Source organism: Loxodonta africana, chromosome 24, assembly GCF_030014295.1.
Source record: "Loxodonta africana isolate mLoxAfr1 chromosome 24, mLoxAfr1.hap2, whole genome shotgun sequence".
In the NCBI taxonomy this organism is placed as follows: domain Eukaryota; kingdom Metazoa; phylum Chordata; class Mammalia; order Proboscidea; family Elephantidae; genus Loxodonta; species Loxodonta africana.
In genome coordinates, this window is record NC_087365.1 from 37,118,973 (window position 1) to 37,407,330 (window position 288,358).

General features: G+C 46.0%; 4 protein-coding genes and 1 pseudogene across 10 annotated transcripts; 3 read left to right on the forward strand and 2 right to left on the reverse strand.

Annotated features, from left to right (window-relative positions):
• Window positions 1–6,749: 6,749 nt before the first annotated feature.
• VSTM2L (V-set and transmembrane domain containing 2 like) lies at window positions 6,750–42,825 on the forward strand. The gene is made up of 4 exons (XM_003411709.1): window positions 6,750–6,870; window positions 29,212–29,381; window positions 31,744–31,794; window positions 42,553–42,825. Exons 1-4 carry the CDS (start codon window positions 6,750–6,752, stop codon window positions 42,823–42,825), a joined length of 615 nt encoding a protein of 204 aa, XP_003411757.1.
• A 33,020-nt stretch (window positions 42,826–75,845) lies between these two features.
• On the reverse strand, window positions 75,846–124,939 carry TTI1 (TELO2 interacting protein 1). 3 transcript variants are annotated; one of them, XM_064276073.1, is made up of 9 exons: window positions 124,676–124,939; window positions 105,296–107,629; window positions 100,720–100,917; window positions 97,258–97,403; window positions 91,623–91,763; window positions 89,411–89,615; window positions 89,034–89,121; window positions 87,689–87,862; window positions 75,846–76,642 (listed from the first exon to the last, which is right to left on the reverse strand). In XM_064276073.1, exons 2-9 carry the CDS (start codon window positions 107,595–107,597, stop codon window positions 76,459–76,461), a joined length of 3,438 nt encoding a protein of 1,145 aa, XP_064132143.1. In that variant the 5' UTR covers window positions 107,598–107,629; window positions 124,676–124,939; the 3' UTR covers window positions 75,846–76,458. The 3 variants fall into 3 exon arrangements, with proteins under 3 accessions (XP_064132143.1, XP_064132142.1, XP_010589974.1); XM_064276072.1 differs by having other exon boundaries at window positions 124,580–124,939; XM_010591672.3 differs by lacking the exon at window positions 87,689–87,862 and having other exon boundaries at window positions 124,580–124,939.
• LOC135228622 (large ribosomal subunit protein eL39-like) lies at window positions 113,099–119,719 on the forward strand (annotated as a pseudogene).
• On the forward strand, window positions 124,774–193,506 carry RPRD1B (regulation of nuclear pre-mRNA domain containing 1B). Of its 5 annotated transcripts, none has more exons than XM_064276074.1 (7): window positions 124,774–125,370; window positions 130,664–130,793; window positions 139,082–139,215; window positions 152,629–152,741; window positions 154,719–154,845; window positions 162,826–163,001; window positions 169,755–175,631. In XM_064276074.1, the coding sequence occupies exons 1-7, from the start codon at window positions 125,220–125,222 to the stop codon at window positions 169,863–169,865; spliced, it is 942 nt and encodes a 313-aa protein (XP_064132144.1). In that variant the 5' UTR covers window positions 124,774–125,219; the 3' UTR covers window positions 169,866–175,631. The 5 variants fall into 5 exon arrangements, with proteins under 5 accessions (XP_064132144.1, XP_010589975.1, XP_003411759.1 ...); XM_010591673.3 differs by lacking the exon at window positions 169,755–175,631 and adding an exon at window positions 186,378–193,453 and having other exon boundaries at window positions 124,775–125,370; window positions 152,632–152,741; XM_003411711.4 differs by lacking the exon at window positions 169,755–175,631 and adding an exon at window positions 186,378–193,118 and having other exon boundaries at window positions 124,776–125,370.
• Window positions 193,507–233,123: 39,617 nt separating this feature from the next.
• Window positions 233,124–272,124, reverse strand: TGM2 (transglutaminase 2). The gene is made up of 13 exons (XM_064276075.1): window positions 272,015–272,124; window positions 267,663–267,842; window positions 259,436–259,678; window positions 254,284–254,402; window positions 252,619–252,747; window positions 251,326–251,503; window positions 247,452–247,587; window positions 246,622–246,725; window positions 244,319–244,561; window positions 242,400–242,672; window positions 236,834–236,994; window positions 235,789–235,925; window positions 233,124–235,029 (listed from the first exon to the last, which is right to left on the reverse strand). Exons 1-13 carry the CDS (start codon window positions 272,022–272,024, stop codon window positions 234,879–234,881), a joined length of 2,064 nt encoding a protein of 687 aa, XP_064132145.1. The 5' UTR covers window positions 272,025–272,124; the 3' UTR covers window positions 233,124–234,878.
• Window positions 272,125–288,358: the final 16,234 nt, after the last annotated feature.

Genomic DNA, 288,358 nt, shown 5'->3' on the forward strand with positions numbered 1-288,358 from the left:
ATACACACACACTGGATTTTGAAGATTTGGTACATAAAAAGGAATGTAAAATATCTCATTGGTTATGTTGTATATTGATTACATGTTGAAATGATAATATTTTTGATACATCACGTTACATAAAATGTATTATTAAAGTTAATTTCACCTGCTGCTTTTTACTTTTTCAATGTGGTCACTGGAAAATTTTAAATTACACAGGTGCCTTGCATTTTATTTCTATTGGACGGTGTTGGTCTAGCTAATTACTCACAGCCATGGAATATTTAGACTGGCATTAACCACGCCACTAAAGTCATTTCAGGGTTTTAAAAACACTCCTGCAAGCAGAGACTTGTAATTGGCAGAGACCCTGCTGTTCCACCATGTTTAGTAAGTACCCGGTTGGCAGGGCAAAGGGCCCTCAGAACCCTGCCTCTTACATGCAATTAATTGCCTTCGATGGAGATTACCACTAAGCTCCATGCCAGGACAACACAGATACAAGTCACATGTCTTGCTGGCCTTGGTAGGGCTCAATTTATGGGCTTAGGTTCAAATTCAAGGGCTGAGGCCTAGAGGGGTTCTTTGGACCCCGATGCAGTGCCCCTGCTGGGAAGCAGCCAAGTTGTGTGTCTTTGCAAGGAGCCGCCTGGCTGCAGAGTTGAAGATGGACCCTGGCTGCCCTCCGCAGGCAGTGCCGTGTGGAGGAAAGACCTCAGCCTGGAGTCAGGAAAACTGTGTCCTTGGCCCAACTCTCCCATCCCCTCCATTTTAGGTCCTAAACTTGACACCAACCCTCTCCAGGCCTCAGTTCCCCTGTCTATGCAGTGGGGGCAATGGTGGTTGATGACCCTTCCCATTTAAAAACTGGAGCTATTTTAGATGATGTCTTCACTCTCTGTGGCTGCTCCATTTTAATTTAAGGCTGGAATTAAAATGAAAAACCTCAAGGAGGCACCCTGGGTCTTTATGGGGTTACTCAGCCTGGCAGGGGCTTCCCAGGCCTACCTCCCACCCCCAAACCCTGGGAGGCAGAGTGCAGATGGAGCTCAGAGTCCGTCCAGGTAGAAAAACCTAGCTCTGCATGAGTGGTGGACTATGTGGGGAGAAGAGTCAGAATCTGGAGGCTCATGTGACAGGTGTATGAACTGACTGTAATGGACACTCAGGGCTCCTGCCCAGCTTGGCGGAGGTCCAGATAAGGATATCAGTTATCAGAGGAGAGGAAGGTCCCAGACCCAGGTGGAAGGTCACAGCTTGGCTCCCTGGGCTTCCCTCCAGATGAGCGCTTGGGTGGGGTGGCTCCCTCATCCCAGGAAGCTGGCTGGGCCCAATTCAAGGGTCAGAAGATGTGAGTCTGTTGCCCCCTAGTCCTGTTAGAATCCTCACTGTGGCCTACTGAACCTTGCATTAGATGCACCCAGGATGCTTGGTGAGTGGGCAGATTCCCAGATGCCCCCAGCCAAACTGGAAGAGAACCCCCAGACATGGGGTCTGGGCATTTGTGGGCACAACCAGCCTCCCCAGAGATGCGAAAGCACAATGATATCGAAGAACTCTGTGTCTAGGCAGAGTTAGTGGTGCTCAACCTTGGCTGTACACTGGGACCACCTGGAGAGTTCTAAAAGCCAGGTAGACTCCCAGGCCTCAGCCCAGACCAACTACTTAAGAATCCCTGGGGTGTGGCCCGGATGTTAATATTTTTTTAAGTTTCCCCCAAGTGATCCCAGTGTACAACCAAGGGCTGCCCCTGTCCCAGATCAATTCTAAGAGCCTCAAGATGGATGTCTGGGGGAAAGGGGAGAGTTGTAAGGCAAGTAACTTGCCCAAGGACATACGCCAAGATGCTGGCAAAGCCAGTCCAGGAACCCAGGCCTCTTCCCTGATCCTGGGCCCAATTTCTCTCCTGAGGCTGCATCTCCTCCTACAAAGCAGAGCCTGGGCAGGCAAGACCCACAGTATTTCACTTTAATAATGCTGGTCTCCGGTACAGTCAGGGCCACTACCATGATGGGGCAGGAGCCATGATGGCGATTAGCAGAGCCATAAGTCTTTCACTTTATCCAAATCTTAGGCAGTAATTTAGGAAATTTAATTAAAGGGGGGAGAAATGGGGACATCTCAAGTTCCTTGCCTCCTGTTATAATGAGTGAAATACACCAGGCTGTAAAAGGAAACGCTGTCTGAGACGCAGCCTTGATGTTTTATTGCCAAGTTTTATTCGCTGATGTAAACGTAATCGCTGGAAACCGGAGCTCTATTAACACACATATTTTCACACATCCAGAGCCCCGCCTGGGCCGCCCTCCCTGTGGGCTGGCTCACCCACCTCCTCAGGTCAGCCCTGGTGCTTTTTGGGCATGTCTGTGCCAAGTCTGGGTTTCCCCACTGGTTTCATACCCTCTCGTGGCAGATAAGACGTTAATAGAACTCTGTTGCTCCTCGGAGCTCAGTAATGCATATTCTGGAAATTAGGCAGCTACATACCGAAGCCATTGTTCCCCCTTATAAATGGGCTCCCTCAAAGCCAGTGACCGTGGGGTCTCCGATAAACTCTCATGAAGCGTCACTCCACGTGTTATTGGTGTGTTAAAAGGTGCAATTCCGGGCTTACATTGCTCATTGTTAGGGGCTGATACGTTTAAGTAGTTTCTCCATGAATCAGGCAGCTTAGGTATTTTCCCCCTCTTGGCATTGATAGATGAGCAAAAGGAAGCCATTTAGACGGCGCTGTATAGGGCCCTGGCCCACATGGTGAATGATTTCCAATGCCTGGTTTAATTTATTTTTAAATGAAATTTGTTATTGATTCTGGATTAAAAGGACAAATCTTACGGCTGTTACCACTGACAGAGCCACGGTGCTCAAGTGACACTTCTCAAGGAAAAGAAGGAGGGTGGACTCCTTGAGTCAAGGGGAGGGTGGAGACTCCCCGGGGAGACTGGGTCAGAGGTGAAGGCAGTGCAAGAGCCCCTGCCTGTGAGGAACCTTAAAAAGGTTGCCTTACCCACTGAAATACTTGACATGATGTTCACCTTCTAAGCCTCATTTGTATAATGTGGCATGATATTTGCCTAATAGCAATGATATTTGCTTTATGGCATCCCCTTCAAGGGACTAGAAGGTGCTTGTTTAATTGCCTCCAGAGATGGGAGGCTCACTATCTCCCAGGGTATAGCCAGAGTGAAATACGTGACAAGAGCCACCCACCCTAGTGAATCTCTAGATTATTTCCTGGGGTAGTCATTGATTGCTTTTGATCTCTGTTAGGCTCTCAGCACCCACAGGGCCTGTAGTTTGCCCTTGAATCAGTGAAGCAGACAAGAGGCAGAATTACACAGGGATGGAGCAGGGGCTGGGGCTGTGTCCATTCCACCCAGGCTTTACCCTGCCTCACTGTGTCATCTTGTACAGGTTCTGTCTATACTCTAAGCTTCAGTTTCCTCATCTGTAAAAGGAGGATGGCAATACTAGTGGCCTCAGGGGTTGTTGTGTGAATTATATGAGATCATGGGTGGGAGTGTAACTTTTAAACTGTAAAGTGCAATTTAGGTGCTGCAGGAGAAACAAATGGGACAGTATGGTCTAGTGGGAGAGCCTTGAGCTGGGAGACAGTTCTGTTGTGCTTGGTTGTGTGACTCTGATGAAGTCACTCACCCTCTCTGGGCCTTAGTTTCCTAAACTGCAAAGATGGGGGTTAAACTAGATGAACTCAGGCATTATGCTGAGAGCGTGGGCTCTGGAATCAAACATATCACAGCTCTATTACTCCCTTGCTATGTGAGTTTGGGCAAGATAATTCACCTCTCTGCGCCTCTGTTTCTTTATATAACAATAACAGCCAACGCGTATCTGCATTTCCCACGGCCAGGCACTGTTCTAAGTGCTTTCCATGTAGCAACTCACTTAATCCTCATAACAGTCTTGTGAGGGCTGTATTATTATTATTATTATCCTTATTTTACAGATGAGTAAATTAAGGTACAGAAAGGCTAAGTAACTTTTCCAAGGTCACAAAGACAGCAAGGATTCAAAACTCAGAAAGTATGGCTGTAAAGCCCACACTAATGAGATGATGTAAAGTTGTTAGCACAGCGCTGGTGTGCAGCGATGGGCCAACCAAGGGGAAAGGAGAAGGTGGCAGGCATTTCTTCCTGTAGGAGAAATAGATTGGACCTTGACCAATGGGAGACTCAGCTAGACGCAGGAGAGAAAGAAGCACTGGGAAGGTAAAGACAAGATGAAGTTAAGGCATGCTCAGGCAGGGAATGGGGGTTGGGGAAGAGGGTATTGCAGGAAGTGAGGTTGGGACCTGGAATGCAAAACTAGAGAGATCAGGATTTCTCTAATAAACACAGCCGTTGGAGAGTTTTGGGCAAAACTGTTACATTATGAGACTCTTCAAAGCCATGAAATCCCTGGAGGTTTGTCCTTGAAGGAACCTTAGAGGTTACTGGGTTTAACCCTGTTCTAGACTGGAGTCCCTGGGGAAAAAGGATTCATGAAGACCAGATGGTGGGCCAGTGGCACAACAGGGCCTGGAGCCCAGCTGTCCCATCCTGGCCTCCTTTCTCAGCAGCCCAAGCAGTGTCTCTTGTTTTCTTCGCTCTCTCCAAATCTACTGTCTCTTCCTGTCCCCTTGTCTGAGCCCCTCTCCCTCCAGTCTGTGGTCTAAAAGGAGAAAGCCCTGGGTTTCAGCCCCAGTTCTGCCACCACGTTCTCCTGGAGAGGCCTCAGGCTGGGGTTAAAAGAGTCCTGGGTTTCAGTCTTGGCGCTGCTATGTGATCCTGAAGACTCTGTGTTCTTTATAATGGGAGCAATAACACCCCTCATGTTGGCAGTGAAGCTCAAGTGAGTTAATGAAAGAGGCTTTTGTCGAGTCCAAGGCGCCTGGCAATCCCTGGATAGCCCAAATTCCACCTCTGTGTGGGAAAGTGACAAGTGAGTCAGTTGGGCAAAACAGCCCTTAAGGGCCCAGAGAGTAGTGGTCCAGGACGGGCTGGGAGAAAGCAGGGACCTGTCCGCGGTGCTGAAGGCCACGCGGCACCGCCCTTCCAGCGGGGGCTGTCTGTGGTGCTGAAATAATAGTGTGCGAGGCATTTGGGGGCTGTCCTTAGAGCACCCCATATGGTGTGCTCCCCGCCATAATATTGGAAGTGGGGGGAGGATGCGAGGACCGATTAAAGACAGCAGAGAAAGGCTGTCCCTAGGGCTCTAATCACGATCTCAAACTTGCGCTCTTAGTAATGCTGGATCCACCTGGGGCCTGGAGTCGGGAATGGGCCGTCTGCGACGCTCATCCTCTTTTGGGGGCAGCAGGGTTTTTTAGGGGAGGAAGCCGGAGGACCTGTCCATGGTGCTTAACCCCCGCGTCCCTAAGAGGTAGCGGAGGCGCCGTCAGCTGCGCAGAAATTGTCGGGATCGGCGCTGTCCTCCTCCGTGGGGCTGAAACAGCGGAGACACGGACATGTCGGGAAGGAGATCAGGGGGAAGGGCAAGGGATGAGAGCAAGAAGGACTCTGCCGGGGAGTCAGGGGCCTTCCCCCTACACTCGCCATGGAACGTCAGGGAAGGTACTTCTTTAATTCGATGTGCTTGCTCCTCCTTTAAATGGGGCCACAGGCCTGCCCTCGTGTCTGTTCTGAGAGTCTGACCCCACAGCCCAGGAGAACGGTCAGGTGAAGGAACCTGAGAATCCCGTTGGATTCCTGCTCTTGGGAAGGGGAGGGACTTCATGCTCCTCTCCCTCCCCCTAACACACACACACATTCCGTCCAGGCCCATCGGTCCGGGGAAAGGAACCTGACAGTCCAGAAGGGGGCGATTCGATCTACTGCGTAGGACCCCGCATTTCTAAAATGGAAGGAACTCCAGCGATGGGCCTGCTTCACTCCCATTATACAGATTCCAAAACTGAGACCCAGAGAGAGGACAGCAAAAACAATAAGTATTGAGCTCCTACCATGTGGGCAACATTATGCTAAGTGCACAAATATACAATTTCACTAAATCCTCACCACGACCCCTGAGGTTATTAGCCCCTTTTCTCAGATGAAGACCTTGAGGTTCAGAGGTAGATACCCAGACAGAATCACACAGCACTCTAACCAGATCTCCTGTGTCTCAGCCCAGGTTCCTTCACTACCCCACCCTCAGCTCCACCCTTGCTGCCTCCCCGGCCTGGCACCTCCGTGCTAGCAAAGTTGAAGAGTCCCTGTAAGGGCGTTGGGTCTGGCGGCAGGTATATTGGCTTTTCCCTTTAACTCGCTGATTATTTCTGTTTCTGAAGCCAGTCGTATTGTGCTTTGGAAGAACCAGGTCCCTGGGGTGGCTTCCTCCCCCCAGCCCGCCCCCACCCCGGCTCTCGGGCTGGGGAAAGTTGCGGGTACCGCTTTAAAAATCCCAGGCTGGGCAAAACTTTGATGATAAATCAAGCAGTAGATCCCTCCGCCGCCGCCTCTGCGGGGCGGGCGGGAGCGAGTGGGAGGGAGGGGTGCGTCGGCTCGGCACCGAGCTGAGTGGCCTTCCGCGGAAGGGAAGAGTCCCGCAGTCGGAGGCGGCCGGCTGGGCGTGCGCTCGCTACCCGCAGCCGGGGCTGGGCTGGAGCCGGCGGGGGCTGGAGCCGGGGCCGTGCCGGGGCCAGCGGGCGAAGGTCAGCGGCGAGAGCCAGGCAGCCAGGCCTCACGGGGCAGGGGGCGGCGGGCGCAGGGTCTACGGTCTCCCGAGCCCGATGTGAGGCGGTGGCGCCCCCGGCCCGAGCGCGCAGCATGGGGGCCCCGCTCGCGGTGGCGCTAGGCGCCCTCCACTACCTGGCACTTTTCCTGCAACTCGGCGGCGCCACGCGGCCCGCGGGCCACGCGCCCTGGGACAACCACGTCTCCGGCCATGGTGAGTTCGGTCTCCGCCCCCGTGGACTTCCCCATCAAACCCCACCCGGGTCTGCGCCGCACCAACTTGGCCACCTCCGGGCTCGAACCCGCGCAGACAGTGGTGGGAGTCCCAGGGCGCCCCCTGCGGGGACCGTGGACCCCCCCCCGGGTCCCTGGCCACCCTTGCGGGGAAGAGGGGCACCCAGTGCACGCTCCCGTTCGCCTCTCGTGGAGCCCCACCACACACACACACAGTCGTGCGAATACACACACCTCCATGGACACACAGCTATTCACCGACACAGACATTCAGATCCGCACTCAACTGCTTTCTCACACTCCTAACTCCTGCGCTCACACATCTCCAGACACCTCAGACACACTCGTCACTCACAAACACACTTATGCCAGCTATACAGGCTCTACCGCTGGTGGGCTCCCACCCTGCCAGCTGGCACACAGACACACACTCTCTGCCACAACTCTTTTGCCCGTCTGCTTGCAGATATGAGCGTGCGTGCACACACACACACACACACACACACACCCCGCACACACTTGTGAAAACGCTTTGCTTGCCCACTCATCGCTGCCCATCTGCCTTTCCCTTTGTGAGTTAACCCGCAGCTGCCCTTGTCACTCACGCTCCACACCTGCCCTTTAGGGCACCAGGAAAGGTCTTGGGGGGCAGAGGCCTGCCACTTGGGAACTGGTAGCCTCAGGCTGAAACCTTCCCTGTTAGGAGGTGGCATCTCAGGGACCAAGGCTGTGGGAATCCCTGGAAGACACTGGAATAGTTGGGATTGCTCTTCTAGCCCCAGACATGGGAGAGACAGGTATGTCAGGTGCTTTTGTCTGCCTCTGGGGGTGGGCAGCAAGCCCCTGCCATCCTTCCACAGGGTACCTTCCCTACCATCCTCATCCTTGGCCCTGGAAGACCAAAATGTGGGAAATCTCAACTCTATCCACCTTGGGAGCCAGGAAGCCAGCAAGCATCCCCAGCACTGGCTGCCTGAGTGTCAGAAGCTCCTTCTAGCCTCCGAGGAGCCCAAGTTGGCAGCAGAGTTGGATTGTCTGAGGTTGGCAGGTGTGGGGGCTCCTCCGTCCCCTATGAACTAGGCTCCAGTATGGGGGCTGGGCATAGATGAAAACGAAGAGGACCCTTCCTCCATCCATCCCCTCCCTGCGGGGGCTCCCAGTCTGGTGGGGGAGGCTGCAGCACCAGTGGTGGGCACTGTGTGCCCACGGCTGGGGGGAGGCTTGCACAAAGGGCAGAGAACTGGGTGATGTATTCTGATGGGAATGAGTGAGGGGTGTGTGGGTGGGTGGGATGGGGGTAGACGATCAGGGAAGGTTCTGCTGGGGCATGACACACAAGTGGGATGGCTCCAGGGGCCAGGGGGGCTTCCAAAGCCATTCTTGGAGGGTCTCAGATATTGGGGAACCACGACTCCCTGTACCCTTTTGCCTTAGCCACGTTTGACAGTTACCACTCTGTGTGTCATTTATGCACCCTTCGTATCCCTCATCCGATTTCTACCAACCAGGCTGGAGTGGTGGGAAAAAAGGGAAGGGTTCTAATGATGCTCAGATCAGGAAACCAAGGCTCAGAGAGGTGATTGGACTTGCCCAAGGTCACACAGGGAGTAGGTAGCTGAGCCGGGACTGGCCCCAGTTTCTGTCAGGCAAAGACAGTGCTTTTTCCAGGACATTCATCTCCCTGTCAGATTCCCTCCCATTCAAGGGAAACTGGGAATTCCTCCCTCCCCTCCCCTCCTCGCTTTGCTCAGTTCCTTGGCACTGCTGGGATTTACACTAGGAGTTTTCCAAGGAAGTGCTGCCCTGAGTTTGTGGTCCACAGAGGAATGATGACTGGGGCTCTGAGGTCCACAGCCACCCCATCCCTGGAGCACCAGACCCCAGGGAGTTGGATGCCACTCTATCATTCCTGAGGCCCCAAGTGGGCCCCCATAGGGAAGCAGGATTTGCTCTTTCAGTCCAAGTCTCTGCCTGCCCCCTGCTGCCAGCATGCTGAGGGCTGTCATTTCCCCTCCACACCCTGGAGAGGTCCAGCTAAGCCGCAGAGGAGGGGCTGGGCAGAGGCAAGACAGTGTTGGCTGCTGGGGAAGCTGGCCTCTCTCACCAACCCTTGGTGTGGCTCTGGCCAAGTGAGTCCACCTCTCTGGGGCTCCCTCTTCCCTCAAGAAGTGAAGAGGCCAGGCTGGCCTGCAGGGGCCAGGCTGCCTTCCCCTAATCCTGCCAGCTTCAAAGTCATCAAGTAGTGGCCACTGAGGAGCCCCCACGGGGTGCCCCTCTGCTGGGCCAAGCACCCGCCACCACAGGAAGGGTTTGGAGCCACTCACTTAATCACAAAAAGAAACTGTTATTAATGATAGTGAGACGTGGCGAATAAGTGGGTCATGTCTAATAAGCCATTTGTGTTGAGGAGGAGAATACCAATTTGATAAAAGCTGTGTGTGCTGAAAAAGCCCAGAAATTGCTGTTTAGCAGATTGGAGCCTGATCGTTTCATTATTCCTGGATTCCGTGTGTCCTCAGCTGATTCAGGAAATGTGGCTGGGTCGGGGAGGTGTCTATGTCTGGGTAGGGGGCTGGGGTGGGGGTTCCTGGGGAGGGCCCCACTGGCCTCAACTGCTTGGTGGCTGCTAACCTCTCCAGCTTGAGCTGAGCCCAGCCCAGCTGCCAGGCTCATGCCTTCCGCCTGCCTGCCCTGGGGCTTGTCACAGGGAGAGTCCGCGGTCAGATGGGTCGGCAAGGACATCTGCCTTGTTTCCGTTCTCCCTCCTACCTCCTCTCAACCCACTTTGCAGAGGGCTTTCTAAAGGCACGAGGAATGAATGAGGAGTGAATGGGGCGTTCCTCTCAAGGAAGCTGGGTTGGCTGTGGCCAGTGTCTGTACCTAGAAGTGCTCAATGAATGGCAACTATTTTGATTTTTCCATCTTAAAAAGTGTTAGCTCATTGCTACGAGGGCAGCAGGGATGGGTGGAAAGGGAGCTGATATTTATGAACCCCCTCCTTTGTGCTAGGTGCTACCAAGCCCTTTGCCAGTGTTAACACACAGAGGCTGGCATCATCCATGTAAGACGAGTGTTGGGCAGAGGAGAAACTGAGGTTCAGAGAGCACCAATGACTTGCCCAAGGCCACTGAAGCAGAGGGCTGGAGAGCCGTGTCTAGAATGGAGCTGTGTCTGCCAATTCTGGGCCTGCCTCCTCCAGGGCAGCCTTGAAGAAGGCTTGGCCCAGTCCGGTGACAAGGCCTCTTCCTCTGCACAGCCCTATCCCAAGTGTGCTTCCTTCCAGTGGCTTAGAAAGGTGACGGTATCTTCCTGAGGCCACATACAAGTTAGAAACAGCCACCTGGACTGGACTCCTTATCCAGTGCTCTTTCCAGATCTTGTCCAGGGCAGAATCTAGAGGGTATTTTGGGGGGGGGGGCTTTGTGAGGGCTGCAGACTCCCTGCCTTGGAATTACCCAGGAAGTTAGTTAAAATACAGATGCCAGGTCCCCCCATCCCAGACTACTGAATCACGATGATTGTTGATGGGGCCCTGGGATCTGCATTCTAATAAGCTCTCCAGATGATCCTTGTGTAGCCTGGAGTCTAGAAGCCACTGCCTTAAGTATTCACCCGTTCGGATGGAAGATGCCGGAATGGGAAATTATTTGGTGCTTGTGGCTGACCTGGTTTGGTTTTGCAGGGGACTGGGAGGTCCAGGAGGAGAATTGGTAGTACAGGCTGCTAACTGAAAGGTTGGTGGTTTGAACCCAGCAGCCGCTCCAAGGGAAAAAATGTGGCAGTCTGCTTCCATAAAGATTAAAAAAAAAATTACAGCCCTGGAAACCCTATAGGGTAGTTAGTCCTACTGTGTCTTATACGGTTGTTATGGGTCGGAATTGACTTGACGGCAGTGGGTTTGATTTTTGGTTTGGGAGGTCCAGGCTGGGGTAGGCATGTGGACCCGTCAAGGAGCCCAGGGAAGCCTCGCACTGCAGAGAACATCCATCCTCCCACCCACCCAGCCCCGTCATAAACACATACACACACTCCTAGGCCAGTGCCTTCAATTATTAATACACCCCAATGCAGACAAAGATCAGGCTTGGCCTGGTGCTTCGTCCACTGAGTGATTTGCCGTCCTGAGGTTCTTGTTACCAGGAGGGAGCAATGCAGGCTGGAGAGGGGGCAGAGGCCGCCAGGCCATTTGGCAAACAGTCTGTGCACTGAAAAATGACTCTGGCTTTCTCACGTCCCTTACCGAACCATAGGTATCTCACCATCAATAAGCCGGCTAGTTTGGTGGCTGGGAGATGGAGAAAATTGAGTCCTGTCTTCCGAAGGTTATAATGTTAAAAATGTGTTTGCCTTTGTCTCGGGCCTTGGTGATTATTCTATCAATTACGCCCTAAACACTCCGCCTTGGGCTGAGGGTTTCCCAGCCTCCTGTGGGGAATTGGCCCTCACAAGCAGTTTTCCCCAAGACCTTCACACCAATTGCTTTTGACACCTTGCCCATCAGCAGCTCCCACAGCCTTTTCTCCAAACAAGGTGAGCTCCTGGAGGCCGGCAGGACTAGCGGAATTCGGCTCATTGCCACAGTGACAGCAGGGGTGGTGGCGAAGTCACCTGTGGCAAACACGCAGGCAAGGTCAGGAGGAGCCGGTGGTTGGTCCCTTCTGACCCACCTGCCGCCCAGGTGAGAGGTAGGGTGCTTGGAATGAATTATGAGGCTCAGGCTGAGCTAGGGAGGCCCCTTAGGTCAGCTTCCTCAAGCCTCCTTCTTGCAGATGGGAACACTGAGGCCCATGGATGAGGGGACTTTTACTCAAAATTGCCCAGGAGGGTAGTGCTTGACTTTTTGGTATTTTGGACATGTTATCAGGAGGGACCTGTCCCTGGAGAAAGACATCATGCTTGGTAAAGTAGAGGGTTAGTGAAGAGGAGGAAGACCCTCAATGAGATGGACTGACACAATGGCTACACAATGGGCTCAAATATAGCAGTGATTGTGAGGATGGCACAGGACTGGGCAGTGTTTTGTTCTGTTGTACATAGGGTCACTATGAGCTGGAACTGACTTGACAGCACCTAACAACAACCTCCAACTCTGTACAAATAAAGAGAAAAATATATGGAAGCAAGTTGAGTGTTGTGCCAGATCCTTAAATGCTGTCTCATTTTATCCTCACAAGAACCCTGAGAGGAGGGCACTGCTCCTGACCCAAGGTACAGATGAGGAAACTGAGGTTCAGTGAAGTTAGCTGACTCCCCCAAAGTCACACACCTAACAAGTGGTGGAGCTGGGATTTGATCTCCAGGGCCCGTGCCCATAATGCTCTTGAATCCCAGAGAGAGGAAGGAGAGGCTGAGGTCACACAGGGAGGAAGGGCAGAGCTGGGCCTCAAGCCCACAGCTGGAGACTTGGCCCTGTGGTGAAAGGAGAGTGGTGACTGCCACGTTTCCTACCCGGGTGGTGTACAGCAGTGGAAGTGGGAACTTCCGTGGCCAGAATCCTGCTTTTCTGTCCTTTCACCCTCCCTAGAGGAAGGTGAGTGGTAAGAGGAGGTGCCTGGTATGAATGGTGCCCACGTGAGGCACAGGTGTCACGATGAGGAGGGGCAAGGGGGCATGCAGCAAGTCCACCTCCAGTTACTTGGCCATTGTGTTGGACTTGGGGGACCAAACCAGCTGCTGATTAGTCGTGGGAAGAGTCTTTCAACCCTGAAGGGAGTTTGGGGGCCAGCTGGGCACACAGGAGCCCCCATCCTGGCCCTGTTACCACCCCCACTGTAATGACCAGGGGCTCCAGGGCAGAGGTGTCCCTTGTGTCCTGGCACCCTCCACAATGCCCATCCTGGGGAGGTGGCAGGGAACGAAGGAATGGACGGCAAGGAGGACAAGGCAGAGGTCTGAGGGTCCAGATTCTTCAACTTTGGCTAATTCCAAGTCGAATGGATTTTTTTGTGTGTGGGGGGGGGGGGTAGCAAAATATATAGAACAAAACATTTGCCATTTTAACCACTGGATGGATTTTTAAACATTCAAATAATTTTTCTTTCATAAGAAACCCTTGTTTGTCATAGGAAAATTGCAGAATTGGAGCTCCTTCTCACCATTACTGTCCACGGCCAAGGACATCCTGGGGTGGCTAAGGCTGATGACACCTTGCAGCAAGTGGACCCAGGCCCAGCCCCTGGGGTGCATATGACATGCTGCGCCATGAGGGCAGTGGGGTCCAAGGAGTTGTGTTCCCCTCCCTTCCTCTGCCCCGAGATACCTGTTAGCTTCCAAAGAGACTTTTCCATCCAGAAAAAGGGCAGTGGGCTAACGGGGGAGGAAGCCCACCCTGCCCCTACCTGGTGACCCTGGGATCCATTGCCGGTCCAGCTCTTTCCTCTGGTCCCCACTGCTGTGAAGAAGGTGGGGATGGGGAGGCCAAGGGGGCCGCTGGTCCTCCAGGCCCCCTTGCCCACAGTCCTGCCTCCTCCCCTTCTTTGAAGCCATCAGAGGGACTCAGCTCCCCCCTCCCCAGTTTAAACTCTTCTTCAGGACCCCAGGCCCTCAGCAAGATTGGGCCCTACCCGAGAGATGATTATAGGCAAAACCCAGACAAACCTCTTACATTTTAATAGTTATGCATTTATTTTAATGTGGATTGGAAAAATACACCCAGCACATCAAAACTGTGAATGCACAGATATGATTGCTTAGGATGAGGCTAATGGGGGTCTTAAAAAAAAGTGAGTTAGTTTATAGACAAACATTAAGGTTGTAATAGTACGGGCAGTACTCAGGCACATATGTAGGTATCTGCCACTTGGGAACGATTGGGCTTGGGGGCACACTGTCCACAGGGTTAAGTCCCGACTCTTACAGCTGCCCCCTCCCAGTCACCTGCAAACTCCTGGCATAAGAGTGATGCTGCCAACAAACATCAAGAGAGCACCTACTGTATGCTAGGCTGGTTTAGCCACTAGGGACATATCAGGGAAGAAAACAGATAAGATTCCTGTTCTTTTCAAGTTCTCAGTCTAGGGAAAGACAGACAGCCAAATTCATAATGAGTCTAAAAGTAGACATTGTGTTAGGAATTAAGCCATGATGATGTTCAGCTCAGAGAAGGGCATTCACCCTTGGGGCAGTGACGGTATCTGGTAGTGAGCTCCCTGTCACAGAAGGTGTGCAAGCTGGACCTGGCAGGTATTAGCTGGGGATGTTACAGAGGAATTCCTGCCTTATTTCCCAAAGGAATAAAGCCTGGAGGACTGGGTGAAGCAGGCAGAGAAGCCAGAAGACAGTGGACAGTTAATAAAGAACTGTCACACAACACTTAAAAGATGGTGCTGCTCAGGTGGGCTGAGCAGAGGATGCCTGCCTCACACAGGAGATGTGATGGGGTGGGGCCTTTAGTGGCTCCCTCTGCCTCTGCCTTGCTGGGTGACTTGACCGGTCCCTACCCCTCTCTGGGCCTCAGTTTTCCCATCTGAACCATGACGGGTTAGCCTTGAGAATTTTTCTGTCTCTCTTTTCCCAAATCCTCTCCTTTGTCCTGCAATCGGCAGTAAGCTGGTGGAACTGTGAAATCCATGCAGCACTTGGTGCGTAACTCCCGGTGGCCTGCAGGAGTCTGTGGCCCAAAGCCCCAGCCAGCGTTCCTTGACCCCTGTTCTCTGTTCCCATCACTTCCCTGCTTCCTCACGTTCCATCTTCACAGGCCCGCTGCAGAGGGCGCTACTGCCACTCCCACTTTACAAAAGGGGACACTGAGGCTTAGGGAGGCGATGTTGGATGGCAAAGCCAGGCTTGAGTCCAGCTGCGGGGCTACAGAGCTGCAGTTCTTAGCCCGCTGGTCTGTCTAGCTTCTGGCTGCCAAACTGGGTGGTATGTGGGAAGGTACGTTGTTCCGGGAAGCGGCGTCCTGGCTTCATCAGCGTTCTCATGGGGGTTAGTGATGCCATAATGCGTGAGAATGCCCGGGTCTGGCTGAAGAAGCATTGGTCTAAGAGCCTAGGCTCCTGGATCTAAGGGTGCAGTCAGAGGGAACGTGGGAGCTGGGGGGTGTGCGTGACCCCGTGTGTACCTACCTGGGTTTTCTAGCAGGGGGAGTGGTGTTTCGCTCTGAGAGTGTATCTGGAGTGACTGTGTTCAGATGGGCAATTGTGGTTTGAGGGGCTGCAGCCAGATGGGAGGGAGCCTGGGGGGTCCTTTAGCTTCTCGCCTAAGGAGCCATGGTGATGCACTCTGCCCTGTAACCTTCCCTTCTGTAGGAGCCCCCTCAGCCCCCTCCAAGCTGGTGCCTTAGGGGTGAGACAGAGAGGCAGCGGGAACAGCTGTGAGGTTAGAGCTGGAGCGGAGCTGGGAGGGGCCTTTCTCTGAGCTATCAATTAGGGGCCCGCAATGCCCATCTGTGTACAGTGCTTTGCCTGCCCACCTCCCCGGCCCCCCGCCCCCCCGCCCCTGGATCTTTCTCTCCTTGGATTTGTGTGTCTCTTGTCTGTAGCCCTGCCTGAGTCTCTGGGTCTCTCTCTCAAAATATTTTTCTTTTCTTTTTTCTCTTTTTCTTTTGCTGTCTCTGCCTTTCAGTCTCTCTCTGTGTCTCTCTCTTTGCCCCTTTCTCTGTGTCTGCTGTACCCATCTCCTTTTCTCTCCCCCACCTTGCTCCTCCCTTTCTTTCTAGAGCGTACACACACACACACACACACACACCTCTCAGATGACAGCTCTTAAGATCACACACATATATATCCTGTATATCATAGTGACACTCACATAGAGCAGGCACTCAATAAATGTCAGTTGAATGAATAAAGTGAGTGAATGAATGAATGGCCCGGTGGTAAAGCTGGAAGGGCCACTGAAGCTTGTCTAGACAAAAAAAAAAAAAAAAAAAATCCAACGAGTTGCTGCTGAGTTGACCCTGACTCGTGACGACCTCATGTGTGTCAGAGTAGAACTGTGCACCACTGGGTTTTCACGGGCTGATTTTTTAGAAATAGATGGCCAGGCTTTTCTTCCAGCGTGCCTCTGAGTGGAATCAAACTGCCAAGCTTTTGGTTAGCAGCTGAACGTGTTAACCATTGCACAATCCAGGGATTCCTTGTCTAAACTACTGGTTTCTAGTTTTTAAGGAGGTCATAACCCTCTTCAAGAATCTGATGAATACCGTGGATTATTTCCTCAGAAAAATGCCACATGGTTTTGCCCACAGCTTCAGAGGTTCCTTGAGGCCCCCAAGCCTGTCTCTGGTCCCCAGGGGGCCCAGCCTTCACTTCATCAGCCCCTGCCCCCCAACAAACCTTTTCTCACTTTTCCTGTCAAGTCCTTGTGAACATCTCCAGGGGGCGGGGGGGAAGTTGCAAGGCGGGAGGTGAAGGAGAACAGTAAAACCAAGACAGGAGCCCCAGAGACAGGCAAACGTCCAGAGGGAGGTCTATGGAGGGTCCCAGTGAGGTGGCCGCTGTGTCTGGTGAAGTCAGGGAAGACTTCCAGGGAGAAGCAGGATTCGCCAGAGCTGAGAGGGGGTCTCCAGAGGCTAGTAGCGGAGCCTCGCCTGGCTGCCTGGGCTTGGCAGGGGGCTTCATTTGGGAGTCAAGCGTGCATATCTGGAAAAGCAGGTTGCAGCTGGAGCCTCCAGAGATGGGCTGCAGAGTTTGGTTTCAATCCCCGGGCAGTGAGAAGCCTGGAAGGTTTCTGAGAGAGGAAGGCAGGTGGTCAGGCTGGCGTTTGGGTGGTATGGCCGTGGGAAGGAGAAGGGGGGAGGCGGGAGGGGCTGCTAACGGAATAGGAGAAGCTGGGTTGCAAGGAAGGTGCTGAGTTTGATTTCAGCCTCGCTGGATTTGTGACTTATGGGATGCTGGGGCTTGCCACGGTGTCCAGGGGATGGTGGAAAGGTGGGCTCAAAAAGAGATGGGACTTGGGCATGCGTGTATGTGCGCATGCATCTGTGTGCTTGTGTGGGCATATCTAGTAGTATCCCAGGGCCTAGCCCCAGACGACAAAGCCCTGCCTGCTCCGCCCCCCGCCAACCTGTCTGGCCTCATCTCTTTCCTCTCTCTCCCTTTCTTGCTCCCCTGACCTCCCTTCCAGTCCTGACCACACCAAGCTCCTTCCTTCCTCCGGACCTTTTCCAAGCTATTCCTTCCGCCTGGACCACCTGGCGCATTCTTCCTACCTCCTGGATGCTCCTTCTCGCTCACATCCCTCCCTGGAGAGGCCCATGATCTCCTGGCAGAGCCTTGTGACAGTCATCCCAGAGGCACCCTGGGCCCCCATCAATATGCCCATCTTGCAGAGGAGGTAACAGGTTTACTTGGAGTGGCATAGCGAGCCTAGGGCCTCACACCTGCCTCAGAGCAAGGGAGCAGAACCCAAACTGTCTTCCTCCAGCCCTGGCATTTTCAGGGTGACCCTTGGGGTTTGGAGTCCTGGTTGCATTCCCCCTTCCCAGAACCCTCAGGCCTGGTTCCCGGCTGAGGCGGGAGAAGGCGGGAGAGCAGACGGCAGGGTGTCTGTTTTGCTTTGTGAGGTTTTAAAAAAAATCATTTCCGGCCATGGAGGCAGCAGCAATTACAGCTGGCTCGCTGGGGAGCTGTTTGCTGCCTGTCATCGGCCGGGAAAGGGTCCCTAATGGAGGCCGGGCGGCCAGAGCGCATGGTAGTGGAAATAGCACTCAAAACAAAGCTGCACTAATGGTGTCCTGGCGGCGGGGAGGGGCTGGCTGCCAGGAAGCTCTGGGGCAGGGTCCAGGAAGGGAACTGAGATTCACTGGCTGGCCTCCTTATGCCCCACAGAAAACCCAGCAGGTCTCTGAACTCCAGTGGGCCCTGGGAGCCCTGAGTCCCAGTCTTGTCTCTGCTGCTCTGGCCCCGTGGCTTTAGGCAGGTGAAATCCTGCCCCAGGCAGTGGGAACAGCATGCACAAAGACCCTGGGGTGGGGCAGAACCTCTTCAGTTTAGGGATTCTCTGGTTCTGGAATGGTCCTCTTATTTTAAAGGTCCAGGGCAGGCCAGTCTTCTCAGCAGGGAAAAGGGATGGGTAGCAGCCTTTGAGAGGGGCTAGAGCAAGACCACCTTGTGAAAGGAGCCATGAATCACAGCTTCATCGTCATTATCTTAATAATGCTCCATGGAGACCACTGTGTGCCAGACATATGATCCCACCGAGTCCTCCCAATACCCATTTTACAGATGAGGAAACCGAGGCTCAGAGATTTGCCCAAGGGCCCACCATGAGTAAGTGCAGTTGGAGGTTCAAATCCAGATCAGGATGACTCCAGAAGCTATATATTTACTGCTGCAAACTTGGATTTTCCCAACACGATTTGGTAGGGTGGCAGGGGCTGGAGTCAGGCGAGGTCGCTAGGTCCCATGAAGGTGGCCAGGCTTGGCTCAGGCCAGGGCCTGGGAGGGGTGGGGCCACTGGGCACCTTCAGAAGCTCTGCCCCTGAGCATCGCCCATGTCTCCCTCTGTGTCTCCCTTCCTGTTTGTCTCTGCTCACGTCTTTCAGGTCCCCTCATCTCTGCCTCTCCTCTGTGGTCTGTTCTCCTCCAAGTCCCTGGCCCTCCCTGGCTCCACCCCTGCCTCTTCCCTCCACCCCCCTGCATATCTCCTTTCTTCTTCTTTACTATTCTGGGACTGCTCCTTTTTGGGGTTCCAGGGCAACCACTCATCTCTGGCTGGCGCAGCTTCCCTTTGCTTCTTCCATGCACTACCTTGTGAATGGAAGCAGGGAGGGGCATGTGCTTGGGCTTTGGGGTTAGACAAGTCTAGGTTCAAATCCTGGCCCCCACTCAACCTCTTTGTAGCCATTGGTGCAGTGGGCTCGGCACAGGCTGAGGCTGAGGATGAAAAGAAATCACGTTGCACACACACCAGCATGCCTGCTCTGCCTTCTCCCCATCGGTGTCTCCCTGGCCCTGGTCCCTGCCTGCTCCTGGCCCCGCCCATGGCCCCGCCCCTGCCCCCACCCCTGGCTCCTGCACATTCCCACACTTGGCTCTCCCTCCCTGTAGCCCAGACGTGTGGGAAGACGAGGCGGGAATTTCACTGGGGAAACCTGTTCAACTCTCACAATCCTGCAAGTGCCAGAATATTTTCACTCTCCTTAAATCTCACCAGATTTGTAATTTCACTGCTGTCTCCTTCAATATGTGCCGCAGGCCTTGGGACGCACTCTGCCCCAGCCGCAGGCACCGGCACTGCCCACCCGGCTGTATCTGTATCAGAGCTGCCTGGCAGGGCGCCTGGGCAAGTTGCCCACCCTCTCTGGGCCCTTTCCTCATCTGTAAGAAGAGGAAAATGGTAGTGGCCACTTCCCAGGCTGTTTTGGGGATGAGGTGAGATATTTCTGTTCTAGCAAAGAAACACCTCTACAGCACATGCTTTGGGCCAAGCAGTCCGTTATACGTGCTAGCACATTTAATCCTTACAATAGCCCTACAGGGGGAGTTACTATTATTATCCCCATTTTACAGATGAGGAAACCCAGGCACAGAGTCACCAGGCACTTAGCACATAGCAAGTGCTCAAAAAGGTCAGCTATTTAACTTTTACTGGGCATGGGAGTGCCCGCCTAGTCAGAGCTGGCAGGGGGCCCCCTCCTGGGCGAATGTGCTTGTGTGTGTCTAAAACTTGGGAGCGAGTGGGTACCACCAGGTAACAGCAGGTGTGGAGGCCCTGCTGTGTCTTGCACACTGAAACAGGCTCTTCACATGCATTCGTTCATTTAACGCTCAAATAAGCCTTACGCAATGACACATGTGGGAACTGAAGCTCAGAGAAGTGAAGTAACTTAGACAAAGCCACACGGGAAGTCAGGGTGAGCCTCGACTTCCATCCATCGCCCATTGCCATTGAGGTGATCCCGACTATAGTGACCCTGTAGGACAGAGCAGAACTGCCCCACTGGGCTTCCAAGGCTGTAATCTTTACAGAAGCAGACCACCACATCTTTCTCCTACAGAGCAGCTGGTGGGTTTGATTAGCAACCGGGAGCTTAACCACCACACCACCAGGACTTCCCTGTGAACCTGTAAATCCTGGACCTGTGGTCTTAGGTGCCTCGCCTCATCCCTCTGCTCCCCAGCCCCTCTCCTCTCTCCTGGCCGCCTCCTCCTTAAGCCAAGGGATCAGCACTGGCTACATGCAGAACCCAGGTTAGAAGAACCTTGAGGCTGCAGAGATGAGTGAGGCCTGGGATGGGATCAGATGGGGGGCCCTCGACCGGGGTGTTCCCTCCACCAAGGGAAGAAAACAGCTCCCAACCAGGGGCACCATTTCTTTGATGTTTCCCATTTACTCAAAATTCATGAATTTTGTATTCTACTCTGTAATATATTCATGTTTTGTTTTAATACAAAAATAATATTCTCTCCCCATTTTTGCGGGGGGGAGTGAAACTGATGCCTCAGGAAGCTATTTCCCTGGTTCGAGCAGCATAGACCAGAAGGGAGTCCTCTGTTCATGTCTTTGTTCATTCCACAGGTGGGCAAATTGAGCCTCCTGGGTCCTTAAGTGGAGTCTCCCATGGAGTCCCTAGGTGGCGCAAATGCTTAATGCGCTTGGCTGCTAGCCAAAAGTTTGGGGGTTCAAGTCAACCAAGAGGTGCCTCGGAAGAAAGGCCTGGCGATCTGTTTCCAGAAAATCACCCACTGAAAACCCTCTGGAGCACAGTTCTGCTCCAACACTCTCGGGCTCGCCATGAGTTGGAATTGACTCAATACCTCCCCCATGAGCAAAGCATGGGGAACCTTAAGGAGAATCAGACAGGATGCTGCCCTGTGAGCTGAACTGGAGAATTAAGAGGCTTCTGATAGGTGAGTGCCAGGGAAGGCTTCCAAGTAGAAGGCCCAGCAGGAGCAAATTCTTGGAGGTGGGGACTAGAAGATGAATTGTGGGATTGTGGTAATGGTCATGGGAAGCCAGCTGATGTGCTCTGGTGACGGTGGTGGAGATGGCTGCCCACTGGTGCCCATACTTCAGGAAGACTCGAACCCCAGCCCCTTCTGGTCAAGAAGAAAGTCTCAGCTTGGTGCTGCTCTGAATTTAACCCCCAACTCTCTCCAGGCTCCTTGGTTGACAAGAGAAAAATGGAGATTGAGGCTCAGAGTCCTCAGCAGGCAACCTTCCCTGGTTAGAATTTACAAACACTGTTTGGTTTTCATAGTGTTTATTTTTACAGTTACCCTCTATTTATGACAAGTGATGCTGATTTTCCGTTTATGACTGTAATAAAAGTCTCCTTTTTAAGCTGAATTTATTTAAGTAAAAAGGGAAAGATGCTTTAAAAATAAATATTAAGTAAATAATAGTGCAGGTGGTATGGGGATTCTGCAGAAATGGCAAAGGTGGTCCCCAAAAGGTTGGACTTGGGAAATCCTCTCTCTGGGATGCCCCATCCTGCACTGAGTCCCCCTGACTGTGCAAACTCCTGCTCAGCCTTCAAGTCCAAGCTTGTCCCCTCCTCCTAGAAGCCCTCCCTGACTCTCTAGGCAGACGTGGGCCTGCTTTTCCTCAGAGGCTTCTAGCACTCATTCCTCTGTCCACAGCCTCTGCATACAGCTGTGTGGTTCACACCTCTGCCCAGAGCCTCTGCATACGGCTGTGCGGTTCACACCTCTGCCCAGAGCCTCTGCATACGGCTGTGCGGTTCACACCTCTGCCCAGAGCCTCTGCATACGGCTGTGCGGTTCACACCTCTGTCCAGAGCCTCTGCATACGGCTGTGCGGTTCACACCTCTGCCCAGAGCCTCTGCATACGACTGTGACGTTCACACCTCTGTCCAGAGCCTCACATACAGCTGTGCCCTGCACAAGTCTGGGGGGCACTACGACCATGTGAATATTGCACGCCCCGAACAACTGTACATGGCGATCCAGGCTCGGTCCTAGATGTCTGTACAACAGTCACTGATCTGTGTGTCTATCCCTCCTCTGGACTTAAGGGCCAGGAGCTGGTCCGAGGCATCTTGGGAATACCAGCACAGGGCCTGGCTCAGGGTGGGGGTTCCTTCAAGGTTGATCTCTTTCATTCCTTCTGGTGGTGAGGACGTGAGTGAGCTCCTACTGCAGACCCAGGCGCCCATCTTCCCAGCAAGCCACCCTGCAATTCCTCAAGCTTTTTACAAAATGTCTTCCTTCCTGAGAGTGGGAAAGCTTTTCACTTTTGCTGGCTCATTCCAAGAAGTAACAGTCCTCATGGACTCACACCTCAATCCCTCTTGCTGTAGGTGGCCTGCCAGGGCCAGAGGCTGCCCAGGGGGAAACAAAGAGAACCCTTGGGTGCCTCCCCTGGGTAGCACCTCCCCCAGGAGGACAAGGCTCCCCAGCCGTCAACTGCCCAGCTCTCTCCACGCAGCCAGTCCTCTCGGCCCCGTGGGCCTTTTCCATTCCCTTTATCTGAATTTTCCCCTTATGGAGGCTTTATATCCCCTGATTTCAGAACCAGATGAGATTTACAGGTAGACGAGCTGGGGCCTCATTAAACACTCCTCTGTAGCCCCTTCCCTGGAGGTGAGGGGCCAGCCAGTAGGCCTCCGCCTGTACCACACACCCCTGGGCCCAGCATCCAGCTGAGCTGGGCAGAGCGGGCTTTCTGGAAACAGCCCTCATAGAATCTAGAGCTGAAAGGGGAGGGACCCTTAGAGAGGCCTTGGGCTTTGGTTGGGAAATTTTGCAGTCAGTCCTGGGGTTGAATTCTGACTTCGCCCATCCCACTGTGTGACCTCAGGCATGCACCTCTCTGAGCCTGGTACCCCCTCTGTGAGATGGGGGTGAGAACAGCACCCCCCCATCAAGTCCTTGGGAGGATGTGGTGAGGTCCTGTGTACAGCACCTTCCTTTGACCCTGAGGCAGGGGACTGGCCCTGATGGCCCCCAGGTTCTCTGAGCTTTGGTTTTTCAATGTGGATGGGTGTGGTGGGGGGGCTGCAGGGCCATGGACACCCCTTACATTCTGTCTTCATCACTGCGGCAATGGTGGCAGCAAAGAATAGGGGAAAAGCTTGGACCATGGAATCCCAAAGCCTAGGTTTGAATTCCTGCTCCTGCCCCAGCTTGCTGAGTGGCCTTGTAGCACACATCTCTGAGCCTCGATTTCCCCGTCCATAACAGAGTGACAATGACCCAAGCCCCACAGGGTCACTCTGAGGGTTTTGGGAGAATAGGCACATCAAGTTCCTGGCAAGTCGTGCGCCTCTGATCAGAAAGGTGACCCTGCAGGCTGCTGGGGCTGGTCCATGGTCACCAGGGGAGGGGGCTGCTGGTGAAGGAGCCCCCACACCTTCGGTCTTTATTTATCACCTGTTTCATTCTTGGTTGCATTTCGCAAGGTGACTTTATGGGCCATCTCAGGGGAGCCTCCAGCCTGCCCATCAGTCTGGCTGGCTGTCATCCTAGCGGGTTCATGTGTGCAGGCTGGGCTCAGGTGGTCGGTGGGTGTGAGGGCCAGAAGGAGGCGGTGGGGAGGGAGCTGACCTGCTGACACCTAACTCAGCACCTCCCTGGTTGCCTCTGTCCATATTGTCCGTATGTGTGTCCCCATCCCTGCTCAATAAATGTGGAGTGGATGAATGAGTGGATGAATGAATGAATGATCACTCTGCCTCTTGTTTTTTTCCTTACAGTTTCTAAGTTAAGTCCTCTGGATTTGTCCAACCTTCTTTTCTCACTTCATTCATTCAGCACCTGCCTAAGAGCCTCCTGTATGCTGCTGCATGTGGGGTGATGCAGAGACCCTGCCCCGGGGGAGCTCCCAAGCTGGGGGGAGACATAGATGCCCCAGTGTCTGTCATCTAACACAGTCCTGTGGGGCAGTGAGAGAAAGACTCAGAGACCATTGAGGGTACCAAGGAGGGCTTCCAACCTAGGGAGGGTGCCTCTAGGCAGAGGGCCCTCTGTAAGCTGGGATTCTAGGAACCAGTAGGCTGTGCCCCGGGGGGGGGACACATGTAAATGGCGAGGAGGGGCAGGGCCAGAGCCTGCAGGCTTTGGATGCCCAGCCTGGGAGCCTGAACTTAACTCCGAGGCCTGGCAGTTTCCCAGCTGGCACTCCTAAGCATGGGAGTGTCCTGGAGCCCCTAGGTGCTCTGCTCTACAACCCGCCTCCCTCCTGGCCTCTCTGTAGCTCTGGCTCTGCCTTGGTGCTCCGGACTAGGAGCTGCCCCTTCCAGCATTTCCCAAAGGAGCCTTGATCTCCACCTGGAAGCTGGGGACCAACTGGGGATCAGTCCCTGCTGGCTTCCTGGAGGAGGAAGCCTCAAATCAGAGAGCCGAAGATTGGAAGGAAGGGAGCGCTGTGCCAAGGGAGAAAAGAAGATTTGAGACTGGAGGATCCAGGATGGAGAATCTGAGCTTGGAGCTGGAGGGAGCTGGGCGTTGGCCTGGGGCTGCCTTTGATGGACTAGCCTCTAGGCCCGCTGGGCTTCAGTGGCTGTGGGGCTGGCTGGGCCGGGCAGGGCTGACCCATTGAGGAGTACAGGACTGATGGATGAGAGGTCACAGGGCCCAGGGGTGAGTGAAATAAAAATGCTGTGCATACCTGGCAATCTACTAAGAAGAATCTCTAAAAATCTTTCTGAGATGACAAATTTTTTTTACCTAGACAGTGAGAAAAGAGGGTAGCATTTATTGAGCATCGACTGTGTGCCAGGCATGAGGCATGTGTTGCCTTGTTTAATCCTCTTCTTGGTCCACTCATTCTCCCCCTTTCTCAGATAAAGAAACTGAGCCTTAGAGAGGTGAGAGACTTGCCCAGGTCATACAGCTAGAGAGTAGGGGAAACAGGATTTGAACTCAGACCTGAAGGCAAAAACTGTTTGTGCTGAACCAGGCTCAGGAAGGTTAGGAAGTCAGGCCTCTGGTTTTGAAGGGTGGGCAAGGTCTTCCAGGTCAACCCTTGTCTTTCCTAAAAGCCAAACCCAGGGACTCAGGCCAGGGCAAAAGGGCTGTTTCCTGCGAGGATGCACTGAGCACCAGCCCTGGGGTTAATTAATACATTGCTCCCTCAATTAAAAGCGGAAAGGAAGAAGATGCAGCATTCAGTCAAGCCCTTTTCTCCTTCTCCTGCAGAATCCTAATTTGTGGACGCCGGTTTTAATTGTCTTCCCAGCGAGCCCACCCCTGCTCTGGCCCTGGGGCTGGAGAACACAATTGCATCTTTCTCAAAATCTATAATTGTACCAGCCTCTCCAGGGACTGGCTGTGAGGAGTTACCTGAGTGGGAGGGACGGCTCAGGGGCGGGAGAAAGTCAAAGAGGAGAGATGAATTTTATGTCCCAAGCTCAGCAGTGATGCTAACGTGGAGATTGGGGGTCTGATTGGCTGAAGGGAGAGAGGTGGGAGTGGGGAACCAGGAAGAAGGGCTGCAGGAGGACAGTTTAGAAGTTATGGACTCTCACTCTAGAGTCCTCTAGAACTGGCTTCAATTTTAACTACTTGCTGTGTGGCTTGGGCAAGTCATTAACCTCTCTGAGCCTCAACTTTCCTATCTGAAAAATGAGATACAAATGATCACACCTAACCCATAGCATTGTGGTGAGTGCATAAGAAAATGTATGTCAAGTGCTTGGCACAGTGCCTGGCACATTGCAAGCACTCTGTTTTTCTTAGAGATTATTGTTATATTTTTATCATCATCATTAGAATATGTGTGGATCACCTTCCAGTTTCTGATGCTGATGCAGCATTCTCAGTCACAGTTAGTAGAGGGAGGAAGAACCTCTTGCCAATTAGAGCTGCCCATCTTTAGTGGGGTGGGAAGAACTGAGCTCCCCGTCTCTGGAGGTGTGCAAGTGGGATGCAGAAGTGTGGAGCCTGCAGACTGATAGACCAGATTCTAAGGAGGCCTGATAGACCCCTGGGTCTTGGTCACAACTGCTGTCAGACCTGGACTCAAGATCTGGTCTGTGTAAATCTTAGGCAAATCACGTTGCCTTTCTGAGTCTCATTTCCCTCGTTTGTCAAACGGGTTAGAGAGCATTAGAGACAACGTCTGCAGAGCGCTAGGCACGCACAGATGCTCAATAAATGGAGTGATTTTTTTTTTAATGAGGCTCTACAGATTTCGTTCCTCCTGCCTTTGCCCACAGTCTTCCCTGCCACCTGACATGCCTTCTCTCCTTGCCTCTGCCTGTCAGTGTCCAACCATTCTTCAAGGCCTGGCTTACATGACACGTCCTCTCTGAAGCCTTCCCAGATTCCCCTCCTCTGCCAGTGGAAGGGACCCCTCCCCTTCCCAATCCTCAGGGCACTGCCCTTGTGACATTAATCACTTTCTCCTTCAGATTGTCTGATGGGGCCCTCAAGGACCTTCAGGATTAACCCCCATTATACAGAAGAGCAAACTGAGGCTCAGAGAAGGGGAGAGATTCTCTCAAGATCACATAGCAAGTCATTTGGCAGAAAGAGGCTCAGTCCTCCATTCCTGGCTCCCAGTCCAGTGCCTCTGGTGCTTGCTGGCATACTCCAGCTTTTCCCTCTGGGGGCTCCTTGGGGCAGGGCCTGGGGCAGGTCTTCAGATCTCTGAATGTGAACTACAAGGAGACTAAGATTCACCATCAAATGCCCAGAGCCTCAGATACCCCTCTTGTCCTCTGGACAGGCTGTCCGATTCACCACCAAGGTTGGAGCCAATGGGCTTCTGAGAGGGCCTCCCTCAATCCACTCCTGACAGGGCCTGAGGGGATCAGAGAGACCCTGGAGCTGGGGCCTGGCTGTGGGGAAGGGGAGCTGGTAGTCACACTGGCGACTAACTCCTCTGGCTCCCAAGTGACCTTGGAAGCCAGATTCTCTCTTCATCCCTCCAGGGAAGATGGATAAGGAGGTTACACTTCAGGACTGCCTGCCCCAAGCTGGGCTGAGGCAGGTGGAACACCTCCTCTGGGAAGCCTTCCCTGACTGCCGGTGAAATTCCTCCTCTGTGCCTGCCCAGGAAACCTCGGTGGCGTAGTGGTTAAGAGTCTGGCTGCTAACCGAAAGGTTAGCCGTTCGAAACCACCAGGCGCTCCTTGAAAACCCTTTGGGGCAATTCTACCGTGTCGCTATGATTCGGAGCCCACTATAAGGCAACAGGCCCCCCCCCCCGCCCATGGGTGCCTGCCCAGCCCTTGCACTCAGAATAAACCCAGTCTCCCCACCCTGCCCTGGAAGGGTGGGCCATTTTAGACAGCCCTACCTCTCAGGTGGGCTGTGTGTAAATGCACCTCACACCACACCCTGCAAGTATTGGATAATGAAATCGCCATTCATTCTGATTAAACAGGCTTGGTTTACCCACAGCGCCCAGTCCCTTCCAACCCTCTGAGACCCGGGGAAGCCTCCAGGAAACGTTTTTATAAACCTTTGACCTCAAGGATCAGGGATGTTTCAGACTTCCTCTTAGCCCAGAAAGCCGTTGCTCAAGTAAAACTCCACATGGAAACCTGGTGTGTAAAGCAGAAAACGCAGAAGCTTCTGGACAGAGGGGCTTGCCAATCCCAGATCCTCCCCAAACCCTCATTGTCTTGCGGGGGGGGGTCCAGAGCAGGGGCTCAATCCAGGACCCCTGCTCCCAGCCCAGTGCTCCCTCTTCCTTTTGCCCAGATCCTAGTGGGGACAGGAGGGACCGCTGGGGCTCGGAGTGGAGCATCTCTGTCCCCCTGGGCGGGGAGAGGGTGCCAGGACTGGCTGCGCAGGAAAGTGGGGCACTGGTCAGGGGCAGGGCTGAGAGCCGGGAAACAGCCCCTGTGCAACCTGCACGTTGCCAGCGTCTGTCCGGGGGCGAGATAATCTCTCCTGAGAAGAGGAAAGAATTCTAATTACATCTCAGGACAATATTTGTTTGGAGAGACGAGAGACAGAACATATGGTGGGGAGGGGCATTGGGGCCGTATTAGATGAGGATTTATTTTTTCATTTACCTGGGGGTGCGGTGGGAGGCGGCTGGGGGGAAGGGGCTCCCTGCTGGGGAAGGGGAACCCCTCATGGGGCCCCTGTTCTCGGCCTGCCCTGCCCTGGGATTTGGGGGGGGGCGGGGGGCTGGGCCCTGCGGGGTACAGGAAGCAAGTGTGGCTCCCACCACACCCTGCCCACCTCCAAGAGATGGCAAATGCTCCATGAATTCAACACACAGGGAATACCTACTGTGTGCCAGGAGCTCTGGGATTCGCCCCCGCTCCTTGGAGCAGAGACAGTGAATACAGTGAACAAATGGTGGCGGAATGATTTGGGGGTGGGGTGCGGGCGTGGGGGGAGGGAGACCTACTCAGGGTAGTCAAGGAGGGCCTCTCCGCTGGGAGATGTTGGAGCTGAGCTTTGAGGTCCCTGAGTGGCGGAAACAGTTTAGGCTGGACTCCTAACCTAAAGATTGGTGGTTTGAACCCCCCAGTGGCACCATGGAAGAAAGGCCTGGCAATCTACTCCCATAAAGATTACAATCAAGAAAACCCTGTGGGATGTAAACTTATATGTGACAGACTGATTGGATTTGTAAACGTTCACTTGAAGCTTAATAAAAGTTATTAAAAAAAAAAAAAAAGAAAAGAAAACCCTGTGGGGCAGTTCTCTGTAACAGACGGAGCCACCACGGGTTGGGATCAACTTGATGGCAATGAGTTCTGAGTGACTCGAGGGAGCCAGTCAGGCAGAGAGGGGCCAAGGGGAAGACGTTCCGGGCAGAGGGAACAGCCAGGGCAAAAGTGAGGTGGGAAAGGGAGTTCCCAGAACCTCAGGGAAGTCAGGGGAGAGGGATGGGGCCTGGCCACACAACCTGGGGGGTGAGAGGGGAGTCTGGATTTTATCCGAGGTGCAGTGCAGAGGAGGGGTGTTTGAGCAGGGGAGTGTAGAGGTCTGATTGGCTTTTACAAAGATCTCATAGGCCACAATGCACTGCGGTTGGGATAGTCTAGGAGGGAGACTGGGTAGGGGCACTGGGGAAAAACTGATGAAAAGGCCAGCCTCCTCCCTGGTATCTGGCCTCCTCGCTCAGGGCTTCTAATCTAGCCCTCCCCTGGCCTGTCACTCCTCTACTGGAGTCTCCCACGGCTTCCATGGGCTCCAGGTTAGAGGCCCAGCTGGTTGGTGTAGCATCCAGGGCCGTATCCCCCTGTTGTCAGCTGCTGCTGCACACACCCTTTGTCCTTGCCTCACCGACCTTGGCCAGGTGCCCTCCCAAAGCCTGGCCATCACCCCTGCAGGCCTTTTCTCTCCCTTCCTCCTCTGCCCCAACACCTCTCCCCCTCCTCCACTGTGCAGGAGGCCTGCCAGCTCCTATTCCTTCCAACTCTCGTCACCCACCAGCCCCTTTCCCGCCAGTGTTCCCTGCTGTTTCCTGAGCCCTGGGTACCCTCCCCGTTTCTCCACACAGCCCTGTTCACAGAGATGCCCCACGACATGACAGCGCGGACGGGTGAGGACGTGGAGATGGCCTGCTCCTTCCGGGGCAGCGGCTCCCCCTCCTACTCATTGGAGATCCAGTGGTGGTACGTGCGCAGCCACAGGGACTGGACTGACAAGCAGGCATGGGCTTCGAACCAGGTAACGCCCCATGGAGATGTGACCCCAGGTGGGGTGTCTGCTCCTCCAAGGGATCCAGGCTGCAGCTCTGTTTGTCTCCGTGGCATCCAGCTGTCTCCTGCCCTGCTTCCTCCTGGGCTGGGGGATTTAAAGGATGGGGTAGCTGAGGCCATTACCCCCTAAATGGAGGCTTATTTGAGGGGACAGGAGACAGAGCTAGGCTGAGCACTCAGTGTTGCCAGAACAAGAACCCCACCCCAAAGACTACAAGTTCCTCCCTTCAGTGTACAGGTGGGGAAACTGAGGCCAGAGGGACAGATGCTGGCTCCCAGTTATGGGCCAAGGTGGGTCTCCTGATTGGCCTTCTACCACTTCTCCAAGTGGCATGAGCAGGTGTTCTGTAAATGATTCTACAAACACAGGGCAATATTGTTACATACCTGTGTACACTCCCACATTTGTGCAAGCACGCTCCCAACACACTTGTCATTGCACACACTCTCACCTCTGTACACATGCATGTTCATACGTACACACCAGCTCTAGCAGATGCTGTTGGTGCCCTGTCCACCATCCCTTGGGCCACTAGGCCAAATGCCAACGGCCAACCCCTGTAACTCTGCCTGAGGGATTTCTCTGGACAACAGAGCTGCTGGCCAGCAGGGCGGGCTGGACGGGCTGAAGACTCAGTGTCCAGAGGAGCAGCCCTCAGCCAATAGCTGCCAGGAGATGGAGGATAAGTACCCCAGCTCCCTCATCCCTCAGTTGGGATAACTAAACGCAGTCTCCCAGAGTGCCCAGAGGCATTAAGCCCAACTGCTCACAGTGGTAACCGGTTTAATAATAACCCCACTATTGCCTGCTTTCCTTTTTTGTCTCACCCTCCCCTCCTCTACTGGTATTTCCTAGGGTCACCTCCCAAATAAACTACTTGCACTTGAATCTTTGTCCCAAGGTCTGCTTCTATGTAAAACTAAACCAAGACACCTGTGTTCTTATACAGATAAATGTGCAAACGTACATATCTGTACACCCATTCATGTGTGAACACATCCATTTACACACCTCCACAGACACACATTGACATGCTCACACATTCCTGCATGTTCATTAGATAGCCTCTAACATATACACAAGGAGGGCTGGTGGCACAACAGTTAAGTGCTCAGTTGCTAACTGAAAGGTTGGTGGTTCAAACCCTCCCAGCTGCTCTACGGGACAAAGACCTGGCAATCTGCCTTCGTAAAGATGACAGCCTAGAAAACCCTATGGGGCAGTCCTACTCTGTCCCATGGGGTCAGTACGAGTTGGAATCTACTCAACGGCACGTAACAACAACAAGGAGCCCTGGTAGCTCGTAGCGTAGTAGTTAAGCACTCAGCTGCTAACTGAAACCTCGGCGGTTCAAACCCGCCAGCCACTCCTCAGGAGAAAGATGTGGTTGTCTGCTTCCATAAAGATTTCAGCCTTGGAAGCCCTATGGGGCTGTTCTGCTCTATCCTAGAGGGTCGGAATCAACTCACCGGCAATGGGTTTAACATATACAGAAATACATACCGAAATCTGTCGTGTTCCCAACACCTCCAGCCTACTACTTGGGGGCTTAGAGAACTCCATCTGTCAGAGAAAGCCCTTAGGCAGGGCTGCAGGTATTTGCAGTTGAAAGCCTCCCAGTGGGCTCTCGGGAATGGTATCTGGGCAGGACTTCCCAGTGGGCTCTCAGGGGAATGGTATGTGGGCAGGGCTTCCCAACAACATCTGCAGCAAACACATACTCATGTATTTCCACACACCTGAAAGCACACGCATTCACAGAGAAACACGAGTGTACAGACAGGCACACTCCTACATGTACACCAAGCCGACTCTCATGTTTTTGCCCCGTATGTATCAAAATACCCTTGCTTACGTAGGTCGCCAGGTCACCATGAGTCAGAATCAACTCGGCTGTAGCTCATCTTTTATCTAAATACACATAGGAGCCCTGGTGGTGCAGTGGTTAAAGTGCTCAACTGCTAACCAAAAGGTCAGTGGTTTGAACTCACCAGCTGCTCCACGGTAGAAAGACATGGCAGTCTGCTCCGGTAAAGATTAAAAAAAAAAATACAGCCTTGGAAAACCTATGGGGCAGTTCTACTCTGTCCTATGGGGTTGCTATGGGAATGGACTCTACGGCAGCTGGTTTGGTTTTTTTTGCACAGCACACGCACAGGTGCTTTGTTATACATGGACACAGAGAGCAGAGAGCCCCCAGCTCCAGACCCCACGGCCCCCAGAGTGTCACCTGCTGTAGCTGGCATCTTAACCGTTGTCCATCTCCCCACCCCCAGCCCGCGCTAACGCCTTGTCTCTGCTCTCTCTCTGCACCCCTCCCGCTTCACAGCTAAAAGCATCTCAGCAGGAAGACGCAGGGAAGGACGCGACCAAAATAAGTGTGAGTTTTAATAATGACTTCTCAAAAGGGCTCTAATGGAGGACATAGCCGTAACTTTTTTTTTTTTTTTTTTGGTCCAGTTCACCAGGGAGTTTGGGAAAGAAGATGAAGGAGAAGAAAGAGAGAAGGGGGAAAAATATGGCCCCACTCTGTTTTGTAAAAGCCAGAGATTTTTCAAGTTCACTGAATGACAGGCACAAAAAATGACAGGAGGAGGGAAGATGCATTCTCTCCTGTCGGGGCCAAGGTTGCGTATGCCCCCGGTGCTTTGTGCCTGTCTCAGCAGCATTTTTTTATTTGGGGAACCAACAGGGTCTAATGAGACTGAGCCGACTTTTCCCAGCCCATCATGACTGTCTGCCGCAGCATCTCATGGTCATTCGGGTGATCTGGCTGCCAGGGGTGGGGTGAGTGGACCACAGCCAAGGATTTCAGGACTGGACAGGTCTTCTTATGCATTGACTCATTCTATCCCTGTTCCAGCTCTGTAGAGAACAGGCAAGTGTTTGCTCCATTTTACAGTTGTGGCAACTGAGTCAGGAGGGTCGAGCACTTGCTGCAGGTCACGCCAAGAGTGATTGGTGGGGCTGAGCTGCTTGACTTTAGAGACGGAGCTCCTTGCCTCTGGGCTGTGGTGGAGCCCAGTGAGGCAGGAGACCCAGGAGGCTCCCAGGGAACGAGGGGCACCCAAAGTTGGGCCTGGAAGAGGAAGGCAGGATGGAGAAAGGAGGCAAAAGAGCATACCAAGTAGAGGGAACTGGCTTGTGGGCATGGGGACAGGCTGGGTTTGTGCATGGGGCATGACGTCAGCCTAGCAGGGGACCAGCCACACCATCAGGCAGTATTGGTGCTGTGGGGTGCGAATGTGTACGTGTGGGTGCAGTCTCCTCAAATGCACTCTTTTCTCCTTGGCTCCTCCACAATACTTATCAAGGACTTGTCGGGGAGCTTAGGACCCCAAGGCCAATTAGACACAGACCCACAAAGGAGCCGCACCCTCAAACCAGAGGCTGCAGTACAGAGTGTGGGCCCCAGGAGCTATGGGGGGGTGCCTTGTTGGGGTGTGATGGCTGAAGTGTGGAGGCAGGGAGGCCAGGGAGGAGGCTCCCGAGCCATTCAGGCAAGAGGTTGACAGATGAGAACGCAAGGGCCTTCAAAGCATCATTTGTGCCGTGTGTCCTGGGCCTTTCCAAGCTGAGGTCTGGATATTGAGCCATTTCCAGCTCTGTTGGCTGCTGGCCCATCGCCCTTCTCACTTTCCCCCTCATCCTCTGCCAGGCCACATCCATATCTAATGCCCCATTTCTTGCCCAGACACCTATCAAGTTAAGCAGGTGGAGATCTGTGTGTATATTAATACACCCCGTTCATTGCAACTCTCTCTTATATGATTTCGTTTGGGGTTTAAGGAGAGTCTCAGGCAAAGGAGAGAATAATCTAATTGACTTAGAGGATTAGAATTTGAGGCTGCCAGGCCCCACGTGAGGAGAATGTGAAGATGGTAATTAGTTCAATAAAATAAATGTGCCCAGCGTGGTTGTGCAATCACCCCAACCCGTCCCCTGCAATTCCTGCACCAGCTGGACTCTGGGGGTCTGGCTGGGAAACACACAAACAGACACAGAGCCAGCAATTCATGCAGACAGCATCACGCCAACAACGGCTCGAAGATATACAGACGCATAGTTAGCCACCACCTGTAAACAGATCCCTGCCCTCGTTTCCTGCAGTTCTAGAAGGTGCAGACTTTTCTCTGTGGCCGCCAAGGCTGTGTATACTTGCTCTGCCCACCCCCTGGGCTCGTCTCATCTTGCTTGACTGCACCCTCTTCCCCTCCCAACCCTGGCTGCCTTTTGCCTCTTCATTCCTTCTCACCTCCAGGCTTTTGCACAGGCCAGTCCCTCCGCCTGGAAAGCTGTCCCCCTCTCTCTTCTTTTGGAGCTCAGCTCAGGGAAGCCTCCCTGGACCATTACTTTCCCCTGCTGGCTGTGTTACAGTCTGTAATTATCCATTCATGTGAGTGTTTGCTGTATGCCTGTCTCCCCCAGAGGCTAGGGGCTGGGACTGTGTCTGATTGATTCACTGTTATATTACCAGAGCCTAGCACAGAGCCTGGCACATAGCAGATGTCCAATAAATACTTACTGAGTGAGTATCACACACATAAACATATGCCCTGGCCGCTGCATCGTGGGTAAACCCATATGCAGATTTTTATACACGGACACGCCAACATGACGTGGGCCCCAAGCCTGTATATCAACGTTCAGGGATGGATTACCCAATAAGCAACGCACCTGTGCTTACTTGTACTTATTTTCTAACCTATAGTGCACAATTTTACATGGGTTTCACCACATCTTTTACTACAGATTAGTGAGTAAACACAGTTAAGCCAGTACGCACCTCGCTTGCTGGTTTGTCCGCCCTGCGTATGTGTACAGGTGATGTGAATGAGTGAGTGAAGGAGCTAGCGTGGGGACCACGGGGACCTGGGAAACTTGGGCCCTGTATCTAGAGAGACAGAAATTCAGAGGCAGAAATTCAGCCTCAATATTCCCATGTCTTCTAAAATCCTAATTTCAGTGGAATAACTCCTGGTTTTTAACTGTTGGGAACTAATTTGATTTTTAGAGAAATACCATGTGAGTCAAACAGTGCATGTCACCAGGCTGGGCAGCATCAGAGCCTATGGGGTCTCAGGTACTAGGGGAGGAAGTGCTGGCTGGCGGCTTTGAGGAGCTTGTTGGGAGTGGGGATGGGGACCCAGGTCTGTTGGAGTCGCCGTGTTAACCTTGGAAAGGTTCGGACTCTGAGTCAGCTGTGCTAAGAGCTGGGTTGGGAGGGGCCGCCAAGGATTCAGAGGTGTAGCTAGGATATGGCAGGTATTGCACTGGCCCTGGGCACAAGATGCCCCTGAAGTTTCTCTCAACCCAGCATGGCCAGTGGCGTATCTCTGGAAAATGGCCTACAGCAAGCACTGACATCCCTCTGACATCCCTCTTTTAGATAACTTTACCATAATACCCTTTGCTTTCAGTTGATTCTGACTCATAGCAGCCCAATAGGACAGGGTAGAACCGCCCATAGGGTTCCCAAGGAGTGGCTGGGGGACTAAGACTGCCGACCTTTTAGTTAGCAGACAAGCCATTAACCACTATGCCACCAGGGCTCTTTTATCACAATATCAGGTCAAAAATACAAGTCAAACTCATTAATCTCTTAATTAACACATTACCATGCTTGAGGAATGACGTTGGGCTGTACTGGGTTAATAGAAACTGCTCAGTGGTGCCACATGCCAGGACAGGTGCAATACCCTAGATAGCCCACTGAAAGGATTGTGGGGACACAGTGGGGCAAGCACCTAGCATCCCTAGGAGCCTGAGTCCTGGTTCCAGGTCTGCCACCTCCCTGAGCCCCCTCTTTCCACAGTTAGCTGTTGTCTAAAGCATAAATGAAAACACTTTGGAAACTGTAAAGTACCATGGATTCAGCCCTGTGAATGACAGTGGTCACTAGGGCGGAAACTTGGTAATGCAAACTTGTGAATCCTAAGACATCTTATTCCCAGTATGCGGGGGCTGGAGCAGTGAAAGGGGTCTGACTTCTCTGCAGGAAATAGCTGAGGGGGCGAGAAGAGCTCAGAATCCCACAGGGATATTGGAATATGGGAGAACAGGCATCTGTGGTAAAATAGTGATAATAATGATGATGACGATAGTAATAATAATAGCTGGTAACATTTATTGAGTGTCGACCATATGTCAGGAACCACGTGAGTACTTTATGTGAATTATCTCACTTAATTTAAGGACCCCTGGCCTAAAAACACCTCCCCTGGTAGCTACATATGCCAGAGTCCACCATTGGGGCCCCATTCCTCTGACTCTGGCAGATACTTCTGCTTATTGGCCATTTTCCCAAAGTCCTTTGGAAGCCCTGCTGGTGCAGTGGTTAAGAGCTCAGCTGCTCACCAAAAGGTCGGCAGTTCGAATCCACCAGCCGCTCCTTGGAAACCCTGTGGGACAGTGCTACCTTGTCCTTTAGGGTCACTATGAGTTACAGTCGACTCAACGGCAATGGGTTTTTAATTCCTTTGTGCTAGGATCTAGGTAAACTTACCGTTAACCAGTTTAGTAAGTAGAAATAGTTCCCAACTTACTAATTTTAAGACCAGGTGAAATTCTGTACATCTCTCTCCCCAGGGGACTCAGTGCTCCACAGTCTTCACCACCGTTGGTCTAACAGAAGTTCTTTGTACTGTAGGTTCAGTCCATGTAACTGGCTTCAGTCTGAAGTAGCCACAAGCAGCCTTGGTCCCAATAAACATGTGGCCCAGTGCACTGGCCTGCTCACTCTAGCCCCTTGCCCCCTCTTCAGCTAAGTCCTAAAAGCCAGCTGCAGCAGAAGAAGCCTCCAGGAAGCACTGTGCAGCTCCCAACCCTGAATCTCAATGAATTGTTCAAAGGCTGGTGGTTCTACACGTCAAGTCAAGCTCCTGTCCACGCTACCTGGCTGCGGTACACGTGTGGCACACCTGTGTGGAAACCAAATGTTTCTGGTTAGGGGCGGAGGACTTGCGGGGGGTAGAAGAGTAAGGGCTGGGCCCCCTGGGGCAGCACATGGGGTCTGTGTCCTTCACAGAGGATTAACAAGCGGAGTGGTGGTTCACACTTCACTGTGGTTTTATCTTCTGCTGTAGGCATTTCTGTCTTTTCTTAAAATTTCTGCAGCAGTGATCCGCAATATATGTAGGCCATTAAGTTCTGAAGCCCACAAGGGAGGAGAGACTCACATGGAGTCAAAATCACCCTTGGAAGTCCCTTAAAACATCCATAGCATGGTGGCTTGCAGTTGGGAGCTGTGTTAAAGGCCATGATCACACACACTCAGGCCCTGCCCAGTCCAGTATGGAAGATGGATATTAATCCAATAATCATACATGATAAAGTAAAATTACAGCAGTGACAATCAAGAGAAGGAGGCTGTCCAGGGCTCTGAGAGCTGTAAGTCAGGAGGGCTTTCCTGGAGAAGGTGTTATACTGAAATGAATACTGCAGGTGGCTAGGAGTTGGTGGGGGGACTTCACTGAGTATGTGTTTAGGGGAACTGCTAGAGGTTGGTGTAGCGGAGGAACAGGTGGGAACTCATAGAGGTGGGAGGGGGTGCTCAGCCAATGTGAGGAGCCATTGAAGGGCATTAAGTGGGGGGCATTTTGAAAAGATCTCTCTGGCTGTCATGGGAGAAGAGATTGGGAGGAGCCAGAGTGGACTTGGGGAAACTCTGGAGGAGGCTGGGTGATGATCCAGATGAGAGAAGCTGGGACCCTTCCTCACCCAGTGCTGGGGGTCTGGACTCAGGAGAGAAGGGGGAGGGTCCAGTGATGTTTCGAGGAAAAACCAGTGGGATTTGAGAATGGCTTGTGCCAGGGGTGAGGAAGAGGCGGTGAGGACGATGACTTGGATCAGTCTTGCTGGAACGGGTGAGGTCTTCTGGGGCCCAGATTCGGAGAGACCCTGAGTTGGGTTTTGAACATGCTGAGGGACTGGGGAAGCAGCTGAGTGGAGACAATAGAGGCAGGCAGGGCAGGATTACCCAATAAGCTTGGGCCCAATTGTGCCTTCCCACCAATCTGCAGTGCACAGTTATACCTGTCCCCCACCATGGCAGTCGTGGTGAAACCCATGTGAGATTGATCACCATAGATTAGGAAGTAGGCAGTTAAGCCTTGTGCACCTTGCTCAGTGCAAGCAGGTGCATACCGTGTTTGGCTAATTTGCCCCTGGACACATGGATGTGGTGGAGCTCAGAGTGACCCTTATTTTACCCCACTCCAGCACCTTCCCGGGAGCTACCCACCTCATTCTTAGGCCTCAGCCATGAGGCCATATGTGGGAAAGGGCTGGCATCATGGGCTGAAGTCAGAACCACTCATTCTTCCTGGCACAGCTGGGAGGAAAGGCCCCAGCCTGCCCATGAGCTGGCCGGGCTGCCCCTACCATGCCAGTTAGGCCTGGGCCATGGGCTGAGCAGGGAGGAGCTGAGCCTGGTCCTGGCATGGACTTGGCCTTGTCTCTTTCAGCATAATTAGGTGCTTAATCGCACTGCTAAGCCCTGTCGATGCCTGCGCGAGGTGATTATGATTTACAGCCATGGCTGCTGCCTGGGGTCTCTTCTCGTGGCCTCTGCAGTCGTGCTGGGGGGCTGGGCCACAGGGTTTTCTGCACAGTTTGTGAATGATGAAATCCAACAGACTGCTCCCACTACCCCCAAGAAGCTGGGGCTGGGAAGTTGGGGCACCTCAAGATATCAGGGTTTGGAGGTCTAGGGAAGGAGGTGGGAGGGGGTGAGAAGACCAGCTTGTAGTTTACTGGTCATGGGAGGCTCTACAGGGATGAGGTTAAGGCCTCGACTCTGTCACCAGCTGGGTAGCCTTAGGCAAATCACTTCACCTCTCTAAGCCTCAGTTTCCTCACCCCTATGACGGATACCCTAACAGTGGGATAGTGTGAAGTTTTAAATAAGACTTAGGAGGTTTTAGCACAGTGCCTCACAGTGACTGCAGGCTCCATAAACACTCGCCGCCGCCATTACTGTCACTGTGGCTGCTGCTTTTGTATCTGCCTTCTCCAGATTGCTGGTAGAAGCAGAGACTACTGGGGCTGAGGTTTGTCATTGCCCTTTTTCCCATTGGAAAGCAGCTTACTGAGTTACTTGATTGCTGGTTTGGGGTCTGGGTTCTCCCTAGACCGTGAGCCCTTGCAGGCAGTGCTAGGGTCCCCTGTTTGCAGCTGTATCCCCAGCCCCCAGCTCAGGGTCGGTGCTCACTAAATGTAGCACAAATGGATGAATCCAGCCCAAAACAATCAAGGCCAGGGGGCTGATGACTTTTCAGGGTCAGACCCAGCCTCCCAGTGCCCCTTGGGTGCTCCCTGTCCCCTCTCCCTCTGAGACATCTGGTTTGCTGGCAGAGGGGGTGACAGGGCTGGAGGAGAGCTGACTGTCCCTGGGGAGAGCAGCTCAGGCCTGCGTTCCCACTTGGAGAATGGGAGGGTGGCTTCCCCTATCCCCCAGGCTGGGCGGAGCATGGGCAGGGGGGTAGGCTGCGCCTGGTGCTCCCTCCCTGGGATCTGCTCTGCTCCCAATGCTTCCCATTATTACTCCATTAGCGCCTTGTAGGGTTGACAAATGAAGGATAATTAATATCCGTGAGGGAAACAGATGTTGAGGTAATTCACTCCCTGCTGTGCATTTGCAACAGCACGGCCTAACTCTGCCCCGAGAGCCTGGCAGGACAGCAGGACCTCTCTGTGCCCTTGGTCTGAGGTGATGGAGTTAGCAGGACAGGAGGGCCTCCCGCTGGGCTGAGCCCTGGCGCCTGGTTGGGGGGATGCCCAGTTCTCACCCCCACACCAAGAGGGGCACCTGGGAGAGCTTCCCACTGCTTGCTATTGGGAAGTTCTGCCTGTGTCCCACCTTGGTCCCTCCTGCTGTACCAGAAGCCTGTGTCTACCTGCTCCGTGGGGGATGGTGACCAGCCCAGGAAGGCTCAGGGTAAAGCAGGGTGGGCCAGGCTCCCAGCTGCTGCCCACCTGCCCTCTTCCTTTCTGAAGCCTGGGGAGTCAGTTTGTGGTCTTGCAGGGGCAAGGGGTCTGCCAGCTCTGGGTGACCCTCTGTGGGCCTGTCGCACCATCCAGAGGGTTAGAGTGAATGGAGTCAGGCCTGGGTTTGATCCCCAGCTCTGCCACCCACTGCCTCAGTGCCTGGGTCACTTCTTTTGGAGCCTAGGTTTTGCCACCTATAAATGGGCATACACATGGGTATGCGACCTAAAATTTGGAAGCATGACATCCGGGCACCCTTCAGCTGAAGAAAGAAGGAAGTGGAGTGAGTCCATTCATTCACAAATGTTTTATTATTAGTGTTATTATTTAGTGAGTGCCAGGCCCCATAGTGGTCACTAAGCTGAACAAAACAGATACTCTTCCTGCTCTCATGGAAGTTATGGTTTAACCAGGAAGAGAAACAAAAAATCAAGTCAACAGGCAAATAAATGATTCAAATTGAAACAACTGCTATGAAGGAAATACCCAGGGAGTCATAGGGGGATTAAAGGCTTCTTGGAGGAGGTAACTTACGTTTGAGAATGACAGGGAGTTGACCTGGTGAAGAGAGATGGGGAACAAACAGCACCCAGAGAGACCAGCCTTGCAAAGGCCGTGAGGTCAGAAAGAGCTTGGCATTTGGGAGGCCAGAGCTAATTAGTAAGATGGTTAGAAATCACATGCGCCCAGCGCAGGCCCTGAAACACATCTGCAGAATGAATGCTTCCCTTGGGAACTGTCCTCTTTCTCCTCCTGGACCTCTCACCCAGTGAAAGCTGGCTTCCCCCTCCAGGACCTGGGACTTGGTAGGAACAGGCCAGCTGTTCTCCCAGGAAGAGGGGCCAGTGGGGACCATGGAACAAACCTGTTTGGGAAGGTGTTACCACCTGGCAGTTGGGGACTTAGCTACACTCTTTTGTCTAGTTTGGGTGAGGGCTTTGGGAGGCAGGGCTTATTTTATCTCTAAGCAAGAAGGGGCTGGGGAAGAATGGAACCCACACCCTACCCCACCATCAAAGTACTCTCCAAAGGTCCAACTTCCTTTAAAAAAAAAAACTTTCAATTTTGAAATTATTATAGACTCACAGGAAGTTGTAAAATAGATCAGACTCCTGTATACTCTTCACCCAGCTTCCCCCAATGATGTTATCTTCTATAACTGTCCATCTGCCTTTTTTTGTTTGTTTCTTTTGGCCATAGACCTTTTTCTTTTTCAACTGAAAAAAATCCACAGCTTTATGTCCATAGCATATTTATTTATAAGAGCTCTAATCTGGAAACTACTCAAATGTCCATCAACAGGTGGCTGGGTAAACAAATTACTGTATATTCATCTGACAGACTATTACACAGCAATGAAAAAGAACAAACGGACACAATGTGGAGGAATCTCACTGATACTATGTGGGGTGAAAGGAATCAGGCACGAAAGAGGTCAAGAACAGGCAAAATTAATCTATGGTGCCATCACTGCTAGGTGCCATTGAGTCGATTCCTAGTGACCTCACGTGGCGGAGTAGAAGTGCCCCATAGGCTATAGTCTTTACAGGAGCAGATTGGCAGGTCTTTTCTCCTGCAGAGCAGCTGGTGGGTTTGAACTGCTGATCTTTCAGTTAGCAGCTGAGTGCTTAACCATTGCACCAACATGGCTCCTAATCTATGGTGCTAGAAGTCATGAAAGTAATTAATGCGGGTTGGGGTGGGTATTGGCTAGTAGGGAGCACAAGGGTACACCCCAGAGGATGATAAACATTCAGGCCTTGCTCTGGATGGTGGTTACGTAGGTATACACACATGCAAATTTTCATCAAGCTGTACACTCAACATGTGTGCACGTTACTGTAAGCTAAACCTGAATTTAAAAATAAAGTGTAAAGAATCCAATAAAAAAGAACAAACAGAAAGCCATTGTTGAGTACAAAGACAAATACACTATTGGTAAGGGTGTTGTTTATCCTTACAAATAAACAAGCACCCTGCTCCTTCGACTGGGGTGAACAGTTAACATCATGATATATGGTGGAAACTGTGAAAGCTGGAACTCCACGGAACTGCCTTGTTTTTCCAGGTCTCACAAGTTTTCCACCGGTGACAGGGTGGAAAACTTTTCTATTATTCGTTTTAGGGGAAAATATTTGAGTTTTCCTTCCCTGATAGGTTTTTGCCTTACACAGCTTCTGGTTTTCTCAGGTTTTACTGTATTTCTAAGCAGCTTAATTTTTTTAAAGAACATTTCAGGCCAAGCGAAGATTTTCCTTTCCGGACTAGCCCAGGTGCACTCCCCTCCCCTGTGCCCTGCCCCAGGGACAACTGCTGTGAGGCCACTGTGTCTCCTCTCTTCTGTTTTTAAACTTCTACACACAGAAAACTCCAAAACCAGTAAAATGTGTGTGTGTGTGTGTGTGTGTGCTTATTTACATAAATGGCATCATACTACAGGATTGTTTTGCAATGAGATTTTTTCACTTCCTGTAGGTTATTGGACAAGCTCTGGTGACGCAGCGGTCAGGTACTCCGCTTCGAACCAGAGGGTCACCTGTTCAAACCCACCAGCTGCCCTGTAGGAGAAAGATGTGGTGGTCTGCTTCTGTAAAGATTACAGCCTTGGAAATCCTGTGGGGCAGTTCTACTCTGTCCTGTGTGAGCTGGAATTGACTCAATGGCCGTGGGTTTTGATAGGTTATTGAGCTCCAGCCTGGCTGTTATTGTTGTTGTTAGGTGCCCTTGAGTCATTTCGACTCATACTGACCCCATGTGACAGAGTAGAATTGTCCGATAGGGTAACTTGTATGGAAGCTGTAACCTGTATGGAAGTAGATCACTGGGTCTTTCTACTGCAGAGTGGCTGGGTGGGTTCGAACCGCCAACCTTTTGGTTAGCAGCCAAGCACATAATCCTCTAGCATGCCTAGATCTAGTTTATTCTTCTTAACCACTGTGTAGTACTCCAGTGAATGACTAACCACTGACTATCCATTCTGTTGATGGACATTAAAGTTGCTCTTACCTTTTTGCTATTTAACTCACCCTTGGGCAGAACCTCCTTGTGTCCTTGTGTGGGTGTCTTTGGGGCCCCAGCTCTAGGACCCCAGGACTCCCTGTTTTCCTGCTGCTGCCCAATGGACAGGTCACGGTCTCTCTGTCGCCCCCAGGTGGTCAAGGTGGTGGGCAGCAACATCTCCCACAAGCTACGCCTGTCCCGGGTTAAGCCCACAGACGAGGGTACCTATGAGTGCCGTGTCATCGACTTCAGTGACGGCAAGGCCCGACACCACAAGGTCAAGGCCTACCTGCGGGTGCAGCCAGGCGAGAACTCCGTCCTGCACCTGCCTGAAGCCCCACCTGCTGCACCAGCCCCACCGCCCCCCAAGCCAGGCAAGGAGCTGCGGAAGCGCTCGGTGGATGAGGAGGCCTGCAGCCTCTAGACTGATGCCCCACCCTGCCCACCTGCCCGGCTGTGCCCCTCCCGCTGTACAGAGTGCATGAGGAGCTGCTGGACTGCCGGGGATGCGACTGCCAGGTCTCGCCACGTCCCTGTCCCCAAGACTGCCTGTGGCCACCACGTCGGCCCTCTGCCCACCATCCCTTTGCTCAGCATGTAAGCCCCCCAATCCTTCGTTTTCAGACCCCTGTGGTGACCTGGCTTGGAGAAGGTAACCCTGGGCACCAAGGGGGCGACTTCCCTGAAAGCTGCGGTGGGGGGCCGTGCCGGGCCTGGGCTGCCCCCATTCTGTCACCAGCTTCAATGAAGTCCAGTGTTTCTCGCTTTGCTTGCTTGTCTCCCATCCTGTCCTGAGCCGGGGCTTCCCAGCCTTACTCTCCCTCCTTCCTACCACCCCCCACTTGGCCCTGGGGGCGGACAAAGTGACCCCCTCCTCGAATCTGGACTTGACTCCTCTGAGCAGAACTAGGAGCTCTCGCCCGCAAAGAACTGGGCCACAGAGCCCCCGGGAGGGGCTTGTTCTGGGGCTATGGCCTAAATTAGCAGGACCGCCTACAGGGGCCTTGGGAGGGGCTGGAGGAGTCCCACTGCCTCCTGGTGGCTCCTTCCTGTTCAGCCTCCCCTTACCTAAGAAACAGCTCCAGGTTCCCAGGAAGCGGGGAACCAAGAACTTCTGCCCGTCATACAGCAAGTCAGAAGGGAGGGCCCTTTCCCTCTGACCCCACTGCCCCAGGCAGAGTTTTGCACCAGCAGGCCCCCCTTCACGGACTCTTAGGAGTCCCCCTCTGCCAGCTCCCAAAGTCCCAGCTCCCTCTTGGGGCCCATGCCAAGTCCACCCAAGGGTCTGGGGCTTTTTGGAGCCAAGAGTCCCCCATTACCAACTCCCTCACAATTCCTGATCAGGGGGATACCCGCCACCTGGTGATTTGTAAATATTTCTATCTGGTCCAACGCCCCCTTAGAACTGGCTCAAACCTCTGGCCGCCCCGCAGTGATGGAGTGGGGGATATGGGAGAGGCCAAGGACTTTGCCTAGGGGTGTCTGGGCTGCCCTGTATACATGATCCAATCTGTGACTACCAGCCAACCTGAATAAAGTGGTTTAAAAGGACCCCTGGGCAGTGTCTTTCTGGGGCATCATGCCTGGGAGCATGGTATTGCAGGGGAAGGGAGAGGAGGGCTGGCCAGCCCATATACAGCATCTTCTTGCTTCTGCTCTCTGCCCCCCAAGCAGGGTCTGGCTGTGGGGTATAGAAGACAACAGCTGGGGAGTGGGGTGCCTAGGGAGAGGGTAAAAGAAAACCAGCCTTTGTCCAGCTCCAAACCAATCACCAGGTGCTTCAATTATTCTTTGATTTTGAGATAATCATGCGTACAATGGTGCATAAACATGTTTACACAGCTTCGTGAATAATTATAAAGCAAATATCCATGTAGCTCCCACCTATCAAATATAGCACAGAACAGCACCCACTCCCCCAGCCCCAAACGTCTTCCCTTCGTTTTAATCACCACCCTGACTTTTATGGTAATCCCATTCTTGATGTTCTTTTTATAGCTTGACTACCTTTATGTATGTAGTTGTCTTAGTTACCTAGTGCTGCTGTAACAGAAATACAAGTGGATGGCTTTAACAGAAGTATATTCTCTCCCAGTCCAGTAGGCTAGATGTCCGAATTCAGGGCACCAGCTCCCGGGGAAGGCTTTCTCCCTCTGTCTGCTTTGGGGGAAGGTCCTTGTCATCAATCTTCCCTTGGTCTAGGAGCTTTTCTGCACAGGGACCCCAATGGGTCCAAAGGATGCGCTCTGCTCCTGGCACTACTTTCTTGGTGGTATTAGGTCCTCTGTCTCTCTGCTCACTTTTATATCTCAAAAGAGATTGACTCAAAATACAATCTAATCTTGTAGATTGAGTCCTTTCTTGTTAACATAACTGCCTCTAATCCTGCCTCATTAATGTCATAGAGGCAGGATTTACAACACACAGGAAAATCACATCAGATCACAAAATGGCAGAAAATCACATAATACTGGGAATCATGGCCTAGCCAAGCTGACACACACTTCTGGGGGACACAATTCAATCCATGACAGTAGTCTTAATATATTTGAGTTTTTTTTTTTTTTAACCTTATATGCATAGAATCACACCGTATCTATTCTTGCATGCAACATTGTATTTGTGAGATTCACCCATGTTGTTGCGTGTGTCTGTGATTTTTTCATTTTCATTGCTGTACAATAATTCCCTGTATGAAGACCCCACAGCTGATCAGTGTGTTTGTCCATTCTACTGTTGACAAGAACTTGGGAGCGTGTTCCTGCCTGGGTGCTATTACTAACAACACTGCTCTGAGCATTCTAGCCCTGTTTCTCCTGGTGTATAAAACCATGAGATTCTGTCAGGTGGATTTGCCAGGATGGAGGTTTAGCCACTTTATTTTAGGCGTCTCATTTTCTTCTGTCAGGCTCCACCATCCTCTATTACAGTGGAGGAAACAGGCTCAGAGAGGTTAAAGAGCTTGCCCAAGGTCACACAGCCGATAAGCTTGGATCTCCCTCACCCCTAAAGCCCGTGTATCCTGCTTTGCCGAATCTGGACCCCCGCCTCTACAGCATCTCCCTGCCTCCCCTGCTGTGCCCTCGGCTCAGGACTCTCCTCAGCTCATCCCAGCCCAGGGGTCCCATCTGTCAAGGTCCTGCCTGAGGGCATGTCAGTCCAGGGCTCTCAGGTCAAGCCTTCGTAGCCAGTATGGCTGGCTGGTCTCTCCTCTGTGCACCTGCAGAAATCATGGGCACCCATCACACTGGGCCTGGGGCATCTGCCTGTCCCAGGTCTCCCCCACAGCCAGACTGAGCAAGCCTCCCCTAGGGCAGGAAGCAGGAACTGCTGAGATGATGACTGATGTCTGTCGAGCACTTTCCATGTCCTGACCCTGTGCTGACCCCTACAGTTGTCCCTAAGGGAGGGTTGTACCCAATTTTCAGAAGAGGAAATGGAGGTTCGGAGACAGGAGGGTTGGAGGATAGAAGGATGAGGACACAGATAAAAAATGGTGTGGCGCAGGCAGGGTTCTGGAACTGCCGTAGAATTCAAGTGTCCCAGGGCTGGCTGGTCTGTGACCTGTGGTCCCCTCGGGCTGGTGACCAGACTTTATTCAAAGGATGTGGTCCCCTGCAGAAATCTCCAAGTACAAAGCAGGTCCTGAAAGGCCCGGGTTCCTCTGGGAGGGTCTAGGGGGTAAAGGCTCAGGTTTGAGTGGTAACAATACTCAAGGGTCCTGAGCGCCTACTATGTGCCAAGCACCAGTGAAGGGCTTTCCATGCAGGATCTCATTTCACCCTCCCAGGGGCCTGCGTCCCCTCTCTGGTTTCCTTCTCCCTCAGGAGGTTCCCACTTCCTTGGAGGAATCCTTGCTCCAGTGGGAAGGCAGTGCAGGGGAGGGGAAAGGAACTGGGTTAGAATCCTGCCTCTGCCCATCCTTGGTGCAGGGCCTCAGGCAGGGCTCTTCATCTCTCTGAGCCTCAGTTTCCTTTTCTGTAAAATGGAGATGCTCCCAGGGAAATGCAAATGAAAACCACAATGAGATACTACTTCATACCCACGGTGTGGGGGGTGGACCCAAACCCAGTGCCGTCGAGTCGATTCCGACTCATAGCAACCCGATAGGACAGAGTAGAACTACCCCCATAGAGTTTCCAAGGAGCACCTGGCAGATTCGAACTGCCGACCCTTTGGTTAGCAGCCATAGCACTTAATCACACACCGCCAGTGTTTCCCCTCATACCCACTAGGATGGCTGCAATCAAAAAGACAGATAACAAGTATTGATGAAGATGAGGAGAAATCGGAGCCCTCACACATTGCAGGTAAAATCCACTGCCATGAAGTCATTTCCAACTCATACAGACCCCGTAGGACTGAACGGCCCTGTAGGGTTTCCAAGGCTGCAGGAAAGCAGACTGTCACATCTTTCTCCTGTGGAGCGACTGGTAGGTTGAACAGCCAAGCATTTAACTGCTGCACCACCAGGGGTGGTGAAAGGTTTGACATAGGGTTACCCTCATGTTTGGTAGAGGGTTAGTGAAAATGAGGGAAACCCTCACTGAGATAGACTGATACAGTAGCCGTAACAATAGACTCAAATACACCAAACATCATGAAGATAGCACAGGACAGGGCAGCATTTCCTTCTGTTATACGTAAGGTCGCCATGAGTTGGAGTTGACTTAGTGGCCACTGACAACAATCATAGGATCCAGCAATTCCATGTCCACAGAAAAGCTTGTACGTGAACGATCATGGCAGCATTATTCATAATAACCCCAAAATGGAAACAACCCAAATGTCTACCCACTGATTAACAGATAAAATGTGGTACGTGCATATAATAGAATAAAAAAAGAATGAAGTACTAATATGTGCCACAACATGGATGGACCATGAAAACATCATGCTAAATGAAAGAAACCAGACACAAAAGGTCACACATTGTATGATTCCATTTATATGAAACGTCCATATAGAGGCAGAAAGTAGACTGATGGTTGCCAGGGGCTGGGGGGTTGGATGAGTAGGGAGTGAGTGCTAAGGGGTTTGGGGCTTTTGGGGGATGATGAAAATGTTCTAGAAATAGGAAGAGACGATGGTCGCACAACTGTAAATCTACTGCACATTTTAAATGAGTATGTGAATGTATCTCAACAAATCTGTTAAAAACACAACCCAGGATGCTGTAAAGATAGCATGGTGCCCACATCGCCAGCACCAGGCACATGGGAGGCGCTCAGGCAAGGCTGGCCCCCTGTTGATGTTGTGTGGTTTTTATTGGGAGCCAGAGACAAGCTGTGCTGACCTCAGTGCGTGGCTGGCTGGTGGCAGTGGAGAAACACAAGACCTGGGGGAGAGAAGCCCAGGCCCTGATCCAAAGGCTCAGAGAAACCTCCAGGCACCCCAGGGTGGTTGCAAGCCACTGTCTGCTTTCACCCCTGCAAGAGAATCACCTGCAGGGGGTGCCTGTTATAAACTCAGATGTCTCCGCCCCTCCTTTCAGATTCCCACCATCAGCAACCATAGTCAGCTAGTGCCCCCAGGTGGTTCTCATGATGGAGAGAAAGGGGGAACCTGGGCCAGGGGTGGCTTCCCACACATACTCTTGCTCCTGAGTTGCTCCAGCATCCCTCCCCTCACCCCCAGCTCTCTTGGGTCTCCAAGGCCCTAAATTCTGGCCCAAACCCCATCCACTCTGGCTGTCTGGACCCCCTCAGGTGTGAGCCCTCTGGGGACTCCCCTCCTAACCCTCAGTTCCAGAACTTCTCTTTCCCTCTCCCTACTGGGTAGGATAGCCTGCCATCTGCCCTGCACACACACATTCCAGCAACTGCATGGTGGAAACTGCCAGCAAGGACAAGGCCTTTGCTACCATTCTTGGTCCCTCATCCCGGAATTCAAGGTCTATGCCAGGGATGTCCCATTTCAGAAGGTGAGAGAGTGTCCAGTAAGTATCAGCCAGGTGGGTTGGGCCCTCACAGTTCACCACAGGACTGATCTCACTCCTAGTCCCTGGCCAGTGCTGGGGACAGGCTGTGTGATGAGCTACATAGCTACGTATCACATTTTATCTGTTAATCAGAAAGTTCTCAACTTTCTTTCCCATTCCCGTGATTTCATTTACGGGCCAGTGCCACACTGTTTTAATTATTATAGCTTTTAAAATATATTCTAAGACTGTTTTCCACTCCTCTCTCCATTTACTTTTTGTTTCCAGACATTTCTTGGCTCTTCTTTGTTCTTTGCTTTTCCATATGAACTTTAGAATCACCTTATCTATTTAAAAAAATTCTATTGTTATTCTAGACATTTGGGTTGTTTCCATTTTGGGGTTATTATGAATAATGCTGTCATGATCGTTCATGTACAAGCTTTTCTGTGGACATAGAATTGCTGGATCATACGGTTGTTGTTAGTGGCCACTAAGTCAGCTCCAACTCATGGCGACCTTATGCGTAACAGAAGGAAATGCTGCCCTGTCCTGTGCTATCCTCAGGATGTTTGGTATATTTGAGTCTATTGTGGCTACTGTATCAATCTGTCTCCTTGAGCTACATAGGGGGATGAGCTACATAGAGGGATGAGGACATCCCCAAAGTCAGCCCCAGCACCTCAGCGAGGACCAGCCGGAAGGCTTGTCCCAGGGAAGAGGAAGGGACTCAGGAGCCCCCTCAGGGACCCTGGAGATGGGTGTGGATGGCTGGCCTCCCAGGCCCCCACCTCTCCTGAATCCAGTCATCTGAGTCACAGGGACCTTGTGAATGGGGCTCCATCCCTGGAGATTCTGATCCAATAGGTCTAGAAAGAAGCCCAGGAATCTGTATGTCCAACAGGAACCCCCAGGGCTCCTTCAGACCAAAGGACTATAATTCAAGAAATATTGCCACATGTAATCTTTTAAAGAAATAGATATAAGTAACTAAAAAAAGAAAACTTTTTATAACAGTGGCTGTTTGTTTCACTTTGCTTCTTACCAGTTTTAGCAGATACAGCTCCTTTTTGCTACTAACTGAAGAGCACTGCAACCCAGGGATCAGCCACAATTACTCCACCCACTTGCCTACCGAAGGGCATCTAAGTTACAGCTAATAATTTGCTGTTACATCCAATGGTTCCCCGAGTAGGCTTCCAAGGACACTTTGCCACTTCGGGGTTGTTCAGAAAAAAAAAATAGTATGTGGGAAATCTTTTAAGGTGGAATTGCTAGCACCAGATAGATGAAAACACATTTTCATTTTGAGATATTCTACCAAATTTCTCTGCCCAAACAACGCTGACAATCTTAAAACATGTTTTTTTAAATAAATAATATGGGCCCGTGGACAGAATTTTAAAAATTCAAGAGTATATATAAAGAATTATATTTTGCTTCCATAATCTCACCATCATCCTGTTTCCTGTAGAGACAACCACGTTAGGAGGCTCTTAATTTAACTCTCTTTACAGCTAGGCTGTGCACATATGTGTGAGTGAGCGAGTATGTGTGTGTGCACTTGTCTCAGTGTTTAAAGACACAGATGGTAGCATGTTATATACATTGTTCTGCACCTTGCTTTTTCCATTTAACAATATATCTTGGTAATGATTCCACGTCGGTACTTGAATGCCTGTAGATTATTATATAGATGAACCGTGACTTTAGCCGGTCCCCAAGTGATGAACATTTAGGTTGTTTCCAATCTTGTGCTATTATAAACAATGTTGCAGTAAATTTTCTAGATTATAAATCTAGATATGTGTAATACATACATACATATGCAAGTATGTTTTAGGACAGATATTTAGGAGTTAGAATTGCTAGGTCAAAGAGTTGGTGAATTTTTAATTTTGGTAAATATTGCCAAATTTCTCTCCACAGAAGTTGGACCAATTTATACTTCTACAAATTGCGTGTGAGAGAGAGTTCCTGTCTCTTACTTGCTTCACTCTCTCCAACCCCCTTATCAAACATTTTAAACTTGGCCTATCTATTGGTTAAAATGAGATCTCTTTGTGGTTTCAATTTGCATTTTTCTTGAGTGAGGCTGACCATCTTTTTGCAAGTTTAGAACCATCTTTACTCTTTTTTCTGTGAGCTGACTTCTTAGCCTTTGCCCGTTTTTCTATTGACTTGCCGGTTGACATTTTATTGATTGGTAGGAGCCCTTTGCGAGACTGCAAATATTTCTTCCAGTCTTGTGTGTGCCTTTTGACTTTGCTTTTGGTATTTTATGCCAAGTTAAAAAAAATTATTCTTACATAAAAAAAAGAGCTTGTATTTATTAACATTTTATTGTATAATTTGTGTAATGTTTCATTTCTATAAATGGTTTTTCCACTCAGATTAAATTTTTTAACTCTCTAATATTTTTGCCTAACAACCTTTTCACATTTAAATCTTGATCCTCTGAGAATTTAAATTGCCTTAAGGTCTGAGATAGGGTTTCCATTTTTTTTTTTTTTTTAAATACGTCTATCTCTTTTTTTAATGTTATTTATTTCCCCCCTCCCCTACTGGTTTGAAATGTCATCATTATCATATTTCGAATCTATGCATATATATGTAAACCCTGGTGGCATAGTGGTTAAACGCTACAGCTGCTAACCAAGAGGTCAGCAGTTCAAATCTGCCAGGCGCTCCTTGGAAACTGTATGGGGCAGTTCTACTCTGTCCTATAGGGTTGTTATGAGTTGGAATCGACTCGACAGCAGTGGGTTTTGGGGATACATATATATGAACAAGTTCTCAACTTCCTTTCCCATTCCTTTGATTTCATTTATGGGCCAGTGCCACACTGTTTTAATTATTATAGCTTTTAAAATATATTCTAAGACTGTTTTCCACTCCTCTCTCCATTTACTTTTTGTTTCCAGAAATTTCTTGGCTCTTCTTTGTTCTTTGCTTTTCCATATGAACTTTAGAATCACCTTATCTATTTAAAAAATTCTATTGTTATTCTTGTTGGGATCATGATAAATTAACATAGTGAGAACTTAAATATTTATGATGATGTCTTCCTATCCAAGAATAAGGTATGCCATCCTATTTTAAGACTTCCTTTTTTGCTTCTTAGAAGAGTATGTATCTAAAAAATAAGATGGAGTTTTGGATTAATATGGGTATATATGTGACAGATATATGGATAGATATGGATACTATATAAAATACAGATAGATTCTAGATAGAAGATAGATCTATAAACAGCTGCCATTGAATCAAGTGTGACAGTGTGACTCATGGCGACCTTATGTATAACAGAATGAAACGTTGCCCTGTCCTGTGTCATCGTCATTATCGTCAGCATGTTTGAGTCCATCACCATGGCTACTGTGCCAATCCATCTTACCAAGAATCTCCCTTGCCCTTGCTGGCCCTCTGCTTCACCAAACGTGGTGTCCTCCTCCAGCGATTGATCCCTTCTAATGACGTATTCAAAGCAAGCGAGTTAAACAATGTCCTTTCATGATTCATAAGGTTTTCATTAAATAATTTTCAAAAGTAGATTGCTAGGCCTTTCTCCCTAGTCTTAGTCTGGAAGCTCTGCTGAAAGCTATTCATCATGGGTGACCCTGCTGGTATTTGAAATATTGGTGGCATAGTTTCCAGCATCACAGCAACACACAAGCCACCACAGTATGAACAACTGACAGACAGGTGGTGGATGTGTGTGTGAAATAAAGCAAAATGTTAACAGCAGAATCTAGGTGGTAAGCATATTAGTTTTCTCTCTACAATTATTTCAACTTTTATGTATGTTTTTAAACTTTCATAAAAATACACTGAAGAAGAGAGAACATTTTAAAGTTATTTTCATATGTTGTTACTAATTGCCGTTGAGTCAGTTCTGACTCACAGTGACCCTGTGTATCATGTAACGAGACACTGCCCTATCCTGCGCCATGCTCACAATCGTTACTATGCTTGAGCCCACTGTTACAGCCACTGTGTCAATCCATCCCATTGAGGGTCTTCCTCTTTTCCGCTGACCCTGTACTTTACCAAGTATGACGTTCTTCTCTAGGGACTGATCCCTTCTGACAACATGTCCAAAGTATGTAAGACAGTTTCACCATCCTTGCTTCTAAGGAGCATTCTGGTTGTACGTTAAAAGATTTGTTCATTCTTTTGGCAGTCTATGGTATATTCAACATTCATAGCCAACACCACAATTCAGAGACATCAGTTCTTCTTCGGTCTTCCTTATTCATTGTCCAGCTTTCACATGTGTATGACGCGATTAAAAATACCATGACTTGGGTCAGGCGCACCTTAGTCTTCAAGGTGACATCTTTGCTCTTCAACACTTTAAAGAGGTCCTTTGCAGCAGATTTACCCAATGCAATGCATCTCTTGATTTCTCGACTGCTGGTTCCATGGGTGTGGATTGTGGATCTAAGTAAGATGAAATCCTTGACAACTTCATATAGACCTTGCATAGTTTTTATTGAACTAATTCCTAAACACTTTATCTTTTTTTTGCTGCTATTGTAAACAGGTCTTTTGTTATGCCTTTTAAGTGGTTGCTGTCTGCATAAATGAAGGCTATTCTAATTTTTGTTTTCTAGTCACCTTATTGAATTTTTATTGCTTGTAATAGATTTTTTTTCAGGTAAATAATATCTACAGGTAGGATCATCTTCCTCATTCCTTTTCGATCTATACACCTTTTATTTCTTTCTCTTGTCTAATTGCATTGGCCAGTACCTCTAGGGCACTGTTAAGTAATACAGATTCTAGGGACATCTTTGTCTTATTTTTAACTTTAATGTGAATGCTTCCAGTGTTTCCAGTACTGGCTTTTGACTATATGTCCAAAGTCTTCTCAGAAGTTTTAGGAGACTCAAGCCTTGTTTATTTGTCACCTTTGAGTTTGTTTTTTATTATATAATTTTATTTATTTTTTGTTGAGAATATACACAGCAACAGCAAAACATACACAAATTCAACAGTTTCTACATGTGCCATTTAGTGACACTGAGTACATTCTTTGAGTTGTGTAACCATTCTCATCCTCCTTTTCTGCATTGTTCCTCCTCCATTAACATTAATTCACTGCCTCGGAAGGTATCTATCTAATCTTTCAAGTTGCTGTTGTCAATTTGATCCCCTATAGATAGTTCTTAAAAGAACAAAATGCTCAAGGCAGACAGGAGACTCAAGTCTTGTTGATGAGGCACCCAAACACTTCAACGTGAATGCCTATTTCAAGTTGGCACTATCCAAGCAAGGTTCCAGGCCCCTTCTCTCCCCCCTAAAATTCTGGAGTAATGCTAAATGCCTTGCTAAGGTCCCTGGGTGGCGCAAATGGTTTGTGCTCCGCTGCTAACCTCAAGGTTGGAGGTTTGCACTCACCCAGCAGTGTTGTAGGAGAAAAGCCGGAAAGATGGCGTCCAAGCAAACTCTGTGGATCTCAGTTCTACTGTGTAACATATGGGGTCCTCATGAGTCTGAATTGACTCAACAGCAAAGGGTTTTTTTTTGTTTTTTTTTGGTTTAGTCACTTTCAGGTACAGCTCTGGAAGCCAACAGGTATAGCCTTTAGAGTATGGGTTTTTGGGTCTAATAGCCATGGGTTCAAATCTCAGCTCTGCCATTTTTGAGGAATGCAGCTTTAGGTACACCTCCCCTGTTTGAGCCTCAAAGTTTCCTCAGAGAATTGAAGGGGGACTGTGAGTTCAGCATCTGCACACTGAAGCTGCTCTCCTTTACCAACGTGGTGGGGTGTAGGTGGGGGAACAGGGCCCGGGAATCCACATTGCTAACAAGTTTCTCTGTATGCTAAATTTTGTGGGCTTTTGGGATATCGCTTGTGTGCAGCAAGTTGTCTGAATAAAATACCCGCCAAGCTGAGAACTGGGTCACTTCTGAGGAATGGGATAAGGAGGGATATACCCAAATAGGCTGAGTATTTTGTAAAGGGTAAGTACTACCTCTGTAACTTAAAACACATATAAATATTTAAAGAAAACCAATCAGGAAACAAAAGTAAATAAAATGGGAGAAATGAAGGAACGCCAGGGTTGGCAGAAATCCTAGTAGTGCACCATCTGGTGTCTCAGTCCGCTTGACAATGTCTCTTCCTCCACGAATGAGAAGCTTCTCCCTCTAAGGAAGCCCTCGCTGACACTCCACGGATCAGACCGTGCAGCCGTGTCCACCCCATCCCTCCTCCATCCCTCGCTCACACGCTCCCTAACCCCACTTCTATTTTGCCTGATTTAGTTCAGATATCCACACTCCTTTGAGGGCACTTATCTTAGAAAAGACTTGCCTCCTCCCAGCTTCGCATTTGAATCTTGATTAGTCTAAGCCAGTTGCTCTTCACATGAAGTCCACCGCCCCGCCCCCCACTGCCACCCTTTCCAAAGGAGTCCATGGACAGAAAAAAGAGCCCACATCTTTATGTTCACTAACCTCTCACTGAAATTTAGCCTCTCCTCCTATTATGCAAATGCCATTAGCAGTAGCATTCACCTCTGACTTTGTCAACAAAAGAAATCACAGGTATTTTCATGTCACAAAACAGCTGTTACAGATGTCTCAGGCTATCATTTACACTAATCACAGCTTCGAATTATGGTTACCAGGCTGGCTCTGGATTTTATTTAATGCACTAATAAAGAAGCATTTATTGCTATATCCCACACACTTTGAAAACATATTTTGAAAACTGTTTCAGTCTCATTTGTTTTCTTTACAATCCTATAATTTTATTTTATGCAGTTAAAAACATTATTCTTAGAAGGGGAACATATGCTTCACCAGACTGCCAAAGGGGTCCATGGCACAGATGAGGTTAATAAACCCTGGTCTAAGCCAATCCTAGCAATTCCATTATCTTCACCAGAGATTGGCTAAGGAAGCATCACGTGATCTGGTGATGGCCAATGAAATGTGAGCAGATATCTGCTGGAGGGAAAGGGGAGTCCCCCCTGACGAAAGTTTCTTAACACTTCAAAGGAGACACAAGAAAGACATAATTTCTTCCTCTGCTTCTTGGTGTCTGAACATAGGAGGCTGGGAATTTTTCCATGGACAACCGTGAGGAGAGCTGCTGACCCACCTGAGATGGCAGAAAAGTCTGATGGTAAAAGCTAGGTCTCTGAAGACTTGGGTGAGTTAATGAGTTAACCAGGCCCAGAACCTCCCTGACTCTGGACTACTGTTATGAGTCAAGAAATGCCTTATTATTTAGGCCAGTTGGGTCTGTTCCCTGCAGCCAAGAGCATCTTCTCTAATCCACGATACCATTTTTGTTCCCCCATACTTTCCATGCTTGTTCCTAGCTATCACTGGGGAGACACAGGGAAATAAGCCAGTCCTTTCTTCTGTCTGATCCCTATTTAGTTAGATCTTCATTTCTTGAGGGCTGAATATCCTAAGGCCCTTAATTATCCTTAAGAAACATGGTTCTAAGTCCTTTACTTACCCTAACCTGTTTGTCTATCTAGGTCCAAAAAGCAAAAAAAAACCCATTGATGTAGAATTGATTCTGACTCATAGTGACCCTGTAGGGCAGGGTAGAACTGCCCCCTAGGGTTTCCAAGGAGTGGCTGGTCGATTCTAACTGCTGACCTCATTATGGTTAGCAGGTGAGCTCTTAACCACTATGCCACCAGGGCTGTCTAGGTCAGTGGTCCTCAAACACTAGCAGGCATCAGAATCATGTCAATCTTTGTTAACATCAGCCTGTTAAAATGCAAATTTCTGGGCCCCACCCCCAGAGTTTCTGATTCATGAGGTCCAATAATCTGTATTTCTGACAAATCCCCAGATGCCGCTGATGCTGCTCGTCTTGAGGACCACAGCTTGAGAACCACTGGTCTAGGTATCTGTGAAAACATGGCTCCTAGAAATGAAACCACCACTCAAAGTGGGATCTGACTAGTGCTAAGGAGAGCAGAATTATCACCCCCCTCAATATTGACACACGCTAATACTGCAGCCCAAATTTGAATCCGAGTTTTCATACTACTGAATTCCATGTCAACATAAACACTGAAATGGCTCCTCAGCCATCTCCCTATTCTATAGCATGGGAAGTACCACTTCTTCAGTGCTTACCGTATACCAAGTACTTCGCATGAGTTATCTCATTTAATCCTCACGGCAACCCTTGAAACTGACAACTATCTCCTTCTGGGGAGAAAGATGTCCAGAGAAATTAAAAACAAAACAAAAAACTGCTCAAGGTCACCCATCTGGTAAATAAACAAGAGACCCAGGATTTGAGCCTGGGTTATAGAACTCTACTATTAAGAACTCCCCTCCCGCTTAACAGCATCTATTAATCAGCTGCTCTTTGAGGCTCAAGACAAATTTACCCAATTGTGCCTCATCCAGCTCATTTCTCTTTCTTGTCCACAGGGTGATCACCAGTCACTATTCTCTAATGCTCCCGGTTCCTTAAGTCACCAATATGTTTTTCGTCTGTAACTCAGCCCCTTCACTGCCCCTACTCCTGCCCCAGGGCAGATGGAGGCTAGGTTTGTTGAGTCCCATTTGGAACCACTTGGGTTTGATATCTGAAAGTGTTAACTGTGGGCACATTTTAATAAAGGCCATTTTCTAGGCTACATCTACATAAAGTTCTAATTTAATATGTAAATGTACTGCAAATGATTTAGGGTGTGCTGGGCCTTTATTGTTCTATTTGCAGTTACGTTGATTTAGACAATAGCTTTATGCTTAATAATTTAGTAAGCAATGTTATTCTTTAATCTCCCTTTGTCCTCATGCCTCATCTTTTTCCACATTAAGGGATTTAGGCCTATGCGAAGATACAGTCTAATGAACAATCATTCCTTGAGTAAGTGTAGCCACAAGCAGTGAGTCAAATGCTAGGAAAGGCTTTATGTTCATGATTTCTCATCTTCTTCGTGGGATTCTTGCTTTTATCATAAATACAATAACCCACTTTATCTCTAGTGGTACTTTTTGCCTTATATTCTATTTTGCCTAATATTAACATTGTTAGGATAGTTTTCTTTTGGTTAGTATTTGCTTGGAATATCTTTATCAGTCTCTATTTTCAACATTTCTGTGTCATCTTAGATATATCTCTCATACACAGTTTATAGCTTGATTTTGATTTAAAAAAAATCTCATCTGATGGTCTTTGTCTTTAAGAGATAAGTTTAGTCCATTTACAATTATTGTGATTACTGATCTATTTGGCCCTATTTTTGAACCCTCTCTTTTGGGTGTGTGTATACGTGTGTGTGTGTGTTTTCTATTACCACGAGGTTTTTTTTGGGTGGGGGAGGCATATGTGGTTACTTTTTTTTCTTCTTTTCTGATTTTTGATGGATTAATAATTACCCCACTCCGTTTCCTTCCCACTGATTTGAAGCCTATAAGTCACATTTCTTTCAGTGGTTTCACTTTCACTTATAACATACTTGCTTAACTGTATATTTTCCTAACAGTGTAAAGTTATTCAGTATCTATTTTCCCCGTGAACAAGACAATCCCTTTAACACACTGAAAGCACCAACTGAACCACCCTCTACCCTACTTCCTTGTTATTATCTAGGATTTTAATTCCACCTTTTTATCATAAAAATTAATATTTGTATGGTCAGAAATTAGATTTACCAATATATTTGACCAATTTCTGACTTAATGTTTTCCTTTGGGTTCCCTCTTGCTTCTGCTTAAGTGTATGCTTTAGTAATTCTTTCAGAGATGGTACAGGTGGTAAAAATCTATGAAAGTCTGAAAATGTGTATTGAAGTTGGTTGATAGTATTTTTTTCCTCTGCATGTCCAAGGTTATTATTCCTCGTCTGTGGCATCCATTGTTGCTTGAAGGGAAGTTTACAGTCAGTTCAGTTGTTATTTCTTTGTATGCAATTTGTCTTTATTCTCTTTTAACGCCTAAGAGTTTTCTCTCTCTCTCTGTTCTGTCTGGTCACCACCATGCTGCGGGTTGAGATTTATTTTTAATCATTCTGTTCAGCACATGGTATGTGCTTCTCATCTCAGGACTTTCTATTTGATTCTGAGAAATTCTCAGCCATTATCTCTTAAATATTGTATCTCCATTATTTCTTCTTTATAATTTTTTTGCGTATTTTGAAAAGGAATCATTCCGTCCTTTTTCTGTCTCTGCACTGGTCTGAACCCTGCCCCTTAAGATCCCAGCCCCAAACCAGGCTTCCTATCAGCAGCTCAGGATGTCACAGGTACAGAGCCAGGGGGGCTTGGCTCAGATCCCAGCCGCCACATCTGGCTCTTCTCCCTCCTTTTATCTAAGATTCAGGCAGTGAGTCTGATGCTAGACTTTCAGATCCGCAAAGAGCCCTTTTGGTACCCATGCGATCTTCAGGCCTGGAACTCCTGGTCACTTCTGCCTGTTGCCAGACTTAGAGCCTGGCAGGCCCAATGTTTCAGCCCCTTTTTATCTTTGCATTTCTGTTCCAAAGGGGTTTATCTTGTTTGTGAGTGTGGCTAAGTAATTTCATTTATTAAAAAAAAAAAACAATATGTTTCTATTATTGCAGTGTATGAACAGAGGTTATTTTTTCACCAACCACACTGTTGTTTTCTTTTTACATCAGTTTTATTGAGGTATAATTTAAATACAACAAAATCACTCATTTAAAGTGTATAATTTAATGAGTTTTGATAAATATATACAGTCATGTAACCACCATTACAACCAAGAAAAGAATATTTCCACCACCCCTCAAGTTAACCTTGTGTCCGTTTGCAATCCTCAGCCCCAGCTAACAAGTGATCTGCTTTCTAAGATGAGTTTTGCCTTTCCTAGAATTTCATATAAATGGAATCATACAGTACATACACTTTTGTGCCTGATTTTTTTTCACTAAGCACAGTGATTTCGAGATCCATCCCCATTGTTGTGTATATCAATAGTTCATTCCTTTGTATTTTTGAGTAGCATTCCAATGTGCAGATATACCACAATCTGTTATCCATTCTCCTGTTGGTGGGCATTTGAATTGTTTCCAATTTGGAGCTATTACGTATAAATCTGCTATGAACATTCGTATTCAAGTCTTGGCGTCGGGGGTTTCATTTCTCTTGGGTAAATACCTAAGAATGGGATTTCTGGATGGTTTAGAAAGTGTTTGGTTAACTTTATAAAAAACCTCCAAACTGTTTCTCAAAAGTGGCTGTACAATTTTGCATTGCCATCTACAATGTATGAGAACTCCGGTTGAGGAACAGAGGTTATTTTTAAAGCATGAATTCAATGCCATCTTGACTGGAGGTGACTGTAAAAACACTTTAGAATGTACACTGAGCTATAAAAATGCCAGGAGTGGTAATGAAGGCTCTGTGAGGGTCAAACTCTAAGTGGCCTCTTTACTGCTGCATCCCCAAGCACAGGGCCTGGCTCCTGGCAACCACTCAATAAATGAATCCATGAATGAACGATTTGTCTCTGACAGACATTAACAGCTTATAAGGGTTGGGTCAAAGTTGGGACCTACCCAAAGGAAGTTTTTTGGGTCTCTGATTTCTCCTTCACCATATTTCTCAAGACCCCATGTTTTGAAATAGTGGGCATTTTTTGCCCTGTTACTATAACATCTACTTTCTCTTTCAGCCAGGCTTCTACTTCACAGCCCAAGATAGCCACTCTAACTCCCAGCCTTAGAGTCTGCATTTCAGCCAGCAAGAAAGAGAAAAAGGGAAGAAAAGGGCACACACCCTTTCTTTAAGGATTCTAGCCTGGAGTTCCAGATTGTTTCTGCTGATACATGATAGAAGATGGACCAGCCCCATCTAGCTGCAAGGGAGACTGGAGCATGTGGCCTCTATTCTGGGCAGCTGTGTGCCTAGACAGATGCTGGGGTTCTTTTGCATAGAAGAAGAGGAGGGTAGACAGTGGATCACTTCTAGCAGGCCCTACTCTGAGCCTGACCATCCTGAACTTTGAGCTCAATATGCTACATTATTTGGAAAACATGTTTATTCCTCAGCTCCAAGGGGAATCCTTTTAATTTGCTACACAAAAGAAAGTCAGGCTGGTGGGCACAGGAGGTGCCTCACTCACCCCCTCCAGTCCCTTCACCCATCCACCCAGGTCAGACATCCCTGACACCTCAAGGTTGTCTGCTGAGGTGGGGAAGGGGGGAGGCGGGAGGAAGCAGTTGAAGGATGGTGCCTTCAAAGAAGGAGGAAGAAGTCAATGATGGGATTGGCAGAAGGCACACACCAGTTGGCCCCCGGGACCGAAATGGCTGCCTTCTGGGTGGTCTACCTGAGGAAGCTCTGGTGGGTCGGTCCTATGGCTGAGCTGGGGTGTAGAGAACTGGGTCTGGTCAGCTGCCCTTCTTACAGTTCGTCAGGCTGGGCCTCCAGGAAACTTAGTGGCCTACAGGGTATAAGGCATGTCCCAGAGCTGTGCTGTCCAATACGGTAGCCACCAGCCACATGTAACTACTTAAATTTAAATTAATAAAATAAAATACAAAATTTAGTTCCTCTGTCATATTAGCCATATTTCAAGTGGTCAAGCCATAAGCACACGTGGTTAATGGCTATCATGTTAGACAGCACAGATACAGGACATTTCCACCACTGCAGAGCATCCTATTAGAACACAGGAAAGCCATGTGAAGCAGTATTAACAGAGGCAGAGTACCAAGAAAGAAGCAGCTGATGGGCTGATTTACAGGATGCCAGGCAGATCCCAGCTGAGCCACCATGGTCTAAAAAAAAAAAAAATTTTTTTTTTTTTTTTCCCTACGGGCCCATAATCTGTGAAGGACACAAATGAGAGAGAAGAAGGTGTCCAGGCAAAGGTAACAGGGATGTGGAGATGGTTTGAAAAGTGTCTGTTCTCCTTGAAGGATGTCTTAGTCTGGGTTCCCCAGAAGCTGACCCTAGGACAAGGATTTGACAGCAAGTAGTTGATTTGGAGGAGTCCCTGGGTGGTACAAACAATCAGTAGCTGGGCTACTAACTGAAGGGTTGGTGTTTTAAACCCACCCAGAGGTGCCTCAGAAGAAAGGCCTGGCAATCTGCTTCCAAAAGGTCACAGCAATGAAAACCCTATGGAAGACAGTTCTACTCGGACACACGAGGTTGGCTAGTTTATTTGGGAGGTAATCCCAGGAGGCACCAGTAGCAGGTGGGAACATGAGACAGGAAAGGGGAGACATCCAATAAAGGGTGATGGTCAAGCAAGTTACCACTGTGGGCAACTGGAGCTCAATTCTGCTGGGAGCTCTGGGAGTCAGTAATAGAACATGGACCTCAGAATTATCCTGCCTGAGGGGTAGGTAAACTGGTTTTTGTTTTTAATAATTTATTTTTCACTGTTGTTGATAATATACAGAGCAAACCATACACCAATTCAACAATTTCTACATGTACGTTTAGTGATATCTATTACATTCTTCATGTTGTGCGACCATTCTCACCCTCCTTTAAGAACATAAACTTACTGTCCCCTAAGCTTTCTACCTAATTTTTCGAATTGCTGTTGTCAATTTGATCCTATATCGCAGTTCTTAAAAGAGCACTGTGCTCAAGTCAGACATTCTTTACTAGTTAAGCTAAACTACTGTTTGGTTTAAAGAAGACTTCAGGAGATATTTTTGGCTTAAGAGTTAAGGTTTAAAGATTATCTCAGGGCAGCCTCATCTACCCTGAGACCAGAAAAACTAGATGGTGCCAGGCTACCACTACCAATTGTTCGCATCAGAGCCACAATAGGTGCATCCTGATAGAATGGGAGAAAAATGTGGAAGAGAATCTCAAATTGTTAAAAAATCCAGACTTACTGGATTGTTTGAGACTAGAAGACTTCCCAAGATTATTGCCCTGAGATATTGTTTAAACCTTGAGCTGAAACTATCCTGAGGTTACCTTTTAGCTAATAACAGATTAGCTCACCAAATAAATAATACCGCCAGAGAGTACTACGCTCCTTTAAAAAATCATATATATGAGACCAAATGGTCAACAACTACCTTAAAACAAGGATGAGAAGGTAAAGGGGCAGAGGGAAACTAGATTACTGGAACCAGAGCAACCAGAACGAAAATAATGAAAATGTTCACGCATTGTGAAGAATGCAACCAATGTCACTGAACAATCTGTGTAGAAACTGTTGAATGGGAACCTAATATGCTGTGTGAACTTTCATCTAAAACACAATAACACACTGTTTAAAAAAGATTATCTCAGGAAAATAGTTTCGGGGGTTCATTCAGCCTTAATGGTTTAAGAAAGTTCTTTTCTGGAAAGTCTGGATTCCATGAGGATTTGAAATTCTGTTCTAAATTTCCCCCCTTTTGATCAGGATTCTTCTATGGACTCTTTGATCAAAATGTTCAGTAATGGTAGCTGGGTATCTGGTCTCATGGCAAAGGAGGCAGTTGTTCATGAAGGCAATTAGCCACACCTTCCATTTCCTCCTCCTCTTCCTCACAAAGTTGGGTTTTTATGCATCAACTTCCATCAGTCATTGGCTGAGGGCTGCTCCAATGTGTTAACTCCCTGCAGTGTGGTGACTGAAGATCTTCCTTGGCTGTACAAAGTCCTCAGTCAAAGAGATGCAAACATAGAGCAACTGGAAGTTGGCTAGAGCATACCAAGGTCCTAAGACCTGCGGGATATAGGCTGGGCGATATTGTCTGGTACAAAAGGTGAAGAGCAACATCCTTAACCTCCAGTCTCCTCTCTCTCACACACAGACACACACATACTCCTCGTATACTTCTCACACTGGCCTCTTCCTCACTCTGCTCCCTCCTAGCACAGGACCTTTGCATATACTGTTCGAATGCCTGAGACATTCTTCTACTCTTTCCCTTCCTCTTTCACCTAGTTAATAAAAAAAACCTTCAGATCTCAGCTCAAATGTTCCTTCCTCTGGGTATCCTGTCCTGATGGACACCCCTCCCCATCATCCCAGCACAGGCTCAAGACTTCCTGTTGCACACTCTCCTAGTTCCCTGTCCTCCTGGTGTATAGTCTCCTCTATCCTCTAACATGTCATTACGTGTGTGTGAGGTTAGCTGATTAACACTGTCTTCCCCATCAGAGGGCGAGGAGGGGATCTTGCTTGTCTTGTTCAAGTCTCCACACTTAGTGCACAGTGACACACAGTAGGTGTTCAAGAAATGTATGCTGCGTGAATGAACAAATCCCAGTCATGGTGACTAAGGCTCCCAGTAGCCAGAGAGACAATTTACCAGCTAAAGACCCCAGGAAAAGGAGGAGGTTAATTAGCAATTCATTAGGATCCATTTTCAAGTCTGTAGTCAATGCTAATCACTTGTTTGTTTAAAACAGGAAGTCCTGCACTCATTAAATACATTACTAAATGAAAACATTTCTCGGGGAAGTCTGGCCTCGCACACTGGAATGTAAACTTGAGGGCCGCACCCCTTCTTTTGTACAGACTTCCCAGAATTCAGCAAAGCAGGTGTTCACAGCTGGAAATACCCTGGGCTGGGACCCTAGTTCTCTAAGAGTGGGCCTTAGGAACCTGGGCCTGCAGCTTTCTGGGCTCAGTTTTTGCCCCTGTAAAATGGGCACGATATTCAACCACCTGGCTGGTTGTGAGGATTAGAGGAAGCTGTGTAGCCAAGAGTGCCAGCTCGAACCTTGGTGTTATCCTCTCTACAGCCTGTAGCAGATCTAATTTGGGAATGTAGTTACCTCCGCCTCCCCAGGGATTTGACCAATGCCTGCGCTTGTTACTAAGGGCTCCTCTTTATAGGCAGCCCACAAGCACTCACAGGCCATGCTGTGCTCCCCCTTGCCTTGTGTTAGCTCGCTGAATCCTCACAGCTAGATCAACCCAGGGGGGAAAAAAAAAAAAAACACTGCCATCAAGTCGATTCCAACTCATAGCGACCCTAATGGACAGAGTAGAACTGCCTCATAGAGTTTCCAAGGAGCACCTGGTGGATTCGAACTGCTGACCTTTTGGTTAGCAGCCCTAACTCTTAACCACCACGCCACCAGGGTTTCCAGGTCACTATCATTACCTGCATTTGCACATGTGGAAACTGAGGCTTAGAGAGGAGAGGCACCTGTCCAGTGCATGCTCCCCTCTACGCTGAGGCCCTCCTCCAGGAAGTTCCCTCTGATTCTCAAAGCAGAAATGCTTCCTTGCTTTGCTGGGTCTTATTCATCCTCATGTTCCCAGGAGGCTCTGCAGAAATGGAACTGCTACCTTTGTGTGAACGCTAACCACATACATACCAGTCTCAATGCTCTGTGCTTTTCACCTCCACAGAGTAAGCTGCTATTATTACCTCCATTTTAAGATGGGGAAACTGACTTGTCAAAGGTCACATGGCTGATAGCTGTGGTAAATGACGAAGCCAGGGCTCGAACCCAGGAAGCCTGTCTTCGGAACTCATGCACTTAGCCTTTGGGAGGACTACTGTGCCCCTATGACAGCCCTTGGGAACTGTAAAGGGGAGGGCTTGGGAGTGGCCTGGCAACCTAAGCCCTGCAGAAAAGCCTCAGAGGACTATACTCCTCTGGGCAATGCTACCCAAGTATTACTCAGAAATCCACTGAGTGCCCTGGGGATGCGGAACAGACCAGCCTCCTTTTCTGAAGCCTCACCCTTTCCTTCAGCCTCCCTGCTGACTACTCCATCTCCTGCTAAAAGGAGCAATACCCTGAATGTGTCCTGTGAGCCTCTGTACCTGCTGCTCCTCTGCCCAAAGGGCTCATCCCTTAGTTCCTGAGGATAAATGCTACAGATCGGAATGCTACAGAGCGAGCTCGGGTGTCCTCCTCCCCATAAATCTCCCAGTTTCCTTTCAGTTCAATCTCTGTGCTGCTGTTTATAGCTCTGAGGTATCAACATCTTCAACGTAATCACCAACTCTCACAGAGCACTTCCCAGGGGCCAGGCCCTGAGTCTGGCAGGCACCATGCTCTCAGGAAGGTACGATTTTTATTCCCATTTCATCAAGGCTTAGAGCCATGAAGAAACTTGCCCAAACCCACCCAGAAGAGTTGGGAGTCAAACCCAGGCTCTTTGCTTCCAAAGCTCATGTTCTTAACAGCTGCTCCCTACTACCCCGCAGTACAGACTTCCACTGCTGCCTTCCTTTATTGCAGGAGTAAATGTTATCCTTGGACAGGGAAAAGGCTACAAGTCCCAGACAGAGCTTCAGTGGGGGCTGGGCAGATGGAGGCATGCAATGCCCTGAGAGCACTCGAGGGAGCCCTGGATTCTGCCTGGGGAAGTCAGGAACAGCCCCTGAGGCCCAACCTGCCTCTCTCTAAAGTCTAAGATGAGCTACTGTGTGGGTGGGTGATCGTCCTCCTGGGTCTACATGGGCCTGCACAGCATGCATGCACACAACGATCCCCTGAAGGACATCCTCTCCAAGAACCCTTTGCTAATTTGGATTGGGCACTGCTAACTTCCCTCTCCCCAGCCCTGGTTCACTTTGAGAAAAGCAAAGCACAGGTGGGGGGGGGGCGGATACAGACTATGTAAATCCCCTAACACCAAAATATGAATTTTTCATAGAATTATAGACTCACAAATGCTTTACTTTTTTAACAATAAAATATCGAGGGTATATAAGGAACACCTACATCTTAACAACAAAAAGATAAACCACCCAGTAAAAAAATGGACAAAGGATTTGAATAGACACTTCAGCAAAGAAGTTATACGAATGGCCAACAAGCACATGAAAAGATGCTCAACATGATTAGGCATTAAAAAACAAACCCGTTGCCATTGTGTCAATTCCGACTCATAGTGACCCTATAGGACAGAGTAGAACTGCCCCATAGAGTTTCCAAGGACTGCCTGGTGGATTCGAACTGCCAGTCCTTTGGTTAGCAGGCAAATGCTTAACCACTATACCACCAGGGCTCCCATTAGGCATTAGGGAGATGCAAATCAAAACCACAATGAGTTACCACTTCATCACGACCAGGATGGCTGAAATAAAAAACAAACCAACAAAAAACCCAGAAAACAACAAATGTTGACGAGGATGTAGAAAAACTGGAATCTGCATTCATTGCTGGTGGGAATGCAAAATGGTGCAGCCACTGTGGAAAACAGTTTGGCAGTTCCTCAAAAGTTTAACATAAAACTACCACCCCCTCATTGCCATCGAGTTGATTCTGACTCATAATGACCCTAGAGGACAGAGTAGAACCGCCCTCTAGAGCTTCCAAGCAGCCCCTGGTAGATTTGAACTGTGAGCCTTTTGGTTAGCAGTCGTAGCTCTTAACTACTACACAACCAGGGTTTCCAGAAAACTACCACACGACCCAGCAATTCCACTCCTAGGTATACACCAAAGAGACTTGAAAACAAGACCACAAACAGAGACTTGTACACCAGTGCTCAGTGCAGCACTACTCGCAATAGTCAAAAGGTGGAAACAACGTAAATGTCCGTCAACAGATGAACAGATAAACAAAAGGTGGTATATACATACAATGGAATATTACTCAGCCACAAAGAGACACAAAGTCTTGATATATGCTACAACATGGACGAACCTTGAAAATGCTATGCTGAGTAAAGGAAGTCAGTCACAAAAGGACAAATATTGTATGATCCCGCTTATTTGAAATATCTCCACTAGGCAAATATATAGAGACCGAAGTTTATTAGTGGTTACCAGGGGCAGGAGGGTAAGGGAAAGGGGTCACTGTTGAGGAAGCACGGGTTTCTGTTTACGCTGATGGAAACCTGGCAACAGATCCTGGTGATGATTACACAGACAACACGATTAATGTAATTGGTGTCGCTGAATTGTACTTGTAAAAAATGATGAATTGGAATATGTTGCGTTTTATATATACGTTAGTGGGTGGAAACCCCAGGTTCTTAACTCGGCAGGACTCGTATTGGCCAATAAATGAGAGACCGAGGTGGGAGAACAAGAAAGACATCTTTATTTCGTTGTACAAGGAAATGGAGTAGTCGGAGCTGTTGCTGTCAAGACTGCTCCCCAAGGGCAGGCAGGCAGGGAGGTTACTTTCAAAGGGGTTTACAAGTAGGGAGTTCTCGTCAAGTTACAAGTCAGCAACATTCTTAATCATCGGCTGCAGGCGCAAGGGGGTTTACACATAACCTCTAAGCAAAAGCAGGATTCAGATGCAAAGCTGAGGGGGGCGGGAGGGGAAGCCCAGCAAAGAAAACCATTTTGCGGGACAACACTGTAGGGGAGGAAGCCAGGTAAAGAATACAGCTCTGTGGGGGGTTCTGTCTCACAGGTGTATTTTATATTAAAAAAAAAAAGCTGAAAAAGCAAACGCATAGAGACCAAAATTTATTAGTGGTTACAGGGGTGGGGGGAGTAGGGAACGGAGAGTCGTTGCTTGGGGAGGACCAACTTTCTGTAAAGGGTGATGAAAAAATTTGCAGTCGGTAGCTGTAAAGGTCATACAACATGGGAGCATAATTAATGTCACTGAATTGTACACATTAAAAATGGTTGTGATGGCAAATGTTTTGTTATATATTTCACCACTATTAAAAAAAAAGTTTTTGCGAGCAAATGAGCTCAAGTGTAGGGTATAAAAGTCTAAAGAGAATACAGAGGGTGTATTGTGAAAAGACTTCTCATCTCTGGCCGTTACCCTTCTAGAGGGTGCCACCGGGGTGTCCTTTAAGAGAGTTTCCACATGTAAAGGAGTGTAGCTGCCCCCCTCAATAAAACAGCAGGATTGTTCTACTTGCCTTCTTCAATAATACACCCTGCAGATACACACGGAGAACCACCTCGTTCTTTTTAAAAGCCGCAGGGTACACGACACAGGTTTGTGAGGTTCCTTCTTGGTGGCCTTTAGGTTGTTTACAATTTTTTATTAACATAAGCTGCTTCAATGAACCCTTTGTTCGTCATCTTTGCACACGTGCAAGTAAATTCCTAAAAGCAGGGTTCCTGAGTCAAAGTGGAACAGGCTGCTTGGCCATGACATGGACGGGACCTACGCCATTTTTCTCTCTTCTAAACTTCTTGACTGCTCAGTGCCTTTTTCCTTGTTAAATTCTTACTAATGACTAATGTCCTTTTCAGACTGTGGAAAACAAATGATAGGATCTAAGAAAGCCTTATGACCACCAAAATTGCCCCAGGAGGCCAGTCACCCCCTGGACAGGTAAGATAATACCTTGGGACCATGATCCCCGACACCATGACTTTCCACAAGCCCCTGAAACCCATGATTTTGCCCTATAAAGCTTTCAGCCAATCTCCTGTTGGGGGAGACAGGCTTTGGAGATCATTTCCCTCTGTTTCCTATGTATCGATAGACAATAAAGCTCTTGCTACTCACCTCACCAGTCGCAGGAATTGGCTGTTTGCGGCAGGTGGCTCTAACTCTCGAAAGTGCGGTAACAAAAGGGTGTGTGCATTTTAAACTTTGATAGCTACTGCTGTTTTATTCTTTTAAAATACTGCACTGCATTTTGTTATATGGGTGTTCTCTTAGCCTGTCTATCCCCTCCTCCTTCGCCTAACTCTTTCCCTTGCTATCTTCCTTTTGTTTTATAATTTTTTTTGGCAATTGTGGTAATTATATATGTAACAAATCGATTACCATTTTAATCTTCTTCACATGTACAGTTCAGTGACATTAATTATGGTTATCATGTTGTTCAACCATCACCCTTATCTGTTTCCAAATTTTCCCATCGCCCTGAACATAAGCTCAGTGTTCCCTATCTTGCTTTCTTTTTAATTATACACCTACTTTTAGGAAATAGTTATCAGTAACATTTCATGACTTCTGATGCACTACTCTTCAGCAGAGTTTCTGTGTGTGCGTGTGTTTCATAGTTAAGTCCCATGACTAGGTTATTTCCTATCTTTTGTTTCCAGTCTTTTGAGATACCAATGTAAGACATTAAGCATAACGCCTGGCACGTAGTGGCCGTTCAGTATTGGTGAGTTTTTGTATATTATGCACAACAGTGCAGTGAATTGCCTATGCGCGTACATCTCTGTGCACACCTGAGCGGTAAATTCCTGGTGGCAGACTTGCTGGTCAGAAGGTGTGGACATTTGAGTCTGGGTTCAAATACTGCCATACTGACTTCCAAAGAACTTGTACTAATTTACATGCCCTTCTCCCCATACTTGCCCACAATGTATTATCAAACCATAGATGTTTTAGGAGGTGTAATGGTGCTTGAACCCGACTGCTTCAAACCCTTCATCTAGCAGACAGGGAAACTGAGGCCCAAGGAGAAGCAGGGAGGGGAGTGCTCAAGGTCACCTGTGAGCTGTGGCACAGTTCAGTCCCATTTCTGGCCTCTCCCCAGGGAACTGGGGCCATGTCTGGGCAGAATGTGCAAGAACAGAGTGAGGTCGGTGAGGTAAGGAAGGATGTGGAGACAGGGTGAAGGGGAGGTGGTGCACACGGAGGTCTTGACTACACCCCTCTGCCTTGGAGAATGAAACATGTTTTATTTTCATGAAGAAACTTCTGGCCCTTCTCCACTACTTCTCTCTACCTCCACCCTCCTCCCCCATGTCTTTTCCCTTGGAAACGGCCTCAGAGATTCTGAAAGGTGCTCTCCTCACTTCTGAGCCTGCCTGTGTGGGAGGAAGCTGAGGACGTGAGGGTACTGATTGAGAGCAGGTTGAGAGTCAGGAGCTGCTGTGCAAAAAGAATGGCAAATTACATAAGGAGGGAAGAGGAAAGGGGATGGGGGCCGCAGCCAGTCATCTGTGCTTTTTTAACCCTTTCCTGTGGGAGAAAAAAAAAAAAAAATGCTGGCAGCCCCAGACGCAGGGACATGGCTGCCGCGCGAGACATTTTCATAAATGGCTTGTGCTGAAAGCTTTGAAGGGAGGAAGGCACTGTTCCCTCCTTGTCCTTTGCAGACAGGCTTCGTACACCGGGTAGAACTGTCGGAAAAGGTACAACAGCTCCTAATCTAGGAGATGATTCCTGGGGGAAATCAGGCTGCTTTTCAAGCGTAATTTGAAAAGCCGCTGCCTCCAAACTTCAGTGGTGGCGGAGGGGGCAGGGGACGCAGAGCGAAAATACCATTTATAAAGCAATCAACGCTTCCACAGCGTCCACCATCGCTCAGAATTATTTTCCGAAATTTGGCCTCTCTTCCTTACTCTGGAGGGGAGGCAATCCGGCACTTTGCTTCCCATCAAGCCCGACGCCGACGCCGAGGACTGGCGAAGTCACACAAAGGGAGCGCGGACCTTGCATTGTTCCTCCCAGCTGGAGCTGCGGAAAATCATTTCCAGGGCTCCTCCATGCTCCGCAACGAGCCGGAGGAAGCCTCATCAGAGGTTCCATTCATCTCACTTCTTACTTTTAAACTTTAAAGCACGTATTTATGTGCCTCCAGTTGGCCATGAACCACAGCGTGTCAAACAGTTTGGGGTTGATGGAAGAAGTAGATTTTCTCGTCCAGGGACTTTCAGAAACATAATTTCATCGCCAGTCTCTCTCATTTCCAGTCTCTCCTGTACGCTGCCACTAGATGAATATTCCTAAATACACCACTTTCAATACATTACCCAGTGTTCAGGAAACTTCCAAGGCCACTTCTCCATTCCTGAAGGCCAGGACCGCCAGACAGGCATACCAGACCCTCCACAGGGATGGTCTCAGCTCTCACGACCTCCTAACGCACACCCTCCCCCACAGCCTGCCAGGCCACACTCGTCATGAGTGCTGAAAGCTTTGAAGGCACTCATCCCCTGCATCTCTTCTGGGAACCAAATACAGTGCTTCCTTTTGGGGGAAACCAGCCGCCCCAACTCTCTATTTAGTTCGCATGAGCCGTTCTGACCCCCTGCCTCTGGGCCTGGCTGTGAGACGTAAATCATGCTTTAGCAATGCTGTAGATAAAGGGCCTGAGTGCTAAAAACAGAATTCTCCCACCCCTATTTTTGTACGGCCCTGGAGCTAAGAATGATTTTTGCATTTTTAAAAGATGGTTAAAAAAATAAAAGATGCCACAGAAACCCTATATGGCCTCCAAAGTCTAATTTTTTTTACTATCTGGCCCTTTACAAAGAAAGTTCGCTGACCCTTGCTGTGGAGGCACAACGTCTGTTTTAGGGCTGGGCAAAGGACCAGCTGAGCCCACGGCAGGAAATCCTGGGACTTTAGCTGGACCTGTCCAGAAGGAGGTGCCCCTAGGTTTGTTACACCGGAGGAGTTATAAGCCTGGGACTCCTGGTGGCCATCTTTGACACTTTACAGAGAAAGGCTGCCAAGAATGAAGCCAACACTGGGGAAAGCAGAATCAAAAGACGGAGACAGGCTGTGGGATCTGGAGCCATTTCTTTAAGCTTAAGCCAGTTTGAGTTGGGTCTCCTGTCACTTGCAACTGAAGGAGTTATGAAAAATAGAGATATTGGCAGGTATGACTGTTTGCCTTTGGGAATGTTATTTTCCCTATCTGGAATGCCCATTTTCCTTTCTGACTGCCAAAAGTCTATTTGTCCTACAGGATCTCAGCTCCTTCTGGAAGCTTTCTTTGCTTCTCTCTCCCTACTGTGGTCCCCTTTAGTTCCTGGGTGCTTCATTCTGGGATTTAACCATATACTTCCTCAGCTGTAACTGTCTGGAAGAGTATTGCATCCCTAACAAAGCCATGAACAATGGGGGTGGGTGGGGTGCACATTGTTGGTGGCCCAGGACCATGCTAGATGCTTTATAAGTACTATAGCATTTATTCCTCCCAACATGGCCACCCTAAGAGACAGAGGCATCGACTCCATTTTAGAGATCGGAAAATGAAGCTCAGAAGTAAAGTGATTTGTCCAAGGCCACACAGTTAATAAGAAATAAAGTCAGGAATCAACCATCAACCACAGCTCTGATGAACCTGAAATCACAATCTAGTGCTTCCTGAGGACCACATCCAACCCCTCCCAGCCACCTTCAGTAATCTGTTGCCACTGAGTCGATTATGACTCATAGCGACCCTACAGGACAGAGTAGAAGTGCTCCATAGTTTCCAAGGAGTGCCTGGTATATTTGAACTGCCGACATTTTGGTTAACAGCTGTAGCACTTAACCACTACACCACCAGGGTTTCCGCCTCCAAATCCACCCCTATGCTTTCCTAAATACTCTATGAGCCTTCTACTGTCTGCAGATCAAAGCTCAAAGATCTCAACCCGATTCAAGGTCTTTCAAGATCCACCTTACAAAAAAAAAAATCAAACCCATTGCTGTTGAGTAGATTCCGGCTCATAGAGGTCCTATAGGAAGAGTAGAACTGCCCAATAGGGTTTCCAAGGAGTGGCTGATAGATTTGAACTGCTGACTTCTCGGTTAGCAGCCGAGTCCATAACCATTGCGCCATCAGCGCTCCACTAATCCCTTACATATCCCTAACTCTAGCCAAACCAATACTCAAGATGCTGGTGCACCCTGAATAAAAGGAGAAACCCTCATTGCACCAGCAAGTTTTAACAGAAGGAAACAATCACTTTGCAAATACTCTGCTAACAAGGAGTAGATTGAGTCCGTTGGACAGGTTCAAAATTAAAGTTGCCTGAATATAATAATAACTGGAGAGGCACTCTAATTAGTTTTTTTTTAATCAAGTGCAACAATCTGCCTGGAGGAATCAGCAACTCAGGATGTCTTAACTCTTTGAGGAAGAGGCTGGGAATACCATGGAAAATCTTCCCATACAGAGCCCAGGTCTCAGCACTGGACAGGAGGGGTGTGTGTGTAGCTGCCCCTGCCTTCGGTACCACACCACTGCCTGCCACGCCCAGGCACCCTTGGAAGGCAGGCTACTTCAGCCTAGCAGTGAGCAATCTATGTAATGCTTAACGAGTCACACCACCTCTCTGACCTGCTTTCTCATTTGTCAGGACCTAGTGATTGAATTAGCCTATCACTTTGTGTCCCTGATGGAATTAGGAACAATGCCGTGAATCCTTTTACAATCTCCCCAAATAGAGGGCATTGCCTCCCCCTTTTCCCAACGGACCTTAGAATCATCCCAGAATTTTAAAGCTGGAAGAAAGTTAAGTGATTATCTCTCCCAGGAGTTCTTTTGTGTGTGCGTGTGTGTGTGAAGACATACACAACAAAACATACCACACCCCAATTTGACAATTTCTACCTGTACAATTCAGTGACATTGGTTATATTCTTCAGGTTGTGCCACCTTTCTCGATACTCTTTCCAAATTGTTTCACCATCATTAACACAAACTCACTGCCCCCTCAGCTTCCTATCTAACCTTTCAAGTTGCTGCTGCCAATACATATACTGTATCTTACACAGATAACACATACCTTCTACATTAGTTTCTCAACTGCGCCCTCCCCACTCGAGGTAGTTTCATTAGTGTGCTATGCACATTTTTCACAGCAATGTAAAAAAAATTGGCACGGTAGCACTTAGGAAAAAACTTTGAGGGGGAAGGGCACGGTTGGCAAACAAACACAGAAGGCACATGTTATTTGTGTAAAAATATGGTAAATAATTCTTTACAATAACACAATGCTCAAGGCAGACATTCTTTTCTAATTAAGCTAAACTACTGTTTGGTTTAAAGATGACTACAGGGGATAGTTTTGGTTTAAGGTTTCCTCAGAGCAATAGTTTCGGGGGTAGGGAGTCATCCAGCCTCAAAGGCTCCAGAAAGTCTGGATTCCATAAGAATTTGAAGTTGGGTTCCAAATCCCCCCCTGCCCTTCGACCAGGATTCTTTTATAGAATCTTTGATCAAAATGTTCAGTGATGGTAGCTGGGCACCATCCGATTCTTCTGTTCTCATGGCAAAGGAGGCAGTTGTTCATGGAGGCAACTAGACACATACTCCAGTTCCCCCTCCAGTTCCAGGGGTTCTTAACTTTGGGTCCCTGCAGGGGGGTCATAGGTGAAGCCTCTGAAACTGTACATGGAATTTTGTGAGATCAGCTAGGCAGACCCAGCAGGAGTCGAGGAGATGGTGTTGGTGCAGTCTTGGGGAATGCGGTACCCTTCTGGGGGTGATGCGAGGAGGGGGAGCATGCTTCTAATGAGTAGGTCCCCAGAGTCCATCTGATTCCTAGTGAGGCCAGAATCCCAAAAGATTAAGAACTCTCCCTCTGGCCCAATCACTCCATTTTATAGGTTGGATAGTAAAACTGAGGTCCGAAGAGGGGAAGGGCCCCTTGATGACTAATTTGCAGAGCCAGACCAGAAGCAGGTCTGTGTCGCCTGGACCTGAGCAGGACGTCTCACTGCCCTTCCAGGTAAGACCCTAAAAGGAAAAAAGAGGGCCTCTCTGGATCTGGTAGGGGACCCTTGCTCCAATATGTCCCCATGCCAACCACCTTCTGGGGTTTTTAGAGTTTGGGGGTTATGAAATGTCATTAAAAGAGGTATCTAGACAGTGCCTCACCATGCATCTGGTGAGGAAACATCCATCACTCCTGGGACCAGTCAGCTGTGCGTGTGTGTGTGTCTGTGTCTGTCTGTGGGGGGAAGGTGGCTGTGTACCGAAATTTACATAATCTGCATGTTTTAAATCCTCCAGATAGAAAAAGCAAGTATTTATCCCGCCTTTTCTATACAAACTGTACCTCAAGGTTATCACATGGTTGATGAAGGGAAGATTTCCTTTGTAGAAGTGCTGTGGCTAAAGCAAGCCAGAACAGTGGGGTGGAATTAGAATAGCACTGTTGCAGTACCTAATGAACGGATCCAGGTGGTGGTCACCAAAGGCTACATATCACAAGAAGAGATCAGAGGTTACACACCTCCTGATGGAAGTAAAAAATACCACCTACTGCAAAGAACAAAAACAAAATCTGATTAAGTCTCCTGTTCTGCCTCCCAGTTTACAGTAAATACAGGGGACAGGAGAAGGTCGTGAAACGAGCCCCACAGGGATGTAACAGGTAAACCCAGACTGTGGGGAGTGCTGTAGGATAAATGACCTCATTTCTTCAACAATACAGAAAAAAGAGGTGGACAGGGAACCATAAATTAAGAGAGATTTTTTAAGTGACATACATTACCTACAATAGCAATACTACCCTTAGGGTCCTGATGCAAACACACTGGGGAAATCTAAACACTGACTGGATTTCTGACAATATTAAAAGATCACTGCTAATTGTTTTAGGTTTGCTGATGGAGCTGTGGTTGTATGTTAATTTTTTTTTTTTTTTGGATTCTACATCTGGGATTTGCTTTAAAGTAATTAAGGGAATAGATGGGACGTGGGGGTAAGTGGGCAGGGGTATGGTCACTAGTGAAGCTGGGTGATGGGTATACGGGCTTCATTATGCCATTCTCCATTATAAAAAGTTAAAAAATTAATCTCCCACTTAAAAGAGACACAAAAAATTGCTTTGAGTGGCTGCCTTTGGGGAGGGAGGCCAGCTGGCTGGGAAATGGGTAAGGAGAGACTTACCTTACTTTTGACTGTTTTCTGTCTGTACTGAATTTTATACCATGGTCCTGTATTATCTAAGAACATAAACTCATTTTTAAAAAAATCACCCAGTTTAAAAAACAAACTTCAAAGTGACCTCATGATGATACTTCCTTCTAAGAAATGCCTTTATTTCACTTGCTTCCAAAAATTGGTTAGGTACAACAAACTAGTTCCACCTCATTACTTGGGGAGGGGGCACTTGTGGGGGAGGCCCATCTGTGTGTTGGCAATGGCAAGGCAGTATTCCATAGACTCTTAGGGCTGCGATACTTTGAAGGGGGTCCTCAGGTGCTCAGAGGACACAGGCGCTGTGCAGTGCACGACTCTGCCCTAGAGCCCTTAAGCTTGGTGGTGTGTGTGTGTGTGCTAAGTGGGCTGTGGGGCAGCCTCGTGGTGCACTAGGGCCCTGGAGATGGAAAGCTAAGGAGTTAAACCCTTAGAGCTGCCAGACAATGTCATTTGAAAACACAGGTATGAAATATAAATAACAGTCAGCTACTTTTCTTCAATCCAATTTCTAAGCAGTTTATATATTTATATATCGATCAATTTATATATCGATGAGCTGTCTAATCCACCTTTGCAGTCTTCTCTGCAGCCGCTGCCACTGCCTTAGGCCAGGGGTGGGGTCAGCGCGACACCGACATCAGAGGCACCAGCAGGGAGGAGAGGGAGGCGACCTCCTCCGGACTCTGCCCACCCCAATCAGGGAGGGGCGCGTCACTGCAGCTCCTTGAGCAGGCGCAGCACGTTGGCTGTGTATGGGTTCTGCTGCCCCGGTGACCCCTGTAGCTGCACGGGGCAGAGGCTGGGGTGAGGAGGTGCAAACTGCTCGGGGCAGTAAAGTTCATTCAGGAGGAGCCAGGTGGAGTCCGGGTCTACCTTCATCAAATGGAGGAAAACGCTGCAGAGGAACAAAGAGTGAGCGAGCAGTGGGCACAAGGGAGGGGAGAGAAGGGAGGCGTGCTGGTGTTTTACCCAAGAGGCGATTTACTGGGCTATTCGAGAAGAAACTGATAATGACATCAGAATGCTTCTGATAGCAGAAGAAGCTCACTGAAGTTCCCAGGACCGGGCCATTAGGACGGTTCTAAGCCTAACAGAAATAGAGGTAAACGGTTTCATATCCACTGACAGAAGGAAAAATAATTAGTCTGAGCAGAACAATATTGACATCAAACAAGCTCTTGGCAAAGAAACAGGTTGATTTCTGGGTGTAAAGCAAGAGTTTTCAAAAAGAAGAAAAATGATAGGGGCCACACTTCCTTATAGGCTCCACTCAGCTCACAGGCCCAGCCAGGGTGGTGGCTGCTCCAGCTCCACAGCATGGACTCCCAGTCCTGCTTGGGGATCATGGGTAAGTGTTCCAATTTCTGAGCCTCTAGGTCCTTATCTATGGGCGCTCCAGCTTGCTGCTGAACCCTAGTTCCACTCCTTCTGGAGGTCGAGAGCCACAGATTCTCAGTTTCTAGACACATGGTCATGGCTCTGCTCTGAGGACCCGTTTACCGGTGCAGACCCAATAGAACTTGCTGTTCTTCGAAGGCTGAGACAGGGCTGAGCCCTGCCCCAGTGACCTTGTGGCAGAGACACAGAGTTGAAGGGTCAAGGGCCCACTGGATACCATGCCTCCATTAAGGGTGAGGTTCTTTATCTTGGCTTGAACTTTGGGGTCAACCCTTGTTTCTTATCTCCCTATATCCTATTTCTGAATAATCAATCCACATGCCTAAGGCCACTACCTTGGGCAGTCCAAACATAAACTTCACACACCTGGCTGACAGGCCCACCCCAGAAAGGATAAGATGTCCTCTTCTTGTTCGTCAGTGGCCTCCCAGCCATCCTGCCCATCTCGGCTCATATACTACCTCCTTAGGGAGGCTACCTTCCCTGACCATTGTGCCTAGGTAAGCTGCCCCTTATTGTTCTCTTTCAGAGCACCCTTCTCAAAATCCAAAAAACCAAACCCACCGCTGCCAAATCCCTTCCAACTCACAGTGACCCTACAGGACAGAGTAGGACCACCTCACCGGGTTTTCAAGGCTGTAAATCTTTACGGAAGCAGACTGCTACATTTTTCTCCTGCAGAGTGGCTGATGGGATAGGACTGCTGACCTTTTGGTTAGCAGCCGAGCGCTTTACCACCACACCACCAGGGCTCCTACACCCTTCCCAAACAAAAACAAACCCCAAACTCGTTGCCATTGATTTTGACTCACAGCAACCCTACAGGACAGAGCAGAACTGCCCCATAGCGTTTCCAAAGAATGGCTGGTGGATTTGAACTGCCAACCTTATGGTTAGCAGTTGAGCACTTAACCACTGCACCACCAGGGCTCCCACATCTTTCCCAGCAGATACCAATTACTTCTCTACTGAGTATCCCCTCCCCCAGAATATAAGCTCCTTGAGGGTAGAAGCAAGTGTGCTCATGATCACTGCTGCATCCCAGGTACCTGGCACAGTGCACGGTACACGGTAGGCACTCAGCCAATGCTTGTGGATTGCACAGGTTCTCATTTTAATGAGGACTTACTATGTTCCACACTGGTGACTTAAGATGCCATTCCTCTCTGGAATAGTGCTGTCATACAAGAGCATCTGAGGGAGGGAGAGGTCACCTGCTCACCACCACGGAAGGACTAAGGACCACTATTAACAGGATTCACACAAGCGCAGGCATCACTAGTCGTGTGATTATGGGAAGCTCTTCACCTTTTCTGGGGATTGGTTTCCTCATTTTTAGAAACGGGGGTGTCCCTCACTCCGGGTTTTGCTGAGGTTTAAAGGAGAAAACAGTGTCTAGCACATGTGATCCCTATCTACCAACTAAGAGAGTACATAGTATCTATTTGATGGATCACACTTTATTCTTGACAGCTATTCCTAGGAGCCTCTCCCACACTGTTGAGCACCAAGTTGGAAAATAAATGCTTGCTAAATGGAAGGAAATTTTGGTTTTTAATTTCGTTAATTTGAAAAACCTGTGCTCTCAGGGGTTTGCGTCTTCCCTCTGTGAAACCAGTTTTGCTTTCTTCCTTGTGTTTAATATACATACGCTAAAAACGCAAAAGAAGCAGGTGGAGGGCGCTGTGAAATTTTTTCTGGATTGTTTTGTGCCTAAACAATTTAAGTTTTCTTTGCTTAGGATAATCTCGTGTTTATACCCTCAGCGGTGGTTGCTGGAGAAGTGATTAGAATATTCTAATTCATCGTTTCCACTTCACTGCGGAAAGGAGATGGGGCCTGTGTGGGAGACGATTTTTGTTTAAAAACAAAAATATCTTCGATAATTAGAGTGGCAAGGGAAATTATGAAAAAATGCACCAAAAATGGGAAGCAGATTTCTATTTACATGTGACATAGTTGACAGTTTTCCCTGGTGCCAAAGGCTGTTAGAATGCAAACGGTTTCACTTGATTTTTTTTTTTTCCCTTCAAGAACTGGAGCAATTTTTCAAGCTATAGCTTAGTACACTCCCAGCTTCACGGAATATTTCTATCTGTGCAACACCCAGCAGACTTGTGCCACAGCCCTGTTCAGTCATAGCTCTGCTTTGACTTACAGGGCATGAAAACATTGCAATGTTCATTGTCCGAGTCCTTTTCTACATGCTAAATGCGGATGTTTGTATTCCTTGACAGGAAAGAAAAAGGAAGCCCCTTTTTGCCTTCCTAGATCTCTAAAATGCTAACGTGGAAGGGAAGGGAAAACCTATGCAAAGTTCACCTTCTTTTATCAAGCAGGAGCCAAACTCTTAGAATTATTTTGGGTGTCATTTCTTCACCTGTAAAGGGGTAGACTCCTCAGAAGGGCAGAAAAGGCGCAAATTTCCTTCTCCTCCTCTGTGGCTTGGAGCAGATCGCTTTGTCTCCCTGAACTGCTTTCTTCTTTCTCCAGGGGAAGATGATCACACCACCCCACCCTCCTCACAGACTCCTTCACAGGCTCTCAGGATATGGGGTGCAGGGAAACACCCTGAAGTGTATACTGAAAACACCTCACAAATTCCTTCACAGGCTCTCAGGAGATGAGGTGCAGGAAAACACCCTGAAGTGTATAATGAAAACACAGTTCTTTCCAGGGTGTGTGTGTTTAAGGCATAATTACCACTACCAACCCTAGCAGCACTGCTACCCATGGAAAATTCTCAGATCCTCTGAAAAGGGCAAAACATTTGTCTTTTGTTTCACTCGTTATTTCCTCCATACTGACTTGGTAGGGGTCCCAATTCTCAGCCAACGGAGGGTTCTAACTCTGCCCATTATTTTCAGGAAGAAACGCATGCTACGTTCCTTGCCCTCCACATGCCTGAGGTGGGGAGCAACACTGTGCCATGTAACCAGATGGCTGGCAGGTGGGGCTGTTCTCCTTCTTGGTGAGACTCATATGACCCGCTGAACTCCAAACACTGACAAATTCTGAACCTGGAGCCTTCCTTGCTTTAAGTACCTTGGAGCTGAGCCTGAGGCCCAGGAGGACTTGTCTGCTTAACAGCCCAGTTTCACTCCAAACCCCAGTGCCACTTGATCCTGGGGCCAATTCCTGCCTACCCTGAACTGGAAAGAAGATGCTCTGGAGAGTGAAGAGGCCAAAGCTGAAAGCTAAAGCCCTGGAAAGCCCATTTTGCATAATCGAAGGCCACAAGACAAAGATAGGAGGACCTCTGCTTCAAAGTGATTGGGGTAACTGCCTGGAAAATGTTCCCAATACATCTTGAGACACGGCAGGGATGGCTGTTGAACATGCCAAATAGCCAGTTCCATCTTTTTTTCAAACCCAAAGAGAAGCACTTTTTAAAAAATATATGTGCACCATTTAACTCCTGAACAAAAATTTTGTTCTCCTTCCCCCAGGCCCAAATCAGTGGCTCCAGGGAGCACAGTTATCAAGAGATTATCTGGTCCCCAGAGTATCGGGAGGCACTCAGCTGTGCCTCCTGCCTCCGAGTGTCCTGAGGCCAGTGATTATCTCTCAATAACCTGTAGGGCCGTGTAGCTTAAATGATAACTTGACTTTAAAAAATTTAGAACTCTCCGTTAGGCAGTTTCTAAGCAACCTCTGTTTCCATGGCAAAGAAGCCTGGTGTTTATACTGATTTTTCACTTAAAATGCAGTTTTATTGAATTTCACTTCATGCAGGCGGCCATTTCCCTGCACTTCAGCCCTATCTACAATTGACAGGTATCAGTAAGTACCTGATAACCTCCAGATGCCAAACCAACAAAAGCGGATCATTCCTTTGGGATCAGTATCAGGGAGCTCCGAGTGACCGACCTGGGTGGGAGGGTGCCTAGGGAGGTGGGAAGTGTGCTACTGGGATCTGGTCGGCTGGGTCTTCTCTCTTCATGGTTCCCCAAACATTAACTGACACTCAGTTCTAGCACCTGATTACAGAGGCCCGTGATACAACGTGGCAAGTGCTGTGCTAGAAGTCCTTTGCCGGAGAAGCTGGGGAAGCTTCCTGAGTGGGGTGATTATCTCTCAGTAACCTGTAGGGCCTGCAGGTCGCTTCTGTGTAAAGAAGGGGTGGATCAGATCAGTTCTAAGGTGCAGCAGCTTTCCGGCATGAACACTGATCTTAAACAGCCCCTCTTCCCGCAATGTGGCAAAACCAAATAGAAACCTCTCTGCTGTAGAGGCAGAGATTATGGACCGTGTCTTCCGCACTGCTCTGTCTAGACAACACCTGCTCAGAGGAAGCTCTAGAAAACTTCAGGCCAATCACGGCCCAGCAAAGCTAAATAAACTGTAACCGAAATTCAGGGCTTTAAGCTCTCCTGGGTGACAAGCTATTCTTTCTCTGTCAATTACTTGCTTGAGGGATCTGCTGCTCCTTGTCCCTTTCTGGATTTATAAAATGCTCTCATGAGCTGTCTGGGTAAACGCCAGTGGTAAAGAACTTGTGGCTTTGTGATCTGCTTACTTATTTATTTATCTGGGGCTTCTAAAGAAGTTATTCCAGGCTGCCTCCTTAGGAACATGACACAGGCCATCTCTGTGTGGGCATGATCAAATGCAGTCGGAAAATAAACTCACTTCTTAGAAAGCAAGCACACCCACGGAGTTATTGTAGCCTCCCTGGCGTTCCATCTCTGGCAGACCAGCCTCCATGCTCTTCTTTTCCCTGGCCATCTCTCCTCCCGTGACTCCACACACACCGATGCTACAAATGAGCCTGTGTGTTTCCTTCTGAAACAAATGGATGCTCTGGGTGTCGACGTGTCCTAGCCAGCAAGCAGTGGGACTATGTTTCTATACTCCGTAATTTACTCTAATGGGTCTCGGTTCATTGGTTAACCAGTATTTCAAGCCTGTCCTTTCATTTTTTTGTTTCTAAATGTTGGAAATGGAGTATTATGACTGGAAGCAACAATTTACTCTGCAAATAAATACTACCAATTACCTTTGCAGCTATACATACTTGTTAGCCTTAACTGTGTTTACCTGTTCAAAACCATTCATCGATCAATAGAACTCCAACTTGCATACTCACAGAGACCAATATTAAAAATATTTAAATGAGACGAGGCCAGGACCGAAATCCATAAACGGCAGCAGAAATGTATGATGCTAACTGCACCCCTGAAGTACCACAAGACAAAGTCTCCTACATGCAGCGGAATGACTCCATTGCTTTGTGTGTATTTAAAAAGATATGGCACAGAGAGGCCCAATCTGTTACAGACAATTCAAAAATAAACCAGAACCTAGAATGACTTAAATCCCACCAGGACGGAATTGAAAAGCAGCCCCTTTCATCTGGCCAATCTCCCACTTCCAGGTCCCCCAGAGGCCTAGACCCCATGATGGTGCCACAGCGGATTTCAAAGTGGCCCTGTGAGGAGAAGCACCACAACGGCAGTGGCCTGGCTGGCTGCGCTCTCAGGCCACCTGCAGTGTTTCCTGCCCCTCCGTGGAAACCTGTACCCTTGAAGACAGAGACATCTTCATAGCAGCCTACCTACCCCCCGCACTCCAGAAATGTCTTCCTGTAACCTGTGCTTTGGCACTAAGCCAGCAGCCTCCAGGAGGCTGATGGATGCTGTAAGAAACAGCTCTAGGAAATGTACCTCTGTATTTACTGCAAGGACACTGAGATACTAGCCACAATAGGACCCCGTGTCCCTTTAAGATAAGATGACCCACGGAGAATTTTTCTTAGGGTTCAGCAAGTACCAAGAAAAGCTGTGCTGCTTTCTTTCTCTCTCTCTCTTTTTTTAAATCACTTATGAATACCGGAAGTTGTGCAACACATTACATTTTCATCTTTGCTCTGCCTGTTAGGAAACCCAGAGCCACATTTAAGGCTCATCTCTGGCAAAGGTGCAGAATTCTAAGTCTGCAATTTATATGTTAACCTCAGTCCTGGTTTCATTTGTTTTTACTCCTAGTATTTCTCTCTTTTCCTTAATTTCTTCACTTCCTTTTTTTCTTGTTGCATATACTTTATAAGATGCCCAAGTCTTTTTACGGAATAAGGAAGAAGTTTAAATAATGATAATAACTATAATTATTGACTTTTTTTTTTTTTTTTAAAAAGGTGCCCTGGTAGTACAATGGTTACACGCTCAGCTGCTAACTGAAAGGCTGGCAGTTCAAACCCACCAGTGGCTCCACAGGAGAAAAGACCTGCTCCCGTAAAGATTACAGCCTAAAAAACCTACTAAGGTCACTATGAGTCAGTATTGACTCAATGGCACATAACTTTGATTTTTTTTACTGTGCTGATATTTTGTGCTGAAGAATTAATATACACGACTTTACTGATTCCTTGCAATAATTTTGTTAGGTAGGTAGTGATAGACATGCTTATTCCAATCTTCTAGATGAGAAAACTGAGATGTCAAGAGGTTAACTAACTTGCCCAAGGATACACTGCTATCAAGCAGCAACGTAAGGCCAAGTTTAACTTAGTATTTGACTTTGAAATCTTTCAACTCTCAACACAGTACTTGGCTTATAAGAGACACCCAACAAAAATCTTTTAAATACATACACATGTAATAAGACAAGAGAGGCTGTTTCCCTGGTTACTTTGCGTGATACTGAGGTCACCAAGTTCACTCCAGCCACCCAGTTGTTCAAGACAGAGCACAGACTGTAAAAGTAATGAAACCGCCGCCCTGGGGTATGCCGAGGCTTTTGGTAACTGAACCCCACTTTGTGTAGACAGTTGAGCTGCCAGGCTCGATCTGCTATCCAGGCCATCTTCTGACACAGCGTACGTGCACACACACACCCACGCCTGGCCTTCCCACCAGGTGGTAAAGCGGTTGACCCTGGCAGATTATCAATCACATGACAAGACTGAGGAAGCAGGGAAAGGCTTGGTAGCATCCATTTAAGTAGCACAGAGGTCCCTGCCTTCGGATCTGAAACCTAGCAACCTACTTTGTTTGTCATCTGCATAGCAGATGTCTCTTATCTTTGACACCATGAAGTCATGCCTATATATGCACAGCGAACAGCTTCAGATCTGAGTATATTTTTAGAACAACGGGCCTTGAAAAGAAAAGCAGCAATGCCTGTCAAAAGATGGATAATAGGAAAGCTAACTACTTGAGTCTGGATTTGTCGACTATTAATCAAATGTCAAAAGGAAAAATATTAGGAGTGCCCTCATTTCCATGCCGGGTGCAATCCAAGGGGGAAACAGCTTTGCAGCTCAAGCTCAAACAAATGGCCCACACCATTTAAGGGAACGAGCTACTAATTTCAAGCTCAGTTGAACTAAGGGATCACCTCTGTGGCTCCTGATCCATTCAAATATAATAGGCCCATGTGTGGGTAAAAGAGAGGAGGTGGGGCTCTGACGGGGATGAAACAGAGCAGCCAGTGCCAGTCCATGTTCGTCCAGAGTCTGATGGCACCAGCTGGTTCTTTGATGGGCTAGGATCCTACTGCTAGAAAGAGAGCAGGGAAGTCAGTCAGTAAATGAACCTTCAGAGCTGCTCCTGGCTCCTCAAGCAAACTGGGGTGGGGGTGGGGTGGCACAATTACTCTGAAAAAGATCCTTCTGTGTGAGAACCCCTTTGGATTTTAGCAGAGAAGACAAAGCAGGCTGACGACAAGAAATATATACAACCATACATACATGAATCATACATATGTATATGTACACGCACGAATTTGTACATAAATATATACAAATACATACACAAATATATACATGTATCACATACATAATGCAGCATACATTTGGAAGATTTATATACATCCCATATTAAACACACACACACACGCACACACCCCATACATCTCTGAAACCAGTACCATGAGGGCTGAGACCTCCTCTGCCTCCCTCCCCTCTATTTTCAGTGCCTGGTGCATAGTAGGTGCTCAACTGATGCGCATGATGACTGGAGACCAAGTGGACTCCCTAGTATAACACAATTCATCTGCATAATGGCCCAGTGAGGAAGGTGTTATCACCACTCTAGTTTACAGAGGAAAGAAATGAGGTGTGGGAGACTGTCATTTGCTCAAGGTCACATAGCCAGTAAGTTGTGAACCCTGGTTTATCCAACTCCAAGACTGGTACCTTTTGCCCTCATAGCCAGCCAGAGGAGCTGAGAGGGCCAACTTCCCTCCCCCAGCCACAGCAAGGACTACAGCAATAACAGCATCTAAAACCTGCATAACCAGAAGGTGCACCAGCTGGTCACTCCCCGCTGGTGCCCTGCAGCTCCACCTGGGCTCTGGGTTGGCAGGTGGGGAAGGACTGGGGTAGAGATCAAGAAGCCTACAAGCATTACTCCTCTATTGTGAGACTCATTCGGCATGGACTTCACCTTTTTAAAATTGGTATGTCTAGTTCTGTTTCCTTTTAGAGTCAGGGTGGAAAGGCTCAGTGGAGATTTAAGACCTCACTGCAAAAGACAGGGTGCCTCAGAGGCTGCTAAGAGCTCAGCCCAAGTCGAGTGGTTTTAATCAAGCTGAATTTAACTAGGCTCAGTGTGTGTATTGGCTTGAAGGAAAAACACAGAAATTTGGGGAGTGTGCTCTTATCTAAAATTCCTTTCATGTTTGGGAGGAAAACTCCATGGCCTGAGAGACATAGAACTGTGGAGGCCCAGTGCATGCTGGGAGAGATCTTGGAGGTTTCCAGGGCCACCTGGGAATTTAAATCAGTTAAATCTGCCTGCACAAGGGGCTGAGATGGGGGCTCGGCTAATACGACCTGTTATTTTGTGATCCAAGGCTTACCCTCAGGGATACTGCCTTATTTACAGCTCATGGTATGCTGACCCCTCCTTTCACACCTCAAATATGATTTTCTCATTTGTTATCCATTGAAGTTATTTAACTAGAAATACTGTGGGGGAGCTGCTATTTTTCTTGCATTGCCAGTTTGCAGTGACACCTGGTGGTAACACACAACAAGGTTATACCCTGCCCCTCCGCCACCCCGCCCCCACCCCCGACCGCGGCCACACCAAGTTGCAAGATTTATGCTCCCCTCCATATAAGGCACCTTCGCTAGATAAAAGCATTAAACTGGAATGGCATCTCTGTTCTTAGCATTTACAGCCTCGGTTATATCAACCACCCCCTGATCAATTTCCATTTCTAGAGTTTACAGCCTGGATATAAAAGCCTGCCACAAAGGCTATATTTAATATGACAAATTAAAAAAGCAAACAGAGACTTGGTCATTCTTTGGAGCCAGGAAAAGCCAACAGGAAGAGCAAAAAACCCAACCATAATGCTTGCAAGGAGGGGTTTTCATGATGCTGCCCCTGAGGGCCAACCCCCTACCTGACAGGCCCAAGGTGGCACTGGCTGCCAGCTCATTCCCCGCTCCTCTCAGAATGCCAGAGGCCTCCAAGCAGATCACCTGGCTCTCAGGTTTTCCCACCAGCCCTCTGCCAGACAGAGGGGCCAATTCCAAAACAAGCTGGCCATATGCCCAGTGATTGGAAACTCACTGCCTCAGAAGGGGGCCAGTTCACCTCTGGCAGTTCTGGCTTCCACCTGGTTCTTTTTCTGAGCCTATGCTTGATTTTTGGTAACGCTCTGCCTCCAGGGCTCCCCCTTGGATCCTCGAAAAGAACACAGCAGCTTTGTCTGGTCCCGTGTGTGTGGTGGGGTGTCTGACTGACTGCAGAGCAGAGAACACTTAGGAGGGGGCAGGAGCAGACTCAGGAGACTATGGAGGAGGCTTCTGCAGGCCTTTGGGTAAGAAACAGGGTGGCCTGGTCTAGAGTGGTGGCCTGGAGGTGAAGAGGAGCAGACAGTTTTAAGAGAGATTTTAGAAGTTTAGTAGGCAGGTTTAACTTCTGGAGTGGAAGCGGGATGTGAAGGAAAGAGAAGAATTCAGGACGAAAAACTGGATGGATGGTAGGACAGTGCCTCCATCTCGTATCAGCAGGTATGACTGTCTCAATTCCGATCAGTCCACCCATCTCCCTCTCGTTAGGCCTTAACTAGGCTCACAAAGAGACCAGGTTTCCTGTGGCCTCAGACTTCTTCTATTTAGAGAGCTTATTAATTTCTGCATCAAGATGCCAAATCAGCTCCTGATCAAGGACAGCACAGATATTTTCCCCGGACTTCAAAATCAGTTTGCAAATGATATGGATGTGAAACAATCAACCTTGTACTTCCGCCGGCTCCCAAGGCTTCGGAAGGGAGGTCATCTGACTCAACCCTGAATGGAATGCACAGAACAAACAGGCACTGCAGTCAAGGGGTCTGGCTGCATTTTCCTCCTCCACAGGCACCCCGAATACCAACTCAAGGCCCAATTCCAGGTTTAATTGCTTTCAGCAAGAGAATTAGAAATGAAAAGATAATGAATCGTGAAATGTTAGCTTGTTTGATGGGTCTGAACTTGAAGGGTGGGTGTGGGGTGGGGGCAGGAAAAGTATGATGGACAGAGAATGTGAAAATCAGATCTTTGTAACTTGCTTGTAACAGGCACGCAGGAGATTTTTCTTAAAGATACCTTTTTATGTTCCGGAGTTCTGCTTTAAGGCGTACAGCAGTTAGCTTCATGGGCACCACCTGGGGGGTGACTATTTTCACCCTAAGTTGGTTCTTCAAGGAATAAGAATGCCCAGGCACAAGAAGCTTCTTGGGACGTGCCCTTGTGCTTGAAAGACTATGACTGATTCTGGGCCTAGGAGATGTGACGGGGAGAGGGACAGAAAGAAAAAAGGGAGCTTGGGAAATCAAGAGCAAAAAATTACAAAGGACAATAAATCAATTCAAAAAGATATTCCCATCACTGCCAGGGCATGTGGGGAGTGCAAGGTTTATAAGGGAGCGAGTCAGTTGTCCTCATATCAGTCAGAGCAGCCTCTTATCCCCCTAGGTAACGAGATGACTCCTATCCCCACCAAGGAGAGTCGGGCGCGTCTCTAGAAGCCAAGGAAGGGGGAGGGAGGGGCTGTTTCTTCACTCAGAATGCAGAGCTGCAGGGCTAAGCAGGGTGCGGTGCCAGACAGACAGACAGGCAGGCTGGCTTTCACCCCAGACGTCCATCTGGGGAAATGGTGCTGGGGCGCAGGCTGCTCCCAGCTAAATGAGAGCTGGGGAAAGGGGACCAGAGTGCACTGTGGATCTCAAGTTTGGGGAATGTCGCTCTGCTCAGAGCTTCAACTTAGGAGAAAAATTCTTTAGGACTTAAGGAAGCTGACTTAGCCTCTTCCATTAGAGATGGTGTAGCATGGTCAAAATTCTTGGAAATTAGAATTGTGTAATTTCAGAGCCAGAAAAGGCTCTCTGAGCCATTGGTTCAGTGGTTCTTGACATTCTTTGGGTCACAGAGTCCTATTAGAACTGGATGAATGTTGTGAACTCTGTCTAGAAAAATGCGCAGGTGTGTCTGCTGGCACACACCCAGCTCTGCATATAGTTCACAAGGGCTCACCGTCCCTGACACCCATCTAAGCAGCTCCTTGGGGTTGACATATGCCACATCAGTAACCCAATGCTTCCACTTTGCAGAGAGGAGCCAGGGTCACCCAGTCACCTGACAAGCAGGGCCTAGACCTCGATCGCACTCCAACCAGGTGAGTGCTTTGCCTCCTCCAGCACACCGTCTCTTGGATTTTTGCCCCTTTGCAATTGTTGCTGACATTGCAGTAAAGGAAAAGGTTACTTGCAAGAGAAATGCATCTAGTAAAAATACCATCTCTAGAGTTGGCACAGTTAAAGAAATCATCTTAACCTGCAAGAAGAGAGAGAAGAGAAAAAAGAGCAGAGACGCCACAACTCTGTTCGCCATTAGCAGATCATCTATAATTTAGAACAAATGTAAAGAGACGCAGACGATCAAGCAGTCTTACCTCCTGGCAGCCTCTTGTAATTTCACGGGCTGCTTGGCGCTGAGGTAAATCAAGCAGGCATCAGCCACTTTATTCAGGTCACCCTCACCTGCAGAGAGGAAAAACAAAACAAGTATCAGCCCTCAGACTTCATCGGGGACAAAAAGTAACCAACTGCTCTCTGGTGAGGCTGGAATAGCTACGCAATAGGCCCCGGGCTCTTTACCCAGCCCTTAGATCACAAAAGCCCATCAAGATAAATGGGACAACGAGGCCAAAGTAAGACTGAAGGATGTGCCCGTGAGGGAGGTGAGGGGTGCAAGACTGAGCAGGGAGTGCAACAGCAGAGGTGTGACTGGCAGAGTGTGTGGGTCCAGGGGAGTCTGGCTGGTACCTACCTAGATCCAGACTCTCGCAGAGGGGGCCCAGGCCCTGCAAGACGGCTAGCTGCAACTTGAAGGCCAGCGTGTGGGAGTAAACTGGCCCAGCTCGGGTGCTGACGGGAGCCTGGGTGACTAGCGAGCCAGCCAGCTTTGGCAGGACATCTTTGCAGAACCGGCTCCTTAGAAAATCGCCACATTTGCCTCCCAGGGTACGCAAAACCTGTAGAAACAGCCCCTAACTTGGTGACTGAACATTGCCAAGGCAGCGGGATAGCAAAGAATGCTTAGTAATTCAATTTCACCTAGGTCTGTGCTTGGAAAAAAAAAAAAGAATTACTGCTGTTAATTTCTTGCCCATGGTTTGTGACTCTGACAGTTATGAATTTGGAGGTCTCTGCTCCTAAGGCATGGCTGCTTCTATCCATAAATACAGATTACACGGAGAATAACTCAAAGGAATCTTGGGTTGGATGAATAATATGATTAATACCTTGATTTTCCTCCCTTTTTTTGGTGGGGGGGAGAGCTGAAAGCAGTTTACACAGATTATCTCTAGAATCTTCCTAGCGTCTCTTGAGAAAAGACTTGTGCTTTTAACTGGAGCTAGCTGAACAAACACAAACACTGAGGCACAGCTGCTGCCAAGCTCAGACATCAGGGGGTCAGTGACTGGGCTGAGGGCCCTTGACTGAGTCAGGGCAGGCTGCCTAGGGGTTGGAGCCGACTCGGCGTTCTTTCTGTTTGACTGCACAATCTCTTATGTACATCACCCTCATTTCATCTTTCACAACAGGCAGTTTCTTTGCATGTCTCTTGTTTTAAACTTTCTCTAGCAGAACATATTGAAACGTTTTGCCCCACTGCACAAGACTGAATGTACAGGATAATAGGAATTTCTTTAAAAATTGGTAAGCAAGGCATAACCAGCACACAGACTGTTTGCCTACTCTGCAGAGAGCAAGACGCTTATTTCAGGTCCCTCGGCTGGACCGCACAAGCCGGTACAGACTTCAGCTGTCATCAACGTGTCTGGAGTGAGAAAAGCAGCCTCAGTTACAGCACGTGCGTCTTTATATTTTTTCATTTTCTATGCCTGCTGTCATTTGAGATAACCTATTAATTTCCATAAAGGAAAACAGCTCATCTGAATAAGATGCAGCACTATCTCCCTCCCACTCTCCTACTGCCCCACTCTGACACACACACACACAGCACTCGTGTGTGTGTGTCATTTTGTCTCGGAAAAAGTATTAACAACTTACATGAGCTTTAAATGTAAACTTGTATTTTGGTCCAGTGTATGCTGAAGACACTTACAGAAAACCAAAATACTTCTGCCAAATATATTAGTCAGATCTCCAGCTTCATTTTATGCCCCTACACATCTTTTCTCTTTGCCTCCTCTTACTTACTTCTAATTTATGTTAGCTTGCCATGCTAAATGTATCTCTGTAGTTTACTGTAAGTGCTTTTTAGAACAAGGAAGGATATCAATAAATAAGCCGAGATACCTGTGGTAATATGGGCCAAACTAAGTCAGGGATAACATATACATACATATATATGTACATATATATATATACACGCACACACACACACACGTATACACACGTATGTATAGTGCTTCTAACTTTTCAAAGCATTTCACCATATGGTCCCATTTTAGCTTTGAACACAACACTATGAGAAAGACAGGGTAGATATCCCTAAGACCAACCTGGGCTTTGCCCACAGTCACCTGGCTGGGCAGAGGGTGCCCGCTGCTAGAATCTTGGTCTCTTCACCTAAACACTTACGCAGCAAAGAACACAGGAGTGAACTCACAGAGCTGGGCTCTACCACTTACTATGTGTGACCTCGAGAAAATTCCTTAACTTCTCTGAGTTTGTTTCCACCTCTGCCAAAAATAAAGATAACAGAACCTACCCTGCAAGTATGTTGTGAGGAGAAGATGAGCTCACATGTGCAGAGCACGCTGCCTGGCACACAGTAGGTGCTCAGTAAACATCAGTGTCCCTTCCCACCTACTAGTTCATTCTGCCTCGAAGTCGAAAGGAAACTGACTTTTATTTTCTCCTTTGTACCGTTCTCATTTTTCTATACTTTCTACAAGGTACGTGACATTGCAATCGGATAAAAAATGAACCAGCCCCAAAAGACACTGGTGAGCTCTGTGCTGACGACCTTCCATGCTCATGACTGGCAGTGGTGGGGCCTCAGTCAGTACCTTGAAGGCTCTGAGCACTGCCAGGGGGTCATCATTTGTGAGTCGGTGCACGAGTGAGGGCCAGGCCCGATGAGCCAAGGGAAGGAGCTGGTTCTTATGGCAGTGCAGAACCACCACACACAAATCCAGCACATCCAACACCTAAAAGAAAAGAGGACAGAATTTCAGAAGATAGCTGAGGACTTGAAATTAGGTAAACAAAAACAAAAAACAAACCCACTGCGGTCGAGTTGATTCTGACTCATGGTGATTCCATGTTTACAGAGTAGAACTGCTTCATAGGGTTTTTTTGGCTGTAATCTTTTTTTTCCTCTACTGTGCTTTAGGTGAAAGTTTACAGCTTAAGTTAATTTTTCATTCAAAAATTTATACCCATATAGTTTTGTGACATTGGTTGCAATTCCCACAATGTGGCAGAATGCTCCCCCTTTCCAACCCAAGTTCCCTGTGTCTATCCATCCAGTTCCTGTCCCTTCCTGCCTTCTCATCCTACTTTTGGGCAGGAGTTGCCCACTTGGTCTTGTATATTTGATTGAACTAAGAAGCACATTCCTCACCTGTGTTATTTTTTCTTTTATAGGCCTGTCTAATCTTTGTCTGAAAAGTGGGCTTTGGGGATGGTTCCAGTTCTGGGTTAGCAGAGTGTCTGGGGGCCACAGTTTCGGGGCTGGTTGTAATCTTCACAGAAGCAGTTTGCCAGGCCTTTCTTCCATGGTTAGTAGCCTGGCACAAAGTGTTTGCACCACTCAGGGACTTTTGAAACCAGATACCTGGGATCAAGTCACCACTTCAAAGGTATAAAAGCTAGAAACTCATTAATTGAATAGATAGTTACGAGTCCTGACTACAAGCAAAGCACTAGCTATGTGCTGGGGACAAACACAGGCACAAAATGCACATGCTTACTTGCCTTCATGGGGCTTACGGTCAACTGGGGAGATATCTTAATCAGATGACGGTAACCATTGTGACGGTGCTGGGAAGGGAAGCAAAGGGTGAAGAGCAAAGAAACCACAGGGAGGGATGTAAACCACACAGATGGCTGGGAGGGCTTCTCTGAGGAAGTGACTTTTAAAATGACACACACAGGATAAGTAGGAGTTAGTCACATGAAGAGTGAAAGTGCATTCCTGGAACTGTAAACAGATCAAGGAAGACCCAGAGGTGGTCGCTTGAGAAACTAAAGCAGAGCAGCATGGACTGACGTGAAGGGAAGGGTAAGACGGGGCTGCGGGGGCCGTCCCCGGGGCCGGACCACGAGGCATCACGTCAGGGATCTTTTATTTTATATTATCTACAGTAGAAGCCATCAAAGTGTTTTAAGCAGAAAAATGACATCATGTTGTTGTTGTTAGGTGCCGTCGAGTTGGTTCCAACTCATAGCGACCCTGCGTACAACAGAACAAAACACTGCCCAGTCCTGCGTCACCCTCACAACTGTCGTAATGCTCGGGCCCACTGTTGCAGCCACTGTGTCAGTCCATCTCGTTGAGGGTCGTCCTGTTTCCCGCTGACCCTGTACTTTACCAAGCACGATGTGCTCTTCTCCAGGGACTGATTCCTCCTGACAACATATCCAAAGTACGTAAGATGCAGTCTTGCCATCCTTGCTTCTAGGGGGCACTCTGGTTGTACTTCTTCTGAGACAGATTTGTTCGTTGTTTTGGCAGTCCATGGTATATTCAACATTCTTCAACAACACCCCAATTCAAAGGCGTCAATTTTCCTTTGGTCTTCCTTATTCATTGTCTAGCTTTCACACGCATCTGAGGTGACTGAAAATAATATGGCTTCAGTCAGGTGCACCTTAGCCTTCAAGGTGACATCTTTGTTTTTCGACACTTTAAAGATGTCCTTTGCAGCAGATTTGCCCAATGCAATGTGTCTTTTGATTTTTTGACTGCTGCTTCCATGGCTATTGATTGTGGATTCAAGTAAAATGAAATCCTTGACAACTTCAATATTTTCTCCATTTATCATGATGTGGTTTACTGGTCCAGTTGTGAGGGGTTTTGTTTTCTTTATGTTGAGGTGCAGTCCATACTGAAGGCTGTGGTCTTTGATCTTCATCAGTAAGTGCTTCAAGTCCTATTCACTTTCAGCAAGGTTGTGTCATCTGCATAACGCAGGTTGTTACTGAGTCTTCCTCCAATCCTGATACCCCGTTCTTCTTCATATAGTCCAGCCTCTCAGATTATTTGCTCAGCATACAGACTGAATAGGTATGGTGAAAGGATACAACCCTGATGCACACCTTTCCTGACTTTAAACCACTCAGTATCTCCTTGTTCTGTCTGAACACTTGCCTCTTGATCTATGTACAGGTTGCTCATGAGATAAGGAAGATGACAAGATTCGTGTTTTAAAAAGGTCATTCTGGCCACTGAGTGGAGAAGGGACTAGAAGATGGCAAGAGAAGAAGGAGGCCACGGAACATATTCACATGAAAGGAAGAAAGTGATGTGGTCACCTGATTGTGGCAGAGAGGCAGAAGTAGGATTTGGGATCTATTTTGGAGATGAAGTGGCCTGAAATAATGAAGGACTGAATATTGGGGAGAGAAAGAGAAGTATCAAGAATAACTGCTTCAGACTAGAAAGCAGGAGGGAACAGGAAAGCTGGTAATAGGGAACCCAAGGTTGAGATGGGGGAGTGTTGACATATTGTGGGGAGGTTAACCAATGTCATAAAAACAATACGTATACTAACTGTTAATGAGAAATTAGTTTGTTCGGTCAACCTTCATCTAAAGTACGATAAAAAAAAAAAGAATAGCTGCTTGGGTTCAGGCGTAGCAACTGAGTAGAGCAGATGAAGGTACTGTTTAATGTGATGGGGAACAATGGAGGAAGAGCAAACCTAGAGGTTGGGTGAGATCAAGTTCTGCTACTTCTAAATGGATAGGTCAAGTACACGGCTGAGATACAGGTCAATTTCAGAAGAAAGGTTTGGGATAGAGTAGATGTAAATTGGATTTTTTACCTTCTCTGAGAAAATGTTTCCTGATCTTTCATATCTCAAAGCTCACTGACAACAGTCGGCCACTTCAGTATCACAGACAGTGGTTGCCACGGCGACCACTGCAGGCATCCCTCCTGCACAGACAGGCCAGACTTCACAGAGCAGGTGAAGTACACATTTGAGTAAGAAAGGCAGACTGAAGTCCTCTAACATTAAGCAGTAACTCCTTATTGGATGCCTACTATATGCTAGTCCACGCTGAGACTAGAACAGAAACAAAAAACAAAAGGGGCAGGGGGAATAGTAGAAAGCAGAGGAGTACCGTGGGGAGAAAAGTAGTATAGGGTAGTTGCTGTTAGGTGCTGTCCAGTCGGTTCCGACTCACAGTGACCCCATGTACAACAGAATGAAACACTTTCTGGTCCTGTGCCACACTCTCAATTGTTGTTATACTTCAGCCCATTGTTGCAGCCACCACATCAACCCATCTTGTTGAGGGTCTTCCTCTTTTTCACCAACCCTCAACTTCCATCTACTGCCCTCTTCCAGGTACTGGTCCCTCCTGATAACATGTCCAAAGTATGTGAGACGAAGTCTTGCCATCCTTGCTTCTAAGGAGCACTCTGTCTATACTTCTGTACTTCTTCCAAGACAGATTTGTTCATTTTTCTGGCAGTCCATGGTATATTCAATATTCTTTGCCAACACCACAATTCAAAGGCATCAATTATTCTTCGGTCTTCCTTATTCATTGTCCAGCTTTCGTATGCATACGAGATAACTGAAAATATCACGGCTTGGGCCAGGTGCACCTTAGTACTCAAAGTGACATCATTGCTTTTTAATACTTTAAAGAGGTCTCTTGCAGAAGATTTGCCCAATGCAATGTGTCTTTTGATTTCCTGACTGCTGCTTCCATGGGCGTTGATTGTGGATTCAGGTAAAATGAAATCCTTGACAACTTCAATATGTTCACAGGATAGTAGTAGAGTGTAAATGGTTTGGTATCACTAACTGGCTCTGAATTTGAGCTGTCAATAACTGGACAAATTATCACACTTCATTAATTCAGAGACACATGTTTCTTCCCTGTGCCTGCAATGTTCTTCTCCCTGCCTTTGCCCCTGTGCCTGGCTGGCTTCTTCTCAATCTTTAAGTCTGTAAAATGTTAAAAGTTACCACCTCAGAACCTTCCTTGATGACCTAGTTTAAAGTCAGAGTATAATCTCTGTGTCTTATTCAACAGGGTTTGGTATAGAGCATGTTCCCAACAGAATGAAACGTTGCCCAGTCCTGCAACATTCTCACAATCATTGCTATGTTTGACCCTACTGTTGCAGGCACTGCGTCAATACATCTTGTTGAGGGTCTTCCTCTTTTTTTGCTGACTCTCTACTTTACCAAGCCTGATGTCCTTCTCCAGGGACTGGTCCTTCGTGATAACATGTCCAAAGTATGTGAGATGAAGTTTGGCCATCCTAACTTCTAAGGACCATTCTGGCTGTATTTCTTTAAAGACACATTTGTTCATTCTTTCTATTAATAGAACTTGTTTATTACCTTCATAACACTTTCTCAACTTGTGTTTGTGTATGGCTTCTCTAGACGGGAAGCTTCATGAAGACAGGGATCATGTCTGCCTCATTCTGTTCTATATACCCTCTTCTTGACCAGTTGTTGTTGGGTACTGTCAAGTTGATTTTGACTCACAGTGACCCCATGTGACAGATTAGAACTGGTATGTAGGTCTGACTCCAAAGTTGATGCCCTTATTAACTATGGTATGTATTCAGCAGCTACGAAACCTCCATGAAGGGGAAGACACTTGAGTAGGGTCTTGAAGGATATACAGGAGTTTGCTAAACATATCAATTAGAGACCTATAATAAAGCTTTGCATACAACAGGCACTGAAAAAGTGCTTGCTGAATGGAACAATAAACAAATGCTAAGAGGTGTCTCTGGGAAAATGAAACAAATTTCACGAGACACAACACTGAGATTTGAGATAGTCTGTGGATCCGGGTATCCTAGCCCACCACTCCTGAGCAAGGCAATATGCTGCCATTGGTAACAGTGATTCACTAAGGCATCTGTGTTTTTCATTCCTGCTTGGGGCTGGGGGAATGGGCTAGGTTGTATACGATTTTCTCCCAGGGGATTCTGAAAGCCCCATTCCCCATCACCACCCCACCCCACAGTCCTATTAGAGGACTTGCTCATGGGGTTGCTGCTTGAGAAACTGCCAGGAAATGAGGATGTAAGATTAAGAAAAGTGTTGGTACTTCTCACAGAATGAAAATGGAAACAGAAACAGAGATAAGGACTACCGTCTGGCTTGGAAGAATGACCACTAGGAGGTATTAGGACCTCCATTAAGTCAGCTCAGAAAACGATATCCTTTTCAAAGCATATGACTTTCCTTCCCCTGGGGATTCAATGAATCCCCGAAACTTGGTGGCTTTTAATTCAGGGGATTCAGCTCCCTTTTGGCATCTGAGTTGACAGAGAAAAATGTAAGACTGTCATCCCACAGATAAATTCCTCTTGAGGCCACCACACATGGACCAGGAGATAAGGGAAGCTACTTGCTCATCCGTGTAGTCGCTACCAACTGGACCAAACCTCTTTGGTCCTGCTGCTCTGTAAATGCAGAGAAGGGGCCACATGCTGACCTTCAAGCGGATTTTCAGGTTTTTATCCGACAACAAGTGGATGCAGCGCTCCATCACGTTCTTGGCTATCTGGATCTGCACCGGCAGTGGTGGCTCCACATCAGGACGCATGTCACTCTCCACTTCAGGAGGGACTGATGGCTCCTCTGGAAAAAGAGCATAAGGTGGACAGAGTTTTGTGAGGGATGCCTCAATGCAGCTTCATCTGCCAACCTCAGTCAAACTCAGGGACGGGAGTCAGCAGAGGAAACTGCCTAGGAACAAACCCTAAGGCACCCATCTGGGTCAAGCTGTAGGAGTCAAGAAGTTCATCACAGCATTAACTGTAACAGCTAAAAACCAGGGGAACACCAAGTCTACTCAAGGGGGAACAGTTATGTAAACCACAGCACATCCATAAATGGCATGTTATGAAGTCCCTAAAATTTGTGTTTACCCAGGGCTTTAATGCCAAGGGAAAATTTTTCCAGAACAACGTTGGGTCAAAAAGAGAAAAACAGGATACAAAACAGCATACACAGCATGAGTGCTATTATGTGAATTTTTTCATGGGAGGAAGTGCAACAAAATATTAACAGTGACAGGTCAGGAGATAAAAGGTAGTTTTCCTTCTCTGGTCTTTTCTAAATTTCCATTAATAAATATCTAAAATAAAAACATAAGAGGGCAGGATTCTAGTTTGGAGCCCTGGGCAGTTAGGCAGTTCCCTGGCTGGCCTAAGCTCTGCCTTTTATTCACCTTCCTTTCCTCTCGTTCATCCTCTGACTAAAGGGAATACATGTCTGTCTTTCCCACCAGAAAGGAAGATCTCCTGATGGCCAGGATCAAGCCTCACTTATCTCTGTATGACAGATAACACCAGGGCAGCATGGTACATGCACAGGGCATGGGGTCTGTCAGAGGAGGTTGGCTCAAGTCCTGCCTCCACAACCTATTAGCAACTTATCTTATGTCACTCATCTGAAAAAAGGGGATAAAGCATATATATCTCGTATGCTTGTTTAGAGAGTTAAATGAGAAGAATATCACCATCTTTCTTTTATTGCCTAGAGCATTGCCCTGAAGGAGGCTGGTTCAAGTTTGTAGATTAAAATAACACAAATAAATAATTAAAGAGTATGTCACAAAAGTAAAAAAGAAAACTCTTTGTAATGAGTTTTGGTTAGACTTACGGTTTAACAGTAAAATTAATTTAATGTAAATCCTTTATATATATATATATAAAATGCTGAACAAAGAAAATGCTTTTTAGTTAAGAACGTGTGTGTGTGTGTGTATATATATCCCCTGGAGTCTTCTTAAAACCAGACCATAGTTTAGCTTAACTTGTAAAGAATGTCTGTCTTGAACACTGTGCTCTTTCAAGAGCTATCTATGTGGGACCAAACTGACCACAGCAACTTGAAAGATAAGAACCTTAGGGGGGAGTGAGTTTATGTTAATGGAGGAGGAACAGCTCAGAAAAGGAGGGTAAGAACTGTTGCACAACTTGGAAGAATGTAATTAATGTCACTGATCCGTACAGTAGAAATTATTGAACTGCGGTATGCTCTACTGTGTATTTTCTCAACAACAACAAAAATTATTTAAAAAAAAAAAAGACTCAAGAATTCCATAAATGAGGGCCAAGATCCCTACCCTGCAAACTTTTCCTCTGTCTTGCCCCTATCACCAGTTGTGCTCATTTCCACTGAGCTGAGTGTTGCTCCCTTAACTTTTTCCCATTTCAGTTTCCTCTGCTGGAAAAACGGACTCTTGCAGAAGCCATACCTGTCTCTAACAGATGCCGAAAAGATCAATGGAAATGCATTTGTAGATTTCTTGGAGAAAGGGACCTCAGCTATACAAGGTGCTTTTATTGTGGTTAAAACAAAAAACTCACGTCAAACCAACATCCACCCAAACATTCTTTATAATGCCAAGTGTGCAGTGTGTACTTGATGAACGATAATTATAAGAATGACAGGGCTGTGCTTGTTCTTCCCAGAGGAGAATTTGTTGTTTGGAATTCACCGACTGCCAAATGTTATTTGAGGGCTGTGGATGTTTCTGTTATTGGAAGAAGGGTTTGATTCATTCAGTCTGCTCCTAGTGAACATTAACTACAACTAGAAGATCCTAATCATGAGAGAATGGATTTACTGGCAATGCTGGAATTTCAAACAAGAATGGCAAAGCAGGACTACGAGGGATCAAGGCTCCTGCCCTTTTTTAGGGTTTCCAGGTTTGGGTGAGGGGAACAGTTCACAAAAAGGATTGGGTTGGCTCAAGAAGCAAGCCTGAGAAGAAAAAGCCTGATAGATTTCTGATCAGAAAACTCTGTCCTTGGGGAGGGGAATGACTCAACTCTGCATAAATCATTATTTGGGCCCTGTGATGCTTCCCTGTATTTAGAAGGAATTTGTTATAGTTAGCTGCATTGAGCTACTCTCTCCTGTTATCCTGGAAGTATTAGCTTCAATTCACCCAAGAGTCTCAGAGTAGAGATGGCCAAAAGAAAAAAAAAACTGCTTGATTCCAACCTAACAAACTAATTTGGGACTCAGTTCAATTTAGGATAGTTCTGAGACCACCAAGCTCATTATGACTTGGCATTTTATATTTGCAGAGGAGATTCTAATAATTTATTAATCCTTCCATGACCTGAAGGTCCAAAATGAGCTTGTGAATAAAACAATAGGCCAGAGCTTCAACTAGCCTGAACTCCTTTCCCTTTATCATATAAATTGGTAAGAAAAACACTGAAATAAATGGACTGAGTATATGCACAGACAAGGGGCATAAGAAAAAAGTTGCTAGGAAAGAAACATACAGAAAGATGTTCAACCTTTTCAGTAATGAAAGAAATGCAGAGTGAAATAACAAGAACCATTTTTCACCTATTTAATTTAGCAAGATGTAAAACTGGTAATAGCCAATGCTGGCAAGCTTGTGGTGAAGCCGTAAGTTCTGCACTGCTGATGTGGAGGCAATTTGGCAAGCATAAAATAATGTTCATATCCTTGACCCAGAAATCCCACTTCTGGGAATTTATAAAGAAAGCTGCAAAAAGGAGGAAGAGGTTACATGCACCGAATCATCCGCTGCAGTACTGTCTATTAAAGTGAAAAGCTAGAAGCAGCCTCAACTTCCCACTAGGGAATGGATACTTAGTAGGAGCTATTAAAACATTAATTATGAAAACACTAAAGCAACGTGGAGAGTTACTTATGATTTAACTAAAGGCAAAAAGGGTATAATATGTTTAAACTATGGCTGCCAGCATAAAAAAATAGATTTTCAACAAAAAAGAGAGGAAAAAGATCACACACAAAAAAATGAGAATTGTTACTTTAGCAGGGTGGGATTATAAGTGACTTTTTTTTATTTCCAAACTTTCTGTAATGACGTTTTGTCGTTTTTATAATAACATACTTAAAAAAGAAAGAAAAAAAAAGTTAAGTCAAAATAAATAATAGTTACCTTCTTCATTATCAAAATCTGAGACATTTCCATCTGCCACGTCCTTTTCTTTGAGGTAGTTTAGCAAAAACTGTTCAATGTCTTCGGCCGTGGTATTCTCAAATCCTTTCTCAAGAGTTGCTGGTCTTTGGCTCAAGTGACTTCCCACCTTCCCAAAACTCTGCTCTTGGAGTTGTCTTGTGTCTGGGAACCACCGGGCTATAAATGAAGTGTTATAATTATCACCTGTGCCATCAACGCATCAGTACTTCAAAAGTAGAATAAGCTCTTTGCCGTGGCCTGCAGGGCCTCCCCAGCCTCATCTTTTCTCACTCCTAAACCCAAAACCAAACCCAGTGCCATCGACTCAATTCCGACTCATAGCAACTCTATAGGACAGAGTAGAACTGCTCCATAGAGTTTCCAAGGAGTGCCTGGTGGATTTGAACTGCTGACCCTTTGGTTAGCAGCCATAGCACTTAACCACTACACCACCAGGGTTTCCCTCTCACTCCTATTTGCCCATTCATTGACCACTTTCCATTTCCTCCAATGTACCAGGCATTAACCTCTCAGGACTTCTGCATATGCTGTTCTGTCTGGAATTATTTCCCCACTATTTTATTCCCGACTAATTCCAACTCACTTTTTATGTCTCAGTACAAATACAACTTGCCCAGTAAAGCTATTCCTTGAGTCCACAATCTATGTCCCATATATATTCTCTTATAAAGCACCATGTTTTCTCCCTTCGTATCAAAGCATCACAATTCGTTAATTACATTTATTTTTGTGTGTACTGTTAGTGTCTGAATCTCCCACTAGACTCTGCTCCATTAGGCTAGTATCCTTTGATCACCACTGGATGTCCAATATGCCCAGTACAGAGTGGGTACTCAAAATATACTCAAAGTGAATAAATATACTAGACTGGAGAACATGTACAAGTGACAAAATTTGGAGTATGGAAGACATTAATTATTAGCAGAATAAAGGTGCTAAAGAGCCTTGAGAATGGACAGTTTTACATGTGTATTTTAGACATAAAATACTTCAGAAGGCTGGCTGTTTTTCTCCCCAGTGCTTTCCCTTCTCCAGTGGTGCTCTGATAGTTTCTGATTATGTCATCACAGAATTAACCTTAAACATCATCGTGTGCAGTGGTTTCCAACTGTGCCTTCAGCTGCCTTAGGGCTCTGCAGAAATGTCTCAGGGGTCACAATGGGGGAGGGCACTGCAGAGACAGGCTAAGGGGGTGGGCTCCAGGGTCTCTATCCCTGCTGCAATCAGGGCAGCTCCAATTTCAACTGTATATTGTAAATTGGGGTTCCCTCTAAGGCTGCATTTCAAAAAAGGCTCTTACTATTTGAAGAATGGAACAACAACAAGAAGCCTGCAGCTTGAAAATTGCTGCTCTGGTCCAGCAATCTCCTTTTGCAGACAGCAGGGAAAAAGCCTCCAATAACCTTTAGCACCCGCTAATCTCGTTTTTTTTTTTTTAATCTCCTTTTTATCAGAGAGCATCTGCACAGAGCTAGAGGAACGGCAGATGGGAGATGCCAGGGCCAGTCAATTGCGAACAGCAGAGAGCACATGCTTGAGAACCTTCACTCCAGTACCTGAAGGTTCCTGTGTGTAAAAATGATGCACATTTCCGCAAAGCTCCACCCCCAGATGTAAATCAGGTCCCTAGGGCACTCTAAGGGATTGTGTTCCCGAACAGTTAAAGCCAGGACGCAGCATTTACATTGCTAAGGGTATTATCGCTAGACTCAAGCCTACTGACAGACATTAAAAAAGTCTTCGCTCACAAATGGCTTTTAAACATATGAAAAGAAGCTCAACCTCACTCTTAATGCAAATTAAAACTGCAATAAGCTGCTGTTTTTCTCCTATTGGATTAAATAGCAAAGATTAAAAAGCTTGGTAATGTACAGTGTGGGTGAGGGCGTGGCTGAATTGGTGCTCTTACATTGCTGATGTGAGTTTAAATTGGTAAAACCTGTTTGGAGAGCAATTTGATACTCTATCAAAAATTTAAATGTAACACCCTTTAAGCCAGCATTTCTACTTTTAAGAACTTATCCTACTGATAACACTTTAGACATTTTCAAAATGACCTACAAAGGTATTAACTGCAGCATTTTTATTTTTTGTTGGTGGCAAAAGATTGGCAACAACCAAAATGTCCAAGAAAGGATTGGTTAAATAAATAATGATACAGCCACATAATGTAATACTATGTAGCTGTAAAAAGAACACGTAGCTCTACATATAAGAGTTCTAAGGTATATGAGTTTGGGGACACCTTCTCATTGTCAAAGTTACTCTATATTTTTCTTGTTATGAATAATTAGCCAGTCAGTAGTTGGTCCTAAGAATGAATTAATTGATGGCTTTTGCCTTCACTGTGGTGACTGATGTTTTTCAGTCAATGCATAGTGAAAGATTGTGGTTGTGGTAACTCCACTTCCTAAGACATCTACTGGGCTCTTTTAAGATCTTTCAGAAGTTCTGTAAGGCCACACACATCCACTCCCATCCTAAAAGAGTTAAACAATTCGATGATGAACAGACATGCCAGCATAAAGCGCTCATTTGGTTCCTGCTTGACCGGACCAACTTCCTGATGGTACCAATTATTTTTCAGAATGCAAATGAATTCCGGGTCCCTCCAAAACCTTTAGGAAAGCTATGCCCACTTTTGATTCTTTTCCTAGGATGTTATACAGCCAACCTTAACCATCCTCATTTTTCTTTCTGCAACAGAAACATCCCTCCCTCACATCAATTAAAAAAAAGAGCGCTACATAAGATTTTTCAACTTTCTTCCTTCAGAGATGACCAAAGACATCGATGATTCAATTTTCAAAACCCAAATTGAGATTTCTCCCCAGAGGGTATATTTAATATGCCCTTAATATATTTTTAAATATTACATTTAGATATGGTACAGTTCTCCAATGCAGCAAGAATACAAGTATGGGGTCTATTCAGACCACGGAAGCCAGTCAGTCTAAAATGAATAAGCAGCTAGTCACTCCTAGGAGTGTGACCCTGAGAAAAAAAATGAGGGCAGGGGCCAATTCCATCTTGTTCACTACTGACTCCCAGTGAGTAGCTCAGGACACAAGCTTCCCCCAGTGCCTGCAAGATAAAATCCCAATTCCTTCTCTTGGTCTATACACCCCGCAGGACTTGTCCTTCCAACCTTTCCCATTTCACCTTGCTCCACTCTCTTCACACTGGCCTCTTTTCTATTTTCCAAAGACCTCAAGCCCTTTCTTTCCTGCAGGTCTTTGCACCTGCTGTTCCCTTTGCCTGAATGTTCTTAAAAGCCATAAAAAGAATGTGACAGCCCCATGTGGACTGACAGGCCCTTCTCTACCTTCAAGTCTCAGCCCCAGCACTGCTTCCTCAGAGAGGCCCTACCCGACCACTCAACTGAAAGTAGACTTCCTCGCTTTTCTCTTTCATCAAGTCGTCTATTTTCTTTGCAGTGCTTATCAGAATCTGAAATGAGCTCATTTAGTGACTTGTTTACTTGGTTATCGCATCTTCCCCAGTAGCAGGAAAGCTCCATGAGAGTTTACCCAACTTGTTCACTGCTGTATCCTCATTACCTAGCACAGTGCCTGATATATGACAGGCACTTTTTATTGAATGAATGAATAAAAAAACATTAAATGATGCATGTGAATGTTCACGAATGAACGAACATTGGAAATGGCATCAGCTATGGGGCAAAGGACTGTCCCTGCCCCAGTCACCGGGGGTATTATTTTTTCATTCAAAGATTAACTATTCAGTTGAGGGATTCTTTTTCTTCTAGTCCCAATTTTTGCCATTTCACTGGTGGCTAGCACCTCCAACAGGCACCCAACAGGATCAAAAGGAGGAGAGGAAACTCAAACCAAAGCATGCAATTAAAAGCTTAAAAGGAAGCTTCTAGAACTGCTGTGTCCAATAGCCACTAGTTACATATGGCTATTGAACTTAAAATTAAATTGAGAATTCAGTTCCTCAGTAGTACTAGCCACACGTGGCTAGCAGCTAGTGTATTAGACAGCACAGATACAGAACGTTGCTATTATTGCAGAAAGTTCTACTGGATAGTGCTGTTCCAGAAAACCTGTGGTCTGAATGCCTCAGGTTATTCCTGTTCTTCATTAGCACAGATACTGCTAACTCTAAGTATCATCAGAAGTTTTGCATACTGACAAGAGCTCTGAAGTGAGACCAAACTGTCATAAATCCTGACTTGATTCTTATTAACTGTGTGACCCTGGATAAGTAGGAGCTCACTAAGCCTTATTTTTTCTTATCTGTAAAATAATAATAATAACGTTTACATTTAGACTGCAGGATTTATATTCTAGGCACAGAGCAGGAGCTCAATGAATGGTAGAGATTATTAAAAGTGTAAAAATAAGTAAGGAAACAACAGAACTCTACTGTAACATGTGGGACTGGAAAGACAACTATCCAAATAATGTTCTCCATATCATAACCACAAACAATGACAAAAATAAGGTTGGGCAAACTAGGATATTAGCCCCATGCCTCAAATCGACATTAAAGAGGACCCTCAATGTACCCAATGCTGCCAGCAGGGCGTGCAGGACACCGACAAAAGAAGTAGCTCTCTTATCGTAAAATTGGTCCAGGGTGGCCAAGACATCTTGAACCACATCTGTCACCAAAGGAAGCAGGCTAGCATCAGAGTTCCGCAGCATGACTTCCAAGACCTTTGGGGTATGAGGGTGCTGAGCCAGGTGACGCAGATTTAAAGAGATCCCGTTCACCAAATAGTCTGAATTTTGATTGATCAGGTGCTGCAGGGACTCATAGCCACACGCATGGCATATGTCCATCATGGCGTTGGTAGCTGCCTGACTAATGAGCAGGGTTTGGTCTCCAGCCTTCTCTAGTACGGGATAGAGGGCTGACATCAAGAGCAAACGAAAGTCCTTTCCTAGTGCATATGCAAAGTGGCCAATCCCTTCCAACTGGATACATATCTGCCAGACGTTGCTGTTCATAGAGCAGATAGTGGGACTTGGCTTTGATAGGGCTGGAAAAGATGTAACTTGGCAGGTGTGTGCACCTGCTGTGACGGCCTGGAGGCCTGACTGCTTCATCATTAGCTCCTCTTCCATTTCCTCAGCTTCAATACAGGTAACCAAATACCAGTTTTCTTGGCTCATATATTCTTCAAGTATGGATTTCACGATCTCTCTCAGTTCCTCTGGGCTTGTTCGAATATGGTTTTTATGAAGATCCTCCACCTCCAGCCCAGCAGCCCCTGCAACCAGTTCATTAACGATCATGGAGGCTTGCTTCCGGTAAACTACCGATTCACGGTACAGCTCCATGAAGTGATCCACAAGTAAATAGAGGTTCCCATAAAAACCAAGAAGCTGACAGATTTGCCGTAAGAGCAGGAAAATCCTTTCATCAGTGAAGAAGCGGAAATACCTCCTCTGGATTTGATTCCATGGCTCTGCGGCTGAGGCCGCTGGAGAAGCACTCAGATCATCGGAGTTCCAACGCCGCTCTTCAACAACTTTGATGCCAGCCACGTCCAATTCTAGAACCTGGATGAGCGCTTTGGAAAGGCGCTGCAGATGGGCCACGGAGTTGAGGATAAAGTTTACTTTTGGCCCCAACAGTTTCAGATAACCAAGTAACAAGGAGAGAGTAGAGAATTTTCCTTGATCATCTTGGGAGTTCATTAGGCGGGGAAGAGATGTAGCAAGGGAATACAGGTTTTCTGACAAGATGTCGGCAAAGGCTCTGTTGCCCACCACTACTTTCTGATCTGCAAAATGTCTCAGAACTTTATCGCACTGGGCTTGGACTTCAGGACTCTCATCGTTCACCAGACCCACCAAAGCCTTCAGAAGGGGACCAGCAGATTCAACCAGTGACTGACTGCACTTCAAAAGAAGGGTCTTGACAAGTTCTACCAGTTCCAGCCTCACCTTCCAGTGTGGGTGAACTGAAACACACTCAGTTATCTTTTTAATAAGGATAGTCAACTTGTCCCCAGCATTTTTAACCCATTCTGCTGCCCTGTGAATCATCAGTTCTGCTACTCTCTGCTCAACTGCAGGCTTTGCTTGGACCTTTGAGATTCTTCCGAGCTGTTCATCAGCCATAATAAGGCCCACTGTCTTGTAAAAAAGCCTTAGGGAAGACACGACAATGCTGTGACCTTGTTTAAAGTCTCCTGTGATAACCCTGGTCAGTGCAGTTGAGATTCCAGGTAAGAAGGAAGCAAACAAATCCCCCAGCTGCTGTTGCTCACGCTCATCCAAGGACCTCGGGTGGTCCTGACAATCGCACTGAAGGAGGAGAACCTGTAAACACTGCAAGGCAGCCATTTTAACTTGCTTTGATTTCTCCTGTTCTGCTAGGTCTAGCAGTAAAGATACAGCAAATCCTAAACGAGGCAGAATGCAGGGCTCATAAAAAGTCAGAATGATGTCCCCGTAAGCCGCGTGCATTAATGTACTGAGTCCCCGGGTCACGGCCAATTTCAGCTCCTCTGAGATGGCTGCGGGTTTAGGGGAGTTGGGTGAATACAGGCAGGCAGAGAGTTCTGAAAAGAGCTCCTGGAGAAGTTCCTGCTCCTTTACACACGTCGACGACAGGACAAACGTGAGACATTCCACCACGCTCTGGACCAGGCGCTCTCTTTTGGGACCTGGGGTCTTCAGGGTAAATCGCAAAGGGAAGAGGACATACTGCTGAAGTTCCTGAAGGGCAGAGTCACTCACAGCTCGTAATTGTGCCTGTAGGTGTTCCACGTTCTCCACCGTCTGGGTCTTTGTGAGCTGAACACAGACTGGACGTAAGACGCCAAAAGCCTCCTGAGGAGTATCAAAAACTGCCATTTTGCAAGTCTTCCTCTCAGAGAGGCAACATCCTGTAGGCCGGAGGAAGGAAACTTTTCAGTAAAAGCCAGACTCAAAGCAAATACATAGGAACTTGCATTCCTTCGTGCAACGGACATTTTACTAGGGGCCTATGTGTCAGTCACTGAATGAAGCACTAGGGGAGCAAGGGAACCGAAAAGAGATGGTTCTTATTCTCAGGAAGCCCCCAGGCTAGTGAGGGAAGCAGACATACAGCTATAATGCAGTCTCTTAAGGATTGGGATAGGCCTGTTTACATAATTCCCCGGTGGTGCAACTGGTTAGTGTGCTCAGCTGCTAACCAAAAGGTTGGAGGTTTGGGTCTATCCAGAGGTACCTTGGAAGAAAGGCCTGGTGAACTAATTCCAAAAAATCAGCCACTGAAAACCCTATGGAGCACAGTTCCATTCTGACACACATGGGTGGCAATGAGTTGGAATCAACTCAATAGCAGCTGTTTTTTTTTTTCCTTTAATGCTTACAGTACTAGGTGGAAATGAACTACTGTGTTACAACCCTGGGAAAGTCAGGATGGGTTTCACAGAGAGAAGGTGCTTGAGTCAAGACTTAAGGTAGGAATCAATAGGAAGCTGTGAGTTCTTTTAAAAAGTTTGGATTTTAACCTACGGAAATGACAAGGTGCCACTGAAGGTTTTATTTTATTTTGAACTGAGGTGTAACATACATAGGGAAAAATGCACTAGTCTTAATATAAAGCTTAGTGGATTTTTATGTATGTATAGACCCAAATCAAGATATAGAATATGTCTAGCATTCTAGAAGGCTCCCTCATGCCATTTCACAATCAATTTCCAACTTCCTCTGCTCACAGGTAACCACCATTCTGGTTCCTATCACTACAGTACAGATTCGTTGTTTTTTCCTCCATTTTAGCCATTTTTAAAGTATACCATTCAGTGGCATGAATTACATCTGCAATGCTGTACAACCTTCACCACTAACTACAGATTAGTTTTACCTGTTCTTGTCATTGAATGGTTTTAAGCAGGGGATGATATGATCAACTTTATGCATTAGAAAGATCCCCTGGCAGCCAGTACTGTGGGAGAAGGATCAGGGCTGGGTGAGTCTAAAAGCAAAGCAGAGAAACGGGGAAACCAGGAGCACATGCTATCACACGCTTTCACAGAGTCATGCAGGATGGAAAGACGGGTGACAGGCAGCCAGGCAGTGAAAGGAGACAGGTTTATAGGTAAGCAAAGAAGCTGAGCAATGTAACAGCTGACATTCTTTTCTCTGTGAGGAGAAATTCAAAGTCATGGGCTGACAGTAAACAAGAAGGGGGATAAGCAGGGGGCTTGAGGAGAGAAATCAAAGTCTCAAATATCCCCTTTGGGGAAGCAGAGCAGGCTGGGAAGACCTAAAAGTGTGGCTCAAGAGTACTGAGGACTGAACTGAAGCTGGAGACTGTAAATGTGCACAGCTGTAAAATGATGGCTCACAGATCACCTAGTCTAGTGGTGTTCCTTTTTTCCTTTCTTTTTAACTCCTTTTGGTTCTACTTGCTGAGGGCTTCAGAAAAAGACGATGACAAGAAAGTGTTCCTGCTCCCTTCCCCTGCCCCAATCCAACAAACTCTCCTGAACCCTGTGGCTGTAGAGCTGGCAGCCAAGTGATGCCTGGTGACTTCGAATTTCTCCTCATAGAGAATAGACCTGTTAAATCCAGAGACAGCTGATGCTGGGTTTTCCCTGAGTCAGGAGAGGGCTCCAGGGCAACAATCAGGACTCTCATACCCTAGAGAAAGTTTGGCCCACTGAGCAACATGACCCCTGTGAGGACAGCACTGCTGGTCTCTGTGAGGGTCCTTGGTGGGGATCTCCTGGTCACTGTGGCCCCTAAGAATCTGAGGAAGGGATGCAGCTTGAATCTTCTCTTTCTCAGGACAGGAAAACACCAGGTATGGAGGCCGGAAATTTTCCTCTTAGAGCTTGGTCTGGGACTAGTGACACCGTTAGCACCGGCACACACACTGATGCACCAGAGGCTGCTGAGCCATCCCTTCCTGAGGTAGCTGGATCAATAAGCAGGAAAGGAAAATAACCACCTAGTGGGACAGAAGCCAGAGGTAAAAGCAAAACCCAAACCCGTTGCCGTTGAGTCGGTTCTCACTCATAGCGACCCTCTAGGACAGAGAGGAACTGCCCCATAGGGTTTCCAAAGAGTAGCTGGTGGATTCGAACTGCCAACCTTTTGGTTAGCAACCAAGTTTTTAACCACTGTGCCAGCAGCTAGAGGCAGAAAATGTAAATAGAGCACTCTGTGAGAAAGTGAATCTTAAATGAACAGAACTATTAGAGGAGACGGACAAAAAGCTGAAAGAAAAAAAAAAAAGACCAACTAAGGAAGTTTAATTATAACACTAAAGATATTTTTAGAATTAAAAACTTGATTTTCCACACCAAAAAAGCTCAACTGATAAAATAAAAAGGGAAGCTGAATTCTGAGATCCCATTAGTGGCCTGGAAGATCGAACAGAACTATCTTAAAACTGTGAGCAGGAATACAAAGTGATGGAAATCGTGAAACGTGGAAGACAGATCTGGGAGAACCAACGTAAACAACTGGGAATGCTGGGAAGAGAAAAAGGAACAAACGGAGGAGCTAAAATAATAAATAACAATAAAAAACACTTCCCTGGACTCCAGAAAGATTTATCTGGGGATTAAAAAACATTGAAGGATACATGCCTAGCCACTTTCTGGTAACGTTCCTGAACTCTAAAAAAAAGAGAGAAAAAATCATATATGCCTTTAGGAAGAAACAACAAATAACTGAATTGGACTTCTCATTTGTAACAATTCATGCTAGAAGACAGTGGAATAGCATCTACTGACCTCAAATAAAGAACTGTGGCCCCCCAAAACCTATACACCTGTCAGGGTGAAAGAACAGTATGCAAGGAGTCACAGAGATACCACCTATATACCCTACCAGAGGAAGATACTTAAGAAAGTACTATTCAAAGAATAAATGATTTAGAACAGATACCTAAGGCGGACTAATTACACAGGACATTGGTGAGTAATGTTTTTTCTTTTAGCCATGGAAAACTTTCTTAAAAAAATTAAGTGAAAACCCGATATATAAAGCAGATAAAATCAGAAAGTCTCTAGTTAAAGCTGGGAATAAGTCAATGGCCTGAAGCACTGCATCTCTCTTAACTACCTCAGGAGTTTTAAGATGACACCTTGGGACCCCCTAGGGTAGAGGTTCTCAAACTATGTTCTCAGGTTATATGATAAAAATTGTAACAGAGCTAATGAAATGGGAACACTTAGCATGTCCAAAACTGAACTCATCTCTTCTTTCTACTGTATGTCCTTTGTGACTATGGTATCATTGTCCACCTCGTCCTCACCCAAGACAGAAACCTTGGAATCTCTGCTTTTCTTCACTTTCCTCTTCGTTCCATAGATTTCATCAATTCTATCCCTTCAACGTCTTTCAAATCTGCTGCTGATCATCACCTACTTAACGCTGGGCCAACCGTAAAGTTTCTTCCCTGGCCCCTTGTCTTGTGTGCTTGCCCACATTTCAAACTGACACATAATCTTTCTAAAACAAATATCTGATTGCACTTCTCCATGCTTAAAATTCATCACTTGCTCTCCACAGCTGGCTTAAAGTACAAACACATTTTTACCATGGCATACAAGGCCGTTCGCCATCAGGCCTCTGCCTACCTCTCCGGTCTCATCTCTCTTCACCCCACCGCTTGCACTCTTAAACTGTAACCATGTAAAATTACAAACCTTGCAGTTTTCAAAACAGGCGTTGTTGCTTCACATTCGCCCCCTTTGTTTTCCCACTGTATACACCTCTGTTACGATACTCAGCACACTGCGCCTTTTGTGTATATGTCTGTCTGAACTACTTTAAACTGGGGGTTCTTTTGAGGGCAGAGACAATCCTATACCAAAAACCTAGAAGAGCATCTGGCACATGGTAAGCGCTCAAAAATATCTGTACAGGTTCTGCTTTCATGTAACATGTAGTAGCATGCAGCAGGCCAATAATCCTGCTGAACACTAGAAAAAGCCAAGTAAATTACAACAATAAAAGTTAATGAAAGGATGAAGAATTTTATCACAGAATTGGATTTAAATCTATCTATAAATTATCAAATGAACATCCTAAAACTGAAAAATATAATGTATATAATTAAGAACTCATTGAAAGGTTTTAATAGCAAACTGGACTTAGCAGACAAGAAATGGAAGACAGGTCAATAAAAAATAACCAAATTCAAGCAGAGAAAAAAAAGAAAGGTAAATACAGACAATGTAAGAGACATATAGAATATACTGAAAGATCTAACATGTAAATTCCTGGAGCTTTGGAATTCTTCAGGAATTTAGGCTCCAGGAATTAACAGAATACCAATTGAGATATTTCAACAAAAGGATGCAGCACTGGAGGTGCTCACTCATCTATGCCAAGAAATTTGGAAGATAGCTACCTGGCTAACCCACTAGAAGAGATATATATCTGCCCATTCCAAAGAAAGGTGATTCAACTGAATGCGGAAATTAACTAACAATATCATTAATATCACACATGCAAGAGGATGTGGAATGAGGGATATCATTCTGATGTCTGATGGATCTTCGCTGAAAGCAGATAATACCAGAAAGATATTTACCTGTTTTATTGACTATGCAAAGCCATTCGACTGCGTGGATCATGACAAATTATGGATAACATTGCAAAGAATGAGAATCCCCGGAACACTTAATTGTGCTCATGTGGAACCTGTACACAGACCAAGAGGCAGTTGTTCCAAAAGACCAAGGGGATACGGCATGGTTTAAAATCAAGAAAGGTGTGCGTCACCATACTTATTCAATCTGTACGCTAAGCAAATAAATCTAAGAAGCTGAACTATATGAAGAAGAATGTCGCATCAGGATTGGTGGAAGACTCATGAACCACCTGCGATGTGTAGATGATACAACCTTCTTTGCTGGAAGCGAAGTGGACTTGAAGTACTTACTGATGAAGGTCAAAGACTACAACCTTCAATATGGATTATACCTCAGCATAAAGAAAATAAAAAAAGCTCACAGTTGGACCAGTAAGAAACATCATGATAAAAAGAAAATATTGAAGTTGTCAAGGATTTCATTTTACTTGGACCCACAACCAATGCCCACGGAAGCAGCATTCAACAACTCAAACAACATATTGCATTGGTCAAATACGCTGCAAAAGACCTATCTGTATTAAAAACCAAAGATGTCACCTTGAGGACTAAAGTATGCCTGACCCAAGCCATAGTATTTTCAATTGCCTTATATGCATGTGAAAGGCTGGACAATGAATAAGGAATACCAAAGAAGAATTGATCCCTTTGAATTATGGTATTGGTGAAGAACACTGAATATATTATGGACTGCCAAAGAATGAACAAGTCTGTTCTGGAAGAAGCACAGCCAGAGTGTTCCTTGAAAGCGAGGATGGTGACACTTCATCTCACGTACTTTGGATATGTTATCAGGACGGACCAGTCCCTGGAGGGGGACATCATCCTTAGTAGAAGGTCAGAAAAAAATAAGGAAGACCCTCAATGAGATGGATTGACACAGTGGCTGCAACGATTGTGAGGATGGTGCAGTGTTTCTTTCTGTTGTACATAGGGTTGCTATGAGTTGGAATCAACTCGATGGCACCTAACAACAACAACATATAAATAAATAAGTTCCAGAAGGTCAGGAGGAGAGAATAGGGCTGAGGCAATGTTCAAACAGTAATGGCTGAGAACTGTCCAAAACAAATGAAAGACATCAACTCAAAGATTCAAGAAGCGAAACAAATCCTAAGCCTGAAAAATACAGAGAAAAGTATATACAAACACTTCATAGTCAAACTGTAGAACAATAAGACAGCTGACTTCTCAACAGAAATGATGAAATTCAGAAGACAATAGAAAGATATCTTTAAAGTGCTGGAAAAAAAAAAACAAAAAAAAAACTAAAAACCATGAATCATACACCCAACGAAAATATCTTTCAAAAATGAAGATTAAAAAAAAATGAAGATAAAATAAGGATGATTTTAGATAAACAAAAATGAGGCGATCCATTGCTATCAGGCCTACACTAAAAGAAAAACTAAAGGGAGAAAATGAATCCTGACAGAAATACAGAATTGTAGAAGGAAATGAAGAACACTGGAATAGGGCAACATAAAAGAGTATTAATTGTACAAAACAATAATTATGTCTTTTATAGTTTAAGTAGATACGATACTAAAATGCAAAATAGTAATGAAACGATTTAAGTGTTTGAAGATTCTAGCAGTGTCAGGAGGTGGTGAAGTAACTCGCATTAGGCCCAGACTGTAACATGTCAAGAATGTGTTGAAATCTGTAGGGTAAGCTCTAAAAGAATTGCAAAAGAATTTAAATACCTAACAAGTTAATAAAGCATAAAAACAGGATAATAAACATTTCTATTAATCCAAGAAAAGGTAAGAAAGCAAAACAGGTGGTTCAAATAGATAACAAATGGCCAGATGGTAGACAGAAGCCCAACTCTAAGAGTGATTACATTAAATCAGGTTTGGCAGTTATATAAGGATGTAGTCACCCTCCATTTTGTGATATGATGTGGTCATCCTTCATTTTCACATAACGCTGATTTTTCACAATGACCTGGTCTTTGAAACCTAACCATATCGATAAGTGAGGATTGGGTGTACAGACACACACACACATATATAAAATACATATACATATATATGTATTTTTAAATAATATAGATAGCCAAGTGACCTAGCACCTTTAATTGAAAAGATCATTCTTTCCCCCACTTCATTGCAGTGTCACCTTTGTCAGGTATGTGGCTCTATTTCTGGACTCCCTAATGTATGTGTGGGACTATTTTTTAACTCTCTTCTGTTCTACTAATCTGTCTTCTTTATGCCAATACCACACTATCTTTAATTATTGTACCTTTACAGTAGATCTTGAAATCAGATAGTGGGTGGGTTCAAACTGCCAACCATTCAGCTAAAAGTCAAGCGCTTAAGCATGTGCATCACCCAGAGACTCCATATATATACACATTTTGACTCCATCCCACACCAAAAATCAATCCCAGGTGTACTGTAGATTTAAATGTGAAATGTAAAACAGGTTTTCTGAAGAAAATAGAGAAGATTATCTGTGATCTTGGAGTAGACAAAGATTTCTTAAACAGGATACCAAAAAGGGTTAACCATAAAAGGAAAAAAATGGCTAAATTGGACTACATTAAAAAATTAACAACTGTTCATCAAAAGGCACCACTATGAGAGTCACATAAAGTGAGGGAAGATATTTGCTATAACTCACCAAACACTCACATCCAGAATATATAAAAGATTCTTACAAATGATTAAGACTGACAACCCAACAGAAACACGGAAGAGAACCTGAAAACATATCACAAAAGATGATATACAAATGGCTAGTAAACAGATAAAAGACACTGACCGCCATTAGTCAAGAAAATGCAATATAAAATCATAATGCAATCCCATTATACACCCACCAGTAGGGCTAACTTGAAAAAAGAAGGAAAGAAAAAAACAAAAAAAACCCAGGTGTTGCCAAAAATATGAAACCATCAGAACTCTCATTCAGTTTTTGTGGGAGTGTAAACTGGTACAGGAAATGCTAGTGGCATAGTGGTTAAGACCTATGGCTCCTAACCTAAGAGATCAGAGTTCAAATCCACCAGGTGCTCCTTGGAAACCCTATGGGGCTGTTCTACTCTGTCCAATAGGGTTGCTATGAGTCGGAATCGACTCGATGGCAATGGGTTTGGGTTTTCAGTAAACTGGTACAACCACTTTGGAAAAATGTTGGCAATATCTATTATTTTAAAAGTGAACTAATATATGTCCTATGATCTAGCACAGAGATATGAACAAGAATGGGATATAGGCTCAGAAATATATAAACCAGCTTTTTGTAAGAGAGACAGTACAATACATCGCTACTTTGACACAACTATAAAAGGCCATCATATAGCTTTATAGGATGGCCATGAAATCACACTTGTGTGACAATATGTCAGTTACAGAAGGAACTGTTTTAGAGAGATTTAGAATGTCAGGTGTCCTAGATTCTATGCACAACTCTGATTATTTAAGTCGGTGAAGTCAAGTTTAATGTTTATACAGCTGACAGCAATTAAGGGCACTGTGGCCCAGAAAGTGATCCTGGGATGAGCCATTCAGAACAAAAGCTGATCTTCTGGGTGAGTAGGGAAAACAACCCAGAGTTCAACTGTGGCAGACAATGACTGAATAAGCATAAGAATGAAGAAACAGTTCTCGACTGCTAAATTTAAGCAACATCAAGATAAACAGTGAAAATACTGAAGTTTTCAAGGACTTCATTTTACTTGGATTCACAATCAACACCCATGGAAACAGCAGTCAAGAAATCATTGGGCAAATCTGCTGCAAGAGACCTCTTTGAAGTGTTAAAAAGCAAAGAGGTCACCTTGAAGACTAAGGTGTGCCTGACCCAACCTACAGTTTTTTCAATTGCCTCATATGCATGTGAAAGCTGAGCAATGAATAAGTAAGACTTGAAGAAGAATTGCAATCTTTGAATGTGGAGATGGCGAAGAATACTGAATGTACCATGGGCTGCCAAAAGAAGGAACAAATCTGTCTTGGAAGAAATATAGCCAGAATGTTCCTGAGAAGCAAGGATGGTGAGACTTTGTCTCCTATACTTTGAACATGTTATCAGGAAGGATCAGTCCCTGGAGAAGGACATCATGCTTGGTAAAGCAGAAGGTCAGCAAAAAAGAGGAAGACCCTCAAGGAGACGGATTGACACGGTGGCTGAAACAATGGGCTCAAGCATAACAAGGAGTGTGAGGATGGCGCAGGACTGGAGCAGCATTCCATTCTGCTGTGCATAGGGTTGCTATGATTTGGAACCTCTTCAATGACACCAAACAATAACAACAACAATCTAAACCTTTCCTGGTTCAGTGTACCCAGTGTGGGCCTGGGAAGCAGCCACTGGAGAGGTAGGGGGGCGGGGGGGAAAGGTGGGGGAAGAGATATGCAATTGGAGAGCATGAATCATCTCAAACCCCCGCCTCACCCCTGGCAGTCTCCTCAACTGCCTCCTCATCGCTCTCTGCCTTGTCATATGCACGGGCTATGTAAGCTCCCTGGGCCATGGGTGAAGACAAATGGGTCGATCTGTACAGGACACGGTGTTACACTTTACAGGCACTTAAACAATAAGACCATTGATCACAAGGCACTTACTGTATTATACAATCAAGAAAAGAAAAAGGAAGAAAAAAATTAAACAAGAAGTACAAAAGGAATCTGGAAAACGGAAAAACACAACAGAAAAGCGCTCATGGAAGAAGTATTTGTTGGGGTGGGGGGACCACACACTCGGGGCTGATCAGGAAGGCGGCTCAAGGTAGAAGGCCTGCCATGAGCAAAGGCCAGATGGGAGAAAAGCCAGACCACCTAAAGGCAGGGACGAGGTAGAGATGTCATCACGGCAAGTAAGCCAGTCACCCTAGCCAGGGTGTTCTTCTGATGAAATCACAGACTTCAGGCCTTTGCACTTGCTGTTTTCCCACACATCCTGATGGCTTGGTCCCTCGCTGCTTTCAGAACTTTGCTGAAATGTGAATTCTCAGTGAGTCCTTCTCTGATCATTCTGTATAAAACTGAAACTCCTCCTCACCCTGGCATTCCCTCCCTATCCCCTTTTCCAGACTTTTAAATTTTCTTCCATAGCACTGTGCACCACCCACCAAACCAGGTATCTACTTATTTGTTTACTGCTTCTGGACATAGCAGATATTTAATACTGTGAACGCTTGACTCAGTCACCAGAGGCCAAGGTCTAGTTCCCTCACTGGTTGAGCTCTGATATCAGCTATGCCTGAACGGGATTCTGGATAAAAGCTGCCATACTCCTCTCTGGGGTGGGTTATTCCTACAGGCATTTGATCTCTAGATTGTGCTAAATTCATTCTTGGGGAGCAATCGCTGTTCTAGATTTTGATTGTACCCCAGCCTACTTTGAGGCTATGTTTCCAAAACAGGGACGGAATGAGTGTGAGACAGGAATGTGACTATCTGGGATCTAGTCCTGGCTCTTACAGTACCTGGCTGTGAGATTGCCATAAATTTCCGTTCCTTCAACATAACATAAACTTGATGGATAAAATGATCTCTAAACTTCTTTTTTTTTTTTTTTTTTAAACTTCTAAGTCTGAACATACGGATAGGAAGACTGGGTTTAGATCTCAGAGACAAGAGTTCAGCCATAAGAATTGCCAACACAAGTTCTTGAATGGGAAGAAGAGAACTGATATTTGTTGGAAAAAACCTACCATATGCAAGGCAATGTGCTACTGCTAGGTATTTTGCAGATATAAATTTCTTACCCACAGCTGAGTAACCCAAGGCTCAGAGAGGTTAAGATGCCCAAGGTCACACTGCAATCAGGTGTTACATGGATTCATCTCAAGCCTGTCTGACTCCAAGGGCTATATGTACTCTTTCAAAAGTTCCAAACCTGACTGTTTATCAGAATCAAGAAGAAACCATTTAAATATAGATTCCTGGGCCCACACCAGATCTACTGAATCAGAATCAGTATTTGAGGCGAGGGGGTGTCATGGTTGGGTCTATGATTTTAAAATTTCACAAGGTCAGTCTGACGACCAGTCAGGCTTGAGAATCCTGCACTATATACACTCTACATACACACATACTCTCGCTCTGGAGCAAGAGTCATTGATGAAAGACGTACATGCTCAATAACCCATCTGGTAGTAGCGTTCACAGTGAGCTGGAGGACTACTGTCTTGGGGTAAAATTATTTTGTCTCTCCAACCAAATGGTACACTGCTTAACTGCTGCAGCCTTATTTGTGGTTTCCCCAGCATCTGGTGCAGTGTCTGCCAAGCAGTTCCCACTCACTAAATATTTATTTAATAAACAAGTAAAAGAAGATAGATAAACATTAAACCTTTGGCATACCCTGAAGTTTTGTTGCTTCCTAGCCATCCCTCCTTCTACTTAGAAATGTTTCCTTTGCATATTCTAGGAGCCACACATTGTGCTAAGCTCTTAAGAGGGAAGGGAGATACAAAGTTAAGCAGAGGGTCTAGGCCTGCAAGGAGGAGGGCACTGCAGAACAGTAAATGCATATGACAGAATACGGAGGAGGGGAATCAGGAGACTTCCCATAAAGCCTTCCAGTCCTAGTTCCCCTCCCCTGTCTTGTGAGAATTAGGTTATTCTAGGCTCACTTAGTACTGTTTACAGCTCTCCTCTATAGAAGGCTTGTGACACTGCCTTGTATTAAACTTATACCATGTACCTGTCCCCTTAGACCAGAGGCTCTTTGGGAGGCAGTATATTCTACAACAGTGGTTCTTAACCAAAGGTGTACATCACAATACATATGATAGCTCTCTCCCTTTCTCTGCCATCTTTGTGTGTATGGCTGCCTCCCATCCTCACCAGGTCTTCTCAGAAGACTCTCAGGATCAAGAGCTTCCTGGCCAAGAAACAGAGGCAGAATTGTCCCATTCCCCAGTGGATTTGAATGAAAACTGGTAATAAAATCAGGCATGACTCCAAGAAGAGACACTGGAGAAGAACGAACCTGGGTCTATAAGGGTCACACGTGATGGCACACAGAGTTACGCTCTATCAAGTTCACTAGCATCTTACCATATCAAGTGGAAAATTCCACCACTATCTGAACAATTGAACATGTTGTATTGGGAAAATTCTAGTTTCTTCCTTTGTTCTTATGCTTTGGCATTAATATGTTGATTCAGTAATAAATATGTGTGACCTTTTATTTGGAAAAAAAAAAAAACACATATGATAGTGCTGTCCCCACCCCCAAATTATGCCCTGGCACTGGAAATCGAAATAAACTCTCTAGGACACATGTATCTATATAAAATAAACAGAAGACTTCCGCTTCCAGGAAGATGGAGTAGATGTACTTTTTCCTATCTTCCCACTAAGTACAACTAAAAACACTGGATGTTATATGGAAAACAAACCTAAGACTCTAAAATGTGGGAAGAAAATAAATTGGCTAGGGGCCTCAGGACCGAGAAATAACCTGGTGGTGAGTACCCTGGGCTTATTTTTACCTCATATATCTCAGGCTTGGAACTGAAGAAGCTGGAAACCCCAAACACCAACAGGTGCAGACAAAAGAAGCCCCCCCAAAAGCCTTCCCTTTCTAGCCAAAGGACCAGGAAAGCACAGCCTAGCAAGACAGAAAACATTTAGACAGTAACTGGTTTACTTCAGCCAAACACCACAGAAATAAACGGCAGGCTCACCCCAATCTGTACCAAAAAAGGCTCAGTGCAGAATGTAGACTTCTATCTTCACGCAGCTATAATGAGGTGCCCCAATACCCCGCCGAGGTGGTGCCAGAGAAGGCACAGGGACCCTCACCCCCACCACCACTGCAGTATCAGTGAAGACCACATGAGGAGTCAGAACACCCACCTCTGCCCAGCAGTAACAAGAAGCCCCCTTCACCTTGGGTGTCAGTAGAGGGTGGGTGGAGAACCTGAACTTCCACCTCCACCTGGCAGTAATGAGGTCCCCTTTCCGCTACTGGAGCAGTGCCAGAGAAAACCAGCTAAAATGGGAGGTTTAAATAAGAGCCAGAATCTCAACAAAACACAAAAATGTCCAGGTTTCAACTGAAAATCATTCATCATACAAGAACAAAGAAGATCCCAAAATGAATGAAAAAAAGACAATCAATAGATGTCAACACCAAGACAACAGAGATGTTAGAATTCTCTGACAAAAATATTACAGACGCTATGATTAAAACTCTTCAATAAACAATCATGAACATGCTTGTAACAAATGAAAAAACAGAAAACCTCAGTGAAGAAACAAAAGATATAAAGAACCAAATAGAAATTTTAGAACTAAAGAATACAGTAACACAAAAAAGCTCAGTGACAAAGTCAACAGCAGAATGGAGGGCACGGTGGAAGGGATCAGTGAACTGGAAGACAGAACAATAGAGATTGCCCAATCTGAACATGACAGAAAACATAAACTGAAAAGCCAAACAAACGCAGAGTCTCGAAGACCCGTGAGGCTCAAATGAAAGATCTAAGAGTTCTCAGAGCAGAAAAGAAGGCTGGCTGAGAAAAGTACTTGAAGAAAAAATGGCTGAAAGCTTCCCAAATTTGGAAAGAGATGTAAACCTATAGATTCATGAAGATTTGTGAGCCCCAAACAGGATAAACTCCCAGAAATCACTATCAATACACTTCATAATTAAATTTCTGAAAACTAAAGACAAAGTCCTGAAAGCAGCCAGAAAAAAATGACATCTAATAGGGGCAAAACAATTTGAATGACAGTACTTTTATCATTAGAAATCATTTAGGCCAGAGGGAAGTGGCACAATATTTTTCAGGTACTTACAAAAAAAAAAAACTGTCAATTCAGAATTCTATACCCAGCAAAAATGTTCATCAGAAATGAAGAGGAAATCAAGACATATCCAGATGTCTAAAAGATAAGGGAATACTATAAATAACTTTATACACATAACCGACCACTAAGAGACACAGCAAATGGGCAAACTCCTTGAAAAATACAAATTACTATAACTCACACAATATGAGATGGAATACCTGAATAACCATATTAACTATTATCAGTACCAGTTGCTGACAGTTCGGATTCATGGCAACTCACGTGTGTCAGAGTAGAACTGTGCTGTATAGGGTTTTCAATCGTTGATTTTTCAAAAGTAGAGCAACTGGCCTTTCTTCTGATGCACCTCTAAACCAAAACCAATCCCACTGCTTTGAGTCAATTCAAACTCAAAATGACCCTAAAGGGCAGAGTAGAATCGCCCCATAAGGTTTCCAAGGAGCGCCTGGTGGATTTGAACTGACAAACCTTTGGTTAGCAGCTGTAGCACTTAACCACTATGCCACCGGGGTTTCCGATTCAGACATAGGTGCTCAAAATTTATTTGCTGAATGAATGAATGAACCAGTGGCTCAGGAATGAAGAATCTGGGATCACACATCAGATCATCTTAATCTGACTCTTGGCTCTGCCATTTCCTAGCTGTGTACTCTTGGATGGGTTACTTAACCATGCTTTATGTTTTCTCATTTATCAAATAATAACCCCATCCTATAGGCTATAAGGATTAAATATACGTAATGTACTTAATACAGTGACTTGGTGTAAAAGCTCTCAATACGTGATTGTTACAGTATAGAATCGTGTATAGATTTGGATTCAAAAATCCTAGCTTACAATTATGACTAGTTACTGTCTGATTTTAGGCTACCCACTTCTATATTAATTCATTCAATCAGCTATGACTCAAGTGCTGGGGACAAAGGGATGGATAAAATGCAGTCCCTACCCTCAAATCTTAGTTATGTGATTTTGGGCAGGTCCCTTAAAATGGGGATAATACAATACCTACCTCAGAGCTTTACTGTGAGAATTAAATGAGTTACTATGTGTAAACACAGTGTCTGGCACACAGCAAGCTCTCACTAAGTGTTAGGTACGATTATGATAATTCTAATCCGGAGAAAAAGTCCTGGTGGAGCAGTGGTTACGAGCTCAGCTGCTATAACCCAAGGGTTGGTGGTTCGAATGTACCAGCTGCTCCGTGGGAGAAAGATGCGGCAATCTGCTTCCATAAAGATTACAGGCTTGTAACATTTAGGGTATTCTACTGGTCTCACCCCTTCCGGAGCAAGGAAGAATGAAGAAAACTAAAGGAACAAGGGAAAGATTAGTCCAGAGGACTAAGGGACTACAACTACCACAGCCTCCACTAGACTGAGGCCAGTACAACTAGATGGTGCCCAGCTACCATCACTAACTGCTCCGACAGGGATCACAAGAGAGGGTCCTGAACAGAGCTGGAGAAAAATATAGAATAAAATTTTAACTCAAAAGGAAAGACCAAACTTACTGGCCTGACAGAGACTGGAGAAACCCTGAGTGTATGGCCCCCAGACATGCTTTCAACTCAGCTCAGTAATGAAGACATTCTTGACATTCACCCTTCTGCCAAAGATTGGACAGGCCCATAAAAACAAAACAAGACTAAAGGGGCACACCAGCCCAGGGGCAAGGACTAAAAGGCAGGAGGGGACAGGAAACCTGGTAACAAGGAACCTAAGGTTGAGAAGGGAGAGTGTTAACATGTCGTGGGGTTGTTAACCAATGTCATAAAACAGTATGTGTACTGTCTAATGAGAAACTTATTTGTTTTGTAAGTCTTCATCTAAAGGACAAAAAAAAAAAAAAAAAAAATTACAGGCTGGAAACCCTAAGTGGCAGTTCTACTCTGTCCTATAGGTCACTGAGTCAGAATCAACTCGACAGCAACATGTTTAGTATGGAAAAGGGATAAAGGCATTTAAGCAAAGAACTACAATACAGTGACAGTAAGAGCAAAAAACAGGGGCACCAACTAGAAGAAAGTCTCCTAAACTGCGGTCTGCCCACAACTGTGAAGTTCCACGGTGATCAAGAAAACCTTAACCTGATTTTTTTTTATGGCACCTGGACACCCTTTTAGGTCAGTAACGAAGTCACTCCTGAGGTTCACCCTTCAGTCAAAGATTAGACAGGCCCATAAAACAAAACGAGACCAAAGGGGCACACCAGCCCAGAGGTAACGATTAGAAGGCAGGAGGTAACAATAGGGAACCCAAGGTTGAAAAGAGAGGGTGTGGTGGGGTTGTAAGTGAATGTCACAAAACAACATGTGTACTGTTTAATAAGAAGCTAGTTTGTTCTTAAATCTTCATCTAAAACACAATTAAAAAAAAAGGAAAACCTTAAAATTCTGCTATGTCTATGATAACTGTTATAGATTGAATTTTGTCCCCCCAAAATGTGTGTCAACTTAGCGAAGCTATGAGTCCCTGTATTATGCGGTTGTCTTCCATTTTGTGATCTGATGTAATTATCCTATGTGTTGTAAATCCTAACCTCTATAGGATTGGAGGAAGTTATGTCAACCAGGCAGGACACAATCTACATGATTAGGTTATATCTGGAGTCGATCTTTTGAGATATAAAAGAGAGAATTGAGCAGAGAGGGACCTCATTACCATCAAGAAAGATGAGCTAGGAGCAGAGCACGTCCTTTGGACTGGGGTTCCCTGTGCTAAGACGCTCCTACACCAAAGGAAGATTGATGACAAGGACCTTACCCCAGAGCTGACAGACAGAAAGCCTTCCAACCTGGAGTTGGTGCCCTGAATTCAGACTTCTAGCCTCCTGAATTGTGAGAGAATAAATTTGCTTGTTAAAGTCATCTACTTGCGGTATTTCTGTTATGGCAGCACTAGATAACTAAGGCAGTAACCTCTCTACTCCCCCAGAGTAATTACAAAGACAAACTACTTTGCTGCTTTCACTGGAATTTAAAGCTTTAAAAAAATTGAATAAGAATTCTTAAAGAGTGTTTCTTAAAGGAGGCTGACAGACACAGCGGGAAGGTAAGATAATTTCCCTTCCCCACCAAAGGTTAACATATTAAAGCTGAAAAACGTCAATTGGATGGTGAACCCCAGTGGGCAAAGGTTTCCTGTAACTGCCTAAACGAAGCAACCAATTAGAAGTCGAGAGCACAAGGTGTGTTTCATGGCAGTGCTGTCACAAAGGGACAGAATCGGACATTAAAGAGTGGGTCCTGGCGGCTGAGTAGGTGAGAAAGACGGCGTCACCTTTGGAGAGAGAAAAACAAAAGCCGAGGCGCGGAAGGGTGAAAGCGCACGTGCGTGACTTGGAGGAATCAAAAAGAAGCTTTTTAAGGGGCGGTCACAGTGCTGGACATGTACAGAGAGAAAGTGCGGCCTGGGGCTTGGCGGGTGAAGGAAGAAACCCTCCCTCCATACCTAGGCCATGATCCCTCAGCCTTGGTGTCCCCACAAGGCCCCTCTCCGGAATCCACTCGGCTGGGCTCCCAGCGGCTCTCGCCCCTCTTCCCTTACCTCGTCTTCTAGTCTTTCCCTTATTCTCCCTCCTCCTCCGCCCCGACGGAAGTGACGTTATAACGAATGCGCCGCACAGCGCTAGAAAGGTTCCGCGGGCGCGGGAGACAGGGTTCCGGCGGTACTCAGTGCGCCGGCGTACGGGCGCGAGCGGTCACAGCGCCTTCCGGGAGCCGAGAAACAGATTCCTCTCGCCGGGTTTATCGCCTTCGAAGTGCCCTGAGCAACGTTCGGAGAGGCTGCCGGTCCTGGAAAGACTTTTCTCTACAGCTCCGGACGCCTCTGGGTGCCCAACTACTCCGGCTCTTGCCCCTTGACCCTGCTCTCGCGGCGGGGTGAGAGGTCGGGTGGCCATCTTGTGGCGGCTGCGCGGACGGCTGTTACTGCGGTGACCCATCCCCTCCTCCCACCTACCACCCGAGTCATCTGTCAGTCAGTAAAGAGTCCGGCAGTCTGTCAGGTGAGGCCTCGGCCTCGTGCCGTCGCTCTTCCTGCCGCACTGGGCGGCCCAGGCCGCTCCCTGCCGGCCCTCACCGTCGCCACCATGTCCTCCTTCTCCGAGTCAGCTCTAGAGAAGAAGCTCTCGGAGCTGAGCAACTCTCAGCAGAGCGTGCAGACCCTGTCCCTGTGGCTCATTCACCACCGCAAGCACGCGGGGCCCATCGTCTCGGTGTGGCACCGCGAGCTCCGCAAAGGTAAACACCCCTTCCCCGCCCCCTTGGCTCAATCCCGGATTGTTCTCTCCCCCACCTTCTCCCTAGGCTCCTCTACTGCTTAATTGAGTCTTGCCTTCCAGACACGGGCTTCTGAGGCTGGAGATAGTGTTATCCCCATTTCTCGGAGAGGGAAACTGAGGCCCAGGAAAGTGTAAGGCATTTGTCCGAGGTCCCACTGACCAGGGCCCAGCTACCCAGACTCCCAGTTCATTAAGCCTTTCCCCCCGCAGAATTTTCTTCACACTTTTAAATGTTACTTTCTCGGCTGCCTTCAGCGCCCGATGGAGGGTACTGGCGCCAGCCTGTTAAATATGCCAGGTTCTGTGCTGGGCATTCAGAGTAACAGTCGGCAGGCTCAGGAGTCAAGCTGCCTAGATGGAGCCTGGCCCAACCACTTGCTAGCTGAGTGATGTTGGGCTCTCTTTGCCTTCGTTTCCTCATCCATAAAACGGAGGCAAGCTTAGCTGTGACTTACAGAGCCTTTATTCTGTGCCAGCCACTATGCTAAGATCTTTATATATGTCCTTGTGCTCAGTCCTCAGAACAGCATTTTAGAGAGTTTAAGGGGCCACATCACTAGCCCTTACCTCTCAGGACCCTCCTTTCATGCAGCTGCCATAGTTTCCAGACCCTGCTCAAGATCACTGAGCTCAGCCTAGTACTGGGTTGGGCACTTGACGGTATGTTAGCCCCACAGCCTAACAGCTTGGAATCTAAGCCTGGCTTTGCCACTTACTAATACGAATAACTTAACCCTCCTTGTTTCTCTGTTTCCTTAATTCTCAGAGTCCTATGAAGTAGGAGGAGCCCTGGTGGCACAGTGGTTAAGGATTAGGCTGGTAACCAAAAGGTTGGCAGTTCAAATCTACCAGCCACTCCTTGGAAACCTATGGGGCAGTTCTTCTCTGTCCTGTATGGTCCCAATGAGTTGAAATCAACTTGACGGCAATGGGTTATGAAGTAGGAAGTGGCTTGGTGGCGCAGTGGTTAAGAGCTATGGTTGCTAACCAAAAAGGCAGGCAGTTTGAATCTACCATCCTCTCCTTGGAAACCCTTTGGAGTGGTTCTACTCAGTCCTGTAGGGTTGCTATGAGTTGGAATCGACTCCGTGGCAATGTTTGTTTTTTTTTTTTTAAATAAAGTAGGATCTTTGCAGATGAGGAAAAACTGATGCTGAAACAACTCCTTGTGGTGAGCGGTAAACAAAATAATCCAGATGAGCATTTAGTGTGGTGTCAGACACAGTGAAGGCATTTGGTTAATTGTGGTGAGATGGGACTGTTGATTATTCAGTGTGAGGCAGAGTCCTCGTCTTAAGTTGCTTACAGTTGGTGGGGAAAGGTGGACACCTACACCTCTGATACCCCAGTGAGTGCCATAACAGAAGGATGAGGAGATGGTCCGGGCGCTTAAGAGTTATACCGGACAACCTAGACAGCAGAGAAAGTGACTTTACCTGTGTTCTCTACTACCTGTGAGGTGGAGGGTATCTCCCCACTTTACAGATGAGGAAACTGAAGCTCAGAGTGGCTAAGTGGTATTTCCGAGGCCTTAGAGCTGGTGAGACTATGTCAGGTTGGCAAGCTCCAAAACCCAAATTTTGGAGCCTCCCCGGCCCCAGCAGACTCAGTTCTAGCCTACTAGCAGAGACTCCAGAATATCATGGCCTGTACGGGATCCCCTCAGCCCTCTGGGCACTGGGGTAGAGCCTGGGGCTGCCAGAGCCTCCTTCATGTAACTTGTGCTGAGATGTGGCAAACGTGTATTGCCTCAGCAGGATCGTGTTAGGTAGCATTTCAGTCCATCTCAAATAGCCACATGTGGCTTGTGGCTACCATATTGGACAGTGCAGAACTAGAGGAAGCTCCATCCAGGCATCAAGATGCAACTTCCTAATACGCCGGCTTGCTTTGTGAATTGAAAATGCCCTCACACTAAAGTGGAAAAGGATTTTCTGTTCTAATGTTCAAACTGACTGGCCTTTTAGATTCTAGGCCACCCTGATTCTTCAAGAAGTGGACATTTCTGTTTATGGTCATTTTCTTTATGTAAGTTTTTCACTGACTGACTCTGAGTTGCTTTCAAAATATTTACCAGACTTCCAGAAATCACTGTTTCTCACTTAAACGCGCCTTCTATTCCTGATGTGTTACTTTCTTTCCAGTTTCCTAGGAAGAATTCTTAATTTATTCCTTTGGGCTCAGTTCTAAGTCGAATGTCTCTTGTTCTTCATGAAGTAGTTTGGTGCAGAATGGTCTTAGATGAACATATTTTAATGGTGTTTTTGTATCCTAGCCTGAATGCAGATACATAGGCTTTTTTCCAAAATTACCGTAAAACTTTCTTTAGATGTCAAAACAACCACCCAAGTGAAAATTTTTGGTCAGCCAGTTGTTTATACTTTGCTCAACAACTAGTTCAACCAATTTGGAATGAGCATAAGTAGGAGAATGAAAGGACCTCTTTTGTCATATTGAAAAGACGTCTGAACGAGTGAGTTGTCACCCAGGGCTGGAGTGGAGGAATGTGGTGTATGTGTTGTGTGTATTATGAATGCATGAGTTCAAGTGCTCTAGTGCTTTGTTGTATCACCTTTACATACACAGTGTTTATGTTGACGGTTACATGCTAGATGTGGAGGAGTAAGGGTTTTTTTAATAGATAAATTTAATTTAAGAAAGTAGATAATTCTCAGTCAAAAATCAAAATGGCATAGAAAGCTGTACATTAAAAGATGTCACTGCTTCCCATGTCCGTGTCTATCCTATTCCCACTCCACACATACCCTGTTTGTAACTACTTTTATTATATTCCTATGTCCTTCCAGCAGGGTTTTTTAATTGTTAAAAAAAAAAAAAAAATTACACATAGGGTTGCTGTGAGTCGGAATCAACTTGATGGCAACAAGTTTGATTTTATCTCTCTGTAAAACACATTTGCCAATTCAACATTTTCAGTTATACAATTTACTGATATCAGTTACATTAATCATGTTCTACAACCATAATTTTTTGTTGATGGAGGGATAAAGTTTTATCCTAAATAAATCCCCTTCATTAAGTTTGGGGATGATGGAAATTAATTGACATTGTAGATGGTGAAAAACCTGACTCTAGTCTGGTACTGTATTTGTAATACAAAAAAAGTATGAGGTTTTGAATGGCCAAATTAACTTTTTACAATATGGATTTCTGGATTTTTTTTTTTTTTTGTAGTTTATTGTGCTTTAAGCGAAAGTTTATAAATCAAGTCAGTCTCTCATACAAAAACGTACATATACCTTGCTATGTACTCCTCGCTGCTCTCCACCTAAGGAGACAGCATACTTCTCTCCACCCTGTGTTTCCCGTAACCATTCAACCAGCTCCTGTCCCCTCTGCCTTTTCATCTCGCCTCTAGACAAGAGCTGCCTGCATAGTCTCATGTGTCTACTTGAGCCAAGAAACTCACTTCTCACCAGTATCATTTTTTGTCTTATAGTCCAGTCCAATTCTTGTCTGAAGAGTTGGCTTTGGGAATGGTTCCAGTCTTGGGCTAACAAAAGGTCCGGGGACCGTGACCTGCAGGGACCCTCTAGTCTCAGTCAGACCATTAAGTCTGGTCTTTTTACGAGAATTTGAGGTCTGCATCCCGCTGTTCTCCTTCCTACTCCATCAGGGATTCTCTGCTGTCAGGGCGGTCATCCCTTGTAGCCAGGCACCATCTAGTTCTTGGATTCTGGATTTTTTAAGATGAAGTATATGGAATTTACGAAATTTCACTTAGTCAGATTTGCTTTGTTAAAACTTTTTTTTTTTCTTAATCCAGTAGCTTTCATGGCATTATGAACTTGATGTTTTGAATTACTACAACTTCTCAGAACAAGGTTTGCTTTTTTTTTTTTTTTTTTTAAAGTCTTTGCCATAATCATACCTTTGTAGCAATGGTGGGCTATTTTACCTAGTGACACTTTTGTTCTGCTTTTGAATAACAATTAGAACAGTGCAAGATAGCTCCGTGTTCCCAATATTCTCATCGAGTTCCCAATATTCTCATCGGTTGGCCATCTAAACTAGGTTACCAGAAGGTTAATACAATACAGGGTATCCATTTTTAATATTATGAGCACTTTTTAAGACATCAATTTAAACTATGATATCCCTTAAAAAATCTTGATTTTTACTTGGGTTATTCTCATGCAGCTACTAGCTACATTTTAAAATGTCAGCTCTTATGCCTGCTGTGTCAGAACTTACACATGCTATGTGCATTTCAGAAGAAACAGAAAAGTGGTTTCTGAGAGAAACGGAGCAGGGACTAGTTATTCAGGTGTGTAAAGACTGACATGGATCTCGCTTGAGTTTTTCAGGTAGTTTTACATTTGAAAAAACTAGGTGTTTTGAAAGATCTAATTTAAGTTTTTATTTACTTCTTTTCAAAGAAAACTAGGACCAAAAAGGGTGGTGATGCACCTTTATGATTGAGAAGTTATGTGCATAGAAGCCAGGACATTCAGTAATGTTCCCCCAAGCAACTGTAACTCAGACATATTGCATGAGGTTTTTATGTTTTGATATATGATACCATATAGAGTAATAAGAAATACTATATCTGGTATGTATAAGAGAGAAGAATTATGGTTTTTGTGGGAGTCATAATTTTGAATATCCGGATTTCAGATGTGTGCAAATTTTTGATACTGATATAGCATTAATGTGTATTTGTATTTGAAATAAATGTCCATTGGTATACCTAGAGATTCCTCTGGATTGTAGAGTTGGTATCATTGACTGCTTATGGTTATTGAAGTATTCAAAAGACATTCTCAGTTTAGGAGCATAAAGTGCAAGAATCTACTGAAATTGCAACATAGCATAATCTTTCATTCTTTAATTTGATAATTAACAGTGAGTTAGAAATGTTCATCTTTGCAGTAGAATAAGTGAAAGCCTTGGTTTTAACATGTCTTTGTGAAAATAGTGAGTGTTTATCCTTTAGGAACTTTTCTTTGGATCATCTTCATTTTCACTCGGTCAATTAATTACTCTGATTAAAATAACACAGAAATGAAGATGGCCCGTTCTCCCCCACCAGAATTGTTTTCCCAAACCTGTTTTCTCAGCAACCTTCCTGAGTTCCTTATTTTTTTGTTTTTAAACACATAGCAGCTTTGAGTTCAAGTAGATAATGGTTGTCTTAATGTTCTTTTTGAGTAGCCAAGGGCAAAAGAACTGCGAAATGAGAATTTCGTTGGTGTGAGTTAAATTATCTTCTTTTCTTTTTTTTTTTCCAGCCAAATCAAATAGAAAGCTTACTTTTCTGTACTTAGCAAATGATGTCATCCAAAATAGTAAAAGGAAAGGACCCGAATTCACTAGAGAATTTGAATCTGTCCTTGTGGATGCTTTTTCTCATGTTGCCAGGTATGTTGTGTTTGTTTGTTTCTTTTTTTTTTTTAATGCAATACCTTTTCTCCTTTTTGTTCTTTGTGTTTCTGTGATAGCATTTGTAAACTGAAAGCTTCGTACTTTAAAAGTTTTTAGAAAGTTGTGGAGGCAAGTTGTGGATCTATGTTTTGCCCGGCCCTTAAGGACTATCTCAGCCGTATAAACATTTTGTTGCATTAAGGGGATTCAGCCTAGCACTCGAATCACATCTTTTCCCCTACATGCATTCATTTATGATACAGCTTTCCTGAGAATGATATTTTTTCTTGATTTGGCTGAGCTGTCTTGTTAGCTTATGATAAAAGAAAAAATCATGGCTACATAGTATAAGTGAACCTTTCCATAACAAAACCTTAATGGCAAGGAATTAGTTGCTTATGCCTTCGTTTGTACTTAATTTCCCTCTAGATGTCTAAACGTCTAGTTCACTAAAAATAGTAGTCGCTACTGTATCTGCAAAGATAGTAGTTATTAGTGTGGAAAGTATTTGCACTGGCTGTATTAACTCTCTGCTCCTATTGTATTTTGTGGCAGAGAGGACTGGGGCATAGCATATATCTATACCGATATCATAGAAAGCATCAACTTGGTTAAAAATTTTATAAATCATTGTTATTCATTTAACAACAAGCAGCTTTCTTTAGATCCAAGTTAGATACCCAGGAGGAACAAGGAAAAACTGGCTCTTTTCCAGGAGAACTTGACCAAGTAACAAAAAATAAATAGATTTTTGCTGAAGGAAATCAGGAAAGATGAAAAGAAGACTAGCAGGTTAAACAAAAAATTTTCTAAGTTCTAAAGTGTAAGTAAAAGGCCTTAAATATGAAGATAAATGTGGCATTCCATGAAGGAATTGAAAAAATTGAAGAGATAAAACCAGAAATCCCAAATAAAGAAATGAAATGTAGCTTTCTAGAGATGAAAAAAGATTTTTAATTTGCTCGTGAGCTGCATAGCTGGCTCTCTGTATTAATGAACATGGACACTGAAGAAGCACAATGTGTCATTAGCTTGTAAAAAATACTGACTCTTCCTAACAGTGTTTAGAGCAGACTACTAGAGTAGCTGTTTGAAATTGGAGAGATAGGCATTTTCTTGTTTTCATGAGATTCACTTCACACTTTTTTAGACATTGGTTGTATGTAGCTCTGCCTTAAATACTGTCTTAGTGACTTTGACTGTGTTACTTAACTTTTGGAGCCCATGTTTCCTAATTGATTAAAAAGGGGGATGACACCATCTATTTCATTAGAGTTGTTATGAGGCTAAAATAATACAGTATGTCTGGAAAAAAACCAAACCAAACCTATTGCGTTGAACCAATTCAAACTCATAGCGACCCTAAAGGATAAAGTAGAACTGCCCCATAGGGTTTTTAAGGCTGTAAATCTTTATGGAAGCAGGCTACCACATCTTTCTCCCTCGGAGTGGCTGGTAGGTTTGAACCTTTCGGTTAGCAGCCAAGCGCGTAACCGCTGCCCCACCAGGGCTGCTCTGTATGTTTGAAAGGACCTAGTAAGATTCGTAATCTGCCCATTCATTGGAAAATATTAGATTGTAAGCCCCATGAAACTAAGGGCCAACCTGGTCCTGTTCTTTGCGGTATCCCAAGCACCTAGCAAAGCGTCTGTTACAAAGCTGCTGGCTTATGTACCTTTAGGGTTACCATTTATGTAGTTCATTGTGAATGGTGTCCTAGAAGCTGGGAAACATTGTGGTCTGCCCAGGCACAGAGTAGGCACTCAGTAAATTTTTGTTGAATGAGTTAATTAATTTAGCGTTCTAGAGAATTGGCTGAAATAATTTCCTATAGGGCCAGTAAACATAGCACTTTGTTTGAAAATTGATCAGTAATGTTTATTGTTAATAATCGATAATTCAACCAACAAAGCATAAGTAGAAAGGGGTGAGAAAAGGAGAGTGAGCAATACTGGGATTAAAAATTCCATTTCTACTTGGTGACATCTAAAAACCTATCCCACAGGCACTGTAAAAATGCCTGGGCAGATTCCATAACGTTGTGGGGAAAATAAAGCTGGTCTTTCTTAATAAAAGAAGTAGACTCAATTCTTTTGTTGCATTCTTGTAGTTCTTTTAAAGGAGCCCTAGTGGTACAGTGGTTAAGTGCTCAACTGCTAACCAAAAGGTCAGCAGTTTGTACCCGCCACTGGCTCCGAGGGAGAAAAGACCTGATGAGCTGTTCCCATAAAGATTACAGCCTAGGAAACCCTATGGGCAGTTCTACTCTGTCACATTGGGTCACCATGAGTCAGAATCTACTCAGCGGCACAAAGCAAGTTCTTTTAAGGTCCTGTTTGGGTATTACGTTTAGGATAACCCATGTTTTCAAGCACCCTCCTGAACAGAAAGTCCAGCAACTTCACTTCAGTGGCTGGCTTACCTCATCAGCATAAGAGTAGCATAATACATGCTTTCTGTGTAGCTATTCTGTGGCCAGTTGATGATCAAAGTAGTTGAGCCATTACTGTTGACTAAAGTTTATAAGAAATGTCTTTATGACAACCTCCTATTTCTCTTGCCTCCCCCACAAAAACAAAACAAACAACTTCTCAAGTCAAAGAAAGCTGCCAAGCTCATAGGGGGTACACAATTTGAATAACAGTTAATTAACCAAGTACAAGCTTATTTTCCATACAAGTGCTGCCTTGTTTTCTTCTCAGTTTGGAAATATTTGTGCATTTAATTTTGCTTTCAGCATATTTTGAGTGGCTTTTATGTGCCAAGTACTGATTCAGACACTAGGGGAACAGCAGTGAACAAGGCACGCAAAGACACATAAATGAGCAAGATACTTTCAGAGAGTGATACGATGGACATAATAAAATAGAATGATATTATAGAGTGAGTGGGGGTGGGGAGTCTCTTCTAGGTAGTGTGATCAAGGGAGGCCTCTCAGAAAATGACATTTGAGGTAATCATACGAAGTATGGGTAAGAACAGCTGTTAATAACGTAAGGCAGGGACAATTTTGGCATGTTAAGAGAACCAGAATGAAGACTAGTGTGGTTAGAACATAGTGAACAAAAGGGAAAGCAGCATCAGATGAGATTAGAGAACTAGGCAGGTACCATTCACATAGATTCCTGTAAGCCTAAGGAGTTAGGATTTTATTATGATGGGATGTCAGTGAAGGATTTTTAAGCAGGGAAATTATGTATTCCAACTCATATATATATATTTTTAATTAACTTTTATTAAGCTTCAAGTGAACATTTACAAATCCAATCAGTCTGTCACATGTAAGTTTACATACATCTTACTCCCTTCTCCCACTTGCTGTCCCCCTATTGAGTCAGCCCTTTCAGTCTCTCGTTTCATGCCAATTTTGCCATCTGCAACACATATATTTTTAAGTGATCCTTCTGACTTGATGTGGAGAATAGGTTATAAAGCCAGAGAGGTGGCAGGCAGATGGATTTGGATGATACTGCTTAATACAGGCTAGAGATTGGTTAGGACTCAGAAGGAGTGAGATGATAATAACTCCATTTATTGAGTGCTTACTTTATGGATGAATTTGGGGTATTTTTTTTTCCACACAACTGATAGGATCTGTGGGAGTTAAGTGGAGTTTCGTGGTGAGGGAAAAGAGAAATCAAAGATGATTTCTAGGTTTTGACATGAGTATAAATGGATGGCTGACGATGCCATTTACTGGGATGAAGATTTGGTGGAGGAAGCTAAGAGTTTTGTCCATGCTAACTTTGAGGCTTTTTTTAGATATCTAGGAGTCCTTAGGTGACGCAAACAGTGAAGCACTAGACTACTAACCAAAAAGTTGGTGGCTCGAACCCACCTAGAGGTGCTTTGGAAGAAAGGCCTGCCAATCTGCTTCTGAAAGATCACAGCCTTGAAAACCCTAGGGAGTGCACTTCTACTCTGCACACATAGGGTTGGCATGAGTCAGAATATATTTGATACCAGCTGGTTTGGGTTTTTTCTTTTCTTTTTTTAATCAGATAACCCAAACGGAAATACCTGATAGGCAGATGGATAAAATAGTCTGAAGCTCAGTAGGGAATTAATTTATGGAGACATATATCTGAGAGTTAATACCATATACACAATATTTATTTGTTGCTGTGCCAGGAATTCTCAAGACTATTCCTAGGCTTGATGGCTCACTAGGAAGACTCTCAAAATTTAGATACAGTTGTATCCATGGCTGTGATTTATTACAGTGAAAGGATACAAAGCAAACTCTGCAGATGGGAAAGGCACACGGAGTGAAGTCCAGAAGAAACCATGCATAAGCTTCCAATAGTTCTCTGCAAATTGAGTCATGCAAAGTACGCTTAATTCTTCCAGCATCAAATGGAGACAACACGTGTGAAGTGTCTACCAGGAAAGCTCATTAGAGACTGAGTGCCCAGGGTTTTTATTGAGGTTGGCCATGTAGGCATCCTCTGCCTAGGACATAGTAAAATTCCAGACTCCCAGAAGGAAAGCAGGAGTTCAGTGTAAGTTATATTGTTTGCACAGTTTAGGCACCCTTGTCAGTTAAGGAATGGTGAGAACACTTAAATTCCAAATTCCCAAATGCCAGCCAAGGGCCAGTCTTTCTAAGGATAGCAGTCTTTGCTATGTTAACTCTTTTCCGCTCAATTGTCAGACATTCCCACTTCAGCTTTGCATGAGGCACTATTGGAAGTGCTGGGGATACTAAGAAAGAATTCCTGTCCTTAGTAGGTAGGCCTCCCATAGGTCTGCTGCGTGTGAGATCAGACAGAAACATACAAATTACACATACAACAAGGAAGTTCTGTAGCGCTACAGAGGAATACGAGGCCCCCAGGCTGGCTTGGCAAGACTCCAGGTGTCCAGCTGACACTTTAAGCAGCAACTGTGTGTGTGTGTGTGTGATACATGTTTTTCACCTGTTAGGTCAATTTTGTTATCTCCCTTAGAAAAGTCGGCAGTGATTGAATTTATAAAATTAATTAAGATACATATTTGTGAAATTGTGTTCATTGTAATATTAAATTATATATGTACTTCTTTATCTTCCTCCAGTTTTTTACAGACTGGTAGCAAAAGTTTTGGGGCCTTTTTCACTTAAAGAATTCCTAATCTAGTATGGAGTTAGAGCAACCTGAAAAGGGAGCTCCTTCTGTTATAAAACTGCAGTATTGCTTTAGTTGTATCTGATTCCAAGTACTTAAGTGAAATGACTTCCAGTTAACTGGAGCTACTTAATTCAAAACGTCATCAGTAAAAAAAGATTCCTTGAATGTTTTCTCTGTAACTTTGAAACTTATCTAGCAAAACCTTGGTTTACTCTAGTGCCCAAGAAAACAGCCTATCCTGATGAATTACATTCGCTAATTAAACTAGAGCCCCTGTTTTGGCTTTCACCACTAAAGGTGAAAGCCTTTTGAAAATGTGGTTATAACAGGTTTGGACATCAGTTTCCACTGTATGGTTATGTAGCTGGAGTTGTACTCAAAGTCAGTCTTAGACTTAATTGAGCCTCAAATATCTCCAGGAATGGTGGCTAGTGGCTGGGTGGGTGTTTTGCCCCCCCCCCCCACCTGTTTTTAAAACTAAATCTTTGATAAGGATAACTTCTCATGATTGGTTTCTCTTTCTACGTGAACAGAGATTCTGCAGAGAACAGATTTTATGTTAAAAATACCAACCAATTAATTAAGTTCTGGTTTGTCATAGTTTGGTTATATTAGTTATAATGACAATCTTTCTAAACCATAGATTTGGTCACATCAGGGACTTCCCATTGTAGGATTAAGGCCCTGTGCATAATATGGCTTTCAGGACCTTTTATAATCTGATTCCAGTCTATCTCTACAGATTCCTCTCCTGTTTTCTCATATGCCACATATACTTCAGCCACCTGAATTACTCGCAACTTCTCCTTCGTCTTAGCCTTGTTCCATTTTGGCAGTGCGGGCATTCGAAGGAGAGGAGATAGTATGAATAAAGGCACATGGATGAGAGGAAGCAAGTCTTGAGTAGAAGATTACCAATGGTTTAGTACTGGTAGAATGTGAAGCCCCAGGAAGAGTATGGAAAGGAGATGAGGCTAGAGAGGTCGAACCCTAGACGTCAGGACCTAGGCCTTCTTCTTTGTATTCCAAGTGCAGTAATCCACAAACCCCTTCATTGACTGAGTGGTTGAGTGGTTGGACATAAATGACCTGGATGTAGTAAGGTGATTGTTGAAAGTTAAGTAACTGGATGACCTACTAAAACCTATGTAAAAAATTCCAGAAAAAATTATAATTTGGCAAGTATTTATTATGTTTGTTCTAAGGCATATAGCTGTGGGGGGAAAGATAAAACCCTGCCTTTGTGGAAATGACATTCAGATAGAAAAAAAAAAAAAAGAAGGAGAGTGTAAATAACAAGTAAGCTATACAGCATATCAGATGATAAGATATATGGAGAAAAATTAAAAGGGCAGGGATTATAATTTTAAAGAGAGATCAGGGAGGGACTCACCTACCAAGAAGGTGCTGTTTGAGTAAATATAGGTCACTGTGAGTCAAAAAGCAGCTCGACAGCACCTACAGCAGACCTGAAGGAGGAGAGGGAACGAGCATGCTACTATCTAGGCAAAGCGAAGTGTAAGCGTAAAGGCCCTGAGACAAGAGGACCAGGGTAGCTGTCGTGGAGAGAGAGGGGGAACAGTGGGTGGGAGATGAGGCCCGAGAAATAATGGGCTCTGTTGAGAAAGGCTGTAAAGCCTTTATAAGTACTTTCACTTTTATTCCCGTGGGAGAACGGGAATAACCAGGGAAAGTTTTCAGCAAAGGAGTGACATGATCTGACTTAACAGCAGCTAGAATTATATTTTTAAAATTTGAGAAAAGATCGTTGGAGGGCAAAGGTGGAAGCAGGAAGACCAATAATGAGGGTATTGTAGTAATCCAGGCAAGAGATGATAGTGACTTGGACCAGGTTGATAGCAGAGGAAGAGGTAAGTTACTTCATTTCTGGATATATTTTGGAAAAAAAAAAGTAAAAGTTGTTTCATCACAAATATTAAAAAAAAAAAAAAGACCCTATCTTTTAGCTATATAAGCTATCAGTGAGAAATTTCCCCTTTTTTCCCCTTAACCCTCACCTTTGACTGAAAAAAAAATTGAACCAAAAGAAAAGAGAACAGTTCTGCGAAAAGTTGCCACTAATAATTCATAAGTAACACAGGTAGACCAGGCCAGGCTGAGACCTCATCTCACCTCAGAGTGTTTGTTAACGTAAGCTTTACAGTAGGCAGGCTTGGAGGTGGATAACGTTCCCTTGTCAGTTGGATTTGGTATGGTTTTTTCTTGAAGTTCCTATTAAAAATATTTGCCTTATACTAGGGTGTAGGCCATCCCTTCTTTTTTAAAGTCACTGAATGTGAGATCATTGGTACTGAGTTTAAACTGCCATCCATAGAGCCCCAGAAAACAACAGTTTGGTGGATGGTGAGTTTTTCCTTTCAGAAGCCTTCCCCCATTCTCCTTGCTGTCTGAGGTTTTACAGGAGGCAGCTGGTTCACACTGAGTGCTAGATATAGTCATGTCATTGAAAAATACTGTTTCAAGAGTGTAATATGTCAATAAAAAAAAAACCTACCTTCTTTCAGATATAAATCAGAAAGGACCGCCTTATTCTCAGGGTATTAAAAAATTACGTTAGACACCCTTGTGTAAATACGGAATACAGACATAGTGCAGAATTAAAATAATTATGAAGTAGTTAATGTAGAGTTGAGATCAGTCTTGGCATATCTGAGTGTGCCTGACTATATTTATGCATGTAGAGGTGTTGGTGTGTTAACATTGATGAGTTACAGGGAATGTATTTTCCATCTTATATATTTGGGTTTATGGTAATCATTTTTTTATCCTTAAAAGTTTTGGCTCACTTTAATTTCCAGCAGAATGTCTTCTTAAAAAGCAAGCTGTCACAACTGATATGATCAATTTTTGGTAATTCTCTGTAAAAATCAGCCATTGGCTTTTTGCCCTACTTGCCGTGTCTTTCAAAGGGGAAAAGACAGATTACTTCTATAATATAATTTCTCTTCCCCACCCACCGCAGGAAGAATAGCATTTCTGGTCAAGTTGGATATCCAAGTATCACAATGTATGCCTTACTCTTCCTTCTGTTATTTAAATGTAAATCATTCAGTCAGTTGTTGATTTTTTTTTTTTTTTAGTAGGTTTAGCCTAATAAAAAACAAACAAAAAAAAAAACCTTCAGCTTATATATATCTTTTCGTCTTTTCTGGGCAGAGAGGCAGATGAAGGCTGTAAAAAACCTTTAGAAAGATTGCTGAGCATCTGGCAAGAACGAAGTGTGTATGGCGGCGAGTTCATACAGCAGCTGAAGCTGTCTATGGAGGACTCCAGGAGCCCTCCCCCCAAAGGTAGAAACATCACCACATGTTTACAGCTCTTGGTCTTTGCCTACTTTCAAATCACGTATGAAAAGCTGCAGTGGGGGTTGCTGTGAACCACCAGTGATTATATGATTCTCCAGAGAGATGATCATGAATGATGGTGAGAATTTATGTAGTGCTTGCAATGTGCAAGCCTGGTTCTAGCACTCATGCTGTTCATCATCTCACAGTCTTCACTTTTGCTCTGTGTTCTCCTTGTTTCTCTTCTGCCTTGCAGAGACTTTTCTTGCCCCAGGGAAAGGAATAACAAAATGGTTCCCAGTTGTGGTGAACTAGGAAGTACCCTGGACTAAAGTTTTACCCTAGCCCGGCCAGTAATTACTTTAGGATTTTGGATGAGTCTCTTAGCCCTTCTAGAACTTGGCTTCATTAAATAACTGATGTGGTTTTTGGAACGTATTTTTATGGTTGTTAGCTTGCTGCCTAAAATTGATTTTGGTCTTTACTGAACCCAGGACATCCTCGGAAAATGTGTACATGTATGTGTATGAATTTTACCAAGTCCTTCATAAGAGCTTATAGTATTTCCTCTTTAAAGAGGAGTAAGAAGGTCAAATGCTATTTGGTTATTTAGCTTTGGGCTAGCTGCAGTTTAACTCTAGTTGGCATGGCATGTCTTTAAGCTACTGATCTGATCTGATTTGATTGTATACCCTGGACGATGAAGTCCAAGCCCTGACGTAGTATTTTTTTGCAACCCTTCATACTTGGAACTGTAGTCTACTTTTCCAGATTCTCCTGCCATTTCGCTGTGTACACACATTCTTTGGCCACACTGAATCACCAGCAGTTTCCCCTCGGGCTGCTTTGTTGGTACCCCTTCCTTTGCATCTGCCGTCCCTCTGCCTGAAGTGTCCTCCTGCCCCTTTCCCTGTACTGTGAACTCATTCTTGAAGAATGCTACTCTCATTCTGACATCTCCCCTGGTTTGTCTGGGCACAGGAGGCCATTTCTTCCTTGTTCCTCTAGTACTTCATACCTGTCTCTGGTATAGAACTTAACCATGATTGGTACACGTGGTAATAGCATTCATTCAGCAACCCTGTATCGTGTGCCTCTCGTGAGCTCTTCCAGGTCTAAATTATATGCATTTTAAGGTGGGGTAGTTTTCCCATGAAACTAAAGATTTGAGGCTTTTTAGGGATGACGTAAGTGCTTTCAGACTACGGGTTGTTGCTGTACATAGAGCTGATGGAAAACAATTTTGGGGTCATTCTGGTTGTAGCTTCTGAAAAGTAAGATGTTTTCTGCTTTAGATTCTGGTCGTGTTTGTGTTTTGTCCTTTAGAACTGTTCTGTACAGCGTTGGGGAATTATCCAGCATTCTTTTCTCTACTCTGTCTTAGAGTTCATTGGTAAACAGTATTGGTTTTTTTTCCCCCACCTTTGGGCAAGTAGGAGAGCTTTGTAAAGAGAATGTTTAAAGCTAAATGTTGAATTTCAGTTCAGTGAGCATTTGCTGCATATGTGCTTTGAGCGAATAGCTATGCTAGATGCTAGAGGAAAGAGAGAGGAGTGAGAAATAGTTCTGTACTCAGGGAATAGTCAAACAAATTGGGGAATTTGTGGCAGTGGTAGATTTGAAAACAGCTCCATTGGGTTTCTGATTTTTTTTGAGTCTAGTCATTAACAATAGCATAGGCAGTATTTCTCTGGGTGGAGGATAAGCTAATCTAATTTCTCTTTCTCTATTATGTAAAGATGAAAACAAGTATCAAAAGTTCCGGTGTACGTAGTGTTCATTAGTCCCAGCTAATTAGTCTATCTTCTCATTGTCTTTTTTGGGACCTGAGTTATCAAAATATTTCACACAGCCCTTTCAAAATGTTGATGAATTCTCCAGAAGTTTATTTCCAAATTTGAATAGTTCTTTTATATTCTAGCTTTGATTCAAGAGTAATTCTTTGTTGTCAGATAACTTCAGAGTTTACCTTTGAAATCAGAATTTTCCTGTGGAACTTTGGCAGTTCTTACAGTATTGGAGAATGAATGAACTTAGAATTCTGTTTTACAACTGGCTATTTTTTACGCTGGAGTCCCTGGGTGGTGCAGACAGTTAATGTGTTTAGCTGCTAACCGAAGGTTGGAGGTTTGAATCCACCCAGAGGTGCCTTGGAACAAAGGCCTGATGATCCATTTCCCAAAAAATCAGCCATTGAAAACCCTATAGAGTTCTACTCTGATACACATGGGGTCTCCATGAATTGGAATCGACTTGATGGCAACTGGTTTTTATTTAAGGTGTATACCTGTCTCCCCAGGAGTGAGACCCAGGTGTTCTAAAGTTGTCTTTCTGTTCATGGGAACAGAGGCTGTTGCTTGGCTGAAGAGAGCTTTATTACTTGCTTGAGTCACACACAAATCGTGTCATATCATATAGTTGTAGAAGGATGTAGAAAGGAAAGGATACAAAGGAACTAGCATTTATTGAGTGAGTTACTTCTCAGCCTCCCTGCTGGCTGCTTTCCATGTTAACTCTTTTTATCTCTGTACAATTACTCTCTGAATTTGGCATTATTTTCATATTTCAGGTGAAGATACTAAGACCTAGAAGGAATAGTAGTTTTGTCTCAGGAATACATCACTGATAAGTGGAGAATATAAACCCAGGTCTATCTCTCTTTAAAGCCCGTGTTCTTCACAGTGTACTTTTTCTTAAAAGCACATAGATTTGAATTATAATAGGAATTCACAAACAGGTCACCTATTAAGAACATGGGTCTGGAATCAGACTTCTGAGCTATATGACCTTGGGCATGGCATTTGACCTCTCTGAACCCCAGGTTCCGCACTGTACAATATGGTTATTAATAGTAATACCTCCTAGAGTTGTTGAGGGTTACTTGAGATAATGCAGGTTGGACGTTAGCAGGACCATGAGGTGATCCCCCCCCGCCCCGTCCCACCGCAGTTCTAATATCTAATATTCTGAGTTTCTAAATATGGAAGAGTAGCAAAAGTAAAAGGAGACTTTTAGTATTTTCAGTCCACCAGATTTCGTGCAGGCCTGGGGAGCATAGTGGCTTAAGAGCACGAACTCTAGGGCCAGCTTCGCTGGGTCCACATCTGGTTTCACCTGCTCAATCCAGAGAGATGATAGGGTAAAGTGCTTTTAGAACTGTGCCTCAAGTGTTAGCCTTTTATTTGTTGCAAGTCCACGAATAAAATTTAAGGTGCTTTAAAAAAAAAAAAATTTCCTGTAGGTTCTGGGGGAACAAAGAGTGAGGGAGCTGTTGCAAATGGTATTTATTGATTCTTTTCTGATTATAGAAGCAATATAAGATCTGTGTGTTTTTTTGTAATCCCAGAAAATGTCAAATGGATCCTTTAGAATATCCAGCTTTAGTAGATGACTATGTTTTGTAATGTAATTTGGGGGCCTTCAGGCAAGTTTTTTGCCCTAAAATTAGTTTCAAGCTCTGCCATGTTGTTGTTGTTGTTAGGTGCTGTCGAGTCGGTTCCAACTCATAGCAACCCTATGCACAACAGAACGAAACACTGCCCGGTCCTGAGCCATCCTTAAAATTGTTGTTATGCTTGAGCTCACGGTTGCAGCCATTGTGTCAATCCACCTCATTGAGGGTCTTCCTCTTTTCCACTGACCCTGTACTCTGCCAAGCATGATGTCCTTCTCCAGGGACTGATCCCTCCTGACAACATGTCCAAAGTATGTAAGATGCAGTTTCCTCATACTTGCATCTAAGGAGCCTTCTGGCTGCACTTCTTCCAAGACAGCTATGTTCGTTCTTTTGGCAGTCCATTTAATATTCTTCGCCAGCACCACGATTCAAAGCCGTCAATTCTTCGGTCTTCCTTATTCATTGTCCAGCTTTCACATGCACATGATGCGATTGAAAATACCATGGCTTGGGTCAGGCGCACCTTAGTCTTCAGGGTGACATCTTTGCTCTTCAGCACTTTGAAGAGGTCCTTTGCAGCAGATTTACCCAATGCAATGTGTCTTTTGATTTCTTGACTGCTGCTTCCATGGCTGTTGATTGTGGATCCAAGTAAAATGAAATCCTTGACAACTCCAATCTTTCCTGCGTTTATCATGATGTTGCTCATTGGTCCAGTTGTGAGGATTTTTGTTTTCTTTGTGTTGAGGTGCAATCCATACTGAAGGCTGTGGTCTTTGATCTTCATTAGTAAGTACTTCAAGTCCTCTTCACTTTCAGCAAGCAAGGTTGTGTCTTCTCCATAATGCAGGTTGTTAATGAGTCTTCCTCCAATCCTGATCCCCGTTCTTCTTCATGTAGTCTAGCTTCTCGTATTATTTGTTCAGCATACAGACTGAATAGGTATGGTGAAAGAATATAACCCTGACGCACACCTTTCCTGACTTTAAGCCAATCAGTGTCACCTTGTTCTGTCCAAACAACTGCCTCTTGATCTATGTAAAGGTTCCTCATGAGCACAATTAAGTGTTCTGGAATTCCCATTCTTCCAAGTGTTATCCATAGTTTGTTATGATCCACACAGTTGAATGCCTGTGCCTAGTCAATGAAACACAGGTAAACGTCCTTCTGGTATTCTCTGCTTTCAGCCAGGATCCATCTGACATCAGCAGTGATATCCCTGGTTCCACGTCCTCTTCTGAAACCAGCCTGAATTTCTGGCATTTCCCTGTCGATATACTGCTGCAGCTGTTTTTGAATGATCTTCAGCAAAATTTTGCTTGCGTGTGATATTAATGATATTGTTCTATAATTTCCACATTTGGTTGGATCAGTTTTCTTGGGAATAGGCATAAATATGGATCTCTTCCAGTCAGCTGGCCAGGAAGCTGTCTTCCATATTTCTTGGCACGGACAAGTGAGCACCTCCAGCGCTGCATCTGTTTGTTGAAACATCTCAATTGATACTCCATCAATTCCTGAAGGCTTGTTTTTCGCCAGTGCCTTCAGAGCAGCTTGGACATCTTCCTTCAGTACCATCGGTTCCTGATGGTTGAATATCGACTAATTCTTTTTGGTATAATGACTCTCTGTATTCCTTCCATCTTCTTTTGATGCTTCCTATGTCATTTAATATTTTCCCCATGGAATCCTTCACTATTGCAACTCGAGGCTTGAATTTTTTCTTCAGTTCTTTCAGCTTGAGAAACGCCGAGTGTGTTCTTCCCTTCTGGTTTTCCATCTCCAGGTCTTTGCACACGTCATTGTAATACTTTACTTTGTGTTCTCGAGACGCCCTTTGAAATCTTCAGTTCTTTTACTTCATCAATTCTTCCTTTTGCTTTAGCAGCTCGATGTTTGAGAACAAGTTTCAGAGTCTCCTCTGACATCCATCTTGGTCTTTTCTTTCCTGTCTTTTCAATGACCTCTTGCTTTCTTCATGTATGATGTCCTTGCACAACTCGTCTGGTCTTTGGTCACTAGTGTTCAGTGCTTCAAATCTGTTCTTGAGATGGTCTCTAAATTCAGGTGGGATATACTCAAGGTCATATTTTGGCTCTTGTGGACTTGCTCCGATTTTCTTTAGTTTCAGCTTGAACTCGCATATAAGTAACTGATGGTCCTTTCCACAGTCGGCCTCTGGCCTTGATCCGACTGTTGATATTGAGCTTTTCCATCATTTCTTTCCACAGATGTAGTCAATTTGATTTCTGTGTGTTCCACCTGACGAGGTCCCTGTGTATAGTCACCATTTATGTTGGCGAAAGAAGGTATTTGCAATGAAGAAGTCGTTGGTCTTGCAAAATTCTGTCGTTCGATTTCCGGCATTGTTTCTATCACCAAGGCCACATTTTCCAATTACTGATCCTTCTTCTTAGTTTCCAACTTTCGCATTCCAATCGCCAGTTATTATCAGTGCATCTTGATTGCATGTTTGATCAATTTCAGACTGCACCAGCTGATAAAAATCTTTTACTTCTTTATCTTTGGCCCTAGTGGTTGGTGTGTAAATTTGCATAATAGTCATATTAACTGGTCTGGCATATGGATATTATCCTATCACTAACAGCATCGTACTTCAGGATAGATCTTGAAACGTTCTTTCTGACAATGGATGCAACACCATTCCTCTTCAAGTTGTCATTCCCTGCATAGTAGACTATATGCTTGTCCGATTCAAAATGGCCAGTACCAGTCCATTTCAGCTCACTAATGCCTAGGATATTGATGTTTATGCGTTCATTTCTTTTTTGACAATTTCCAGTTTTCCTTGATTCATACTTCGTGCATTCCAGGTTCTGATTATTAATGAATGTTTGCAGCTGTTTCTTCTCATTTTTAGTTGTGCCATCGTGTCTGCAGTTCAGCCATAATCAGGGCTCCAAGAGGCATGTCATAAACCCTTTAGTAAGCTGGATTACTTGAAGGTTAGCTGAGTACAAGGCCTCCAGGAGACACAGGGACAAGCTGGGGGCTAGAATAGAAGGTGTGTAATATGAGGACAGAAGGACGTTGACCAACCATAGTGTTTGCCCTGCCTGAAAACAAGGTGGTTCAGTGAGTGAAAAAAAGGGAATGTTAAATACCATCATCAGAAGCCAGGGTGATAGTGGAAAGGTGCCATATCTTAAATTCAGAACGGGACTGATAGCTTTCCTGGGTAATTTTTTTTTTCTGTTTTTTGATTGTACTTTAGATGAAAGTTTACAAAGCAAACTAGTTTCTCATCAAACATGTAGTATACACGTTGTCCTTTGACATTGGTTAACAATCCCGTAACATGTCAACACTCTCCCTTCTCAACCTTGGGTTCCCTGTTACCAGCTTTCCTGTTCCTCCTGCCTTCCAGTGCCTGCCCCAGGGTTGGTATGCCCCTTTAGTCTTGTTTTGTCCCGTGGATCTGTTCAGTCTTTGGCTGAAGGGTGAATCTCAGGAGTGACCTCATTACTGAGCTGAAAGGGTGTCGGGGGGCCATACTCCCAGAGTTTCTCCAGTCTCTTTCAGGACAGCAAGTCTGGTCTTCCTTTTTGAGTTAGAATTTTGTTCTACATTTTTCTCCAGCTCTGTCTAGGACCCTCTATTGTGATCCCTGTCAGAGCAGTCAGTGGTGGTAGCCGGGCACCATCTAGGTGTACTGGTCTCAGTCTGGTGGAGGCCATGGTAGATGTGGTCCATTAGTCCTTTGGACTAATCTTTCCCTTGTATCTTTAGTTTTCTTCATTATTCCTTGCTCCTGAAAGGGTAAGACCAGTGGAGTATCCTAGGTGGCCCCTCACAGGCTTTTAAGACCCCAGACGCTACTCACCAAAGTAGAATGTAGAACATATTCCTTATAAACTATGTTATGGCAATTAAACAAGATATTCCCTGAGATCATGGTCCCCACAGTCCTCAGCCCAGCAGTTCGGTCCCTCAGGGAGTTGGAATATGTGTATGGAGCTACCATGACTTTGCCTTGTACAGGTTGTGCTGGCTTCCCCAGTATTATGTACTGTCTTACCCTTCACCACAGTTTCCACTTACCTATTGTCTACTAAGTGTTATTCCATCCTCACCCCTCCCCTCCCTCATAACCATCAAAGATTGTTTCTTTTTGTATGTAAGCCATTTCATGAGTATTTACAGTAGTGCTGTCATACAGTATTTATCCTTTTGTGATTGATTTATTTCACTCAGCATAGTGCCCTCCAGATTCATCCATGTTATGAGATGTATCACAGATTCATCGTTGTTCTTTATTGTTGCGTTATACTCCATTGTGTGTATGTACCTCAGTTTGTTTATCCCTCCGTTGATGGGTATCTAGGTTGTTTCCATCTTTTTGCTATTGTGAACAATGCTGCAGTGAACATGGGTGTGCATATGTCTGTCTGTGTGATGACTCTTATTTCTCTAGGGTATGTTCCCTAGGTTATTTTTAATGGCTATCTGACTAGATTGAGAATCTTAGGCATCCTAAGTACCAACTGCACAGATTAGTCAAGGTAGAGTTACCAGAGTCCTCTCTCCTGTGTGTGTAAAGGGAAGCAATGGTAGTCATTTCTGGTTCTGCACTGGCACTTTTCAGCCTCCATGCCTTTGAGAGGCTTCAAACTCAGGTCTGTTGATGTGTCCCTAGGTACTTCAGGAATGCAAAGGACAAGACAATGTTTCTATCAGAGAGGAAAGGCCTGTGCCTGCTGGCAGCCATACAGCGTAGAAAGAGCCAAGTATTTAAAAAGAGAGTCCCAAGTTGGACAATGAAAAAGGAAGACAGAAGAAGAATCGATCCATTCGCACTGTGGTGTTGGCAGAGGATATACCATGACTTTACCATGAACTGCCAGAGGAACAGACAAATCAGTCCTGGAAGAAATACAACTGGAACGCTCCTTAGAAGTGAGGGTGGTGAGACCTTGACTCGCTTGCTTTGGAGACATCATCAGGAAAGACCAGTTACTAGAAAAGGGTATCACGTTTGGTGAAGTAGAAAGTGAACAGAAATGAGGTGGGTTGACGAAACAACCACAACACGGGACTCAGATGTACCAGCGATCATGAAGATGGCGCAGGACCAGGCGGCGTTTTGTTCTGTTAAACGTAAGGTCACTGTGCATTGGAGCCAGCTAGACAGCAACTGACGACCAGCGCTGTGGGAGTTCTGAGAGAGAAGATGAGGGGTACTCAGGACGACATTAGGCTTTCAACTTAGGAAATTTTAAGACCATTAGACACCATTCTAGGTTTTTGAGTAGAGACATGACAGGGTCAGAACTCAGGTTTAGAAAGATTAATAATTGAGTGTTGCCTCAGTTGGAAAAGAAGCAACTAGAGGCAGGGAGACCACTTAGGACAGTGGTCTGGACACGGCATGATGGAAGGCAGAATGCTGTTTGGAGACTGGGAAATAGCAGAGAGTGGGTATGTAAGAGATCCCTCAGGGGTAGGGAATCTGCTACAAGACTGGACTTTGGGAGAGACTCTAGTGGTCTTCAAGGTTTTGTACTTGGAATATGGGGCAGGGGGAATCGTTGGTAACTAAAATAGGTAGCTCAGGGAAGGAGGCGCCCTGTGGGGGAATTGATGAGTAATTCATTTCCAGAAATCCTAGGTTTATAGTACCAGTAGGTCCTTTAGGTGGAGACAGGAAAGAACCGGAAAAGTAGGGTGATCATGGTTGTCAGGACCTCCAAATACACCCTCTTCCATCAGGATGGCAAAGGACAGAAATGATCCTACAGTTATTTCCATCAGTTTGATTTCAGTCTTGAATAGCAGCATGAAGTGGTAAAAAGAATTCTGGATTAGGAGGAGAAGACTTTGGCTGTAGGATCCAGACTTAAAGAGTCCTGTGACTTTGGACGAATCACAACCTGCGGGCCTTGATTATTCCTGTATGAAAATTGAGGTGGGGAAGCACAGACATGGGTTGATCTAAGGCCTTCCGGTGCCAAAATTCAGTGAGTGTTCTGAGGTGTTAAGTGATATGTGGCTTTTACATATAATAAATTTCATATGGGACTTTGAAAATGGAACAATTTCAGGTTTTGACTCTTTTCCACCTTCTTTAGCATATCTGGGAGCCCTGGTGGTATAGTGGTTAAGAGCCCGGCTGCTAACGAAAAGGTTAGCTGTTCGAATCTGCTAGCTGCTCCTTGGAAACCCTGTGCAGCAGTTCTACTATGTTCTGTGGGGTTGCTTTTAGTTGGAATCAACTTGATAGCGGCGGGTTTTATTGAGCACTCTTCTTGGTGCTTGGAAGCAAACAAAACTCTCTCTCTATATATACATGTATATTTTTTGTTTTGGGGTTACTTACGTTCTAGTGGCCACTCCTCACACAGGGCCACTTTGATGCTGTTGTTGTTAGGTAACATCGAGTCGGTTCCGACTCGTAGCGACCCTGTGCACAACAGAACGAAACAGTGCCCCGTCCAGAGCCATCCTTACAATCGTTGTTATGCTTGAGCTCATTGTTGCAGCCACTGTGTCAATCCTCCTCATTGAGGGTCTTCCTCTTCTCCGCTGACCCTGTACTCTGCCAGGCATGATGCCCTTCTCCAGGGACTGATCCCTCCTGACAACATGTCCAAAGTATGTAAGACACAGTCTCGCCATCCTTGCTTCTAAAGAGCATTCTGGCTGTACTTCGTCTAAGACAGATTTGTTCGTTCTTTTGGCAGTCCATGGTACATTCAATATTCTTCGCCAACACCACAATTCAAAGGTGTCAATTCTTCTTCGATCTTTCTTATTCATTGTCCAGCTTTCACATGCATATGATGTGATTGAAAATACCGTGGCTTGGGTGAGGTGCATCTTAGTCTTCAAGGTGACATCTTTGCTCTTCAAAACTTTAAAGAGGTCCTTTGCAGCAGATTTACCGAGTGCAATGCGTCTGTTGATTTCTTGACTGCTGTTGATTGTGGATCCAAGTAAAATGAAATCCTTGACAACTCCAATCTTTTCTGCGTTTATCATGATGTTGCTCATTGGTCCAGTTGTGAGGATTTTTGTTTTCTTTATGTTGAGGTGCAATCCATACTGAAGGCTGTGGTCTTTGATCTTCATTAGTAGCTACACTAGCTAAATGTCTAATTGGTCATACCACATACCACAAGGGCTTCAAACTTTTTTGGTCCTGTTCGACTCCCTGCCAGGGGTGATTCTTATGTATAAATCCTGAGAACTTGTTAGAGTGCAAATTCTCAGCAGGGAACTTGTTAGAAATGCAAATTCTCAGCGGCTGCATACCACACCTATTCCTGCATTACAGACTATCTCGTTGCTTGACATTTTGCAATTACTACAATAGTAAAATCTATCCAGCTATCTTGTGCATTGAGGATATACCTCTGGCAGTAACTAACGCTGGTATGAGGCAAGAGGCAAGAGTAAATACTACCTGTGATGGTTAAGATTATGTGTCAGCTTGGTTGGGCCATGATTCTCAGTGGTTTGGCAGTTTTGTAATCGTGTAGTCTTCCTCTATTTTGTGATCTGATGTGGTCATCCTCCATTTTCACATAATGCCAATTTTTACGTAATGACTTGGTGTCTGGAACCAACCATGTCTGTAAGTGAGGAACGGGTGTAATTAGGTAGCTTCTGTGTGCAAAGTACTGTTAGATATTTTATATGTAAAGTATATCCCAATGGATTTTCCATTTTAAAAATACAGCAGTCTTTACTGTATGGTAGTGTGGGACTGTAAAAACGACCATGAAAGCTGAGACCATGCAAAATGGTTTTAATAGTCAATGGGAGAAATGATGATTGTTCTGTGGCACTTAAAATTTTTTGTCAGAGCATTAAACACTGTCTTACTGTCGATAATAAATGTATACGGAAACCAAAAGATAGTGAAACTCATAATTAATATGCTGTAATTTAAAGTATAAAGATTGAGAATGAAAGTATGTTTAATTACTTTTCAGCGAAGTTACCAATAGTAGTTTAAACAATGTTTACCCTCTCCCACTTACTGTTTAATTTATGATAGGGAGCAAGCATCTTTTCTATGCCTCGGTGAGTTGTCATATTCCTTTCCAAGTTTGACTTAACTTCCAACATTTGATCCTTTCTACTTTCACTGTCATGAAATAACTGTGAGGGTTCCTGTAACTATGAAATTTTTGCTGGTGTCATTCCTGTGGGACATTGTCATCCTTTTCATCACAGCCGCCTTCTTCATTTATGCTGTTAAGTTCACCTTTGCTCAATTCCTTTGTCTGTGTAGAGTCTCTAGAACGGCGACAGTGTCAGCATTTCCACAGCCAGCTGTAACTCCATGTCCGTCCCATTCAGATTTCACTTTCAGCATTCGTTTAGTTTCAGTTTCTTCGCAGCACTTTTGTCTTTGCTGGCCAGTTCCCTCTTTCAATTATTCATCTTTCTCAAATGTCATATGAGTTTTATCATTGGAAGAGAAGGAGGCAAAACGACTAAACACTTGTCTCTCTGTACGTAAACTGCATGACAGATATGCAGTGATCAGTCTCTGACAGACTTGGAAAGAAGCCACGTGGTTGGTCATTGATCCTGACACACATCTATTATTTATGTAATGATTGTGAACCGAAGAGCTAGCAGTGAAGTTTGTACTTCATGCGATTGCTCAGAGTTAATATGTCTGTATTGTTGGGGGACTGATGTCATTTCACTAAACTAAACCATGGTAACAAAAATCTGCGTGTATCAGAATCATGCAGTGAGAAGACCGCCTGCATTGTGAATGTTGATGTAACTTTTTCTAGTAGAGCAAACAAAAAAACTTTAAGAAAAAATAAAGCCCACGATGTTGACTTAGCTTTCATTTCAAACATAGTTTGGTCATTTAACGTATAAGGTAGAGAACAGGGACTACATGCCTTGGTTCCAGAAGAAAACGTTTAAGCAGAAGTGTACATTATTCTGTTTATAACTTACGGTGCGTTTGGAGACAGGCGCACGGTAGCCCCCTCTTTGACAGGTGAGGGTAATTGCGTGGTGAGAGTTGTAGTGGAAAAAGCACAGGTTTTGGAGTCATAGCTTTATACCGGTTATTTAACCTCCCTGGACCTTTATTTTCTCACCTGTAAAAGGGAATTAATACATCTTAGAGTTGTGGGAAGGATTAAGTGTAAATAAACTATTGCAATGCCTGGCACATGTTAGGTGTCCAGTAGTTCCTTTACTTTCCAAACCAGAACTTGTTCTCGTATTTATTTTGAATTGTCCAATTGGATGGAAAAGGAATGATTTTGGAATTAATACATTTATCATAATAATTTAGAAGCATACAGTACCAAAACCCAAAACCAAACCCACTGCCGTTGAGTCGATTCCGAGCGTGCAGTACAGATGATTAAAAATGTTACCTGTCAGCCCCAAAAGTGGTTAATTTTAAAATGGCAGTCTAAATAATTTTTCTCAGTATTATCTATCATATTTCTCAGTAATGGTTATATTTAATTTTAAGGTAAAATTAGGTTTGTTTGTAAAGGGATAGTTTAAAAGATATTTGTGTTGAGGATTGTTGACACACTTTTATTTATGGGTTTCTCCCATTTATTTTCTAAAATCCTTGGGTGGTGTATCACATGTATATTCAGTGTGGTCTCTGAACCCTTACACACATTGGCTCGCTCCGTTGTATTGTCTGATGGTCTTTTTTTTTTTTCCTACCATTTTACTTCTATTAACTTTTTAGTTTTTAAGATACGAATTTTTAACTTAAATGTGTTAGTTTTGGAAAGTTTCACTTTTAGATGCTTGTTTCATAGTATTTTCCAGCGAGTCAATCAGAGGTAGAGATGACAGACCCAAGCCTATTTGACTGTTTTCAATAGTGTGGGGAGTTACCACTGACTTTAAATAACTGGCATAAAGGCTGATGTTAAGCCATCTCTGAAAATGTACGCCTCTTCTGCCCTTTGTTTTTTTTTTAAACATATGGCCTATTTTGCATAACACTTGACTATCTGCAGGATTTATGACTCTAATTTGTCACTTGTTTATTCTAGTAGCAGAAGAGAAGAAGTCTCTGAAGCGAACTTTTCAGCAGATACAAGAGGAGGAGGACGACGACTACCCTGGAAGTTACTCCCCCCAAGACCCTTCTGCAGGACCCCTCTTGGTATGTCTTAACCACCCCCCAGAGAGTAGAGCACACTGCCTTAGTGAAGTGACTGCTGATTGAAGATGATGGCCACAAGGTGGCGCCAGTAGCCAATGGCATGGGATCACCAGAGGGCAGCAGGTGGGGCAACTGGGTGCAAGCTCCTCCAGTGAAGCTTGCAGAATGGCAGGCCTGCCTTGGTCTTTGCGTGCCTTGACTCTGGGACAGATTATTTTTTTTAAGTATTTGGACTTGTATTTTTTTTTTCCACTCCTAGAAATTAAAGATGTTTTTTCAAAAATAGAATTTTTGAAAAGGTAGATAATGTTACAAAGACATTCAAAAGCCCTTGGCCTGCCTCCAGTAGCAAGGTTATTTTTTAAGTGAGCAGCTGGTTTGTTTCTAAGGACAGTCAATATGGCTACAGTGTCGCAATAGCAAATTTGCTACACTGTAACCTATTTAAATATTAAAACAAAACCAAAAAAAAAAAACCAAACTTGTTGTCCCCAAGTTGAACTGTCCCATAGGGTTTTCGAGGAGCGGCTGGTGAATTCGAGCTGCCAGTCTTTTGGTTGGCAGCCAAACTCTTAACCACTGTGCCACCAAGGCTCCAAATATTAAAACAGGGAGCTAGCACTTACTAAGTTTTTAACCATGTGTTTTCATTGCTGGGCCTTTTGTATTAACTTATGAGCTCTGTGCGGTTGTCTCATTTTATTTATTTACTTATTTACAGTCAAAGAAAATGAGGCTCAAGGAGACAGATTGAGTAACTTGTCCAATGAGCTCCTTTAAGCCTAGGTCTCTCTTACTCAGAGCCCATCCTCTTTTCACTGGGTCACACTGCCTCTCATTTTGCCCAAAGCAGCTTTACTTTATTACGTTAAAAAAATAAAAAACCAAACCCGTTGCTGTCAAGTCGATTCTGACTCATAGCAACCCTATAGGACAGTGTAGAACTGCCCTATAGGGTTTCCAAGGCTGTGACTTTTACGAGAGAAGACTGCCCCATCTTTCTCTGCAGAGTGGCTGGTGAGTTTAAACTGCCGACCTTTAGGATAAAAGACGAGTGCTTAACCACTGCTCTACCAGGGCTCTATAACAATAGCAGTTAGGTCATATATCTTTGCATTTAAAAACTATAACTCAGACGGCCTTAATTACCCACCTTCAGGATAACCTGAGTACCACCTCCTGAGCCACTTATTCCTAGGTCATTATGGACTGGTCGACTTGTCAGTGGAGCCCTAGAAGCACAGTGGTTAAGAGCTACAGCTGCTAACCAAAAAGGTTGGCAGTTCAATTCCGGGAGCTGCTCCTTGGAAACCCTATGGGACAGTTCTGCTCTGTCCTATAGGGTCCCTATGAGTCAGAATCAATGCACCGGCAACAGGTTAGGTTTTTGGTTTTAACTTGTCAGCATTCTGTTTTCTGACAATTTAATAAATTCCTTCTTTGACATACACAGAACGTGCATTCTTCACTCTTCTCAAGTTTTTTGCCCCTTTGGTTATGATTAATGAGTTTGACACATTTAGTTTCGGGACTGGCTGGCAAAGTGCCTTGTTTGTAAAGCTGACCCAAGAAAGAATTGAAGTAGGTGCGTATATTTTATTTAATCAGCAAACAGAGTTGGTAGACGTCTCACGTGTAACTTTGTTTTACACTGGAGGCCATTCTGTTCTGGAACTCATGCGCCATTTGAAACTAAGCAGTATGAGCCAGACTCTGTTTCCTTCCTTACCTTAGCTGCCAAAGACTTATACAGAATTTCATTATCGTCCTCCCATGGACTTAGAAAAATTAAATTCATACATTCTCGTAGAATTCGCATCATTGACTTCAGTGTAAACTCTGGGGTGAAGAACAATTTTTTTAAATGTCAGGAAAGACAGGGTTTAGAATTTGTCTCCACCTCATTTAACTCCAGCTAATTTTCTTCAGACCCTGTATCTCTTAATGGATAGTGTTGTTTGTGTTTTCCTCGTACAGACGGAGGAACTAATCAAGGCTTTGCAGGATCTGGAAAATGCCGCTTCAGGGGATGCTACTGTCCGACAGAAAATCGCTTCTCTGCCCCAGGAAGTGCAAGATGTTTCTCTTTTGGAAAAAATAACAGGTGAGAAGGTAGATTCCGGATGAAAGATAAGGAAAGGGGAAAATATGTCTGTTGCATCAAATCCTTGGATGTGGTTATGTCTGCAGGCACAGACTGTCCATGCAGTACTGGGTGCTCTGTCATCTTGGGATTTGCATATGTAACTCATGTGCTGAACAATGAAGCTGCTGGAATAGTCAAAGTTTGACTAGTGATTCTAGGAATTATTATAGAAATGCTGGCAGGCCACAATCTGTGGCACTCTAAATAAGGCCTGTTGAAAATGTAGTGCCAGTTGTGTGGGGTGAGGCATTAACTCATGATCCTCTTACTAAAAGAAAAAAATTTGATTGAGTGCTATGTGATTTATACAGTGTGTGCTGCCAAACACATAGATTATGGTGCCTTTGCTGCCAAGAACGCCAGGTGTGTATTGTTAGTCTTGTCATTTTGCTCTAATGGTGATCATCCTTCCTCCCATTCCCCCCTCCTCTGCCATTAAACAAGAAACGGCAGTTCACATTATTCCCACTTTATGCGTGGAAAATTGGAGGAATGAACCATGAACTAATATTTATAGATTATACGTTGTGCTAGGTACTTCTACTCTTCATGATAATTTTTTGAGATTGCTGATTGTATATCCCCATATTGCATAGGAGGAAATTAAGGCTTTGGGAGGTTAGATGTCTTACCCAAGGTCACACAAGTAATGGGTCTCAGAATTCCAACCTAGGCTGTAAGACTGTTCTTCCCATTATAAAAACCCAGAACTTTATTTCCTCTCTCTTCCAAGGTCTACCATTTTCTCCCCTCTAGTCCCTTGACTTGGCCACTTCTCTAACTTCCTACATATCCATCTGAAGGAAATCAAGGTCACTCATGAAATATTTGCTTCATTCAACAAATATTCAAGGCCTACTGTGTAGCAGATCCTGTTGGCCTCACACCCAGACCCCTGGCCCACCCAGTGGTTAGGAGTTAAATGTCAAGAAGAAAGATAAAGCAGGAGTGTGGGGGCAGAGAATGATTGGGGAAGATATTATTTTAATGTGATCAGGGAAGGACTTTCTGTTGAGATAGTATTTGAGCAGAACCCATTGCTGTCAAGTTGGTTCTGACTCATTGTGAACCTGTTGGATAGAGTAGAACTGCTCCATAGGGTTTCCCGTAGGTTGCTGGTAGATTTGAACTGCCAACCTTTTTGGTTAGCAGCCCAACTCTTAACAACAAAAATGAGGAAATATACTGTGAGGGCATACGAGGGAAGGAAGTGCAAACCAGGCAGAGGGAATGGTCCATGTAAAGACCTTAGGCAGGAGAGTGCTTAGTTGGAAAAACACCATGGAAGCCTTCTAACTGATATAAGAAGCTTTTCCGTTCACTCCCTCTGCTTCCCCGGCTCCAGCAATTCCACCCTGCTGGTACCTAAAATCCATTGATCTCTCCACCTTTTCCTAGTCTTCACTCCCCCCAGTACATGCTCATTTTTTCTTCACTCAGTGTAGAGTCCATGATTTATATTTATAATCACTCCCTGACATACACCTTCAACCTCCTTTGTTCACTTTCTCCTTCATTGCAGGCTCCTGGAAAAAATCCTCAGGCTGGTTAAATCCAACTTCTTTTTCTGTTCTTTTTTAGTAGCCGCACAGCTACATGTGACTAGGAAGAACAGGTCACATGCCTGGGCCGTATGCTGGCTTTTCCTCCTATTCCTGCGGATCGGTGTCCTGCTTTCTAAACCAGCCCTTCACTTGTGCGTTAGATTTGATTCTTCTCACCTGTCTGAGGACATTGTTCCAACAAGTCTTGCTTCTCCTGCATCTTCAGTTTTTTCCTTCTTCTACTGGATCATTCTCGATAGCATAGAATGTGTATTTTTCCCCACAGAGGAAAAACTTATTTGACTCCATATCTTCCAGCTACTGCCCCATTTCTCCATCTGTTATAGCACGACACCTTGAATGGATTGTCCGTGCTCATCTGTCTCCGTGTCCGTTCCTCCTGCTCTCTTGTGATTCTACTGTATCGAAACTGCTCTTGTTAAAGTTGCTGATGACTTCCGTGTTGCTAGACCCAGTGGTGGGCTCTCTGCCCTTATCTGAACCTCAGTAACATCTGGCCTAGTTGATCATTTCTTCTTCCTGAACATGTTTTCTTTATTTGGTGTGGTAGACAGAGCAGTGATCCCTTCCCTCCTTGCCCCCGAGTTGTCTACATCCCAATGCCTGGAACCTGTGAATACATTGCCTTACATGGCAAACGGGACTCTGCCGATGTAATTAAGTTAAGGATCTTAAGATGGGGAGATGAACCTCAATTGCCCAGGCAGGTCCAGTGTAATTAGAGGGTCCTTTGCAAGAGGGAGGTAGGAGGGTCACGGTCATAGAACGAGGTACGACTATGGAAGCAGAGGTCAGTAGAGAGAGAAAGAGAAAGATCTGAAGATTGCTATGCTGCTGGCTTGAAGATAAAGGGAAGGGGCCATGAACCAAGGAATGCAGGAGGTCCCAAGAAGCTGGAAAAGGCAAGGTAACAGATTCTTCCCCCAGCAGTTTACAGAAGGAACACAAGCCTGCCAATACCTTGATTTTAGTCCAGTGAAACTGGTTTCTGACTTCTGACCTCCAGAAATGTAAGATAATAAATTTGAGTCATTTTCAGCCACTAAGTCTGTGGTAATTTGTTACAGCAGAGTAAAAAGTTCGGACCCCACATTCGCCTGAGTTTCCTCCTCTCTGACTGGCCATGCCTTTTCAGGCTTCTTTGCTGGTTTCCTCATGTCTCCTTGACCCCTTAATGTTGAGTACTTAGCCCTCTTCCCCAGTTTCACTGATAATTGGCCTTACCCACTCTCATGACTTTAAATAACCATTTGTATATGCTGATGATTCCCTAATTTACATCTCTAGCTTTTACCTCCCCCTTGCACTTCAGACCCATACATCCATCTACCTATTCAGTATCACTAGTTCGATGTCTTAATAGGCATTTCATACTTAACCTCTCCCGAACCTGACTTCTGAACTTGCCTCTAAAACCCATTTCTCTCATGGTCTTCCCCATCTCAGTAAATAGCCCCCTCATCATTCCATTTGATCAGGACAAAAAATTCTTATATACTGTCATCACCCCTTCATTGCTTCCACCAGGGGCAAGTCACCACCATCTTCACCTAGCTCGTTGAAATACCTTCTTACCTGATCTCCTTGCTTCCCTCTGTTCCGCCACCTCCCACCCATCATTCTGTTCTCAACATAGTAACCAAAATGTTGTTGTTGTTGTGTTGTTAGGTACCATTGAGTCGGTTACGACTCATAGTGACCCTGTGTACAACAGAACGAAACACTGCCCCATCCTGCACCATCCTTACAATCATTGTTATGCTCGAGCTCCTTGTTGCAGCCACTGTGTCAGTCCACCTTGTTGAGGGTCTTCCTCTTTTCCACTGACCCTGTACTCTGCCAAGCATGATGTCCTTCTCCAGGGACTGATCCCTCCTGACAACATGTCCAAAGTATGTGAGACGCAGTCTCGCCATCCTTGCCTCTAAGGAGCGTTCTGGCTGCACTTCTAAAGACAGATTTGTTCGTTCTTTTGGCAGTCCATGGTACATTCAATATTCTTTGCCATCACCACAATTCAAAGGTGTCAATTCTTCTTCGGTCTTCCTTGTTCATTGTCCAGCTTTCACATGCACATGATGCGATTGAAAATACCATGGCTTGGGTCAGGCGCACCTTAGTCTTCAGGGTGACATCTTTGCTCTTCAACACTTTGAAGAGGTCCTTTGCAGCAGATTTACCCAATGCAATGTGTCTTTTGATTTCTTGACTGCTGCTTCCATGGCTGTTGATTGTGGATCCAAGTAAAATGAAATCCTTGACAACTTCCGTATTTTCTCCGTTTATCATGATGTTGTTCATTGGTCCAGTTGTGAGGATTTTTGTTTTCTTTATGTTGAGGTGTAATCCATACCGAAGGCTGTGGTCTTTGATCTTCATTAGTAAGTGCTTCAGGTCCTCTTCACTTTCAGCAAGCAAAGTTGTGTCATCTGCGTAACGCAGGTTGTTAATGAGTCTTCCTCCAATCCTGATGCCCCGTTCTTCTTCATATAGTCTAGCTTCTCGTATTATTTGTTCAGCACACAGATTAAATAGGTATGGTGAAAGAATACGACCCTGGCGCACACCTTTCCTGACTTTAAACCCATCAGTATCCCTTTGTTCTGTCCAAACAACTGCCTCTTGATCCATGTAAAGGTTCCTCATGAGCACAATTAAGTGTTCTGGAATTCCCATTCTTCGCAGTGTTATCCATCGTTTGTTATGATCTGTGCAGTCGAATACCTGTGCCTAGTCAATGAAACACAGGTAAACATCCTTCTGGTATTCTCTGCTTTCAGCCAGAATCCATCTGACATCAGCAGTGATATCCCTGGTTTCATGTCCTCTTCTGAAACCAGCCTGAATTTCTGGCATTTCCCTGTCGATATACTGTTGCAGCTGTTTTTGAATGATCTTCGGGAAAATTTTGCTTGCGTGTGATATTAATGATATTGTTCTATAATTTCCACATTTGGTTGGATCAGTTTTCTTGGGAATAGGCATAAATATGGATCTCTTCCAGTCAGTTGGCCAGGAAGCTGTCTTCCATATTTCTTGGCACAGACAAGTGAGCACCTCCAGCGCTGCATCTGTTTGTTGAAACATCTCAATTGATACTCCATCAATTCCTGAAGGCTTGTTTTTCGCCAGTGCCTTCAGAGCAGCTTGGACATCTTCCTTCAGTACCATCGGTTCCTGATGGTTGAATATCGACTAATTCTTTTTGGTATAATGACTCTCTGTATTCCTTCCATCTTCTTTTGATGCTTCCTATGTCATTTAATATTTTCCCCATGGAATCCTTCACTACTGCAACTCGAGGCTTGAATTTTTTCTTCAGTTCTTTCAGCTTGAGAAACGCTGAGCACATTCTTCGCTTTTGGTTTTCCATGTCCAGCTCTTTGCACATGTCATTATAATACTTTACTTTGTCTTCTTGAGAGGTCTTTTGAAATCTTCTGTTCAGTTCTTTTACTTCATCAATTCTTCCTTTTGCTTTAGCTGCTCGATGCTCAAGGGCAAGTTTCAGAGCCTCCTCTGACATCCACCTTGGTCTTTTCTTTCTTTCCTGTCTTTTCAGTGACCTCTTGCTTTCTTTATGGATGATGTCCTTGATGTCATTCTGCAAGTCGTCTGGCCTGCGGTCACTAGTGTTCAGTGCATCAAATCTGTTCTTCAGATGGTCTCTAAATTCAGGTGGGATATACTCAAGGTCATATTTTGGCTCTCGTGTAACCAGAATAAGTCTCTTAAAACAGAAGTTGGGTCATGTCTTCCTCTGCTCATGGATTCCGTAGTCCTAGTCTGAAACATAGGCTCTCCCTGTCACCTAGAATAAGGGTCCTAGTCCTACATAATCTGACCCCTGTTACTTCATAGACTTGTACTACTTTTCCCCTTGCTCATTGCTCCATACATACGGGCTTCCTTGCCGGCACTCTCCTCTCTTCCAGCCTTTGCACTTGCTGTTCCCTCTGTTTGGAATGATCATCCCCAGGTATGTCTTCGTTTACATATCACCTCAGTGAGGCCTACCCTGACTACCTTATTTGAATTGCAGTTTCCCGCCTTCTTATTCCCATTTTCCATTCCTTCTCGTCTGCCTTATTTTACTCTATAGTTCTCATCTTCAGCTGATAAATAAGTAAGGTATAGTGTGGTCTCTCTCCCTACTTTGCCTGCTGTGCCTAAGGGCCTAGAACATTTTCTGACATGTCAGAGGAGATGAAATATTTTTGTTAAGTTAATTGGAAGGTTTTGAGCAGAGGACTGGTAGGTATAAAAGCCTGACTGGAGTGAGCTTAAGGGACAGTAGGAGGAGAGGAAGTAGATACAGGGAATGTAGACAGCTCTTGAGGAGTTTTGCTACAAATGGGAGCAAAGAAATGGGCAGTAGCTGAACAGTAATGTGTGGTCAGTGGAAAACAGAATAGCATATTTGTATGCTGATGGTAGCACTCCAAGAGGGAGAGAAAGAAATTGGGATGCCTGGGGAAAGAAAGGAGACAATTGCAGAAAGTGATTTTTGAGTAAGCAAGAGGGAATGGGGTGCCTGTACACAAGTGGAGGCTGGCCGAAGGAGGCACGTAGCCACTCACCTCCTGTAACCGGGAGGGCAGGGCGTGAGATGACAGCCGCAGGTAGGTTCCCTGAGGTGTGCATCATACTTCTACATTTTGACTGCATGATTTCTATAACTCATAAGCTATTACAGATTTTTTTTCTGGATTGTAATTATTTGTGTAAATGAATTGTCTCCCACTGTACAGTTATTAGAGGTAAGAGCTGATTTTTTAAAATCTTGGTGTTTTCCTTGCCCTTTTTGCTGTGGGCACTCAAACATCTTATTTGATAATTAAAAAAAAAAAAAAGAGGTCATATAGTCAAGCAGCGACAAAACTAAAACCAACCTAATCACCCCAGCGGTGTGCTCAGACCGTACCGCCAATCTAGAAGGATGAGTTTTGCTGTTCTCTACCTCCCCATGACAGATTGTCCCTTTCCTCTGTGTTGTTTTTTCCGTATATGTCGTAGCACCAGACTGGGGACATTGGGCTGGGATTTATTCTGTTTTGCTCACTCCTTCCTTTCATTAAGAGCATTCTTTTGTTCTTGTCCCCGAGGAGAGTAGAAATGCCTCCTCTTTGGCATCAGCCTGTTGGGAGTCCCTCAGCAGTTCATCTCCCAATATTCACATTAAGAAGGCATCTAAAAGCCAGACAGACTGTTTGCCAAACAGATACTGTGTTGGGAATTCTTAAATCCCAGTCACCCATGAGAGTGCCGAGGTCTCTCACCTCTGATGACCTGTATTCATAGGGACCAGCATATCTGCATCACTGTGTAACTCCCCTTTAGGTTGTCCCATGGAACACTGGAGTCTCTGGTGTTCTTTGTTTCAAAGCACCACCTTACTCTTTTGATCTTTACTGAAGTTCTGATCTCACCACCACCTAATTCTTTGTAACTACAAATACAAATCCTCCTACTTTTTCATTTTGTTTCTTCCTCTCACTTCCTAATGTGTTGAGCCTTTGTTCACTACTTCTAAGAATATCCTTTCTCGTACTAAGATACTGCAGCACGGTTGTTTTTTTCCCCAAGCCAATAGTAGCAACTAGTTAATCGGTCATGAAGCCAGTCTGGGAGGTAATGACCAACGTTTTTTAAAAATGGAGTAGAAGTTAGAATGTTTTGCACATGGTAAAGATAGGTATTGTTTTATGAAACTTTCGTTTTTTTATTCTTATGTATGTGTCAGAAGCGTATTTTTTGGGTCATGTTCAAAGGAATTTGAAAGCCTGTTTATCAGACCCTGTGTTTTTGCAGGCTCAAAGCTTATGGTTTAAGGGGGGAGTCCTATATGTTTATATTAGAGACCTGGTTTTGAGTCCCACCTCCTCAGCTAACCACAATATCGAACCCGTATATGTTTTCTTTGTTCAAGTTTTCACACCTAAGAGATGAGTGCTTCCTTTTTTTACTTAAGAGGAATGTGCAAAAAACACTTAACAAAATGATATAAATGAAAGCACTTTTGAAATCTCAGAGGCAAGGAACAATCATTTCAAGTGTGACTTTAAATATCCCTTTCTGTTTGTTTTATTTGTGGAACTTTTAAAGGAAAAAGGCATTTAGAAATCCTTTGCCAGATTTCCCTCCCTGTACAATTTTCTCACTTCAGGTAATTCAGAAATGGCCTGTCTTGTTGACAGGAGTGAATGCCTATGGATTTCTCAGCCAGCCAATCCATTGTTTGTTCAAAGGTTCTGGCTTACCCTTGGACTCTGTACGTTGGGAGAAAAACTGTTAACCTTCCCCCAGAAGCGTTTGCAATTGTGCCTCTGTGATTTGTATATTGTCTCTGTTTTTTTGATCCATTTGTACTTAGACAAAGAGGCAGCTGAACGGCTTTCAAAAACAGTGGATGAAGCATGTCTGTTACTAGCAGAATATAACGGGCGCCTGGCGGCAGAACTAGAAGATCGGCGCCAGCTGGCTCGGATGTTGGTGGAGTATACCCAGAACCAGAAAGATGTTTTGTCAGAAAAGGAGAAAAAACTAGAAGTGAGTATTTTGCGAGGCAGACCCAGATTTCCCTAGTTTTCCTCCCTGTAGCCCACGTTAGGAGGTTTTTATAATGCCTTCATTGACGCATTTTTGTCTGTTAAAAATTCATGAAATGGGAACATCTATCAGATTTGATAATTATTTGAGCCTACTTGAAAATTGAAGTTACATTTTTATGTGTCCAGGAAAGAACAAATCGGATTGCAGGAAACAAACAATGAAGTCTTAATCATAGCATTTAAGATCTAAATATTGCTTTAGTTTGAACTTACATCTAAAAAAAAATTATAGATTGAGGTATAAAAAGAACAGAGGAAGTGAGTGAAACCGAAGAATGTTTATTTGGTAGTGTTTGGGATGTGCTTAAAAATTTCTTTGGGTCATATTAAGGTACTAAGGCCAATAAGAAGGCAGCCTCCAAGCTCTGTCCGTAGTCAGTTGTAAAATTTCACAGTAATGCTTATGGAGCCCAGTTCTCAAACTGTTGAGAAGGAACTCCCTTCTACCCTGAGTGAAGACATTAGTCTGAGCGTCCTTGGGAGGGGATTCCAAGGTAGTTCCTCACTTTGTGCTTGTTTGGCTTCTTAATTAATATACGTGGTGGTTTAACCTCGGTGTTTCATCCCTTGAGATTACAGCCAGAAGTGGGGGCCTTCGGGAAACCTTGCTTCCCCAAGCTGCTAGACTTCCTTTTCAGGAGTGTCTATTCTCCTTTTAAAAGGTGTGGAAAAGATTTGGTAGCAGTGGTTTTGTGAACGCAGGACAGTTGTGAGTTGGGGAATGAATCACATTGCATTACAAGGAAAACCTCTTAAATCCCACTTGGAGTAGGTAAGGGGGGAATGGTTCCCCCCACCTGCTCTGAGCAAACACCTGTTCTCTGGCACAGAGGAAGGGAAAATTGAGCTTCTAGCCCTTGTGGCTGAGATTGTGTTTGCCTTTCACACAATCATCTGACTTGAGCAGGGAAATGAGTGATGGGCCCTTTTTATCCTTACCTGCAATGATTATGAGAGCCATGACCGGTAGTGGTAGTGGCAACTTCATATTGCTAGCAAGCTTGAATGTGGAAGATGGGAAGTGGCTATAAAAATAGTATGCCATGGATTTAGAAATCAGCACTGACCAGAAATCCTAAAGGGAGTTTCATAGCCAGCACCAGACGGTCATTTATCTGAAATGCTCATCTTTCACTGAGGAAACATTTTCAGCACTGTGCCCCGGGACTAATAAGAGAGTGTGATTAATGATTCTGGTTGTAAGTCACCATGCCATCTGCTGAACTGCCCCTTCGTGACACATTAAGAGCTTTCTCTGATCTGTCAGACATTGATTATCATGAGCAGCTGTTGCTGGGTGGAATGTGGCAAGCTACCATAGAGGACAGAGTCTTTAAGAAGGAGATTGGGTTGGTAGTGTTGGTTAACTCTTTGCTCTTTCCCCTCCCCATATTTACACTTCTCTCTGTAGGTTTCTTGAGGAATCATCTGGTTTTTGTGGAACCAGTTGTCCGTTGGGTGCCACAGAAGGTCAATAAGACAGAGAAAGGAATCAGATTTGGGCCTGTTCTGTAGCTTTCCAGCCCCTATTCCTAAACTCATCCGGGCATTGGAATTTCCTTGCTTACGAAGCAGACCAGGAACGTTCCACCACTGGAAAGTATAGATTCTGAATCGAAGGTTCTCCATCCCAATTCATGTGTCTCAGCCACTTAAACAAATTTATTCATTGTAAAAATGGAGCTAAATTTCCTGCATTTTAAAACACACAACTAGATACCAGAGAAAATGTTGAAAGGTAGCTTTATCCAGGCTTGCTAAAAATGTAAACCATTTCCTTCCAGAATCTAAGGTTTTTCTCTCAGCATCCCACACTATTCTGGTCTTATTCCATTATGTGGCAATGGTGAAACTTCTGAGAGTATGCCACCTGGAAGATGCATTAACGCTGTGAACTCCAAGGCCGCCCATAGTCTTGTTTTCTCCATTTCTGCAGAGACATACCCATTCTCCCATAGAGACTTTTTCCCTTTCTGCTTAGAAGGTCAAAGATTGGGCTGACAAAAAGTAAGTGTTGTTTTGGATTATATATTTTGTCCCAAATCCTCTAGAAGTCTGTTATTGATGGCGTCAGTACATAAAGTATACCTACGTTTGTAACATTAGGTTTTTTTTTTTTATTAACTTTTATTGAGCTTCAAGTGAATGTTTACAAATCAAGTCAGTCTGTCACATATAAGTTTACATACATCTTACTCCGTACTCCCACTTGCTCTCCCCCTAATGAGTCAGCCCTTCCAGTCTCTCCTTTCATGACAATTTTGCCAGCTTCCCACTCTCTCTATGCTCCCATCCCCGCTCCAGCTCACTCTTCATCAGCATCTCTCTCCCACCCACTGTCCAGTCCCTTTCATGTCTGATGAGTTGTCTTCGGGGATGGTTCCTGTCCTGTGCCAACAGAAGGTCTGGGGACCATGGCCGCCGGGATTCCTCTAGTCTCAGTCAGACCATTAAATATGGTCTTTTTATGAGAACTTGGGGTCTGCATCCCACTGTTCTCCTGCTCCCTCAGGGGTTCTCTGTTGTGCTCCCTGTCAGGGCAGTCATCGATTGTAGTCGGGCACCAACTAGTTCTTCTGGTCTCAGGATGATGTAAGTCTCTGGTTCATGTGGCTCTTTCTGTCTCTTGGGCTCTTAGTTGTCGTGTGACCTTGGTGTTCTTCATTCTCCTTTGCTCCAGGTGAGTTGAGACCAATTGATGCATCTTAGATGGCCGCTTGTTAGCATTTAAGACCCCAGATGCCACATTTCAAAGTGGGATGCAGAATGTTTTCATAATAGAATTATTTTGCCAATTGACCTAGAAGTCCCCTTAAACCATGGTCCCCTAACCCCTGCCCTTGCTCCGCTGACCTTTGAAGCATTCATTTTATCTCGGAAACCGCTTTTGGTCCAGTCCAATTGAGCTGACCTTCCATGTATTGAGTATTGTCCTCCCCTTCACCTAAAGCAGTTCTTATCTACTAATTAATCAATAAAAAACCCTCTCCCTCCCTCCCTCCCTCCCCCCGCCAGTAACTACAAAAGTATGTGTTCTTCTCAGTTTTTACTATTTCTCAAGATCTTATAATAGTGGTCTTATACAATATTTGTCCTTTTGCCTCTGACTAATTTCGCTCAGCATAATGCCTTCCAGGTTCCTCCATGTTATGAAACGTTTCACAGATTCTTCACTGTTCTTTATCGATGCGTAGTATTCCAGTGTGTGAATATACCACAATTTATTTACCCATTCATCCGTTGATGGACACCTTGGTTGCTTCCAGCTTTTTGCTGTTGTAAACAGAGCTGCAATAAACATGGGTGTGCATATATCTGTTTGTGTGAAGGCTCTTGTTTCTCTAGGGTATATTCCGAGGAGTGGGATTTCTGGGTTGTATGGTAGTTCTATTTCTAACTGTTTAAGATAACGCCAGATAGATTTCCAAAGTGGTTGTACCATTTTACATTCCCACCAGCAGTGTATAAGAGTTCCAATCTCTCCACAGCCTCTCCAACATTTATTGTTTTGTGTTTTTTGGATTAATGCCAGCCTTGTTGGAGTGAGATGGAATCTCATCGTAGTTTTAATTTGCATTTCTCTAATGGCTAATGATCGAGAGCATTTTCTCATGTATTTGTTAGCTGCCTGAATATCTTCTTTAGTGAAGTGTGTGTTCATATCCTTTGCCAACTTCTTGATTGGGTTGTTTGTCTTTTTGTGGTTGAGTTTTGACAGAATCTTGTAGATTTTAGAGATCAGGTGCTGGTCGGAGATGTCGTAGCTGAAAATTCTTTCCCAATCTGTTGGTGGTCTTTTTACTCTTTTGGTGAAGTCTTTAGATGAGCATAGGTGTTTGATTTTTAGGAGCTCCCAGTTACCGGGTTTCTCTTCGTCATTTTTGGTAATGTTTTGTATTCTGTTTATGCCTTGTATTAGGGCTCCTAGAGTTGTCCCTATTTTTTCTTCCATAATCTTTATCGTTTTAGTCTTTATGTTTAGGTCTTTGATCCACTTGGAGTTAGTTTTTGTGCATGGTGTGAGGTATGGGTCCTGTTTCATTTTTTTGCAAATGGATATCCAGTTATGCCAGCACCATTTGTTAAAAAGACTATCTTTTCCCCAATTAACTGACACTGGTCCTTTGTCAAATATCAGCTGCTCATACATGGATGGATTTATATCTGGGTTCTCAATTCTGTTCCACTGGTCTATGTGCCTGTTGTTGTACCAATACCAGGCTGTTTTGACTACTGTTGCTGTATAATAGGTTCTGAAATCAGGTAGAGTGAGGCCTCCCACTTTCTTCTTCTTTTTCAGTAATGCTTTGCTTATCCGAGGCTTCTTTCCCTTCCATATGAAGTTGGTGATTTGTTTCTCTATCACCTTAAAAAATGACATTGGAATTTGGATCGGAAGTGAGTTATATGTATAGATGGCTTTTGGTAGAATAGACATTTTTACTATGTTAAGTCTTCCTATCCATGAGGAAGGTATGTTTTTCCACTTAAGTATGTCCTTTTGAATTTCTTGTAGTAGAGCTTTGTAGTTTTCTTTGTATAGGTCTTTTACATCCTTGGTAAGATTTATTCCTAAGTATTTTATCTTCTTGGGGGCTACTGTGAATGGTATTGATTTGGTTATCTCCTCTTCGATGTTCTTTTTGTTAATGTAGAGGAATCCAAGTGATTTTTGTATGTTTATTTTATAACCTGAGACTCTGCCAAACTCTTCTATTAGTTTCAGTAGTTTTCTGGAGGATTCCTTAGGGTTTTCTGTGTATAAGATCATGTCATCTGCAAATAGGGATAATTTTACTTCCTCCTTGCCAATCCAGATGCCTTTTATTTCTTTGTCTAGCCTAACTGCCCTGGCTAGGACTTCTAGCACGATGTTGAATAAGAGCGGTGATAAAGGGCATCCTTGTCTGGTTCCCGTTCTCAAGGGAAATGCTTTCAGGTTCTCTCCATTTAGGGTGATATTGGCTGTTGGCTGTGCATAAAAAAAAAAATGCCCTTTATTATGTTGAGGAATTTTCCTTCAATTCCTATTTTGGTGAGAGTTTTTATCATAAATGCGTGTTGGACTTTGTCAAATGCCTTTTCTGCATCAATTGATAAGATCATGTGGTTTTTGTCTTTTGTTTTATTTATGTGATGGATTACATTAATTTTTTTTCTGATATTAAACCAGGCTTGCATACCTGGTATAAATCCCACTTGATCGTGGTGAATTATTTTTTTGATATGTTGTTGAATTCTATTGGCTAGAATTTTGTTGAGGATTTTTGCATCTGTGTTCATGAGGGATATAGGTCCGTAATTTTCTTTTTTTGTAATGAACGTTAGGTTTTTTTTAACACAGCCAGTCCGTGTTTTAAAACTGCCACATTAGAATGATTACGTCTTTTTAAAAAATCTTTTCGCATTGTCTTCAATGTGTAAAAACATAGAATTCTTTAACTCTTTGGAAGTGTATTTGTTTGATTGGTAAGCTTTCCTTCCCGAAGTTCTAGTAGTATTTTAATTTGTTAATGCTTAGTTTTTTGTTTTTTTTTTTAAGCTTATATCTTCCTTTTTGTAGCATAAAAAAAAAACCTTTATTTTCTTTCACATGAGAATTGCATATTAGATTTTTTAGTGGCTCCTGAACTTTGGGAAGGGCAGTGTGAGGATTCAGACCCAAGATGATTTAGACTTTACGCTGTAAGGAGAGGGCATTAGGGAGGGATGACGGAAAGAGACTTAAGTTTCTGCCCTGAAGGAAATCCTGTTCTGGCATAAACAGCATAATAAGCATAGGTGAACATAAAACCAAACCAAATAATCGTACATAGTGTAGATTAAGGAAAGCCTACACACTTCCTGGCAGGCAGTAAAGGCTTTGGTAAAAGGCTGTGGTAAAAGGACATAGCCGTTGAAGAAGAAAAATTTGTTTATAAATGGGGAACAGCCACCCTGGAGCAGACAGACAGGGTGTGAAGAAAGACATAAAGAAAGAGGGTGTGGGAGGGAGGTGCTAGAGACCACAAGTGGAGAAATCAGCAAAACCTGTGCCAGCCAGAAGGCACACAGAGAGAGATGAGCAGGTGTGCTCTCTCCCCTCAGAGGGCTCACACTGTGGTGGGGGAGGAACATCAGCCAACAAGGAGTTAAAATAGAACGTGAGAAGTGTTACAAGTAAGGGGGGTATCTGAAATCGTTGTGTCTAAATTGAAATAGACTAAGAAAAAAACTAAAATGCTCATAATATCAATTTGATCAGATATTTATTAAAATTAAAAGAGAATTATCAAATGCACGGGCGGTTTCAGAACACCATGATGCCTTAGGCAGGTCTCCCAAAGTCAGCTAAACTGTATGGTCTCAGTGCTCCTACAGCGCCAGGGACCTATTCATTCCTCAGTAATGTTTGCTCTGTGAGTGAAATTCATCACTTGGATGTAACCTTTTTCTACAGAAGAAAGGCTTTTTTAGGTTCCATTAAAAGTGGCTTAATAAATTTGATGTAATTTTGGTTGTAAAGAATATGTTAGTGCAGAAAGGTGACGGGATATTTGATAGAAACTTCTGTGGATTTTCTCCTTTGTGCTACTTTTCTTTTTTCCTTAAAGTAGAATTGTGATTCGTTTTGAGAAGATGTTTTTTTTTTACTATCTGCTTCTGCTTCTGGGTGTCATGGTTGACATGGGCCTACTGCCTTTCCCTTAAGCTCGAACAAGCTAGAAGGAGAGCTGCTGGAAATCTATTTCTCATGAACACGAGAAAACCTAGAAACGGGGAAGAAGGCGTACAGAAGGAAGCAGAAGTAGCCCACAGGTGAGGTTAAGGAATGTGGAAGATATAGAAGAAAGTTGGTTTTAAAAGGTAAAGGCCAAAGATGCCAGAAAAACCTCTAGACATCAGTTCTTAGTTGAAGGGAAGGGTGGTTTCTGGTTGACAGAGGTGACTTACCTCAAGTGACTGGTAGATGCTTACAAGACATAGCCTGAGTGGGTTGGACCGACTTCCTGTCTTGACAGTTTGGATAAAGAATAATGTGGATATGTTCTGTCAGAGTGATCAGGGCATGTGGAAGAGTGTGTGTGAGAGACAAACCTATTCGTGAAAACATTGAAAAAAATAAAGGATCAGGTACCTGCAGTTTTATCACCTTAACATATCAGTTATTCTCGTTCAGGTCAGTTCAGGACTGTTAGTGGCCTAGAGCTGAGACAGTCCTGTGTGTGGTACACATGTGACAGGTGAGCACAGAGATTGTCTGCCACACAAGGAATAGCTTTGGAGAAGTGTGTTCCTAGCTGCAGATTTTTTTTTTTTTTAATTGAGGTGAAATTCACATAACATTAACCTTTTTAAAGTGTACAATTCAGTGGTGTTTAGCACATCCACAGTGTTGCGTAACCACCACTTGGACCAAGCTCCAAACTAGTTTCATCACTCCAAAAGGAAACCTAATACCCATTAAACAATCACTCCCCATTACCATCTCCCCCCAGCTCCTGGCAACCAGCAGTCTGCTTTCTGTCTCTGTGGATTTGCCTATTCAAGATATTTCATATACATGGGATCATATAATATGTGACCTTTTGTGTCTGGCTTCTCTAACTTAGGATAGTGTTTTCAAGGTTCATCCATGTTGTGGCATGTATCAGTACTTCAGTGCTTTTTACTGCTGAATAATCTTCCATTGTGTGGATAAGACCACGTTTTGTTTTTTCATTCATTGGTGGACATTTGGGTTGATTTCACCCTTAGTTGTGAGTAGTGGCGCTATGAACATTTGTGTGCAAGCATTTGAGTACCTGTTTTCAGTTCTTATAGGTATATACCTAGGAGTGGAATTATTAGGTTGTTTTGTGGTAATTCTATGTTTAACTTTTTGAGGAACCACCAAATCGTTTTCCACGGTGGCTGTACTGTTAACTTCCCACCAGAATGTACGAGGATTCAATTTCTTCACATCCTCACCAAAGCTCGTTATTTTTCTGTTTTTCTTTTTTTTTTTAATAGCCATCCTAGTGCATCTCACATACTTTGGACAGTTTGTCAGGAGGGGTCAGTCCCTGGAGAAGGACATCATGTTTGGTAAAGTAAAGGGTCAGCAAAAAGTGGAAGACCCTCGATGAGATGGATTGACACAGTGTCTACAGCAGTGGGCTTAAGCATAACAATGATTGCGAGGATGGCGCAGGACCAGGCAGTGTTTCATTCTGTTGTACGTAGGGTCGCTCTGAGTTGGAACCAACTCGATGACGCCTAACAACAACAACAGTGGGTGTTAAGTGGTACCTCATTGTGGAAGTTCTATATATTGGGTAGTTATATTTGTTAGCTGCCGTCAAGTCAACCCCCAACTCATGGTAACCGCACATACAGTGGAATGAAACACTGCCCGGTTCAGCGTCATTCCCTTGATCAGTAGCAGATCAGACTGTTGTGATCAGTAGGGTTTTCATTTTGGAAGTAGATTGCCAGGCCTTTCTTCCTGGTCCTGTATAATCCTGTATTGGATGATAGACCATTACTGAATTTATGATTTGCAAATATTTTCTCCCAATCTGTAGAGTGTGTTTTTACTTTCTTGGTAATGTTCTTTGAAGCACAAAAGTTTATAATTTTTTGTAAAGTCTAATTTACCTTTTTTGTTGTTATTGCTCATGCTTTTGGTGTCATATCTAAGAATCCCCTGCCAAATCCAAGTTCATAAAGATTTACCCTTAGTTTTCTTCCAAGAGTTTTATGGTTTTAGCTCTTGAATTTCGGTCATTGATCCACTTGGGGTTAATTTTTAAGTATGGTGTGAGGAAGGGATCCACCTTCATTCTTTTACATGTGGATGTCTATAGGGTTGCTGAGTTGGAGTGAACTCAACAGCAACGGTTTGTTTTTCATTTTTGTCTAGTTGTTCCAGCACCATTTGTTGAAGAGACTATTCTTTCCTCATTGGATGTTCTGCATCCTTGTCGAAAATCGTTGACCATAGATACATGTGTTTATTTTTGGACTCTCAATTCCATTCCATTGATCTATATGTTTATTCCTATGCTGGTATTACACTGTTTTGATCACTGTAATTTTGTATTATGTTTTGAAATTCGGAAAGTGAATTCTTCAACTTTGTTCTTGTTTTTCAAGATTGTTTTGGCTATTCTGGGCCCCTTGTAATTCCATATGAATTTGAGGATCGACTTTTCTATTTCTGCAAAAATACTCTTGAAATTTTAATGGGTTTGCATTGAACCAGTAGATCATTTTGGGTAATACTGCCATCTTAATATTAAGTTTTTCAATTCATAAACATGGAATGTCCTGTTTATTTGGGTCTTTAATTTCTGCCGCAGATTTTTTAAAAGCACCCTCACCCTAGAATGCTACTTACTGTACATTTGACATTCCAGATGCCCTGTTTAGATGCCGTAGTAACAGGCACCACAGATTGAGGGCAGTAGTGTTGCCTTTCAGTAGGCAGCATTAACCTCCACCTCTCGAGGGTTTGTGCTTTAACGATGTGTGTGCATGCAGCAGAGGCACCAGGGCACAGTAGTGACATCCAGCTTCACTCTCCAATGCAAAGTGACATGTAGAGGCCTGGATGTCCAAGTAAAGTTGTTAACAGGATTATTGAGCTGGGCAGAACCTTAGAGATCCTGTTATCTGACTTCTAAATTGCTAAAGAAACTCAGACCCAGACAAGGAAGTTAGCCACATACCAGGAATAGAACCTAAGGCAGATGTCTGGTAACTTCCCACTGGGTTATATTTCTTTCTTTCTTTTTTAATCTGATTGCATGAGGTCAATAGCAGGGAGACATCCTACACAGAAGTGCAGCCAAAGTTGAGTTACTTGAGTAATCTCCAAGATACCACAAATGATACCTTTTTTAGGGGGATTAAAATGCTTGCATGAAAGCATTCCAGAGTGACTTCAGAGAAAGCCTTTCAAGTTTGAGAGAACCCACTGTGCCACCAGGGCTCGGAGCATCCTTCTCTCTGAAATTGCTGTTCCTCCTCAGCTTGGGGTCTCCCCCTTGGCTGTAATGAGCACTCAAGAGTAGAGCCTTTATCTCAGACAACACAGCTGGCAAAGGGGAAGTGGGCCAGAATCCAGCATTGCTTTGCGACTCTAGATTTCTGTTTGCACCTTGGTTATAACAACTTGAGAAATTCTTTGGCTGCAGCTGAGGGGTACTAAACCAAACTCATGTCCATCTGTTGTATCTGGCAGCATCCCCCACCTCCTTGCAGGGTGTAGATGGTTAGAAACTTATGTTTCAATAATGGGACAGGCAGTAGGTGGCGACAGAGAGCTCCTTTTGTCAACTTTGTGGTGAATTCTCCCTCTTCTCCATGATGATCAAAGTCAGTGTCTTCTTGTCTATCAGGGTAAGGGCGGGTGGTAACAGGTGAGCTGATCCTCATTTTAGATGAGAAACAAAGGCCAGGCTTAACATGAGTAATTCAGGGTCACAGAGGAGTCAGTGAGGACTAGAGCCCGGATCTCCTGGTGCCTGGCTGGTGATCCATCCACTGTGTTCCCCTGAAAGGCCTTACTAGAGCTGCCACTTGTGGCTCTTCCTGGCCTGGCCCCACCTACCCACCCAGCTCTCTATACTCACTGCCTTTCCTTAACAGATGACTCTTTCCTCCCTAAACTAGCAGAGTTATCAGCACCACAGGCTGTCAGAACACTTGTTGAAGTGGGTGAATCTGCTTACATCTGTCAAGTGGTCATGGGGGGCTTGTATTCAAATCCTATCCCACACAGCAGACACTGCTTTTTCATCCCTGTTTTGATATGAGAGCCTTTTTCCCCCCTAGGCTCCTCCGCCAATTCATGGGGACTTTCCTCGAGATGATGTGTAGTTCTGTGAGTGTTTCGGAGTGTAGAGGCTGTATGTTGGGTCCTTGGATTCCTTCCACCCGTTGCAGTCTCTGCCAACCCTGTGAGGCTGCAGGACTAAATGTACCCTTTTTTCCCCCGTTTCTAAATGCATCTTATAGCTCAGGCCAGATTTGCAGCAGGAACTTTTGTTTGGGGATGTATATTCTGTATATGTTACAATGTGAAACCTTTATATGCTTCTTCATCTGTTTTCGCTCCAGGGAAAAAACGCCACATTTTAATGTACTTCACATACTTGGTGACCTATGGGCATGATTTGCCAACGTTTGACACTTGGCGAAAATGACACAGTTTCAAAGCTGTCCCGGCAAGAACTCCATACTTTTTTTTTTAAAAACTAAGTGCCGGATAATTTTAGCCGTAGCAGTGTTTTCATATTTAAAGCCCAACTTCTGGTGGTTCCTCTTGCTGGCTGGAGCAGCTCCGCTGAGTTTCAGCTGATGTGTGTAGCGCTAATTTTTCATATTCATAAAGTCCATGTACATGGTAAGTCAAAACAGCACCTGGGCTTCCTGTCACCGCGTGCCTGCCAGAATATCTGTTCTTATTCAAGTGATACTCTGTTCTTCTGCCCCACCCTTCTCCACCCCCTCCTGGTTATAAAAGTAATCCATCAAGAAGCTTAGTCAAGTAAGCATAAAGGAAATAATCATAATCTCATTACTCGGAGAATAACTGCTTTCAATGTTGGTATAGGAGTATAACCACTTTTATTTTTCTCCCTATTTTAAAATTAAAATAGTTGATCATAATGTGTAGACAGTTTTCTGCCATGGTTTTTGTTTTGTTTTTAACTTAACGTGATCATTTTCCCTTATTAATGAAAACTTTACAAACATTTTAAATGACTGCTTAAATACGTGTGGTTGGATATTCAGTGATTATTTTTATTGGGCATTTATGTTCCTCGCTCTATTTTGGACTTTTTTTTAATTGGGTATTTATGTTTCTCTTTTTTTACTTTGGACTTTCGGTATTTGTATTACTTCCTTCCTCTAGGTTTCTAGAAGTGGATTGTGTGTGTGTTGAGCTGTCCATTTGTCTTTAAGTACACCGGAGGGCACATACATTTCCAGGTCTCTGCCACCAGTATGTATTCCTGACTTAGGAATTCTTGCTTTTCTTCAAAGCATGTTAAGTACTCTAGAAAAACTCTCACAGGTTAAGGATTCGTGTTTGTTTTATGAGGAGTAAATATCGAATAGCGCAACTCGCAACTCGACATGTGGGGCTCTCTTCTGGGGTCTAAATTATCTTGTATACATTTGAAACAGCTGTGGGAAAAGAGCAGCTACTTATTTTAACATTGACTTGAGTGAATGTAACTTTGAAAGCAGGGTTCAGATTACAGAAATTTGAACTTTAATGACCACGTATCTATTTGATCTAGTGGGTGCGTGTTATTTTGAGCAAAGATCTATTTCAGTCTTTATGAATGTTCATTCTAGTGTGAAGGTGGGCCTTCTACTCCCGTTTCACGTTAGAATTTTGGAGAAGGTAAAATTAGGTAGTGGCATGCATTGTAATTTTGGAAGTTACATCCCTGACTTTGTCTTTCTTTTTATAAAATGTAGGACTTGAACTAAGAAAGAGTCTTTTTCTGTGATTAGCACAAAAATCTTCATGGTTGATTGTAGACATTCAGTAGTTACAATTAAAAAAAAAAAAACCAAACCAAACCCAGTGTCATCAAGTCGATTCCAACTCATAGTGACCCAATATAGGAGGGTCAAAATGAAACCCTTGCCCTCTAAGTCCATGAGCCCCCAAAGGTATGATGTGCTTTATGTAAAGCGGTGTTGGGATCAGTCAGCTGTCCTAATGGTTTTGTAAACCTCCTGTTTGTTCTCCTCCTTATTGAGGTCCTTTATCTTTAGACATCTTTAGGAAGAAGTATGCTTAACTCTCTTGCTTCATTCAGTCGTTAGCCACTTTGAGAATTTCAAGCAGAGGAACTATTGCAAATTTCAATTTAAAAATTTATCAGCAGCCTTCTGGGTGTTCTTGGGGTTTGGAGAGTAATTATGAATGGATACATTCCGCTTTTTTCCCCGATGTCTGGTATGATGTCTGAGATGCTTTTCAGTGTCCTTCTGTTTTGACCATAGTATTTCTATTCTGTGGAGCATAGACTTACTAGGAGTTATTCCCAAAAACACAGTTTACCTCAGTGGTGGTTCATTGGTGATCATCATTCCAGGCTCTTTCTGGCATTTTCCTTTGGGGCGAGTGGTCCTTCCAGCCTTTTAGTTTTGTTTTGGCTTTTTGTTTATAAAATAACAATTTCTACATTACCTGGGACAACAGGTTCCAACACCGTCTAACCTTTCCTTGTCACGCAGGGCCGTTAGGGCCAATTAACTTTCCTGTCTGCAGAAGAAATTTCTGGTAGACTGGCTGAAGGTGTTCTTCTCCACATGTAGCATGTTTTGACTCCCCAATATTAAAAAAAAAAATCATATGCATATGAGCACTCCACCAACACAACCACCACTGTCCCTTTAAACCAAAAAAACCAAACCCGCTGCCCTCTAGTCGATTCTGACTCATAGCAACCCTATAGGGCAGAGTAGAACTGCCCCATAGAATTTCCAAGGAGTGCCTGGTGGATTCAAACTGCTGATGTTTTGGTTAGCAGCCATAGCACTTAACCACTGCGCCACCAGGGTTCCCACTGTCCCTTTAGCTACTGGCATATCCTGTTTTCCCTTGTTGTCCCCTTCTGGTGACTGATTGTAGTTTGGCATGCTTCTCTGCCACTCCACTCAAGTGGCAGCCCTCCTAGTCCCCAAAGGGGTCTAGTCTCAAAAGCCAGATGGTACCTTAAGGCTTTCCAGCTCTTGGGTCTCTCTTTCTGGCCTTCTGTGTAGCATTTAACGTTGTTTATTACCCCGTAATATATGTTTTCCTTTGTTGGTTCCTATGTACCACCCCTTGCTGGTTCTGGTTCTACTTTCTTGACCTTCTGTAAGCTTTTCTCCATCCTCATCCTGTAAATGTTGCTATTATTTTAGCCTCTTTCTCATTCTGGACCTTTTCCCTGAGTGACTTAAACTGGCTTCAGCTACACCTGTGTGCTGGTAGCTTAAATCTAGGCCCTTAGCCCCAACCCTTCCTTGTATTTCAGATCCATATACTTATTTCCACAGAATCTTCAGACTTAAAGTGGCCAAAATGAAACATCTTCTTCCTTCTGACCTTTGCTTTCCCTCTTTTCTGTGTCTTGGAAAATGGTATTGCCATTTGTTCAGACTAGAGACTAACCCTCACCCAGTATTTTTCCCATTTTCCACATCTGTTAGATTGGCCTCCTCTTGTCCCGAATTCTGCTCAGTTTCTCTGCTGCACCTCTGCCAGGTTGACCTCCCATTTCCCCATCGTCCACATCTAAGTCGTTACCAAACCATTGTGCTTTGGTCTCCTCAATTTTTCTTGAATCCGTGCCCCCTTCTCTCAGGCTCTGCCACCCATCTACCGCCTTAGTTCAAATTGCCATTGTCTCTCACTGGGACACCTGCACTAACCTCATCACTGACGCATCTGCACGTGCTCTTACACCTTACATCCGCTCTTCACATGGCAGCACCTATGATATTTCCAAAATGCAACTCTGAGCATGTCGTTCTTCTGCTTAAATATTTAAGTGGCTTCTTACTGATCTTAGGGTATAGGCCCAAATCTTGCATGCAGCGGTTCGAACCTTCCATGTCCCCTCTGCCTCCCATGACTTTGCCTCTGCTGACCTCATCAGCCTTCACACTCACCGTGTCCCATTGCACTTTGTCCATGCTGGCCTTCTTTTGTCTCGGGTTTTCTTATGCAGTCCGCCCTGCCTGGGACCTCCTGGGACCTTTCCTACCTCCCACCAGCTATTGTTACCTAGTTATTTCTGGTCATCATTTATATCTCAAGTCAGACAGGATTTCCTCAGGGAAGTCTTTTCTGAGATTCTGTCCCCACCCATGTAAAGCCAGGCCTTACGCCCGCCATGTATGTCGTTGCTCCCTTTGCCTTCAGAGGACAGAAGAGTGTGCCATGCTGTTGGCAGATTATTTGATTGTTTCTCCAACCAGAGAAAAATTCTGTTCATATTGTCACCCTTGCATGCCCAGCTCTAGCCTGATGCTTGGCACAGAGGGTCCCGATCTCAGGGTTCCAGTCACATTTGCAGCTGGATTGATCTCTCGGCTATATCAAAGTATATCTTTGAAGGGAGTTATTTCCAGTTTAGGGGGTGTTACCTTGAGGTACAGGCCTTACTCCTAAACCATGCCTGACTCAGGTGACCTTAGGCAAGTTCGTTCCTGTCTTTGGCCTATAGATGGATGGGATTGTACTGTGTGCTACCTAGGTATAAAGTTCTGTGACTTTTTTTTTTTTTTTTCCTTCATTCTTGGAGGTAGACCTTTAAAGAAAAAGGGTTGTCTTTGGTCAAGAGTCCTTTCACTTTCTCAAGCCAGCTTTTAGTAAATGTGCTCGGTTTTAAGGATGTATTCGAATGGTTTGTGGGAGGAAAGATTCAATAGCCTATTAATAATTGTCCTTTTCTTCAATGTTGCATGTGTTTTCTTAGTGTATAAATCAGGAAGGCTAGGTATTGCTCATAAAGTAATAGAACATGAGAGGGACAGTTGTTCTTTTTCCCTATTGATCTGTTAATTCACATTCGGTAGTTTAGCAAGTGCTTGGCCTCATTCAGGTCTCACATCACCCCACGGCATTATTTCCGTTCTTATCTTATACGTGAGGGCACTGAACCCAGTGAAGGAACCCTGTGTGGGGAGTTGTTAAATGTTCAACTGCTAAATGAAAGCTCAGCAGTTCAAACCCCCCATCTACTCCATAGGAGAAAGATGTTGCAGTCTACTTTCTTATTTAATAGCCATGAAAACCCTATGGGGCAGTTCTGTCCTGTACCAAAAAACCCCAAACTCACTGCCATCAAGTCAGTTCCAACTCATAGCAACCCTATAGGGCAGAGTAGAGCTGCCCCATATGGTTTCTAAGGCTGTAAATCTTCATGGAAGTAGACTGCCACATCTTTTTCCTTCAGAGCAGCTAGTGGGTTCGAACCGCTGACCTTTTGGTTGGCAGCCAAGTGCTTTTAACCACTGTGCCACCAGGGCTTCTCCCACTCTGTCCTGTAGGGTCACTGTAAGTCGGAATAGGCTCAACGGCAACAGATTTTTTTGGCTCTCTACCCAGTGAGGTGAAGTCATGTGTCACACAGTAAGCAAGTGGTAGAGTAGGATTTGAACTTGGACTTTATGACTTATGCTCCTTCTTATTCCACCACAGCCACCCCCTCCAGTGGGGGAGTTAGGAAACATGAGCTTCCTTTCTTTTGTTGTTTGCTGTTGGAAAGAAATTGAAGTCCTTATTGCTTGTAGCGGGAGCCATATCCCAACACAGGGCAGTAAGCTATAGGCTGCCTCGACCCAGGCAGACCCTCTTAACATTTAAAATTATGATAAACATTGTGCTTAAGGTCGTTTTGTGCGAGAACTGCTCTTTGCCTTCCTACGTTTTGCTTCTCAGCTGCCCTCCAGGAATGCTTGGTTCTCCTGGTATTTGGCTTATAGAGGGGAGACGGTTGAAAGGTCTGCACCTTTGATGTTATCAGCTCAAATCCGCCAGGTGCTCCTTGGAAAATCTATGGGGCAGTTCTGCTCTGTCCGATAGGGTCGCTATGAGTCGGAATCGACTTGACGGCAGTGGGTGGTGTGTACAGCATCAATAACCTGGCTGTCCACTGAAGTGGCCCTTAAGGAAGCCAGTCTTGGGGTCTTTGCTACTTGCACAGAGCTTATGTGTTTGGCATTTAACTTCAACAAAAAAGACCTAATTATAAATAGTTCTTCTTGTACTTAGATATTTGGGGCTTACCTGGTTTTAGATAATGTAGGAGCCAATACATGAATGTAAGCATTTTTAAAGGACCCAGGTGTGGTTTTTAATAAGGCATGTTTTTTTTTTTTTCCTCCAACATTTTATACACAGATTGTTTGTGATACTGGTTGTAGTCCCCTCCATGTGTCAACACTCTCCCCTTCCACACTCTAATTACCTTTTTCCATCGTCCGTTTTTCCTGTCCCTTCCTGCCTTCTCATCATTGCTTTTGGGCAGGTGTTGCCCTTTTGGCTTCCTATACGTGACCGAACTAAGAAGGGCGTTCCTCACATGTGTTATGGTTTGTTTTATAGACCTATCTAATCTTTGACTGACGCGTGAACTTTGGGATTGGCTTCAGTTCTGATTTAAAAGGGTGCGTGGGAGCCATCACCTCAGGGGTAATAAGTTGTGGTTTTATTTGTTTGTTTTTGCTAATCTAATTTTTTCTGATCGTGCATATATAGTTAACAAAATATTTGCCATTTCAACAGTCTTTACCTGTACAGTTCAGTGACATTATATATATGTCCATTGTGTTGTTCCACCATCACCATTCCCAGATTTTTCCATCATCCTTAACAGAAGCCCAGTGTCCCCTAAATAAGTATTTTTGAAGCATTTTATGAACATCTGTTGAATTGTAAATATTTAGCTTTAAATTTACAGTAAAGTTTGAAAATTTTTCCAGTTCTAAAATTGATCTTATTTTTGTTAGTTCCGTTTTTATTAGTTTAGTTCTTCCTTCCTTGCCCCTGCAGATCCCTGTCAGACTGGGCTCCCTTTCTTTGTTGTGGCACTAGGAGTGCCCTTATTCCCTTCTGTGCTCGCGGGTCCTCTGGCGAGAAGGGAGCGCCCTGAAAGCGCTTCGTGGTACGGCTTCAAGTTTAAGAAGCCCGTCCTCTTTGACTCCTCCAGGTGGGCGGTTGGATTGCTTTGGGAACATTCCTCTAGTTGTGGCCATTTCGTCATTTTTCCTTTTGGGAACACTTTGTGTGCACCTTTATTGTTGGTTTAGGTGATGGAGCTGAGAGGCCTGGGCATTGGAGTTAGAGACAGAATTTCTACTTTGCCTTGTATCTCCCCCAGCGTCTTACTCAGCAGCTCCAGCTCTGCCGTGACACCCCAGAATGTATCATTTTGAAATGTCGCAGCTGCTACTAAGTCATACGGGAGCCTGGAGCTGGCTGGGCAAGAGGCACAGGTCAGTGAGGGTTTTTGTTCCAGCATGGACATTTGAAGAAAAATTAAAAATGGTATTTTTACTTGCAGTTCAAACATTTATGTAGTGTATTTTCCTTAAGAAAAAAAAGTGAGCGAATAAATAAATTAGTTACTTAAATTGTGGTTTAAAGTAGAGGCTGTGATTTCCAAATGTAGGTCTACGGGCCTTAGTGGAGAGGGCCTTAGTGGAGAGGAGTAACCCATGTGGCAGGATGAGGCTGGGTCGGGTGGGTGTGGCTATGCAAAATAACGTTGGGCTGAGGGTCAGCATCCCCTTTCTGCTTGGGTCCCTCAGCCATCATGCAACTAAGCAGCTCTTTGACTTAAATTGAGTTTGGCAGGTCACCTTAAGAACAGGGTCCTTCATAAAATTGCTTTGTGCCTAACCACCCTTTATGACTCTTAATTGGGGGTAGCCGAGCAGTGGGTGGTGTTTATATACCATACGTCCTCTAGCACCACAGGGCAAGGTAAAGGAAGGCCTGAGTCTTAATACTGGAAGTCTTGTCTTATCAAGTCAAGCCCCTGCCTGTGGTGGTTTTTCTAACGTAATTTTTTTTTTTTTTTTTATATAAATACTTCCTAGCAAGGAAGAAAACAGATTTGACAGTGTTTATATTTTGATCAGTATTTCTTACCTGAGTTGCTGGAAGAAACACTTATAATTTTGTTTGTTTTAAAAATGAAATTCCTGTAGGTCACTGCAATGCTGGCCCCTGTCATTTCCAACCCATTTCTCCCAGAGCTCATCTGCAGTATGTCAGATCTGGCTTACTGCTCTAACCAAAAAAGGCAAAGAATGTGTAAGCCCTGCTCCCTTCAGCAAATTATCCTGGTGCCTGTGATGGTCTATGTTGGCACAGTGTGAACCAGATCCACAGGAAGCAGAGGGATGGTAGACATGTTTTTCTCTTGCAAGTTTGGGGAGTCTGTAAGATTCCAGAGCTTTGCCAGGAGCATAAATCCTAGGTATTATCAGAGCTATACCTTGGCCTTACTCTACATTTTAAACATTTTCTGGCAGTCAGATAAACCCAGGCAGTTTATCACAGGTGCCTGCCGCCTCTCCACTCCGCTCCTTAGAGGATCTTGAAACAAGATAGCAGCAAGTCTGATATGACTCTTACTATTTCATGGCTCCCGTGGGGTGAGGGTGAGGCAAGGTTGGGTGCTTGCAGCCAAATGCAGGGTTCACCCCAATGCCTCACTTCTACCACCACCCACCCCAGTATAAGTTATGCACGAGCCGGAAAGGAAAAGCAGCAAGGATTCTGGTGTGCCTTGTCTTCTCCTGCTTATGATTGGTAGTGGAGTAAGTTGTAGGAGAAAAGGTGAGTGTCTGGGAGCGGAGTACAGGGAAGAGCCACGTGAACTGTCCTGCGAATCACGGGTGGGGAGAGAGGGCTGAGGAGCAGGCGTGCTGTAGCACGTCATCCTGCTGACGGTGCAGGTCTTATTCTCTTGATTCCTGTGCCAGGCAGGGTCCCATGAGTGTTAGATTAAAGGCTTGGTCCTGGATTACACACAAGTATAAGGTGCTTTGAACATGGGACATGTGGCTACCTTGCCACATTATTTCTCTACCTGGGTGATACTCGGTGTGCTGCAGCCCACTTGAGTGAGTCTCATCGCATTGCAGTTGGTTTTGGTGGGATGGGGACAAGAGGCCTGGATTTCTTCTGAGGGCATGGTTTGGAACCTTGTAACAGCAGAGCTTGTATACCATACTTTTGACCGAAGGCAGGCTGATAGGTTGAGATGAAAGATTCTTGATTTTTCCTGAGGTCCTTCACCTGTACTTATACAGAACCAAAGAGCCCCCACCCAAACCCATTGCCATCGAGTTGGTTCCAACTCATAGCAACACTATAGGACAGAGTAGAACTTAGAACTGCTCAATAGAGTTTGTAAGGAGTGCCTGACAGATTCGAATTGCCAACCTCTTGGTTAGCAGCCATAGCACTTAACCACTACGCCACCAGGGTTTCCATGAACCAAAGAGATTAGCCTGGAAAGATGACTAGTGAGGGAGGAGCACCGTGACCTGCCTGAGGAGGAGAGGTAAGAAGCAAGTGAAGGCCAAAGTTGTGTTTGGGGATAGTTCTGTGTGGATTCACTCTTAATGTTTTTGTTGGTCCATAGCAACATTTATACTTGACTTTATTTGGAAAGCCTGAATCTATTTAAAAAAGAGAGAGAGAGTGGGAGGGGGTCATAGAGTCAGTACTACTGAGCCTATTTAGGGGACTGTAAAATTATTATAGCTTCAGTTTGGCCTAGTCAGAATTTGCAGTGAATTCTGACCTACCCGTTTCTCCTCGGGGCGTTTAGCTAGGTCATTCCACCATCCGGCTAAGCAGGTGCATGTTTTAACAGTTTTAAAGGCAATCTCTACCTGTATTTGGATATTCAAAGCATATACCCAGTCACCCTTACTGACGTGTTTAACCCTTTTGGCCTTGGGTCTTTTTTTGTTCTGTTTATCAGCCTAATGAGGTTTTAATTCTTTTCAGCGACTGTCCCACTCTCACTTTTTGTCTAGTGATGCCTTCCTCCTAGCTCATGTACCACTTTTAAGATAGAAATCCCTCTGAAAAGTGTAATTCAGTGGCATGAGGAACTATGAGCAGGATCCTTCAGCTTTCAGAGTGGCCCAAGGAGAAGGCTTCAATGTGGAACATATTTCCTTTTATTAAAGCGAAGTTTCTTAGGTGATATCTGAAATCTAGTATCAGCCTACATGCCCTTCTAAACAGCAACACATGGGTTTTTTTAAGATTGCCTAGGAGAGAGTTCTTTGAACTTAAGGTGATATCTAATCTGATCAGCTGCCTTCCCTTTTAACCATGGGTAGACTTGCTCAGTTAGTCTGAAGGTCACCCAAGGGAAGGAGGGGCCTAGGATTCTGATCCCAGCTCTGCTCTCTAGACACTGGGTGATTTTCAGACTGTTGTGGAGGAGCTACTTCAGCTGAAGTGCTCTGTGGCTGCCGTGGTAGATGGCTTCAAGTTGAGGTGGCTTTCTTTTGTCAGCTTTGGCCAGAGGACTTGTGTGGGAGGCAGTGGGGGTAGCTATTCAGTAACTGTCCTCTTTGTACTTAGCATTCAGTTTATTAAGTGAATTCATGTCCAGGAATAGAGAATTGGTTTTTATGCTTTGTATTATTTCCCTTGAAATATGCACAACCAAAGAAGAAAATCGTTTTTAAAGGGAGGGGGCCAGAAACCCTAGCATTTCACATCCTTAGATTCGAAAAGTAAGAGACTGAAAGGTGGCTTTTGACCGAAGTCTAGGTTTTAGGACCATCACTTAACCTGCTTTACGTATACATAATGCTGTTTTTAGATAACCGTTCATTCATTGGGCAAATGTGCTTACTGGGCACTGCTGAGCATGGTGGATGCTGGGGTTACGCAGACGGCCCAGATCCCTGCCTCCTGGAGTTTACCAGTCTGATGGGGGAGGGAGGCATTATCAACAGTTTACATAAATCATTGCTTAATTTTAGGGGTGAAAATCTGTAAAGGACAGAAGTGGCATGCTAAGAGAGCTTACTTTCTACTCCTGTCTCCTGGATGAGGGCTCATTTGGTGGTCTGTATGAGCAAAAAAAAAAAAATGAGCAGCTCTCGTTTCAGGTGGAAGACAGGTTACCTGCAGTAACGTGGGGGCTTAGAGCTCCCTGGCCATGTGTCCTGTTCCCTTGGGCTTTGGTCATTACAGCTTGAACTAAGTATTCTTATTTTGGTCTATTTCTTGCCTCATCACTCATCCCAGCAGTACTTAAGCTTTTATCCTCAAACCCTCTACCTCCCCAAGTGTACATAAGGTATCCGACATCGAGGAATCTAGAACTTGAAGAAAAACCTTAGTGATACGATCAGTTTCCCCATTTTCAGATAAGAAAGGTGAGGGCTAAGGAGGGGAGAGGGAACATGTCCACACTCAGCAAGTTAGAGCCAGAACCGAACCCAGACCTGTGCTTTCTGCTATCATCCTGCAGGAAATGCTTTTGTCAGAGGGGCCCAGCCTCCAGAGGGGCCCAGCCTCCGGCACCTCCTTCTTGCAGAAGAACCTAGGAGAGTGAGGCAGCTAGAGGAAGAGGGCAAGCCCAAGGGGGCTGTAAAGCACAGATGCTCACGTGGTCCAGGGTGGTTATTGCATATGGATTTACCAAGAGTCTGCTTTCTGCTGGGAGCCAGGAAAAGAATGTACTCCACTCTTATCATCAGGGAATTTATATTCTAGGGAACGTAGAAGTCTGACGTGTTTGAAGAACGAGCAAAAAGAGCAGCCCGTTAGGGGCTGAGATGCCTGTCCAGTGCGTAGGAGGGCTCAGGAGCCGAGGAGGCGGGGAACGGTCTCCTCAATGAGGAGGAAAGGTTTCCTTAGAGCGGCGGAGCTCAGTGAGCAGGCACAGGAGTGGGGCAAGGGCTTTCCAGGACCAGGAGAAGAGAGTCGCCCCTCCCCGCTTGAGGGGGGAGTCCTAAACTGGCCCTTGCAGAAGGAGTTGGGGAGTTGTGAGAAATACATTCGAGGGGAGATGATTTTAGACGACCTTGAGGTCTGAGCAGTCGTGGAGATCGTGGGGTGCAGGCCTTCACTTTCTCAAAGGATGGACTTGATGAAAGTCCATCTTTTGGGAGATGAGTCTGGTGGCATGTTCAGGGAGTTAGGGTGGGGGACTATCAGAAGGCTTTATCGGGGACTTGCTGTAGTTAGCCAGGCGTGGAATGAGGAGGTCCTGGAACACAGATAGTGGCAGTAGGCTCTTTGGAGCTTCTGTAGTGCTCATTTGCTTATATGAGGCTTATTCAGTTTTATTTAATAATGGGTTAATTCTACTGTAAATATCACTCTGAAAATGATAAATCTGGATTAATCTCTAAGCTTTAACATAGAAGGCATGGCTTTATAGTGGTTTTTCTAGCCCCGTCTAAAGGGAGCCTTCAAAATCGTTGCAAAGCTTCAATATATGCATTTCATAAGGCATTTTCAAAGAGATGGGATTCAAAAGAGAATGCAAATACTAAGTGTCACTGCTTTTTACTTCTAAATACCAAGTGCTAAGCTGAATACCATTTCATTCACTGTTGCCAGCGTTGCTGTCTGCTTTCCTTTTTTGGTAGAGAGTTTTGCCTTTTGAGAGTTTGAGAACCCCAGCTAGCCTTGTAGTGTAGCTGAACAGGCGAGGTGCGGCCTGGTGAGGAGAACGAGAGGGAAGAGCAAGCGGGTGACAGTAGCTGTGCTGGTTCCTTAGGCGTATCCGTCCAGCACACACAGATTGAACTCCTTGTCTTTTCTTTGTCTCCTTAGGAATATAAACAGAAGCTTGCCCGGGTAACCCAGGTCCGCAAGGAACTGAAGTCCCACATTCAGAGCTTGCCAGATCTCTCACTGCTGCCCAACGTCACAGGGGGCTTGGCCCCCCTGCCCTCTGCTGGTGACCTGTTTTCAACTGACTAGGGCAACTACCATGCGGCTCCAGATTCCCATCTGTGCCAGCAGAAAGAAGAGGGCTCAAGTCATGGTTGGAAATAACCTTCTAGCCCCTGGTTCTGTCCCTGCTTCCACCTGGCCCTCCAGCCTCCAGAAAGAACCACAGAGCCTTGACTCTCCTCTCCGGCCTCACGTTGAGCACAATTCAGAACAGTGGCGAGTGGGACCGCTTCCGATTCACATTTGGAAAGAATACAAACTCTTTCTCCCACTTCAAATTTTCATGCACCTGTTGGTTTTCCATTTTTAGCTCTTTTTACACCCAAGAAGTTATAAAAATCATGTGTACCTCTGACATTTTCATAAGAATATTTGTCCCTCATGACAGCATTTCCTCATGAAAGCAGTTTCACCTTTCTGAGCTGGGCTCGTTCACGTTAGGTAGAGGCTTCCACTGAGGGGCTCTGTCTGGTGCCGTTGGCTCTCCCAGCTACCATCTGCCCCCAAAGGTTGGAGAAACAACTGTTGAGCAACTTTGCCATAAAGAGTTTGCCAAGTGTCTGATCTTCCCTTCCCGTTACTTCTACTAGTGTCGCATAGTCGCAGGTTAGGGATATTTATGTTGTAAGCAGACTAGAGTATTTAGCAGTAAGATCCAAAGGAGATCTGGGGACATGAAGTCAGGGATGAAATAACAGGGATCACAAGCATGAGTTAAAAATAAGTTACTTGCTTCAAGTTTCTACATACACCCTTCCCAGGCTGCAAGGGTCCTACTCACTGAATCATGGAGCGTGTTCCTAAAACACGCTCCTTTGACCCCTGTTGTTTGAGAAGACACTGCACTGGTGAGTCTACACACCAGCATGCTGGGGCACTGGGCTCTGCATGGGTGTTGCTCTGACCCTTTTTTTGGAGGGGGTGTGGGGCGTATACACTAACAGTTATTCCACTGTGTGGACATCTGTCCACAGTTTGGTGGCTAAACTTGAAGCTTCTCCCCTGCAAATATGACGCTCTGTGCATGTTCACCTGCCAGTCAGTTCCTGCCACTGCCCGCGTCCTTGTACCTGTATGAGGAGAAGGACTTTGTATCACATGTTATTGGGGGAGGCCAGGGGAGGGATGTTAATTTGGGGTTTTAATTTCATTATCATGCCAGGTGACATTATGACTATATAATGTAGTTAGGGTTTTTATCTTGCTTTTAGTAAAGGTTAGGCCTGCTAACTGTAAATCATTCTAATTTGGCAGACTTGGTTTTGACATTGGAAAGGGCAGAAAACAGTTTGCCCCAATTGTGTAATAGGAATTATAGCTGAAATCCACAAGCTGTGAAAAGGAATTCAGTGGAGGGGGGGAGCTTCAGAATCTGCATAACCTTGAGTTGGTATCCTCAAGATGACCCCTTAGCCATTTACACATAATACTGTATGTTGAACCAGTGAACATAACCTGTGTTTTAGAAAGTAAAACAGGCTTCCCTTCAGGAAGCTCTCTGCCTGCCGTGAAGTGAGAACAGTGAAAGGTCATAGCAGGTAATCAGTTTAACTGTGCAGAGCCGAGTAGTGGTGACGCGCTTACCGACATTGCCTGTTCTGTCACTGTTCAGTAATAAATGTCAAGTTTTTCTCCCTGAGGCCACAGGGCAGTAGGTGGTTTTACTAAAATTGCAAGATAAATTCTAATCCTTACTGTCTCTGCACAGACGCCCCTACCCCATATGGTGTGCTGATTTACTCCTGCACAGGAGCGTGTTTCTGAGCAGACCTGGCTGGGACATTCTCTGTGCTTTGGCCAAGGAAGCAAAATGTTACCAGCCACAAATCAACCGAAAGGGTATGATAAGTGTTTGCTCTGATCAGCTAGCTGAAAATGTTAGAATGGATTTAGCCCACTGCTGTGTTTTATCTGAGTCTTCGACCAGCAATTGGTGCATAGTTATTACAGCAAGAGAAAGAAATGACATTTTAGCAATTATGTAAGTGAATGTGTTGGTCTCTTAACACCTGTTAGTAGTGGACTTCCTATGAGGAAGTTAGCTTTTTTTTTTTTTTTTGATGAAATGCCTTTTGTTTTTAAAATCTTTATCCTTCTCTCCACATCCTCCCCAAGTGTGCTTACTTCCGTTGCTTAATTTAAGTAAATCTTTTTCCTTCCATATCTGAGGTGATTTGAGGCAGGCAGGGTGGGTTTTGTTTTTGTGTTTTTTCCTCCTTTATTAGGGCATCCATAGGCCTCAAAGGACCTTTCCTTTAGGTCATATTCCTCAGAAAGTCTTCTATCTTCCTTTGTTTTTGTTTTGTTTTTTTTCTTAAAGAATATTTTTAAAGCTTAAATTTGTATATTAATTTAGGACTTTATTTAGAAGTATAGGCTGTCATTGGTGGCAGCAGTATATTCTGAAATGTCTCATAGATATATATTTTTGAATAAAGATGGTGTTCTTGAACAACATTGTGTGGTTTCTTTTCCCTGCCTCGTTACAGAAAACTCAAGGCTTTCTTTGTAAGCAGTGAGTGAGTAGTAATCACCAATACAGATGTGCTGTCTCCACAGAATCTTGTCCCTTAGGAGTTTTTGTGACTGTTAGTGGCCCATAAATACTTAGCACTTACATAGTGTTTTCTGGTTCTTTCCACGGGCTTAATTAGCTTTAATTAGCTGATCCACACAGTACCCAGGAGAGGTACCCCCTCATTGTATAGAAATGGGAACTGATGGAGAGAGGTTAGATAACCTCCCCCCCGCCCCTGCCAGAACCACCCAACTAGGCTCTGACAGATTAAAACTTGGAAGTTCTTTGATTTCAGCGCTTTTGTTCACAACACTAGGCCTCCTGAGATGTGTTTGGTTTTGGCAATACGGGGAAAGCTACCCTGAATAGAAAAAAGAAAAAGGCAAGATAATTGCAAAACCCAAGTAGTATGTCTCTTAGAAGCATTTTTGTGGATTTCCTTGTTCCTTTCTCTTCGCTTTTAAATTCAACAAAAGCATATTGACTGGGTATTGTTGGTGATAACTCTTAAAATAATAGAAAAACATAGGTTTGAAATAGGTCCTTTTGAGGCAAATTATATGTGTTGAAAGGATCCTTTGAACCTTTCCACTGGATGAGCCCATCACTTAGCAGAAGAGGAGGGATTACCCGTTTATCTGGTGATATAAAAAAACTGCAGCAGCTGTGGACCATCAAAACTAAAAGCAACTCAAAGTCCAGAATTAGCAAAGTTAAGACTGCATTATGCAAGTTCTGTCTTAAAATAGGAAGGTTGACTGTAATGTGAATCTTGGGACAAGATCTCCTGTGTGTCCGCAGGTTTCATGGCCTTGTTAATTTCTGCATTCCTACCTATAAATAGTAAGTCCATAATTCCTTCGGTTTAATTAGCACTTCAGGCTACACAATGTGATTCTGAGATCCTCAGAACTGAAGGTGAAGTTACCCAAGAGCTCATGAATCTGTCAAAATGCCTAACTTTTGCGATTAGAGCCATTAACTCTGTGTGACCTTCCTGGGCAAGGTACTTCACCATGTGGGCCTCAGTTTTCTTATCTATGAAATGTGTGGTAGTAGACAATTACTTTCGGGCTCTCTGCCAGTCCTAAAAGCTTATGATTGCTGTGTTGCATAAGAGGAGTGCAAGGGTGGCATATCCTAAGTTCCCAATAATGTTTGATGGATAAGTAAGTAATATCACCATTGTGCACCATTGTGCTGCATGTTCTTGTTAGTCGCCATTGATTGAGTCAGCTCCGACTTACGGTGAACTTATGTATAACAACAAAACGATGACCATTCCTGCAGCACCTTCATGATCTTTGATATGTTGGAGCCCAGTGTTGAAGATACGGCGTCACCCCATCTCACTGAAGGTTTCCCTTGTCGCTAGCTCGCTGTTGAACATGATGTCTTTTCTATCAATTGGTCTTACCTGCTGATGTGTCCAAAGTAAGACAGAGTCTTGCCATCCTCACTTCTAAGGAGCATTCGGTTGTATTTCTTCTAAGACTGATTTGTTTGTTCTTCTGGCAGTCCATGGTAATTCAATATTCTTCACCAATACCACAATTCAAGCGCATCAATTCCTCTGTCTTACTGTGCTGCGTACAATCCTAAAGCATGTATGAAACCCTGGGGATCACCGTAGTCTATAAAGGTCAGAACACAAGACACGGTGAGTGTTCAGACTAGGAGGATGAAAGTAAACTCAGTAGTTCACCATCTGGGCACAAGCAATCTGCATTTGGTTTATTTGGGATCCTTAAGAAAAAGCTGTTTTCTAACCTGGCTTTGCTGTCTTACTTTCTCCTAGAATAATTCATCTGGCTAAGCTCATTTCTCATCACTACCTGTGTGGAATTTTCCATTTAAAAATCATTCTTCCACTCAGAGGCACAGATTCAATTAAGAATCCATTATTCTCTGGTACAGTAGATGGCAATTCAGACAGCTTTATGTAGTGTTGAAAGCCCAGTTTGTTCAGTTTTTTTAGACCCTGAAATAGTTATTTTGCAATAAATATTAATTTCTACCACTGGTTTGATAAATATTGAAATTAGCAGTACAAATTAGAATTTAATATTTTTTACCAATAAGAGGCAACTGTGGCAATCGATAACCCACATCTTCTGATCTCCTCTCACTGTGATGTCCTTGGGCAAGTCACTCAGCCTTTTGGGACCTCAGCTGCTGCTTTAAGGAAATGAGTGGGGGGAACTAAGTAACCTCAAAGATCTAAAGTTCTATGACTAGGTTTTCAGAATATTTCTTCCTGCTGAGAATCTTACTGACAAACTCAGAACTTGCACAATGCCCTCCAGAGATTTTTAAATGCCAGTTATCTGTATGCACTTTTAGTAATGAAATGGATGTACTCAGTTAACACGAGGTCATACCGGCATAGGACAGCCCCTAATCCAATAGCGCCCAACGCTAGTGGTGTCCTCATAAAAAAGGAAAAGAGACACATGGGGCAGATGGCCATGTGAAGATAGGCAGAGATTGGAGTGATGCACCTATAAGCCAAGGAATGCCAAGGATTGCCAGAAACCACTAGACGCAAGGAAGGGACAAGGAAGGATTTTACCTAGAACCTTCAGAGAGAGCATGACCCTGCTAACGTATTGATTTCAGACTTCTGGCCTTCAGAACTGTGGGACAGTAAGTTTCTGTTATTTTAAGCCAAATGATAATGTTTTATGAGATGCTAGCAAAAAGAGCCTAGTACTATGTCTGGGACAAATTAGGCACTCAATGGTAGCTGTTAGTATAGTAAATAATAAATGTAGATTTTTAAAAATAATGTTGCATTTTTGGTGAAAGTTTACACAGCCGATTAGGTTCCCATTTGACAATTCCTACACAAATTGTTCAGTGACATTAGTTGCATTTTTTGCAATGTGTCAACGTTCTCTTTGATTGCATTCTGGTTGTTGTTTCCAGCATTCCAGTTTCCCTGCCCCCTTATCTTCTCATCTTTGCTTTAGAGTGATTGTTGGCCTTTTGGTCTCGTATAGATGGTTTCTTACTGGAGCACCGTACTCATGGGTAATATCCTTTATTTCATGTGCCAATTTGTTATTTTGCTTAAAGGTGACCTCGGATAGTTTCAGTTCAAGGTTTAATAGAGCATCTCAGGGCGATAGTCTCAGGGAGCCCTCTAGCCTCAACTAGTCCAGTAAGTCTGGGCTTTTTAAGAATTTGAGTTCTGTTCCACATTTTTCTTCCATTCTGTCAGAGTTCATTTGTTGTGGCCCTGATCAGAACAGTCACCACACAGCTAAACCACACGCAGGATTTACAAAGGAGATGGTCAAAAGACTGTAACTCTCATTACCCACCCCTCCATATTGAGGTATAAAGGATTAGGGGTTAGAGCTGAAGGAAGAGGATTTCTGTTGGGGATTTCTTTGAAAAAAGCCATTGGTGTGTTTTGAGTCTCCAAGGCAGAGCAGTGGATGCTACCTGTCCCTTATCTTAGGGCCAGGAAGAAAGGCCTCAGTGGATGCCCACTGTTTTGTCTCCTATAGGTTGGTGGCCTAGACTGACTCCTGCCAGGACAAATCTAAAGGAGGGGATGCCAGTGGCTGGCTAGGTGCTTCGATGATGGAGCAAGTGAGAGGTGGCTGAGTTGGGTACAGCCTCCACTCCTGGAGTTTGCCGGGGCAAGGGATGCATGCATATCTTCCGGGGATAGAGTGTCAGCTGCATGCGAAAGAACTGGCCTGGGACCGTCTCAGAGCCGGCTGAAGAGAGGGCCGAGGACAGGGCAGAAAGCAAAGGGCCAGGGAGAGGGAATTGCTTACTTTTAGAAAGCGCTCCCTGGTGATGGGGGACGAGGATGGGACAACTGGGAGGAGAAAGGGGATGATGAGTGTCCAAGGAAGCCAAGTGAGAAGAAGGTAAAGTCCTGCCAAACCGGTGCCCAGGCACCACACCACCACCCAAGTAAGAATTTTCCCTTGCTCTGTCACCTTCTCCTCACTTGCTGCTCTATCTCTGGAGGAGTCAGTGACCTTAACAAACACAGGCAGCCTCCCTTCTCTGGTGCTGGCTCTCACCTGCAGCAGACCCAGAGCAGTAAACTGGGTAATCCATTTTAATCATAGTGTGGAATGGACTGGACATTTAAATTTCTGAATCGAGGCCGTTTTACATGTTAATTGTGACTATGGGTTTTGTTTGGTTTTTAGTTAAAGATTGACTACAGAAGTTGTGGGGGCCTACCTGAGTTTTCACCTACAGCTACAAGAACCACTAGCCCCACAAAGTGGATTTAAACGGACAGTTGTTAGCTGCTATGGCATCGTGGTGACCTGGTGACTATGACTCATGGTGACCCTATATACAACAGAACAAAATGCTCTCTAGAACGAGGCACAGCCCAGTCCTGTGCCATCCCCACGGTCCGTTGTAGATCAGACCATCGTGATCCACAGGGTTTTCGTTGGCTGAGTTTTGGAAGTAGATCACTAGGCTTTTCTTTTTTTTTTCTATCTTAGTCTGGAAGTGCTGCTGAAAGTGAGCCAGCATTATAGCAGCACGCAAGTCTCCACGGACAGATTGGTGGTGGCTGCACCCGAGGTGCATTGGCCGGGAATAGAACCCAGGCCTCCCTCATGGAAGGCAAGGATTCCACCATTGAACCACCACTGCCCCCAGTAAAGGGACCGAAAAAAAAACCAAATCCAGTGCCTTCGACTCGATTCCGACTCATAGTGACCCTATAGGACAGAGTAGAACTGCCCCACAGAGTTTCCAAGGAGCACCTGGAGGACTCGAACTGCCGACCCTTTGGTTAACAGCCATAGCACTTAACCACTACACCACCAGCGTTTCCAGTAAAGGGACACCAGGGTTTCCAAAGGGACAGAAGGAGACAAAAATAAAGTTGTTTTGTCGTTGTGACCTCACAAGCCTGCTTGTTTATTATAATTGTTGCACGTATGTGATTAATTTTAGGAGCTTTAATTCTTGGTTCACTGTCCTATTTTTGATACTTTAAAGAAAATTCATTTCCACAACCTCAATTTGCTTGCTAATTAGTGAATTTGTGAATTATCTTTCAAGATATATTTAAAACACCTTAAAAAGCAAATTTAAAAGTTAATTTAACTAATGGTTAAATTGATCAATTCGGATTAACCTTGAAGATGTCTTCCCAGCTCAGCATTTTATAAAATCGTTGACATAGCCTGGCTCCCTGATAGAACTGGGGGAGCCAACTAACTCCAAACAATTTTTTCTTAAAGGTCTCCCAGCATTTAATGAAGACACCTTCTAGTAGTCAAATGACGTTTTGAAGCATAAAACAATAATGGAAACAACTTGAGTAAACGCTTTCACTTTCACCGATGGAAGGATTAATTGCTACTGGAATTGCCCTCCCAACATAAACGACTAGAAAAGCCGAGGAAATATATAAAATGATTGTTTTCACACATTGGACAATAGGAAGCAGATGGCTGTGAGTCCCTGAGAAAAGGGAAGCAAAGAGGAAGCACTCTCTGATCGCCCCACCATACTCATTTAGGGAGCTTCTGGTCTGCAGCACAGAGATGGGGAGCCAAACAGAGGCCTGTGGTGTCACTGAGCTGAGGAGACAGAGATCAGAGTTGGGTAAGGCTGAGGTGCCTTGAGTGCAGGGAGGAATAACAGAGGAGGTGGCTCCACAGAGGGGCCCGTTGACCCTTAGGTGAGTTCTGATCAATGCGTGGGATGAAACTCCATGAGGCCAGGGAAAGAACAAACAGAAAACAGTAAGCCAAAGAGTTTCTGGAGCTCACACAGGTTTGGGAATAGTTGAGGTTTCCACTAGCCAGAGTGGAAAAACCTTGTAATTCACAGAGCACTGGGTAGAACCTTCAAAAGGATCATGCCTTTGTAATGGGATTAAATTAGCCCTAGATTCAAGGGGCCCTGGTGGCGCAGTGGTTAAGTGCTTGGCTGCTAACTGAAACGGTCAGCAGTTCAAACCCACCAGCCATTGTGTGGGAGAAAGATTCCATAAAGATCTCCAGCCTCGGAAACCCTATGGGGTAGTTATACTCTGACTGTACAGCAGCAACAGGTTTGGTTTTGGTTCTTTAGAATAAAGACTGTACTTAACCTGCCATAAAAAAAGGTTAATAGCAAGTCTCGGGAGGAGCGAACTGATCTGCAAGTAATCTACCTGCATGGAAAAACAAAGCCCAACACTTTAAAAAATATGACAAAATCCATCATTCAACAACATAAAATTTACTGTTTAGCATCTAATAAAATAAAAAATTACCGATGAGTTCTCTAGAAAAGCAAAACCAGTGAAGCATGTATACACACACAGACACACACATATATATGTAGAGAGAGAGAGATTTATACCAAGGAAATTGCTCATGTGGTTGTAGAGCCTGGCAAGTCCCAAGTCCTTGGGTCAGGTGTCAGGATGGAGGCTTCTCCTGACTCATGTAGCTGCAGCGGCTGACAAACCCAAGATCTGCAGGCAATATGGCATGCAGCTGGCTCAAGTACCAAGAACCGAAGGTCAGATGATGACAAGCAAGATGCAGGATCCAGAACGAGCAAAAGCAACCGAGCTTTGCCAGAACGTCCATATATGTTGGATACAGGACCCACCCCCCAAGGAAATGCCCCTTAAAACTGATTGGCTGATCAGATCAGATCACATCATGGAGGTGATTACATTAATTCACAAAATGGAGGATAACTACATCATTACATAACTTCCAAACTACATCATTGCATAACTGCTAAACCACTGAGAATCATGGCCTAACCAGTTTGATACACAACTTTAACCATCACACCAAGCATGCGAAAAGGTAGGAAAATATGACACAGCACTAAGAGAAAAATTAATCAATAGATCTAGAATGACAGAGGTGATAACATTAGCAGTCAAAGACCTTAAGACAGCTATTATCGATATTATAAATGCTGGAAGATATAAAGGAAAACATGGGCTTAATGAGGAAAGAAATGGCATATGTGAAAAACGATCAGCTAGAACTTTTAAAGATGCAAAGAAAAGAAAAGAAAAGAAAAAAGCCAAAAACTCAGTTGCCGTATGAAGAACAAACTTGGAGAACTGACCCTACCCCACTTCAAGACTTAATATAAAACTACAGTGACCAAGACAGTGTAGTATTGGTGAACGAACAGACTAACAGATTAATGGAACAGAACAGAGACCCCAGGAATAAAACAAAAACAAAAACGCACAAATATAGTCAACTTATCTTTGACAAAAGAGCACAGGCAATCTAATGGAGTAAAGGTATAATGTTCTCAACAAATGATGCCAGAAAAAACTGGGCATCCACATGCAGAAAAATTAATCTAGACACTGACCTTACACCCTTCACAAAAATTAACTCAAAATGGATCATAGACCTAAATGTCAAATGTAAAACTATAAAATTTTTAGAAGATATCATAAGAAAAAATCTAGGTGACTTTGGGTTTGGCAATGACTATTTAGATACAGCACCAAAAGTACAATCCAAGAGAGAATATCTAGATAAATTGGAGATCATTAAAATAAAAAACTTCTGCTAAAGACACTGTTAAGAGGATGAAAAGAAAAGCCACACAGTTGTCATTGTTAGGTTTCATTGAATTGGCTTCAACTCGTACCAACCTTAAGTATAAAAGAATAAAACACTGCCCAATCCTGCACCATCCTCACAATCATTGCTATGTTTGAACCCTTTGTTGCAGCCACTGTGTCAATCCATCTCCCTCTTTTTCACTGACCCCCTGCTTTACCAAGCTTGACATCTTTCTCCAACGATTGATCCCTCCTTATGACATGTCCAAAGTAAGGAGATAATGTCTCCCCATCCTTGCTACTAAGAAGCATTCTGGCTGTCCTTCCCCCAAGACTGATTTGTTCATTCTTCTGGCAGTCCATGATATATTCAATATTCTTTGCCAACACCACAATTCAAATGTGTCAATTCTTCAGCTTTGCTTTTTCATTGTCCAGCTTTTGCACGAATATCAGGCAATTGAAAATACCATGATTTGGGTCAGGCGTACCTTAGTCCTCAAAGTGACCTCTTTGCTTTTTAACACTTTAAAGAGGTCCTTTGCACCAGATTTGCATAATGCAATATGTCATTTAATTTCTTGACTGCTGCTTCCATGGACATTGATTGTTTATACAAGAAGAAAGAAACCCTTGACAACTTCAATTTCTTCGGCAGGTACCCTGATGTTGTTTATTGGTCCAGGTGTAAGAATTTTTGTTTTCTTTATGTTCATGAAACCCTGGTGGCGTAGTGGTTAAGTGCTACGGCTGCTAACCAAAGGGTCGGCAGTTCAAATCCGACAGGCGCTCCTTGGAAACTCCATGGGGCAGTTCTACTCTGTCCTATAGGGTCGCTATGAGTCAGAATCGACTCGACGGCACTGGGTTTGGACTGGGTTATGTTCACATGTAATCCATACTGAAGGCTGTAGTCTTGGCAAGCAAGGTTGCGTCATTTGCATGTCTCAGGTTGTTAACGAGTCTTCCTCCAATCCTGATGCCAGCAGAAATACTTGCAAAACACGTATGTGATAAAAGACTTGTATCCAAAATATACAAAGAACTTTTAAAACTTGTCAACCCAATTTAAAAATGGTCAGGAGATCTGGACACCTCACCAAGGAAGATACACAGTTGGCAATTAAGCATGTGAAAATATGCTCAGCATCATAGGTCATTAGTGAATTGCAAATTAAAACAGTAATGAGGTATCAGTACACACCTATAACAAACCAAACCAAAACCATTGCCGTCAAGTTGATTCTGACTCATAGCGACCCTATAGAACAGAGTAGAACTGTCCCGTATGGTTTCCAAGGAGCACCTGGTGGATTTGAACTGCTGACCTTTTGGTTAGCAGCTGTAGCTCTTAACCACTATGCCACCAGGGTTTGCACAGACCAATTTCCTTTTATCAGAATGGCTAAAACCCAAAACAGTAAAAGAAAAAAAACTTTTTTTTTTTTTTAACAGAGAACATCAAATATTGGCAGAAATGTGGAGCAACAGGGACTCTGATTCATTGCTGGTGAGAATGCAAAATGATACAGCCACATCTTAAAAGACTGGCAGTTTCTTACAAAGCTAAATATAGGGTTACCGTATGATCCAGCAATTGTCCTCCTAGGTATTTACACAAATGAGTTGAAAAGATGTTCATACAAAAAGTCGCACATGAATCTTGAGAACAACTTTATTCATAACTGCCACAAGTTGCAAGCAACCAAGATGTCCTTCCATAAGCGAATGGATAAACTGTGGTGCATCCATATCCTTCAGTGATAAAAAAGAATCACCAGTTTATACGACAAAAAGACATGGAGGAGGCTTAAATGTATATTGCTAAGAAAAAGAAGTCAGTCTGAAAAAGCTGCCTTCTGTATGATTCCAATTACATGACATTCTGGAAAAGGCAAAAGTACAGAGACAGAAAAAAAGAGCAGTGGTTTCCAGGTGCAGAGGGGGGTGGCAGGGATGAACAGGTGGAGCACAGGGCGTGTTCAGGGCAGTAACACTATTCTGTATGATACTGGAACGGTGGACACCAGACATTATTTATCAAAATCTATGGAACTATCCAACACAGAGAGGAAACCCTAATGTAAACTATACCCACTGCCATCGAGTCGATTCCGACTCATAGCAACGCTATAGGACAGAGTAGAACTGCCTGATAGTTTCCAAGGAGTGCCTGGTGGATTCGAACTGCCGACCTCTTGATTAGCAGCCGTAGCACTTAACCACTATGCCACCAGGGTTTCCATGTAAACTATGGACTTTAGTTAATACTAGTGTATCAGTATTGGTTCAGTATCACAGTAATGCAAGGTGTTAATAATAGGAGAAACTCTATGTAGGGGGAGAGGGGGCATATGGGAACTCTTAGTACTTTATGTGTAATTTTTCTGTAAACTTAAAACCTCTCTAAGAAATAAAATCTATTTCAAAAAATATATCAGAGGTGCCTGGGTGACGCAAGTGGTTTGCAGATCTGCTGCTAACCTGAAAGTTAGCTGTTCAAACCCATCTAGTGGCTCTGTGGAAGAAGGCCCTGGTGAACTGCTTCCGTGAAGACGATAGCCAAGAAACCCAATGAAACAGATGGGGTAACACATGGGGTCACCAGGAGTCAGGAGCCAATTCAACAGAAACAAGAACAGTGCAAGATATTATTTAATAATAGGAGAAACCGTATAGGGGTAGAGGGGGAAATATGGGAACTCTACGCACAATTTTTCTGTAAGCTTAAAACTGCTTTAAAAAATAAAGCCTGGTTTTATTTTTTAGAGTAGTTTTTAAAAACACCAAAAAAAAAAAAAAAGCCCAAACCCATTGCTGTCGTGTCCAACTCATAGCGACCCTGTAGAACAGAGTAGAACTGCCCCATAGAGTTTCCAAGGAGCGCCTAGTGGATTCAGACTGCTGACCTTTTGGTTAGCAACCATAGCTCTTAACCACTATGCCACCAGGGTTTCTTTCTTTTTCTTTTTTTAAACAATCAGAACTAATAAACGAGTAAAAGATCAGTATATAAAAATCAATTCTATTTCCATGCAGTAGCAATGACTGATCCGAAATCTAAATTAAAAAAGCAGTTCCACTGCAATAGCATCTAGAAGAATAAAGTAATTGAGAATAAATTTAATAAACCCACTGCCGTTGAGTCGATTCCGACTCATAGCGACCCTATAGGACAGAGTAGAACTGCCCCATAGGGTTTCTGAGGAGCACCTGGTGGATTCGAACTGCCGACCTCTTGGTTAGCAGCCATAGCACTTAACCACTACACCCCTAGGGTTTCCAAATTTAACAAAAGAAGTACAAAACTTATACTCTGAAAACTACAGAACATTGTTGAAAGAAAGAAATAGACATATTCATGGATCAGAAGACTTAGTATTGTTAAGATGGCAATACTCACTGTACTGCTTGTTTGAAAATGCTGGAAATAGAAAACTGGCACCCTGGGTTTACACAGGAGGGAACTGAGGTCCAAAGAAAGGAAGTACTCCTCCAAGTTCCTGCAGCCGTCTCCTACCTCCTGATTTGTTGCTCTTTGTTGTAGCAAAATAAGGGGGAACCTATGGCAAAGTGGCTAAGAGCTTGTCTGCTAACCAAAAGGTCAGCAGTTCAAATCCACCAGCCACTCCCTGGAAACCCTATAAGGCAGTTCTACTCTGTCCTATAGGGTTGCTATGAGTTGGAATTGATTCAATGACAATGGGTTTGGGGTTGTTTTTAAGGTATGCAATAGAACCTCACTTATTTGGACTCATCTAATGCACAGTTAACACAAAGAATAAAAACCACACCAAACCTGTCGTTGTCAAGTTGATTCCAACTCATAGCAACCCTACAGGACAGGGTAGAACTGCTCCATAGAGGTTCCAAGGAGTGGCTGCTGGATTCGAACTGCCAAACTTTTGGTTAGCAGCCTGAGCTCTTAACTGCTGCTCCACCAGGGCTCCAACATAAATAATGGACTGTTTTCAAAGAAATCATTTTATTAGTCCTGAGGTCGTGAGGGCAGGAATGTTGAGCAGTAGAAAGGATATTCACCTCCACAAGTTAAAAGACCCCAGTTTGAGAGCTGACTGCTGTTAACCAACTCTGGAACCTAGGATGGGTCTGCCGACCTGCTGTGCTCCATGTCCTCATCTCTCAATGTGCTTTACCCACCTTCCTGCGTAGGTGAGGTCAGGTAAGATCAGAGATGCCACGAATGGGAACAGGTGTACCGACTGTTTTATGGCAAAAGGATTTAGGCTAAAATTGCTTAGACGTAGTACTCTTTTCGCTGCTGGTTTAATTTACTGAGTGGCTAAGAGTTGCCCATCAATCTGGGCAAACAGGTGTGAAAATTATTTTAAGTACTAGCTTCAGTAATCTGGGAGAGCCTGGCTTGTTTAGGGCACTGTGCTTTCCCCCTATAGATTAGTGCAGAGATTGGCAAACTGCCCTTGGCCAGTTTTTTGTAAATAAACTTTTACTGGCATACAGCTAAACCCATTCGTTATCTGTAATTCATTATCTGTGATTGTTTTCAGAGTCCCTGGGTCGTTCAAACAGTTAATGAGCTCAGCTGCTAACCGAAAGGTACCCAGAGATACTTTAGAAGAAAGGCCTGGTGATCTACTTCCCAAAAATCAGCCACTGAAAACCCAGGGACCTGGTTTGTAATTGTGGGCTGTCAGATGCTGTGCGTATGGGCTCAGGCCCAGGTTCGAAGGCATTTTGCTTCCCTGGATAGGATCTCTGTGACATTGCTACCCTGAAAGATTTGTTTCCATGTAAATCAAGTTAGTGCACCCAGCATGCTTTAGGCCAGGGCACAGAGCTCTAAATTTGGAACCAAGTTGAAGTCCCAGCTCCATCCCTGCAGGATCCTTGGACTTGGGACAGGCCACTTCTCATCTCTGCCTGGGGCTGACTTGTCAGGAAGACTTCAGTATTTTCAGATCTTCCTACAGGTCCTCATTCCATGCTCAGCCTTAACACTGCACAGAGAGGCAGCGCTCCCACGGTTACAAGCATCAGCCCCCCGATCCAGACTGCCTGGGTTCAAGTAGTCCCAGGTTCATCACTGAATGGGGACTTTGGCCAAGTTACTTCACTTCCCTGTACCTTAGTTTCATCATATGAACAGCGGGGAAGATAATAGTAGAATCTAATCTTATAATACAGTTATGGGGATTTAATGAATTAATATTACTAAAGTAAACTGGGCTATGTGAGTCTTTGTTAAATAAACAAAAGCTGCTTGATCATGTAGAACAATCTGTGTGCAAACTTTGGTGAGTGTGAGCCTGAGAAATGCCCCAGCTGGACTCAGCCTTTCTTCCCTTGAGGTCCTGGAATGAGAATCGTGTCCTCTGCTAAAGTCCACAGCGATTCAGTGAAGGTGCTAAAGAGGGACCCTGGCCAGTGGAGGGTGGCCAGGCCTCAAAACCAAGCCCTCCAAGGAATGGCTGGGTGATCTGAAACAGTTTAGCTTGCAGAAGAGGGGAGGGCTAGATTGGTGGTATTCATAGCTGTAGATAAAGCGGAATATAAAAACAGTTCTCATCTTGGTAAAACTCGGGCCAGAAGATGGGAATTTCAGCAGGGAGAGCTTCCGGCCCATTATCAGGAAGACGTGTTGCCCCTACAGGGGCTGGCTGGCCCTTCTCGTCTGGGGAGCTATAAGGAGCTTCTCGATCGAGGTAGAGACTCGGACTAAATGGAACAGCTGAGGCCCTTCCCAGATCTGATAGCTCTAGACTCTCATATTTCTGTTGGCTTTGAGATTCAACTACTGATAAGCGTGGTAGGAACAAAGCCATCACTATTTTAAAGTTCCAAGGTTTGAAGCTTGCCAAGGGCCTTATAAAGCATGCCTGCCCAGACTTGTGATGAAGTGCTCAGCAGCCTAACATTCCTATGAGCTCCCCAATGGGTTACGAAACATGCGTGGTGGTGACAGCTCCTGGCAAGGTCAGGAATGAACCCAGCCTGGCCTGTCGTGGAAAGGCTATTTGTCCAAACGCTGTCCTAGTTCCAGAACCCAAAGACAGATCTCTAGGCCCTGTTTTGATATCTGTCGCAGCCGCCTTTGAAATTTCAAAAGGGCCACCCAGATGTGGCCCTTGGTTACCCAGAATGTAGCAGCATTTGGATTTCATTTCGATGGTCCGGGAGCCTGTGAAGTCCTTCCCAAAAGTTGATTTATTTTCTGTCTCAGCCAAAGCAAACACAGAGTTCCGGTTATGAGGCAATTAGAGTTTATAAGGCTGTGAAATTACATTATAGCATGACCTGTTATAGATGAATTCAGATAAGCCATGGTTCAAATTGAAGCCTGCCCTCCTCACTCCCACCTCTCTACCAGTAGGACTTCCTGTTCTAGAGGCATCGAATGGAGGCTATAGGACCACTTATCTGGGGGAATGTGTTACAGGGGGCTTTCAAACCTAGTAGAGTAGGGGCTGCAAACTCAAATGCCTACACAGGCTGGGAAAGCAGTGGAAAGGAGAGAATTTGGTCAGCTCTGGACAGGAGAGTGTGTAACTGTTGAAACAGACAGCTACCAGCTCTCAGCGTGCCAGAATGCAGGACCAGTGTCTCCAGATTGTCTGAGTTTTCTAAGAGAAGATGGAAACCCGGCTTCGGATATAAAAATCTCTCGATTTTTATATCTTGGTAACTAATTTGAATCCTTCTGGAATACTTGTTTGCCACTTTTACAGTAGAGAGTTACTCTCCTTTGAGGACCTATGACAGGAATCTGTATAGCTGACCACAGTCTGAGTAGAAATCACGTGTTCTAAGAAGAATCTGTTAGCCCAGGATCAGAGCCAGCAGGTACCTTCGAGTTAATCCAGTCTGACTGTTGGGATAGAGACAGGATCGCTGTCCCACCCTGCCACTGATTCCATGTGGGACCCTGGGAAAGTCTCTGCCCCTCTGGCTTCAGTTTGCCCATCTGTAAAATGACAAAACAAGAACAACAACAACAACAAAAACATGGCTGTGGAGTCAATTCTGACTCATAGAAACTCTACAGGACACAGTAGAACTGCCCCCATAGGGCTTCCAAGGATGTAAATCTTTATGGAAGCAGACCGCCACATCTTTCTCCCATTGAGTGGCTGGTGGGTTTGAACCGCTGAACTTTTGGTTAGCAGCTGAGCACTTAACCACTATGTAACCAGGCCTCGGATATCTCATGTCCCTACTAGCTCAAACAGTCTAGGACGCCAGCTGGGAGCAACCCAAAATGGAGAGTTTTCTAAATCAGAGGTCGTTCTTGATTTTGGATGAAAGGGCTGTTTTCACAATTCGTTGCTTATCTTAAAACAAAACAAAACCAAAAAGACAGTTGTCTTCGAATCGGTTCTGCCTCATGGCAACCTCTTGTGTGTCAGAGTATAACTGTGCTCCATAGGGGTTAAAATGGCTGATTTTTCAGAAAGTAGATTGCCAGACCTTTCTTCCAAGGCACCTCTGGGTGGACCCATCAATCTTTCGGTTAGCAGCCATGCGTTTAACATTTTTGCACCACCTAGGCACTCCTTGCCCACTTTTGGGTTGTCCCAAAACCAAGTAAAGAACTTACCAGGCAGGAGGCTTTGTCAGCAGCTTCCAGAGTCTTTGTGCCAAAGTCTCAGGGCTGATGGAGGCAGTCTGTTAGCATCTGACAAGTGCCAATGGTGAATTTTAGGTGGTGACAGAAGACAGGTGGGGCTCGTGACAGATGGAAAATGGCAAGTGAGGGTGTCACCCCAGAGGCCTGGCTACTCGTCTCCGTTCTGACTCTGCAGCCCCGGGAAGTCTTTCCCTGTATCTGGGCCTCCGTTTCCTCTTGTGAAAATAAGGAGGCTGGCTGGCTGGCTTCGGAGGCCCCTCTGAATTCTGGAGTTTTGTGATTGTCAGAAATTTATGTTTTCAGGGTCGTGGTTTTATCACCAGCAGAAGGACTTTAATTTTTTTTCGTCGTTTGTTTCAATAGATGTTTCTTGAGCTCCCACTGGTGACAGGCATCAGAATGCAGTCTAGCAACACTAGACACAGTCCCTGGCCTCATGGCGTTTACAGTCTGGGGGGAGTCAGTGACTAGATAGCCACATCCAGGAGCAGTGTGCCCAGGAAACGTGTCGTCATCAAGAGGAACAAGTTTACAGCAGGAGACTTGAACCTACTTAGGGGTGGACAGGGAGGTTTCCCTGAGGAAGTCACTCTTGAGCTGAGATATAAAGGGTGATTGTTGTTGTTGTTGTTAGCTGCCATTGAGTTGGCCCCTGACTCATGGCAACCTCACGCTGCCCAGTCCTGCACCATGGTTGCGATCAGACCATTGTGCTCCATAGGGTTTTCATTGACTGATTTTTGAAAGTAGATCACCAGGCCTTCCTTCCTAGTGCATCTTAGTCCGGTAGCTCCACTGAAGCCTGTTCCTCATCATAGCAACACATAAGCCTCCACCGACAGACGAGTGGTGGGTGCTCATGAGGTATACTGGCTGGGAATCAGACCCTGGTCTTCTGCATGGAAGGCGAGCGTTCTACCACTGAACCTCCGGTGCCCCTACAAAGAGTGATCAGGGCTGAACTAGATGAAGACGACAGGAGAAGCGTTCCTGGAAGAGGAGCAGCATGTTCAAGGCGCCGAAAGGAAGCCAGCACTGTGAACACACAAGGAGTGAGGGGAGCTGGTGTGAGGTGGGGCTGCCAGGTTCAGCATGACCTTGTGGTCCACGGAGAAGGCTTGGATCTTGATGCTGAGGACAAGAAAACGTCTCTGAAGGATTTTAAGCAGGAAAGACAGGATCCGATTTGTGTTTTGAAAAGTCTTCTCAGAATACTGTTGGGAAGAGACGAGCAGTGGTGGGAATGGACGGGGTGGGGCTGGGGGAGTTGAGGGGAGCAGAAGAGAGGCAGGAGACCAGTAAGGAGGCTGGCGAGTCCGTCCTGGTGAGACACGATGGGGCCTGGCCAGGCTGGTGGCCATCAAGGGGGAGTGAGTGGTCACAGTGGAGAACTATTTAGGATTTTAAATCAACAGGGCTTGGGGATGGATGGAACAAGCCAGCTGTGGGAGGGCAGGCGTGTAAGGCCAATGCCTGGCTTCCTGGTATACCTGAAGGTGAGTCAGCCTCAGGGCTGTGTGAGTTCATAGTTACTGGTCCCAGTAGCGCCCTGTGGTGGGCAGCCTCTAAGATGGCCCCCAGTGATCCCCACTGCCTGGTCTTCACGCCCTCGTGTAATCCTCTCCTCTTGTGTGTAGCCTGGACTTAACAACTTGCAACTACTGAGTAGAAAATTTCAGAAGTGATGGTGAAGAGGTTAGGTGATAAAGAGACGTTGGCTTCCATCTTGAGTGGTTTTTCTTGCCGCCTCTCAGATTGCTCACTCCATGAAGTCTCTGCCATGTCACGAGGCAGGCTTGTGATGGGGCCCATGTGGTGGGCCTGCAAATAGACCTTCCAAGCCCTGACGACAGCTACATGAGCAAGTCTGAGATCAGATCCAACCCCAGTTAAGCCTTGAGATGACAGTGGCTGCAGCCGATACCTTGATCTTATCCTCATGGAAAACGTTGAGTCAGAACCATCCAGCTAAACTGCTCCCAGATTCCTGACCCACAGAAACGGAGAGATTATAATTATTTGTTATTTCCAGCTGCTGAGTTTGGGGGTAACTTGTTATATAGCAATAGTCAATACACCTCTCCTCCCTCCCTGCCCCCACCACCCCACAGGCTGTGCTCATCTCTACTTCCCTGGGGCTGGGTAGGGAAGGGTTAACCTCAGAGTCGGGCCTAGTGGATGGGAGGAGGGGCAGCAGGTTAATGCCTCTAGCTTGAGGGACAGTTCATTACAGAGTTATCTAGCAGCTCAGGCAACATTTGCGTCCGGTGCCAGCTGGGCCCCAGCCTTCGCGTGGTGCCTGTCAGCTCAGGACCCTCGGAAGGGGGCATCCTGAAACTGACGGATTTATTAGTGGCCTTGCCTCCCTGCGTCTGCCCATGATGTGCCAGCTGCGAGGGGAGCCAGGGAACCTGACTGGCCCATGTCCCCAGTCGGGGGAGGGGGGATGCGGGGTCAGGGCTGCCTCAGCTCCTCACTTGCAGCATCTTTCAGAGCTCATAGTCCCGGGTCTGCTAGGTTGAGAGTCCAGAGGCAGGTGCCAAGGGGCTACCCCAAACCCCAGAGACTGCTAGTAACACCATCCAACGTGGCTGGAGCACCTCCTGGGTGCCAGGCCCCTACATTCTCCGTCTTGTTTAATCCTCACAATAACCTTGTAGGAATGCCTATTAGCCCCATTTTGCAGATGAGGAAATTGAGGTCCAAGGTCACACAGCTGGAAAGTGGCAGGGCCATAACTCCAAAGTCTGTGTGCTTAACCTCTCTGCCTCCTTGGCCTCCCCATGGTGAGGATTAGAGACTTGGTGCTTTAGTGGGAGCTGCTTCAGGGGGTAAGTTGCGGAGCTGAGGAGGCAAGACTCCAGCCTCCCATGCCTGCTCCAGAAAGAACAGCTCCACTGTTCTGTGTGGTGCCAAAAGGGACCATGCGAAATCTCATTTGAGAAACAGAATTACAAAAACAAAACCAAACCAGGTAGCATGATGTTTTAGGATGTGTGGTCTGAAAACGAGAATGTTCCACTCCCAAGTCCCCACTCACTGTGTGACATGGGTTTAAGCCTAGGCGGTGCAAACGGTGAAGCGCTCAACTACTAACCAAAAGGTTGGTGGTTCAAACTCACCCAGAGGCACCTCGGAAGAAAGGACTGGAGATCTGCTTCTGAAAGGTCACAGCAGCCTCAAAAACTCTATGGAGCATAGTTCTACTCTGCAACACATGGGATCACCATGAATGGAGTTCGACTCGATGGCAACTGGTTTTTTGTTTGTTTGTTTGAAGCCACTTAAACTTGCTTTCCACATTAGAAAAAAAAAAAAAACATTAGTGGAGCTAATAATAGCTTCTACCTCATGAGAATAGATAGGGATTCGGTAAACTTAAACAAGTAAACCCCTTAGCACAGTACTAGGCACATAGTAAACACTCATTATACGTTGCTGTTTTCAAGGAGGGGTTTGTCTTTATGAAGAGGGTCTGTGGCTGTAGGTTTGCTATGAGTTGGAATCGGTTCAACCGCAATAGGTTTGTGTGTGCGTGTGTGTGTGTGTGTGCGCAAGTGGTGTTGAAAAAAAAAACATGACTCTAGACAATGGGGAGCCTTCGAAGGCTTTCTACGGAGGAGTGACCATCGTCACGTTTCTGCTTGTGGAGAAGCCCCCAGCCCAGCACCACCCTGCCCACCTAGGACCCTGGGGGGAGCTGTGCGTTCTGCCAGAGAATGTAAACTAGGCAGTTAAGTCTGGCAGAGCAGGGAAAGGGAAGGGGAGGAGAAATAACCGTTGTAGGTTTCCTCTGAAAGCAGAGCCTGAGAAGGGATTGGAGAGTGATAAGATTAGAGATTGTTATGAACATTTCCCGGAGCCATTAATCCTGGCTTGTTCTCCCCGTTATTAGTAGCGGGATTATGTTGCCTTTGAGAGAAGCCAGAAGAAAGAGGAGCTGTCCCAGGGCTGACCTTGAGAAGCGTAGAGGCCCCGCCTGGGGAGGGACCAGCCTCACACACTGGCCTGAAATTCATTCGTTCTCCAGCACCCCTAAAGGCAGCGCATCCCATCCCTGCTTGGACCCTTCCGGTAACAGGGAGCTCATTCACTTACGGAGTAGACCGTTCCCACAAGGCTCGTCTCTGAATCCTTCAAGGCCCCCGAGTGCACATCTTCCCCAAGCAGCTTCGCTCATAACTCAATAGGTATTTGAGCACCTACAACACGCCAGGCCTCTGTTGAGGAGGGTGGGACACAGTGATGAGCAAGACCACATCCCTGCTCTCAGGGAGCTTAGGTTTGACTGGGGAAAGACAGATGTTATACAGTTATATTATGCAATGTCACATGATGGCGAGTGTTATGACAAAAATTAAGACAGGTGATGTGACATAGAATGACTGCCTCTAATAGAGTAGAGAGGGAAGACCTTTCTGAGCCATTTACGTGCAGGCGTGAGTGACACCTGAATGTATTGCTGCCGAGTTGGGGTCACTCACGGTTACCCCATGTGTGACAGAGTAGAACTGCTCCATAGGGTTTTCTTGGCTGTAATCTTTATAAAGCAGGTTGCCAGGCCTTTCTTCCATAGTACTCCTGAGTGGGTTCAAACCACCAACCTTTAGCTTAGTAGTTGAGTGCAAACCATTTGCACCACCTGGGGACCTAGACAACCCACAGAGTTATAATAAATTGTTGTTTTGAGTCACTAACTTTTGGAGTAACTGGAGCACCCGTACCCTGAGCTTGTGCAAAGCTCCCAAAGAGGGAAAGAGTTGGGTTATTTGAGAAACCAAAAAAGTCCAACTTAGCTAGAGTGTAGGGTGCAACCAGGAAAAGAGACAGAAAAGTAGGTTCAGATAGTGACAAGGGCAATGAGGAGATCCTGAATGGTTTAGACAAAGGCATGGGCAACTGGGTATATGTTTGAAAAAGACCCTGTGTCTGCTGAGAGGGGAGTGGATTGTAGGTGGCAGAGGGGCAGCAAGGAGACCAGTGAGGTGGCTGCTACATTTGTGCAGGTGGAAAATGCTGGTGGCTTGGACCAGGGTGGTCACTGCGGTGGTGGTGAGAAGTTCACAGATTCAGGATATGCTTAGGAGGTAAAATCAGCAGGACTCGATGGATTGGATATGGGGGTGAAGGAAGGGCAATCAAGGATATTTGTTGATTTCTGTCTTGAGCAACTGAATGGATGGTGGTACAATTTACTAAGATTGGGTAGATCTAGGAAGGAGCAGGCTAGAAAGGAAAATCAGGGATTCTCTATCATCTGTGTTAAGTGTGAGATTCTCAGGGACTGCCTGGCAGACATACGAGTTGGCAGTCGGTATGAGTGGTGTTCAGTGGAGAAGTCTTGAGATAGACCATCACTACGTGGATGGTATTCGAAGCCATAGAACTGCACGGGATCACCAAGGATGTGCGTATAGTTAGAGAAGAGGTCTGAGGACTGAGCCCTCAAACACTGCATCATTTAGGGGTCATGAAGAGAAGAACCAGTAAAAGAGACTGAGAAGTGGCCAGAGAGGTAAGAGGAGAAGCAGGCGAGTGGTGCCCTGGCTGTCAAGTGTGGAAAATACAGGAAGAGAGCATGATGACTATGTCAGATGCTGCTGCTAAGTCTAGCAAAATGAAGATGGGAAGTGAGCACTGGCTTTGGCAACATGGAGGCCACTGGCTAAGCATAGTTGCCTCCTGTCTCTATGAGGTCCTGGCAGGAGAAGTATACTTCTTGTCCCATGGATGGGAGGCTGGACTTTAGACCGTGCTGTGGCCAGTGGACTATGAGTGGAAGCACTATGCGTCAATTACAAGCAGCAGTTCTAAGAGCTGGCAGCACATGGATCTGTGCTCCACAGGGTTTTCACAGCTGTGACCATTAGGACGTAGATCCCCGGGACTTTCTTCTGAGGCACCTCTCTGGGTGGGTTCGAACCACCAGCCTTTTTGTTAGTAGCCCAGTGCTTAACCATTTGTGCCACCCAGGGGCCAGAGAAAGAGACCTTCGTTATTTTAAGTCCCTGTATGGGAAACTCTGGTGGTGTCGTGGTTAAGAGCTACGGCTGCTAACCAAAAGGTCGGCAGTTTGAATCCACCAGGGTGCTCCTTGGAAACTCTATGGGGGCTGTTCTACTCTGTCCTATAGGGTCGCTATGAATCGGAATTGACTCGACAGCAATGAGTTTGGTTTTTGGTTTTCAGATGTATGATTCCATTTAGCTAAAGTTCCAAAACAGGCAAAATAATCTGTGGTGATTAAAAAAAGTAGGCCGGTAGTTGCCTGAGGAGAGGAGATTTATGTCTATGCTTCGGAAAACAAACAAACAGATCAATTTTAATCAGTAACCATAAAAGCTCATGCCCGGGAGAGGTGTGTGGAGGCATGGCCTCCCAGTATTTTGTTTTTTAATTGAGATATCATTTACATACCCTAAAGTTCACCTGTTTCAAGTGTGCAGTTCAAAGGTTTTGAGTATATTTGTTGTTGTCGTTAGGTACTGTCAAGGCAGTTCCGACCCGTAGTGACCCCATGTACAACAGACTGAAATACTGCCTGGTCCTGTGCCATCGTCATGGTTGTGTGCAAACATCGCTATCATCCAAGTTGAGAACATTTTCAAAATCCCCGAAAGAAACCTCGTGCCCACAAGCAGTGACTCCCACTTTCCCGCTCTCCCACAGCCCTAGACCAGCACTAAGCTGCTTTCTCTATGGACGTGCCTATTTTGGATATTTCATATAAATAGAATCCTACAATGTGTGATTTTTGGTGACAGGCTTCTTTCACTTAGTGTAGTGTTTTTAGCGTTCATTCCCGTGTCAGTCCTTTATTCCTTTTTAGTATCAAATAATATTCGATTGTACGGATATGCCAGATTTCATTTATCTATTCCTCAGCTGGTGGACTTTTGTTTTTTTCTACTTTTTAGCTATCATGAATAATTCTGCTATGTGCATTCGTGTATAAGTTTTCCTGTAGATATATGTTTTCAATTCTCTTGGGTGTATACTTAGGAGTGGAACGGATAGATCAAATGGTAACGCTATGTTTAATAACTCTTAGGTGAATCTATTCGGCTTCAGATTTTTCTTTTTTTTTTGATACCATGTGTTTCCTTTTTCTTTTTTTAGTTTAGATTTTTTTTTAATTATGCTTTAAGTGAGAGTTAACAAATCAATTCAGTCTCTCATACAAAAATTTATATACACCTTGCTATATCCTCCTAATGAGACAGCATGCTCCTTCCCTCCACTCTCTCTTTTTGTGTCCATTTGGCCAGCTTCTGACTCCCTCTGCCCTCTCATCTCCCCTCCAGACAGGAAATGCCAACATAGTCTCATGTATCTACTCGATCCAAGAAGCCCACTCCTCACCAGTATCAATTTCTATCTCATTGTCCAGTCCAATCCCTGTCTGAAGAGTTGGCTTTGGGAATGGTTCCTTTCTTGGGCTAACAGAACGTCCGGGGACCATGACCACTGGGGAGCTTCTAGTCTCAGTCAGACCATTAAGCCTGGTCTTTTTATGAGAATTTGAGGTCTGCATCCCACTGCTCTCTTCCTCCCTCAGGGGTTCTCTGTTGTGTTCCTTGTCAAGGCAGTCATCAGTTGTAGCTGGGTGCCATCTAGTTCTTCTGATCTCATGTTGATATAGTCTCTGGTTTATGTGGCCCTTTCTGTTTCTTGGGCTCATAATTACCTTGTGTCTTTGGTGTTCTTCATTCTCCTTCACTCCAGGTGGGTTGAGACCAATTGATGCACCTGAGATGGCTGCTTGCTAGCGTTTAAGACTCCAGGCGCCACTCTACAAAGTGGGATGCAGAATGTTTTCTTAATAGATTTTATTATCCCAATTGACTTAGATGTCCCCCAAAACCGTGGTCCCCAAACCCCTGCCCCTGCTATGCTGGCCTTCAAAGCATTCAGTTTATTCAGGAAACTTCTTTGCTTCTGGTTTAGTCCAGACCCCTCCTGTACCGTGTGTTGTCTTTCCTTTCACCTAAAATAGTTCTTACCTACTATTTAATTAGTGAATACCCCTCTCCCTCCCCCCTCTTTTAACCATCAAAGAATATTTTCTTCTCTTTTTAAACTATTTCTTTAGCTCTTATAATAGTGGTCTTATACAATATTTGTCCTTTTGCAACTAATTTCACTCAGCATAATGCCTTCCAGACTCCTCCACGTTATGAAATGTTTCACAGATTCATCACAGTTCTTTATCAATGTGTAGTATTCCATTGTGTGAATATACCACAATTTATTTATCCACTCATCTGTTGATGGGCACCTTGGTTGCTTCCATCTTTTTGCTATTGTAAACAGTGCTGCAATGAACATGGGTGTGCATGTATCTGTTCGTGTAAAGGCTCTTATTTCTCTAGGATGTTTTCCAAGGAGTGGGATTGCTGGATCGTATGGTAGTTCTATTTCTAGCTTTTAAAGGAAGCGTCAAATCGATTTCCAAAGTGGTTGTACCATTTTAATTCCCAACAGCAGTGTATAAGTGTTCCAGTCTCTCCCCAACCTCTCCAACATTTATTATTATTTTGTGTTTTTTGGATTAATGCCAGCCTTGTTGGAGTGAGATGGAATCTCATTGTAGTTTTGATTTGCATTTCTCTCTTTTTTTTTACTGTCTAATGATCGTTAGCATTTCCTCATGTATCTGTCAGCTACCTGAATGTCTTCTTTAGTGAAGTGTATGTTCATATCTTTTGCCCATTTTTTAAATGGGTTATTTGTCTTTTTGCAGTTGAGTTTTTACAGTATCGTGTAGATTTTAGAGATCAGACACTGACAGGAAATGTCGTAGCTAAAAACTTTTTCCCAGTCTGTAGGTAATCTTTTTACTCTTCTGGTGAAGTCCTTGGATGAGCATAGGTGTTTGATTTTTAGGAGCTCCCAGTTATCTAGTTTTTCTTCTGCGTTGTTAGTAATGTCTTGTGTACTGTTTATGCCATGTATTAGGGCTTCTAACGTTGTCCCTATTTTTTCTTCCATGATCTTTATATTTAGGTCTTTGATCGGTTTTGAACTCCTTTTTGTGCATGGAGTGAGGTATGGGGTCTTGTTTCATTTTTTCGCAGATCTATATCCAGTTATGCCAGCACCATTTGTTAAAAAGACTGTCTTTTCCCCATTTAACTAACTTTGGGGCTTTGTCAAATATCAACTGCTCATATGTGGATGGATTTATGTCTAGATTCTCAATTCTGTTCCATTGGCCTGTTTATCTGTTGTTGTACCAGTACCAGGCTGTTTTCACTATTGCGGTGGTATAATAGGTTCTAAAATCAGGTAGAGTGAGGCCTCCCACTTTGTTCTTCTTTTTCAGTAATGCTTTACTTATGCTGGGCCTCTTTCCCTTCCATATGAAGTTGGTGATTTGTTTCTCCATTTCATTAAAAAATGTCTTTGGAATTTGGATTGGAATTGCATTGTATCTATAGATCACTTTTGGTAGAATAGAACATTTTTACAATGTTAAGTCTTCCTATCCATGAGCAAGGTTTGTTTTTCTACTTATGTAGGTCTGTTTTGGTTTCTTGCAGTAGTATTTTGTAGTTTTCTTTGTGTAAGTCTTCCACATCTCTGGTAAGTTTTATCCCTAAGTATTTTATCTTCTTGGTGGGTACTGTAAATGGTATTGATTTGACGATTTCTTCTTTGATGTTCTTTTTGTTGGTGTAGAGGAATACAACTGATTTTTTATGTTTATCTTGTATCCTGATACTCTGCTGAAATCTATTAGTTTCAGTAGTTTTCTTGAGGATTCTTTAGGGTTTTCTGTGTATAAGATCATGTCATCTGGAAACAGAGGTACCGTTACTTCTTCTTTGCCAATTTCGGCTTCCTTTATTTCTTTATCTAGCCTAATAGCTCTGGCTAGGACTTCCAGCACAATGTTGAATAAGAATGGTGATAAATGGCATTCTTGTCTGGTTCCCAGTCTCAAGGGGAATGCTTTCAGACTCTCTCCATTTAGGATGATGTTGGCAATTGGCTTTGTATAAATACCCTTTATCATGTTGAGGAATTTTCCTTCTATTCCTATTTTGCTGAGAGTTTTTATCATGAATGGGTGTTGAACTTTGTGAAATACCTTTTCTGCATCAATTGATAAGATTATGTGATTCTTGTCTTTTGTTTTATTTATATGATGGATTACATTAATTATTTTTCTAGTGTTGAACCATCCCTGCATACCTTGTACGAATCCCACTTGGTCATGGTGAATTATTTTTTTATATGTTGTTGAATTCTATTGGCTAGAATTTTGTTGAGGATTTTTGCATCTAAGTTCATGAGGGATATAGATCTGTAATTTTCTTTTTTTTTTTTTGTGGTGTCTTTACCTGGTTTTGGTATCAGGGATATGCTGGCTTCATAGAACGAGTTTGGGAGTATTCCATCTTTTTCTATGCTCTGAAATACCTTTAGTAGTAGTGGTGTTAACTCTTCTCTGAAAGTTTGGTAGAACTCTGTAGTGAAGCCATGTGGTCCAGGGCTTTTTTTTTGTTGGGAGTTTTTTGATTACCTTTTCAATCTCTTCTTTTGTTATGGGTCTATTTAGTTGTTCTACCTTGGTTTGTGTTAGTTTAGGAAGGTAGTGTGTTTCTAGAATTCATCCATTTCTTCTAGGTTTTCAAATGTGTTAGAATACAAATTAGTTTCAATTGGATCTGTTGTAATAACCCCTACCTCATTTCTTATTTGGGTTATTTGTTTCCTTTCCTGTTTTTCTTTTGTCAGTTTGGCCAATGGTTTATCAATTTTGTTAATTTTTTCAAAGAACCAGCTTTTGGTCTTGTTAATTCTTTCAATTGTTTTTCTGTTTTCTATTTCATTTAATTCTGTTCTAATTTTTATTATTTGGTTTCTTCTGGTGCCTGAGGGTTTATTTTGTTGCCCTGTTTCTATCTGTTCAAATTGTAAGGATAATGCTTTGATTTTGGCCCTTTCTTCTTTTTGTATGTGTACATTTATTGATATAAACTGATCTCTGAGCACTGTTTTTGCTGTGTCCCAAAGGTTCTGATAGGAAGTGTTTTCATTCTCATTGGATTCTCTGAATTTCTTTATTCCATCCTTAATGTCTTCTATAATCCAGTCTTTTTTGAGCAGGGTATTGTTCAGTTTCCAAGTGTCTGATTTCTTTTCCCTGCTTTTTCTGTTATTGATTTCTACTTTTATGGTCTTTCTGGTCAGAGAAGATGCTTTGTAATATTTCAGTGTTTTGGATTCTGCTAAGGCTTGCTTTATGACCTAATACGTGGCCTATTCTAGAGAATGTTCCATGTGCACTAGAAAAGAAAGTATACTTGGCTGCTGTTGGGTGGAGTGTTCTGTATATGTTTATAAGGTCAAGTTGGTTGATTGTGATATTTAGATCTTCCGTGTCTTTATTGAGCTTCTTTCCGGATGTTGTGTCCTTCATTGAAAGTGGTGTGTTGAAGTCTCCTACTATTATTATGGAGCTATCTCACTTTTCAATGCTGTTAGAGTTTGTTTTATGTATCTTGTTGCCCTGTCATTGGGTGCATAAATATTTAATATGGTTATATCCTCCTGGTATATTATCCCTTTAATCATTATTTATAGTGTCCTTCCTTATCCTTTGTGGTGGATATAACTTTAAAGTCCATTTTGTCAGAAATTAATATTGCCACTCCTGCTCCTTTTTGTTTGTTGTTTCCTTGATGTATTTTTTTCCCATCCTTTGAATTTTAGTTTGTGTCTCTAAGTCTAAGGTGTGTCTCTTGTAGGCAGCATATAGATGGATCTTTTTTTTTTTTATCCATTCCACCACTTTCTGTCTCTTTATTGGTGCATTTTTAGTGCTGTCATTTTGATGTCTCTTTTTGTGTGTCATAGACAATTTCTTTTTCCCCCTTAATTTTTTGTGCTGAGTAGTTTATTTTTATATATTACCTTTTCCTCTTATTCATTGTTGTTGATATTGTTTCTACTGAGTCTCTTTTTTTCTTGTATTTTATTTTGATGTGTAGAATAGTTTGTCACTTTTGTGGTTACCTTAATATTTACCCCTGTTTTTCCACATTTAAACCTAACATTTATTTCTTTATATCGCCTTGTCTTCCTCTGTGATCTAAAGATCTATGACTACATTACTTAGTCCCTCTTTATTGTTTTAATGTTGTCTTCTTTTACATAATAACATCACTGTTTCCCTGTTTTGACCTTTTTTTTTTTTAATAACTTTTATTAAGCTTCAAGTGAACGTTTACAAATCCAATCAGTCTGTCACATATAAGTTTACATACATCTCACTCCCTACTCCCACTTACTCTCCCCGTCTTGAGTCAGCCCTTTCAGTCTCTCCTTTCTTGACAATTTTGCCGGCTTCCCTCTCTCTCTATCCTCCCATCCCCCCTCCAGACAAGAGTTGCCAACACAATCTCAAGTGTCCACCTGATATCATTAGCTCACTCTTCATCAGCGTCTCTCTCCCACCCGCTGACCAGTCCCTTTCATTTCTGATGAGTTGTCTTCGGGGATGGTTCCTGTCCTGTGTCAACAGAAGGTCTGGAGAGCATGGCCGCCGGGATTCCTCCAGTCTCAGTCAGACCATTAAGTTTGGTCTTTTTATGAGAATTTGGGGTCTGCATCCCACTGATCTCCTGCTCCCTCAGGGGTCCTCTGCTCTGCTCCCTGTCAGGGCAGTCATCGATTGTGGCCGGGCACCAACTAGTTCTTCTGGTCTCAGGATGATGTAGGTCTCTGGTTCCTGTGGCCCTTTCTGTCTCTTGGGCTCTTAGTTGCCGTGTGGGCTTGGTGTTCTTCATTTCCCTTTGCTCCAGGTGGGTTGAGACCAATTGCTGCATCTTAGATGGCCGCTTGTTAGCATTTAAGACCCTTGACCTTTTTTTTAATCTTGATTTATTTTTGTGATTTCCCTGTGTGGGTTGACCTCTGATTGCTCTAACCAGTGTTCTAATCTTGAGTTGATACATGATATTGTTGATTTTCTAACCAAAGAACTCCCTTTAGTATTTCTTGTAGTTTTGGTTTGTTTTTTACGAATTCCATAAACTTTTGTTTATCTGGAAATGTCCTAATTTCACCTTCATATTTGAGAGACAGTTTTGCTGGATGTATGATTCTTGGCTGGCAATTTTTTCCTTCAGTCCTTTATATAAGTCATCCGATTGCCTTCTTGCCTGCATGGTTTCTGCCGAGTAGTCCAAGCTTATTCTTATTGACTCTCCTTTGTAGGTGACTTTTTGTTTATCCCTAGCTGCTCCTAAAAGTCCCTCTTTATTTATCTTTAGTTTTGGCAGGTTTGATTATAATATGTCTTGGTGACTTTCTTTTAAAATCTACCTTATGTGGAGTTCAATGAGCATCTTGGATAGATATCTTCTCATCTTTCATGATATCAGGGAAGTTTTCTGCCCACAAATCTTCAACAATTCTTTCTGTATGCTCTGTTATCCCTCCCTGTTCTGGTACTCCAGTCACTCGTAGGTTATTTTTCTTGATAGAGTCCCACATGATTCTTAAGGTTTCTTCATTTTTTAAAATTCTTTTATATGATTTTTCTTCAAATATGTTGGAGCCAAATGGTTTATCTTCAAGTTCAGAAATTCTGCCTTCCACTTGCTCAATTCTGCTTCTCTGACTTTCTATTGAGTTGTCTACTTCTGTAATTTTATTGTTAATCTTCTGAATTTCTGATTGCTGTCTGCCTATGGATTTTTCCAGCTTATTAAATTTTTCATTATGTTCCTGAATAACCTTTTTAATTTCTTCAACTTCTTTATCTGTGTGTTCCTTGGCTCGTTCTGCGTACTGCCTGATTTCCTTCCTGATGTCTTGAAGGGTTCTGTATATTGATCTTTTGTATTCTGCCTCTGGTAATTCCAGGAAAGCACTTTCATCTAGAAGATCCCTTGATTCTTTGTTTTGAGAGCTTTTTGAAGTGATCGTGGTCTGTTTCTTTATGTGGTTGATATTGACTACTGTCTCTGAGCCATCCATAAGTTATTGTATTGGTTTATTTTATGTTTGCCTACTGTATCCTAGCTCCTTGCTTGGTTTTGTTTTGATATGCCCAAATGGGTTGCTTGAGTGAGCTAGCTTGGTTATTTTAATCTTTGAAGCTCTGATGTCCTGTCACCAGATGGCTAGAGCTGTTATCAGGTATATCAGTCTAGGAGTCCATTCACTTTTCTTGTATGGATTCAGCTTAGGTGTCCAGGTAGCTGCTCATCAAGTGTGCATTACCGGGTCTGTCCTACAGTCTTAGAGGGGTAGGGGCGATTGGTGTAGGTACCAGTATCTTGTTGAAGCAGGGGGTCATGCTCTGAACAAGGCAGGGGGCTGAGAATCGTCCCCTGAGTGTCTCTGAGGAAAGCACATCCCTCTTCCCTACAGCATACAGGTGGGTGGGTTTGGCAGACGGACCATGGGCACCCTAAGTTTTTGGTTGTAGGGACTGTGAAGTACTGGTTATCCTTGGACCCCTGTTGTGGGTGGCTAGGTGACCTTAGTGGAGACGCCAGTCCTTAGGCCCCTGATGTGGGTAGGTGAGGACTCTGTTTAATAGGCAAACCAATGTCAAACATCAAACACCCACCTCACCACCGAACAGCTGAAACAGTTGTAGTCTGCCAACAAGGGCCTATTCTCCTGAAGTAGGCCCACACAGGTCTATGCAGGGTGGAAAGGTACTCAAAGTCCATGGACTGTTTATGCCTGGACAGGAGCTGCTTCTGTCCTGAGCTCCCCAGGTTAGTGAAGCTGGCAAATTATCTTTGCCCCCAGTTGCAAATTTATTCCTTCTCCAAGGCCGGGAGGATGACTCTAGGCACTCAACAGGGCCTATCACAGGCCCAGGGAAATCAACAGCCACTGAAGCCAGCTTGGGAGTGCGAGGCACAGTAAAATATACAAAGTACGTAGCTTTTGCCTAGAGCACCGTTCTTCTCTGGTTCTGGAGGTGTGAGTAGGCTGTGTGGCTGGCTGCTTCTCCGTGAGGAAACTGCGGCCAACGCTAGCACCATCCCTCTGCAGCTGCTCCAGGAATGGTGCCTGAAGGCTCCTGGTGATTCAGGTCCGGTAACTCCTCTCTGCTTCTGAACCGTCTCTTCCTCCCCCTGCCCTCAGTTCATTTTCTAACTTTGCCTTTGATATTCAGGGCTCCTAGCTTGTCATAAATATACTGATTTCACTTGTCTTTTTGGGTCTTTGTTGTAAGAGGGCTTGCTGGAAGCGTCTGTCTATTCCGCCGTCCTGGCCCTGCCTCCCATGTATTTTAATTTTAATTAATGGAAGTTTCCTAAGTCATGGAGTACGTTTAAATTTTTGGTTGGTAATATGGATTCTGAGAAATATTATCTGGAACTACATGGTTACCCCTGAACTTTTTGTGTTCTCAAGCTTTCTGATTGATGGGTGACCTTTCGTCCCAATAAACCTTTAGTTGCTGAAAATATGGTGAGGCACCTTCCATTAGGCTACATGGGAGTTTTCTAAATATCACATACACACAAAAACCAAAGCTAAGCCCACCAGTGCTCTCTAAATATCATACAGTAAACCATAAATATGGTTACAAGGTTTATTTAGGGGTACAAAGAAAAAAGAGACAAAATGTTTACCCCATCACACTTCCTGATTGCACTACCTTACTTGCAAGCCACATACTCCAGGTATTTTGCTTCAGCTAACATTTCTTTCACCTTTTGCCATTATCCGAGTCCACCAAAGGGCAGCAAATACTTTCAGTGGGAAAAGTATATTCCCAAAGACCTCCAGAGGCATAAAAAGTGGTTGGGATACCGTAAGTCCACAGGTCACCAAAGGGTTACTTCTGAGGAACTGTCAGACTGTTTTCCAAAGCAGCTGCACTGTTTTACATTCCCAAGCAGTGTATGAAGTTTCTATTTCTCCACAGCCTCACCCACACTCATTACTGTTTATCTGCTTGATTATAGCCACCTGATGGATGTGAAAGAAGCCTGGTGACACAATGGTTAAAGCACTTGGCTGCTAACTGAAAGGGCATCAGTTCGAACCCATCAGCTGCTCCATGGGAGAAAGATGTGGTAGTCTGCTTCTGTAAAGATTACAGCCCTGGAAACCCTATGGGGCAGTTCTACTCTGTCCTACAGGGTCACTATGAGTAGGAATCAACTCAATGGCAGTGGGTTTGGTTTTTGGTTTGGTGGGTGTGAAGTAGTATCTCCTTTTGGTTTTAATTTGCATTTCCCAGTGGCTAATGATGTTGAGCATCTTTTCACGTGCTTATTAGCCATTTGTATATCTTCTTTGGAAAAATGTCTGTTCAAGTCCTTTTCCGGTTTCTAAATTGGGTTACTTATCTTCTTATTGTTGAGTTGTAAGAGTTCTTTATATATTCTGGATACAAGCCCCTTATCAGATACATACTTTGCAAACATTTTCTCCCATTCTGTAGGCTGTCTTTTCACTATCTTGATGGCATCCTTTGAAACACAAAAGCTTTTAATTTTGATGAAGTCCAACTTACCTGTCTCCTTTTTTATTGTTTGTGCTTTTGATCTTGAATCTTATGTTCAATTTCCTCACCTGGGCGCTGGTTCCATGAGTGTGTTCAGTTTCTGAAAATTCACCGAGCTGTTAGGATTTGTGTACTTTTCCACAGGTGTGTGATACTTCAATGAACAGCTTTTTCTAAGGAGGGGTGAAGATAATTGCAGCTTCCTCCACTGAGTCATTGCGAGGACTGAATGAGCAAATGCTTAGCACAGGGTCACAGTGCTAATAAATGATGGATGTTATTATTAATGGTCTTAAAAATCCAGCTCTGTCACTTACTGGTTGGGTAATCTTGTCCCCAAATCACTTTGCCTCTCTGAGCTTCACTTTCTTCAACTGTAAAATGGCTTAGCACCATCCACTTCACCAAGGTCACTCATTGTTGTATGTCATTGAGTCCGTTCCGACTCGTACTGACCCTACAGAACAAAGTAGAACTGCCCCATGGGGTTTCCTAGGCTGTAATCTTTATGTAATTGTTTTTTTTTTGTTGTTGTTGTTTTTTAATCTTTATGGGAGCAGATTGCCAGGTCTTTTCTTCTGCAAAGCAGCTGGTGGGTTCCAGCCACCAACATCTCAGCAGCCAAGCACTTAAGCATTTCACAACCAGGGCTCCTTACCAAGGCCACTAGGGGTCTCAAATGAGACAAGATGCAGCATCATCATGCTTGAAGTTTGCCCCAGGAAGGCACTCACAAAGGCTTGGATCAAGAAAACAGGAAAAAGCTAAGAGAAAAGTCAGAATTACACTGACGAGAGACGAACTGTCTCTAGGTGGCTGCCAAGAGCTGGGTGTGGAGTTTCCATGAGCAGAGCTGGCCAGGCCTGGGAAGGAATGAGGGGGAGTTGGCTGAGAGAGAGTTGGCTCCCAGGAGGGGAGGGCCTGACAGTACCACGGTGCTTGGCTTGGGCAAGGCTGGTGCTCACCCAGTTATGGGTCAGCTGGGCAGGGGTAACCAGAACTCATTGCTAAAGAGCCAGAGACCAGACCCCCCTCTAGTCCCCCTCCCACTTCCCAAGCCACTCCACAGCTGTCCCATAAAAAAATAGCCCCTCCAAAGTCTCCCACTTCAACCGTAGCCCTATAACCCCCTACCTGGGATGACTAGAGGGAGCTTCCTAATGCCTCAAGGGGGATCATGTCACCTGCTTCTCATAACCCTCCAGTGGGAACCAGGGTGCTAGAATCATATCCAAGTCCTTCTCTGGTCTCAAGGGTAGGTCATGGTTTTGAGGGACCTGAAACTTATACCCTTGGTGGGGGCATTCATTAAAGTATAACATGCATACAGAAAAGGCACAAATCATAAGTCTAAAGCTGGACAAATTTTCCCAAACTGAACGCACCCATGTAAACCAGCACCAACTCAAGAATCAAACCATTACCAACACCCCAGGAGTCCCCCTGGTGTCCCTTTCCAGTTGCTAAAAAACCAGTTGCCACTGAGTCACCTCCAACTCATGTCAATCCCATGTGTGTCAGGGTAGAATTGTGTTCCATAGGGTTTCAATGGCTGATTTTTCAGAAGTAGATTTCCAGGCCTTTCTTCCAAGGCTCGTCTGGTAGACTTGAACCTCCAACCTTTCAGTTAGCAGCCAAGACTCCTTCCAGTTGCTACCCACTAAAGATAACCAGTATCCTGACTTCTAACGTCATAGATAAGTTTTGCCTGGCTTTGAACTTCACCTGTGTGAAATCATACAGTAATACCTCTTTGACATCTGGCTTCTTTCCTTCAACATGTTGGTGAAATTCAACTAAATTGCTGCATGTAGCAGCAGCTTGTTCTTTCTCATTCCTATAGTATTCCATTGAATGACTGTGCTGCAATATATATATCTATTCTACTAGAGATAGACATTTGGGTTGTTCTCACTTTTGGGATATTATGAAAATAGCTGCTGTGAACATCCTCGCACACATCTTTGGAGGATACGGATACGTTCCTGTTGGAGATCTGTCCAGGAGGGAAATGGCTGGATTACAGGCATACATGCACTTTAGTTTTAGAAGATACAGCCAAAAGTGTTCCAAAGTGGTTGTACCAATTTACACTCCCCACAGCTGTGCATGAAAGTGCTGCTTGCACCACATCTTCGCCAAGACTTGGTTTTTTTGTTTGTTTTGGTTTTCGCTTTTTCATTTTGGCCATTCTGGTGAACGTGCTGTGTCATTACATTGTGGTTTCGATTTGCATTTTCAGGGACCCTGTTCAAGAAAAAGAATATAAAATAAAATGCTGAATATAAAATTGGGTACAAAAGTGAATATTTATGAAAAATGTGAAAGAAATCACAACAAATTGCTGGAGCCTTTCAGGCCTCAGATTCCTTTCTTCTGAAAGGTTTTGAGACTGTTTCCCAGAAAAGCTTCCATTAAAGTGTTTCAGATTGCTACATGGCTCCCCCACCCCCTCCTAGAATTCTCAGCAGATGAGAAGCTCAGTACGTACAGAGCCCTATGCAAGTGAGGGAGGGGCCCAGAAACATAAACTCCATCATCCTCGTGGGAATCTGCCTCTGCTTGGCCCTCAACCACATCCGGCCCTTGCCCACTTCTCCGACCTCAGCTCCCAAACAACTCTGCCCACCCCCAACCACTTCCGGGCTAGACCTCCCCCTTAAGGTCTCAGCTGAAACATGAGCTCCTCTGAGAGGCCTTCCTGACATCCTTGTCTAAGAAGAGGCCCCTCCCTTGGTTAAGCCCCTGTCATGTGGCAGATGACAACAGCAGGAGGTTAGGAGCAATTACTGTTGACTTGACCTGCCCTGGCTCCACTACTTCCTAACTATGTGACCCTGGACATGTCATGTAACCTCTCCTTGCCTCAGTTTTCTCATCTATCAAGTAGGGATGGCAATGCTAGCTCCTACTGCATAGAGGGGTTGTGAAGACTCAGTAGTTAATGCACGCCAGGCACCTGAAAGTGGTCTTATGATGGTTAGATGGCTGCGTTATGTGGAGCCTTTATCTCTTCCTACCTGGCACGTCTCACGTCACGCTGGTGATCTGCTTGAAGGCTCTGTAGGACAGGCCTGCCGTGATGACTGCTGTATCCCCAGGCTCTAATACAGCACCTGGCATATCCAAACCAAAACCAAACCCGTTGCCACTGAGTTGACTCCAACTCATAGCAACTCTATAGAACAGAACAGAACTGCCCAGTAAGGTTTCCAAGGCTGTAACCTTTACGGTACAGACTGCCACATCTTTTTCCCATGAAGGGTTCGAACTGCCTACCTTTTGGTTAGCAGCCAAGCGCTTTAACCTCTGTCCCCCCAGGCCTCCTGCCTGGCGCATAGTAGGGGCAAAACCAAGTTGTCGAATGAATGAATCTCTTCTAACCTGCCCATGTCTCTCCAGACCACAGCCCACACCCTGAGCCAGGCCACCCTCATCTCTTACCTGAAGGCAGTAGCCACCTCCTCCCTGCTCTCCCCAAAGTAGGCACTGAATAAATAAATGAGCTTCAGCTGCCCACCTGATCTTGCCTTTCTCTGGCTTGTGGCCAGAGTTCCCACTGGCTTCCATGTCCACAGCCTTGTACAGTTTACAATGCCCATTCCCTCTTGTGATCTAGTCCCAGAGTGGGGTAACAGAGCCACAACTGGGGGCTCCATTGTGATAGCGGAGGATGCGGAGGCCTGGCGAGGGTGATTGGCTTCTTCCAAGTCACCCAGCAAGAGGGTGGTGGGAGCTGGGGCACAAGCCCAGGACTCCCAGGGTGGGACTGCCTTATCTGTGGTCCCAGGGCAAAGGCTTCTCTCATCCCTCCCAGTGAGCACCATAGGCTGAGCACACACTAGGTAGTTAGGCTTATTCAGATGAGTGCAGAGAAGACAGGCCTAGGTCCAGTCCATGGCTCTGGGACCCTGGGCATGCTCCTGACCCACCTGGGCCTCAGTTTCCCCATCTATAAATGGAGTTAACTTAGTGAAGGTTGATCCCTGTTTCTACTGGCCTGGGTGGCATTTCTCCTCAGTCTGTCCGACTTTGGAAGTAGCTGATGTGGAATCAGGAACATGAGGCTGGGAACTGAGGGCATGGATAGAAACTGGAATTTCTACCATGCCTCTGGTTTTCTTCTCGACACGGAACAGCAGCTCAGAGCAATATTTGGAGAGACATCTCTTTGGTCGTTTTTCAAACCTATCATGTGCTTTAAAAAAAAAAATGTAATTTTATTTTATTGTTGTTGAGAATATACACAGCAAAAACGTACAGCCATTCAAGTTTCTACATGGACATTTCAGTGAAGTTGATGACATTCTTCAAATTGTGCAACCATTCTCACCCTCTGTTTCTGAGTTGTTCTTGCCCCATTAGCATACACTCGCTGCCCCCTAAGCTTCGTATCTAATCCTTGGAGTTGCTGTTGTCAATTTGAGCATACACTCGCTGCCCCCTAAGCTTCCTATCTAATCCTTGGAGTTGCTGTTGTCAATTTGATCCCATATAGATAGATCTTAAAAGAGCATAATGCTCAAAGGCAGACATTCTTTACTAGTTAGGCTAAACTATTGTTTGGTTTTAAGAAGACTTCAGGGGATATTTTTAGTTTGAGGTTTCAAGATTATCTTAAGGCAATAGTTGCGGGGGTTCATCCAGCCTCCACGGCTCCAGAAAGTCTGAATTCCATCTGTCTTAGTTATCTAGTGCTGCTGTAACAGAAATACCACAAGTGGTGGCTTAACAAGCGTAAATTTGTTTTCTCACAGTTTATCCAGTTTAGGAAGCTAGAAGTCCAAATTCAGAGTGCCGCGTTTAGGGGAAGGCTTTCTCTCTCTGTCAGCTCTGGAGGAAGGTCCTTCCTTGTCTCTTCAGCTTCTGCTTCCTGGTTTCTTGGAGATCTCCGGGTCTCTTGGCATCTATCTTATCCCATCTCTCCTCTGCTCACTTGTTTAATCTCTTTCATGTCTCAAAAGGGGTGGACCTACACTTGTCCTGCCTCATTAACATGACAAAGGCAACCCATTCCCAAAAGGGATTATAACCACAGGCATAGAGATTAGGATTTACAACACATATTTTAGGGGGACATAATTGTTTTTCTTAATTCAATCTATAATACCATCTTTGGTCATTTTTCAAGGATGTTGATAAAATGTGGCCTGAGCATGGCAAGCCCAGAGGTAACTGCAAAGGGCAATTAGGGGTTTACGAGTCCCCAGCTGGAGCCCTGATGGCTCAGTGGTTAAGAAGAGCCTGGCTGCTAACCAAAAGGTCAGCAGCTCAAATCCACCAGCTGCTCCTTGGAAACCCCATAGGGCAGTTCTACTCTGTCCTATGGGGTCACTATGAGTCGGAATCGACTTGAGGGCAAAAAGTGTGTTTGTGTCTCAGCCTTCAGCTGACCTCTCAGCTTCACAGGGTGGGCAAGGACCAGATGTGATCATGGACAACTGTCATGAAAACATGCCCAGATTAATGGCATTTCAGAGCCCGTCTGCTCCAACTCTTTCCCCGATTTGATAGCAGGGGTAACTAAGACCTAGAAAAGGAAAGAGTTTACCCAAGGTCACCCAAAGCATCGAGGCAGACTTCCCAAGTCAGAATCAAATCTGAAAACCCCTAGTGGGCCCAGCCTTCTTCTGTTTTTCATGTTTCTTGTTAATTTTTTTTAAACAGCTTTGTCAAGATACAGTTCACATACCATACAATTCACCCTTTTAAAGTATACAATTCAATGGCTTTTAGTATTCAAAGAGTTGTGTGTCTGTCCCCACCATCAATTTTAGAACATTTTCATTACCTCATAGAGAAACCCCATACTGCCTAGCTATCCGCTCCCAAACCCCTCATCTCCCAAGCCCTAGGCAACCACCAATCTATTGTCTGTCTCTGTATACTTGCATATTTTGGACCTTACATATAAATGACATCATATAAAATGTGGTTCTTTGTGACCAGCTTCTTTCACTTAGCATGTTTTCAAGGTTCATCCTTCATTCCTTTTTGTGGCTGCATAATATTCCATTGTATGGATATACCACATTTTCTTTATCCTCTCATGATTTGATTAATGTTTGGATTGTCTCCATCTTTTGACTGTTATGAATAACGTTGCTATGAACATTTGTTCACAAGTTTTTGTGTGGACATAAGTTTTCATTTCTACGGGGTACTTACCTAGGAGTGGAATTGCTAGGTCATAAGGGCACTCTATATTTATGAGCCCATCCTTCTAACCCTGACTTTCTCAGGCCTTGGGGTTGCTGACAGAAGGAAGCTTGCTACTTCTAGTATCAAAGGCCTGAGGAGAAAATTCTTCTACTTTCCAGGCCCTTCTGTGGGGGCCCATGGGAGAACCAACTAGATTCTAACCCTTGCTCTGCCATCAGCTGACTGGGTGACCTTTCTATCTCTGAGCCTCAGATTCCCCATCTGGGAAAAGAGGATGACGAGCCTTATCTTAATGGTCTGTTACAAGAATTAGCTGAGATCAAAGAAACACAGCTTACGTATATGGCCTATGATGTGCCACACACTGTCCACAGCAAAGGAAACACGAAATTCATGCCCTTACAGCCTTGAATTTGCATATGAAGCATCTTGTTTAAAGGTACCCTGGTAGCACAACAATTAAGTGCTCAGCTGCTAACCAAACTTTTAGTGGTTCGAACCTACCCAATGTCTCCTTGAGAGAAAGGTCTGTTGATCTACTCCCGTAAAGATTACAGCCAAGAAAATCCTATGGGGCTGTTCTACTCTGTCACATGGGGTCACTATGAGTCTAAATCAACAGCCCCTAACAACACAGTCTTGAATTTACACCTGAAGCATCTCATTGAAGCCTCACGGTCCCGTAGGAGGTATACCCCACTGGAATCTCCATCTCCCAGATGAGGAAACGGGGACCATAGAACCCTGCTGATGCCACAGCCAGCAAGTGCTGGAGCCGAGTCGCCCCAGGCACCTGATCTGAGACTGCCCTGAACAGCACCCCGTGCTCCTGCGAGGACTCAGCAGAGCGCCTGGCAGAGCGTGCTCGGTAAATGCTGATTCCCTTCCCTCTACCCACCTTTCGGCTTTATTTTAAAATCTTTGGGTAGTGTATTTTTTTGTAAATTTTTATGGGGAATGGTGCAGGACCAGGCAGCATTTTGTTCCATTGTGCATAGGGTTGCCATGAGTTGGGGGCCAACTTGATGGCAGTTAACGACGACATACCACACATACGGAAAGAGTACCATCCTATGTCTACGGCTCGATAGATTTTCACAACTTTCAAAGCCCTGCTCCAAGGAGGCCTCCTCTGTAAAGCCTTCCTGGACAGCAACCAACTGCTTTGACCTCTGATTTCCCCAGAACCCAAATGAAAAGAATCAAAACAATCCCAATTCCCCAAACCCACCCCCCTGTGCTCCCTCCCTATCTCTGCCCTGCCAGGGAAAACACAGTCCTGACTTCTAACACCACCAGTTAGTTCTGCCCGTTTGTGGCCTTCAGGTGACTGAGTATGTAGTGGGTCATCTTTCCTGTCTGCTTCTGTGCTCAGCATTAGGTCTGGGAGATTTGCCTGTGTGGTGTGCAGTTGTAGAGCCTTTCTTCCCAAGGTAGTAGCTAGCCCATTGTGTGAACGCACCGTCATTTGTTCACCACTTCTACTTCTGGGGGGCCCTTTGGGCTTTGCCTCTTGGGCTCTTCACTGCCTCCTCAGAGCGTGTCTCTGTGCACCTGCTTAGGCCTGTCAGGGAGGGAAGCAGGGAGTGTGTGTGCCGACACAGGCCTGGCCCCAAGGCGAACGTGCTTCCAGGAGGCCCCAACTTGGCCCTCCGCCCTCAGCTCTCCTTCCTGGACTCCATTTGGCTTGAGGCTGAGGGTTAAGCTGGCAGACACCCTAGATAAACAAGAGCAGCTGGAGAAGAGAGGAGCTCATGAGGGCTGTCGGGGCTTGTGTGGGGGGTCTCTGCCCCATAAACTCTGGAACTGGTGGTGGTGTGGTACCTAGGTGTAGGCAAGACATTGGGGTCTGCTCTGGGCTGGGGGAGGCCAGGATGCCTGAGTTTAACTCCAGCTCTGCAGTTTACCAGCTGTGTGACTTTGGGCAAATTGTTTAACTTCTCTGTCCCTGTCTCTGCATCTCTAAAATGAGGGAACAACCTGGCAGGGCTATTTGAAGAATAAATAACTCAGTGCATATAAAGGTTTCTGACCCATAGTAAATGTTGGCTGTTATTATTATGTGCCAGGAGTCAGCTACATACTTTCCATGTACCATTTTATTGAGCCTGTAATTCAGTCATGGAAGTAGACACCATGTTATCCACATTTCACAGATAAGGAAGTGGAGGCACAGAGAGGTTGAGGAGTTGCCTGAAGCCACACAGCAAATCTGAGACACAGCCAGACTTTGATCTTGGGTCTGTTAGACCCCAGATCCCAGGCCTCTGATATGAGCTGAACCTGCATGGGGCCCAGCAGCTGTGAGCTGCCAGGAAGCAGTGCCTAACACTGTACTGTTGAGGCCTAGCCTGCAGCCCTCACATCTGTTTTGGTGAGCAGGACCTCAGGCTCATATTCTCCACTATAAAATGTACCTAAGTGACTAGGAGAGTCAGCATCCCTTCTCCTTCCTGGAGTTCCTGGGGAGCAGGTCCCAGGATGGGGCAGGCTTGGGGGCTAGTCAGAAAAGGCAGCAGGGTCTGCCCAGCCCTGGCAGACCTGGCTGGAACAGCTCTGACCCTTCTTTTGTTGAGGAGGCAACCAGACCCAGGAGCCAGAGTTGGCAGTCCCAAACCCAGCTTGGTGACTCGTGTGCTGGAGGTGTGTCCTGTCCCTCGTCATGGGGCAAGCACTCAAACACCTGTTTCCAATTCAGCTGCCAAGTGCTGTGAGGGGTTTACGTGATATGCAGAGGAGAACCAGAGGTCAAAGCAGTTGGTTGTTGTCCAGGGAGGCTTTACAGAGGTGGCCTCCTTGGAACAGGGCTTTGAAGGTTGACTAAGAGTTCCCTAAATGGAAATGATGGTGTGTTCTTGGCAGAGGGAACAGCGTGGGCACCAGCTAATCACCTCCACCCTACCTTTGCCTAGCCATCTCTGTTTTTCAGAGAAGCCTGAAAGCAACATTTCTTGGAGTCCCTTTCCAGCTGGTTTCTGGTTAGAGCCTGCCTGTGGGAGAAAGAGAAGGCAGGAGGATGGGGGGTGCTGGCCTGCCTCTGGCTCCAGCCTTGCCAGACTTTGGCAGGCTTTGCAGATCCCAGCAGCTCCCAGTGGTTCCAGCAACGCAGTGGCAGTGCCTCCAGCAGCTAGGTGGTGGGAACGGCTCATGGCTCCCATGGGCAGCAGCTTCCTGGTTTACCGGTAACACCCCTTCTCCTTCTGCTCCCTCTGCTCTTTGGAGTCAATTTCCCACAGGAACTCACCCTCTGCCTGAAATACTTGAGCCATTTCTGATCTCCAGCTGATCACTAATTGTTGCAGTGCCAGAGGCACCAAGCCCAAAACCCAGACGTAGTATTCAGGGAACAGAATGATTCAGCAGTCAGCAAATGTGATGTCATGTTTTTATTTTGATTTATCTTTTATGTGCATGTCATGTCTTTCAACATGAGTTCCCTGAGGGCAGGGGCAGTTCACTGAGGGCAGGGGCAGTTCCCTGAGGGCAGGGACAGTTCCCTGAGGGCAGGGGCTGTTCCCCATCATCTCTTCATTCATTGAACAATCATCAGTTCCTCACTGGTGGGAAATGAGATGCATGACCTAGTCCCCGCGCACAGGGAGTCACAGTCTAGACTCTGGCTGTCCAAACCGAGCTGCCCTGTAAGTATAAAATGCACACTGGATTTCAAAGACTTAGTCTGAAAATAAGAGCATAAAATAGCTCAGTACTTTTATACCGATTGCATGTTGAAATGACAATATTTTGGAAACACTGGGCTCAACAAGAAAACCCTGGTGGCTAGTGGTTAAGTGCTACGGCTGCTAGCCAAAAGGCTGGCAGTTCGAATCCACCAGGCACTCCTTGGAAACTCTATGGTGCAGTTTTACTCTGTTCTATAGCATCACTGTGAGTTGGAATCGACTTGACGGCAACGGGTTTGGGCTCAATAAAATACATCATTAAAACTAATAAAACTGAGCTGTCACACAAACAGATACATGCACACCCATGTTCATTACAGCAATGTTTACAATAGCAAAAAGATGGAAGCAACCAAGGTGCCCATCGGTGGATGAATGGATAAGTAATTTATGGTTTATTTACACAATGGAATGCTATGCATTGATAAAGAACAATGATGAATCTGTGATACATTTCATAACGTGGAGGAATCTGGAAGGCATTATGCGGAGTAATATTAGTCAGTTGCAAAAGGACAAATATTGTATGAGACCGCTATTATAAGAACTCGAGAAATAGTTTAAACAGAGAAGAAAATCTTCTTTGATGGTTATGAGAAGGGGGCTGGAGGGAGGGAGAGGGGAATTCACTGATTAGATGGTAGACAAGAACTAATTCAGGTGAAGCGAAAGACAACACACAATACAGGAGAGGTTAGCACAACTGGACTATACCAAAAGCAAAGAAGTTTCCTGAATAAACTGAATACTTCGAAGGCCAGTGTAGCAGGGGCAGGGTGTTGGGGACCATGGTTTCAGGTCAATTGGCACAATAAAAACTACTAAGGAAACATTGTGCATCCCATTTTGGGGAGTGGCGTCTGGAGTCTTAAACGCTAGCAGGTGGCCATCTAAGATGCAACAACTGGTCTCAGGCTACACAGAGCAAAGGAGAATGAAGAACACCAAAGACACAAGGTAAGTATGAGCCCAAGAGCCAGAATGGTTCACATAAATTAGAGACTACATCAGCCTGAGACCAGAAGAGCTAGATGATACCCAGCTACAACCGATGACTGCCATGGCAGGGAACAGGAGAATCCCTGAAGGAGTAGCAGAGCAGTGGGACGCAGACCCCAAATTCTAGTAAAAAGACTGACTTAATGGTCTGACTGAGACTAGAGGGAACCCAGAGGTCATGGTCCCCAGATCTTCTGTTAGCCCAAGACAGGAACCATTCCTGAAGCCAACTCTTCAGACAGGGATTGGACTGGACTATAAGGCAGAAAATGATACTGGTGAGGAGTGGACTTCTTGGATCAAGCAGACACATAAGACTACGTGGGCAGCTCCTGTCTGGAGGGGAGATGAGAAGGCTGAGGGTGACAGAAGCTGACCGAATGGACACAGAAATACAGAGGGGAGAGAAAGAATGCGCTGTCTCATCATTAGGGGAAGAACATCTAGGAGTGTATAGCAAGGTGTATATAAGGTTTTGTATGAGAGACTGACTTGATTTGTAAACTTTCACTTAATGCACAATAAAAAAAGAGAAAAGGAAAGAAAACCCTATGGATCACATAAAAAAAAAAAAACCCTAATAAAACTAATTTTACCTGTTTCTTTTTACTGCTTTAGCGAAGCCACTAGAGAATCTTAAATTGTATGTGTGACTCACATTTGTGACTCAGGTTCCATTTCTGGACTGGAGCAGCTGGTCTGTGGAACACATTAATGTATGAATTCAGCGTTGACTAGCACCTGTATAAGAGATGGAGTCCTAGTGGCGCAGTGGTTAAGAGCTTGGCTGCTAACCAAAAGGCTGGCAGTTCGAACCCACCAGCTGTTCCTTCAAAACCCTATGGAGCAGTTCTACTCTGTTCTATAGGTTCGCTGTGAGTCAGAATTGACTTGATGGCAGTGGGTTTGCTTTTTTTTTTTGGTATATAAGAGATAGTCTCTGGGTGGCACAAACAGTCAAGTGCTTGGCTGCTAACTAACCCAAAGTTTGGCAGTTCAAATTCAACCACAGGCAGCTCAGAAGGCCTGTCGATCTACTTCCAAAGGTTACAGTCATTGAAAACCCTATGGAGCACAGTTCTGCTCTGACATACACGGGGGCACCATGAGTCAGAGTCAGCTTGATGGAACTGGCCCTGTGTTAGAGATACTTGGTCTCTGCCTTCGAGGACTTCAGCAGGTTGAGATGGGAGCCAGATATGCCAACATGGAACTCATATTCACTGTGATAAATGCTCAAGTTGGTCCACATACTAGGGGACCTGGGGGGTCCTGGGAAGACATTGGGGAAGGCTTCACAGAAGAAGTGACCTGGTGTTAAGCATTGTAGGATGAGTAGGAGCTTGCAAGACTGGTAGGGGAGAGGAAGGGCATTCCAGGCTCGGGAACTGCATGGGCAAAGGCTGAGTTTCACAGACTGTAGCCCAAACGTGGTTTGTTTGTAGAAGGGGCCGGAGACGGAGCTCAATTGTGTAGGGCCTTGAACGCCAGGATACGTTTAAACCTGGGGGAGGGGCTGGAGTTCAGGAAAGGCTCTTATGCAGGATGTGGCTGGTCCAGATGTGAGCAAGCTCATCCATCCATCCCCCTCAAAAGCTCCTAAAGGACCAGACCAGGCCTTGATTGAATGTGAAAAATAAACTCTTTTATTTTCGTGCTGACTCCTTGTGGTTTAAAAGCTCATCTACTGCCTGCTTGAAATCCAAAAGCTTGTATAAAACCGTAGAGAAATAGAGCTATATTTATATAAAACATATACACATTGGCTCATTTGTTATTCCCTTCTGTGCAAAGCAGAAAGTTCTAGTTGCAACAGTGTGGCTTTTCCCAGGCACTTCTCTTGAATTTGGGGGACATGGAGGCTGTGATCCCACCCCTGGTGTAGCATTCTTTCTCCCCTTCCAGCTTGAGGGGAGCCCAGTCGCTTGGACGGAACTGGATAAAAGCAGAGATGACAACTCATGGGCTCCCCAAGCTTATCAGATGCAAGGGCTGGGCTCCAGGGTCCTGTAAAGAGGGAGTGGCCCAGGCGCTGACCTTGTTGGTTAATGGCTGGTTCCGACAGCTAAGCCTTTACCGGTGTGAAGTCTAGGCATTGTGGCAGGAAGGCTCATGAGTAGGAGAGGCACCAAGGGCTCTTGACCCCTAGAACTGGCATCTGAAGGAAGGCTCTGAAGGATACTGGTTGGGGACCAGGACAGGGCTTGGGGCAGGATGGTGGTCACAGTCATGGTTTAATTCTCAGAAGCATCCTGGACCTGTCGCCTAAGTCTTTGTGGAGCCAGGGAGCAGGGCTCCTGGTTATTTGCAAGGCTGGGGAATATGAAGGCATCAGAAGTATGGAGGGCAGAGGGCCTTGGAGGCGAGCTAGTTCAATCACCCCTCCGACCAATGAGGAAACCGAGGTCCAGAGAGGGGAAGGCAGTGGCTTAGGCTCACACGGCCTGACTTGGGGCTTGAACCCAGGGCTCTGACCTTCAGCCCCTCCAACCCACTCCCTATCTCCTCACCTCAACTGGGACCTTTTTGATCAGGTCCCAAAAGGCCTTTGCCCTTCTCAGGTCAGGGGTGGCATCGTGAAAAGAGCACTGGACTCGGAGTCAGAAGGCCCGGCTGAGCTCCATCCCCAGGCTTCCACATTACCCAGCCTTGCAAGTAACCACAGGCCTTCAGGTTGGGTGTGAGGCATCTCCCCTTTCTGACTTCAGTTTCCTCATTGAGAAAGCAGCACCTACTCTGCAGTTTCCCATGGTGATTAAATGGGCTGGTGGATGTGTGAGCACCGTTGAGCATGGACGTGCTTGGCACATAGTAGACACCTCAGAGTAGTGAGATGGGCAGGGGACCATTGGGCCAGGGATGCTGAGATGTGGAGGGGAGCTTGGGCCTGGGCCCCCTCCCCACCCTCACCTGGCATTGGCTCTCCCAGGGTCCCTGGGCTTCGGCGACAGTCTGGAGAAGGGGTACAGGACAAAGTCTGGGATTTGAGCTCCTTGATCTGGCCAATGGGCACGCTTTTTTTTTTTTTTTTTGCCTGCTCCCAGGGGGTATGAAGTAGATCAAACAAGATAGTAGGTGGTTACTGATTTTCCAGTGGTGTTTGGGGTGGACAGATGTGAGAATCCTCCCCCACCCCTCCCCCCAGCCAGCCAAGGCCAGGGTCCCCTCTGTGGGGACACAGAATGGTTACAGGGGCTGGGGAACCAGGCTCAGTGGTGTGAGTCAGGCCAGAAGTACATTCCATTCCAAAGAGCCCCAGGTAGTAGGCACCTGGGGTCTGGGGCCCAAGAGAGGGCAAAGTTTGCTCATTCACTTGACATAAAGTTTGGGGTCAAGTTGGGGGCTTTCAGCAGGCTGAGGGGGCAGCACAGGAGCCCCTTAGGAGGGGCCAATGATGATATTCTGGTAGCCCTTTACTGCCTTGAGCTTGTCACTCTCGAAGTTCACCACCAGCTTGTGGCGGCCCACGTGGAGCGGCATCAGGTCCACCCTCACCTTGACTTCCTCCCCTGCCTCCACAGGGTCTGGGCTGTGAGGAGAGACAGAGAGGTGAGGGGAGGGGCCCAGGCCTGCTTCCCTCACCATGAGGGCAGGCCAGGATGGCCTGTGTATACCAAGAACTCAGCAGGAGCCTCTGTGAACTTAACAGCTAATGACGATAATAAAATGGGCTCGTTCACTGCCTTGGGGGCCTGGACAATCTAATGTGTAGAGGGCACGTCGTGTGTGTCGGTGCCTGTGTGTGCACAGAGGTGGTCCACGTGTTTGGGGGTAAGAGTGGGAATGCACAGGTGACCACACCTGTAAACTGAATTGACTGTGCACTTATGATTTATGCTCTTTGGTGTATGTGTGAAAACAGGTTTAGTGTACGCAGTAAAAAAGTATAAAACGTAAGTGCGTATACTTGTATGTGTGTAAATCTGTACCTGTGAGGATACACGCACATGTGCATGTGTGCGTCCACGCACGCATATAGACAATTGGGATGAGGATGCCTGTGTTATGTGAGGACCTATAAGCCCAGGGGTGGTGCTTAATGCCCGAACATGTAACTGCTCAGGTGTGTGAAGACACGTGCATGGGGTGCAGCTACCATGCTGTCGACGTTGAGTGAGGACGGGAGGGTGGGAACTGTGCACTACGGTGTCTGAGCGGACACGGGGTATATTAGCAGGTGTGTGGGTGTGTCTTTGGGAGATGGAGAGGAGGGGGGTTATTGGCTAGGAGCTGAGGCCCGAAGGCAGCCCCATCCCATTAGCATCTGCCCTCTTCTGCCTGCACTTACATCTCCACTGTCTTCTGCTCCTCAGTCAGGCCGGCCCCCTCCACGGTGAAGGCACAGTCCAACAGGGGCACAGTGAGCGGGTTCTGCAGGGACACCTCGGCCACCAGCTTGCGGTTCTGCTTGCGCTCTCCCAGGATCTGGAAGAGAGTGTGGGGCAGATGTCAGGGGCAGCAGTGAGGGGGCAGAGCCCAGAGCCTCTCCAGAGCCAGGCAAGGCCTGGCTGGGCCATCTCTGTATTCGCTGCAGTTTGGTCCAATGTTTGCTGAATGGAGCCGTGCCCAGCGCTGCCACTAGCACTCCCCGCTTCTGTGCCTCGGTTTCCTCATCTGCAAAACGTGGATAATGCCTGCCTAGGTCTCCTTCACAGACTGCAGGGAGGCTCCATGCGTCCCAGGCTGAACAAAGTGCCTCCCTTGTTCTATGGTCTGGAGTGGAAAGATCATAGGTTTGGGGGCCAGGCTGGCCTCTGCCCTGTGACCCTGGGGAAGTGACTACCCTCTCTGAGCCTTTGTTTGTTTATAGGAGAAAAATGCCTGAACACAGAGTTCTTTGGTTTGGTTTTGGGGGCAGTGTTCTCTCACCTGCCCCAAGGATGCATGATTCTACCATTCTGCCATTCTGGGATTCTAGAGTTCATGTCTAGAGGTTAACCAAAACAAACAAAAAACTCACTGCCAGCAAGTCGATTCCAACTCATAGTGACCCTGTACGACAGAGTAGAACTGCCCCATAGAGTTTCCAAGGCTGTAATCTTTACAGAAGCAGGCTGCCACATCTTTCTCCCATGGAGCAGCTGGTGTGTTTGAACTGCCAACATTTTGGTTAACAGCCAAGCACTTAACCATTGCACCACCAGGGCTCTTTCCCTAGAGGTTAGAGTCCCAGATTCTATTTGACTTCATGATACTTTTCTTGGATAAGCCTAGGATTTGGGGACCTAAGGTGCCAAAGGTCTTGTGGATACAGGGGTGCCAGTGTGGGCTTTCGTGGGGGGCTGTCCTGGGACTCAGTTCCTGCCCCATGCCCTGTCCAGCCCACCACTTACCCTTATCTTGATTTCTGGATTCTCCAGGTAGATGTCCCTCTCAGCCAGCAGGTACCTGTTGGCAGCTGGCTCGGTGAGGAGGCCCCGCACCTTGATGAGGTTGGACTGGGTCAGGCAGTCACAGTAGTTCTCATAGAGGATGTGAAGAGGGATGCTCTTCTCTGCAGGAGGGAGAGAGGGAGGCTTGTGATGGCTGAATCATCGTTCCCACCCTCACCTGTCCTGTGCTCGAAACCACACAGCGGGTGAATGGCTGGACAGATCCCAGACCTCCCCTCACCTGCCCTGGCTTGAGGGCTCCCACGGAGGAGTTGGGGAGGAGAGGCAGGACCAAGAGCCAGTGTGGGGAGCGCTCGAGCTCCAACAGGCCCAGGTTCTAATCCCGCCTCTACCCCTTCCTTGCTAGCTGGTGACTCTGGGCAAGTCACTCCACCTCTCAGGACCTCAGCTTTTGCTACCTGTACTTCTAGGGCTGAGCTTTACCCAGGGTGAGTACAGGGTGAGGGTACTCCTAGGACTGAGCTGTACTCACGGTGAGTACAGGGTGAAGGTATCCAGGGTGAATACAGGGCGAGGGTACTCCTAGGACTGAGCTGTACCCAGGGTGAGTACAGGGCAATGGTACTCCTAGGACTGAGCTACATCCAGGGTGAGTACAGGGTGAAGGGACTCCTAGGACTAAGGTATACCCAGGGCAAGTACAGGGTGAAGGGACTCCTAGGGCCAAGTTGTACCCAGGGCAAGTACAGGGTGAAGGTACTCCTAGGGCTGAGCTGTACCCAGAGCGAGTACAGGGTAAAAGGGACTCCAAGGGCCGAGTTATACCCAGGGTGAGTACAGGGTGAAGGTACTCCTAGGACCAAGCTATACCCAGGGCAAGAACAGGGTGCAGGTACTCCTAGGGCCGAGCTGTGCCCAGGGTAAGTACAGGGTGAGGGTACTCCTAGGGCTGAGCTGTACCCAGGGTGAGTACAGGGCAATGGTACTCTTAGGGCTGAGCTGTACCCAGGGCGAGTACAGGGTGAGGGTACTCCTAGGGCTGAGCTGTACCCAGGGTGAGTACAGGGCAATGGTACTCTTAGGGCTGAGCAGTATACCTAGGGTGAATACAGGGCAACAGTACTCCTAGGGCTGAGCTGTACCCTCGGTGAGTACAGGGCAGTGGTACTCATAGGGCTGAGCTGTACCCAGGGTAGAATACAGGGTGAGGGTACTTCTAGGGCTGAGCTATACCCACGGTGAGTACAGGGCAGTGGTACTCCCAGGGTTGAGCTGTACCCAGGGTGAGTACGGGTGAGGGTACTCCTAGGCCTATGGGAGCACTGGCTGAGCAGGTGGTGGGCAAGTGTCGGGCACACACGCCATGACTGTTAGCTGCTGTGGCATCGTGAGGAAGAGTGGAGCTGACATGTACTGCTGTGCCAGGCACTGTGCTTGACACATGTCCTCCCACTTCACCTTTGCGACGACTCTAAGAGGGTTGTATATTTATTATCACCCAATTCACGGATGAGAAAATTGAGGCTCGAGTAGGTGAAAGAACATTGCCCCCGGCCAGGCAGCTTGTACAAGCTGTGCAGGGAATTCGAGCTGACAACCCAGATGCAGAGTGAAATGGCATAGTCTGCGCCCACCAGAGTCCCTCTCATGGACGTGAGCTCACTGTCCCATTGTGCCCATTTTACAGATGAAGAAACACATCTGCTGACGGGCTGTGTGAGCCTGGGTAGATGACTTGCCCTCTGTTCCCTGAGACATCCAGTACCTGCTGGGCAGAGCTAAGACCAGAGGTCATTTCAGAGCAAAAGCCCCGCAGTGAGGAGGGAATGAGAAAGAAATCAGCAGGGCCCACTCTCCCACCGCAGAGAAGTGAAGTGTGGTTTTTAGCCCCATTTTTCTGACAAGAACACTGAGGCCTAAGATACCACAGGTCTGCTCAAAAGAGGCAGGAAGGAGCAGTGAAAAGAGCACTGGACTGAGAGTCCAAAGGCCTGACCCCAGGTCCTGCTTATCCACTCACAGAGAACCTGGGGTGAATCCCTTCCTCTCCTGGGGCCTCCCCTAGGACCCTCTTTGGGCTCCCTGGTGCCCAGCCAACCTCTTGTCACCCCTTGAAGGTGGGGCCTGGGCCATGATGGGAAGTGCTGCTGCCTCATTCTCTGCTCCTGCACCCTCCCCGCAAGAGACCAGCGTTTCCCAAACTCCAGCCACTCACGGGATGTGTTGTGCATCTGCGTTATGTCCTCAGTATTGCTCGTTATTTTTCTTTACGTTGATTCGACTTTTTTTTTTTTTTTAACTATTTTTCTTAGGGAAACTTTTCATCGTTACTTGCAGCAAACAGTCTTACTTATTAAGACAGAAAGGTGGTGGTGGTGGTTGTTAGGTACCGTCAAGCTGATTTTCTACTCAAAGCGACCCTGTGTGACAGGATAGAACTGCCCCTTAGGGTTTCCTAGGCTAGGGCTATGGCTGCTAACCAAAAGGTTGGTAGTTTGAATCCACCAGCTGCTCCTTGGAAACCCTATGGGGCAGTTCTACTCTGAGTCAGAATTGCCTTGACGGCAACAGGTTTGGTCAGTCGGATTAATCTTTACAGGAGCAGACTGCCAGGTCTTTATCCTACAAAGCTGCTGGGTGGGTTTGAATGGCCAACCTTTCGGTTAGCAACCGAGCGCTTAGCTGTTGTACCACCAGGGCTCCTTAAACAGAAGGTAACCAGTGAAAATAGATACAAGCAAACAGAGTCGTGTTACTCAGTTCTGGCTAGGTACCACTGTCTGCTGAGGGCTCGGAGCTTTCGATCCTGATTTTTCAGGTATGAAGGAGATTAGCAAGGGTCAGGGATATTAAAGACCAATTAGCACCCACCAAGCCTTTCTCCCTGAGGGTATCTAAAGGCCTGATTAAGACCTTTGAAGACAGCCACTTTCTTATTGTGATTCAACGGTAAGAGCCCAACTGTGCACATTGGGGGCCCCGTCCCACTCTCTGGAAAATGCCCCACTAACCCATCCAGCCCTTTAGCCTTTCCAGGGTGGATTTGCCCCAGCCTCAGATTAGATGCTGTGGCGGGAGGTGGGCGAAGAAAACCAAAGCTTCTGCCAAAGCAGACAAAAAGGAGTAAAAACTGATGGGTCAGGACCTGGGGATGCAGAGTGGAAACTCTGACCAGCTCCCCAGGGAAAAAGAACAACATTGTTCTCCAGGAGCTTTGAGGATGTGACCCCTGTTTGTTGACCTTTCCGGGAGGCTCAGGCCAGGGCATGGGTGGGCCTTTGAGAGCTGCCATTCACAGGCCATGGATTATGGCCTTGACCCTGGGCCAGATGCTGGTTGGAGAAATGACTGTGTGCAGTCTGTCTCGAACATTCCTTAGACAATTTGCCCTGTTCTGGAAGGTTCCCTGGGGATGGTCACCAAGGCCTTATTGGCTGCATTCCCAGTACGCCACCTGGAGAGGTGAAGGAGGAGAGACTGGGCAGGAAAAGGAAGGGAGAGAGCAGCTGAGCAAGGAGGCAGGGGTGGGGGGCAACTGGATTCTGTTCAGCTATTCCGGGGCTGACTTCCTGTCCATCGGCACATGGAAATCCCCCACATCTGATCACCAAAGAATAACAAGCAGCTCAGCCAAGGCATGAAAGGATCTATCTCAGGTCGAATGTGACACTGGAGGGCTCAACAGGGCATCTTGGACTAGCTCCACCTTTCAGCTGGTGACCAACACACAGGACCTCTGCCCTGTCCTCCCTCTCCCCCAGGCTGAGCCCATCATGGGTACCAAAGCAGGAGGGACCCACTCTGTGTGGATACACCCCCTCAGGGTGAGGAGAAAAACTGACAGGCTTGGCTGAAGCCACCACAGAACAATGCTCCAGGCAGCCTGAGGTTATCTGGCAGGCAAGGGGTGACTCAGAGGCCTGGGAGGAAGTTCTTCTGGCAACACCTCTGGCTAAGGCCAGGAGGGTACCTCGTGCCTCAAATTCCAGGAGAGACACTTCCTCCATTTGGAGCAGTTCTGAGCATGAGAAGGAGCTGACATGCATTTAGACAAAAGGGCTGGAAGGGCCCTTAAGAGATGAAGCAGACAGCGAACAAGTATGGAACCTGAGACCTGGAGTGGAGAAGACAAATACCCAGGAGCCCAGAGCCCTGGCTGAATAGTAGGCATGAGAGTGTGGGTATCCTGACCACCCCACACATCTGTAGGCATGGACCCCTGTCCTGACTCTGTGCCTGGATGCAGAGCTGAGGCCTGGGTCCTTTCCAAGCCATCAAGGTTGGCAGGGACTCAGAGACCACTCAGCCCAGGGCTGGGCAGTACATCTGTGCTTGTTCTGGCTCCAGTGCTGATGCCTGGCACAGTAGGTGCTGGGGAGAGGCCCATGGGGCTCCTTGGCCTCCCTGCACCTCTCTGTGCTTCTGCTCAGCAAGGACTGAAGGGTCCCACCTCGTCCCAGCACCATTTCACACTTTGCCCTGATATTTACTGAGCACCCACTATGCACCATGTTGTATGCGGAGCCCTCTGCACGCATCCTCTTGTTCTGCCCTCTCAGCAGCCCCAGCAGGGGGTGTTGCTATTGCCCCACTTAATAGATGGGGATAGTTTAAGGCTCAGAGCACCTGTTCACCTTGCCCAAGGTTCAAAGACTGGTCTGGCTGGCTTCAGATTCTGTACTTTCAACAGCGTAAGTGTCGGACCGCATCCCTGGTGCCAAGTGGCTTTGCCCATTGAGGGCTTGGCCCCTGCTAGGGCTCTGCCTGGCCCTCATGGTGGGTTGCCCTAGGGGTGCAGCTCTAGGAGTACCCACAGCGACCCCAGACAGAAAATCCAGGAGGTGGTGACTATCAATATTGTTGTTGTTGTGTGTTGTCGAGTCATTTCTGGCTCATAGCGACCCTACGGGACAGAGTAGAATTGCCCCAGAGGGTTTCCAAGGAGTGGCTGGTGCATTCGAACTGCCGACCTTTTGATTGGCAGCCTAGCTCTTATCCACTATGTCAATACTGTAGTTGCTTTCTTAGGAACTCAAACTCAAAGGCTGCTCCGCATAAACCGCACGTGGAGTCAAAGGAAGGAAACTGCTCCTGATTTGACAGGCAAGAGTGGGGGGTGGGAAGGGAGGGGACACAGATTCCTTAAACACATACTCCTACCTCTCACTTGCTCTGTGTCCTTGGGGAATTCTCTTTCTCTCTCTGGGCCTTAGTTGCTGAGTTCTTTCTACCATTGGGCCTTACGAGTCATGGGGGGATAAGATGAAGTAAAATAGTATAGCTGCTAAGAGTATGGGTTCAAATCTCAGTTTTGTCACTTCCTAACTCTGTCACCTTGGGTAAGTTACTCAATCTCTCCGTGCCTCAGTCTCCTCATCTGAGAAATGGCGGTAATAATAGCATCAACCACCCACTTTGGTTATAAGGATTAAGTGAGTTGATAATCACAAAGTGCTTAGAACAGGGCCTCACCCAGGATAAGTACTATGTAAGTGTCTGGAAGGTAAATTGCACGTGCTGAGTGCTCAGGGCACTCACCAAATGCCCCAGGAACAGAAGGCCTTACCAGAGAAGGGCTCCAGGGCAAGATCCAGCACTTGCGTGGTGCCGCACTCGGGCCCCAGGGTCCCATTGTAGCTGACGGTGCGAGCACAGAGCAGAAGGTGGCAGGTGTGGTCCTCGGAGGTGTCGTTGGTGATGTAGGCGAAGACATCAAAGTCGCTGCCCTTGTTCATGCCCTGGCCCACACGGATCCGCATGGCCATCCCAGTCTCCTCCTTCTCCACCAGCTTGTTCAGGTGGTTGGCCCTCGTGAAGGCCTCCCTCTCCTCCGGGGACCCTGCGGCGACAGGGAAGAGAGCCCCGTCACAGCTGGAATAGGGATCAACGGGAAGGAGTAGGCACTAATACACGTTTGCCAGATAAATAAACCAGTGCCAACTTTCTCACCTCCGTGCATTTGCACAGGGATTCCTCCCACCTGAAATCCTTTTGCTGCCCTTCTCTACCTGCCAAGCTCTCCAACATAACAACTGCCCCTCCTTTATATTCCATTTACTCTCCCCTATGCTCCTTTTTTGGAGCCCTGGTGGCACAGTGGTTAAGAGCTCAGCTGCTAACCAAAAGGTCGGCGGTTTGAATCCACCAGTTGCTCCTTGGAAACCCTATGGGGCAGTTGTACCCTGTCCCATAGGGTCGCTATGAGTCGGAATCGACACAACGGCAACTGGCTTGGTTTTTTGGTTTGGTGTGCTCCTTTTATTTTTTTCTCCACTGCTGTTGGGTATACCTATTTCTTCTATTAAACCAGCAGCTCTGGACCTTTTAGAGGTCAAGAAAAGCATTTCTTCTTTCTATTTTATCTCTTCTCGCTAGGGTCTGGCTGCTTAATACCCATCCCCAGTCAGCCCTGGAAAGTCAGTGGGGGTCACACAAGGGCAAGGACTATGTATTTTCAGTCATCTCTGCGAGCCACACAGTGCTTGGCACACAGTAGACACTTAGAAAATATCTATCATATCGAGCTGGCTGTTGGACTAATCTTCAAAAATAAACCAAGTCCTTCTTTCCCTACTAATTTCATATTAAGAGCAGAAAGGTGCCTCATATTTGTGTCTGATTGAACCTATCACATTACCTTTAAGTTTCTCTTGGTCCGTTGCTCTTTAATTTAACCATTCCCCCATCTACCTGCATGCTCACACCCCCAGCTCTATGTGAAATACTGCAAAAATAAACACTGCAAAGTTCCAGGAACTTCTCTGTGGCTCTCTGCATTTTCAAGCTTCTCTAGTCGACTCGACGGCACTGGGTTTAGTTGGGTTAGTACCCAAAGCCAAGCCCACTGCAGTCAAGTCGATTCCAACACATAGTGACCCTGTAGGACAGAGTAGAACTGCCCCCATAGGTTTTCCAAGGCTGTAATCTTTACAGAAGCCAGACTGCTACATCTTTCTCCCATGGAGCAGCTGATGGGTTCGAACAGCTGAAAGCTTAACCACTGCACCACCAGGGCTCCTTCTCTGTAGTACAATATGTTGCAAAAAAAGAAAAAGAATGAAAAGTGTGAAACTGTGCATCCATAGTTGCAGGTCCCACTTCTGATAATAAATGCTGTGTTAATAAACAGCATAATAAGCAGCCTGGACATTGTGGATTTTTCTGTTAAGATGCATGCCTCTCCCCTATAATAGCTACTCCTTTCAGTTTTATTAAGAGCTCAACCAACCAAAAAGTCAGGCTTCAAAATGGAATTGAATCCTTTTATGGAATCTAGAATTCTTTTTCTAAGTGAGTGATCTTTTACCACCACCCCTAATGTGTCTGATAAGTTTATACTTGCTTATAAGGAATTTTTAGCAACGGAGTGTAACCTACAGGCCGTTGTTTTATGCAGGCTGCACACACACACATGCCACTAGGCTGATAACGTGTGGTGCTTATCTGCAAGGCAGTGTTCAGGGCTCTCAGCTAGCAGGCACCTACCCTCTGGGTACTTGTAGGTGTGAGTGATGTCTGCCCGCTCATCACGGCCGACACACTTTGTGCTGATCCTCAGCCCCACGACCTGGGAGTGGCTGGCAGACTTTTGCATGGACCCATCCTCCTGCTGGATCCAGTTCACCACGTCAGCGTTGACTTCGGCAAAGACAAAAGGTGCATCATACTTGGTACTCAGGTCGCCTTCCTTGATGGCACGAACTGGAACCGGGCCACAGCAGTATGTCCCTGGTTGTGGGTAAAAGGAAGAGAGATGGGCTTGGGCTAAGGGGAGGGTACCCTGCACAGATCAACCACATATAGCAAAAAATCTTAAAACCATGCAGTCCTTTGAACCAATAACTCCATTTCTAGAGTGGCAGCATAGGGTAAAAGTTGAGAACACGGACTCGTGAGCACAGCTTTTAGGGTTCAAATCCAGGTCTGCCTCGTATTAGCTCTGTGACCTTGGACAAGTTACTTCAAGCCTCTGAAGATTCATTAGTTATATATGTAAAGCGCTTAGCATATACCAAGTGCTGTGTAAGTGTTTGATAAATAGCAATTCATCCTGAGGCATCCTAAGGATATTACAGAGCCAAGCAGTAGACAATATGTTAGGGAGAAGGGGGCTTATCTTGTTTACCACTCATATGGAAACTGAAATCAGGGCCCACCATGTGGTTGGCCTCAGGAAGTGTGTACTGACTGAATGAACGTTGCGTGCTGGAAGCTTATCTCAGCGTGGTTTATAAACACCCTAAACTGGCCATGAACTTAAATACTGAAGACCAGAGGCTGGCTAGCTATGTCATAGTACATTCATTTGATGGAATACAGTAGCATTAAATTAAAATTCAAATCACAGAAAACTATCCGAAGGAGAAATGTTAATGATATACTGAGAACTGACAGAGCCAGGATGAAAGGTTTTGCACAGTGGGAGTTCTTAACCCAGGGTCCATGGACCCCCTCAGCGCTGCAAATAGAATTCAAGGGACCATGAACTTGGATGCGAAAAGAAAAAAAATCACATCTTTATTTTCACTGTCTTTAATAGTATTTCCTTCAGTATGAACACAGGCAGCAAACCACCGTAGTCTTAGCAGTAGCTATGACTTGGCACCTAGAGGAGCCACAGATATTATCCTATCAGCTTACAGTTGTCACAGATAACTAGAAATATCATTTACACTCATTTCTACAAGTAAATTATGGAACTTAATTAATGCTACCACTAGATCTTGTAATATAAAGAAGTATAAACATGATTATATTACAAACTTTTAATAATTATATTTCAATGCAATTGGCTTTCTTTGTAACCCTATGTATTATGTTCTAAAACCCAGTGCCATCGAGTATATGCTTTTTAAAATATTAGTCTGAGAAAGGGTCAATATGCTTCACCAAATTTTGCCAAAGCTACCGTTGGCTCACTCTTTCTTTCTCTGTCTTTCTAATGTAGATAGATAATGACATCTAACACACATGTATAATATATATAATACACACACACAATAAACCCCAAAACCCCAAACCCATTTCCATCAAGTTGATCCCAACTTATAGCGACCCTACAGGACAGAGTAGAACTGCACCATAGGGTTTCCAAGGAGCGGCTGGTAGATTCAAACTGTTGACCTTTTGGTTAGCAGCCAAGCTCTTAACCACTACACCACCAGAGCTCCACACGTATGGCAACTGGCTTATGTGTTATATATATACACATATAATATAAACACATAAACCAGTTGCCATCTAGACAGCTCCAATTCATGGCAACCCCATGTGTGTCAGAATAGAACCGTGCTCAGTAGGGTTTTCGATGGCTGAGTTTTTGGAAGTAGATCACCAGTCCTTTCTTCCAAGGTGCCTTTGGGTGGGCTCAAACCTCCAGCCTTTCAGTTACCAGCTGAGTGCCTTAACTATTTGCACCACGCAGGGACATACACACATACATGTACACAAAGTAATTAGAAATTACTGGAAGCAATCTGTGAATGTTAACAATGCATGTTTTTTGGGGAGAGGACAAAGATGCTTTATGATTTTTTTTTTTTCTTTTGCTTCTCCATATTTTCCAAGTTTTCCACAATGCATGTGAATTACTTTTCAAATTATAAAAGAAGCATATTATGAAAATATAAGTAGGAAAATATAAATGACAAGTCAATGGTCTTTGGAGTCAAATAGACCAGTGTTAGAATCCCAGCTCTGCCACCCTTGAGCCGAGGGACTCGGGGTTAGTTACTTCAGCTCTCTGAGCCTCAGTTTCCTCATCTAGGTAACGGGTCCACTCTACCTACCTTCACTCTTTTCCTGGGGCGTGGGGTCAAGGGCCTGCCACCCCTCGTACCCCGGCTGCAGGTCTGGCCTGGTCATCCATGACTCCACCCAGCAGTGGAAGTTCCTGTAGGGGAAAGGAAGCAGAACATTGGCCCAAACTCAAACCTGAGCCTTTCACTGTCAGCTCCTGCAGGCTGACCACCACTGGCCCAGCCCCTCTTCTTGCCCCCTCCCCTGAACTTCCCCAAGACACCCAGGGCCTTCTCCTAAGCTGAACCAGCACTTCCTCCCATGGCCCATCTCAGCAGCACCACCCTCCAGCCAGATGATCATTCCTCCTACCTCACCTCCACTTTCAGGTTTCAGTGGCTCCTGGAGTCTAGCTGATAGACCTAATTCCTTTGCTCCGCCCCTTCTTTTCCAGCCCACAGGTTTTGCCTTGGTTCAGAACTCATCTCCTACCCAGCCCCTGCCCCCAGTCTCTACCCCTCTAGACCTCCTGGTCTACAATAGTCAGCCTGTCTCCTACCTTTAGTGACAGTCTGTTGCTTCTGGAATCAAGCCCAGACTCCCCAACCTGGCATTCCAGACTCCCAACTGCTTTTCCAACATAATTCTCCTAATGCCTCTCCATGCATTGTTTGTTGACTTCCTCTCCCCTAGGCCTTTGCTCATGCTGTTCCCCGTGCCTGGAGGGTCCTCCCCAAGCTGTTTCCACTCCTATCCAAATACAGCTAAACTTTTAAGGCCCACTTCCAGTGTGACCTCCTCCAGGAAGCCTTCCCAGGTTTCTCCTCCATGGTGCCCTCTCTACTGAGCACTATCCCCTACCCCCCGGGCCCCACCTCACCAGATCATCTCGCTCTTGTCACCCTGGATCTCTCCGAACTTGTCGCGGACGTATTCGATGAGCAGGTTGCTGTTCTGGTCGTGGGCTGAGTTAAAGTTGGTCACCACGCGAGTTGGGATGCCAAGGCACCGGAGTACTGGAGAGGGGCCAAGGGACAGAGGGGTCAGGGGATGGGCCAACCCCCTGGAGGAATCTGCCCCACTCTGGGCCTCGACATGCTCATCGGTACCCTGGGAAGCACTGTACCTGTTGTCCAGACAGTGAGGGTGTGTGCCAGCCCCTCTCCCCTGGGCAATGGTGCCCAACTCTCTGGTCACCCCATCCACTTTGTCCCTCTCATTCCAGCTGCCAGTGGGAGACTAAAATGAAAATCTGACCTCAATGCTCCCTTGCTAAATCTTAAGTGGCTCCCTATGACCCTGGAGGTTAAGGCCAGACCCCTGGTGGTGGCTCTTGGTCCTACAAGATCTGGCCCCTGACCACTCCTTGCACACTTTCTCCAGGCACACTGGCCTCCTCACTGCTTCTCCGGCACTCTATGCTCCGGCCGACCACAGGGCATTGGCACATGCCATACCCTCTGGTGGGAAGGCCACCTCACGAGGTCTAGATTGCCTCATCATTTGCCCTCATAGCACCACTGGGGATTCATCACCATTCCCACAGTACGGGCATATGGGGGCATCTTTAACTGTTCCTCTGAGGGCAGTAAGAAGTCTTATTTTATATCCCCAGAGCTTAGCACAGGCCTGGCAGAGAGCATTTCATCAAATGGGGGTGAAGGAGAGACGGGAGGAAGGAGAGAGGGAAGGAATGACCAAATCTCCCTGGGATAGAGATTCAGAGCAAGGGGCAAGCAGGCAGAAGAGGGAACAGGGGCCAGGAAACCTGCCAGTCAAGCCCAGCTTTGCTGCTTCTGGGCTGTGTGAACTGGGCCAAGTCACTTCACCTCTCTGGACCTTGTTTCCACCTCTATCAAACAGGGTCACCGTACCAGCTGCTCAGAGGAATGAATGCCAGTGTGGGCAAGAAGTGCCCTGCATTCATGCCAAAGTGCTGTTGAGAGAGGGATTGTAATAACAGGGAAAGGGGCTGACGTTGCAGCCGTGGGTGAAGAAAAGGCAGGAGATCAATTGGGTGCTCCCAGTGAATGGAATTATGGGTGCTTTTACACCCTCATTTTTTCTGTGCTTTTTATGTATGTTGTAAAAGTAATGGATTCTCAGGATAGGATAAAGAAAGTAAATATCTAAGAGGAGAATTGAAACAAAAAGCCCCAGTAAAGGTAACCTGCAGGACTTTCATTTTCCTTTTAGTTTTGATTGAGGTTGAGCCACTGGGTGGGGGTGCGCCAGGGCTGTGACCTTTGCCCTGTGTCTGCCAAGGGTCAGGACAACAGCTTCCTGATTACCTTGGATTCTGCCGGGAGTGTTGAGGGTGCTGGGAGGAGGCGGAATGGCTGTGAGCTTCTGGCCCCACCTTTGGCCTGGTTGCTGTGCTCTGAGGCTTAGGCAGGGGCCAGACCCCCTCTGCTCACTTAGTGAAGGCTGGTGCCCAACCCAGGCCTCGCGTGCCATGCAGGAGGCCTCAGAGTACAGGCCTGAGGCTTGGGAAGGAGCAAGGCTGCACTTCTGCCCCAGGACTTTGTCACAGTCTAAGGCCAAGTGGTGCTCCAGATCCATGCACACCTGGTTCCGAGCCTGGCACACTGGTTCCAAACCTGGCTGTGCCACCCACCAGCTGTGTGACGTTGGGCAAGCCACTTACCCTCTCACAACCTCTGTTTCCTCCTGTGTAAGAGGAGCTAATAATAACAGCTTGTCGGGATGTTGTGATGATTCAGAGAGAGGTGATGGGTGTGGGCAGAGTCTCCCGTCTGCCCGTCTCTCTGTGGCCAGTGTCCAGCTCAGAGTGGGCATGAGAAGGCACTTAGGAGGTTTGTGGAGCAGTGAATTTTGTCACAGTGCCTGTCACCACAAATGCCTGTCCAGTTAGTGTCGACCGATTGTGGACACTCAGAAAATGTTCAGGGATCTGGTTGAGAATGCTGGAATCCCAGCTTCCCTCAGAAACCTCCAAACCCAAATCTAACCTGAGCCAGAAACTGCTCTGCCACATCTCCCTGGGTCCTAAGAGCTATGAATTAGGTCAGTCACCACTGTCTCCATTTTATGGGTGAGGAAACTGAGGCTTGGAGACATCAATTTGCTTGCTCGAGTCCACTCAGGGGTTAGAGGCAGAGCTGGGATTCAAACCCTGGAAGTTCAGCTCCAGAGTCCATGAGCTCATCCCCCATTTGGCACCCCACAGAAACACCTCATTTGAGGGCCCCTCATTGGACCAAAATTTCCCTGGCACCATTACACACCAGGCCTGGGAGGAGGCTGGGGGACCCTGACATAGGCCTGGGAGGAGGCTGGGGGGACCTTGTGGAGCCAATGGTCAGGGCAAAGTCTGCTGCTAAACCCTCAGGTGGTCACAGCCCAGGGTGAAACAGGCATCAGCAGGTAAGTCTGGGGACCTAGACTGTCCTCTGTGGAATTTCTCAAGGAAAATCCATGGGGTTTTCTGAGAAGATGTGTCTCAGGAATCTCAGAGGAAAATGTCTAGCATGAGGAAGTTTCCATAAGAAAGGGGAATTCAGAGGTCACAAGAAAGCAAGCAGTCATGGACAAGAGGTAGGGACAAGTACCAGGGACAGCCCAGCTGAGAACCTGGGCCTGGCTGCCCCCACCCAGCCTGTCAGTGTGAAGGACAGTGTTGGGGAGCTCCCAGGGTCCCCTCAGGGCCTGAGTACAGGTCTGGGAGTCAGAAAAGCCAAAGATCCTAGATCAGCCTCTTAGATTTCCTGATCCCAGCAATAATAATAAAAAGCAGCAGCATTATGTAAGTATTTGCTGTTATGTGCCTGTCATCATTCTAAGCACTTCACACACATTTATTCATTTAATCCTCACAACTATCCCAGAACTGAGGCTCAGAGGAGTTAAGTGATTTTTCTCAAGGACACACAGCTGGTAAGAAGCAGAGCTGGAATTTGAACTCAGGTCTTGACTCTGTAGTTCATATTCTTAACTAGAAAATGCTATTCAATTCTTAGAAGCACCATCATTAACCCTGAAACAATCCTCAAAAATCTCTGGGCTTGAATTTTCAAGATTTTTTTTAAAGGTCTTTTTTGTTTTAAATTGCTTTATGTCCACCACCGGGGTGCGGGGGAGGACCCATTTTAGAAAATGCATTCCCTTTCTTAACATTGATGATATTACTGTTATTATCAAGTAATTAATAGCTAATGTTTACTTTTTTGTTTGTTTTTTTACTTAGACCTACACTAGGCCAGGTTCTGTGCTGAGCAGCTTTATGTCACAACCACCCTAGGAGGTAGGTCCTGCTGTTGTCCCCATTTGACAGATGAGGGAACTATGGCTCAGAGAGGAGAAGTCATGATCAAGGTCACAGAGCAAGTGAATGGCAGAGCAGGGATTTTTAATTCAGGTCTCCCTGGCTCCAGAGCTCATGTTCTCAGTCTGAACCCACACTGCTTCCTGAATGATGTCCCCTGATCCTAACAGCTACTCAAGGGATGCTGTTGTCATTGTTAGGTGCCGTCGAGTCGGTTCTGACTCATAGCAATCCTATGCACGACAGAACGAAACATTGCCCGGTCCTTCGCCATCGAGGGGTAGTTGTTGGACAGAGCTAGAGAAAAGCAGCCATCAGCTCCAGGTCACAATGTGGTGTTGGTAGAAGAGGCAAGACCAGAACCAGGATCTCCTGACTCCCACTCCAGTGCTCTCTGTGCCCCCTGCCAGGCTCCAAAGAGGCTGAGGGTAGGTTCCAGGCCCTTCCCACATCCTGGAGTGCAACTCACCCGTGCAGGCCACAGCAGCAAAGACCCAGCACTGGCCATACTTGACTTTCTGGCAGCCACAGTTCTTCCAGCGCCGCAGGATGTCCACACTGCCAATCCAGAACGTGGGGCTGATGCCATCCCCGTAGTTGTTGTCCCAGCGTCCCAGCAGCACACCTTGGTCATCATTGCAGTTGACCTGCAACCAGTGGGGCATCATGGGGGGACCGAGCCTGGGGTAAATGTGACAGCTGAACTAGAGTGAACATGGGTTCAGCACAGAGCAAAAGGCAGGGAAGGGAGTTCCAGGATGAGGGAACAGCAGGTGCAAAGATACCAAGATGTGACAGGTTGAAGTATGTTGAAGTTGGCTGGGGGCTGGAGCCCAGGATGCAGGAGGGAGAAGGGAGAGGAGAGGTGGTTAAGAGTGGTCAAGATCATAAAGAGTTTCAAGGTTAGAGGCTGAATTTGTCCCATGAGCACTGGGCTGCTGGGGAGTGACATGGCATGATCTGAGTTTCACAAAAATCCACCCTGGCCCCTGATGAGATTGTGCCATCACCTCCCCTCCCTCTTTTAAAACCTACAAAACTCCAGTTACCTCCAGAATAAAATCCAGCCTCCTGACCATGGTCCAAGGGCCCTGCATGGTCTGGCCCCCTCCCCACTTTTGCAGCTTGTCTAGCACCCCGCTCCCCCTGGCTCACTCTACTCCATCCACACTGACTTCCCTTCTGTCTCCCAAACCTGCCAAAGTCATTCCCTCCTCAGGGCCTTTGCATAAGCTGTGCTCTCTGCCTGGAATGCGCTTCTCCTCCCAGTTATTGTATCAGCTGAAGGCTCTCTACCTTTGGGAGGCCCTCCCTGAGCCCCCCAGTGAAGTTAGGTCTTGTGGTCAGATGCTTTCACACTTTGGCTTCCTTGATCACATGCATCATAATTTATGACTGTGCACTCATGTGCTATTTTGGCTAACGTCTGCCTCCCTCTACTCATTCGCATGTACGCTGTATGAAGTTAGAGACCATAAATATCTCGTACCTGGTTGTATCCCCAGTGAATGGGACATAGGCAGCATTTGATAAATGTTTGCTGAATGAATGAATGAATTGCTTTGGAGGATCTCATGGCATCACCCTCATTAGTGTGAATCTTGTCTTCCCAAACACAAGCTCTCCTCACTGAGAGTTGCTCATCTCCTGGGTTCCCCCACCACGCCCAGCATAGAACATGGCCTCTGTTGTCACAGGGAAAGAGGTGTCTAGTGGGGCATAGATGGGCCCTGACCCTGGGGTGGGTTCCCCGCTCACTCACCATGGCGCTTACCACCCGGCCCACGTAGACCGGGCTGCTGCGGCGGGAGCAGTCGCGGCTGGCATTCTTCAGGAACTTGGGGTTGAGATCAAGGAGCTTCAGGCAGATGTCCAGGATTCCGTCTTCAAACTGTGTCAGAGGAAATCGGGGGAGAATGAGGGAGGTGAGAAGTCACCTTTTCCAGGAAGTCTGCCTTGAAGCCCCCCCAGCTGCAGGTCTTCCTTGCTTCATCTCACACAGCAGACTGGGGGCCCAGATTGGCTCAGCAGCATCTCTGTGATGCCAGCATCTCCTGACCCAGGAGGGAGTGGGGTAGACAGTGACTGAGCAGGCCACGAGTGTGTGAAAAAAGGGGGAATGCACCTGTATCCAGGGTCCAGCTGGGGGGCCCTGGGAAATTGGGGTAGAGCCCACAGAGTGGGGAGTCCAGCGTGCCTGGGGCTTCCCTTCCCCTCAGAGTCACCTCAGGCCCTGCCACTGCTGCCTACCCTTCTCTGCTCTGCCGAATCTCCCACTTGCCCTAAGGCTCGATTCATTCTGCAAAGCCACTGAGAGCACCCACGCATAGCTCTACTTGGAACTGAGATAGATCATAATGATAAATTCAGTCCCATCACTGCTCTGTTTCCATTGCACTCAGAATATAGTCTAGATTCTCACCTTGGCCTGCAAGGGCCTGCATGACCTGTGCTCCATCCCCCTCTTTGACCTCGTCCTTCACCACTGTATTCATTCTGCCCCAGGCTCACTGCCTCGGGGCCTTTGCACTTGTTTCCTCTGCTGGAATGCTCTTCCTACTACTCCGTGTATGGCTCCCACCTTCTCATCCTCAGGGCTACAACTGAAACGTCTTCTTTTATCAAAAGCAGGACCTCTTCCTTGTCACCTTCCATTGCACTACCCTATTTAATTTCTTATCACCATCTGACATGTTCAGGGGCTCTCTCATCTGCGCCTTCTCCCCATCCCAGATAGCTGCCCCTTGGCTGACCCCTAGCTTTCTAAAAAGTAATAAATGGTGGTTGTTTTAAGCATCTAAGTTTCGGGCTTGTTTGTTACTCAGCAATAGCTAACCCATACATCCAGATCAGTGGTTCTCAAAGTGTGGTCCCTAGAATAGCAACAGCAACATCACCTGGGAACTTGTTAGAAATGCAAGTTCTCAGGTCCCACACTAGACCCACTGAATCAGAAACTCTAGGGGTGGAGCCAGGCAATCTGTGTTTTAATAGCTCTCCCCGTGATTCTGATGTACACTAAGTTTGAGAACCACTGGTCTAGATCACAGTTTAAAGCCCCCTCTCAGCACGCGCCTAGCACACGGTGAGTGCTCTCCAAGTGCTGTCTATTATTATGTTATATGATCCTGACTGCCCCTCTCCCGGTGAATACTTGCTGACCCCACATCTTTCAGGTTGGGGTCTCCTGATTCTTTCCCTACCTGGAATATGGAGCTGCCACTCCTATGGTGGGTAAGTCAACCCTATGCTGTGTGACCTTAGCTCCAGCCTGGGCCCTCTCTGAGCCTCCAGCCATTACAGGCCCTCGCTTCCTTGACAGCATGGGCTGGGCAACCCTGGGACCTGCTCACACTGGCTGCCTCAGGCACAGGGTCAGCACACTGAAGGGACTGAGACAGTTGGGAGGGGCAGGGTGAGGCCCTACCTGCCCAAAGTTCCAGGGAGTGCTCTTGATGAACTTGGCTGAGCCCTGGTAGATGAAGCCCTGCTGGGTGAGGACATACTCCTGCCGCTCCTCCTCCAAGTCCAGGTACACATCGTCCGCTGTGGGTGGAAGGAAGGGGCCTCAGTTCTGGGTCTGGCAAGACCTAGCGTCCCAAGCCAGGGTGCCAGCTCTCCTGGCCAGGCCAGTGTCTCCAGGCCCTTATCCCTTGTAATCAGCAAAGCTAATCATTAATTAACCATCCTATGTCAATGACATAAGGTGTTATCAGGTAGTAGCAACAATGGCTGCCATTTATCCACCACTTGCCACATGCCAGGACCTGGGCTAAGTGCTTGACACATATTAACTCATTTGATCCCCACAAGAGCTCTATGAGGAAGGGGCCCTTGTAAGCCCCATTTTACAGGTGGGGAGACTGAGGCTTGGAACTATTTTACAAATGGGAAAATGAATGCCAAAACAAAAGACACAGGAGCATTGCATTAGAAGTTGGGAAACCCCTGGCTCTGATCCTCACTTGCTGTGTGACCCTGGCCAGAGCACTTCCTCCTCTCCACCCACCTCGCTGTGCTGGCCTGAGAGTAAAACATGAGCACAGGTCTGTACAGTGCTTTGGAAGGAAAGCATTGACCCGCTGTCGGGTCATAGCAACCCTATAGGACAGAGTAGAACTGTCTCCATAGGGTTTCCAAGGCTGTACAGCTTTACGGAAGCAGACTGCCACATCTTTCTTCCATGGAGCAGCTGATGAGTTCGAACTGCCGACCTTCCAGTTAGCAGCTGAGTGCTTTACCAGTGTACCATCAGGGCTCCTACACGAGGAAGGCATGTTGTAACTCAAGGTGGAGAAAGCTCAGTGTAAGAAGGGAAGGCCAAGAAAGGGATATTGCGGCTCAGGTGAGATGGGATCCTTTTCAACTTGGGTAGGGCTCAGGGAGCGCTACCTGGCGGAGGCAGCATCTGAACATTGCCTTGGCAAATAACTACGGTTTGGATACTTGGAGGGGTGGCATTCTAGGCAGAGGACCAGAGAGAGCAAAGGTACATTGCTGGAGAATGCAGGACACTCAGTTCCCCGGGGCTAGAGTGAGGGGAGAAGAGGGGACTGAGGAAGTTAGATGGCAGAAGCCCAAAGTCAGGCTGGCCTTTACTATCCCCACTTCACAGATGAAGAAACTGAGGATGGAAAGGGGAAACCCGAGGCCACATTAGTATATCGATGTGGCCTGGGCATTTTTGCTTTCGTGGGCCCCTTCCTCCATAACAGAAAATTTAATTTTTGTAAATTTTACGACTGCATTGTATAAAGATGACTGTATTAAAGTGGTTGTTGTTGCTGGTGATGAGTCGACTCCATCTCATGGCAACCCCATGTCTGTCCGGGTAGAACTGTGCTCCATAGATCACCAGGCCTTTCTTCTGAGGTACCTCTGAGCAGACTCGACCCTCCAACCTTTAGGTTAGCAGCTGAGCCCATTAACTATTGCATCACCCAGGGACTCCAAATACATTAATATTATGTATGAAGACATATTCTTCGACTTAAAAGTTTATTTTTTTTTCTGATTTTAAAAGGAATTAATATATTTTTGTGGGTCCCTAAAAGTATCAGGGGCCCTAAGCTCTGTGCCTACTGTGCCTGACACAGAAGTCAGCCCTGGGAAACCCATTCGTTCCTGGCAGGGCTGGGCCTGGATTACAGCTGCCCAGACCCTTCGAGCCCCTCAACACCCCCACTCGTATCACAGCAAGGAAAACAAATGTGAAAGTGGCGAGCCCCGTGTTCTGGGAAACAGGGCCTCTTGTCTGATCCCTGGCATCAGAGACTGTGCCATAAAAACAGACCTTAAAATAAATGAGCGGCATGGCTGAGTCAGCTGGGTGGTGGGGGAGAAAGAACAAAACAGAAAGAAAAACTATGGTTTCACCATCCCAGTGAGAACGTCAGTACAAGCCATCTGGTGTCAAACTGTCCCCAGCTCTGGCTGGGAAGCCGGGTCTGTGACATCATCACAGCCCAGGTCTCTCTCTGGTGAAGGTGCGGGTGTTGGGGACGTGGGAGCCTCGCACATAACTGATCCTTATCATATTTGTCCTGGAGCTCAGGGGCAGGAGAGTCCCATCTGTCTGTCTCACAGCCAGACTGTGCCCTCTCCCACCCATCTGAGCAATTTCCTCCCGCAGCCCCCCCCCGCCCCCCAGTCCAGCTTCCTGCCTCTGCATCACCAGTTTCACAGCCTCCTCAAGGCTCCTGCCCTCGAGTTGTGGGTCACTTTCATCACTGTGCTGCTTGGCTGACTGCCACCTCAACCCGCTGGTGGGGAGGAAGGGGGCAGAAAGGAAGGAAGGAGGATATTCCCCAGAGCCCTGCTTCCCATTCATTGAACTCCAAAATCCCCCAGTGCTGGCAAGGGTACGGACTGTGGCACGTTCTTGCTTGGTGGGCAGGGCTGCCAACTAGTCACAACCCTCTGCAGGTGGCCTACAATTTAAAACGCCCATGTGGTGGGGTTCATGGAGGGAGGCCACGTCTGTCCCAGGAAACTATTCCTTATGGCCACAGGTCATGTGAGCAACAGTGCTCGCTGCAGCACCCTCCCTGGGGCTCTTATATCGAATGAGGAGGATGGATGTGGTATTTATGTGGAAACATCCCCAAGACATGCTGTAGAGGGAAAAACAAGTTGGTTGGTGGCTCGAACCCACCCAGCAGCTCAAACCCACCCAGCAGCTCCGTGGAAAAGAGGCCTGGTGATCTGCTTCCGTAAAGATTACAGCCAAGAAAACCCTATGGAGCACAGTTCCGCTCTGTAACACATAGGGTGGCCATGAATTGGAATTGACTTGAGGACAACAGGTTTTTTTTTAGGTTGATGTATACTGTTTGGAGCCCTAGTGGCACAGTGGTTAAGAGCTCAGATGCTAAACAAAAGGTCGGCAGTTCAAATCCACCAGCCACTCCTTGGAAACCCTATGGGGCAGTTCTACTCTGTCCTGTAGGGTCACTATGAGTCGAAATCAACTGGAAGGCCCTGGGTTTGTTTTTTCGTTTGTTTGTTTATATACTGTATCCATGTAGTCCCCGGATTACAAACGAGTTCCGTTCCTACATCTGTCTTTAAGTCGAATTTATACCTAAATCAAAACAGTAAGGTATGGTTCGTATTTAACATCAGTTAGTCAAACATTTGTTTTAGTATATAGTAAATAGTGTAACTTTCTATGCATAAAATCATTAAAGAAACACTTCCAGATACATTCAAATATCTTTAACATAATAATACAATAATAATAGTAATGTTTTGATGCTCATGGCAGAGTAGCGCCCATTTGTTGTTGTGAACCATTGTATGCACCTTAAATTTTTAATATAATAGGCTTTACGGGTTTGGTTCGTAACTACAAGTTGTATGCAAGTCTGTCATTCATAACCTGGGGACTGCCTGCACTGTGTCCCTTTTATGTTTAAGAAAGAGAGAGAGAGACTCATAAAATACAGCAATTTCCAATAAAAATTATTAAAAAAAAAATACAGCCATTTCTTCAGGGACATACACACCACATGGTGAATCTAGGGAGATGCCCTCCTGTCAAATGGCTAACAGTGGTGTCCCCCAAGGAGGGGACATCAAGGTAGGGGCGCTCAGTGCTTGAATCTTCTACAAAGAGGATACGATGGCCTCATATCTTACTGTTATGATTAGAAATAAAAGTCAAAATAAGTAAAAAAAAAAAACAAAACTTTCTGCTTAAATGTGTTATAAAATGCTCCTAAATGGAGAAGAAAAAAGAAAGCAGTGGCCCAGGAAGAAGCTGGGTGTCTAATGCTGGAGCAGTCAGAATTTCCACACCAGGCCCAGGCTTTGAGGATGGACGCTGCGTTCCCAGGCCGGACCTGCCCACAAGGTCTCTCTCCCTGCCTTGCTATGTAAGAGCAGGAAGGAAACAGACCGTCAGATCCAACTGCCTTATTAGTTAAATAGGGAAACTGAGGCCCGAGAAGGGGGCGTGGCAGCCTCTGTCTCCTCTCTCCTGCTGGAGTCAGCCTCAGCTCTTCCCAGCTCTCCCTTCAGGCCGTCTAGCTTTCTCCAGCCTTGCTGACTTATGGAAGGAGCTTCCGAAAGCCACTTAACCTCTTGAGCCTCATCTTCCTGTCTGGGAAAGGTGGACGCTGACGTCTCCCCACTGGGACTGTTGAGAGGCATAATTGAGATGGTGTATAAGGTGGTACTTCAGCAATAAGATTGTTCCTGCCCACCTTTCCTGACACCCCTACCCTTTCACTTCTTCATTTCCCCTCCCCAGATCAATCTGGTGAGATTTAAAACAGATCCTGTGAACCAGAACCAGGACCTAGTGCCATGGCTCCAGGCATCAGCTGGGCTCCCCATTCCTAGAATGGGGCTTTTGAGCCCAAGATACCTCCCTGCCTCAGTGCTATGGAACACACGGACGCCAGACGTGGAGGAAACTGGGGTGAAATCCCTTGGTAGCTGTGCACCCTTGGGTGAGTCATTTGGCCTCTGTGAGTCTGTTTCTTCATCTGTAAATTGGGGTAACAAGATGTTATGGATTGATTATGTTCCCGAAAATATGTATCATAAATCCTAACCTCTATGCCTGTGGTAATAATCTCATTTGGGAATGGGTTGTCTCTGCTATATTAATGAGCCAGGATTAGTGTAGGGTGTGTCTTCAGTGAATCTCTTTTGAGACATAAAACAGATTAAACAAATAAGAGAGCAAGCAGAGATGGGGGAAGACAGATGCCATGCCACATGAAGATCATCAAGGATCCAAGGGACAAGGGCCTTCCCTCAGAGCCAACAGAGAAAGAAAGCCTTCCCCTAGAGCTGGTGCCTTGAACTTGGACTTCTAGTCTCCTAAAGTGTAAGAGAATAAATTTCTGTTTGTTAAAGCCATCCACTTGTGGTATTTCTGTTATAGCAGCACTAGATGACTAAGGCACAAGAGCACTCAGGTTGTGAGGTTTTCGTGAGGCTGGCACAGCACAGGCCTCACTCAATCCACATTGATGTCTCTTCTGCTCCCTTACCCCTCTTCTAGGGCCTCCATGGGTGGGCCTGGCCATGACCACCTCCCCACCCACCGTGGATGGGGTGCGGCTCACCTGGACACCAGGTGTTGAAGAGCAGGATGAAGTGGCCCAGCACGAAGCTGGAGCCCTGGTAACCGGTGGAGGTCTCTAGACTGAGGCGGTACAGGCCAATGGGGGCATGAGCCGGGGCGCTGAGCTGCAGGGAGAGGACATTGTCCTGCTGGTTGACCACCGCGGCCGCCCAGGCACACTCCTCCATAGTGTCGGACAGCTGGAAGCGGGCCTTGGTCCAGGACTCCGTGCTGGGGGCTGGGCCTGCAGAGGGAGGAAGCAGCAGCCTTGAGCAAGAAGTGGGCAAGGAGGGTGGGAGGCAGGGATGGCAGGGGCAGGGCACACACCTGGGGTCCCACGGACCTGGGTTCCAGATCTAGTCCCACCACTAACCATTGTGAGAACTTTGGCAAGATGTTTCATCTCTCTGAGCCTCGGTTTCCTCATCCCTAAGGTAAGGATCAGAAATCCAACCTTGCAAGGTATTTTGGGGGAATGTATGAAAAGTAGGCCCTCTGCCAGTGAGGGGATGTGCAGTCTGGGGCAAAAAGACTCGGTCACACTGCTCTGCCCTGGGGTGACTTTAGACAAGGCTCTCCCTGCAGTGGACTCACTTTGTCCGTCCGTATCAGGGACAGGTATTAGAAAAGGTGCTCCCGAAGGGTCTTCTTGTGCCTAAATCCTTTACCTGCTACCATCCTGCTTTCTTTTGCAAGAAAGCATCCAAGATTGACTAGGATGGGACCCTGGTCCTCTGATGCCCAGACCAGGGCCTTGTCTGAGGGCTCCCTTGCTGTTGGCTAGCAAATGGTGTTGGCTCAATAGCCTCTGGGTGTTTGCCTCCCCAATGTCCCTTTCAGCTGTTGGCCTCTATTTCCAAAGGCAGCTCTGGGCAGCTGGTCCTAGCCATCCCTCAGCACCCTAAGTCTTCTCCACTTTATGAATCCTTGGCACTTCCTGCTTCTCTGAAGCCCCTTGTACAGACAAGAAAACTGAGGCTCAGAGAGAAGGGAGTCTCCCAAGGACATCCCAGGGGTTTGCAGCAAAGTTAGTCTCTGAACCCAGGTCTTCAGACTCTACGCCCCTGCTTGTCCTCCATGATGCCTCTCGTTCCCAAAGAGGATACTCCCTAACGGGGCACTCAAAGGCACAGGGAGGTGGGCAGCCAGCCCCAAATGCAGCTGCTTTTTCAGGTGGGGGGTGGGGGCCAGCCCTGGCAAGCAGGTCTGAGTCATGGGGAGGGCAGGGAGGGCTGGTCCACCCTTTCTAGACATGGGTGGCAGAGAGGAGAAACAGAGAACCTTCTCTGCCTGATTGGGCGGCTGCCCAGAAGAGTTTATTTTTATTCTTCCATCTCCTTCCCTGCAGCTCTGCCTATCTACTGCTGACAATATCAGGGCCTGCTCACCAAGAGGCTCTCGCCCAGCATCTGTCCCCCTCCTCCCTGCCCTTCCCCTCCAACCTCACCCCAACCCCACCTCCACCCCAACACCCAGGCCCAAATATAACCATAAACTAACAAGCATGACACAGGCCTCCGAGGCCCTGCTGGGGTGCCAGGAGCCCACGGGAAGCCCTTAAGCACTCCTTGACTTTCAGGGTCTATGTTTGAGGGAGGAACCAGGCAGCCCTGGGGCTCAAGATCCAGCCCAGGTCTGATCCTCTCTCTGCCACTGAGCACTGTATGACCTGGGCCAAGTCACCAGGTCTCTCTGGTCTGTTGTTTTCTCATCAAAGAAGACATAGGCCACCCACATTCATTGCAGCACTGTTCACAATAAGAAAAAGATGGAAACAACCTAGGTGCCCATCAACCAATGAACGGATAAATAAATTATGGTATATTCACACAATGGAATACAACGCAACGATGAATCCACAAAACATTTCATAACATGGATGAATCTGGAAGGTATCATGCTGAGTGAAATTAGTCAGCTGCAAAAAGACAGATACTGTATGAGACCACTATTACAAGAACTCAAGAAAAGGTCTAAACACAGAAGAAAACATTCTTTGATGGTTACGAGGGTAGGGAGAGAGGGAGGGGGTAATTCACTAACTAGATAAAACAAGAATTATCTTACGTGAAGGAAGGGACAACACACAATACAGGGGAAGTCAGCACAACTGGACTAAACCAAAAACTAAGAACTTTCCTGAAGACAACCAAACACTTCAAGGGACAGTGTAGCAGGGGCAGGGGTCTGGGGACCACGTTTTGGGGGGACATCTACCTCAATTGGCATAACAAAGTTTATTAAGAAAATGTTCTACATCCCACTTTGGTGAGTCGCATCTGGGGTCTTAAAAGCCAGCGAGCAGCCATCTAAGACACATCAATTGGTCCCAAACTACCTGGAGCAAAGGAGAATGAAGAACACCAAAGATACAAGGAAAATATTATTCCAAGAGACAAGAAGGGCCACATAAACCAAAGATTCCATCAGCCTGAGACCAGAAGACCTAGATGGTGCCTGACTACCACCAATGACTGCCCTAACAGGGAACAAAACAGAGTCCCTGATGGAGCAGGAGAAAAGTGGGGCACAGAACTCAAATTACAGCAAAAAGGCCAGACTTAATGGTCTGACTGAGATTGGAGGAACCCCGGAAGACATGGCCCCCCGACTCTCTGTTGACCCAGAACTAAAACCATTCCCAAAGCCAACTCTTCAGACAAAGAATAGACTGGACTATAAGACATAAAATGATACTGGTGAAGAGTGTGCTTCCTTAGTTCAAGTAGATACAGGAGACTAAATGAGCAGCTTCTGTCTGGAGGTAAGATGAGAAGGCAGAAAGGGATAGGAGCTGGTTGAATGGACAGGTGAAACGCGGGGTGGAAAGGAGGCGTGTACTGTCATGTTACAGGAATAGCAACTAGGGTCATATAACAATGTTTGTATAAATTTTTGTATGAGAAACTCGCTTGAGCTGTAAACTTTCATCTAAAGCACAATTAAAAAAAAAAAAAAAAAAGAAGACACAGGCTTAGCCTGCACACTGGGAAGGTCTGATTTCAGGTCACGTACTAGCTGTGTGAACCGGACTAGTAATTTAGCTTTTTGTGCCTCAGCTTCCTCATCTGTAAAAAGGAGTCAATCGTAGTACCTCCCCATAAGTTTGTCAGGAGGATTAAAGACGATGAGGGACGTAAAATGTGTCTAAAGGTGCCTGTCGCAATGTCACTGTATTCACAAATTATTTTTTATTATTGTACTTTAGATGAAGGTTTACAGAACAAACTAGCTTCTCATTAAACAATTAGTATACACATTGTTTTGTAACATTGGTCAACACTCTCCCTTCTCGACCTTGGGTTCCTTATCACTGGCTTTCCTGTCCCCTCCTGCCTTCCAGTCCTTGCCCCTGGGCTGGTGTGCCCCTTTTGTCTCGTGTTGTTTTCTGGGCCTGTCTCATCTTTGGCTGAAGGGTGAACTTCAGGAGTGACTTCATTACTGAGCTAAAAGGGTGTCCGGGGGCCATACTCTCAGGGTTTCTCCAGTCTGTCAGGCCAGTAAGTCTGGTCTTTTTTTGTGAGTTAGAATTTTGTTCTACGATTTTCTCCAGCTCTGTCCAGGACCCTCTACTATGATCCCTGTCAGAGCAGTCAGTGGTGGTAGACCATCTAGTTGTGCTGGACTCAGTCTGGTGGAGGCTGTGGTAGTTGTGGTCCATTAGTCCTTTGGACTAATCTTTTCCTTGTTTCTTTGGTTTTCTTCATTCTCCCTTGCTCCCGACAGGGTGAGACCAGTGGAGTATCTTAGATGGCCGCTCACAACCTTTTAAGACCCCAGACACTACTCACCGAAGTAGAATGTAGAACATTTTCTTTATGAACTATGTTATGCCAATTGAGCTAGATGTTCCCAGAGACTATGGTCCCCACAGCCCTCAGCCCAGCAATTCTGTCCCTCAGGGAGTTTGGATGTGTGTATGGAGTTTCCATCACCTTGCCTTGCACAAGTTGTGCTGGCTTCCCCAGTATTGTGTAGTGTCTTACCCTTCACCCAAGTTAACCACTTATCTATTGTCTATTTAGTGTTTTTCCATCCCCACTACTCCCCTCTCTCATAACCATCAAAGATTGTTTCTTTTTGTGTGTAAACCTTTTTCATGAGTTTTTACAGTAGTATTCGCAAATTCTTAATGAAGAGCAACTGGAGCCCTGGTGGTGCAGCGGTTAAGAGCTATGGCTGCAAACCAAAAGGTTGGCAGTTCAAATACACTTGCTACTGCTTGAGAACCCTATTGGGCAGTTCTACTCTGCCCCATAGGGTCGCTATGAGTTGGAATCAACTTGATGGCAATGGGTTTGGTTTTTGGTTTTAATAAGCATCATTTGGAGGAGAGCACAGACCAGACACTGTTCTAATGGTGTGATCAATAGATATTTGTTATTTACAGAATAAACAGGACAGGGATGAGTAGAACAGTACACATCATCATCAGCCTAGGGTCCCTCAAGTTAGGTTCCTGTCCACAGGGCGATGTTAGATCGCCTCTAACATGTCTCAGTTCATGTCTTGGGAGGAGAATGCCTAAATTCCTCTCTCCTGGATTATATACTAATCAGACAGCCACGTCTATGTGCCAAACAGCACGTGTAGAGGACAGGCAGGGGAAGGCATAATGAAAGGGAGGTAACAAAAGTAGGAAGACCCCTGCAGGCAATGGACATATTTACTGCCCCCATTCAGAGTGGGCTAGATTTACTGGCACCAGACAACAGCCCTTCCTTCTTTACCCAACTAAGATAGCTTAACAGAGTTCTGGGTTTATCAGAGGGCAATCCTCTCCCCCTCAGGCACATACTTTACTTCATGTCCATTAGTATCTATCACGTCCACTAGCAACTAGGGAGATGGTGAGGGAACAATTATAATAAAGCACAGCTGTGCATCCAGCACCTGGCAAATAGTAAGTGCTCAGTAAATAATAGCTACTTTTTTTTTTTATTGTTTATTATCACCACCACCTCCTAGCGCTATTTTGAGGATTCATGAAAGAGTCCGTAGAAAGCATTTAGAACAGTGACTACCAGTTGCCATCAAGTCGATTCTGACTCATGGCGACCCCATGTGCTGCAGAGTAGAACTGCACTCTATAGAGTTTTCAAGGCTGTGACCTTTTGGAAGCAGATTACCGGGATTTTTTTTTTGAGACACCACTGGGTGAAGTAAAACTGCCAACCTTTTGGTTAGTAGTTGAGCGCTTTACAATTTGCATCACTCAGGAACTCCAGAAGAGTGACTACCTCGTGGTAATTACGCAGTAAATGTGAACCACCTTCAATGTCATCAACAGGGACCATCGATTATCAGAATTCTCAGGCCCAATAATGGATTATGAGGATTGGAGTGGAATGTAGAGATTGCCTAGTTTGCCTGCTTCACTTCACAGAAACTGAGGCTGAAAGAAGTAAAGTTGGGGTGCCAGTTTGTTGAGGACAGTCCCAGCGTATGCCTGTGGCCTTGGCATAATTAGTAATGGCACCCCTTTCATTCCGAGAAATGTCTCTGTTTGGATAATCAAATTTCACATCATCGTGGTAACGGGCCTGGGCCAGGTCCCACAGCCACTGTCACTGTTGACATAACACCCTTAGGAGACAGATCAGGAAACACATTTTCGTTTTTCTGTGCCATGTGGCAGTGTTGTGTGCACACACACACACACATACACACCCCTTTCTTCCAAGGGGCCCGGGAGGGCGGGACGAAGACAAGCTGTCCACACACAGGGCCCACCGCCGCTCACAAAAGCTGGCTTTGCAAATTCCTTGGCTGCATTTCCATGCTGCACTCTTTGTGGGGCCAGGGGTGCCTCGGGGATCATTCTGGGCTGAAATGACTCTGGGGACCTGGAGGGGCCTGGCCACAATTTCAGACCATTTTGGCGGGGGACAAGGATGGGGTAGGTGAGCAGAACCTTCCAGAATAAAGCCTTCTATTAGCCTCATAAGGGTTCTTTTCACTCCTCAGGTTGACCTTACTCCGTCTCCACACACACCCCAAACCCTGGCCCCCTGGAGGGAAGCAGAACTTTATTCTGGCAACAGGGACCATATCTGTGTTTGTGTTCTGAAATACAGCCTGTTAGGTCTCGACCTTTCTGGGAGAAAGTACACAGCAGCTGAGCGTGTGGGGTCAGGTCACACATTCCATTTGCTGAGTGACCTTGGCCTACTGTCTCCCCTCTCTGGGCCTCAGTTTCCCCAGGCTGGTGACAAGCTAGAATGTTTCCTCATGGGCGCACGCTGAGTGCTGAGCCACAGCCCCACGTGAGGCCCAGGCTTGCCCAGATTTGAGGTCAGACCTTGAGGTGGGAGCCTGGCTTCCTAGTATTGTCCCTCTGGCTTTCCCAACCCCCAGAAGGGTCTTAGTTGCTGGAATCAGGAAGCCAAGGGCACCCACCCAGAGATAAAGGGGCCCCCATGGCCACCTGCAGGGGCTGTGACAAGGTCAGGTTGGCTATGGTTTGAGATAAGTCAGTGGAGACTGGAGAACAGAGATTAGCTGCTGGGGTGGGAAGGTCAGTTGGTACCCCCAACCCTGAACTTGGAGCCCTAATAACCTAATGTCAGGCTTCCCTGACAAATGGAGGAGGACAAAGAAAAAGGGGGCAGACAGGGGGGACATCTTGAGAGTGAAAGAAGGAAAACGGTGGGGAATCACAGGCTGCCTAATGGTAGTTCATCTACCATTCCATTTCACAGAGGAACAAACTGAGGCCTGTAAGGCACTTAGGGTGAATAGGTAAATCTGCCTGCTGTGGGGTCATGGCAATTAAAACCCCTCGACTGGGGGGTTTGTAACCTGCTTTGTCCCTAACTCACTATGTGACCCGGGCAAGTGACTGGACTTTTCTCAGCCTCAGTTTTCCCATCTGCAAAATAGGACTCGTTATGCTTCCAAGCTGAGAGGGTTCAGGCACTCCATAGATGCTGGCTGTTGTCATTTTCACCACCTCAAGCCTGATTCTTCCCGGGGAGCTACATCCAGCTCCTAATCATTTACTCCAACCTTCCATTTTACAGAGGGGCAAACTGAGGCTTGAAAATGCAGACTTGCCAGGGCTCCTCTGCTCTGTTAGAAAGGGCCCCAAAAGTGCTCTGTGTGTGTTGGGTGGGGCGGGGGGGGGGGTGTCCCTGGGTACTGAGTGTATTCCCACCGGGACGGGAAGGGGAGGAGGAAAGGGATGGAGGGGATATCCGTCCTCAGCCTGCAGGCGCCATGATAAGCCTTATCAAACGGCCTCCTAGGTAAACACAGGCTCCGCCAGGTGGGCGCAGCTCCTGCTTGCTGCTCTCTCCACCTTTGGATACCTCAGGGCCAACCTTTCCCACCCTTGGGTCAGAGTCCCAGCCAGGCAGCCCCTTACTGACCGCGAGGGAGTGGCTCCCATCAAAAGCCAAGTGAACCGATTCAGCATTCGAGGTTACTTTCCCAGAATGCCCAACAAAGAAGACTTGGGCACTAGCATCTGAGGATGGGGTGGCTGGGGCCGCGACATCCTTTACTTGTCCCTGTAACCCCTGGAGCAACGCCAGCAGCAGCTGCTAGTGTCTACAGGGTACTACCCCCACGCCAGGCCCATCTCACTCAACAATCCTCTGACCTGGGTGCTTTTCAGATGGTGAAACTCAGGCCCAGAGAGGCTAAGTGACTTGCCCAAGGTCACGTGGCAGGTAGGCAGCCCACCCCAGATTAGAACTCAGGTCTGTCTCTCCAGACCCCATACCTGAAGCATCCCCCCGAGATTGGTAGAAAGAACTGCTGGGACACAAAACCGTCTACTCAGAGTGCTGGATGGAGCCAGCTAGGTTTTCTCCCGGCCCCCCAGACTTAATTTGGGCCCGATTCCAGAGGCCTGGTTGGGTTGTGTGGATTTTGGGAAATAGCAGTTGATAAGAGATCAGAAAGTTGTTTTGATGTGGAAGAAGGGGTTAGGATCTTGATGGCTCCTGTAGCAGAAAGCTGACCCCTAGTCCTGGTGAAAACAGGCTTTCAGGAACCCAGGTGCTCAGGGAAACAGTTTTGTTTACATGGCTGGATGACCTGGGGTGATAATACTCTTCTTTCTGGGCCTCAGTTCCCTTATCTGTAAAATGGGGTTAATGGCGCTGTGAGGCCTGCTGGAAATCTCCCAGGGGAGAGTCACCTGTTCCATTCCCTGTCAGGGCACAATGAAATCACAGAACAGCCCAGGTCAGAGTCGAGAGGCGGTAGGGTGGGGTACTCACCGGTCACCACGCTGAAGGTGAGGTTGTCCACGCTGGCCTCGTAGCCACGGCCCTCGAAGTGCAGCGTCAGCTGAAAGGGCTGGCCCCGCCGCACCACCAGCCTTTCCTGGCACAGGTTGGCTGTGTGGTGGTCACGGCCGTTGGTCTCCAGCTCCAGGTCACATCTCTCCAGGACCAGTTCTACCGAGACAGTGGGAGAGGCATGAGCCATGGCAACACAGCCAGCCAGGACCCCTGGTAATGTGCCTACACTTCCTGGATGTGAGGGTCCTCCGAACCCACCCAGCCCTCAGTAGTCCATGGATGTTGGGGAGGGTAATCCCTCCTCTCAGGATTTGTTCTCTACTCCCTCCTCCTTGCTCCCCCAGCCCCCACACCCCCTCCCAGGAGATAGTGGGAGCCAGATCTCCCAAATTTTTTCAGTCACAAGGTTGTGCTCACTATGGTGTGTTGGGAGAAGGTGCTGCCACCTCCCAGCTGCCTGACCTCAGGCAACTCAACTCTTCTGGGCCTCAGTTTCCTTGTCTGCTCATCTGTCCACAGGTGGGGAACACTAAGACCTACCTCACAGGGCTGTTGTGAGCATTCAACAGACTAATACATGCCTGGCAGATAAAAATCAAAACCAAACCTGTTGCCATCGGGTCAATTCCAACTCACAGAGACCCTATAAGGACAGAGTAGAACTGTCCCATAGAGTTTTCAAGGAGTGCCTGGCAGATTTGAGCTGCCGACCCTTTGATTAGCAGCTGTGGCACTTAGGCACTATGCCACCAGGTTTTCCTGTCATATAATAAATGCTCAATAAACAGGAATTATTATGCCCTTTTTGGAGGGTAAAAGGAGCCCTGTTGGCACAGTGGTTAAGAGTTCAGCTGCTAACCAAAAGGTCAACAGTTCAAATCCACCAGCTGCTCCTTGGAAATTCTGTGGGGCAGTCTACTCTGTTCCATAAGCTCACTATGAGTCGGAATCGACTCAATGGCAGCTGGTTTGGTTTTGTATTTGTTTCTTGGGTAAAACAGGGGCAATATTTGGTACAGGTTATTTACACAGCCTTGGCCTCTGGACTGAACTTTCAATTTACAGGAAACAACCTCACAAACAGGAATATGTTAAACATTCCACCAGGACAGGATAAGCAACATTCACACACTGGGAAACCCGAGGCAAAGTATCTGGTTTCTTCAACAAATAAATTGCAAGGAGAAAAAAAAAAGTTGACGGGAGAACCTATAGATTAAAAAAAAAAATATTTCAACCCACTGAGACGTGTGGACTGTTTTGGATCTTGATTTTTAAAAAACCTACTGAAAATATTTATGACACGTATGAGACAGCTGGAAGATGAGCGTGGTAATCTACTTCCAAAAATCAGCCAATGAAAAGCCCTGGATTATAATGGTGTGATCCCATGCGCGTGGGATCACTAGGAGGCAGGGGCCGACTCCACGGCAGCCAAGGACAACGATGACAACACGAGGTAACTGGGAATGTGAACAGTGGCGGAATAATGGCGATATTGAGGAAGTTAGGGTCCTTATCCTTCAGAGCGGGGCGCTGGTGGTGCAGTGAGTGGTTAAGTGTTTGGCTGCTAATCAAAAGGTCGGCAGTTCGAATCCACCAGCTGCTCCTTGGAAACCCTATGGAGCAGTTCTACCCTGTCCTATAGGGTCGCTATGAGTGGGAATCAACTCTACAGCAAGGTTTTGTTTTTTTTTAATTATCCTTAAGAGACAATTAATGAAATATTTACAGATGAAATGATAGGATGTCTGGAATTTTCTTCAAAATAATACAGGGGGAGGGATGAGGTGTGCACGGAGCAGCAGTGGCCATGGGTTGGGTGTCAGGCGCTGGGTGAGGAGAACACAGGGGTTTCTTGTACTAGTTTCTCTACTTCTATGTACGTCCAATATTCTCCATAATAAAAGGATTAAAAAAAAACATAAGGATTTTGGAATCTTCCACACCTGGATTTGAGTTCTGCTGTGTCACTGTGTGGCCCTGGACAAGTGCGTCTCCCTCTCTGTGCCTCCTTCTCCAAAGCCTCCAAAGGCTACTGTGAGGTCTAGGAGAGGATGTTTAGGACACCCTCCCCCGCACAGGAGGTTGATAGGAGAAAAGCCTGTTCATAGTTTCAGAGGTAGCTGAGAACCAGGGCAGGGGCAAGGCTGACAGCTTGGTGGGGGCCTGAAGGCAACACAAATCTCATGAACCTTGGGAAAGCCAAGGTCAATACTGGGAAGACCTTAGGATGAGGGGAGTAAGCAAGGCAGACTCTCAGAGTTGTGGGGCTATTGGAGAGCATGCGGTCCAACTGGGGCACAGAGGAGGAATTTGCCCAAAGTTACCCAGCAAGTTGGTGCTTCCAGTGGGACTAGGGCCAAGGTATCCTGCCATGGAAGATCCCAAAAGTGACCCCAGCAAATAATGTGCTAGGTGACATGGCAAGGGCTTTTACGTGAATTGTCTCAAATCACACCTCACAACAACTCTACTTATACAAATACTATCACTATCCCCGGAGCCCTGGTGGCACAATGGTTAAGAGCACAGTTTCTAACCAAAAGGTCGGCAGTTTGAATCTACCGGCTGCTCCTTGGAAACCCTACGGGGCAGTTCTACTCTGTTCTATAGGGTTGCTATGAGTCAGAATCAAATGAATGGCAATAGGTTTCAGTTTTGATTTCACAACCCCCATTTTTACAGAGAGAAAAACTGTGGCCCCAGGCTCTATAGCAAGTGGTTGCTGTGGGATTTAAATCCCGGGCTGTGGAATTCTGGAATCTGCACTGATAACCCTCTCCTCTCAGGATTTGTTCTCTACCTCCCTCCCTCTTCGTTCTCCTCCCTCCTCCCATGTCCTGTGCTGTTCTCCAGCCTGGGAGGGGACAGTTCTGCACACCCAAAGCATAGGGGAAGTCGGCCCCCCGACTCACAGCAGGAGAGACCTCAGCTGGCCCCAAGGAAGAACTTCCCGCTGGCTTGCTGGGGTGAGGAAATGCTTTTGGGAACTTCAACCTCATTGAAACTTGAGCAGGGAAGAGGTCACTGTTTTCCCCCAGGGGACCTGGAGATATGGTCAGAGGTGACCAAACCCTGGTCTGGGGCAAACAGGAAGCTCTCTCTGGCTAGTGTCTGAACAAGGTTTTTGGGAAATCATGAGTGGCTCTAAAGGCACAGGAACACTGGGATCTACAATCATAGGAGTTCTGCACTGGGAAGGGACCTGAGTAAAGTCTTCTGGGCCAGTGGGACCCCTGTCAGGAGTGACCACTTCAGCAACAGGGCAGGGAACTTGTCATAACTGGCATCCCCAGGGTTCACAGCCCTGCTGAGCCCCAACCTGAGCTGGCTTTCAACCCCTCCCAGCACTCTGGGGAGCAGGGTCCCAGAGAGGGACGGGTGGCATGAGACCACACAAGTCAGGCAGAGCTGGGCCACAACCCCCTCTCATCCCTGCCTGGTCCTCCCCACCTGCCTTTCCAAATTCCCTCAGCCCTTCCTGGGAGTTGTAGTGGACTCGACCCAAGAGCCAGCTGGGACCCCGGGGCCAGCAGTGTTAGTGCAGGGGCATCATCCACTGTAAAACTCCCTCCCTTGGGACCTAGGACAGTGCCGCCACTCTGTGCGTGGCTGGGGGCTGGAAGGACAGTATTTGAGCCCCTTTTCCACTCCTCCTATCCCTTACTGACGTGCCCAGGCTGATGTTATTGTTCCTGTTTTACAGGAGAGTAAACTGAGACTCAGCAATTGATCAAGGACTAGGGTTACAGAACTTCAAGGCAGGAAAGGACCTAAGAAAACAGGCTTAGTCTCAAACCAATCCCCCGTAGGATGTTGGAACTTCCTCTCTGACCCCTGGGCCTAGATATCAGTCAGGCTTGGCTTACATGCCACCAGGGATAGCGTGCTCACCCCTTCCAGGCTGGCAAGGACTAATCAAAGATAAGTGTTCTGAGGCCAGGCCAGCACTCCCTCCATAGCTTCGCAACACCTAGCACACAGCAGGGACTCAGTCCCCATTAACTGACTGGGGACAAGTGACAATGGTTTGTGCTTTACAGTTTACAACACACCTTCACATTCCATTGCCTCACCTGATCCAGGGAGGCAGGGGTTAATGATTATATCCTGGGCATGGGAAACTGAGACCTCAAACACTGCTGGGACTGGAACCCAGGCACCCTTCTCCCGGCCCAGCCCGCCTGTGGCTTTCCAAATCGAGGGCTTATGGATCGAGCCCAGCCAAATCCCACCCCCACTGCAGCGGTGGGACTCCTGAGATCAAAGAGGCGCGGCCAGGACTGTGGCCCCGGAGCGGTGGCGGTGCTGATCCAGATACTCACCTTCGGTCATGGTCAGGCGGTGGCAGTGGTTTCCCAGGCTGACAGCGAGGTCCTTGAAGAATAAACCGCTAGCGGTTGGCACTGCCGAGGCCGAGCGCCCCGTTAACTTATAGCCCGCTTTGGGGCGGGGTGGGGCGGGAGAGGGGGCGGGGTCGCGCGGACGGGCGGGGGCCTGGCGAGGCCACCCATTGCCCGATCTGCGACCCACTCTCGCCGCCGGCTGGGGCTCACCCAGGGGGCAGGAGTCCCAGGGAGGGAGGCAGCGGCAGCCGCGTAAGGGCGCCCCCTGCGGGAGCGCAGGGGCGCAGGGCTGGGACGGCAGGACAGGGCCACATAATTAGACCAGGACACAAAGACATACCTGGACACACAGACATGGAGGCACCTGCACACAGAAACCCACACAGAACACCTTCAGACAGAAACAGACATGGACACACAATTAGACCAGGACACACAGGCCCACCTGGGTGCACAGACATGGGCCCACAGTCAGATCTGGGAACCCACACAAGCGCACACACACACTCAGGCACACAGCACACCCTCAGACAGAAACACAGACATGGACACACAATTATACCAGGACACACAGGCCTACCTGGGTGCACAGACATGGACCCACAGTCAAATCTGGGAACACACACACACACGCACACACACACTCTGGCACAGATACACGTGAAGCAGACACAGACACTATTAGAGACATATGGAGACACACTTGGACACAGATACAGCAGACAAACTTGAACACGGACACAGTGACATGGGCACAAAATCAAATTAGATTCACAGAGACACACAGGGACAGGTGTTTATTTGGACAGGTGTGCAGATGCACTGGGACTCACATACACATACAGGGAGACCTCACAGACACCCACACTCCATCAGACGTGGTGGAGACAAACATTTCATTTCAAATGGAAAAGGAGGGGCATGTTCGTCTCCATGCGCCCAAAGACGCACCAAGATGCAAATCTCCAGAGATGGATGTACCCGCGCATGTCCACTCATGTATGGACATGCAGACATGCTCGCAAAGACAGATGGACGCACCCGCGCCTCTTCCCTGAGCCAAAATCTGGATAATGCAGCCATCCCATCATTTGTTCACCCACCCATCCATCTACTGACCTTCCTTGAGGGATCCCTGTTTGCCAGGAGGAAGCAAATTCAAACCTCTAGGGACTCAGCCTCCAACCTTTCGAACCTGTTACCCTATCTCTCACCCTTGACCCTTTGGCCCCCCAGTCTCCTATGCTGCCTTTACCCATAGTGAGGGCCTGAGCAGGAAAGGTCCCTGCAGAGACAGAGAACTGTGGGCCCCCTGTAGTCCTATTTCTGGAACAAAGTTGTACATCTATTGATGATTTGAGCTATAAAGCTGCCCCAGTTTTCATTCTGTGTGACACACAACACAAAGAGTAAACTCATGTTGCTTAGAGGTTATTTGTCCCTAGGTCAAATGGGCCTTAGTGAATGAACTCATGAACACAAGTCTTGGGTACCTGCTGACTGGAAAATAGCTCCATTGGGGAAGGCACTGTTTTTGCCCCATTTTACAGATGCTTATTGCAGAAACAGGAAACCCTGGTGGTGTAGTGGTTAAGTACTACGGCTGCTGACCAAGAGGTCGGCAGTTCGAATCCGACAGGCGCTCCTTGGAAACTTTATGGGGCAGTTGGACTCTGACCTATAGGGTCGCTCTGAGTTGGAATTGACTCGACGGCAGTGGGGGTTTTTTTTTTTTTTTTGGTGTTGTAGAAACTGTTCCCTGCAGCTCAGAGGAAGGAGTAGCGTGGATGAACAAGAGGCTAGGGTTCGAGTTTCTGCTCTGCCGCTGACCAGCTGTGTGGCTAGGGACAGGTATTTTGGCTCTCCAGGCCTCAATTTCTCTCTCTGCAAAATGGGAGTGAGATTCCCTCTCTCACAGGCCTGGAGTAAGACTCAGCTGAGATGACTGAGGTTGAACATCTGGTACATGGTGAGTGCTCACTGACTGGGGTCCCTGAGCCTCTGAGCTGACGTGCCCAGTGTCCCAGAATCCAGCCCTGAGGGACAGGGACCTCAAAGAGAAACAGTAGGTATGTTCTCACAGAGGACAGTTGAGCTTTGTGGAAGGAAGACTACAAACTGTAATGTTCCCACAAGTGTCAGTCCTGCCCCAAGTTAAAGGATGGATTTTGTCGTTGGCCATCATTTTCCGTTTGAAACAAACAGGTTCTTCTCCGCCTAGTATTCATTTCCCTTTATAATCCCCAGCCTGGGACTCCCTGGAGGACAGGAATCCACTGGAGCCTTTATACGCTTCATCACCATGGCGCCTGGCATAGTAGCTGGCTCACTGCCAGCCCCAAGAAATAGTTCGTTCAAAAGATCATCAATATGCTTATTAGTAGCCTCCCCATAGTTACTCTTTTATTCTGTCCTCCCCCAGACCTGGGCTTGATTCATTTCACTTAGTGGGTATGCAGACAGCCCTGCGTTCGAACCCTGGCTTTCTTGCCACATAGGCTTGGGCAAGTCACTTCACCTCTCTGTGCCTCAGTTCTTCATGTGTAAAACGAGAACGGTAATAGTAGCCCCTGCACAGGGTGTAGTGAAGATTGCGTGAGCTAGTGCCTGGAGAGTACTTAGGACAGCAGCCAGCATACAGCCAGCACTCAATGAATAAGGACTGTGAAAAGAACACCCAGCAGGTATTCCTAGTTCCCCGGAATGGGGCTTGGCACGGAGCCCCAGGCTTTCCGGACCCCGCCAGCTGCCTCCACTTTCTTCCTTTCCGCGGTACCATGGAACTGTGACCACTTGAGTAATGCAGTGCCTTGAGCAACCCAGGACAGGCCTGTCAGGGCCAGACCTGGCTTCTGAGAAACTGGCAGGCAGAGAGGCCAGAGACGAGGTTTGTCCCAGAAACCTGATTTCACACCCAGTGACCAAGGGGCCCTTGCCCTACTCTGGGTCTTGGCTTCGCCATCTGTCCTGCCTTATCTTGCCTCACTGGTCAAGTAAGATTCAAAACCCCATTTTACTGAGGGGAAAACTGAGGCCCAGAAAGTGGTCATGGGCTCAAGGTCCTCAGGCAGTGCAGGTAGGGATCTTTCCAGCTCTGGGTCCAGTGTCATCCCATGCAGAGGAAGTACTGTTCAGTGGTTAGAGTGGGCTCTGAGATCACTGTTGGCTGTGTGGCCCTGGGCAAGTTACTTGGCCTCTCTGAATCTGAGTTTCCTTCTCTATAAAATGGGTTTAATAATAGTTCCCACCTCTGAGAATCTGGTAAATCCTGGTGGCATAGTGGTTAAGTGCTGTGGCTGCTAACCAAAAGTTCAGCAGTTCCTTGGAAACTCTATGCGGCCATTCTACTCTGTCTATAGGGTCACTATGAGTCAGAACTGACTTGAGGGCAAAGGGTTTTTGTTTTGTTTTGTTTTTTCCTGAGAATCTGAATGTCTGAATAGTGTCTGACATTAAGGAAGTGCTTAGTAAATGTTGCCTAATACTTTTTTATGACGATATCAAGGGTCAGGGCTTCTCCCTCCAGAAATGGAGGTTCGTATGTGTAGGTGAAACAGGTTGAAGGTGATGTAGAATATTTGGGGGGGGCTCAGAAGGACTCCCTGCCTCCCCAATAAATCTTGCACTTAGGGTCACTGATGCTTGGAATTCCACCATTTGAGAGATTCAGTGCTTGACTTCCAGAAGGATTTCCAGGCCCCAAGATGGAGACAAAGGTGAATTTTTAGAACCTTTTGAAAAACCCGTTACCAGCCAGATGTCTCATTTCAATCTCAAAATATGATTTTGTCATCTGTTAAATGAGGAACTGGGCTCAGAGAGGTGAAGTGACTTGTCTAGAGTCACACAGCCAGAAAGCAGGGGAATAGAACCTGGGGCTGCCTCAAAAGCCTGCCCCTCCCTGGAGTGGGGCAGGGGCACTCAGGGGCCTGAGTCATGTCCCTTCCAGCCCTCAGCACATGAGGCTTCCCAGGGCTGTGGTCCATGCTCCTGACCCATGGGATCTGGTGTCCAGTGGAAGCACAGTAAGTATTTGTGGCATGGAAGAGGAAGGGATGACTTGGAAAGCTGAGGAGAGATTGACAGGAAGGAAAGGAGGAAAAGAAGGAAGATATGGATTAAGGTTCTGAGAGGTTGGGGAAACTGTCTGAGGTCACACAGCATGCCTGAGCCATTCCCCAGGGACAAGGAGCCCCCAAGCAGGAGATGGCCCTGGACAGCTAAGCCAGAAAGAGAAGGAGGACGGGGGAAGTGGGTGGACCAGGATGGGACGTTTGAAGGCCTCAGCTTATTAACCAACGGTGACTAACAGGGAATGAGCAGTGTCTGGGAGAGGGAGTCCAGGAAGGGTGGAACCAGACTCTCCTGAGGTGGGTTGGGGTGGGGTAGGGATATTAGGACAGGTGACTCAGGGAAAATGTCAAGGGTCAGGCATGACCTTTCAGGCCCTTTAAGAGGGGGTGTGGCTGGTAGCCTCACCAGCCCAGACAGGATCCTGGAATCCCAGCCTGTGAGGGGACAGAGAACAGGCCATCTGATTGGGGAGGGTCTTTCCGATGTGGCTATTTTACAGATGGAGAAACTGACCTGTCCGTCTTGTCCCCCATTGGCAGCGACTGCCTTCAGTCCAAACCTGGCCCCGTCCTCAGTTCCCCCCCTCCCCACAGTAGGTCACCCTGCAAGTGCAGTTCTTCCTCCTCCCTCCCCACTGTCTCTGCACCTGGCAGAGAGGTCAACTGATCAGAGTTCCAATCCTGGCTATGCCATTTGAGCTCTGTGACTGGTGGGCACTCTTGTCCACTTTTCAAAGGCCTCAGTTTCCATTTCTGTAAAATGGGAATCCCATCCCAGACCTCATGGGGCTGGTGTGCAGGTGAGAGGAGCCTTCTGAGATACAGGCTGAGCTGGCCCCTCTCCTGCTGGAAACCCCTCCCCCTCAGGAGAAAGGGTGAAGTTTTCTGCTTGGGATTTGAGGCTCTGCATGTCTGGCCCAACTTACCCTCCAGTTGCATCCCACACAATTGCACTCTTCAGCCTCACCAGACACTCTTCTTGCCCCTGAATGCACCCTGCAATTTGTCCACCTCCAGGCTTTTGCTCAGGCTGGGCCCTCTACCTGAGACGTCCTCCTCTCTTCATCTGTCAAACTGTTACCCAGGCTTTAGCCCCATCTTAAGGCCACCTGCTCCAGGAGCTCACTCAGAGCAGGACTTCTCTCTTGCCCCCGTCCGGGCACCTCCTTCGTCACCAGCACCTACAGGACACAGTCAGTCTCCTTTCCATCCACCTGGCTCTTAGTGGCTACCCAATAAACGTTTGTTGAATGAAAAAGTGACCTGCAGCTGGGAGAGAGTGAAGTGAGAGAGACTGAGATTTGTCTAAGCCTGAGCCAGATGCTTGGTTGGCAGGCTTTGTGTGCTGGATGCCCCTGGCAGGACCAGAAACCAGGGCTTGGTGTTGAAACCTCTATCAACCCTTGTCGCCACCATCAGAGATGAGAGACTTGGGCCCATTTTACCCTCCAATCACATCTACAATCCCAGGACAGCAAGCTGGAGATGAAACAGGGGCAGATCTGAGCCTGGGGATGTTTGGGTAGCAGAGATCCACAGCCGAGCCTCAGAGAGGGCAAGCAACTTCCCCTAGGTCACACAGCAAGTCAGGACAGAGTCAGGGAGGGACCCCCAAACATTGCAGAGAAGTGACCACCAGCTCTATACCTCCACATCCAATTCTGAAATTTTAAAAAGCTGCCTTTATTTGACTTGCAATTGGGTGTTGCATTGTATCAGGAGTGGGCTGGAAGACAAGACTTGGATGGTGAGTCGGTACAGCAGGAGGTAACACGGTATCTGACAGCTCCAAGCTCCAACCCTCACCCTCTCTTCCTGCCTACATGGCCTCAAGCCTCAGTTTCCTCTTCCATAACAAAGGACTCAAGTCTCTCAGCCCACTGGGCTCAGAAAGGGTGATCAGAAGAGGAAGTGAAAGCCTCACCCAAGGAGATAATTTGATTCTATTGTCATCGTCACCGTTAAGTTCCTAACTCTCCAGACACCTCTGTTCCTAACTCTCCAGACACCTCAGGGAAGGATTTTTGGAAAGCAGAGTCCCGAACATTTCAGGTACCAAGATTTGTTTTATTCATATAGATGCCCTCTTGAGACCATTAATGAAACCAAAACCAAACCCATTGCCATCGAGTCACTTCTGACTCATATTGACCCTATAGGACTGAGTAGAACTGCCCCCATAGAGTTTTCCAGGCTGTAATCTTTACGGAAGCAGACTGCCATGTCTTTCCCATGGAGGGTTCAAACTGCCGACCTTTCGGTTAGCAGCTGAGTGCTTAGCTGTGCCACCAGGGCTCTGAGACCCTTACTCACAGCCAATTATCACTTATTTGGCGTATAATCCTAAAAAGACGGTCACCCCATGCAACAAGCCCAGAAGATTGGAAGCTAAGGTGTTAGGATCAGAGGTGGGAGGTGGAGAGAGTGAGGGAGATGCCAGAAAAACTGCACAGGCAGGCCCAACGGCTCTGGCTTTGGCGAAGTCTGGGGTCATTTGGCACCAGGGTAAACAGCCTTGATCACTCTGTCCTATCTCACAGGACAAAGTGATCATAATTGTGACCCAGAGCCACCCTATAAGTAAAAAGACTCCGTGACCCGCACACTGAGCCCAAAGACCCCATGCATGCCCTTTCTGGTTCCTCTGGCAGCAGCTGTAAGGACACAGCCATGGGGACTCAACAGACCAGGCTCCAAATTCAGTCTGCCACTTGCCTTCCTGCATGATCTTGGGTGGTCACAGCACTTCCTGAAGCCTCAGTTCCCTCATCTGTAAAACAGGGATGATAATAACAGCGCCTACTTCACAGGCTTTTTGTGAGGATTAGCACTGTGTCTGGTAGAGTGTAAACCCATCACCTTTGAGCTGATTCCAACTCATAGTGATCCTATTGGACAGAGCAGAGCTGCCCCATAGGGTTTACAAGGGTGTAATCTTTATGGAAGCAGACTGCCACATCTTTCTCCTGAGGAGCTGCTGGTGGGTTCGAACCACCAACCTTGCAGTTAGCAGCCGAGTGCTTTAACCACTTTGCCACCAGGGCTCCTGGCTAGAGCATAAACACTCAAAAAATACTGGTTGATTATTTGACAATAAAAAGGAATGAAGTACTCATACATGCCACAACACGAGTGAATCTCAAAACCACTGTGTTAAGTAAAAAGACAGTCACAAAAGATCACATAGTGTATGATCCCACTTTACAGGAAATGTCCGGAACGCGGAAATCCATGGAGACAGAAAGTAGATTAGTGGCTGTCAGAGACTGGGGAGAGGACAGGATGGTGAGTGACTGCTAATGGGTTTCTTTGGGGGATATAAAAAAATGTTCTCAAATTAGATTGTGGTGATGGTTGCCGAACTCTGTGAATATACCTAAAAATCATTGTACACTTTAAATGAATGAACTATCTCCATTTCTATAGAAATTATATCCTATCACACCACTTTGTTGTTGTCATTAGCTGCAGTTGAGTCAATTCCGACTCATGGCCACCTTAGGTACATATAACAGAAGGAAACGTTGCAAGTCCTGTGTCATTCACAAAATTGTCAGGACGTTCAAGTCCATCATTATGGCTATTGTGCCAACCCATCTCACCAGGGTCTTCCCCGCTCTCACTGGCCCTCTACTTCACCAAACATGATGTCCTACTCAAGCAGTTGATCTCTCTTGATGACATGTCCAAATCAAGTGAGCTGGTTAATGTCCTGTTTTAATCCATAAAGTTTTCATCGGCTAATTTTGTTACAACTCGATAGTATGGTTTCGAAAAATGGTGGTTGATTGAAAAAAATAGAGAACCCAGAAATAAAGCTCTAAAGCCTTTGCAAATAGCATCTATCCCCAAAACAAAAACCCGAGAGAAAAAACACTTGCTTGTAAGCCCAAGGAGATGTGGGCAGGGGTGGTCTTTGCAGCATCGTTTGTTATAGCAAAAACTGACCATACCTAAGTGCCCAGCAGAAAGGAAGAGATCAATAAGCCATGCTCTGGAAGGAAGAGGTATGGATACAGAAAGAATTCCAAGTCATGATGTTGAAAGAAGAAAGCAAATTGCCGGACGTTATGTGGGGTGGACTTTACAAAACTATTCATTTTCTATGGAAGTTGTTAAGTAAATATATGCAAAATATAGAAATGTAAATATAGAAGATTTGGAAAAATACATTCCAAATTACGTATACGCTTAGGAGGGATATTAGAGGCACGGCTGGGGGACAGGGTAAAACCAGTTGCTACTGACTCTGACTCCTGGCAACCCCATGTGTGTCAGAGTAGAATTGTGCTCCTTAGGCTTTTCAGTGGCTGATTTTTCTGAAATAGATCACCAGGCTTTTCTTCTGAGGTACCTCTGGTATACTCAGACTTTCAACCTTTTGGTTAGCAGCCAAACATATTAACTGTTGACACCACCCAGCGAGGGTAGTGGTCAACAAAGGTGATTTCATCCTTCTCTGGAAGGTGATAAATTTTTAAGTGGGAAAATATATTTATGTATCACTTAGGTAACTGAAGATGAATTTTTTAAATAATTTATTTTGTTGTTGTTGATAATATACATAGCAAAAACATACACCAATTCAAGTTTCTCTTATTTTTTGTTTGTTTCTAATTTTTCAATCCATATGTGATTCAATTTTATATGAAGAGGGTTATTCATTTGTAGCATCAATTTTCATACCAATCATGTTAAACTACATTGCATTTCAAAAACATATTAAGAGTCTAAATGATCATTTTATACACCCACCCCTCCCCACTTGGCATAGGGAGAGAGACTTAAAAAAAATTATCTGCATTCAATCTGGTGGTGATTTTTCATGGTAATGTAATCACGTTGCTTTCAACGAGAAGTAGAAAGTGAACAAATTAAGAGGAACACAAGCCAGGAAATGAAAAGTAAGTTTATAGACGTTTCTATTTCACTGAATGGAGAGAGCTATTGGATCAGAGACACATGGGGGATTAAAAAAAAAATTTCCCCACTCGCAAACATCAGAATAAACCATTTTTGAAGGAAGTACAGCCAGAATGCTCCTCAGAAGTGAGGATGGTTAAGACTTTGCCACAGTTACTTTGGATACGTCGTTCAGAAGGACATCATATTCGGTAAAGTAGAGCGTCAGCAAAAAAGAGGAAGACCTTCAACGAGGTGGATTGATGCAGTGGCTATGACAATGGACTCAAACATACCTACTCTTCTGAGGATGGCGCGGGACCAGTTCAACTTCTGACATGTACAATTCAGTGACATTGATTACAATTTTCAAGTTGTGCAACCTTTCTCGCCCTGTTTCTCTGAGCAGTTCCTCCCCCCTTAACATAAACTCACTGCCCCCTGAGATTAAAAATTAATTTTTTTAAAAGAAAAGAGTAACATTTGCATTTAGAATTGAGCTTTTATAAAAATGAAAACACAAAACCTGTTCCCATTGAGTCATTCTGACTTGTAGCTAACCTACAGGACAGAGTAGAACTGCCCAATAGGGTTTCCAAGGCTGTAATCTTTATGGGGAAACCCTGGTGGTGTAGTGGTTAAGTGTTACGGCTGCTAGCCAAAAGGTTGGCAGTTTGAGTCCACCAGGTGCTCCTTGGAAACCCTATGGGGCAGTTCTACTCTGTCCTGTAGGGCCGCTATGAGTCAGAATCAAGTCAACAGCAATGAGTTTTTTTTAATCTTTATGGAAGCAGAGTGCCCCATCTTTATCCCACGAAGTGGCTGGTGGGTTTGAACCATCAACCTTTAGATTAGCCCTGAGTTCTTAACCACTGCTCCACCAGGGCTCCTTCCATAAAAACAGAAATACTCCAAAATAAAGAAATTCTGGAAAAGTAGGTAGGAAAAAGAGAAAATTAATGTGCAAAAAAAAAAAAAAAAAAAAAAATTTATAATCAACCCATAAAAACATTTTGTAAATGTTGGCACAAAAATTTTACGAAACCAACCCCACAACGACTGCGGGTGAATGCACACTCAGCTTCTACTCATCGTCCAACACTGTTGATGCCTTGAAATGCTTCTAAAGCACCACCGCCCCCTAAGGCCCAAGAAGGCGCTTGAAGAACCTTTTACTTTGTGTAAACCGAGGTTCAGAGAGGTAAAGTAGCTTGCCCAAGGCTACATAGCTCAGAAGGGGCAGAGGTGGGACACTAAAGTCCGTGCTTATAACCCAAAAGGTTACAATTTCACGTAAGGGGAGTAAGACCTTGGAGTGGGTGTCTGCCCAAGTACGCACGGCCATTTGTGGCTCCAAGGACATGGGAGACGAATCTCCTGAATTCTGCACTGTTCCCCTACATCTCTGTCCTCTAAGGCTGAGTCATGTGTTGCGTCCACCTAACATACCCAGTTCAGTCAATAAGAGGCAAACACCCTTCTACGGAAACGAATGACTCTCCAGGGCAGTGGCTCACCTTGTCCAGCTAAATTGACTATTTATTTGGTTGAACTGACCACTTGTTTTTCTCGCCTGTTAGGGGAGCCTCTTGGGTGCTGCCTGCCTGAACCGAATGCTTGTAGGTCTGAAGCAACACCCAGCTTGACCCAGTTAGTCTGAAACCTGACCTTCACATCTGAGGGGGAGTTGTAGTCACCGTGTTCCCTCGTCACAGGAGATGGAGGTTGGCCTCATTCCTGGAAGGGCAGGGCCCACATCTCCAGGATAATAAACCCAAAAGTATACAGGATGTGGAGTCCCTAGGTGGTGCAAACAGTGAATATGCTTGGTGGCTAACCAAAAATTTGGTGATTCAAGTTCACCCAGAGGTGCCTCAGAAGAAAGGCTTGGCAATCTACTTCTGAAAAATTAGCCTTTGAAAACCCTGTGGAGCACAGTTCCGCTCTGACATGTATGGAGTCGCCGTGAGCCTCAATGAAATGGATTGACACAATAGCCTCAACGGCGGACTCAAACATACCAATGGTCATGAAGATGGCGTTGGACCAGGCAACATTTTGTTCTGTTGTACATAAGGTCGCCATGAGTAGGAGCTGACTTGATGGCAACTAACAACAACTACAGTTGATGGAGCCCTCTTCTAAGAGGCAGCTTGTCCACTGTTTTGTCTCTGGGTAAGCACCTTTTCTGTAGGCTTAATGGGACTGTCACTGAAGTGACCCTTCCCAAACCCAGTTAAGAGCAGGTCTGGATTTCAAGCTAGTCAATCATACTCTCTCCTGGGACTTTGAATCTTGTGACTCAGACACAAGTTCTAAATAAATAATGGTTAAAACTCACTGGTTCGTCTTGAGAACTACTTCGGTGCTTGTGTTTTCTGAAGCCACCTTTTTTTAGTGTTCCCCTTGATTTTTTTAAAATCAGATTTATTGAGGTATAATTAATTATATTTTGTATATTATATCATCTGTTATATTTGCATATATTTATATATTATAATTGAGGTATAATTAGTTGAATAAAATTCACCCTTTTTAGGTACACAATTGAGTGAGTTCACAAAATGACAGTCATGAACCTATAGCAGAAGCAGGGCATAGAACATTTCCCTCACCCCCTCGTGCCCTTTTGTAGGCAATTCCCTTCCCTCCATTCTCTGCCTCTGGTAACCACTGATCTGATTTCTGTTCCCATAGTTTTGCCTTTTTCAGAACGCCATATCATGTAATCATACAGTATGTAGGTTTTTAAGTCTGGCTGCCTTCGCTTAACAGAATTCATTTGAGATCCATCCTTGTGGTTGCAGGTAGCAGCAGTTCACCCCTGTGTTTTTGCTGAGTAGCGTTCCATTGAATGACTATACCACCATTTATTTATACATCCACCAGCTGAAGGACATTTGGATCATTCTGGGAGATGATGCACAGAGCTGCTGTAAGCATTCATGTACAGGTCTTTGTGTAGACATGTGTTTTTTTTTTTTTTTTTAAATACCTAGAAGCCACCCCCATGCCTTTCCAATTGATTTTTTTCCAATGTTAAGCTGGCCAGAGTCTGTGCCTGTTGCGTGCCACTGAAGAGCTGAACTGACTCTCCTACGTTTCCCATTTCATTCTCCCCTTTTTTTTAACGACTCCTTGGGGCTTAAAGGCTATCATCTTCATTTTACCAAGGAAGCCGAGGCTCAAAGAGCCTAAACGAGCTGCCCCAGACCACACAGCAAGGACTTGAATACAAACCAAAGTCTCCTCCACAACCCTCTTTCTAAATTCTGGATGGGAGGTGGGCACCTTCCCAGGAAGGATCCTAACAAATGTTTCTTAACAGACGGTTAAGCCAATAAATGCCTCATTCCTATTCTGTAGGTCTTGGTTTCCTCAATGTGAAATGACAACGCTAGACCACATAACGGATTTCTGATGGCTCCTGTGGTTCTTTGAATCCGTGATGTTGACATGCTGTGGCTGTATGAGTGGCGTCATCAGACCTTGTCCTGTGATACAGCATTCCTGGGAAATGGAGCTGGTATATGTGTCGGGTGGGGGGTGGAGGAGGAATTGGCCAGCACTCACCCCACATCAGCCCCTGCAGATGGCCCACTGAACCTTCACCCGGGACTGGTTGATCCCTAGAAGAGCAATTTGCATTCCCTGCCTCTGTGTCCTACAAAGAAAACACTCCTGTCACATTGAATTAGCATCACCCTTTTGCTGAGAATCTTCTAATGGGTGCAGCCCTTTCTCTTCTCAAACATTTTCAGAACGTTCAGATTTCCAAATAAGACCTGGCGGGTTGGCTTTTTTTTCTTTTCTTTTCTTTAAGCTTTTTTAAATAGAATGGATTCCTCTGTTCAGTTCTGGTGACTCAAATTAGATTAACCCTACCCTTTTCCTAAGCAGTAGTTGGGCTGTTGGCATGCATTGAGGGATGGAGAGATGGGAAGAAGGAGTGACGAGTGTCTCATCTTCGGAAAAATTTCTGCAACAGGACCACTTTTGCTTTCTTCCCAGGTCATCACCCTCCTCAGGTGCTCACCGTGTGGTACCCAGGCTTGTCAGTGAGCTCAGCAGCAGAGCTGACTGAGGGCTTCACAGTCCCACAGTCTCCTAGCTGTGCGTCCTTAGGCAAGTACTTTCCTGTCTCTGTACCTCAGTTTCCTCACCCAAGTAATGATGGTAAGGAGAGCACTGACTTCACAGGGTTGTTAAGAATAAGCATTTCTCCCAGGAGTCCTTCGTCTGAGGATAAGGCCTTGATGATGCCACTTGCCTAAGGATAGCATTTGGCACAGGAAAACCTGTACAATGTTGGCTGTTTTTATTACTCTTGTTATTATTTCCAAGGGCTCTGAGGACCTTGATCCCATTTGCTCCCTCATGTCAGCCCTGGGGGTGGGGGGTAGGGGTGCTAGTGTTGTTGCCCTACTGTGTGCTGACCTCTGTTAGAGATTTATGTGTGTCATTGCTTTTCATTTGCTTGCTTGCAGCTCCATCTGGCTCCACAAGGACCCTAGCTGTCATTCTCTCAGGCAGCTCTCTGTCTGTTTGATAAATGGCTCCATCCCCAGTTTCCAGATGAGAAGAATGAGGTTTAGAGAGAGCAAGGGACTTGCCCACAGTTACTGGGCTGACTTTCCGGCCCTGGGATGGGCCTAGCGTCTGTCAGGCTGGGCTCACATTCCATTTGGCCTCTTCCCTGTGGGTCTCGAGGGCCGTGTTCTGACACATCCTGCCAGCAGCTGCCTCTGCCCCAGCTGAATACAACAAGCCACTTCTGCTCCCCATCCCCCAACCGCCACTTCTCAATGCCATCAGGTAGCCCTGGGAAAGGCGCACCTTTCTAGGTAGACCAGCAGCTCTAGAAAGCCTACCAGGATTGACTTGCTGAAACTCAGAGAGGCCATCCACTGGGGCACCCCAAGGAGGCAGAGACACCCCAGGCACTTGTTCTTCATCAGCCCTCCCTCCCAGGCCCATAAGGAGCAGCAAACACCAGCTTGGCCACCCCCAATGGCTTTGCGTTAAAGCCTCACAATGACCGTCGTTTTACACACGGGGTGTCTGAGATCAAGCCTGCCTGCCTCCAAAGACCATGCTTTTTGCAAAACACCTTTCCCGTCAAGGGGCCAAGTGTTTATTGGGGTGGGAGTAAGGACAAGGGGGAGCAGAGAGGAGGCTGCCCTAGTGTCCAGGTGGGAGCAGATGGAGGCCGGGGTTAGGGCGGGGGCGGGGGGGGGGACCCTGTTCACACCTCTTGCCTTTGCTTATGCTGTTCTGTGTGCTAGTTTACCCTTCACAGCTTAACCCCAAGGTCGCATGTCCCAGTGACAACCGCCACATCATCAGCTGCTGAGCTAAGGGCTTACTGTGTGTGGCCCCGGGCTTCATAGCCACCATCTCCTTCTCTGTACACGCCAGCCCTGCAGGGAGCTCAGCCAAGCTCGTGGCTTTAGACACTAGCTATGTGCTGTCAACGTCCACATTTGCTCTCCGTCCCGGACCTCATTCCTGGATTCTGAATCCATGTATCCTATTGCCTCCTCAATACTCCTGATCCCCCACCTAGCCTGCTTTCCCATAGTCTCTCCATCTCAGTGGATGGCAATGCCACCCATGCATTTGGCCCCCCACCTTGAAGTCATCCTTGAATACTCTCTGTGTCTCAAAGCCCACCCGCAGTCTGTCAGAAAATCCTGGTGCCTTTAGCTTTAAAATATCTTCAGAATTCCACCACTTCTCACAACCTCTGCTGCTACCGCTTGGTCTAATCCATTAGTCTCTTTCACCTGGTTTAGGTGTCCCTACCTACTCCCTGGGTCCTGCCCCCAGTCTACTCACCAAAAGCAGCCAGAAGGCTCCCTTTAAAACTTAAGTCAGATCATGCCACTCCTCTGCTCAAGACCCTGCAATGGATCACCATTTCACTCTAGGCAAATGCCAAGGTTCTCCCCAGCTTATAGGCCTCCAGGATCTGACCCATCGTTCTTTGACTTCTCCTATTGCTCTCTCCCTGCACACTCAGCTCCAGGCATGCTAGCCTCCCAGCCATTCCTTCAACATGCCAGGCACGCTCCTAGCTTAGAGCTTTTGTACTGGCAGTTTCCTCTGCTTGGGACACTGTTCCTTGACATAATGCCTGGCATAGGACTAGGCATGGCATAGGTGCCTGAGAAGTGTGTGCTGCATCCGAATAACAGGCTGCGGTGACCCTAAAAAGAACTGGCATGGGAAGTGGGAGTCAAAACAGTGTGGCTGGAATTATGGGTACTTGGGAGAAATGTCAAAGCTGAGCAGGTTAGTGGGGCCCAGACCACCAAGGGTTCAGTCAGGGTAAGGTCAGTGTTACCTGATTGGGGTCCATGCCCTGGAGCAGTCAAGCCAATGAAAAGTACTCCAAGTCAGAAAAAGAGAGATCGTTCATTAGGAGGTAACACCAACGGGACATCCAACAGCAATGCAGGCTGTCTTTATGGAGTCCCCAAAAGCAATTTTTATATCAGACCTTATATATCATTTTGGCAAGGATTACCTAATGTTTTTAAGCATGTAGCCCACAGATGGTTGTATACATCACAAAACAACTACAAGAAACTGTTTATTAAACTAAAGATATGCATGCCAGGCATGTGGGCTCTAATCTATATGTTTGTAACAGGCAAAACAAAAAAACAAAAAAAACTTAAATAAAAATCTCTCAGCGAGTGAAACTGGCCTGCCAAGTCCACTCTGGCTGAGATAAGGAGCAAGAAAGAAAATTGCAGACCAAAAGTGCCAGACAGCCTTCCTAGCTGCCGTCTGGCAGGCTAAAGGCCATCTCCCAAGACAATAAAGAAAAGGAGGGAGACCAAGACCACAAGAGCTGGAAGGGCCCCACACCCCGTGGAAACAGACCAGTGCAGCTGGTGCAATTAAAAAACAAAAAACGCTTACAGGTTACTTAGAGTATCATTATAGCGTTAGTTATGTCAGGCTCTCAGTCACTCACTTTGAAAAGGAGAAAGTATGTTGCAAGGTATTATAAGCAGGGGAGGGGCATGGTCAGGGCTGAGTTTTGGGAAGATAATGCTGGAATCATTAATCATGGGATTTTCAAGCTTTAATTTGGGGATTATCATCATCCTCGGGTCGGCAAAGATGAGTGAATTGAGGCCAGAGAAGGGAAATGGCACCCACAGCTGGTCAGGGGCAGAAACATTTGCTCCTTACATGTATCTCTAGTTGGGGCTGAGCCTAAGCCTAGGATATGTCTGTAGATAAGCTGTCCCTAACAGGAACAGTTCCCATCCCTCTGTGACAACCCTGTCTCTGTTTTTCTTCGTCCCTTCCTGGCCTGGATTCTCGAAGACCA

Coding starts and splice junctions, on each gene's coding strand:
- VSTM2L (XM_003411709.1), top strand. CDS start 6,750: ATGGGGGCCCCGCTCGCGGTGGCGCTAGGCGCCCTCCACTACCTGGCA. Junction 6,871..29,211: donor CAACCACGTCTCCGGCCATG/GTGAGTTCGGTC, acceptor TTCTCCACACAG/CCCTGTTCACAGAGATGCCC. Junction 29,382..31,743: donor AGGCATGGGCTTCGAACCAG/GTAACGCCCCAT, acceptor CCCGCTTCACAG/CTAAAAGCATCTCAGCAGGA.
- TTI1 (XM_064276073.1), bottom strand. CDS start 107,597: ATGGCAGTTTTTGATACTCCTCAGGAGGCTTTTGGCGTCTTACGTCCA. Junction 91,764..97,257: donor ACCTGAAAATCCGCTTGAAG/GTCAGCATGTGG, acceptor CTTTTCTTTTAG/GTGTTGGATGTGCTGGATTT. Junction 76,643..87,688: donor GAACTCCGGAACATAAAAAG/GTATCTTTAAGA, acceptor GTTCCTCTGCAG/CGTTTTCCTCCATTTGATGA.
- RPRD1B (XM_003411711.4), top strand. CDS start 125,220: ATGTCCTCCTTCTCCGAGTCAGCTCTAGAGAAGAAGCTCTCGGAGCTG. Junction 139,216..152,628: donor CAGGAGCCCTCCCCCCAAAG/GTAGAAACATCA, acceptor TGTTTATTCTAG/TAGCAGAAGAGAAGAAGTCT. Junction 154,846..162,825: donor TCTTTTGGAAAAAATAACAG/GTGAGAAGGTAG, acceptor ATTTGTACTTAG/ACAAAGAGGCAGCTGAACGG.
- TGM2 (XM_064276075.1), bottom strand. Junction 247,588..251,325: donor TGCTGCTGTGGCCTGCACGG/GTGAGTTGCACT, acceptor GCCCCTCTCCAG/TACTCCGGTGCCTTGGCATC. Junction 246,726..247,451: donor GACAAGAGCGAGATGATCTG/GTGAGGTGGGGC, acceptor TTTCCCCTACAG/GAACTTCCACTGCTGGGTGG.